Source organism: Hypanus sabinus, chromosome 17 (genome assembly GCF_030144855.1).
Source record: "Hypanus sabinus isolate sHypSab1 chromosome 17, sHypSab1.hap1, whole genome shotgun sequence".
Lineage (NCBI taxonomy): Eukaryota > Metazoa > Chordata > Chondrichthyes > Myliobatiformes > Dasyatidae > Hypanus > Hypanus sabinus.
The window spans coordinates 22,783,767-23,023,760 of NC_082722.1; the positions used below are offsets into that span (position 1 = coordinate 22,783,767).

Consider the following 239,994-nt stretch of genomic DNA (forward strand, 5'->3'; position numbering starts at 1 on the left):
CCCTGCCATTCGGTGATGGTTGATTTATGTTCCCTCACAGCCCCATTCTCCTGCCTTCTCCCAGTAAGCTTTGATGCACTTACTAATCAGAAACCTGTCAACATCCACTTTAAAAACTACATCCCCCATGCCTCGGCCTCCACGGCCGTGTGTAGCAATGAACTGCACAGATTCACCACCCTCTGACTGAAGGACTCTCTTCACCGCTGTTCTCAAGGCATTCTCAGGCTGCACCCTCTGCTCTGACTCTCTCACTATTGGCAACATCCTCGCCACGTCGCCTCTGTTTAGGCCCTTCAATATTCGATAGGTTTCAATGAGATACCCCCACATTCTTCTGAACACCAATGAGTACAGGCCCAGAGCCATCAAATGCTCCTCATATGTTCACCCTCTCATTTCCCAGATCATTCTTGTGAATCTCCTCTGGACCCACTCCAGTTTCAACACTTCTTTTCCTAGATATGGGACCCAAAATTGCTGAAAATACCCCAAATACATTCTGACCAGTGCCTTATAAAGTCTCAGCATTACATACTTGTTTTTATATTCTTGTCTTCTCAAAATAAATGCCAACATTCCTCAGTACGGACTCATCTTGCAAGTAATCAAGATCCAACAGCCCAAGTGGAAAGAACAAATGTAATATACTAAATGCAATGTGGAGATTGCCCCCAACACTATAGAGGACAGTCGGGGAGAAAACTATCCACAAGACTACGTGAACATCAGCTAGCCGTAAGGAGACACGATGCTCTGTCACTCATCTCAGTACATGAAGGCCAAGATGGACACAAGTTCGTCTGGGAAACAATGACAATCTAGGCAGAAACACAAATCAAGGAATGAAGAGAATTCTTAGAAGCTGGTTCTCAATGGAAGACTCTGTTAACAAGCATATCAAAATGAATGCAATTTACATACTTGTGCAGGATCAGGGCGGAGGTGTGAGCTCACAATGACAGATAACCAGGGATACAGGCCAGCAGAGATTATTCAGCTATCCGGTTGGCCGGGTTCCAGCGGAGACTAGTGGCTAACGTGAGAGCCAACCAATCAGAACAATAAGCTCGAGCCCTCAGCAGAAACAGCACACAGTCATGCACTGATGATGTCACCTTCGCAATCTAACCTCCAGTCTCGGTGAACACCCCTACAAACAAAGTGACTCTTTGAGTCTGGTAGACCTCATGTAGATGCTACATATCCTCCTCCCTGATGGTAGCGGGACTAGCAGGGTGGGTGGGTCCAAGGTGTTACTGGTCCTTTCCCAGCACCCTTCTGTATAAATGTCATTAATGGCAGGTAGGCTGGTGCCGGTGATGCATTGGACAGATTTGACTGCCCATTGTCAAACCTTCCAGTCTTCTGCAGTGCAGTTTCTGTGCCATGCAGTGCTGCAGCTTGTCAGAATGCTCTCTGTTGCATCTCTGTAGAATGACGTGAGTATGGATGTGAAAAGTCCAGCTCTCTTCATCCCCCTCAGGAAGCAGAGGTGTTGATAAGCTTTCTTGACTGTGTGGGATGTGTGCTGGGACAATGCGAGGTTGCGCGTCCACTATCTCCATACTGACCATCAAGTACCCATGCATTTTAACCATATTTATCCATAGCCTTCCATGCTTTGATGATTCAAATTCTCATTTAGATTCTTAAATGTTGTGAAGTTACCTGCCTCCAACAGTCAATGCAAGCAATACATTCAGATTGATGGATTAAGTCTCTAAATCTCTCATTATTTACTCAAAATCTATACCCTCTGCCTTTAGAGACCTCTGCTATGGAAAAAAAAACCCTAACATTCTTTCTAACTACACCCCTCATAATTTTATACACCAAAATTTAAAATAATGCAAACAGAATCAAATATCCAACAAGGAAGTGTTCTAATATTTTTCATCTTTCTGTAGCTGCCTTTCATTAATATACCAGATCTCTATTCATAATTGGTTTATACAAAACATCCTTTATTAAATACTTACTCTTGTATAAATTATATTTATATAAATTTTAATTTAAAATATACATTCTATATAATTATTTATATAATTCTTTATACTTTGTAAGTGGAGGCCCACTTTGTGAAGAACTTCCAGAATTTCCCCAAGGCACTCTAATCGTTTCTGAGGCCAATGGAGGGGATATTGCTGGGTGGGCTTGTGTGATTGACAGAACAAAGTAATATGCAATTTTGATTCCTATACTATTCCCATTCCGACATGTTGATCCATGGTCTTCCCTTTGCCACAAAGCGGAAACTCTCAAGGTGGGAAAGCAACGCCTCTTATTCCATCGGGGTAGCCTCCAACCTGATGCCATGAACATCGATTTCTCCCTCTAGTTATTCTTTTTCCCTTCTCCCTTCCCTCTTCTTCTATTCCCCACACTAGCCTCTTACCTCTTCTCCTCCCCTGCCTATCACCTTCCCCTAGAGCCCCTCCTTCCCTTTATCCCATGGTTCACTCTCCTCTCCTATCTGGTTCCTCCTTTACTTTTCCCACCCACCTGTGTTCACCTATCACCTTCTAGTTAGTCCTCCTTCCCTCTGCGACAACTGCCACGACTGCATTGGTGTTGCCTCCTGCACGCATGCTGAGCTCGTCGACTTCATTAACTTTGCCTCCAACTTTCACCCTGCCCTCAAATTTACCTGGTCCATTTCCGACACCTCCCTCCCCTTTCTTGATCTGTCTCCATCTCTGGAGATTGCTTATCTACTGATATCTACTATAAGCCTACAGACTCTCACAGCTACCTGGACTATTCCTCTTCCCACCCTGTCTCTTGCAAAAATGCCATCCCCTTCTCACAATTCCTCCGTCTCCGCTGCATCTGCTCTCAGGATGAGGCTTTTCATTCCAGGACGAAGGAGATGCCTTCCTTTTTTAAACAAAGGGGCTTCCCTTCTTCCACCATCAACTCTGCTCTCAAACGCATCTCTCCCATTTCCCGCACATCTGCCCTCACCCCATCCACCCACCACCCTACTCGGGATAGGGTTCCCCTTGTCCTCACCTACCACCCCACTGGCCTCCAGGTCCAACGTATAATTCTCCGTAACTTCCACCACCTCCAACAGGATCCCACTACCAAACACATCTTTCCCTCCCCCCCTTTCTGCTTTTCACAGGGATTGCTCCCTACGCGACTCCCTTGTCCACTCGTCCCCCCCATCCCTTCCCACCGATCTCCCTCCTGGCACTTATCCTTGTAAACGGAACAAGTGCTACACCTGCCCTTATACTTCCTCCCTCACCACCATTCAGGGCCCCAGACAGTCCTTCCAGGTGAGGCGACACTTCACCTGTGAGTCGGCTGGTGTGGTACTGCGCCCGGTGCTCCCGGTGTGGCCTTTTATATATTGGTGAGACCCGACGCAGACTGGGAGACCGTTTCGCTGAACACCTACACTCGGTCCGCCAGAGAAAGCAGGATCTCCCAGTGGCCACACATTTTAATTCCACGTCCCATTCCCATTCTGGTATGTCTATCCATGGCCTCCTCTACTGTCAAGATGAATCCAAACTCAGGTTGGAGGAACAACACCTTATATACTGGCTGGGTAGCCTCCAACCTGATGGCATGAACATTGACTTCTCTAACTTCCGTTAATACCCCTCCTCCCCTTCTTACCCTATCCCTGATATATTTAGTTGTTTGCCCATTCTCCATCTCCCTCTGGTGCTTCCCCCCCATTCTTTCTCCCTAGGCCTCCCGTCCCATGATCCTTTCCCTTCTCCAGCTCTGTGTCACTTTCGCCAATCACCTTTCCCGCTCTTAGCTTCATCCCACCCCCTCCGGTCTTCTCCTATCATTTCGCATTTCCCCCTCCCCCCCTACTTTCAAATCTCTTACTATCTTTCCTTTCGGTTAGTCCTGACGAAGGGTCTCGGCCCGAAGCATAGACAGCACTTCTCCCTATAGATGCTGCCTGGCCTGCTGTGTTCCACCAGCATTTTGTGTGTGTTATTTGAATTTTCAGCATCTGCAGATTTCCTCGTGTTTACTCCAACAATTCCCCTATACTTTCCTCCAATCACCTTAAAATTATGCCGCTGTGTATTTGCCATTTCTGCCTGGGAAAGAGTGTCTGGCTGTCCACTCAGTCAATGCCTCTTATCATCTTGTGCTCTTCTATCAAATTGTCTGGAAGCTTTCAGGGGCTGAGTTCCACGTTGTCGCGTGAAGCTGGGTTAGTAAAACCATCAAGGTGGTAGCATCTCATACGGAGAATTGCGGCAGGGTGGCCAGTGACCTGAATGGGTGTGGGGCATCTCCCCCATCTCCCAGTGCACGACCTGCACTCGAGCTCTAATTCTTTCTGTCTGAGACAGCATGTTGCCAGGTGGGCTTGTGTGATTGACAGGTGATGCTACCAGCGCTCCTGCGTCGGAAGGAACCTGCGAGAAATGAGATGTGCAGCCCTGCATTGGCGTTGAAGCATGATCAGTGAGGCTGAATTGTTAACAGTAATGATAGGCTTGTGTCTCACCAAAATATTGCTTAACTAGCGATTGTCACTAAAACTAATCCCGAATCACTGGCCACTGGTGGTCAAATCCAATTAATGCTTACCTGGTAGTAAAAAAATATTATTGTAGAACAGGGCTCTGCTTCTACTGAGGCTTTGGGCCCCTTTTATCAAGGAAGAATTTCAGGTCATTTATACAATTCATGCTGGAATACCTGGCTGCATGGCGAGAAGGACTAGACTTCTTTGACTAAAGTCTGCCAATGAGCTCTCAGGCAGATGGGCCCTTTACTGGATTTCTAATCACAGGGAGAGAGGGCTGCAACCTCAGCAGAAGGGTCACAACACTCCTTGTTATGTTTTGCCTTCCCTCATTGTCACATGACGTGGAAATCCTGCCGGAGAAAGCTGGATGAACATGTGTTGGTATGTTTGTCTAGTGCTACAGTGTATACAATCACATTTCAACAAGAGCCAAGGATCAAGTTTATTCACCATATATAGTACATTCACAGGTATTAGGAATTTGAGGTTTACTATCACCGGCATGTGATGTGAAATTTGTTAACTTAGCAGCAGCAGTTCAATGCAATACATAATCTAGCAGAGGAAATAACAATAATAGTGAATAAAATAAAATAATAATAATTATTATTATTATAAATAAACAAGTAAATCAATATGTATATTGAATAGATTGAAAAATGTGCAAAAACAGAAATACTGTATATTAAAACAGTGAGGTAGTGTCCAAGGGTTCAATGTCCATTCAAGAATCAGATGGCAGAGGGGAAGAAGCTGTTCCTGAATTGTTGAGTGTGTGTCTTCAGGCTTCTGTACCTCCTACCTGATGGTAACAGTGAGAAAAGGGCATGCCCTGGATGCTGGAGGTCTTTAATAATGGACACTGCCTTTCTGAGACACCACTCCCTGAATATATCCTGGGTAATTTGTAGGCTAGTATCCAAGGTGGAGATGACTAGATTTACAAACTTCTGCAGCTTCTTCTGGTCCTGTGCAGAAGCCCCTCCAGTGATGCAGCCTGTCAGAATGTTCTCCACGGTACAATTATAGAAGTTTTTGAGTGTATATGTTAACATGCCAAATCTCTTCAAACTCGTAATAAAGTATAGCCGCTGTCTTGCCTTCTTTATAACTGCATTGATATGTTGGGACCAGATTAGATCCTCAGAGATCTTGACTCCCAGGAACTTGAAACTACTCACTCTCTCCATTTCTGATTCCTCTATGAGGATTGGTATGTGTTCCTTCGTCTCACCCTTCCTGAAGTCCACAATCAGCTCTTTTGTCTTACTGATGTTGAGTGCCAGGTTGTTGCTGCGGCACCATTCCACTAGTTGGTATATCTCATCACCACCTGAGATTCTACCAACAATGGTTGTATCAATAGCAAATTTATAGATGGTATTTGAGCTATGCCTAGCCACACAGTCATGTGTATATAGGGAGTAGAGCTGTGGGCTAAGCACACACCCCTGAGGTGCGCCAGTGTTGATTGTCAGTGAGGAGGGTATGTTATCACCAGTCTGCACAGATTGTGATCTTCTGGTTAGGAGGTACAGAGGCCCAGGTTCTGCAACTTCTCAATTAGGATTGTGGGAAGGATCGTGATAATCTTTGTAGTGCTTGGGTTGTCCATGTTGGAGGGTAAAGGCCACACTGCTGTTTATTGCACAGTACGATGGTGGCAAAGGTGCCCATGCTGCGATGGGTTGAAGAACGGCACTGTTGGTGTTGATCGGGTCTGCAGGTATATGATGTACTCGCAGTGACCATTTTATTAGATACAGGAGAGGCCACTGAATGTATTTGTGGTCTTCAGTTGCTGTAGTTTGACATGTTGTGCATGTTCATTCCCCTCTCATGATGCATGGTTCCTTCAGTTACCACTGCCCTCCTGTCAGCTTGATCCGCTCTGGCCATTCTTCTCTGACTTTCCTCATTAATGAGGCATTTTTGCCCACAGCACTGCCAGACACCGCATTTTTTTTTTTTGTTTTTGCACCACTGCCAGTAAACTCTAGAGACTGTCGTGCAGGAAAACCCCAGGAGATGAGCTGTTTCTGAGATACTCAAACCACCCCGTCTGGCACCAACTATTATCCCACAGTCAAAGTCACTTAGATCACATTTTCTTTCCCCATTCTGATGTTTGATCTGTACAGCAACTGAACCTCTTTGGCACGTCTGCATGCTTTTATGCATTGAAAAGCTGCCAAATGATTGGCTGATCAGATATCTGCATTAATGAGCAGGTGTACAGGTAGACATAATAAGGTGGCCATTGTGTGTATATGTGTGATGTTTGCTTACCACTGCTGCATGTTTAGGGAGGGCAGAATCACATAGTTAGGTAGGTTTCCGCATTTCTCCCTGATTCATTATACTCCTGTGTGCTGCTTGCAGTTAGAATCAGAACCAATTACAAATTGGTGATGAGAATGTAGAGAACAGATGTGACACAAAGATGAAAAATAGGGTGTTTCAGTCTGGACAAGTCAACTACGGGACAGCAGTCCTGGTCTTTACTGCAAAAGCTTGTTTACTAATCCTGAAGATTCAAGTTTATTTATGACTCTCCGTAAATCCTAACCTGCCCCTAACTGCCCTCTCAGTCCCCAAAACCATCCTCACAAACCTAAAAAAACTATTTAACAACAACTAAATCTATGCATTTATGCCCAATTCTCCACAAGGGGGGAACACAATGCATCTTGGGAAGCTCCTGGGCCAGTGCTCTGAGGGAGAACTGTTTAATATTATGTGGAGATATCGCAGAGTAACTTCAGGCATGTTACTCGTGGGAGAGCCCTGGGATAACTTCTACTGAGTCCAACAATGCTACAGTGACATTCAGAAAGCCATTGTGGTTGATGCAATAACTCAAATACTGCAGCCAATAAAGTCAATAAGGAGTAAAGTTACAGGAAACTTTGCACGTTCTGGTGTGACATCAACAGTTTTGACTGGAATGACATCACAAGAAGAGAACAAAATAACTGTCAGAATTTCCGCCTTGTTGTATATGACTGGGTGCACGGCCCTTCGAACCATATGCAAAATTCATAGGATTTATTTTTAAGAGCAAATATCCCTGCAGAAATTGATCTTAATGGGAAGAATTTTGCTGCTCTGAGCACAAGAATGCAATTCTGTTACCAAATGGGGTTCAGAAACATTGATTATATGAGTAAATCTTCCACAGATGTTTCTTTCAGTAAAGTAGTGTAAAAAGTAGTGGCGAGGTATTAAGTCAGATTTCAGATGAGGGGAAAGGCAATTCTCGATTGGGCGTTGTGTAATGAATTAGATTTTATTAGGGAGCTTAAGGTAAAGGAACCCTTAGGAGTCAGTGGTCATAATAGGATAGAATTCACTCTGCAGTTTGAGAGGGAGAAGATAAAATCAGATGTATCACTATTACAGTATTGATGGAATTACACTATCATGGATAATGACTGGAGGTTCTGGAGGTAATTCAGAAGGCACAGCATAGATACATCCCAAAGATGAAGAAGTATTCTAAAGGGAGGGTGAGGCAACCTTGGGTGACAAGGGAAGTAAAAGACTACATAAAAGCAAAAGAAGGGGCATATAAGATGGCAAGAATTAGTGGGATGCTTCTAAAAACCTACTGAAGGCAACTAAACAAGCCATAAGGAGAGAAAAGGTGAAATATGGAAGTAAGCTAGGCAATAATATTCAAGAGAATACCTGAAGTTTTTTCAGATACATAAAAAGTAAAAGAGAGGCAAGAGTGCCTATGGAAAAAGATGCTGGAGAGGTGATAAAGCTGGGCAAAGAAATGACACACAAACTTAGTACTGTATTTTGCATAATTCTTCACTGTGGAAGATATTAACAGTATTCCAGAAATTCAAGAGTGTCAGAGGGCAGAAGTGAGTGTAGTTGTTATTACTAATGAGAAGGTGCTGGACAGCTGAAAGGTCTGAAGGTAGATAAGTCTCCTGAACTGATGGACTACACCCCAGGACTCTTAAAGAGGTAGCTGGAGGGATTGTGCAATGGTTCCAGAAGACTGGAAAATTGCAAATTCTACTCCACCCTGTAAGAAAGGAGGGTGGGCAGATGAAAGGAAATCATAGGTCAGTTATCCTGACTTTAGTAGTTGAGAAGATGTTGGACTTGACTATTAAGGGTGACTGTTCGGGTTACTCGAGGGCACAATTAAAATAGGCCAAAGTCAGCATGGATTCTTTAAGTGGAGATCTTCCCTGACAAATCTGTTGGATTTTTTTTCAGGAAGTAACACGCAAGATAGACAAAGGAGAGTCAGTGGATGTTGTTTACTTGGATTTTGGGAAGGCCTTTGACAAGGTGCCCCACGTGAGGCTGCTTAATAAAATAAGAGCCCATGGTATTACATGATTGATACCAGCATGGATGGGAGATTGTCTGATTGGCAGGAGGCAAAGAGTGGGAATAGAGGGGGCATTTTCTGGTGGCTGCAGGTGGCTAATGATGTTCAGCAAGGGTCGGTGTTGTGTCTGCTTCTTTTCATGTTATATGTCAATGATTCGGATGTAGGAATTGATAGTCCTGTGGTCAGGTGAAGGGGCAGGTAGTGCTGAAGAAGCAGGAGATCTGCAGAAGGACTTAAACAGATTGGAGAATAGACAAAGCACTGGCAGATTGAATATGGTGAAGGGAAGTGTACGGTAATGAAGTTAGGTAGAAGGAATACAGGCATGGGGAGAAAATTCAAAATCAGAGGTGCAAAGAAAATTGGGAGTCATCATATAAGATTCCCTAAAGATTAACTCACAGTTTGAGTCGGAGGTAAGGAAGACAAATGCAACATTGTCATTCATTTTGAGAGGACTGGAATATGAAAACAAGGATGTGATGCTGAGGTTTTTTAAGGCACTGGTCAGCATGCACTTTGAGAATTGTAAGCAGTTAAGGTTCCCTTATCTAAGAAAAGAGGGGGTTCAGAGGAAGTTCTCAAGAATGATTCCAGGAATAAAGCCTTAATGTCTGAGAAGTGTTTGATGACTCTTGGCCTGTAATCAATGAATTTTAGAAGAATAAGGGGGTGGAGATCTCATTGAAACCTTTCGAATACTGATAGGCCTAGACAGAGTGGATGTGGAGAGAATGTTTCCTGCTGCAAGTGAGTCTAGGACCAGAGGACACAGCTGCAGAATAGAGGCACATCCATTTAGAATAGAGATGAGGGGGAATTTCTTTTGCCGGAGGGTGTTGAAACTGTAGAATTTGATGTCACAGACGGTTGTGGTGATTAAGTCATTGCGTGTATTTAAAGCAGAGGTTGATAAGTTCTTAATTTGTCAGGGCATCAAAGATTATAGGAAAAAAAGCAAGAATATGGAATTGAGAGGGATAATAAATTAGCCATGATGGAATGGCAGAGGAGACTCAATGGGCCAAATGGCCTAATTCTGATCCTATGTCTTGTGGTCTTATGGTCTTATCTCATAGAGGGACAGCACGGATCAGTTAGAGATGTGAAAATCAGATGTCGGACAAGACTCTCACTGATTGTATTGTCTCCTGGAAGGATTTGCCTCAACACAGTAACACTGACACCGTCTTAGACTGTGCACAACACTTGCGGCTTTTCTAATTAATGAATCTAATCAAAGTTTTTAAACCACAAACTCTCTTATTTGACCTTGCGTGTAAAAGTGGAATGTCAATGTAAGTGGCATTGTGAAATGCTGAAGATTTCCGGTAATACCACCATACATTTGCCATCACAAAGGTAGGAATTCCAAACAGCCAGGCTGAAGATATGAGTGAGATTGATACAAATCAGTGTTTGCAATGAAATGGAACCAGCTATTCTATCCATGTCAAAACAGCAAAATAGGAGACGCAAGAGATTCTGCAGATGCTGGAAATCTTGAACAACGCAGGCAAAATACATGTCAGGTAGTGGATAAGGAAGGAAATACACAGTCAGTTTTCTGGACTGACACCACAGTGCTACTGAAAGGTCTTAGCCTAAAACATCAGCTGTTTATTCCTCTTCATAGTTGCTGCCTGACATGCTGAGTCCTCCAGCATTTAGTGTGTGTTGCTGTAAACAACAGAATGTTTCATCTGCCTTAGAAAAGGGCATTTTGCACTCACTACAGGACCTTCTTTGTCCTTTTGCACTGAAGTCTCTGGGAGAAGAAGTACTAAATAATCTAAATAAACTGCAGCTTCACGGGCTAGCAAAAATTTTGCTGGGTGATTGTACAACACCCATTATAATGGTAAGCATAGTGGGTAAGATTGCCTGACTCTGCAGAGATTATAAAGATCAGCAATGTCCCTGATCACAATTTAACATGTGGAAATGTCAGGAGCAAGTGATTTGGAAATGTTGCTGCCTAACCTGCTGAGTGCATACACCATTTTCTGTTTTTATTTCACATTTACTACATCTGCCATTTAAAAAAAGAATTCTGACAATGGATAAGTTATTGATTGCGTATTCAAGATGGCATCCAGGTTGAGAACCTTCATCAGGTCCTGAAGAAGGGTCTTGGCCTAAAAGGTCGACTGTTTGTTCATTTCCCTCCAAAGCTGCTGCCTGACCTGCTGAGTTCCTCCAGCATTTTGTGTGTGTTGCTTCCCTCAAGTTGCTTTGCGTCCTCCTTTGCTCCAAAGAGAAGAGTGAAGTTGACTTTGAGATCATTTCAGCATATGGATTAATGTGAATAAAAGGTAAGTGCAACTTTTTGATAATGTTCAGGTGTGACTGCAAAAAAAACTAAGAACAAAATCTGCACAACCGCACACAACCTACAGAATGTACAACAGAGGAATTCAAGTCATTCATTGGTGCTGCAATTATCTCCCAGAATAGGTCATGTTAAATAATGGTCCACTATCTGGATTGTTTCCATTTGAACAATATATGAAGTGTAATGGAATAGGGCATGGTTTCATTTCTCCTTGTTAAGAAACTTCAGATGTGGACGCAGGAAGTTAAATCTGCACTCTAAGAAGACATCAAAGAAGCAAGTTGTTTGTTTATTTTTTATTTGTTGACATAGAGCGCAGAATAGGCCCTTTTGGTCCTTTGAGCCACGTTGCCCAGCAACCCCTCTGATTTTAATCCTCGTCTAATCACAGGACAAGTTACAATGACCAATTAATCTACCAGATGGTACGCCTTTGGACTATGGGAGGAAACTGGAGCATCTGGAAGAAACCCTTGCAGTTCATGAAGAGAATGTGCAAACTCCTTACAGGCATCGGCATGATTGAATATCATCGTAAAACATGAAGTTACAGCATCTTTTCTAAGTTATAGGATATGAATATTCTGCGTAACAGCAGACAGAAATGTTGATACAAGGGAGATTTAGAACACAGATGAGCCTTAATCAGGCCAATTTGGAAGCATTAACTGGGAAGGCAGATTGCACAAATTATCACAACATAAGCTGCAAGACTGTTTATTGAGGTCAATTATTGGTAAGGGAAATAGATTCAGATCCAGATTTATTTATTTATCATGTGTACGTGGAAACATAAGGTGAAATGCATTATTAACATTAACAACCAACACAACCTACTGATTAGCTTCAAGACAAGTGATCAAAATGCCATTAGTTTCAAGATAATTGTGGAGAAGGACAGGTCTGGTCCTTGGGTTGAGACGCTAAGTTGGAGAAAGGCCAATTTTGATAGTATCAGAAAGGATTTGACAAAGGTGTTCTCTGGCAAAGTCGCACTTGGTTAGTGGGAGGCCTTCACAAGTGACATTTTCAGAGTTTGTATGTTCCTATCAGAATGAAAGGCAAAGATAACAGACTTATGGAACCTTGGTTTTCTAGAGATTTTGAGGCCCTGGTTAAGAAAAAGAATGAGGTGTAGGCAGGAAGAAGCAAATGAGGTACCTGAGGAGTGTAAAAAATGCAGAGAACACTTAACAGGGAAATCAGGAAGGCTAAAAGAAGGCTTGAGGTTACTTTAGCAGACAAGGTGAAGAGAATCACAGGGGCTTCAACAGACATATTAAGAGGAAAAGGGTAGCAAGGGACAAATTTGGTCCTCTTGAAGATCAGAGTGGTCATCTATGCATGAAGCTGAAAGAGATGGAGAGATCTTAAATAGATTTTTTGCATCTGTATTTGCTTGGGAGATGGACATAGAGTCTATAGACATGAGGCAAAGCAACAGTGAGGACACGGACTGTATACATATTACAGAGGGAGAGATGTTTGCTATCTTGAGGCAAATTAGGGTGAACAACTACCCAGGGCCTGACGAGGTCTTGCCTCAGATTCTGTGGGAACCTCGAGCAGAAATTCAGCAGCCTTAGCAGAGATATTTAAAACTTCCTTAGCCAAAAGCGAGGTGCCAGAGGACTGGAGGATAATTAATGTTGTTTTAAGAATGGTATCTAAATTTAAATGTGTATCACAGAAAATGAGCAATCAGTGTTCAAACTACTTTGATAACTGGAAGAATCTCTTCCTTGGTAGGGGTAGGGAGATCCTCTGCTCAAATAGTGGATATTGGCAGCTAAGCTCGTCATGGAGCATAAAAAAGGAAGTGATCCGGCCTTTGAAGAATAGGTGGCTACAGTATAACCTCCCACAAGTGAGAGAACCCATAGCTCTCTAAATCAGACAGAGTTTAAGATCTTTGTTTCAGCTTAGACCTCTGCGGTCAGCAATCTCAATACCGTCACAGACAAGCAATGAGAAAATCAAAAAGGATGTTGGTATTTACAGCACGAGGGTCAGAGTGGTAAGGAAAGACATCTTGGCGAGGTGGTATCAGGAATTTTGTTTACAAGGCTGGTCTTGTTTCCAAGGAGGCGTATACTGGCAATAGAGGAAGTGGAATGAATGTACATTGGAATGGTGCTTGGGATGAGCAGCTGTTGCATTATGCACAGAAGGCTTGTACTGACTTGAATTTAGAGGAACAGGAGGTGATCTTATCAATAGGTATGCTATTCTTACAGTGCTGAACAGGGTGGGTGCTTCTGGAACAAGGATTTAACCTGTCAGAATAGGCAATTGGCTATCCATAGCAGAGATGAGAATGCATTTTTCTATCCAGAGAAGGCCAGATCTTTGCAATTCTCCACCCTGTGTCATTGTGTACTAGGCACAAAGCCCTGCCACTCTGCCCTGCTGGTTAATTTTTACCTCACCCCCATGTTTTAGGCACGAAGGGAATCAAAGCAAAATAGTTAAGTGTGAGGTGAGTTAAGTGAGGTGGAGGTGAAGTTAAAGATGTGCTATCATCTTACTGAACCTGCCAACAGAGCAGCAAGATGAGTGGGAATGCAACCCTTCAGAAAGTTTGCCACCCATTGTCCTAGGGCTGCTGGTTCTGACTGACCATGCAGAGTCACTTACTGAGAATGTTGGAGGAGGGAGGGCCCCAGAGGAAAGAGGAATTCAAGTCAAGTCAAATCAACTTTTATTGTCATTTCGACCATAACTGCTGGTACAGTGCATAGTAAAAATGAGACAACGTTTTTCAGGACCATGGTTTACATGACACAGTACAAAAAACTAGATTGAACTACGTAATGAAAATAAAACAACACAGAGAAAGCTACACTGGACTACAGACCTACACAGGACTGCATAAAGTGCACAAAACAGTGCAGGCATTACAATAAATAATAAACAAGACAATAGGGCAGTAAGGTGTCAGTCCAGGCTCTGGGTATTGAGGAGTCTGATAGCTTGGGGGAAGAAACTGTTACATAGTCTGGTCGTGAGAGCCCGAATGCTTCGGAGCCTTTTCCCAGACGGCAGGAAGGAGAAGAGATTGTATGAGGGGTGCATGGGGTCCTTCATAATGCTGTTTCCTTTGCGGATGCAGTGTGTAGTGTAAATAGTGTAGTGTGAATTCTTGGCCTCCTCAGCCATAACTGCGAATTACTCCATTTTAAGTGCTGCCAGTGCTCCTGTGTGATCCTTTGTGGGCGCTCCCTTTCCTTGAGAAACACTTCAGGAATGAGAGACAGGAGGAGTGTTGTTAAATCAGGATTCTTCAGACACTTGCCCTCTGATGTTTGCCTTGAGACATGTATGGGTGTGTGTCTTATTGAATCGAGGTGTGTCGTAAATCTCAGCCAATATCATTGACTCATGGAAGATAATGGTGTGAACCCCACCTGGGCAAAAAGCCCTGCAGTGATTATTCCTAACCTGCATCATCTTGTACACATTTGATTACCATGTCCCACGGACATCTGAAATTCCTTTGACACATTTTTCCAATCATTGAATGACCTGGTCAAGTTTAAAGGGTCACCCTGACAAAATATATCCAGTAAAACTTTGTTCTTCCCACACAAAATGCTGGAGGGACTCAGCAGCTCAGGCAGCATCTGTGGAGAGGAACAAACCGCCGAGATTTCGAGCCTACATCATGGGTTTAGCCCAAAGGATCCTTTCCATGGATGCCGCCTGGCCTGCTGAGCTCCTTCAGCAGTTTGTGTGTGTTACTCTGGATTTCCAGCATCGGCAGAATCCTGTGTTTACGATTTGTTTCATCCCATCAGACAGTCGCCTCTGGGGCTGAACTGTCACAGCAACGTTAATTAGAGCGAGTAGCAGACACTCCCCCATAATCTGGAAAGAAAATTTTGGGGGTGAGGATGGTGCAGAACTTACTGCGGCCTGTGCCAAGGTAGCTGATGTTCTTCACGGCTAGCAACCAGGATTGGCTTCAGTGCTGTCAGTGAGGCAGAGAAATAACCAACTGAGTCGGACTTGGCCTCTCCGAGGATGATTTCATGGTAATACTGAGGATCGACTATGGTGGCTAAATTAGGTCATTTACTAAACATCACCTGCCCACCCCTATCATGGCTCACTGTAAGCTGCTTTAATCAAAATGTTAAAAAACATGTCCCACGTCAAGTTTGGGCCAGGTTACTTCTTCAGTCAATTTGCCCTGCCCTGATATGTTTGCCAATTGTTTTAGAACCCTGCCAACCATCTCTATTGGCCTGTGGTGGGGCTGGATTATCCTCGGGAGCAGACTGATTCCCCTCACTTCCATGTTTGAGTCGAGCCTCAAATCCTACTGTGCTGGACGTCGGGGACGTGTGCTCAGCCTGGTGGGATTGCTATGCCCCAGAGGGAGAAAGGTTACACCGGAGAAGGGAGTCTAGGCAATGCGCTCGTGTCCCTGGAGTGGAATTGATGCAGCAGCTTTTGCGTGCTGAAGCTGGGCCAGCAGCCAATGGAATCATGCTTGAATGCCGTTGTTGGACTGAGTTTTCACCAGGTCTGAACCTGCCTGGAAACACCTCACTACAATGAATGGTCCACGAAGAATGTGGGCTGCTGATATCATCTATGGATAGACTGCCGTAGGCTTCAAATGTTTATGAACTTGCGTGTTAACAAGGTAGTTGTTTGTCAGTTACAGAGGGCTGATTTTATTTAATCATAAAGCCATATGAGTAAAATTGATTTTGTTAATCATAGACTTGTACACTCATAGAGAAATGAGCTCTTTGCCCACGGAGTCTATGCTGGCCATCAAGTACTCAGTTTACTTTAGTGCTCTTCTATCCTCCCTACATTCTGCTTCATCAGTTCTGGTGTGAACATTCTTTTTGTTCTATGGTTCACATTATGGATGAGTCCAAACTCAACCCACAGGAGTATGCGTTCGATTGACCATGCTCAATTCTGAAAATCCCCTCCAGGTAAAACAAAGATTACTTAGGCCATGGATGTGGAGTCAACCAGAGGATGGGGATGAAATCGCATTATGGCTGTGGAATTTAGCTTCAGTAAATAATACAGAAGTAATCAAAAATTGTCCTGACAATCATGACCACAAAACTTACAGACTGTCTTTAAAAACCTATCTTATCTACTGGTCTACTTGTGAACAGACCCACAGCTATGTGAATGACTCTCAAATAGCCTAGCAAAGGCAATTAAGCCAATAATTGCTGGCCTTTCCAATGATACCCAGATCCCCAAAAGATTAACTAATTACAAAACAATTTCTGCCCCATTTCAGTGCTTTTGTTTTCCTTGAATGCATTGGATTTCTGGACCACTCTGCTGATTCCTCCCACTGCCTGGTTTCCCAGCTTCACTTGAGATCTGGATGGTGAGTTCCTGACAGTTAGAAGCCCAATAAGTTATTTATAGAGAGATATCCACTGTTGGCTTGTCAAAGCCACTCAATCTAGTTGAAATATTTAGGGACTTTTCATTGTTATATTCCTCCTTTTTTTGAGGGCTGAAATTCCTGATTAAAAAAGTTAAGCCCCTTAGGAACAAGGCAAAAGATGTGAGACTTGGGTCGAAGGGATTCAGCCTGAAATGTCGGCTCTTTATTCCTGGCTTGCTGAGATCCTCCAGCATTTTGTGTGTGAGACTTAGTAATGTTCACTCACCTCAGCCCTGTATTACAAAGGAGCTCAGCCCGAAACATTGAATATCTATTCATTTCCATATTGCTGCCTGATCTGCTGAGTTTCTCCAGCATTTTGTGTGAGTTGCTTTGGATTTCCAGCATCTACAGACTTCCTCACGTTTATGATTAATAACTGACAGATAGGAATAAATTAGGTTATTTCACCATTGGCTAATTCTATATAATCACTGCTGCAAAGCATAACAACTCCAATTATGGTTAAGAGATGATGACCATTTTTATCTGGAAATCCAATTATCATAACAGGCATTAAAGTGACCAACAGAGGTGGAAATGTGGGGAAAAGAAAAGAGTTAAAGAGAAAGGGTATGTCATTTGGTGTAAAAATATGGGTAATGGCGGGCAAGTGGTGCATAGTCATGTGAGAATCATTTTTCCAATCATCTAGTTGATTCCAACTCTTCGTGACCTCGTGGACCATAGGGTCCATATGGTTTTTGTGGTAAGATACGGAAGTAGATTGCCAGGCCTTTCTTCTGTGCAGATACTGCTGCCGCCCAGGTGGTACCCAGCTGGGTTTGAACACGGGAACACCTGCCTCTGAAGTCCAGTACTGATGCCACCACACCAGCAGAGAAATTGTCATTGAAAAGATGAAAGGTTCATTATCTGAGTCTGCACACCAATTATTACAAGGTAGATTAACTGACGGCTCAAGTGGAATAAGTTAAATGGTCAGTTAATCATTACAGAGAAATGGTTGCAAGGTGACCAAGATTGGGAAGAGAATATTCCAATGTACTTGACATTTTGGAAAGATAGTTAACAAATAAAAAGAGGCGTGGGATAGTTTTACTAAAGCATGAGGTCAGAACAGCTTTGAGAAATTACCTTGACACAGAAGTGAAGATGTATAATTAATTTGAAAGCAAATAAAAACAGCTAGGGAAGGAAGTCACAGGTCTGGATCCCCTGTAGGCCATTCTCTGCAATATAGGATAGAGTATATATTAAGAAATAGCGGGCCATTAGCACAAGAGATTCTGCAGATGCTGGCAATTTAGAGTAACACACACACAAAATGCTTGAGGAACTGAGGCCTGAAATGTCAGCTGTTTATTCCTCTCTGTAGATGCTGGCTGGCCTGCTGAGTTCCTCTAGCATTTTATGAGAGTTTGTCAAGAAATAATAAGTACCTTTTTAAAAAAAAATACTTCAATAATGATGAATGGTTTTAACCTTCATCTGGATTCAACAAATCATATTGGCAAAGGTGGACTTGAGGACAAGTTAATTGAGTTTATTTAAGACAGGATGTCAGAATAATTTGTTGTCGAATCAGAAAAGGAATAAGTTACTGTAGGTCTGGTCACATGAACTACGACTGGATTAATTCATGATCTTGTAAGTGAAGTGTGATCAAAAGGTAACAGGTGGTTTAAGAGTGAGAAATTTCAGAAACAAGTATCTTGTGTTGGGGAGATTACTGGTAGGCCATCAGATTGGATAAAGTTTAAAGATCTGGATAAGATGGAAAAAAAATAAAGACAGTGAAAATAGATTTCATAGAACATAGAAGAGTACAGTACTCACCCTTCAGTCTACAATGAAAAGAAGCTTTAAAAATGTACAGAAACACACTGAAGAGTTTCCACATTGCCAAAGAGGACGAGAGAATCTAGGGTAAATATTGGTCTCTGTGTGGATAGGATTGGAAGGAGATGATGGAACATAATGAAGTGGCAGAGACCTTGAACAAATATTTGTATCTGTTTTCATAGTGGAGAAATCTGAAACCAACCCAATATAGATCCAGGGACTGAATGCATTGTAGCCAAATTTGTTGGTAACATGAGGAGGTATCGGAAGACAAGCAGTGGAGAGGGTACCGAAAGACTACTAAAGGATATGGATTGGTTAAGTCAATTTCAATGGGAAAAACATTGGCAGGTAGTGTACTATGTGGGGAAATATTGGTAGGAAGCACAGAAAATCTAAATATTCTTCATCTGGAGAGGGATTACAAAATGCTGCTGTACGGAGGGATTTGGGTTTCATCAGGCATGAATGACAGAAAATTAGTGTTCAGGTAATGATAGGTAACTGGAAAGGCAGATGGAAATTGTTGAAGAGGGGTGGAGGGCAAATAGAAAAGCTTTGCTACAGCTGGACCAGACCTGGAGTACTGCGCATGGCTCTGCTCTGCTTGCTGAAGAAAAACTACACTTCTACTAGAAGCAACTCAGGCTTGCTACCAGGATGAAGGGTTTGGTCAGGCAGGCTGAAATTATGCTCAGAAAATGTAGAAAAATGAGGGGTAAACTTATCAAAACATGGAAGATTTTAAGTGGGGGTTTCCCTTGTCAGGGAATCTAGAACGAAGGGCCATTATTTCAGTGTAAGGTGCCATTAACTTTACACAGGGCAGGGAGAACTTCTTCCCTCTGAATATCTTTGGAATTCTCTAAACAAGGAAGGTGTGGTGGCTAGATTAGTGAATAGATCCAAGGGGTGACAGAGATCTTTGGACCAGCTGTGGCAAGAATTATGGGAAACAGACAGGAAATAGTGCCAAGGCCTAGGTTAGATCAGTTGTTATTTTATGAAATGAAAGTGGTTTGAGAGGCAGTTTGAACTGTCACAGTTTCCTCTACTTTGTTGAACAGAGAAGGGGTGGGACTATGATGGAGCATGAACAGGCGGGATGGGGGACACAGTGGTGGTGTGACAGAGGATAGGACAGAATAGCAACAGTACTGGAATCAGTAAAGGGATAATGGGAGTGAAGAAGTGAAGATGGCATTAGGGTCTGAGCTGGATTAGTTTTGTTGCTGATGAAATTTTAATATTCATAGTAATTTATAACTTCAAATCATGGCATGGTATATAAGAAAATGACTGATTTTTTTTAAAATGCAGACTTGGGTTATTTAATATGTCCTTGTATATTATTGAACAACCAACTCAGAAATCAGATCCAAAATTGGTCCAGAGATTTTCACACTAAAATACATACACTGTTCATCGGAATGAAAAAAGATGGATTTCCTTCTGTGAAAATTTACCAGGTTATGCGTTTCACTGTATGTTGGAACCACAAGGAAACGGAAGTATTTACAATAAATGGTGACTTGTATTCTAGAGGAGGAACAACTTAAGCAAAAGGCACAAATTGAACGATTAATTTGCTATATCACTAACTGAAGACAAAAGAGACTGCAGATGCTGGAATCTGGAACTGCAAACGAAGTGCTGGAAGAACTCAGTGGGTCAGGCAGCATCTGTGATTGTCCACTTCCCACCTTTGATGTTGCCTGACAAGTTGAGCTCCTTCAGCACTTCATACGTTGCTCTGTATTTCCAACTTGTTTCCCTAATAGAGTCATCGAACAGTACAGCACAGAAACAGGCCCGTCGGCCCATCTAGTCTGTGCCAAACCATTTAAATTCCCTATTCCCATCAACCTGCACCAGGACCATAGCCCTCTAGACCCCTACCATCCATGTACCTATCCAAACCTCGCTTAAACATTGAAATTGAGCTTGTGTGCACCACTTGTGCTGGCAGCTTGTTCCATGACCTTCTAGTGATGAAGTTCTCCTCATGTTCCTCTTAAATTTTCACCTTTCACCCTTAACCCATGACCTCCAGATGTAGTCCCACCCATCCACAGTGGAAAAAGGCAGCTGGCATTTACCCTGCCTCTTTGCTTTTGCATTCTGTAATCAAAGACACAGTTCTGCTTATTGAAAAGGCGTTATGTTCTCAGTATTTTTATTTGCACAGGCTGCCTTTTGCACATTAGTCCTTGTAAATTTTTTTTGTAAAATTCTGCTGTATTTTCTGTAAATGCTTGCAAGAAAATGAAACACCAGACAGTGTATGGTAACATTTCTGTACCTTGATAATAACAGACAAACCCTTCTCAGACTTCCAGCTGGATTCGGGTATCAATTATAACCAATGTTTCGATGACAAACTCTGCCATCTCCATGTCATTGAAACTTTGGTTATAATCGATATCGGCATGCAGCTGGAAATCTGAAAGAGTTTATTTGTCATATATGGCACGAGATCCTTTCTCACTTTGATAAAAAGCTGACTTTGAATTTTGAATTGTTTTTATTCAGTGTTCCTTTTTACCTGCCTTATTCCTCTCAGCTGGTTCCAGATCTTTACACACCTGACTTTTGTCTGCTTCAATGTCCACTCATAATTACTGGGCCTTCCTTTGATTTGCTTCTCCTTCATATCCTCAGCTTCTGATGAATTATTTGCATAGAAAAAGACCTCTTTGGAGAATCATGGAATGTCATGGCACATTTTATAGCTCAGACATGTAAGAGCTCCATATTAACTGTGTGAGGGTTACAAGCAGTAGACAATCTGCTCATAGGGTGATGGCTAGAACATTTTCCATATTCTTCTCTTTCTTGTGAGACAGAAGGAGGCCATTCAACCCATCAAGCTATGCATGCTTTGGGAATTCTATCGATCCCGTTCCTCCACTTATTTCCAACAGAACATCAGTTCCCGCCTGATTCTCTTGTCATTAGGGGCAATTTCCAGTTTCCAGTTATCATGGTGAAACATCAGACACGCAAGAAGAGGCCAGAGTAGCTGACTGGGTGAAACGCAAGCTCCACACAGGCAGTGCCCAAGATCAAAGGTGACCCTGGTTCGCTGGGTCTGTGCAGAAACAGCACTAACTGTGGCATTAGCGTACAGCCTCTCCAAAGCTGGCCATTAGAGCCTTTGCTTAATGGATTATTGGAAAAGAACTCAAATGCAGTGCTTCCTCAGAACTAGAACGTGAAATGAAATTGTGTGTTTGCTGTTGGAGTGTGGTTTGAAATCACTGGCAACTGACTCTCTCCGCTGTCAGCTGAGCCAAGCTGGAAAGTCAGGAGAGCAGTCCCTCACAGCACAGCGACCATTTAGAATGGAGATGAGGAAGCGTCTCTTTACTCAGCGGGTTATGATTCCTTGTAAATCTGTATTTTGTGGCTGCTTGGTCAGTCAGTCTGCAGCCAGTGAGTATATTTTTTGATTCTAATAGAATTGAAGGGTCCTTAGACAAGAAGCTGAGACTGAGGTAAACAATCAGCCACAACTTTATCGAATAGTCCGGCAGACTCAAGGGACCAGACAACCCATCCTGATTGTGGCTCTTACAGCACAAGAGAGAGGGGTCAGGACTTTAATTTGGAAGGAATGCAAGGAACATTTATGGCACTTAGAGGAGAGAGGGGCAAGGAGAGTTTAAAGGGAAGCATCATTGTAGAAAGTATAAAGTACCTGAGGGCAGCTCAAAATGGATTGGCTGGCTTATTTTAGCAACGACAATAAGCAGGAACTGTTTATATGAAGCATGCAGATGCTTCTATTACCCTAATCTCCTTAAAGGGAAAAGATCACATCTCTAATGCTCAGATATGGCCTTTACCCAATTAATGGAAACTAATTTTACCAGACAGTCATTTACTGTTGCAATTACAAAATCAAAAGCCCTGTAGCTAAATCTAAATTATATTTTTAACAAACGAATTATGTACATTATGCCATGGACGAATGTAAATAAAAATACTCCATTAGTGGGCTGAATTGGAAATATTGATCCCAGAGATGTGTTTCAGGGATACAGTTCATGCTATCATGGTTCTTGGTGCTTTTCTGAAAACTCACCGTGCTTTCAATCGAAGAGAACAATTTAGAAAATGAGCCCTGTCGCTATTTCGCAAACGTTCACACACCCACTATTGTTAAGTACTGCTGTACTTCATCTCCATTTAAAATCAGTCACAGCTCATTTTCTTGCAACATTGACAATGTTGTCCAAAAAAAATGACAGGAAATACTAGTGAAAGATCATCATTCAGAGAGACACATCTCAACACTAATGGGAATGGCTGACAGTTTCCTCCAAAATGTATCTTAATGCACAAATATGCAACAATAAGGGAGGCCATTTACCCAGTTGCCCAGCTCTGTCTGCGTAGTGATGAGGAAACTTTGGTCTGGAAAGGAATCTAATGAGAGCTTCACTGAAAAGGTACTTAATGAAAGATCAGCTTTTTTATTGACACCAGTCACTTGCATGATTGAGAATAGTTCAATGTCATTGTACATACACACATACTGTACATGCATACAGCCACGTACATGCTCACACAGACATGTATGTAAGAAGACAGACACAACACATGGTAACCCCACCACCTGCCAGGCACATCCTGGTGTGTTTCTGTGTTTACAGCAGTATAGAAAGAGAGAGAGAGCTTTCCTTCGCCTTTTCACAAATCAGGAGGAATTATCAGAGTTTGTGTTTGATTATTTTTATATTGGGATGCAGTGTGGAATAGCCCCGGAATAGCCCCTTTGAGACACACCACCCAGTATCCCCTGGTTTAACATTAGCCCATCACAGGACAATTTACAATGATCAATTAGCCTACCAACCAGTGTGGGAGGAAACTGGGGCACCTGAGTGCTCACGGGGAGAACGTACAAGCTCTTTTCAGGCAGCAGCAGGAATTGAACCCGGATCGCCTGTTCTGTAGAGCATTGTGCTAACCACTACACTACCGTGCTGCGCCCAGTAAAGACGATACTGATTGATCTGCCATTGACAAATAAAAATAAGTCTTCACAAAGTCCCCTGGAGGAATATGACATTTTCATTCTGTTTTCCACTTTGTGTGTGATTTGTAAAGAACATGCACCAACTATCAAAATATTTAATATGAGTGTACATAATGAAATATGTATATTTCTTATTGCAGTTTGTAGTATATTTTATGCCACAAACAACACATTTCATGACATATATCTGTGATAATAAATCTGATTCAGATTCCGACTTGTCCAAGCAAGTGAAGAGTATTCCATTGCGATTCTGACTGCCTCTGAATCTTGGAAAGGCCATGGGGTATGAGGAAATGAGTCACTTGCTTGAAGTCTACCTGCTTACATAGGCACTCTGTTTATGGGGAAACACTCAGGAGGCCAGGGAGAATCCGTGGAAGGGAAAGTTATTAAATTTAGTTATAATATCAGGTTTCAAGGCAGAGATGGTGTCCTGTCGGAACAAAAGATCAGCATCTTGAAAAACTAACACTGCTACAAACTGTGTTTACCTCTCTACAGATGCTGCCTGGAGCGATGAGTGTTGAAATTTTTCTCTTTTTATTTTAGATTTGCCGTAATTGCAGCCAATGTTCCCTCCAAGCTTTACACAGCTGCGCGGACCAACCACGACTGAGCAGGAAATTTTTACGTGGCCTGAAAACTGTGCGGCACTTTAAATGGTACTCCGTAATATGCATACTATGAATATATAGAATGGAAATCGAAAAGTCACATATTTTGATTTTATCTAATGGAAGGGTACAATACAGTACAACAAAGAAAATCTTTCACATTTCGTAAACTTTTTCTCATCTGCCTTTATTACAAATCCATTGTTTATAGGCACTTCCCTGATTAATTTCTCATCCAGATGAAAGGCACGTCTTATTCCTCATTAGATCATCCAAATATTCCACTTCCAGTCTGCTTCTGGATTGAATTCATAAGGCTGAATCCATGTTTGCCATTAACACTATAAGGTTGAAATGTTCCAGTGATGTCAGCAAGGATTGACAGTTCTTCAAATTCTTCATTTCCTTGCATGTAGATCTACATATTAGTGTGTAGACCTCCATTGGTCTTGCTTGACCATGGATTTGCACCTTGGAAAGTTTCCAGGGCGCAAGCCTGGGCAGGTGTTTTTAAATGGAAGACCGACAGTTGTCCGAGCTGCAAGTGTCCCCTCTCCACGCCACTGATGTCGTCCAAGGGAAGGGCATTAGGGCTTGGCAGTGGAGTCATCGCAGAGCAATGTGTGGTTAAGTGCCTTGCTCAAGGACACACACACAGCCTCAGCCAAGGCTCGAACTAGCGACCTTCAGATAACTAGACGAACGCCTTAGCTACTTGGCCACGCGCCAACACTACATATTAGTGAAGGTCCTAATTAAACTGCCCATGTTTATTTTACAGCTCAAAACAGTGTTGTAACTTGAAACACTGACCATGTACACATGTTGAAGCTCTAAAATGTTTCAAGTAAAATTATATTAACAGTTATGTAAAAGTAAGTTCCAGCTGTATGGTAACAAAGGCTATGTGCATGGGGGCATTTCAGTTAGCGAGTGGCTTTGCACTCCAGCGGCAACAGTTTCATATTCACTCAGTATTTATGTGGTGTCTGTTTGGGTTCTGTGCTGATAGTATTGTTGGTATTTTGATGGTCGGGGACTGGGCAATACAGTAATTAATTGGGGATTGCATCAGCTGATATTTTTGTGGAATGAACTGCTAGAGGAAGAGATTGAGACAGGTACATTAACAATATTTAGGGAAAATAGGAAAGGTTTGGAGGAATGCCAGCTTAACGCAGGCAAAGGGGACTAGTTTGGACAGGGATGGGGCATCTCGGTCGGCATGAATCATTTGGGCTGAAGGGCTTGTTTCCGTGCTGTATGAATCTCTGACTAAAAGGTGGCCATTTGGCCCATCCCACCTGTGATAGGTATCTAATTAACTGTGGGTTTGAGCTCTGGGAATTTGCCTGAGCGCAGAGTCGGGGCCGGGTTGTGTTTCTCGCGGCCTAGATGCGCCGCGGGTTAGCGAGCGAGCGAGCCAGCCAGCCGGCGCTGTGTCCTTGCAGCAGCGCTCCGCTCTCTGCCGGGCTCCGACGCTAGTGGTCAGTATCATTGACGTCAATAGGGAGACGCAGATGTGAGCTCGGATTTCCGCAAAGCAGCAAGAGCGAGGAGCCGTACGGAGAGGAAAGAGCGAGCTCTGCGGAGACGGATCCGGGCGAGTTGTGCAGTTTTCATGATTCGGTCATGGCTTGGGAGGATGTCGGGTTGAAGCTGTTGGCCTGACGGATGTGTCAGCGGGCACAGCCTACTCGCTGCTGGGGGAAGAGGCACTACGCGGGCGCAGGTCCCGAACACCGCACTGCAGGTAAGTTGGGGCTCCACTTTAAGGCGCACGGTTGTTCTTTCCAATCCTTTGCTATCTTAGCACCCCCAGACCCGACTAAAGTTGTAACAGATGGGCGAGTCCTGCTGCTGCCTCTTCCAGTCGCCCAACAACGCATGAGATGAAACCCACAGCTTTGCTCCAATTTCTGAAATGCATTCACTAATAAAGTTATTTTAGTTGGGGGGGTGTTGGGGCGGCGGCTCGGTGTTTAAGGGGGCGGGGTTGGTATAAAAAGATACGAAGTGAGGGGATTTAAAGCCTGCAAACGAGGAAGTCGTTACGTGATTAGTGACGCTCTCAAGGGGTTAAAACCACCCTTGTCGTGGGTTTGCAAGTAGAAAATGCTGGAAACACTCAGTGGGTCAGGCAGCATCTGTGGAGGGAGAGACCGGCGATGAACTGGTCTCTGCTGAGTATCTCCAGCATTTTCTGCTGGCAGTCGAGGTCTGCGTGATTCGCGTTTCTCCTGTTGTGTGTCACGGGGCAGGGGTGACTGAGTGGCCGTTTCTCTCTCCCCCCCGGCAGATCCCGGAGCCCTCTGCCCGCTGAAGCCACCTCCAGCGACTTGCCTCCGCGGTGGGAGAGCGGACAACAGACCATGGCAGGGCCAAGACAGTGCTGCGACGGGAAGATTGCCGGGCTGTACGATCTAGATAAGACCCTGGGCAAGGGTCACTACGCCGTGGTCAGATTAGCTCGGCACGTCTTCACGGGGGAGAAAGTTGCGGTCAAAGTCATCGACAAGACCAAACTGGACAAGTCTGCCACGGGCCATCTGTTACAGGAGGTGCGGTGCATGAAGTTGGTACAGCACCCTAACGTGGTGAGGCTGTACGAGGTGATCGATACCCAGAGCAAGCTCTATCTGATCCTGGAGCTGGGCGACGGCGGGGACATGTTCGACTACATCATGAACCATGACAGCGGGCTCTCGGAGGAGCAAGCGAAGATCTACTTCGCCCAGATCGTGCACGCCATCTCCTACTGCCATAAGTTGCATGTGGTGCACCGTGATCTGAAGCCGGAGAACGTGGTCTTCTTCAAGGAGCAAGGGGTAGTCAAGCTGACCGACTTCGGGTTCAGCAATCGCTTCCAGCCCGGCAAGATGCTGACGACCAGCTGCGGCTCGCTGGCTTACTCGGCGCCCGAGATCCTTCTCGGCGACGAATACGATGCACCTGCAGTGGGTGAGTAAAACGGGTCCCTTTCTCGCCCCCACCAACTCTGTCAGACTAGAAAGTGCCCCTTTACCATGGGGGGGGGGGGGATTTCAAACAGAAACCCAAGCTGAAGTTTGTTCCGAGCGCCGGGGGCCGAGCTGCTATCGATGGGTACCGGAGTCACACCGGTAAGAACTGTATTCAAGTCCCTAACCCTCGCTCTCCGTGGCGGGTAGATGGGACGCGCTGGAATCTGAAAGTATGAATGAAAATCTGTTTGTGTGAATCAAATTTAACGGGTTGTCAGTGCAGTTTGAAATTTAAAGGTGATTCCGTCTCATTGGCCGTGGGGTGAAACTAAAGGAATGCCGTGTCTTCTGATTCACGTTTGCTATTACTTGTTTTTCGTAATTAAACGTACCCGGTTTAAAAGGACATCATTATCATAGAAAGGTGTTTACAAACCTTCACTGGCATCCGAAAAGCCTGTAGGTGACATCACTTCCGCACAAGGTTGACACGAGTGTCAGTTTGGGTTCTGTCATTCCTCCCGCCGATATAACACCCCTTAAAGCAGCTGCGGTGCAGTTGACATCTGCTCCGTTTACATCCAGCACGTCAGGTCGTGGAATATTTGTGCACACATCTGCGCGATCCGCTCTGGGCAGAAGAGAGGAGAATCGTGCTTGCTTTGTACCCTAGCCTGCCCCTTTAACGGTGGCCTTCGGGATTTCTGCTAGCACCCATTTATCAGAGGCAGCACTCCATTGTGTCACGCAGAAGCTTTCCCTCCAAGTAGGCAATGGACCGGTAACAGTCTCATTACAGTCCGGAGCTGGCCAGCCTGAGTAGTACACACAGGAGCAGTGTGGGGTGAATTTCCTTGTGTTGTGTCCTAATTTATTCACAGTAATGGACTAGTTAAACCACAGTGCTCTACATAATGGGATAATCTCCTGACTTAGTTTCTCCCATTTGGACTCTGAAGATGCCATTTACATACATTATTTAATACCGGTATAGTTATTACATAGCAAGAGTGAAACAACTTGTTAATTGTAATCCCTGCCCCTGCATGTTTCTGATCTTTCAATTTTCATTTGATGGAGCAGTAGAGTCATAGACCATTATAACGCAGAAACAGGCCCTTTGGCCCATCTAGTCTGTGCTGAACCATTACTCTGCCAAGTTGTATCAACCTGCACCTGGAGCCAAGCTCTCCATACCCCTGCCATCCTTGCACTTATCCAGACTTCTCTAAAGTGTTCGAATCGAACCCACATCCACCACCTCTGTTGGCAGCTTGTTCCACACCGAGCGAAGCAGTCATGTGGCCAAGCGGGGCCATGCTCCTCCTGAATCGACATCGTCTTGCAGTATTCGTGCAGCAAGGCTGCAGATTTACCTTGAATGTATCGCTGACCATTTCAGGGTTAATTTCAGACTCATTCAGAAATCTGGAGGATCTCAACGGTTCTTCAGAAAAGAATATAGAGTCATGGTTTTGAACGGAGATCCCTCATCAATAGAAAGGAATAGAGTTGACTAGATGAAAGGTCTCAGCCCAAAACATCAACTCTTTCCATAGATGCTGCCTGACCTGCTGAGTTCCTCCAGTATTTTGTGTGTGTTAATCTGGATTACATAGAACATAGAACAGTACAGCACAGTACAGGCCCTTCGGCCCACACTGTTGTGCCAATCCTTAAACCCTGCCTCCCATATAACCCCTCCGTATACCTGTCTAGTGGTCTGATGCAGATTTCCAGCATCTGCATGATCTCTTTTGTTGAAAAATGTGACACTGACCTTTTAGTAGCTATTGCTGGGAATAGTGTTCCTTGTTGCTGGACGCTGTTAATTGTTCCAGCTTGAACGTTTGACACAGTGGACCAAAATAAAATGCAGAATAACACTGGACAGTGCATGGCCCTGTGCTCCTGTGGGATGGACTGTTTAAACCTGTGTGGCCAGCTGAGTTATTCTGGGGAAAGTTCGGTCGGTTTAAACAGATTTTATGTAAATCCATTGCCAGATTGTTATGAGCAATTTGGAAACTTGAAAACTGCATACAGCTTTTTGACTGGGTCAGGAATTAAATAGAAGCAGGATGTCAGACAGGAATGTTTGGTTCCTAGCCATGGATTTAGGAAAAGTACTGCAGTCATCGTCAGGACTAGCATAATTCCTTTCATTCTATTGTGTTCCCAGTTTGCATTAGTACTAGAAAATAGCAGCAAAGTAAACTGTTACACATGCTTCTTGAAAACAGCTGCTTACATATAGAAATTTATAGGATTAACGGGTCATTAACCTTTAAATATGTATGTCATCAGACTTAAAGCTGACGTATTCTGGCATCCTGTCGGTAGCAATTGCATTAAAATGTATGAACGTTACCTGCTGCAGGTCTCACTGTTGCCTTAGGGATCTGTTCTGGGACCCCTTTCTCTCTAAAGGACCTGGACGAGGAAGCGGAGGGGTGGGTTCATAAATTTACTGATGACATGAACGTTGGGAGGTGTTGTGGATAGTGTGGAGGGCTGTCAGTGTTTACAGCGGGACATTGATAGGATGCAAAAATGGGCTGAGAAGTGGCAGATGGAGTTCAACCCAGATAAGTGTGAAGTGGTTCAGTTTGGTAGGTCAAATATGATGGCAGAATACAGCATTAATGGTAAGACTCTTGGCATTGTGGAGGATCAGAGGGATCTTGGGGTCCGAGTATATAGGACATGCCAAGCTGCTGTGCAGGTTGACTCTGGTTAATAAAGCATATGGTGCATTGACCTTCATCAATCATGGATTGAGTTCAAGAGCCGAGAGGTAATGTTGCAGCTATATAGGACCCTGGTCAGACCCCACTTGGAGTACTGTGCTCAGTTCTGGTCACCTCACTACAGGAAGGATGTGGAAACCACAGAAAGGGTGCAGAGGAGATTTACAAGGATGTTGCCTGGATTGGGGAGCATGCCTTATGAGAACAGGTTGAGTGAACTTGGTCTTATCTCCTTGGAGCGACGGAGGATGAGAGGAGACCTGTTAGAGGTGTATAAGATGATGAGAGGCATTGATCGCGTGGATAGTCAGAGGCTTTTTCACAGAGCTGTAATGGCTAGCATGAGAGGGCACAGTTTTAAGATGCTGGGGAGTAGGTAGAGAGGAGATGTCGGGGTAAGTTTTTTTACGCAGAGAATGGCGAGTGCGTGGAATGGGCTGCCGGCGACGGTGGTAGAGGTGGATACGATAGGGTCTTTAAAGAGACTCCTGGATAGGTACATGGATCTTAGAAAAATAGAGGGCTGTGGGTAACCCTCGGTAGTTTCTATGGGAAGGGCTTTGTGGGCCAAAGGCCTGTATTGTGCTGTATGTTTTCTATGTTTCTAAAGAGAAATTAATCAGGCTTCCTGCCAAAAAACATGAGGCTATGTGGGAACAAGTGGTGTATTTTCTTGCTATGGCTGCACAGTGCATGGAAGTCAGTGTGATTTCTTCCCCTCTCCAGTTTTTAACTCCTGGCATTAGTGGTATGTATATTCACCCAAAACCCTGCTGCCTGTACCCACACTTTCACCCAGTTCCACTCATTCCCTGTCCCGCTGCTCAGTGAACCACACTCTCATCCATATTCTATGGCATTTCTTGTTTTGTGGATGTCTGTGAAGAGTAAGAATTTCAAGTTGTATTCTGTATATATTCTTTGATATTGAATTAACCTTTGAATTATTCAGACCTAATGTTCCTGTACTTATGAACAGACTTCTCCAGGGCTCTATCTTTCCCTGTCTCTGTAATATCCACAAACTTCTGAGAGATTTGCATTTCTCCAGGTTAAGCCCTGTGTGTTCACCTTGCTCACATCTCACTATCAGTAGGCATGTCTTCAGCAATCAGGACTCAATGCTCTGGAGCTTCTTCCCTGCTCTCAGATGTCCCTTGATAGCCATCTCCTTGACAGTGCTTCTGCACTCATCTGTCCTCATGTTGTCTTCTTGGCTTGGTGCCACATCTAAAGTCTAATTATTCTCCTGTCAAGTGCATTGGGACATTTTGCTAATTTGAACAGTGGCCATTCCTGTCGTGCAAGATGACCAGCTCAATATTATTCAGCAAACCTGTCCTTTATTTGCAGGGAGTGATAGAATTCAGAAGTTCTGCTTCACAGAGTAAATTTTAAATTGAGGAATATTTGTTTATTGAACAAGTTGAACTGCTTATGGTGGAGCCTGATTTACAAAAGCAAGGAGTCTTCTGTGCTTTTCTCTTTATGTGAACAAATATTTTGCAGTGTAGTTACTTCTTGGAACAACTTCCCTGTATCATCGTCTTTTACTGGAGGCACAGGAATGCTGTACCCCTCCAGTAAGCATACAAATCAGTGATCAGGTAGGTATTTAGATTTACCATTCGGCCTGCTCAAAAAGCTGAAAACCCATTATTGTTGTTTTATTTAATCATATCGCTTTGACGTGATCTGGAAATATTCCAGAGAATCTACAGTGTGCAACCAGTCCACATTGATATCATGACAAAATGAGCCATCTATAGTACTGTGCAGAAGTCTCAGGGACGCATCTATCTAGGGTGCCTAACATATTTGCACCGTACTGAGTTTGTACACCTGATGGGAGCCAAGGGCACTGGGAATAGTGGGGTGAAGAGCCACGGAAAGAGTGTGTGGCAGGTGGCAGAGAAGGAGTGCCAGGGGCAGGGGTTGGTGCAGATGCAGACGCACCCAGCCTTGAGGCACCAGGCAAAGTAATTTGATTCCAAACAATTAGTTTACTGATCATTACAGAAAGTGCCTCTGATGCTTCTGCTCCCTTCCCCCTCCCTTCTCTTCTTGCCAACCGTGATTCCCCTCACCCTGCCCCCTCCCCACTTTCAGTCCAGAATAGAGACCCAGATCAGAATCAGATTTATCATCACTCACATTTTGCACGGTACAGTACCTGAAGATTGTTGTCTCCTTTTCCAAAGGGTTATTATCTTCAAAGGCTTTAAAATTTTGCCCATTTCCCATCTTCTGTTTGATTGTTGATTTGTCTTGATGCATTTGTATAGTGCCTATAAAAAGTACTCCTCCCACCCCTTGGAAGTTTTCATGTTTTATTGTTTAAAAAGTCGAATCACAGTGGATTTAATTTGGCTTTTTTTTTGACACTGATCAACAGAAAAAGACTCTTCCGTGCCAAAGTGAAAACAGATTCTCCCTCGTTCTTCTAAACTCCAGCAAGTACAGATGCAGAGCCATCAAACACTCCTCAACATTAACCCTTTCATTCCAGGAATCATTCTTGTGAACCTCCTCCAGACCTTCACCCACGCTAGCACATTCCTTCTTCGATAAGAGGCCTAAAACCGTTCTCAGAACTTCAAGTGTGGTCTGACCAGTGCCTCAGCAGAACGTTACGGACGCAACATGCTGAATAGCATCATTCTAAATGTTTGGCGTCCGCTTCTCAGATTTCCCGACCTCAGCCAAACCATTACAGGGCCGCCAGTGGCTCTGTGGCTTCCGCCTTCCTTTCCCGTTCCTCAACAACAATAATCTCCCAGCCTCCGACTCTTGCACCTCCAAAGGATTTGGTGGCTTCGGCTTCCATTCGTGCCTGGCTGACACCTTGTGCAGTGTGACTTACTTACTGTGTAAGGAAAGTAAGCATCAAATGTTATCCCAATTTATTTGTGTTCAGTTAACCCTGGTGCTCCAGAACCTGTTACTGCAGCCAGCTGTACTGTGATGATACTGTGAGCCGATCGAGCTGCCTCAAATGGAATGTGACCCTCTGAAATTTCAATGACTGGCATTTCCCAAAAAGTAAACCAGGAACTCATTGTGGTCCAGGTGGCCAGAGCGCGTACAGTCGCTGTGGTGTGGTTACATTTCATTCATGCCATGCATGCTTTAATAACGACACCATGAGTTACAAACCCATCTCACTTCAATATGACTCACTGTCAGCACAAATCCTGCCTGTCTCACCCAAGATTTGAACGGCTGACCACGTTGTAAGCCTGAATCTGAGTAACTTGCATTTGTCTCACAATACCTCACAAACTTCACATGTCACAGCGCACTTTGCAACCAATGAACTTTTTAAAAGAAGTGTTATTACTGTTGCAGCTCGATAGTGTGGGACATGCAACTTGCTATCACATGGATATCACGTGAACATTATGGATCGATTTAAAGGGAGCTAGAGAAGGGGAGAAAGACACAGACTGATGTGCGAATAGACTAGGGCAGATCTGCAGTATTGTGCGTGACCTAAGAAAGGATATACCTGCTATAAAGAGTGTGCAGCAGTTGTTCTCAAGGCTGGTTTCAGGGATGGCAGATAAGAGACAGGATTGAATGGACAATTTACTGTATTTTGTAAAGTTTAGAAAATGGGAGGGTCCAATTGAAATTTAGCAATTTTTTTTGCAGGACTTGGCAGCCTGTACATGGGTTAGGTGGGTAGGATAGTTCCCCTGGCTGAGGGGTGTAAAACCGGAGGCCGGTTGGCAATGAGAGATGGCCTCACTGAGGATGGTGGTTCTCCACGCCGGCAACCTTAGTCATGGCACTCATTCAAAGAGAACGATGGATTTCTGAATACGAAGGCAATGGAGAGGTATGGGAGATGATGGTACTGAGGTAAAAAATGAGCTGTCATCTTGATGAACGGTGGAGCAGTCTTTAAGGGCCAAGGGACTTCCATCCACTCCTGATTGATGTGTAGTCAGAATTGGCTGGTGCGAAGCTTTAAGTATTGCCATCAGCCTCCTGAAGGAAATCGGTGTACCATATCTACTGAAGATTCAGGACAAGCCCCAGAACAAAAGATACCCCTTTAATGCAACACGAGTGAATCTGCAGATGCTGGAAATAAATAAAAACACAAAATGCTGGCAGAACTCAGCAGGCCAGACAGCATCTATGGGAGGAGGTAGTGACGATGCTATCTGGCCTGCTGAGTTCTGCCAGCATTTTGTGTTTTTATCCCTTTGATGCAGTTAGTTTGTAAACGGTTAACTTGCCACTCCAAAACCAGGTCCCCAGAGACCACGTGCCACGGTTTACAATGAATTGCACTTGGGTTTCCTTCCACTGAGGTTGATGGAAGAGGAAGGAAAAGAGTTGCTCTCCAAAGTGGGCTGGGCAACATCCGGAAGGGAGCAGGGCGTGGGAACCGTGGTTGAAGCTTTCTGGTTTAACTGCAGCAGCTCTTGTGATTAGAGAGCAAAGTCAGCAGGCTGCTCCTGTTGGCGGCTCCTGCCCTCTTTCATTGGCTCAGGCCCAACTGAGAGGGGCAAGGGGCCTGCATGGCAGATTAAAACTTCGCTTTGACTGAGCTGCGTGATTGTGGCTCCCTGTGTTATCCGCTGGATTAGCTGATTTAGAACAAGTTGAAAAAGAGATGGTATAATTGACTCCCAATATCCTGTGCTGTCAAGGGGATAAGTAAGCCAGTGGTCCCACCTCAGATCACCGTTCACAAGCAAACACAGGAGAGTCAAATGTGATTTTTCTGTCACAGATTACCAGGCCCTCCTCTAGGGGTAGTACCCAGTTGCCAGTGGTCCTATACCCAGGAGATTCTGCCCGTTTGTAACAGACAGTGGGCTGCCAATCCTCTTCACTTTTTCTGTTGAGAAGGTTGCTAAAGGGTCAAGGTGGGGCTTTTTTAAACAACATAATCTCGTTAATCTCAGTGACTTTTCCTTTCAGATAATACGATTTCAGTCGGGTTGCTTGTCAGGGCTGATTCTCGATATGGTGCTTTTCTCTCACCCCACCCCCCGAAGAGTTTCATTATGCATCATTTCACTATCTTCCAGTGCATGTGAGTCTGCACTTCTGAACACATTTGATACAGAACTGGAAATCTGCCCCCACCCACTGCTCAATCCACCCCCTCCAACCCATAACAGGGGTGTGGGGTGTAGTTACTGCAGAGGCTCGTGACGAGCCACATTTCTGGGGCAGAACCAAGACAAACTGGGAAGTTTACAGCAGATAATTTTGCAATTGGTATTGCACCATGCAGACAAATTTAACTTTGTCCTTTCTATTTACGGGTACTGACTGATCACTGTATTTCATTGATGTCACTAGTATTGGGCAGCACCTTGACACAGCTAGGAAAACTGCTGCCTCCCAGCCCCAGAGATCCAGGCCTGATCCTGACCTCGGGTGCAGTCCGTGCGGAGAGGGGGGGGAGAATAGTTTGCGATTTCTCCCTGTGGCCACGTGAGATTTCCCCTTGGTTGCTGCTGCTCCTCGCCCATCCAAAGCATCCTGATTGAGCAGTGCTGGTAAACTGTCCCTGCTCTGTAGATGGGAATTGGACTCTGGTAGTGAGAATGGGAGTATGTGGAGAATAAATTGGGATTAGTCCAATTGGCTCAGCACAGACTCTGGGTTGAAGGGACTTTTCCCCTCTGTATTTTGACTTGGCTGGGAGGAAAGTGACCAGCAGAAGGACTTGTATTTGCAACTTTACTGTGGCACCTCCATGCTTATTTAAGTAACGGAGCTACAGTATTTTGTGTTTTTGGCTTTTTCACTCCCTTGCCTTTCAAACTGTAGAGGATGAGGTTTTTGCTCAGCTGCTAGCGGGCGTGGTTGACACCTGGTGCAATTCTTTAGCAAAAGAAACACTTAAGTAGTCAACAGATGTTATTTTTAACTATCAGAGGAACTAAAACAAGCTTCCATCTGGCTTATTGTGTTACCCGTGCTTAACTCTGCTTTGTTTATAACAATTTCTACTGTGGTTCATGGTGGATTTCCATAGTTATGACACGATGAAATATTCATTTCTGCTTTGCTATAGAGTAAAAACTAATCTCCCTCTGTTGGTGCAGAATCTGTCTTTAGAATAAGTTGCACGAGGAACACCATGATTGTCGGGTAGGTTAATATTCATTGTTATTTGCATCAAATTATGTGCAATAATTCATCATTATACTTGTCAGAAATAATCAACCACTCCAGTGGAGTCATTAATGACTTGTGACATTACAGATCTCGATCTTAGTGCAGGAGTCAGAGCAATGAGTACTCCGAAGATAAGCCATATTGCGTGGCGTGTCCAATTTATTTTCCGGGTTATTGGTCTTTCAGACATGTTTGATTTAACAATGTGGTTCTTAGATGGTTAAGTATGTAGAACAAGAATATCTGGATGTTACAAGCAGCAAGCTGGCTATCTTTCAATGAGTACTGTCGAACCTGAGCTCATTTGTTAGTGTTCATCAATGTGGTGAGAATGTGGAACGCACTGCCGGAGGATGTCGAGTCAATTTTGGCATTTAAGAGAAAGTTGGTTAAGTTCATGGATGGGTGGGTTAAGGAGGGCTATGGACCAGGTGCAGGTCAATGGGACTTGGCAGAATAATAGTTTGGCATGGGCTAGATTGGGCATGTTGTTGTGCTTTATGACTCGAATCTTTTTAAAGTATAGGTACTTTATTGTAGCTAATAGCCCTTCTGTCACTCTTTCTATGCCTCCAAAGCACAGTTACGTACAGGAAGGTTTTAGGGAGCCCTTGTCTCCTTCTTTAGTTGATGAGAAACTGAGGGGTAATTAGTACTGCTGCCACTGTTATTGTGATGGACAACAATAGGGTATCATTTGACATCATCCAAGAGTAGAAGCATTGCATCCTGAGTGCCATTCACAGCAGTCACTCTGTGACTTTGCAAATATTCATCTCAAAAGGAGGTTTTTTGTGATAACCCATCAAGTTTTGAAAGACCTAGATAAAGTGGATGTGCAGAGGATGGTTTCTATAGCGGGGGAGTCTACAGACCAGAGGGCATGGCTTCGGGATACAAGGATGTCCCTTTAGAACAGAAGAATTTCTTTAGCCAGAGCATAGTAAATCTGAGAATCTCATTCCCACGGACGGCTGTGGAGATCACGCCATTCGGTACATCCAAGGTAGAGGCTGATGGGTTCTTGCTTAGTAAGGGTTTATGGAGAGAAGGCATGAAAATGGAGTTGAGAAGGATAATAAATCAGCCATGATTGAATGGTGGACAAACTCAATAGGCCAAATGACCTAATTCTGCTCCAATGAGTATGTTTTAAAACATTCGACAAATATGTTTAGTGGCAGCAGATTGGAAGTGGTATCAAATTTAGCAAGGAGTTTCCAATTACGTGCTGAGTATTTCATAATTTTGACTGTAGTCCATAAGGCTTGGACAAATCTGTACAATGTATATTTGAAAGAGAACAATAAAGACTACTGTTGGTATTGAGCAATAATCTTGTACAGGGATCACCAAACTTTTTTGCACCACGGACTGGTTTAATATTGATAATATTCTTGCGAACTGGCCGACAGGGGCTGGGGGGGGGGGGTGTTAATCACGACCGTAATATAGGTGATAAGTCAACTATAAGTCACTTATAAGTCAATAGCATTAAACATTTTAAATAATGTTTGGATATTAAACACACAGCGCATATTTTCCTCGCATGAACATATAAAATCATTGCAACACACCAGTGAGAGGACAAGGTAAGGGCCAGAGGTCCCCGTACCGGAGCCCCGGTGGACAGAGCGATCGACCGAGCGAGGTGTGCAACAGGCCACGTGCTGCCCCCTTTGTAGGTCGGTAGGATCTATCGGCCAACAAAAGTTTGTCTCGAGGGATGACTTTCAGTAGATCGCAGCGAGGTAGCTGCTTTGCTACTTACGAAACCCTGAGCCCGAATTAGGTCGTCTGCGAATATTTTAGCACCTGGTTCCCCACGAACATTCGGTGTGCTAAACAGGTTCAGAGGCGACGCCCATCTGTCCGTGCTCCAGTCCGGTAGCAACGGCACTTCCCGCCGGCCGCACGAGGCCAACCGGTGATCCCTGGCATGAAGGTATCACTGCGTTTAGGTGAATGATGATCTTGCATGGGTTCAAGTTCAACAGGGAATGAGGAAAGGTGCAGCTACTCAGATCGACAAATCATACTGTTTCCTCGCGGCCCGGTAGCACATGCTTTGCGGCCCGGTGTTTGGGGACCACTGATCTTGTAAAGTCTAGGTCATGTGTGTCTCCCTCTTGCTCATAACATCCAAGTACAGTTAAATCATATCAGGTGTACGGCAATACATGGTTTGTTTTTCCTCCACTAGTATCCTGTTTTCCATTTTTCTATTCTAGTTTTAAATTTTTGATGGGGAGTGTTGTGCATAGACCTTTTGGGCACACGGTTGTTGGACTGTATGCTTCACACGACCCGATGGTGCAATTGTTTCAACAGCTTTGACCCACTCGATGGGTTTGCGTCTGTTTATTACCTGCTATTAGTGTTGTTGTGCTGTGTAGAGAGGTGGTAACCAGTGTCAAAATGGACAGAGGGCAAAGCAGCTTCCGGAAAGATGTGGAGTTTTGATCTGTGATAATGCCTCCCCAATATATCTGGAAGTGTTAAGGTTTAGTTAGTGTAGTTATAGAAGCTTAGTCTGGTACAGGCCATCACTGTGTTACACACCCCTGACATACGAACACCCATACCACGAACAGGCTCCTAAAGTATTTACAAATTCATAGGTCTACCTTGTATTCAATATTCATTCCTACGGTATAAATGGCAAAACTAGTTTCTTCTCTTAGTCATTACTCTTTTGAAGTGAATGGCTTCAAAAGTACACAATACTATGGAGGCATGATTACCATATCAAGAGAGCTTTGTTTTCTGAGTGCACTTTCCGATTTTGGGCAAAAACACATGAAGGACATCTGTACAAGCAGAACTTGTTCACTGCCTGAGAATGCTCTATTACCTGTAAGGATAAGGGGAGGACTGATGTCATCTGTATTAAGCATCAACGTTTGTTGTGGCTGTCACTGTCAATTCTGATTAGCCTGAAGCTCTAACTCCTTTTGTCTCTCCACAGAGATAGGTTGCCTGTTGAGTATTTCCAGTAAATATTTTTATTTCATGTTTGTTTTTGCTTCATTGTGGCTTGGGTTCATTAATTAGTATTTATTTCAAACTCTGGTTGCCAGCGAAAGAAAAAAAGAACTTTGGTCTAATCACTGCATTTGATTCATCAAACTCTATTATTACCCTCAGCATTTTTCCAGTCATTAGTCCTGTGCTTTTGGGTTTTACAGTATTCATACTTAAATCGAACTTTGTGGACAGGGATTAATTATGTTGACTTTTCTGTGGTTAGTACATCGTGGTTAATGTCTATTGATGGACTTCACCCTTTTGGTTGTTTCCATTTGACTCCTTGAGCTGTAACTTTATATTTAGTTTTAACAAAAGAAAATCGAGATGGAAGCAAAGACTTAACAAGAGCTTTCATTGCCACCTTAAATGTTAATTGAACATGGAGTGGAAGCCTATTTTTCACTTTTTTCCCCGTTTTTGATATTTGGGCTGTGGATGTGATTGGGATTGGCTCTTGTTGAGGTGTTTGTGAGGATGGGATGTTGTCTCATTTTGGCATCGTTGGTCCTTTTGGACCTCCTTATCTTCTCACCTATTCACTGCGTCGCTCAGGTTGGGGCTTGTACCTCTCTCGCACTCTCTGGTTTTGTGGTCTTTGGGGTGCCATTGGGGTTATTGGACCTTTCTGTTCGAATCCCCTGCAAAGTGGAAATGTACAACAGCATTTTGTTTTTCTGCAATGCTGGAATCCAATTATTTATACAAAATTGATGAACTTTTAATGAATCTGCTGCTCTGTCCTAAGAGTTTACTCAGAGTAAATGGTGGATCTCCATACAAGATGCTTTGATCAGCTAGCAAAAATGAGATTAAATAGGTGCAATGGCAATTATGTGCCAAAAAAGGCTTCTGATATTTATTCTCTTGTTTGCTCCAGGGGTGGCGTCTGGTGTAAATCAGACTGAGCACATGTTGGGGTCTGGAGAATTAAATTAACCCAGACAGCTGGTGCGGTGTGCAGTTCTCTGCAAAATGCGAGTCAGCTTGACAGAGCGCATCATTAGCTTTGATCCATTCGGGCATCACAACTGTTGGGTGTAACTCAGTCATTCTGCTGGCGACAGTTGTCCAAAAACCATAAACCCTGCAGCAACTCTGACCTCGGTTTGCTCCTGTGTGCGTGCATGCGATACCAGACTGCCACAGGATGTGCATCTGATTACAGGCACTTCCTGTTAAGCAGGTTATGGACAATGTGGTAGGCGGGAGACCATGCTTCTTAAAGTACTGCAGCTCCTCAACAGCACCCTGAAAAATCTCCAGAATTCGTCCTCGTTGGCTGTCGCCCAGACGACCGGCAGCTGGGATGTCTGCTGGGCTGACTTTAGCTCGTGGTGCCTTGTGCAGGTTCATATGGATATAAGATAGTGTGCAGCTGTCTTATGCTGCTGCCTTAGGCTGAAACTTGGCAATCTGGGCCTTGCACCTAGCATGCCAACATCTGACAGTTGCTGTATTCAATTAACATTTTGGGGTTGATTTTTAAATCGTATCTACCCCCAAAGAATAGCATCTGAATCATCATATGGGAACAAATTCTTTTTTTCTTATTTCCTCACCTCTTGAACTGGGTCACAATCTAGGCGTGGGGGTAGTTGGCTTTGAGAGGCCGACAGGATGATGCTTGCAGCCTGGCCCCAATAAGAGGAAGGCTTTGGAATCTGAGTCCGGTTTATTATCACCGACGAAATGTGTTGTTCTGCAGCAGCAGTATAGAGCAATACTTAAAATGTACTGTCCTAAATGGGGGGGAGGGGGAAGAAAGCAAAAAAGGGTGAGGTAGACTTCATGGGTTCATTGTCTCTTCACAGGAGGGAAGGAAGCTATACCTAAAATGTGTGTCTTCGTGGCCCATACCCCTCTGTTGCTAGGAATCAGAAGAGCTGTCCTGAGAGGTGGGCGCCCTTATTGATAGGTGCTATCTTTGTGAGGCGTCACCTTTTGGGGATACCCTCGATGCTTAGCACTTCAAATGCCATACTGACCTCTGTTTTTTTATTGAAGAACTTGCTTTTGGCGGGGAGCTTTGTGTACTGGGTAATGTGTGCTGTGATTGTTCCCACTTGCCTCTCGCTCTCAACACTTGCCCTCCCCTCCCCTCCTCCCCCCCGGCCCCTCCCTTCAGCTGCCATTCCTTCTATTCCCAGAGGGAGTCATTGGCAATGGGATTTGGTCAACTTCGGGAGCTCAGCCCGCCTGGTGCCCTGCATCAAATTCATGGTGCCAGCCTTAGCTCAGTAACGTTCTTGCCTCCAAGCCTGGTAGGCTCACGTCCTACCAGAGACCTGGTTGTCAACCACTCTGCTTGCTTGTGCATTTCTCTCTCCTGTGATCCTGAGGTTCTGAAAGTAATTGTACTGTCCCTGTAATTGGTGGCAATTGAATTAACGTCCTCAGTAAATTTATTAGCAAAGTACATATATGTCACCAAATACCCTGAGATTCATTTTCACAGCAGAACAAAGAAATCCAATAGAATCAATGAAAAACTACACACAGGCAAAGACAGATCACCACTGTGCAAAAGAAGACAATCTTGGCAAATAGACAAAACAAATACTGAGAACTTGGGTTGTTGGTTGTGGAATCGGTTCAGAGTTGGGGTGAGTGAAGTTGTCTACACTGGTTCAGGAGGCAGATGGTTGAAAGTTAATCACTGTTGCTGAACCTGGTGGTGTGGCTCCTGTATGTCCTTCCTGATGACAGCAGTGGCCTGGGTGCTTCGGGCTTTTTGATGATGGTTGTTCCTCTTGTTTCGTAGCAGCACTCGTAGATGCGCTCAGTGACGGGGAGGGCCTGGGCTCTATCCACCACTTCTCGTGGGTGAATTATTCCCGTTGGCTGGGTTTGTCAGAGACCCTTTCCAGTTAAACTGCTGGAAGAGCTAATGAGGTTGACTGATTCCAGCTGAACACTGTAGGTAGCTTGGTGATCCTTTCTGATGAAGATGGAACCAAACGGGAAGCCACAAGGAAGCTACCTGGCTTCTGGGACTAGTCTCAAAGTGCCCTGGACATTCTCAAACCAAGGTGGGGGGAGCAGTCCAGTACAACTTGGTCTATTTGTAGTAAGTGTCAGTGCCAGCTTCTCCTTGTATAAAGGACAATCTGCAAGTGACATCGACTTCCATTGTACCTCCCGTCCTTGCAGCAGCTGTTCCCGACACGACGCTCTGCAGTGGCTGAACCATTTCTCCGATTTGGACAGAGGGTTCTTTGTAGTGTTACTTGGCCGTAAGCTCTACCCCCCGGCTCCGTAGCTCCACCCTGCTGATTGTCTGGTAAATGCTCCTTTGTCAGGCCAAGGCCGCGAGTACTGACTGCAGCTGCATGCTTGGCTTCTCCCACTTGTGAATCAACAGAAATTGCTTCATGTCTGTGCAGGACTGATACCTGTGGGCTCTTGGCTTTCGGTCTGGCAGCTTTTCATAGTGTGAGCTGTTGCTGCAAAGTGTTGTCTTGGAGTGACACAGCTGATGAGATGTATCCTTATGTAGTCTTTCACAAACGCGGAATATTACATTGATCCTGGGACCGTTAGATTGCTCTGGGCCTGTACTGACTGGGGTTTAGAGGAATGGGGGGATCTGACTGAAATCTATCAAATGTTGAAAGGCCTCGATCGAGTGGACGTGGTGAGCACGTTTCCATAGTGGGGGAGTTACTCGAAGGAGTGGAGAACACAGTGATGTCCCTATAGAACCGAGATGAGGAGGAATAGCTTCAGCCTGAGGGTGGGGGGATCTGTGGAATCATTGTCACGGACAGCTGAGATGGCCAAGTCACTGGAAATGTTTGAGGCAGAGGTTGACAGGTTCTTGGTTAGTCAGGGCGTCAAAGGTTATTGGGAGAAGGCAGGAGACCGGGGTTGAGAGGGAAAGTAAGTCAGCCATGATGGAATGACGGAGTAGACTCTGGGTGGAATGGCCTCATTCTGCTCCCGGTCTTGTGTCCAGCACCTTGTACTTCAAATAGTATTCTGTCTTGTAGTTGCTGTTACATTGCAAATATAGCAGTCGGCTTCCACCCCTCAATGAAATAAATGCCTGTTTCACATGAAACCCCTTTTTACCGGGCATCTCCAGAAACGTGGCTGCTCAGCCGCTGGCTAACAAGCCAATGGACTCAGCGGTGTCTTGAACTCCATGCGACTGGGGTCGATACGACTCGGGTCCCACAAGACTGGGAGAGCCGGGATGTTTCAACCACCCGCACCCCAATCTGAGCCAGTACAGTGTAAACGCTGCCCACTTGCAATGACCAGAAATAACAGATTGTGCCCTGCATACAATTTAAGAAAGGTATACTTATCTTTAATCAAAGAGTTATTAATGAAGAAAGGAAAACACCAAAATGGCCCAAAATAATTGAAATAGTCAAAGGTGGATCTCAAATCTTCCAAAGATTGGAGTGTCTGTTTTTCTCATGGCACCAACTCCTATTCAATGATCGCCAACTTTACACCTTGGACTCCGCTGAATCGTGCATTGGATTGAATCCCATTGCCAGCTCTCTCGATCTTCTTCTCTTTCCACCTCCCGCTGAAGAGGCCTCGAACCCTCTTAGTGTCCGTCACAAAATCTCCCCGCACAGATTTCTCTAGAACCTTCTCCCAATTCCACCATGCTGATTGGCTGACCCGATATTCCTAAGCTGAACACCACAGCCCCTTGCCTTTTAATGGTAACCCAAACACTGCCCGCAGATCACAACTGCTTCCACAGGGAACTATGGAGCATCCCACAGCATCAGCAGTCTGTGCTTTGCAGTAAGGGCATTACACCAGTAACTTCTGTTCTGTGCGAAGGGCAGGTTTAGACCAGAACCCTACTGAAAACTCCCTTGCTCTTCTCTGCAAGTTTCAGAGGTGCCCACCACATCCACTCAAGACCTCATTCTCAGGAGCCTATTGCAGTGACAGCACCTCCAACAACTTCACTGACACGTCTGCTCGAGACTCTAGCGTGTGACTTAAATTGACTCTAAAATCGGTGGTTTTATAATGCATTATCCACGACTTCATCAGTGTTGAATTTCCTCCATCCCTGTCTATTATGTACAGTATATCTTTTGGAAAGCACCACAAAGCTGACAGAGAGGCACCTTCTAACAAACTGCAGGTTCACTCCGTGGAACTGGGTCCTTGTGGAAATGTTGTGGTAAGCCCCGAGCAGACACAGAACTGGCATTATCTTGTAGCAGCGACTTCATGCTAACCCTCCACTTGCACCTAAGCCATTTCTGTTCGTCTCATTCAGGAGTGGTTTGCATTGATCCATTCTGTTGTGATCAAAGCAGAAATGATTCGGCAGCATTCACACTTGACTGATTAGTATGGGTTGCTTCCAGGTTGGCCTGTGTGAACACGTGGGAGTCCCTCTCTGAGGGGTGTGTTGGGAACAGCATCGTGATTCTCCAACCAGTCAGGCTTTTGCCCTTGAATGCAATCAGCAGCAATGTACAGTTATGCCGTAGCCAAATTCCAGTCAATGTGAAAGTAATTTGTCTAACCATTTGTTCAGTTCCACTGCACCCAGTCCACCAGATCAAAAGGCAATTATCAAAGTAATGCCCAAGACCCCCTGTCGAACAAAACAAAAAAAGGTGGCACCTGATCAGGTGTTTCTTTGCCAATTTTTCATCTATTTAATGTGACTTGAAACACATATGTGGGGTTTAGATATGTTATGAGCTTTTTCCTCTCGGGGTGGGTGGAGGTCAATAGGCTTAGGGTGAAAGGTGAAATATTTAAGGTGAACTCAAAGGGTTCGAGTGTGGAATGAGCTGTCAATGGAAATGGTAGATGGGATTCAATCGTGACTCTTAGGAAATTTGGGTCGGTATCATTTTAGATTTACGGTATCTGCAGTTTTGTTTTAGGTTTTCATTACGTCTTCTCATCTGCTCATGGATACGGGCCACATCCCCTTCAGATAAAGATTTCACAAGGGAAAGATGTTGAGTGGCAGGGTAACATCTTTTATTTGTAGTTTCAAGGGAGGGGGCGGAGGGACGTGGTCCAGGTGCAGCTCAGTGGGATGAACTAGTTGCTCTGAAGTGGCCTTTTCTGTGCCGTGACTCTGTGAAATGTTCCATTTATTACTAAAAAGGGGAGCTTCCAACCCTCCCCCAAGCCTCAAGAATAGACTCATCGGAGTGTGTAACAACTGTCATGCTTCTCCCGGCTCCAACTTGCCTCTGTCATCTTTTGAACGGTGGTGACGGGGTTAACCCTTTGTGGTTCCCAGCACCTAACTGCTCTACTGAAAGCAGCAAGGTGGTTTGGTCACAGCTGGATGGGCAACATTGGGGGGGGGGGACAAGGCACTTTGTTGATTGAAGGGAAGGCAGAAAATCTTTTATCTCACAGCCGCAGGACATTAGAAAGTGTCAATGAAGTGGAAGATAATAATCTTGAAAAGACAGTATTCATTGTTTGCACTTCAAGTTCACAAATACCCACAATAAAAAACAAACAGGGGATTTGTTTCACTAAAAGGGGAAATATAAATATTCACAAAGAAGAGAAAATCTGCAGACGCTGGAAATCCGAGCAACACACACAAAATGCTGGAGGAACTCAGCTGGTCAGGCAGTATCTAGGGAAAAAGTACAGTCGATGTTTTGCCCCAAAACATCAATTGTGCTCTTTTCCTGGATGCTGCCTGACCTGCTGAGTTCCTCCAGCATTTTGTGAAATATAAATATTTCCTAGAGCACCTGTTGAACCCATGGTCCTCCCTCCACAGATGCTGCCTCACGTGCGGGGTATTTCCTTACCCTGACATTACAGATTTACACACCACTCTGCCTTTTTCTCTTTTCCATAAAAGAACCATTTGCTGTTCAGGTGTTCAGTAACTATTAATATTTCCACCATCAATAATGACCTGAGCATTATTTTGTGGGGACTTGTGAATTCTATGTGTTGAACAATAAATATTGTGTTTCTTTTGGAAATGGTGTGGGGACTTTGACATCATCTCGAGAAGGCAGGATGGAGCCTCAGCTCAACATCCTACCTGCAGCTCGGACAGTGTCACAGTCTCTCAGCAACACGGGCTGGATGGAGTGAGCGCTCGCCGTGAGCCAGTAGTCTTTACTCTCACAAATCCGAGTGTTGCCTCTGTGTTGTGCCTGCCTCTTAATCCTGTCAGATGCCGCCACTTGTTTCTAAGAGCAGCCAAGAATGGAAAGGCATTATTTAAACGGGACACCGTTGGTGATTCATAAACTTGTTCAATCCCTGTCCATTTTTTGCAAGGAGGTAAACAGGCTTCAAGCTTTAATAGTGGCCAATTAGCAACAGAGAGAGGCATCCTTTATAATAAAAGTGAAGTACCAAAACCATTCAAATTAAACATTCCGTTTCATGGATGTGGTGTGGCTGTGTAGCGGTCTTGATTTTTACAGCCCTCGTCATATTCCCTCTTGCTTTGCACTATTAGCTTTGTGACTCTCTGCTCTGACACAGTTGTTAACTTCATATTATGACCAGCCACTGAATCTCAGTAGTATCGCCAAGGACACGGGGTGGGGGGGGGGGGGGCCTTATTAGTGTTTGTAAACAGGGCTCTCATGATGTTTTCCTCTTTGTGCAGAACAATTTCGGAAATGCAGAGGAAGTGAAGCATACATAATATTTCTTATGCAACCCCAGTGGTGTCTGAATTAAGAATAAACTAACACCTCTTGTATTCAACAGATGAGCAGCTTTCTGAATCACTAACCATGTACCATTTGAATAACATGTGTTTACCTTTACATTATTGGCTGGTCTGAGAGAACATATGAAATGAGGTTGGACTCGGCTCGGTGCACGGAGGCCTTGTTTCTATTTCTAGGCCCACTTTCACTCTGATTGTCCCTACCTGATCAAAAGTTTACCACAGCAGCTTGGGCCACACTTTTCTCTGGGTTCCCTTTCTCTTTGCTTTGCAACTCTCTGCTGCAGTCCAGAAATCTGGGCTTTACGTGCCCTGGAGATGTGGTTGTGTTTAGAACACGCCATCAACCTCTCGACTGAAGCGTTGAATTAATTTAGGCGAGAGGAGTAAACATAGTTACTCAGTTTTGGGTTGTGATTTAGTTTTAAGCCTTTAACTGTTGAGTTGTTATTTGGATTTTAAAGTAAAAGCTGTTGTAGACTCTCCTCAGTGGAACTTTGATCTGCTTTGCTAATTGAATGCTATAACTCACTTGGCAAATAGAATATTTGTGTGGGTTCTTATTTTCAGTGTGTTGTGACAGAATTCACCGGGAACTGTTAAAATGTTCATTTTGTGTATTTCCTATGTCATACATATAATTCACTTATTTACGCTGCTTTCCTCTGTTTGCAAAGAGTCATACAGAAATGCAGCACAACCCTCTTAGCCCAGTGAGTCGACACCACCTATTCATCGGCACGTGCAGTTTTATTCTCTGCGCGTTCCTCTCAACCGCTGCAGATTCTGCTCACCATCTGCACTTTCGGGCCATCTTCTAGTGGCTGGTTATCCCATTGGGATGTGGGAGCAAGCAGGTGCTCTCGTTTCATTAACCTGTTTGCAGGTTTTCAGTGATCTTCACAAAGAATGTTTCCTTTGGTGGTCTTGTTGGCATTGTATCCACTTCCTGACCTGGGAAAGTTGCCAGTTTTGACTCGATTAACAAAATGTTTCTTCATCAGTGTCCATTGGATCAGCTTCTGGCATCTACTTCTTGCAGGAGTGAAATGCTTTATGTCTTGTCCTGATTTTCTCTCCACTTTTCAAACAAAAACCCTTTTGCAACAATATTTCTCCAACACATGATATCTTGCTGCCATTTTTGCTGAAAACCAAAAGTTATGCAGAAGCTAGGAATCTTAAGATAAATGCAGGAAGTACTGGAAACGCTCAACAGGTCAGGTGGCACTGGAGAACCTTCAGAACTGAGAAAGAGGTTAAAACAACGTAGTTTTAATTTGCAGAGAGGGTGGCAAGAGCAATACTTTATAAAAGATTGGAAGGGAAGACAAACCAGCTGAGGGTCAGGAGTGCAGAAGGGGCACAATGAAATCCCAGTGGAGAGCAAAGGAGAATTCCTTCCATCTCCACTGCAGCTTCGAGTCTCTTTCCCACTTCTCCTTCTCTGTTCTGACGAAGGAACCTGTTTCTCTTTCCTTTGACGCTCTTTAACCTGTCAGGTGCTTTTTGGAGTTATTTACTCTATTTAGGGAAATGGCAGAGAACAGGCTCTTCCAGCCCTTCGAGCTGTGCTGTCCGGCAACCCTCGCCTAATCACAGGACAGTTTCCAATGACCAATACGTCTTTGGACTGTTGGAGGAGACCGGAGCGGCTGGGTGAAATCCACGCGCGCACGCTGGAAGGAGGGTACAAACTTGCTGACAGAGGGCACCAGAATTAAACTCTGAGCTGTGATCGTGTCCCGCTAACCGTGGTGTCAGATTTACTGGCTGGTGTTAATTCGTAAACTCTACCATATTGTTTAGATGTTTCTCTCCATTGCTTAAATCGTAAGTTTATTTCTATCTAAACCTTCTGTTCTGCTTTTCTCAAGCTTCAGCTGAACTAAGTTTGATGAAACAATGAATCTCCTACGCACCAGTGACTCAGGAGCATAACATGTTTTGTATTTTATTCCTTGATGTCTCATTGTTGAGCTGGAACACCCTTTTATTACCCGTTTTTATTTTCAGTGCGCCTTTGACAAATCTGTCCCTGATTTCCCTGCAACATTTTAACTATGAGTGAAGATTTATAAGAAGTTGAGCTAGATAAATTGAATTCTTACACTGGACACTGCTGGCATACAGGAGCAGGACTAGACCATTTAGCCTATCGAATCTGCTCCACCGTTCCGTCGTGAGTGATTTATTATCCCTTGCAACCCCATTTTCCTGCCTTCTCCCCAAAACTTTTGATACCATTGCTTATCAGAGCCTAACAACCTCCACTTTAAATATACCCATGGACTTTGCCACCACAGTCATCTGTGGCAATGAATTCCACAGATTCACCACTCCAACTAAACAAATTCTTCCTCATCTCTGTTCTAAAAGGATGTCCTTGTATTCTTTGGCTCTGCCCTCTAATTCTCCACTATGAGAAGCATCTTTCTATGTTCACTCTGTCTTGGCTTTTCAATGTTCAGTAGGTTTCACCGAGATTCTTCTAAACTCCAGCCAAGAACAGGCCCAGAGCCATCAAACGTTCCTCATATGTTAACGCTTTCATCCCTGGAATAATTCTTTTGTGAATCTCCTCTGGACCCACTTCAATGCAAGCACATCCTTTCTTAGATAAGAGACCCAAAACTATTCGCAGTATTCCAAGTTTGTCTTATCAGCAACAAGAACAACTTGTTGGGTGGGGTGAGGGGGCTGGTGCGGTGTGGAGGATGAAGGATTGATTCAATGCCTGAAGGAGTCATGAATCCTGTACAATTAAAATGCCAGATTGATTTGGAATTCTGTTGTGGATGGGGCAAAAGGGAAACTATCTGAGTACTCACCATGTGTCAGCAGGTGCGTTCTTGATTATTGCCTCCCAGAACACCAACTTTTTATTTATCCTTCAATGAAAGGTCTCTGATCTGTTCCTCTCTCGACAAATGCTGCCTGACCTGACTCTTTCCAGCCGGTTAACCTTTGGTACATTTTTTATTAGCCATTTCTGAATATTGTTGCCTTGCCTTGCATTGAACATGAGGAATTTTAACCACCTCTAGGAGCAAGAGTAGTGATGGCCATCTCTCGCGTACGGTGCTCTCAAATGACTAGCGCCGTAGGGAAGGTCCTATCCACAAACTGCAGTAACACACCAAATTATGATAATCACACTGCAGGTCAGGCAGCATCGATGGAGAGGACTAAACAGTCGGCATTTTGCGCATGCATTCCAGTCCTGATGAAGAGTCTCAACTGTTTATTCTTCTCTTCAGTTGTTACCTGACCTGCTGAGTTCTTCCGGCATTTTGTGTGTTGATCCAGCACCTGCAGAGTTTAGAATTCAAGGAGACCACCAGCTCCTCGAGGACGTTGGCTTTGTACATAAATGCCAGCCTCGCTTGCTACTTGCAGATTCTAAGAATGAATTAAAACTAATCTTTTAAACCTACTGCTTCCTCTCCGAGTATAAAGCTGTTGGACTATGGGCTGGATTGACCTTGATGTTGATTGAAAGAGACAGCTTCCAACTAATTGGCCTTGGGTAGTCTTGAGAATCTTTTTCAATGTCCTTCTCAGTAATCCCTGCCGAACTGGCACTAAAAATATGTTGCAGTCATTTAGAAACGTCCTTGTGGCTCGGCTGAAACAAAGGAGCTTTGTATTTGCGTGTGTTGAAGAGGCACTGAGTGTGAGTAGGAGGGGGTAGGGAAGATGGTGGAGGCTCGGCACCCTTCACACAGGTCGAAGCCCTGTCTGTTGCATATGCACGAAGCAAGAACCACGAAGGAGCAGTGGGGTTAACCGTTTTTACTGGCCACGTTACACGCTGCGGCAGCAACGAGCTGGGCCTTACCAAGACGAAGATGTGTGCACTTGAGAGAGGAGATTCACCGTGCGACCAATTGGCAGGTTTACTGTCCCTGCTGGAGCACGTGCATGAAGACCATTGCCTTCATCACAAAGGTTGACTCTGCTCAGAACAGAAGCACCTGGTAACACTTCCATTTGTGCCTCATTCTGATTTTTATTTTTCAAACACTCGTATTTCAGTAGGGGAATTCCTTGTAATCCTGGAAGTTCTTGTCAGCTGTGTGCTGACCTGACCCCTGAGGGGCCTTCCAAAAGACCCTGTGACACCTCTCCCAACCCTGTGGACATAGGGTGCAGACAGACAGTAGAAACCCTGTCCATTTTACTTCCCGATGACTTCCATTTGATGGTTATTGTATTTCAGACTTTGAGCTGAGACTTGAGGTGCAGTGCGCCCCATTGGTATCTGTGATTTATTTGCAATGACGCAGAATTGTCTGCCAGGATTGTTTACAGTCCCTGACTTCTAGTTTGCTCGTCACAGCTGCTGTACTGTCAACAAAAACGCTGGAAGCGTTTGAGGCAGAGCTATTATTGTTTCCTTTCAGATAAAACAATCCGCAAATAGAAACAGTAGCTAATTAATGGTAGAAATCTCCTTCCCCCAATCTGATTGGAGATAGTACTTTAAAGGTGCTTTGCAAATACAGGTGAGTTATTAAACACTTCGTAAAACAGGAGATAGGGATCTGGCATTATAAAGACACTAATCGCCAGTGGGGAAAAGCTAACTAGTCTATCATCCCCATCCCAGACTCCCAATTGCTGGTAAATCAGGACAAAATGTTCAGTCCTTCAGAAAAACAAAAACCTGCAGACACTGGGAATCCAGAATTTTTTTTTTAAAGTGCTGGAAGTAGTCAATTGGTTAGGCGGTAACTGTGGAGAGGGAAATTGGATCAATGGTTTAGGGTTGATTACCCTTTTGAAGAGTCTTCAGGCTGTACCAATAATTGCATCTTTCTACAGAAGTGGGTGTTTCCAGCTCTATCCTAGCACTGCGTGTTTCATGACAATCTCCCTCCTTTCACTCCTCCATTATCTATTTCCCCCAGGAGTGACTTTCAGATTAATTTATTTATCACACATGCATTGAAACATACAGTACAATGCACCGTTTACATTAACAACCATCACAATGTAGGGAGTATGCTGGGGGCAGCCTGCAAGTGCCACCACACATTCCAGCACCAACATGGTACGCCCATATTGCTCAGTCGAACAATAAGGGCAAAACAAGCCCCTTCCCCTTTCCTCCCTCCCACCCACTCGTGTACACACACAAACGCCTCCAACCCCAGAATAGGCTGCCTCTGGCAAGCTGCTGTCCCAGGCCACCAGACAAAGCCTTGAGCCAACACTTTCATTTTGGCCGTGCCTAGGTGATGGCATGTAGCTCCTTCAACACTTCATCTCTCAGCAGCTCTCAATACCCACAGAGGCAACCTCCATCAAGCGCAAGTTCATCCCTGTGCTGATAATAATAGGGAAACTGGAATTTCTGCGGCACATTCCGGCCATTTTGGGTGGCCGTGTAGACCTGAGACAGTGTGGGGTCTTTTCTGCATTCCCTTTGGATCATCTCTGCTGTAATAGGGAGACTTCTGATTTGCATTAGGGAGAATATGGCAGGAGATTCCTCTTTTGTATATTTTTCGGGTATTTCCTTTTCTAAGGATAAACAAGACAATCCGTCAGCATTTCACTGATTTCCCTCGTGAACGTGAGTTTGTAACTGTGTCCTCGAAGAAACAGAGCCCATCTCTGCAATCGGGCTGTTGCTGTTAGTGGAACTCTCTTCTGTGGATTGAAAATATTGATGATCAGTAACGAGGGTGAACGCTCTCCCAAACAAGTACTGGTTGAAACATTTTACACCCAAATCAAATTCAAGGCCTCTCTGTCAACCTGTGTGTAATTTTTCTCGGCAGCGGTAAGGGAATGTGATGTAAATGGTATGGTGCTTTCACTGCCATCACTGATAACGTGTGACATGACTGCACCTTTACCATAAGGCGAGAGATCACAGGCAAGCTTCACTGGATCACAGTGTCTGATGTCACTATTTCCTTTGCCTTTAGGAAAGCAGCCTCATGCTATTTTGTCCATTGCTATTTCATCCTGATCTGTGGTAATGACTTCAAGGGGTGGGACGCAGGAGCCAGTAACTGACAATCCTAAATAGGACTGTGACTTTTCCTTGGCCTTGGGCCATCCATCTCGATTTGAATTCTCTCAGCACACTTGTGTAATCCTTCTGCATCAATGATGTGACGACAGTAAGTTTTGCTTAGTTTAAAGAATTCACACTTGTTGCACTGGGCTCTGCACCCGTAAGCTTCTAATCTCTTTAGCGCTGTCTTGAGATTTAGGAGATGTTCCTTGTCCTCACTGGTGTCATCCAGCTAACGCTGTGTGCCTGGGTAGTCTTGCAGCACCTTGTCAGAGTGCGGGTGTAAAAGTAACCCTATTATAGTGATAAAGCCCTTTGTGAGTATTCATGGGTGAGAAATACTTTGGGACTCTTCTTTTATCCCCATCTGCAGATAGGCCTCAGCTGAAGTGTTTCCCCACCCCCAGAAAGATTTTGATAGTAGCCTTAAAATGATCACAGTGATTGACAAACATTCTTCTTGGCATTGGCCATTGATGCTACTCAACCTTGGAGAGAATTCCTCCAGCCTCCATATGATTTGGCTCGCTGCCTACTTTCTTACGGATTGTATAGGGAACCAGACGGTCTTTGTAAAACTTGGGTGTGGCATTTTCATTTAACGCTGTTTTAGCCTTGATAAGTTTGAGACCCCAGTGCCTTCCTTAATTCGCTTTCAGCTGACCATTGCAGGGGATGTGGCATGCTGATGATGGATGGATCTCCAAGCAAGTTGTGGTTGTCTCAGCCAATCATAAGCCCACAATGCTGCTCCTCCTGTTTTTACCACATAGAAGCCGAATGTGGCTTGTTGGTTGTTAAGTTTCTTTGTTACAGATGTTATTCACACAGAGTTATCTTTTCTCCACTATAATTTCTTAGCTGGATACCTGCAGGCTTCAGTTCAGTATCTTTCAAATGCCGTTTAAACTCATTTTGTGGAATGACTGAAACAGCTGAGCCAGTGTCCAATTCCTTTTTAATTAATTTGCTGTTGACTTCTTGTGTCATCCATATTGCTTTTCTGTTATTAGAGTACATATTATAAATCTCAAGGATATCCAGTCCCGTTCCTTGCATCATTATCAGACTTTTCATCAATAATATGCAGATTAGTGCTGTTTTTGAAACTGCAACTTGATTTTTTTATATATATATTCCCTGTGCAGTCTATTTGTTTTTGTCTGCCTGACAAACTCTTGGTATGTATCCTACTTTGCATTTTCTGTAAATTTCACTTTTGAAACTGCATTGGTCTGGAGCATGTCAGCCCCTGCCACAACCCTAACACAATCTGTTCAGCCAGGCAGGTTTCTGTTCAGACATTGCAACTCTGCAAAGTGCTATTTGCTTTTCATTGGCTACTTCATTTGCCTCAGAATACAGCTCAATTTGCTCAGCATACAATATCGAGTTATCTCTTGTGCAGTCAAACGTGTCTATTTTCCCAACATTATCAACTAGTTCTGTTTTTAAAAAGTTGATTATTGTCAACCAGTACTCGCTGTTATGAACCTGTGAATTTCACCGTTTCTGGCTTTTTAACTCAAATGTGTCACTGTGCTTCAACAGGTAGGTAGTCATCTCAGATTCTTTTAAAACTTCCTCATCACCACGGTCAGGATTTGTAACTCCAGAAGTTAATCGAGAGGAAAGCACAGGAGAGCATGGGATGACACCTGTATGTTAGTTTTGTTCTAATTTTAGTGAGGCATGCATTTGCGACGTGGTGGCATAATAACGTATGCTATTCACATACTTTTACATATAATCTGTAATAATTTCTGCAAACAGCAAAGACTGCTTAATCAAGCAATGTATTTACAATATTACTCAAATATTACTGATAATTTAAATATGCAATACCTTCTGTTGTTTTTTTTTAAAGCACTCCCAATCCCCTAACTTCTCACTAATACGGAGGCACGGTAGTGCAGTGGTCAGCACAATGCTTTACAGTTCCAGCAACCCAGGTTGAACTTTTGCAGCTGCATGTAAGGAGATGGTACGTCCTCCCTGTGAATGCTTGGGTTTCCTCTGGGTGCCCTGATTTCCTCCCACAGTCCAAACATGTAGCAATGGTAGGTTAATTGGTCATTGTAAATTATCCCATGATTAGGCGAGGGTTAAATTGGGGGTTACTGGGTGGGCCTGAGGGGCCTATTCCATGCTGCATGTCAATAAATAAATAGATGTTCTCTGCTGCATTATATACCCTCTCTTTTGCTTTTATTGTATATTATTGTATATTACTACTTTGCCATCCATGGTTGTGTTGTCCTCCCTTTAGAAAACTACTTCATCTTTGGGATTATCTGTTCTGCACCTTCCAAATTACCCCCAGAAACTCCAGCTATTGCTGTTCTGCCATCATCCTTGCTACTGTCCCCTTTCAATTAACTTTGGTCAGTTTCTCTCTCGTGCCCCTGCTCCCCTTTACTCCACTGTATTACTGATGCATCTGTCTTTAGCTTCTCCCTCTCAAGCTACAGGGTGAATTCAATTCTATTATAGTCACTGCATGCCAAGAGCCCTTTACCTTTTAAGCTCCCTAATCAAATCTGTTTCATTACACAGCACCCAGTCCAGCACTGCTCTTCTCCTAGTGGGCTCAACCACAAGCTGCTCTATAAAGCTATCTCACAGGTATTCTACAAATTCCCTGTCTTGTGATCCAGCACCAACCTTTATGTATGTCATAATGTGTATAATTGGTGACCTGGACACCCCTGCTTCTCTTCACAGTATATTGTCATCTGCGATGCTTTCCCCCCTCACCTTTCCATCTCCTGTTTCCCTAATGGTTTAAGGTGCACAAGGTTGGCTTTCCTGGTTGTCATTTCACTGTGCCTTCCCTACCAATTAGGCATCTCAAGCAGGATCGTCTTCCAGGATGTGCTCTTTCAGCTCTTGTGTTATCAGGTGCAGGTCTGTTTGCTTAACCTTGTCTGTGTGGCTTCTGAATCTAATGAGAAGGCTGGTGTTTCATTTCTGCACAGTTCATTTTCAGCCCCGTTCTAAATCCTCCTGCTTTCTGGTTTTTTGAAGTACATCAGCCTGCAGTAAGGAAACCTGCTGCCTGTTGTTTGAGTCGAGCGACTAAGGTGGGGGGGGGGGGGGAGGATGAAAATGAAGCCGCTTCATACATGTAGAAAGCAGGAACCATTAAATGGAGTACTGAGTTCTTGGGCATAGGGAGGTAGATAACACAAAGTACCTGAGAGTACCTGAATCTAGCATGGTGGTGTGAGGTGTTTTTGGAGCAAGATGAGTATTTTAAACTCTGGCCTCTGCTGGGTTATACAGCTTAGAAATAGGCCCTTCAGCCCAACTGACCCATGTGACCAAGTTGCTCCATCAAAGCTGGTTCTATTTGTTAGCATTTGGCCCATATAATCTTCTAAACCTTTCCAATCCATGGACAGCTAGGTAGGTACAGTACTTTAAAAATTGTTGTACCACTTCCCATGCTAGCTCGTTTCATAGATGCATCACCTTCTCAATGGAAAACTTGCCCCTTGGGTTCCTGTTAACTCATTAATGACAGAAAGAGTTTGGTGGAAACCAGCAATTTTTCAGTTTTAAATATTCTCTTATTTAAATATTTGAGATTAAATTGTTTAAAACATGTTTGGCATGTGGTGTGATACATTTGCTGTTTAATACTCTGATTAGTGTTACAAAAATTAAAATGGCCACCTCTATTACTGTTTTAAACGACTTGCTTACTGTGACTTGTGCATTTGTGACTCATGCTCTCTGGACAGAGTTCCACATTTCCTTTTGCCTTCTGAGTACTGACTGGACAGCCGCTCAATACACTTTGCTGATGCCTGGCATTTTAAAATCTTGTGTCAACATACGCCCCGTTGTGTTTTGTAGCTTGAATTTCTCCCTAAGGCACAGTGTGAATGAGCTTTACAGTGGGAGGCTGGCCAGGAGTTGTTTGGGGTAATTTGTTCTGAAGTTGTTGGGGAGCGTGGAAGAGTCCTTAGTAGACACAGAGAGATGGGGTGCGGAGGGTTGAGCCAGAGGCAGGCTGGATTTTTTTTAATAAAAAATAACCTGATTCAGTTGGAGAAGGAGAGAGCCCAGTTACATGATATTGCCAAATGATGTGCAGAAGCAGCCTAGCTCACCTTAGGATATCACTACGAGTTGAGTAAGCCAAGGCTGAATCCATCCTGTGATGTCCTACCCTCTGGATAAAGAAACATAACCATGGTCCCACTTCAGACACTAGACCAACGCATTGTGCGTTAAGTTGTCTCACACCGCAGTTGCCTTCCTGTCAGCAATGCTGGGGCAACTTGTTAAGATACAGGCACCAGCCCATCAGAATACAGAAGTACACAAAAGAATGAGAAATAAAAGCCAATTATTCTAGCTAAATCTATTTTCTTTAAAACTTCATAACCTATTTTAACTGAAGATCAACAACGAAACTGCGGAGATAACCCACAAAAGAGTGTTTGTTTGATCTCCTGCGGTGCCAATTTGGATCACTTCCTCTCAGAAGACGATCAGCATAGAGCTTATTCAAGCACTGTTCCATCATGACAGCCGAATGCTAATTAAGCTGTCCCCTGGGGCTGGTGCTGTAGCTGCTTGGAGATTGTAGCCTCAAAGGACAATCTGGGCTGAAGTATTTGTCAGTACCGTACTGGGGAGTACTGTGCTGTTATTGGAGCCACACTTTAAATGCAGCATTTAGTAGGGACCCCCCCCCCACCCCATCAGGTGGAAGGAAGCCAACAATCCCACAGATTTAATCTGAAAAGAAGAATGGGCATCCTCTCGGGGCGAAACAGAGGGACAACTGGCAATTGAGATCAGAATCACTGACATGCACTGTGAAATGTGTTGTTCCGTGGCAGCATAAAGTGCAATGCATAAAATATTCCATAAATTACAGTAGGAAATATTTAGAAATAAGTAGTGCAAAAAACTGAGGTAGTGTTCCTGGGTTCTTGTCCATTCAGGAATCTGGTAGCTGAGGGGAAGAAGCTATTCTAAAATGAGGTACAAAAGCTTCAGGACCACACCAGGTTCAGGAACAGTACCTGAATGAATCAACCAGAATGGATAACTTCACTCACGCTATCACTGAACTGTGCCCAAAACCTATGGACTCAGTTTCAAGTACTTTTCATCTCATGTTCTTGATATTTATTGCTTATTTATTTGCTATTATTTCTACTACTTTATTTCTTTTCTGTATTTGTACAGTTTGTGGCTTTTGCACATTGGTTGCTTTTCCGTCCTTTTGGGTGCAGTCTTTCATCTATTCCATTGTTTTTAGTATTTACTGTGAATTCCCACAAAAATGAATCCATACGTGGTGACATTTATGTACTTTTATAATAAATTTACTTTGAACTTTGTGTGTATATTTTCAGCTCCTGTAACTCCTCTTTGAGAGGAGGAAATGAGCAGAGGGCATGCCCTGGGTGGTGAGGTTCCATCATAATGGATGCCACCTTTCTGAGGCATTGCCTTTTGAAAATGCCCTCGATGCTTGGGAGGCTAGTGCCGATGATGCGGCTGATTGAGCTTACAGCTTTTTCCGATCATGTGCAGTGGCATCTCCATGTCAGACGGTGATGCAACCAGTCAGAATGCTCTTTCTGGGGCATCAGCAGGAATCTCCTCACACCCCAAATGAAATATAGCTGGTGGGTTGCCTTCTTCATAATTGTCTTGGATCCAGGATGGATCTTCTGAGAGGCTGACACTCAGTAAGAAATTTAAAGGTAAGGACATGAGTTTAATTTCCAAAGGAATGGGGTGAGTATTTAAACAAGGAATGATGTATCACGAGAGAGAGCCGCAGCTTGGGCAGAGGTGAACGATATCCTCCTGTCTGTCATTTCCATCGTCTGGGTGCTATTTTGGGCTGAGGTTGAAACACTGCCAAGTCTGTAGTAGAAGATTGAACGTCCACATCTCATTCCATAATCTGCTCAGGAAAATCATGCACAAAATTGAGGGAGTTGGAAATGCTGGCTTGCTTTGACATACTGAATCAAGGGCCTGTCCTTCGTCCTCATTTTGTTGTCCATGAAGACCCAGCTAGTTAAAAATGCATTGTTCCACATGTCCTTGGAAACACTCTATAGCAACAACCCTTCTTTCAATTACTAGCAGCAAACTGTACAAGAGATGTTGGATTTCTACAGGTTTTAGGCTTCTGCTCTGACTTCCAATGTGCAGCCGCGAATCACATGTGAGGGATACAGCCAAGATTTTCTTGAAGACTGCACTTGCCAAGTGAGTCATGAATAGGGCTTAACCATCTTGAATCGTTCAGTGTTTACTCCACAGCTTAAACAGATCTAGTTGTTAATTCCAATCTGCTTAACTCAGAAAAAGAAAACATAGTAATAACTTAGCTTTGTAAAGTCAGATGAAGGTTATCTCATTGACCAACAAAGAGTCCAGTTGTTACAGACTGGTTTTGCAAAGTGAAAATAATAGATTTAAAAAATCATTGTATGATTCATGCAGATAATAGGTATGGTGTACAGTGTAATGGACAGAACATAGGAAAGACAGTAGGCCAGTCTCATTCTCTACCCTCTTCTGCTGTCTATTTTTGCAGTGACTGATCTACACCTGGATTCTCTTTGCCTACCTTATTGTCACATTGCTTGGTAGCATTATGGAACAAAATAACCCATCCAATTTGGTTTGAACTTGTATTTGACCTGGCCATGATCGTTAAGAGTAAGTGAAGTGGGCTGACTGGCCTCTCAAGCCTGACCCAGCAGTCCATAATAACCTTGGCTTCCATTTTCTGCTTATGCCTCTCAACTTGCTTGTATTTCAAATGACCATCACTCTGCACCTTGAATATATTCAATGATTCTGCCTCTGTTGGTCTTGGGGTTGAGAATTCCAAAGTGTGACAACCCTAAGAGAAATCGCTCCTCCTTAGGAAATGGGCAACTCTTTAATCTGAAGTAAAGCTCTCTAATTTTAAAGATCCATATGAGGAAGTATAATTCAGGTTAATCGAGGTAGCTGCTTATTTGGGACAACTCTTAAATATCAAAAGCTAATTGTGAAAACAGCCGGGATTCCCTTCATTTATGCTGCTTAATTGGGACAGGGGACCGTTGCTGAAGAGTTTCAAACTAGTATCAGTTGCTTGTACTGGTGGCTGTTAGGCGTTACGCCATGCTTAGAACAAACCGTTTTAAAATAGCATTGGATGTGTGTATTTGTGTTCAAAAAGCTGTTATATTTGTCACTGATAGTTGGTGGAAAATAAGCAGTTAAGACAATTCACAACTGTTTTGCTCACTGCAGTTTCAAACATTTAGGCTTGGAGACGCCAGAAATGGCCAGCAGTGAAAATGAAACGATTTTACAAATGGAGAATTTGAAGGTATCGATAACCATCTTTAAAGTTACAATGAAAAGTGAGATTTGGAGGATGTAATCATTGAAAGTATTGTATGAAGACAGCCCACTGTCTGCACCAGGTGTCTGTGCTGATTTTGTTAATTTACAGTCAATCAAAAGAACAAGGCAGCAAACACTGGATTAATTCCTCCATCGGTAACTACCGAGTTTTATAGTGCTGTAGTAGTATTGGTAGTCTTCTAATTTGTTCTGTGTTCCATTTAAATACATTTTTTTTTACTCCGTTAAATGGTAGGTTGTCTTTTTTAATTCCTTTTCAACTATTTCCATGAAACGTTGGCTAACTGGGGAAGCAGTTTAATTGGGCCAAAGTGTACACATTCTGGTCCATTCCAATCAACTAGACTGCACTGTATTGAAGTCCCGCTTTCGATCACCACTCTGATGACTGACTGCCAAATCGAAAATGACCTATTTTCTCTGACAATTTTCTCTTTGTCAGTAAGTCATTCCCCTATCCCTGCCAATATGTTACCTCCAGCCCCATATTCCATCTCATGCAATTACCTTTTCTGCAGCACCTTATCAAATATCTTTTTGTTGATCCAGCCTCATTACATCTATGGGTTTCCTTTCCTATTTATAACATACTTAAAAGTCTCTGGCAAATTTGTCAAATATAAATTCCCTTTCATAAACCTATTTTAAATTTCCTTGATTACTAAATAGTTTACTAAATGACGCTGTCCTCTCCCCAATTATGGATCCCAGCATTTTTCCAATGACCGATGTTAGAATAACTGGTACAGAATTTCCTCCTTTCTCTCTCACTCCTTTCTTCAGTTTTCTAATCCTCTGGGACCTCACAATAATCCAGGGATTTTGAAACATTACAGACAATGCAATCATTATCCCCTCAGCCCCTTCCCTCAAGGCCAGGGATGTGTGTTATTGAGGTCATTCCCGTAGTGTATTTTCAACAGAGACTAATTTCATTTCCTTCCTCCATATCACCACTTGATCGTCTGTCGCTATTGAGAAATGTATGGTGCTTACTGCCTTGAAGACTAGTTCATATTAAACATTGGTCCCCAGTCATTTTCTGTAGCTCATTGTCCCATCCCAACCTTTACCAAAACTACTTTCTTCCTTTTCGTATGTCTCATGCAATCTCTTTGCTACTTCACTCCCCTACTCTACCAAACGCTTCTTTATAAATTTGAGTCATCCATTGCTGATTCTAAAATATCTCAGTCCTGTGTACTGCCACTAATCTTTTCAACATTCATGTTAATATCCTTAACTTCCTTCATTAATTATGGATGATGCATCTGTGTCAAGCAGAAATATCTCCATAAATATCTACCGCCTCTGACCTCCCTTTAATCCACTGTCCCCTTCCACTTTCACCAACTCTATCCTCAGCTCCTTAACTGCAAGTTTTCTAATTTCCCTTTCATGTTAAGCAATGCATCCTGACGCCAATCCTATAAAAGCAGGATCTGATTGCCAAGTTGGGTTCCGTGTCCGTCCGAGGGAAGTGCGGAAACCTGGTTATTTTGGATTTGAGTCTGCAGACGGACGTCCCTGTCCCTTTTCAATGTCTTCTGTTCTTTTGTATCCCATTTAAAATTCACATGTGGGCAATTGAACCAAGATTAGCCGTGAAAACAATGATTACACCCTTCTTCTGAAGTCATGGTTAGGAGAGGCCATAATTTCAGCTTGCTTACCCAAGTAATTTCAATTATAAAAGTAGGCAAAGGGATTTGTCTTGCAAATGTTGCCAGAAATGTGTGCAGATATAAAATTTATATTAAAATGTGATGCAGTTTATTTGATAACTTCATTGTAACACTTGCAGGGAGAGTGCAGACTGTCTTCCTGTGCTACTCTATGTGTAGCTTCTTGTGGAAAGAGATATAGTTAACGTTTTGGGTCTGCGCGCCTTTATCAGAACCGAGTGACTGGTCGTTACTCAAATTGATTGCAATTGTATTTATTCAAATTGCAAAATTGTGGGTTGTTTTATTTGGGAACCAGCTATAGTCTGAGTGTTAAAAATGCTAATATAACAGGAAGAAAATAACACTAGATCCTGTGTTGTAGAAGCTGCTACCCTTTCAGCGAGACATTAAACCGAGGCCCTGATGTTCTCATGTAAGTGTGTTTCATTACAATAGATCCCAATAATCGTAACATGCGTAACACTGTGTCATTGTAGTGGATCCTAGTAATCCTTAATTCCCGTCTGTTTTGTTTGACAATGTGAAAGCATCCTATCGGCTTGTAAGCTACCAACACAATTAGGTCTTCTAGGTTGCACTCAAAAGCTGCAGTTTCTTAATTTCTAGCTTATTGTATTAATTAGATTTTATGAAGAAATTGGTTTGAGGGGAGATGGGGTGGGCACAAGGAACATGGTTGTTTGTTTTGCACACGTGTGGCTTGGGTCATTCTCCGCATACCTGTCTGTTCGCTCACGTGAAGCAGCATTTAATGCCGGCTGCGAAGTGGTCACACAGGGTCTCAGGTTTGCATTAAAATGGATATTTGTTTTGGCAGCCTCTCTCCGCGGCCGCTTGTAGCCAGATCCCGTGCCAGCTGGAGTGATGAGCACTGATTGAGAAGGGTTCAGCTTGAATCTGTCAGTGTGTGCCAAACAGCATGCTGCTCACAAGCAGGGCCAATCTGAATTTATAAATTGCCATTGTGTTGATCGAGAATAAATTTGCATCCGTGTTTTGAATGCTGTGCAATTTTAATAAGTGGACTTTGTATTGCATGTCTTTTTTTAAAAGAAAACTTATTTCCAGTTTGACATGCTGTTTCCCTTTGAGACAAAGCAGTGAATGCGTCAGGTACGGGCAGATAATTACAGTAACACTGGAAAAGTGCTGGAGGAACTCAGCAGGTCAGGCTGCATCTATAGAGAGGAATGAAGAGTCAATGTTTCAGGCTGAAATCCTTCATCAGGACCCAGTGAAGGATCTCAGCCTGAAGTATCAGCAGTCGTGATGGAAGGGCCTCTGCTTGAATCGTTGACAGTCCTGAAGAAAGGTCTTGGCCCAAAGCATCATTTCTTTCTTCCTTTCCACAGATGCTGCCTGGCGTGCAGAGCTCCGCAGCATTTCTTGTGTGTTACTCTGGATTTCCAGCATCAGTAGAATCTCCTGTGTTTAAGGCTAGGGACAGGAGAATTTCAGCCAATGGTCTCAAAGCTGTCTGTCACAATGTTTTCCGTCCACAAGGACTGATTCCATTGTAGATGAATCAAGGTTGACTACCTCAGTATTTTTGGATCATGTGACTCTCTAAATCGTAGGAAGGTGAGCTGGATGGAAGTGGATGGTTTGGTCGTTGCAGCATCCCAGTGGGGAGTGTTTTGGGAGAACCTAACCCTTGAGATCACTGGCCAACAACTTGAGTCCATCAGTGCAGGCAAGTGTGGTGGCAATTGATGACCAGTTTGTTTGTACGGTGGCCTGCTCATGGGTTTCATGCAGCAAACACTCATGTTAGGATCATCCCATTGGATTGGATCTGAAGGAAAAACCTTCCTGGGTGCCTGTTGAATTCCATCTCAGGTTCCATGAGATGCCTCCAGAGACTTGGGCCCATGGCGTGGGCTGAGATTTCAGTGCAGTTCTGAAGGAGGTGCTGGATTCTGGGCAGGACCAGTTCCCTTTCAGATGAGGTGATGAGAGACGATGGGTAGAGTTGAAGGGTTTCATTCCACCTCTTGAAGAGTACGGCCATTTTCTTTGGCTACTATTTTCCCCTTCAACCACTAATGCAGTTTACCTGTGCACAGCTGCCTTGTGACGTGCAAGTATACAGCCCCTTTCTCTACAGTCACAAAATTAAGTTGTAAAGCTATTACTGGTTGTTAAGGGTTGTGGTGTTGAGTCAAGGTAAATGTTTCAGTGCAAACTCTTTCAACCTTGACCCTTTACTAGGATTCCGGTAAACTTTGAACCCAAGAAAGTGAACATCGGACAGTGCACCTGCGCTGCGGGTTAAGCTTTCACTGTTCAAGTTGACACAACAAAATTTTCACACACACAATCAGCTTGCTATTCTGTTGAATTCTTGCCAACTGCCCTGCACCATTTTTCTCCTTTCTAGAGTGTATATCATGGCTGTGAGATCTGACTAAGGCACTACCCAGCTGAAGCACCTGTGGGATTAGTCTGTTGTGTTTTTATTGTGCCCCTTGCTCATTCTGTGCATATCCCTGCTACATAACTCGCACCATCTGAGGCAAAAATAAAGCAACACTTCCCTCAGCAAATGCATCCTGGTGTGCCAAACTTATGAAGGGCTCACTTTTAGTTTTACATTTGAAAAGTATTTCAGCACTCACAGAAGTCAGATTTTTATATTTTTCTTGACTGAAGTGCCAAATCGAATTTCACCAAAGTGCTCTGGATGTGGCTGCCTGGTTCTTTGCTTGTGAAGATCAGGAGGGAAGAGTCCTGTGTAGTGATGACACGATCGTTGGTGGCTGTAGAGGCCAATTCTGGATCTGCTGACTCAGGTTCAATAGGGACAAGGGAACAGCTGGGTGGGCGGATCCCTCCTGTGTCGCCTCTGCTCTTCAGCAGTCATTCTTCTGGGTTCCTTGGGGTTGTTGGCTGTGCCGTGGATCAGCGTTCTCCTGCGGTCTCTGTCACGAGCCGGCTGCTGCCACTCATTGACCTCGATATGTGTCTGAGAGAGCTGCTACTTAGGTTGGTCTTTGTGCGGGACACCGCGATCTCTCTTGCCCTGAGAGAGTTCTCCGTAGAGTACTGCTTTCGGTAACCTGGAGTTGTCCATGCGAGACACGTGGCCTGACCAGGAGAGCTGCTTCAATGCTGGGAAGTTGAGCCTTCTTCAGGGCCTCACTGTGGGAGACACGATCCTGGCAGCTGATACCCGTGTTGGAGGTGCTCGAGCAACCCGATCTGCTTGCGGTACAAGGCAGAGGCTTCGGAGCCGTATAGCAGCGTTGTCATGTTGCCAGCCCTGTACGTCTGGAGTTTTGTGGGGAGACACAGCTGGTGGTTCTTCCAAACACGTTTCTGGAGGCGCCCGAAGCCACTGCTAGCTCTGGCGAGTCGATTGTCAACGTCACTTACCGCTAGAGCAGCACTGTTTTCCTTCAGACTGACTGTTAACCCGAAAGCCCTTGCAGCCTCAGCAAACTGAATGACTGCAGCCCATAGCACGCCGTCATCGTGCACGAGAAGAGCACAGTCGTCTGCACATAGTAACTGGAGAAAGGGCTCTTGCATGGTTTTTGTTCGGGAGGTTGAAGACCTTTCCGTCAGCGTGGAACCGAATGTAGATGCTCTCCGGGGGGGGGGGGGGTCCATTTTGCTTCCCGTAGCACCATGCTGAAAAAGGTGGCAAAGGGTATCAGTGCCAAACCACAGCCTTGTTTCTGGCCGGTACTGATGGGGAATGGGCGAGACGGGCCCCTCCTGATGTAAGGCAATTAGAAATGCCTGCAAGCGTGGGATGTTTCTGTCAGATGTTGCACTGTCTCTCCCGGCTGCTTGCAACTGTCCTGCCCTTCGCTCTCACCCCACCTGCAGCTTTCTGTCTTTGCCTCTACATTCACAGTGGCCTGCCTCATCGCCTACGTCTACTCCCTAGAAAAACTTCAATGGTCACTTTCTCCATGGTCCCGGCACTGAAAAGCTTTTTGAAGTGGACTCTGACTGATTGGGGTCATTTCACTTTGACTAAGGATACAGCACAGTAACGGGCCCTTCTGGCCTAACGAGCCCAAATACACCCATGTGACCTATTAGCTTACTGACCTGTACGTCTTTGGAATGTGGGAGGAAACTGGAAGAAGTCCACGTGGGCACCGGGAGAACGGACAGACCCCGTACGGAAAGTGCCAGGATTGAAACTGGCTTGCCAGTGCTGTTAGTGTTTTACACTCCACTGTGCCATCCCCATATCCAAACCAACAGGAGGAATCTGAGTCGATGAAGGACGCTTCAGCCTCACCGCGTCCAAGATCCGTGTTTAATCCCGACATTCGGTGCTGTCTGTGAGGAAGCTGCACGTTCTCCTTGTGACTGTCTGGATTCTCATCCAGGTGACCCAGTTTCCCCCCGGCATCCCAGTAACATGGAGTGTGTTGACAAGAGGGAGATTTGGAAGGATGTTGACAGGAATGTGGTGAGAATAAAATGGGATGAGAATAGGACTGGTGTAAAAGTTAAAGTACATTTATTGTCCGGGTATACGTATGTTGCCTTATTCTGTACGTACCTTGACAATGAATTGAGATTTATTTTCTCTCAGGTGTTTACAGGGAAATTAAGAAATAGAATTTATAAAATTTGATAAATCAACAAAAACTGACAAACAACAGTGTGCAAAGAAGATAAATAGTGGAAATAAAGAAAATAATACTGAGAAGTTGAACTATAGATTGACTTGTAGAATCCTTGAGAGTGAGTTAATAGGTAGGGGAGTTAGCTCAGCGAGTGAGGTTGTCCACACTGGTTTAGGAGCCTAATGGTGTAGGGTAATAGTTGTTACCAAATTTGGCCATGTGGGGGCCAAGGTTCCTGTCCCTCCTTCCTGATGATAGAACCATGGCTTGGGTGGTGGATGCTGACAGTGGTCCATGTTGATGTGCTCAGTGGTGGGTGGGGGAGGGCTTTTCCTGCGTTTCTGCACCCACTGCTTTTTACAGATTTTTCCAATGCTGGGCATTGGTGTTTCCATAAAGTGCAACCAGTTAGGAAAGTTCACAGTCTGGTTTGGAAACCCCAGTGCTCAAGAGCCAGTAACAGAAATGTCTACAGAAGTGGGGAACGTGGTCAACTCGGCACAGATTCAGCAGGCTGTTTCAGGGTTGTATATCTGATTAGGGGAAGCGATCAATACTTGGTTAAGGAGGTTGCCGTGAGGAGAACTTCCTTTTCAATGGAATACAGCTAAGAGGGGAAGCTTGGCAGAGAATTCTGGAGTGTGACGCCTGAGCTGATGGAAGTTACGGGGTGGGAGAAGAGGGTTAAAGAGAAGAGGAACACTGAACTCCAGGAGGAGGGGTGGGGTGGTTTAAGTCAGGAGACCATTTGAGTTCTGTATGAGCAAGCACTAAAGCAATGGACAACCAACGGCATTTTAAAGGCAGGCAGAAGTTCCAAAGGGAAACAACCCTTTTAACATAGTGATTTACGAAAGTCCTGCCCTGTAGCTGTGCACTGGCTGCAGCTTGTGGTCCAGAGGAGCTCTGAGAGTAATGAATGGCACTGCAGAAAGTCACATCCTCAGGCTGAAAGGCAGTCGACTCCACGGCAGCCATTTCAAGACACGATGACTGAACAATCACAAATAGATAACTTGCTGCAGCCTGCATAAAAAGACATTTTTTAAAAATATATATATAGAGTGCCTTTTGAAAGTGCAAGTGCACGGCAGTGAAGAGGGAGCTGAACCCTGCGGGGTTTCAGATGGGAAAACTGCAAACACAGACGCTTTTGCAGAAAATATTTCTGAGCTCTGCAGCATTCACACAATATGTGTATTCTGACATTAACCTGGCCTAATTTATGTCTCACTTGCATTTCAATGGGAGTTGAATTGGAAACACATCAGAAGATGGAGGAGGTTTGAGGTACACTGTCACTGCACTCACCATGCCAAGTGAAACCATTTTGTTTCAGTGAGCTGCACCCCAAACCAAGAATTTCCTGACAATGTGGTTTCCCTTTCACTCACTCTCTCCATCACACACTGGTACATTGCAGATCTTTAATCAGATAAATGTCAGCACTGTTTGTATGAAAAGCAGATGTGCTGGCTTCGGTGGGCTTCAGAACTGCCTGTGGTGCAGGTTCATTCATGCATCTGCCGAACACGTCCGGCCTCTCAGGGACCAATCTCCAAACTCAAAGCAGCCGCCATTTCATTTGTTTGCAGATGTAGATGGTGAGGTAAAGGTGCTCTGTCCACTGAGTCAGGATGATGCAACTTGAAGCCAGTCCTGTGAGTGGAGGATTCTGAAGTACAGTGTCAGTGCAGTTGTATCCTGATACCATGCAAAGCTTGAATTAAGTTTTGTGAGCTTCTGGTACATACAAGTAGAAACATCCCTCGCAGTGAGGCTAGGCAAATCTTTCAGCAATTTAAAAAGAGTATGCATTTTATGCAGTTATGCTGTTAGATTTTGTTCGAGTTTGGGGGTATGCGAGTTTTTGTTTCTGTTTCTTTGCGGGGGCAGGATTAATGTCTTTCTTCCAACTACTTGTATGGTTTTCTGTATTGTGTAGCTAACGAGAGAAGACACATTTCAGACTTGCATTCTACATACATATTTTGGTAATAAAAGGAACCTTTGACATGTAATCGTTTGGTTAAATTCTCCTGTCTGGGAATAGTTTATTTAACTAGGTTCTCCTCATTACAACGTAGCAGGTAGATGAAGATCGCCTTGTCCATGACTTGGTCCATTGGAATGATATCTAACAGTAATGAATGGGAAGAGCTTTTGTCTCCTGGGGGTCTGGAAGCAGAATAAATGAGAAGTGAATTTGTACAAGTATGTTTGAGATTGAATACTGCTCAAGTCAACTGTGTAACATGAACTGCATAATCTGCTGATTACTATTAAAAGCTGTGCTGTAAAATGTCTGTGTGTATACAGACATTTTACACACACACACACTAATTAATTAACGGGTTAAGAATGGGATAATGTTTCTGATGATGCAGGATAATCACCGTCTCTCTGGATGATGAAAGGAGACTCCTGGACTGCACGTGGTGTCTCCAAGATTAGTGGAGGTTGGTGATGCAACACCATTTGCATACTGAAATGATTCTGTTAATTATACTGTCAAAGCATTCATTCCATTTCAACTACAGGAAGCTGCCAGTGACTTATCACGGTTCTTTGCTCAAAGTGCACGGGTCAATGTCAGTCCGGTTGATGAGCTGAAGAATTCAGGGAAGCTGCTGTGCGCTGGATCAGAACGTCTTTGAATTAATGAACGTCATGAACGTGGAAGTGGCGGTTCACCATTGGCTGATTTCCTCCATTTTCAGCAGCAGACAATGAGTGGCTGATGGATCAAGCCCTGTGATGTAGCAACATTGCGCTTTGGTGACGTTTCGGTATCGATGCACAACGCGGACGCATGATTAATGCAATCACTTAACGACCTTGATTAAACCTGCTCAAGGCATGGACAATCAGTTATTCCCAGAAAAAACATTTAGTAGAATGATTTGGAAAGTAATAATTGAGACATGGAAATAAGAGTGAACTCAAGGAAGAGAAAAGTTTTGTGTTCTCAGTTGCTGTTTCAAGCCAGAGATATAGTCCAGGCTGCCATTTTCGAGGACTATGGAGGGAAGATGGCAAAGCAGGTCCCTGTTTGAAGAACTAGTTATATACACTCAGTGGCTTCTTTATTAGGTAAAGGAGTGGGACCCAGTGTGCTCTGCAGCAGCAGCCCCTCCACTTCAACATTCAGAGATACTCTTCTGCGTGCTGCTGTTGTCATGTGGTTATCTGAGTTGCAGTCACCTTCTTGTCAGCTTGAATCAGTCTGGTTATTGTCCTCTTCTACGCCAACAGAACTGTCATTCACTGGATGCTTTGTTTTTTTTGCACCATCCTCTGTGAGCCCTAGAGATAGTTTTGTGTGACAATCCCAGGAGATCTGCAGTTTCCTAGATGTCCAAAGCACTCTGCCTGGCACCAACAATCATTCCATGGCCAAAGTCGGGGGTCACCAACCTTCTTTGAACCGCGGACCAGCTTAATATTGACAATATTCTTGCAGATCGGCTGACGGAGTGGGGTGGGGGTGTTAATCACGACCGGAATATAGGTGGTAAGTCAACTATAAGTCACTTATAAATGGCTAATACACTCAATTTCATTTCTAAAAGGGTTTATCTAACAAATTTAATATTAAACACACAGCGCATATTTTCCTCATATGAACATATAGAATCATTGCAACACACCAGTGAGAGGACAAGGTCAGTACCGGGGCTGCAGCAGTCGCAGTCTGGACAGAGCGATCGACCGAGCGAGGAGTGCAACAGGACACGTGCCGCCCCCTTTGTAGGTCGGTAGGATCTATCGGCCAACAAAAGTTTGTCTCGAGGGATGACTTTCAGTAGATCGCAGCGAGGTAGCTGCTCTGCTACTTACAGAAACCTGAGCCCAAATTAGGTTGTCTGCGAATATTTTAGCACCGGGTTCTCCACGAACATTTGGTGTGCTAAACAGGTTTAGAGGTGACGCCCATCTGTCCGCGCTCCAGGCCAGTAGCAACGGCACTTCCCGCCGGCCGCGTGAGGCGGCCGGTTACCTGAGACCAGCCAGTGATTCCTGCAAGAGGGTATTACTGCGTTTAGGCGACTGATGATCGTGTGTGCATAATGACCTTGCGTGCATTCAAGTTCAAGAGTGGGCGTGACGGGGAATGAGGAAAGGTGCAGCTGACTCGTATCGTTTCCTCGCGGCCTGGTACCACATGCTTTGGGGACCACTGGTCAAAGTTACTAAGACGAGATTTCTTCGCAATGCTGTTTGCTGTGAACAACTGAACCTCTTTCATGGATTGGGTTACTGCCACATGATTGGCTGATTGGATTTTTGCATTAATGAGCAGGTATGTCTAATAAAGTGTCCACTGAATGTATATTTGTATGTGGGCATCTTTGGCATGTACGGTATTATTTGCCTAGCACTAAGTGCTCCTGCAAAGATGGAGGTGAAATTAGCTTAAGGAATGGTAATATCCTTCTAGCTTGGGGCTAGAAGCACGAGGCTGTCTGTGGTCCTAGGCACTTATTGTCCTTGACCTTCCAATGGAATGCATCCCAGGTTCAGCAGGTGGAGTGTCAGAGATGCCTGCATTGTAACTGGCCACAACTCAAAATGGAGCTCATCAAACGGAAGCTGGGTAAATGTGGGTCACCTTCCATTTTCCTTATCCCACCGCTGCATGTTTTCTCCCCCTCTTTCTCTGTCTGAACTTTAAAAAAAATAAACTATCTTCCTGGTTTTCCCCTTGAACCTAGGTGATGGCCTGGAATGTAGCATTCCATCCATAAAATGGAAGCCATTCTGTTTGTTAGCGAGTGGTGTAATTGGCAACATCAACCTCGACAGCAGTGAGCCTGAATGTGAGGCAAAGCTGAATGAGACTTGCTAATTCTTTGTCTTTTCTGCTGTGAGAATACTGCGACCAGTTCCCACCGTCTCCCCTTTTATTTATTGTTGTTGGAATTCGCTCAATGTCTTGAAAGGGAGGTGAAAAATGAGAATAATGATGCTGTCCCAAGTTAGTTCGTGCCGTGCAGAGTTCACAGGAAGCGATCCAAGCCACACATGAAATTGTTATTTGTTCTCAGATGAAAGTCAGATCCAAGTGGCTTCAGTTTGAGTTTGAAGTTGGTACTGAATAAATAGAGTGGAGGAAGAAAAACCTGGCTTTATGTGTTTCCTTTCATCATCCTTGATTCCTTTATAACCAATGAAATAGTTTCCTAAGCGTAGCTAAAATGTAGCGAACACAGTGGCTGATTTTGCACACAGCAAGGTTCCAACAAGCTAATGACCATTTGGCTCTTGTTTGGGGCCCTTACTATCCAGAGTTTAGTCATTGCTGTGGAATTATACGAAAATGCCTCAGGTCCTCACTGTTCGCAAGAAGTTACTGATTCCAGTAACTCTGCCTAACTGGATGAAGCTTTCCCCTAACTTGAAAAAATATCTTAAACAAAAACGGAGCACACAAGTCTCCAGCGCGGCTGGAGTTCCAGGAATGCTCAAGGTGGGTCAAGCAGCCCAACTCTGAAACTATAGGAAGGATATGGAAGCTTTGGAGAGGGTGCAAAGAAGATTTACCAGGATGCTGCCGCCTGGATTAGAAAGCCTGTCTTATGAGGATAGATTGGGCAAACTAAGGCTTTTCTCTGAAGCAAAGGAGGATGAGAGGTGACTTGATCAAATGGATAGTCAGAGACTTTTTCCCAAGGCAGAAATGGCTAATACAAGGGGGCATAATTTTAAAATGATTCAAGGGATGTCTAGAAGAGTCATCTCCATCATGGGCACTGGCCTCTCTAGTAACTAGGGCATTTTCAAGGAGTGTTGCCTCAAAAAGGTGGCGTCCACCATTAAGGATCCCCCTCACCCAGGTCATGCCTTGTTCTCATTGCTACAATCAGGAAGAAGTACAGAAGCTTGAAGGCACACACTCAATGATTCAGGAACAACTTCTTTCCCTCTGCCATTCAATTTCTGAATGGACATTGAACCTATGAACACTACCTCACTATATTTTTTATTTCTATTTTTTGCACTATTTACAGCTATTTAATAAAATATATAGTAATTTGCATTTTCTGTATTATTATGTATTGCTTTGCACCGCTGCCGAAAAGTTAACAAATTTCACGGCGTTAATTCTGATTCTGACAACAGAGATGAGATTTTTTTACAGAGTGGTGGGTGCATGGAATGCCCTACTGGGTTAGTGGTAGAGGCAGATTTAAAGGGGCATTTAAGTAACTCTAAGATAGGCACATGAATGATTAAAAAATTAGGGGGCTACAGTATGTAGGAGGGAAGGCTTCGATTGATCTTGGAACAGATTTAAAAGGGCCTATACTGTGCTGTAATGTTCTATGTCATTTATTGTTAAGCAACCAAGGTAAGTGGTTGTGGATAAGATTGGTATTAAACAGCTCATTGTTTCTGCCTGTAGCTTTATAGATGAGCTAGTGATACTTAAAATTGCACACACCACAGTAGAATTGATTCCAATCCAATTGCCATCGGCTCATCCCCCATTTGATGTTTGTGTGTCTTCTATCTCCCACTGTCTCTGAATATTTAGCACTTTCTGTGGTTGCCAGAAGCAGCTCTACTCTTGTCTGCATGGGACCATCACATCAGGGAATGCCTTTGTTGGAGCTCACTTTAGATGAGCAATGCTTGATGAACAGGATTTGAGAAATGTTGATGACTGAAGTGACTAGATTATGAAAGTTGCAATTTAGTCTGGATTGACTGAGAGATGGTGGGAAGCAAGCCCCCAGTAAAAGTGGAATGAAGAAATATCTCTGGGTTATGTGGTCTCGTGTCACAGCAGCAGTCCATGCAATGACAAGACGTTTGTCACTGCTACAAAAACCAGCCAAGCTGTGAGCAGTTGCTTCACTGTTCACTAAGTGTGGACGTTGCAGGCGTCCATGAAGACTGGTCAAAAAATATAACACGTTGTCATCTCCTGTAGCTTATCATTGCTCTATCCTTCTAAAATTCTGTTGTAAAAACAATGTTTTGCTGAAAATACTCTTTCAATTCAAACTCATCATCTTTTTCTTTGGTCTCCCTGGTTTTGTTTCTTTCTCTCTCTTGTTCTCTTAATTCCTGGTTTCTTTTCGTCCCCCTTTGTCCTCGTGTCTGTTTTCTCTGCTCTCAATTATTCTTGGGTCTGAGTCATGCAGCTTTGATACCTTTGAAGGGCTTTCTCTGAGAGACGGGACTACGGGACTACACTTTATAAGTATGGTGGAGCAGAGGAGAAGTTTTCTTTCCTAATGGCATTAGGTGTCCAGAGATGACTTTGACACAGCTTTACCTTATGACCAACCATTGTCTTGCATGCTGAACAATTCCATTCTATGGTTGAAAGAGGACAGAGAAAACTTACAATGATGTTGCCAAGGCTTGGAGGACCTGAGCTATAAGGAAAGATTGAACAGTTTAGGATTTTATTCCTTGGAATGTAGAAGATTGAAGGGAGATTTGATAGAGGTATGTAAAATTTATCAGGGGTATAGATAGAGTAAATGCAAGTAGGCTTTTTCCACTGAGGTTGGATGGGACTACAACCAGAGGTCGTGGGTTAAGGGTGAAAGGTGAAATGATTAAGGGGAACATAAGAGTAAACCTCTTCCCTCAGAGGGTTGTGAGAGTGTGGAATAAGCTACTAGTGCAAATGGTGTATGCTCAATTTCAAAGTTTAGAAGTTTTGATAGGTACATGGATGGTAGGGGTATGGGGAGCAATGGCCCTGCTGCAGGTTGATGTGAGTAGGCAGCTTAAAAGGTTTGGTGTGTACTAGATGGACAGAAGGGCCTGTGTTGTGATGTACTTTTCTATGACTCTATTGGACACTTTGCTTAAGTTACGAATCACCCAAGAGAACATGGGCCCCCCTTAATTGGGCCTTTTCCCTTTTCTCAACGTTGATCACTCCCTGAGAGAAAAATAGAACAACACTTTCATCGGCCTTCAGGCAGAAAAGCTGCTTCACGATGCACGGCCTTTGAATTATTTGCGCAAACCAAAATAAACTTCCCTGCTATATTTGCTTTATCTTTGAAGTTCATTTGCAACTCTGTCCTGTGAATCATCGGGCATTTAAATAGTTTACCAAAGCATCATATTTTTAGAATAAACAATCATGATCATGGATTAAATACTTCCCATCCAATATTGCTCTATTTAAAGCTCTAGCCCTCTGGGGTCAGCTGCAGGGATTGTTTTTGTGTGAGTACTGAATTAATAAATATGTTTAAGTATAACTAGAAATTCCAAAATGGATTGATATTTCCTATTGCGATTTTTTTCCTGTATCTAGTAACTTGCTGCTTGTATAGTTTAGAAGGTGGGAGTTACAGCACGGCAGCCTCAGTCTGTTTTGGAATATTTGTAGCTTTTCAAAAATAATTTTTAAACCATCGAACAATTATAAAGATTCTATCTAGATGGTCTGTCTTGTGTCATGCCCCTAACCAGCTGAAAACATTTCTCTTTCAGCTTCAAGGTTGTGAAACACTGCCCGTGTGACAGCGTCTGTGTGTGCTGTCAATATGTTCCTCTGCTTTGATCACACAATGAAAAACAATCGTGTTTGAAGGTGGCAGATGGTTCAAGTCTAAAAGAATAGGTTCAACTCATCCCAGACTATTCTTGAAGTTGATGTGAAAATTATATACCGGTAGTGGTAATCTGAATTCCCATCACTTTTTGTGAGGCCAGTGGGAATTAAACTAACAAGTACTTTTAATTTCAAAAGCATTTTATTGGAGATATGGGTAATGCGAAATCAAAACAGACAATTCTGCATGTCGAGCAGTATCTAGTGACAGATTCCAAGTCAATTTTTCCTTTAACTGATTCTCTCTACAGATGCTACGAGACAGTTTAGGGTCATGGCTGACCCTGTGCTCGTATCCACTTTCCCACAGACACTAATGTTAGTGCAGTCAAGAAAGGAAGGAGGGAAATTGGGAACCAGGATAATAAATTTATTGTTTGCTGATGTGAGCACTTTACTACATACATGAAGAGGTTCTAGTCATTCGTGTGAAGTAGATTGCTGTCCTACACAAGATACGGGCATGTCAATGTTTAAATGATTTAGGTAAATTTGTAAGCACTGCTTCAAGCTAAAGCTATAGCCCAAGGAACAAAGGACGAAATTAGTACAGTCAAAAATGACGATAGAAAAATGGAGAGAAGGATTTGATAGATCTTGGAGTAGTTAAAAGATCTGTGCAAGGACTTTGGCTGAAGGGTCTGCACTGTGCTGAAGTGTTCTATGTTCCAAACTGACCAGGAGAGATGCAAGGAAGTGAGAACCTGGTCCTGAAGTGGATGTGTTGGGTAGAGTCCTGAAGCTGCAAACTGCAGTACAGTCGGATATTGTGGTCTGAAGACACTGAGGATATTCTGAGGAAGAACTTGCAATGAGTTATCCTCTGGTTCCATTGCATAATGTGATAACGGAGTGTATCAAAAACAAAGTACCTGGAACAAAAACACTATATTTGTTTTAAATTTAAAAATAATCTTCACATCATTTCAATTTTAAAAGCCTACAAAAATTGGTGGAAACAGCCCAGGCCATCACAGGATAAGCCCTCCCCACCACGGAGCACATCCACAAGGAGGGCTGCCGCAGGACAGCAGCATCTATCATCGAGGTCCCCAACAACCAGGCCATTCTCCATTCTCACTGCCACCATCGGGAGGGGAGTATAGGAGCCTTGGGTCCCTCACCACCCCTCAACTATCAGGCTCCTGAACCAGTGTGGATAACTTCACTCATCTCAACACTCAACTGATTCCACAACCTACAGACTCGCTTTCAAGTCCTCTACAACCCATGTTCTCAGTATTAGTTAATTATCTGAATTATTATTTACTTATATTATTTCTTTTTGGTATTTGCACATTGGTTGTTTGTCAGTCTGTGTGTGTAGTTTTTGATTGGTTCTGTTGTATTTCTTCATATCTACCATGAATGGCCATGACAAAGTGAATCTCGGAGTAGTCATACAGAACAGAGTTTGATAAGAAATTTACTTTGAACTTCTGAACTTTGATTTTTTTTCTCTATAGAAGTGGTGAATCATGGCTATAGTTCCATGAACATCCATGGTCCTCTTTGTTCAAATGTTGTCAGTGCAGACAGGAAGTATTTGCTTACCAACATCAAAGACTAAACCCAACATCATTGGCTGTTTGTGTTTTCCAGTGGGGGGGGGGGGTCACCAGCCAGCTTCCTAAACTAAATGCTAGAGTTGGTTGAAATCTGGAATTCTATTCCATAGAACGCCGTGAAACTGGAGCTTTTAAAGTTGAGGTCGGTAGACGTTTGTCAGGCGATGATTTGTGATGATTGGAGCAGGAGTGGTGAGAATCAGCTGTACTCCAACAGAGTGGTGGAGTAGGTGTGAGAGGCTAAAATCCGAGCAGCCCCACTACTGATCTCGCAGCTGAAATGAAGGAGACTAAAGGTCAAAGTTTGCTTCTGCTTGTCCAGTGTATCCAACGAGTTGAAATATAATCTATTGCCCATCTTTCCAAAAACTCAGTTCAAAAATATTTAGCCTTGGGCGTTTAGGGAAAATAATTTCTAAAGACCGTTAAGGAGTGGGCATCGGAAGATTATGAAGAAACACTTTCTACTTGAAAGGTGGAAAAAAAAAGCAAAGTTTAATGTGGTTGGTCATTTATAGCAGGCGCCAGTTTGCAATGTTTTGATTTCTTTTTGTTTTGTAACAGTAAACGAGTAAGATTAGAACCATATCTGAACAAGCAATCTTTAATATGAATAGAACTCTGTCTAAAGAATGCTTTTGATGTGGGAGAACCGGAGTTTGAAACCATGACGTGCAATATTTCATGTTCTATATAAAGCTAAATAAATATCAATGTTATCCCGTTACACTGTGCAAATATTTAATAGCAATGGGGAATGCTTTGTTTTCTTTTGCATTTGCTGTATTTCATCTTTGAGGCTATGCAGACTTAGACTGTGACTTTGCTTTGGTTTATATCAGATATAAACAGAGCTGGAATATTTTAAAAAGAGGAACCTTTTAAAATATTGGAGGAGTGGATATCTGTGAAGAGGAACTGTAAGCAGTTCCCATTTGAAATACTATTTATAGAGTGAGCGTGAACTGGGTAAAGCCATTCCCTAGATGGACATGACCTAGTTGTAACGTGTAGGAAAACGTCTTTTGGGATTAGCAGACAACAGGAGACGTTGGTTAATAGATATTTAGTTAAGAGAGCATCCTTTTTAAAAGAAATTACTTCTGAGCACTGGCTTGTATGCGGCAAGAGAACATCTCTTTTGTTTATGGCGAGATATAATTGTAAGGGACAAAATGTGCTTAGTGCAGGCATGGGAATATGGAGGAATGTAGAGAGAACCTTGTGGAACTGGGAAAGCAATCAGATCGGAATTAATTAGTCTTCCGGTTGCCATTTAGTCTCCGTTTTCCGCAATCTATCACATATCTTTCTGTAACTTCCTCTCCTCCCAACTTTTTCTGAATCTTGCAACTTGTTATTTTTAAAATTGTTTCCAACACCTTAAAGTATAGGAACCGTCCTGAGCAGCAGAACAGACTGTGCGACCTATCTCTCTTCTCTACTTCCTCATGAACTATCATCGATCTGAAACATTAGCTGCTTCTTCTTTCACAGACGCTGCCTGACACGCAGAGTATTTTCATCACTTTCTGTACTAATCTCAGATTTCCTAGATCCGTGGTCCTTTGAGTTTAAGTTTTCGATGATATGCCAGTTATCCTGTAGAGCTCCTCTTCACATATTGACAAAATTTGAAGTTTTTGGATCATCTCCTCAATCCCTTCTAATTTGTTGGCATTTAATATTTACCCCCCTCGCTGACCTTTACCAGAGTAATGTTCCTTCTGAGCCGGGATGCTGAATAGGAGCTTGATGCTGCCATGGAACTGGACTTGAAAGTGTGTTAGAAGTGCATGAAAGAATTAGATATAAAAGTTGATGGCCAGTGCTTGTGTACCAAGTGCACGTTATTTTTTTTTTCATCTTCTCCAAGAGCAAATCAAGGCCAGAGTAAGGGAGCAGTGAAGATGATTCATCCTTAAGTTTAGGCCACAAGCAGCTATCCAAATCTGCGACAGCCCGTTGCCCCCGTTCGTTTTTATGGTTCTCTGTGGTTTCTCTTTATAATAAACATGCACTCTAAAGTAGTAGGGTTTCACGTCCACCTCCCATTCTTCCCTCTCTTCCTATTTTTCACCTCTTCCTCAACCTTTTCCTCTTTTGTTCTTCATCCTGTTTTAACTCCATCACTTTCCTCCCCTCCACTGTTTCCTGTCTCTCCTGTTCTCCCTGCCCCCCACAAATTTATCGGCAGCCTTGGGCACCAAACCTGTGTTCTGTTTCGGCTAGCTTGTCTGAGCGAATTTCCCTCGTGAGAGCTGCATTCTCATTTGTTCTCTCCCATTCTGTGGCGATTTGGGCAGGTAATTGGTTGAATTTATGGGTGATCAAAGCTGAGCGACACCACAACTGGCAGTGCTGAACACTGGCACATTGAAATAACCAGCTCTCAAGGGAGGAAAGAATGAGTTTTGTGAGGGAAAAAATTCCTGTTACAGAAGAATTCTTCATATCTCTGTGGATTGGCTATTTTTGGCAAATGTTATGCATGAAAGAAGCAGATGTAAAAATTGACTTGTGTAACATTATCATGTTCAGTTTTCTCTCGTCTCGGCCTGGGTAACGATCAGTGGAGAGGTTGAAATCTTATGTTGTCCTCATTCACCAGCAGTAAATTAGTAATTTATGGTGCCTTGGTGATTCAAGTGATCATCAAGAAGCTGCTTAAATGTTGTGAGTTCCTCTACTTGCATTACATCTTGAGCAGTGTCTTCCATATTGCAATCACCCTCTGAATGAGGGAATTCTTCCTCATGTTCCCTCTGAATCTCCCTTCTTCCTCACCTAAAACCTCTGCTCTTTAACCCTAGACATCTCTACTGTGGGGATCTGTGCCTCTGATAACTAGTTCTTTTGTGGCAGCGGTATAAAAAAATTGCTGTAAGTTATAGTCAGAAAAATATGAAAAAGTAGGGCAAAAAGAGACAAAGTAGGTAGTGAATAAACTCTTCTCGGGCTTCCAGCTGGGTACAAGTATGAACTTTAACCCAACATTTCAATGACAAACTCTGCCATCTTCATCTCCGATGTCTGGTAGAGTTTGACATTGAAACCTGGGTTATAATCGAGCTGGAAGCCCGAGAAGAGTTTATTCAACATACACACTGGGAAAACACTAGAAAATAGGTAGTGTTTATGGACTGTTCAGAAATCTGATGGCAGAGGGGAAGAAGTTGTTTCTAAACCATTGTGTATGTCTTCAGGTCCTGTACCTCCTCTCTGAGAAGAGGGTATATCTAATAATGGATGCTTCAATAAAAAGAAGCAGCATCAACTTTTGAAGATTTCATTAATAGTGGGGAAGCTTGAGGCCATGATGGAGCTGGCTGAGTATTCAACCCTCTACAGCCTTTTCTGATCCCCTCCATGCAACCCGTTAAAGTGTTCTCCATTGTACATCTGTAGAAAATTGCTCGAGCTTTTGGTGAAGCATCAAATCTCCTAGTGAAGTATAGCCACCGGCGTGATGTTGTAATTGCGTCGATATCTTGGGTCCAGGTAAATCTTCAGAGGTGTTGAAACTGTCACCCTTTCCACTGCTGATCCCTCAGTCAGAACTGGTATGTGTTCTTGACAAATGAAAGCAGTCACCCCACATAGCGCCTTCACCCTCTGTGCTGCCATAATCAGGGGTCTGTGAACTCGTACACCAAGGTCTCGACATTCCTCAGTCGAGGTTGTATCTGTTACTTGTGTTTGATCTACAAGAGTTCAGTGGGGTGACATTGTACACTTCATCTTTTCAATACAACCAGATGGGCAACCAAGTGTAGGTAAGCACAGTCTGACTGTACCACATTGATACAGTTGAAGTTCAAAGCCATCTGTTACTGTAGGTAAACACAGTCTGACTGTACCACTTTGATACAGTTGAAGTTCAGAGCCATCTGTTACTGTAGATAAACACAGTCTGACTGTACCACATTGATACAGTTGAAGTTCAGAGCCATCTGTTACTGTAGGTAAACACAGTCTGACTGTACCACATTGATACAGTTGAAGTTCAGAGCCATCTGTTGCTGTAGGTAAACACAGTCTGACTGTACCACATTGATACAGTTGAAGTTCAGAGCCATCTGTTGCTGTAGGTAAACACAGTCTGACTGTACCACATTGATACAGTTGAAGTTCAGAGCCATCTGTTACTGTAGGTAAACACAGTCTGACTGTACCACATTGATACAGTTGAAGTTCAGAGCCATCTGTTACTGTAGGTAAACACAGTCTGACTGTACCACATTGATACAGTTGAAGTTCAGAGCCATCTGTTACTGTAGGTAAACACAGTCTGACTGTACCACATTGATACAGTTGAAGTTCAGAGCCATCTGTTACTGTAGGTAAACACAGTCTGACTGTACCACATTGATACAGTTGAAGTTCAGAGCCATCTGTTACTGTAGGTAAACACAGTCTGACTGTACCACATTGATACAGTTGAAGTTCAGAGCCATCTGTTACTGTAGGTAAACACAGTCTGACTGTACCACATTGATACAGTTGAAGTTCAGAGCCATCTGTTACTGTAGGTAAACACAGTCTGACTGTACCACATTGATACAGTTGAAGTTCAGAGCCATCTGTTACTGTAGGTAAACACAGTCTGACTGTACCACATTGATACAGTTGAAGTTCAGAGCCATCTGTTACTGTAGGTAAACACAGTCTGACTGTACCACATTGATACAGTTGAAGTTCAGAGCCATCTGTTACTGTAGGTAAACACAGTCTGACTGTACCACATTGATACAGTTGAAGTTCAGAGCCATCTGTTGCTGAAACTGCAAGCGCTATTGAAATTGTGACTTTGCGCGGCCTGGCAAGCAAGAACTGCACAAAGAAAGCCTAAAGCTTATCACCTATTAGTAAGAAGGTTTTCAATTTCGCAGTATTAATCACCGAGATTCTAAACGTGGCCTCTGCAACTGGATTCGACTACCTGCATCGTGGGACCATAGTCAGTGATAGCATCTCCTCCTTGCTGACAATCAGCACAGGTGTAACTCAAGGATATGTGCTTAACTCACCGCTGTGCTTTCTGTATTTATCACTGTGCGGCTAAGTGCTGCTCTTTGAATGGTATAGGAACATTGCCTCAGTCCTTTTATTAACCTCACTGTGCATTTACTTCTGTAAGCTGTAGTAGTTGGATTCTTTGCATTGTACTGTTGTCACAATTTTACCAAGTGGCAATAAACCTGGTTTTGATTCTGCTGCTTCTAGGCTCAGCTGTGGTGAATCACTTCCTGGAGATGAAACGCCCTGTGTGGTAACCAGGGTGATGTAACAGGTGCTGCTGCCTCTCTGCTCCAGAGCCCTGGGCTCAGTGACTGAAATGCAGCAAGGTATGTTCAAGAGGCTTGATACAGAATTCGTTCAGGTCTTTTGTTTGATTGAAAAGTTGTTGAATTCAAGTGGAGTGGAATGAAATGAGGGCTGGGTTTGGGACTGAACCCTAACGAGGGTGCGACATGGTGTTAAGCTGGAGCTGGACAATCAGTTTAAGACCGTGAGCCCATCTGACTTTGCCAGACCAATATTTGTAAGAAAACTGTACTCAAAGGCCTTGAATTAATGCCTGATTTGAAATCAAAATCACCAAATGGTGGCTTTGGAGCTGGAACTGAGATGCCTGGAGGCACCACTAAAGCATTTGCTCGCTTGGTGCTACTCTTTCTCGCTATGATACACAGCATTTTCAAATTCACCACCAGAACAAGTGTGACCTTAACCTCTGCAAACATTTGACTGAGTTCTTGTCCTGAAATTGATTTGTTCTAAGTCTAATGACTTGCTCTGCGGTGGGGTGGGAGGGGTAGTGGCTCTCAGAGCAGTTTAATCATTATTCTTTGGGAGGAGAAATTTCCATCGCATCACTGAATCTTTCCTGGAACTGCTAATGCACAGACAAAATGTCCACGCAGATTATTTTTAGCAGCATTCCTGAAGGCTGCATTTGCAGAAGCAATTCAAAACCCACTTTAATTGATTTCTGATGCACTCGAATGGTTCCATATTGCAGCCTTCCAGCACTCCACTGGGATGTGTGTACCTACTAGTGCGTCCATTAAATTGTACCCCCCCCATTTGAAACCCCCATCTTCATCTTAGCTAATCGAAGGGAACAGCATTTTAAATCCTCTGCTTGGCATTATGATACTCCTATTTGGGTAAGCACATCAGACAGGGCAAGATGACGATACTGACAAGAGATTCTGCAGATACTGGAAATTCAGAGAGAGAGAGAGAGACACACACTCACTCTCACTCACACACACTCACTCTCACTCACACACACTCACTCTCACTCACACACACTCACGCACACTCACACACACTCACGCACACTCACACACACTCACACTCACGCACACACACTCACACTCACGCACACTGTCACACGCACACTCTCACACGCACGCACACACACCAGCCCCTGCAGGAATGCAGCAGGTTGGGCAGCATCTACAGAAAGGAATTATCAGTCAACTGATTTATTAGGACTGGAACGGACGGGGGAAGAAGCTGGAATCTCCCTCCTGGCACTTATCCCTTCAGGCGGAAGTCATACAGCAGCCCATTCACCTCCGTTCAGATCCCCAAACAGTCCTTTCAGATGAGGCAACGCTTCACCTGCGAATCGATTGGGGGTGTCTGCTCAACTGTACTCGGTGCTCCCAGTGTGGCCTCCTCTGGATTGATAAGACCCGATCACAACAGGTAGGATTTCCCAGTGGGTGACCATTTTAATTCCAGTCCCCAGTCCCATTCTGACGTGTTGGTCCATGGCCTCCTCTGCTGTCACGATGAAGATAATCTCAGGTAGGAGGAGCAACACCTCATACTCCATCTGGGTTCCCTCCAACCTGATGGCACGAGCATCAATTTTCTAACTTCCAGTGATTTTCCCCCTCCCCTTCTCTTTTCTTCTATTCCCTACTCTGCCTCCCTTCTTACCTCTTCTCTTCTCCTCACCTGCCTATCACCCCCACCACCCCCAGTGCTCCTCCTCCTTCACTTTCTCCGATGGTCTGCTCTCCTCTCCTGTCAGATTCCCTCTTTTTCAGCCCTTTACCCTTTTCACCACTCATCCCCCTCCCCCACCCACCTGGCTTCACCCGTCACCTAGCTTGACCTGCAGAAAACTCTCCGACCAAAATGTCGACCATTCACTCTCTTCCATCGATGCTGCCTGGCCTGCTGAGTTCTTTCAGCATTTCGTGCATGTAGCGTAAGAGAAAGGTTTCTCTATAGACTCTTTTATAACGTAACGACTGCTGAGTCGCCTGAGACTATACTCCTTAGAATTCAGAAAAATGAGAGGGGATCTTATAGAAATATATAAAATTATCAAAGGGATAGATGAGATAGAAGCAAGAATATTGTTTCCACCGGTAATGAGACTAGAATGAAGGGACAAAGCCTTAAGATTCTGGGAAATAATTTATGAAGGAGAAGAGGAGCAACTGCTTTTCCCATAGATAGTGAATTTGTAACATTCTCTGCCCAGGGAAGACACAGAAGGTACCTCTTTAAATACATTTTTGCTTAGCAGAGGAACTGAGGGTTCTGGAGAGGCAGATAGGTGGGGATGAATCCATGGCCAGATCAGCCGTGATCTTATTGAATGGAGGAACAGATTTGGCTGGCCAGATGCCCTACATCTGCTGCCATTTCTGAAGTTCCTTTGCTCCTGTCTGTGTTGTTGTCGGCTTTCTAATGCCAAGTGTTGAGTGGAACCCTGTTCGTTATCATAGGAAGTCTAGAGCAGTCCAGTGAATATAGATGTGAAAACTCTCAGCAGGTCAGGCAGCGTCCAGTGGAAATCTGCCTTTTCTGCAGATGCTGCCTGGTCGTGTCTGTTCTTGTTTTATTTCAGGTTTGTGGCGTCTGCTGTCGGCCAGGGCGTGTCATAGGTTTTGAAGGGTAACATCCACCCAGTGAGGGGGATGGCACGCGGCACCTTCCTAATGCTCAGGGGGACCTGAATCCAAAGATCGTAGCCTTGTCACACACAGCACGTCCCCACCTCAGAATCAGAGGGTTTGTGGGTCTACATTTTCATTCTGGTGACGCTACCCACAGCTTAATGGACACAGCTTGTTACCAAAGCAGTCATCTGACCAAGTGATGGATATACAGTTAAAGAGCGATGGAGTGAGGCTGCAGTGAACTTCTTACCAACTCCACCCCCCACCTGCCCCAGGCTCCAGCACTTGCCCACACAAGGGACAACTGCAGCAGCCAGTTAACCTACACATCTCAGAGTCAGAATGAGGTATATTATCACTTGCATATGTCGTGAAATTTGCTGTTTCGCGGCAGCACTACAGTGCAATACATTGAAACGTAAAATACAATAGGAAATTATATTTATAAAACTAAGTATTGCCAAAAGAGAGCAAAGCTAGTGAGGTAGTGTCCGTTGCCTGTTCCGAAGTCTGATTATAGAGGTAAAGAAGCCGCTCCTGGAATGTTAACTGTGTTTCTTCAGACTCCTGACGGTAGCAATGAGAAGAGGGCGTGTCCTTGGACATGGGGGTCCTTTGGGAGGGGGGAGGAAGCCAGAGAGAGCCAACGTAGACCCACTGGACCAAACAGACTCCTCTAACGTGAATCTAAGAGATTTTACAGAAGGGTCTGGAGTGCTTCCAACATTTTATAATTTTTGTTTCACACTTCCAAACTGCTTCATTTAAACCAGGGATGATTCTGAAATCCCGAGGGAGGTCCAGTAAATGCGTGGCCTTGTAGTTATCAAAGGTGATACCTGCCCGGACAGCTGGCATAAACAAATCTGTGGCTTGCATCCTCACAGTATCTTGTTGATTAATTCTCCTCTCAAGGTGGCTTTGAGAGCATTTAAAACCCCTGGATAGGGGTGGAACTATACGGCCAGGCAGTGGGGATGGTGGGGACAGAGTCTCTAATACTTAAAAAGTTTCCTGACTTGAATTACTAAGATAGAGTAAGTTGGCAAAATGGATTAGTGTAGATGGGTGTTTGATGGTTCGTGCTGTTGAACTCTGAGTCTGTAAGGCTGTTTGCGTGAGAGTCTTTGTGTGTGTTAGAAATAATGATTGATTGAAATGTTATATTTCTGGATAAAGGAGCGGTCTGGATAGGTTTGATTCCAATGAAAATAATCTAAAATAAACACAGGTTACAGTTACAGAGGACAGATCTGAACTGCTTTTTTGTAGAGGCGACTCACCGGGAAGGATGGTGCGATCCTTCTTTGCACAGGTCAGCTTTTATCACCCCTTAAGCTTTCCTTCAACCATGGCCTAACAGTGCCAGACACTCTGTGAATTCTCAGAGTCCTTTTGGAAAGCAAATGCTTCGGCCCAGATGAATCACACTGAAAACTTGCAGATTAGAGGAGGGCAGTGTTTTTGGGTTTAATTCCCAGGAGGTGAGAAATTAATAAGGACACGAGACTGCAAAAGCTAGAACCTGGGGTAACACCCAAGGTGCTGGAGGGACTTGTTGGCTCAGGCAGCGTCAGTTGAGGGGATTAGTCAAAGTTTCAAGTCGAACCCCTTCGAAGAGACTGAGAAGAGTCCGAACTGAAGGGACTTGACCTAAAATGTCACCTTTCCATTTCTCTCCATAAATGCTGCCTGATCTGCTGAGTTCCTACAGCATCTTTTGAGAAATTATGAGATTTGAACCCAACTTGATGGGATGATCTTATCAAAAGACTGATTCCAAGTTAAACTTTAACCCTTTTTATGTGGGGTGAAAAGGGTTTGATTTATCTGTTTTTTTTTCTCCTTTCACTGTAAAGTATTTCTTTTGTATTGTAATATATTCTGTAAAGTATTTGCTTAGTTGTTTTTCCCACCAGATTTGTTTCTCCACTATCCCACCCCGACTCTGCACCCAAGCAAGCATGTTGGACATCCAGCCCTGAATCCTCTCCTCAACACCGTCCTGGTGTTCACTGAGCTGAGACTGCATCACTTGACAGTGAATCCTTTGTCCCTAAAATACTGATCGCAAGCATTAGGTTATCGGAAATGATGGTCATTTAAGACAAACTAGTCAGATTCAATTTGCATCTCTGTGGTACTCACTCTGGATTTGAATAACAATGGAAGCTATTGAAACTAAGGTGCAAATTAATTGGAGTGTTTGTTTCAGATTTTAAAAACTCAATCAAAAATGTGGATTATCCTAACTGAACTGTAATCCAAACTGTGTGGAGCTAACTCTTCCCAGTCCTGATGCTGTCTGAACCACAAAGTCTAGCAGGCTCATTTCTTCAGAGCATTGACATTCCGTTCTAACTTTGTTAACAATAGAAATAGATAAAGCAAGACGTGAGACATATTTGTGATGTGCATGAAAACAAAACTCCTACTTCCCTTCACCATCTTAAATCAACAGCTGCTGTGTGGAACTATTCCTTATTTCGGCATTTTCACAGTACGTTCTATTCTTTCTCAACAAGATCCTACACATTGCTTTGTCCTTCTGATGCCTGGTCTTTTAACTAATGTTAAAACATAGAACAGTACAGCAAACTTTCCCCATAAAACATGCTCTTTAATTCAGGCAGCATCCTGGTAAATCTCCTTTGCACCCTCTCTAAAGCTTCCATTCTATCTATAATGAGCGGACTTGAAATGAACACAATACTCCAAGTGTGATCTAACCAGAGTTTTATTGAGCTGCAACATTACTTTGTGGTTCTTGAACTCAGTTACCAAATTGAATGAAGGCCAGACCACTATATGCCACCTTAACCGCTCTATGAGGTTGCACAGCGCTTTGAAGGAGTTACGGATGAGGACCGCAAGATCCCCCTGTTCCTCCTACAGTTAACCTTGTACTCTGCCTTTAGGCTCAGCCTTCCAAAATTTATCAGATTAAACTCCATCTGCCACTTCCCAGCCCAGCTTTGCATACTGTCATTGTCCTGTGGTATTGTCTAAGGTGTAGAAGTCTCTCCTTTCCTAGCACTTCCCAACACACCCCAAGTCAAGTCCCAACATATCACTGATCTCTGGTGAACCAGTAAGCACACTCTCTCCAACTTAATGGATTACCATCCACATCCTACCCACCAACTGTAACTTGTTAAAAATCCTTCGGTTCCCTCCTATAGTAACAGAGCTTTTATAGTCCATCATCTGTCCACAATTCAATTACTTTATGTTTGAAGATCAGTACCTCTGATGCTTGCTGTGGCACACAACAGTAATTGATTCTCCTTGAAATCCACAAGATTTTGACCACTCTCTCTCCATCACGTTTCCAATTACTCAATCTATCTCCATTCCCACATTCTTTGATGCTGCCTTGACTGTGAATAAAAGGACCTAGACCATCAACCTGTAATTCCTTATTTTTGAAAAAATATATACAGTATACAAGGAAGCTCATTGCTTTCACAGATCTGTAACTCAAAGAGCCAAAAATTATTGTGGAGTGGATAGGTGGATCATTTTTCAGAAATCCAAGGAGGACATTTCTGTTATATTTGTAACTCTGAAACTTGAAATTAATTGAAAGTTAAACAAGGGAACCGTTTTTACTTCCAGCAAAGCGTGCTCATATGACGTGCAGGTGTGATGACCTCTGCAATTCATGCAGTTGTACATACAACCTATACTTAAACAAGAAAGAATGCTTGATCAAGCAACACATTTACAGTATTACTCAAATATTACTGAAATAGTAAAAACACAACTCTCCCTGCTTAGCTATAAACTCCCAAGTCAATATAGAATGCATCAACTGTGTACACAGTATACAAGGTAATACAACTACTATAGAGATATGCACAGTAAAGTAAATTTTAAATTGTTCCATTCAGGCCTAAAGATTAAACCACTGTGGAAGCTTTCTTACTCTTGTGGGATAATGTCTTTCCTGACAAGGAGGGATCACTCTGCTTGGCAGGCGAGACTTGTGACTGTGAAATCAATCTCGGGTCCTGGGGCCCTCTCTGTGGGAGTTGACTCTGGGACTGCAGGAATTAGCTCAGAGAGATCTGCACACCTCTCTCCTGGAAATGTTGGCATCCCAGACAGAGCGGGGCAAACCACTGAACGACGTGGATCATGATATGTGAGTACAGTATCTGACATCACCATTTCCTTCACCTTTCTGAAATCCTGCTTTGTCTTTTGCCATTTCTTCCTGATCTGCAGTTAGGCATTCAAGGGGTGGAGCACAGTTGCCAGGTTTGGCAGGAACCTGTTATAGTTACTGACAAGTCCTAAAAAGGACCACAACTGTGACACGTCCTTTGGCCTTGGGACATCCACCACTGCTTGAATTTTCTCAGCACACTTGTGTAAACCTTGTGCATCAATGGTGTGACCACAGTAAGTGATGCTTGGTTTAAAGAATTTGCACTTGCTGTGTCCACCTCTGAGCCCGTAATCTTCTGATCGTTTTAACACCACCTTAAGGTTTTGAAGATATTCTTTGGCATCCTTACCTGTAACAACGATGTTATCCGGGTAACGTGAGTGCTGTACAGCCTTGCAGTGTCTGGTCTGGAGCTTACTGCCAGAGTGCAGGTGCAGATGCTACTCCAAAAATAAGCCTATTATAGTGATAAATCCCTTTGTGAGTGTTCATGGTGAGAAACACTTTGGACTCTTCTTCCATCTCCAGATGTAGGTAGGCCTCGGCTAAGTCCACTTTGCTGAAGTGTTCTCCTCCAGAAAGGTTTGCAAAGATCCCACAAGCTAAACAATCTCTCAGTGCATCATTAGGCTCATCACTGAACTGACAAAATACCTCATCACCACCGTCAAGTTTTGTAACTCCACACCATAAAACTAATCGAACGGAAAACAAGGGAGCCAAGAATGCAAATATTTAAGCGAGGTGCGCACATATGATGAGGTAGGCAATTCACGTATTTTCACATATAACCCACAATGAATTACTTAAACAATAAAGCATGCTTAATCAAACAACACGATATTGCTCAAATTATACTGAAATATTAAATGTACAACAGTTTCCCCCGTTGGAAAATCTCTGTGCTTTCAATGGGATGTAGTGGGTTCAAAGGAAAAAGGACTCTTAATTAGAGGCTGGGTGTTGGCAACAATAATATGGAAAGATTGGGAAGTGGGATTTTGGTAAGGAAATTGCTACCTTGTTGGAATCGCAGAGGAATCCAGTAGCAGACTGCAGCAGCTGTTTATAACTCTGTGCCCAAATGAATGAGATTTGCAGTTTTTACATGCCCGTTCAGATTGTGAGCATGCAAATAATAATGAGGAGACTGCGGCTCAGTGCCTGATACAATCTTTCTTTGGAAATTTGAATATCATTTCACCAGATGGTGTTGGCAGTGATCAGTCAAAAGCTTGTGACCCCCCGTTGGGGTTGGGAGTAATTATCATTAAGAGATAATGTGAAAATGGAGTTGGATAAAGGATGCACATTGTGGTAACATTTTGTGCATCCATATTTCCTTGGGTGTTTCTGCTTTCCAAATTTTTGATTGGAAGGATCAGTATGTGGTGTGGTGTGATCTGACTGACCCATTGCCCCATCGTAATGTCCATCATTGTTTATGAACCTGAGTGTAATAGTTAGAAACCCATGCTTCACCGCGCTAGCAGCCTAACTATTCCCCTGCTCCGTAGAATATTTGATTTTTTATTGTGCATTTCAATGTTACTGGAAGCCAGTTTGAATAAATGTATATCTATTAAGGTGACTGTGCTTCATAATCAGATTTTGGTTTCCATGACACTCTCGTGGTCACAGGATGCTAGATGGTTCACGAAGGGACACTCCACTTCCTTGCCCAGTCACGGGCAGTGCAGCAGCTCTTTGGTCAATGAAACTTGTACTCTGTACCAGTGGCGAGCTGTCTTTCTAGCTCATGAGATCTAAAAAGAGCTAAGTTTGGCAACCTTTCTACACCAAGTAGCCCCATGGTTCATTAAAAATAAATCCTACAGACAATGGCCATAAATAAACCCCTTTGTTTCACTGTTACTTAAAGCTGAACATTGAAGCTAATTGGTGAAGCCATGTCGTTGGGATCTGGGCATGGTGCCAGTTTTGGCTTTTGTGCACACCCGTTGTCTGACCTGATCGACTCACTGGTACAGAGACAGAAACTCCTGCATTAATGCAGAGAAGGAATTTGCTGCTCTTTGTGACAACTGGACTCATTTGAATTGGGCTCAACTTGGCATCTCTGGCGGAAAGCTGATGAAAGACCCTGATAGGATCATGTTGATTTGAGCATCTGAAGCAGTCTGTTTGACCCTATTTGAAACATCCTCATGCAATGTCAGGATGGAGTATGAAACACATGTTATTCAGAAAAAAATCTATAGATTTACTGCATAATAACTAACCAAAGCATTTGCTTCATGTAGAAATGCTTAGGCAATAATCTTGTCTCCAAGAATCTACTCCATCTGTGTTATGTTTTACAGTCCATGACACCGGTATTAGCAGGCAGAGCCCCAGATTATTTATTATTATTAAAGTTCAAAGTAAATTTATAATCAAAGTATGTATATGTCACCCTATACTACTCAGAGATTCATTTTCTTTCAGGCATTCATAGTAAAGCAAAGAAAAATAAGAGTCAATTAAAAAACCAACAAGACAAACAGTGCGAATAGCAAATAAATTAATAAATACATAATACTGAGAACATGGAAGTCCTTGAGAGTGAGTCTGTAGGTTGTGGAAGCAGTTGTGTTGAGGTGAGTGAGGTTATCCACACTGGTCAGGAGCCTGATGGGTTGAGGGGTAATAACTGTTCCTGAATCTGATACTGTGGGTCTCGAGGCTCCTGTTCCGCCTTCCCGAAGGAAGCCGTGAGAGGAGGGCATTGGCTGGCTCTTGGGGTCCTTGATGATGGATGCTACTCCTTGTAGAAGTGTGCAATGGCGGGGGAGGGCTTTTCCTGTGGTGTATTCACCACTCATTGTGGACTTCCCCATTCTTGGGCATTGGTGTTACCATACCAGGCTGTGATGCAATTAGAAAAATAATGATATTTTTATTACTTGTACACCGGATGAGATGTGGAAAGGTCACCATTTATTATCTGTCTTTCGATGCTCCTGAATTGAAAGCCGAGCCATGCTATTTTAGAGGTAAAGAGTTGACTTAGTTTTTAAAGTCCTTTGAAGGTCAGATGAAGAAGGCTTGTGGACTTCTTTTCCCGAAGGATATTAGTGAATTATTTTTTTTAAAGAACTATCAGCCAGCCTCTTGTTTACCTTCTGATGTTCAGGCTTTACTTCAGATTGTAATGGGTTGAATTCCCAAGGTGACTGCAGCCACTGGTGGAAATTGATTAATACCCCAGACCACCTGACAGTTGACCAATAAATCCGATGCTTAGCAAACCCGCTCACTAACGCTCCTAGCTCCACCCAGCCTGTGCCATTCTCTTTCCGTGCTGGCACCTCGGTGGTGTTTTGCAAGCATTAACAAGCAGGAAGGTGGAGAAGAAGACACCTGCCAGTCTATGGCTGATAGGGAGGGAGTGACTGGTCCGTCTACCAGAGATCAGCGGGTGACCTTAGTAACATTAAAAGTGAGTCAGAGAAGAAGATAATCTTTTTCATTTCATTCAGGGGCGGGGAACCCTCACCACTTCTAGCAGTAGCTTCATGAACTTTCTGAATAAACGGTGGCTATTAATGAAAGTCATTATTATGGTAGAGTTAACCCATGGTACTATTTTTATGCAATGGGCCAAGGAGCATGCTCCTCAATAAAGCTAAGAAATGGGGCCTTTGGTCTGTGCTGACTATCAAATGCCTGTACAGCTAAGTTTCGACTGGTCTTTTACTGGACCAGAAAATAATGGACCAAAGCAATGGACTCAGCTCAGTATATACCTTCCCCACTGCTGGCCGTAACTGTAGCAGGCACTGCCTCATGGTAGCAACATCTGGCATTAAAGATCCGCACTATCTGGACGATGCCATCTTCTCACCACCATGGGGCAGGAGGTGAAGAAGCCTGAAGTCCCACAGCAGCAGATTCAGCAACAGCTACTACTCTCCCACCATCTGGTTCTTAAACCCCTCTGCACAAACCTAGTCACGAGCGCAGTGGAGAAATGCTCTGTGACCACTTTGATCGCTTTGCGCTGCAATGGACTTTTTTGGTTCTAGTTGTGCTCTCTCTTGTAACAAGTGTGTATAACTTCTGCCAGTAGGCTTTTCAATGCACCTGGACATAAGTTTGACTTGACCTGCTGAAGGAGTCCAGCCCATTCAGGATGCTATTGAGAATCTTAGAGCCATTAATTTGAAGCACATGGAAGTGCAGTAGTAGAAGTCTGGAACCAGAGAGCACAGCCTCAGAACAGAAGGAAGTTGGCTGAAGATGAATCTCTCCAGTGGGAGGCTGGTGAATCTGTGGAATTCATTGCAACAGATGGCAGTGCAGGCCAAATCACTGGGTAAATTTAAAACCAATAGGTTCTTGATTGGGAAGTATGTCAAAGGTTATGGGCAGGCGAAAGGGGTTGAGAGGGATAATAATTCAGCTGTGATGAAATGATGGAGAAGAGTCAGTAGACCGAATGGCCTAATTCTGCCCTTTTGTCTTGTAGTCTTAAATGGCAGAAGGACTGCACTGTCTCGTAAACTATCCTGCAGTCCTCTGCTCAGTTACACCTATCCTATCTGTCGAAGAGCCTATCATTCCCAACTTGGTCTGATTAGCCACCGCAAATCCCCTACGAACTAGTGTGAAATTAAGTTGTCCTGGATCCCAAGGGAACACCTAAAAAGGTAATGATACTGAGGCCTGCCGTTTGTCCAGGGACACGAGTGTGTCTTTCCCTCCAAAAGGCAGTAAATTCAAAGACCTGCATATATCCCGGTTTTTCTGGATGTAATCAATGAAGGATTTGTTTTCAAGTATTCATTTCCCTTTACTGACATGCAAGATGGACTTAATTTCCAAAGATCCCGTCGAGATAGTGAATAGGTATCCAATGTCCTGGGCCACTGCAGTGCTTGAAAGCATTTAATGCAACCGGCTGTTGAAAAATCAGTTGTGTGCGGAAGGGAAGGAGAATTCTGATCTCGGCAAATCTAGTGTGCGTGTGAGAGTGACAGGAATTAATGTTTGAGCCCATCCCCCAGAAACCTTATTGGAAGAACATTTGTTTATGATCCCAATTTGGCCATATAACTACATTCCAGATGTTTGGGGAGAGGGCGAAATTTAACATTGACATCCTCCGCACTTTCCCAGAGTGCTATGGTTGGGAACATTTGTCCTAATGTGGTTTCAACAGGCCATGAGCCGCTTTGAAAGGGCACTTAAAATGGTTTGTTCAAATGGGTTTATTTTTAACCTCTCAAAATGTGCAACACAGATGAATATGTAAGGAAATTGCTGAAAATTTGTTACACAGTTAAGAGGAATGCAAGACATGGGGACCAGTGCCAAGGAACAGAACCTTGGAATGTGTCCATGAATTCTTTTAGCTGGCTGATTAGGCTAAACAAAAAGCACGGTAGAAAATAAGGAGTGAGGGAAAATAAATGGAAAATCGATAATAAAAGCAAATTTACTTCAAATATTACATGGAGTTAAGCTGGGCATCTTATTATCTGGTACTTTTCAGTGGCCGGAATGTGTCATAACCTGCACAATAGCCACTGTTACGTGTATGTCTGTGTGTCTGTATAAATGTATATGTTTGTGTCTGTGTATACCATCTGTTTCCTATTTTGACAGCCTTTTAGCTTCTATGTAGTGGGAGGGAGATTGGATTATGTGAATGGAAACCAGGTCTTTCTTTAAGATATCTATCTAATTGCCGCACAATTTTGTTCCAGCAAAATGGAGCTGGATGTAGATTGACCAGTTGCACGCAAGCCTTAGCACTTGCTAAGTCCAGTTGCCGTGAGGCTGGCTGACAGACATATGGCTAGAATTTTCAGAGTACATGAGCTATTGGATTAGAATGCAATGTCTTCAGTCATGGTCAGGGTATTCTATGTTTAAGAGCTTTAGTTCCATTGATCCGTTCATTGGTTATGTGGCAGTGCGGAGGGTAATTGTGGAAAACCTTTTTCCATCCAATAAAACCTGTGAGAAAGTGATTCATACTTTTCACTTCATTTTAATAGCCACGGTATGCTTTGAGGCTGGAGCTGAATTGATGTGTGTCTCGTACAAAAATATACAGAGAAATCTGTTTGTATTGTCTGTGAAATGAATCTGGATTAACAACTGGATCTCTGTTGATTTGGTCTCAAGCCAGCGTACAGCTTGCTTTGGAGCCATTGGGGTAGGTGGGCAGTAATAATACCGCCACCAATAGAAAGAACTCGCATTGTTGGAGCACCTCAGTTTAGAACTTCCAAAAGCAGTTCACAATCACAAGGCAATCTTATTACAGAACATTTATTAGACCATTTATAAGACATAGGAGTAGAATTAGGCCATTCAGCCCATCAAGCCTGCTCCGCCATTTGACCGTGGCTGATTAATTATCCTTCACAACTCCTCTTTCCTGCCTTGTCCCCATAACCTTTGATGCCCTTACTCTAAATTGTAGAAAACCAGGCTGTCACTTTTATGTCAGCACACTTCGAACTTTTGGCGATGGGTGAGGGATAAACGGTAGGCAAGGGAGCTTCCTTTCTTCTTGCTCGTTACCCTCTAGAGAGGGGGCACAATTTGAGACATTGCACCTGTCGGTATAGTCCACTTTGCACTGGAGAAGGCCTGAAACTCAATGGTCAGCATTCTCAAGTTGCCTAAAGCACCCCCAGTTCTGAGGAGAATGGACTTAGGAGAAAGTTGTTGATTCAAGGTTGATGGCCCGTTATGGAAGTGGGGTTGGAGCGGGTTCAGGACTTGAAACAGCATTCCCGCTGAGTGGCAATTTTCACTGATGTCTACGTTAACTGGAGGGGTGCAGGCATGGAATAATTGTACAGCTGCTGAAGACTTGGAGAAAGAATCTAATGAACTGAATGTAATTACAGTCCAAGCATCTGACACTCGAGATTTCCGGGTTCCACTGGAGATTTTGAGGTTGGTTGAGGTAAGGGTTTGGGCAACCGAACTCTCTTTCTGGCAGTGATGGGGTGATCCGATGTGTGGACCAGTATGTACTTGGGATGTGTTCAAGTAAGTGCAGGCAACGCTGGTGATCTTAGCAGAGGGTTTTGGGATAGACAGGGAGCCAATCCACACATGGGGTATGGTTGAAGTGGGAGCAAGCAACCTATCTACTCTTGAGTCTTGGGTTGGGGAGAGTTGGTAGGTTTGGGATTAGTACTTGCCTAGTCAACTAGGTCACTCGAGTAAACACGAGGAAATCTGCAGATGCTGGAAATTCAAACAACAACACACTGGTGGAACGCAGCAGGCCAGGCAGCATCTATAAGGAGAAGCCCTGTCGATGTTTCGTCCTGACGAAGGGTCTCGGCCCGAAGCGTCAACAGTGCTTCTCCTTATAGATGCTACCTGGCCTGCTGTGTTCCACCAGCATTTTGTGTGTGTTGTAGGTCACTCGAGTTGTAGGTTGGTCACCTTAAAACATAATGTGGCCACCATTTTAACTGGACTTTTTATTTGGAGCCTATGGAGACTGGGGTTTCCAAACCTTCGACTCTACAGTTGAGAGATGAGGATGGCTGTGTGTGTAGCTTCATTGCACCGATTGTGAACTGGGATTACGTGGCTGGTTCCCTCACCTGGGATGAAAGCAAAATGATTGTGGAGCGGTTGCGAGCAAGAATGGTTCAGAATCGGCCTGTGGGAATACTGGGTGTGCATGAGTACCCCCACCTACATGTCGGTGCACTGAGGTACCCTCGTAAATCAAATAGTAAGGGTGCACAAGGCAAACAATAGGTGTGCAGATGTTGTCACGGTAGTGTAGCTGTTACAGCTTGGGACATCAAAGTTCAGTTCTGGCATTTGCTGTAGGAAAGTTTATACATTCCTTCCCGCGTGCATGTGCATTTCCTCCGGTTTTCCTCCCACAGTCCAAAGTCGTACCAGATTAATTGGTCATTGTAAATTGTCCTGTGATTAAGCTAGAGTTAAACCGATTGGTTGCTGGGCAGTGTGGCCAGAAGCCTGTTCTGCACAATATCTCAAGATAAAATGGCAGTGGTGCCACTATGTAAGTTGAATAAAGGCAGGGATCTCTATTTGCCTTTAGGGATTATTTCGACGGTCAGGAGTAGTCCATTTCCTCTTTTCATTATTACTTCAGATGATTTGATTGTTGACCTTTCCAGGGGCGAAGCCCTTTTGCAGATGCACCCAGCATGGAGCCAAGTTCTGAACGGTTCAAATCTCCCTCGTGTCCTGGAGAGGAGCCTGCTGTAGTTGTTGCTTGGCAATTGATTTTTAACTTTCATTGTGTCCTGAGCATTTGAGCGATAGTTAAGTGTCCGCAGATACGAAAGGGAAGTAGAGTTCCCTAGTCACTACATGTTGCCCCAACATGGCCAACAGATGTTAAGGGAAAGCATTCTGACTAGGGGTTGGAGGATTGCTGGTTTTCATACCTAGTTCGGATCCATGTTTTAACCTCCTCTGCCAAGCACAGGCTTCAATCGATAATCCTCAAGACAAGGCAGAGCAGAAGAGTTCATTTTACAGAGCAGTTTCTGTGAGTGACTGGAAACCACACACCATACCAACAGGCATCTAATTTCCCCACTAGAATTTCAGAAATGATTTAAGACTTCATTTTATACCTCATCAGTATAATATTCTTCTTATTTTTTAAAAAAAACCTTGTTTAGAGCATGCACTTCCTCTCAACGGGGTTTAATTCCATTTGCCAAAAGCTTGGTCACACTTTTGTTTCTACTCACTGCTGTAAACATTCCATTCAGATTTTTTTAAATCTCAACTGTCACGCTGCACTTTCAAGCTTTGGCATTTGGGTGCTTTTGTGAAAGAGGTTTCTGAAGGATTGCTTCCAACTCCTCCACCACTTTGTATTTTTAGAAGCAATATTCCTCAGTAAGTAATGCTGCCGGCAATTTATTGGAAAGCAATAGATGGATAATTGATGCGTTGCTCCCAGTTTTCACTAGCACTGTTATTAATTAGTATATACCTTATTTATTTTTTTAAGAACTCCTCCAATGTTTTCTTTCCACTCTCAGAGCTATGATTGTCATTGCAGAAATATTAGATGCCCTTAATACCTTATGCAGATGGCAATTACCAATGTGTACATTATGTGGTTAGCATCAGTCTCAGCCTTCGTTCAGAGCAGAGTGCAAGTGGACTATCCTCAGGGAAGATGCTAAGTAAGAAATGACTTTCAGGATAAACGTTGGTTCAGAAGCCATACATCAGGTTGATTATTGAGATAAGCAGGTTGCCCTGACTTAACTTAAGAAACCTGAGTGATAAGAGGCATAGATTGCGTGGATTGTTGCCAGAGTGGAAATGGCTAATACCAGGGGGCATAATTTTAAAGTGATTGGGGAAAAGTACGGGGGGGGGGGGGATGTCAGAGATGAGGTTTTTTTTTACACGAAGAGTGGGGAGTGTGTGGAATGCCCTGCCAGGCACATTTAAGAAACTCTTAGATAGGCATATGGATGATTAAAAAAAAATGGAGATCAATTTAGGAGGAAGGGTTATGTTGACCTTGGTTTAAAAGGTCAGCATAATACAATGGGCTATAGGGCCTGTATGGTGCTGTAGTGTTTTGTATTCTGTGTATTTTAAAAAAAAAGTTGGATCTATATTCTTTGCAGTTTAGAAGAATGAAGGGTTATCTCTCAAAAGAGATAAGGTCCTTGTGTGCTGGATTTTGAGATGTCTCCGCTAGTAGGAAAGTCTCAAATAAATGGACATTGTTGCAGGCTCTTTGCTGGTGGGTTGGAACTTTTCTCTCAGAGACTGGTCAACCTCTGGAATTCGCTGCTCCAGGCTAACTTGTCTGTTACTGAAGGAGGCCAAGGACTAATACCTAAAAGGTCGGAGGGCTTGAGAACTGTGGGACAGAAGATGTGACATGGGACATGATTAAAGTGTGTGGTGGGGTAGGCTGGAAAAGCTGAGTGACCTGCTCCTGCCATTTCTTGGTGCAATATGTACTTGAAAGAGAAGACAGAAAGAGGATGAAGTGACTGATGGGGATGTGACTGAAAAGTGCAGCCATTGCCCGTATTTGTGTTCAGGAATAAAAGTAGGCTGTAGATTGGCCTGTTCTGCTCGTATAAGCCCTGGCTGGAGTCCTCTGCAAGAGGACGCTGTGGCGATGTCAAACTGCAGGCAAAACTTTGATCCAGCCATTCAGTGTTACCAATCAGATGTTCCACGCATCCTCAGCAGCCAACTTCCCCGGCTGCTCCGATCAGTGCAGGCGTGGCCCTTTCCACATCTCCAGGGCCATAAGGACCCTGGGTGGGAGGGGGGAAACGTCTCATGTCTGTTTACGTCAGTGGTTGCAGCTGGGGCATCACCGTTTGGGGAAAGAGTGCCCGCGTTGAAAGGTTCTCAGATGCTGGTGTGATGGACTGTGTAATCTGACTCTCCTCCTTGTCAGCCGGGGAGAAGGTGGGCAGGCACTGAGAGGCTGGTGTTTTTTTTGGAGGTTTTTATTTTGTCCCTTTGCAGTACACTTAGCAAGAACGAGCTGCTCTTACACGAAGAGCAGCCCCAGGAGGGCTCCATTTTCATATTTAGTCGGTGTTGGAGGTCCCTTGTGAAACGCAGTTGGTTGTGCTCGCACTTGGAGACTCCCTAATGGTGTCTTTGCAAAACAGATTGAATGCTGGAAATAAGATATCCCGGACCACCTCCAGTATAACATTAATCATAGAGATTTTAGCCCAGACTGAAGTGGGCGTGCAGGAAATCGATAACAATCCTGTCATTACTGCAGAAAATAACTCTACAATATCTAAATATTTAATACATGTTTAATAATTAATCTGCAGCAAGGTCAGCAGTTTCATTTCTCACATAAAGTACTATCAAAGTGAAAGCTCAGATCTTTCTCTCCCCATTTTGCAGTTCAAATGAAAACAATCAATTCCCATTCAAAGGTCAGAGGTCATGTTAGTTCTGCTTTTTAGAATGTGCTGTATTGAACTTTCAATGACTGAAAATGGAACATGAGAACGGAAGTCAGCAGCTTTCCCCTCAAGCCTTTTCTGCTGTTTAATGAAATATTGGTTACCTACGTCGTCTTGTCGTGTCCGATAATATCTAATGATTAACTAAAATTATCAGTCTCAAGTTCCTAGCTTCGGTTTTACACTGTGAAAATGTTTCAAACTTCTGCCATGCTCAGCAAATAAAAATATTTCCAAATTCTACTTCTGCATTTCTTGGTTCTGAGCTTCAGACCAAGTGCCTTGGTTTCCAAGTTCTCAATCAGCAGAAAGAGCATCTACCTGCCATCAATTTCCATTCATATTTTGAAAATGTTGTTCAAATTGTCCCTTCAGTTTCTAAATTCCAGAAAATGGGATTGTATTTTGTTTATGCAAGAGATTTTATAGATAGTGAAAATCCAGAGGAACAGACACAAAGTGCGGGTGGAACTCAGCGGGTATGGAGAGGAGGGAACAGTCGACATTTCAGGCCAGGACCCTTCATCAGGAAGGGAAGGTGGAAGAAGCCAGAATCGTATTTTGTGTGGTCTTTTGCAGCTCAACTGTTTGATTCCAGTTATCTCTCTGGGGAATTAATGGTGTGCTCCCTCCAAATCCAGCACGGCGTTCCTAAAGTGTGGGGCCTAGAAATGCTCTCAGTATATCAGCAGTGAGTTCCAGCTGCTCAACCTTTTAAAGAGGTGGCCGGGGGTGTGGGCTCGAGTACGTTGGAGCTTGCTTTGCACCGTGGATGTTTGTTGGCTTCATCCAGTACTGATGCCGATGGTGCTTCCCTGTTAACATTGATGCACCGCACTACTCCACTTACGAACCCATTCCGAAACGATGTGAAGTCTTGGTGAATACACACGCGTGAGTTTCTGCATCTTCCACGTGTGTATGAACGAGCACACACACACACACACACACTCTATTCCAGTTTTCTATTGCGAAAAAGGCAAGCCAATGGCTAGATTTCATTTGGAGTTTAAGATCTGGTATGTCAGCAAAGACCTTTAACACCATAAATCAGCGAGTTGTTATGCCTCCCCTTTCGCTGTGAAATGGGGGACACCTCTTTTTCCCTTATTAGGGAGAGAGAGGGCTGTGTTTTGTTGAATCGCCGGTGAACAAGTGGTGCTGCAAGTCTGTGTCTTTATTGATGCTTTGCTGCATGCTTGAGAGCTCGGTGCTGCTGCTTGTGGGTGGGAGGAGGAGTTGGCGTGCGCTTTGAGGTTCTATCGTTTAACTGTCACTCGTTCTTTGGAGCACTCCTCTATTTTCAGGGATGTTTGCAAAGAATAAGAATTTCAGAATGTATATTGTATACACTTCTCTGACATTGAAACCTATTGAAGCCTCCAGCAAATTTCAGTAGATATACCATGAGAGTATTCTAGCTGGTAGCGTCACTGTCTGGGATACAGGGCGCACCACACAGGATAGGAAAAAGCTTCAGAGGGTTGTCAACTCAGCCAGCTCCATCTTGGGCACTGCCCCCCCCCATCATTGAGAGCACCTTCAGAAGGGCATGCCCCAAAAAGGCTGTGTCCATCATTAATGACCCTCACCACCCAGCAATGCCCTCATCTCAATGCTACCATCAGGGAGGAGATGACAAAAACGCAACATTTTCACAACACTTCTTCCTCTCCGCCATCTGATTTCTGAATGGACAGTGAGCACTACCTCACTAACTTTTGCACAACTTATTTTTTAATATACGTTTCTTATTGTAACTATATTTTACATATTGCACTGTACTGCTGCCACAAAACAACACATTTCTCAGACTCTGTCCGTGATAGTAAACTTGACTCTGATTCTGTATTTCACCTGCGAGCTCTGGCCTTCTCAGAGAAACAAACTAACTTGGGAAAGTGGTACGTTGAGATGCCCAGATACATACCGCATCACTCCAAGCTCTGATTACATTACATCCTCAGAGTTTCTAGTGGTTCAGAATCTCTCATGCTTGAGGCATTTTAAGCACTTAAGCAAATGTTTATTTATATCAGATTGCAACAGAGCTAAGGCTTCTGCAAGTTATGAGGTTGCACTTGGTTTAAGAAGCATTCCTAGGCCCACAAAGGAATGAAGTCCTTACCATCCCAGCTTGTTTTGTTTGTGTCTACTAAATAATGTAGGGACATTGTGGAGTCAGACGGACATCTGATTATGATGAATACCATGTTGAAAACTAAGTGGAAAGAAGGGCTTGGCTGTATAACATAATTCAAAACAATATAATTGCTAACATCTAGCTTCTCTTGCACAGCTGATAGATATGAGCGGGTCTATGTGTCCACTGGCCTGTCATTGAGTGCGTGCTTGTTATCGGGCTCCACAATATTCTTTCCTGTCACAGCATCAACAATAGACAGGACGGCTAGCAAAGGAAGCCACCGGGCATTGCTTAGCAACAAAGCACTGATAGGCCTCAGCAGCAGAGTTCATTTCCTACACTTGATAGTGTAAATTATGCTGGGGAATCTGCAGTTTTTATTCATGTTTCCTAGGGACACTACATTAAGACGTTTTGTTTCACGGGGAAGGAAAAGACCCTGGGTATCTGTGCAAGTACCTCTTCAGGAGGTGCTTCAGGTGGAAAGGCCCTGGCAATGCACGTTCAGGTGTGTGAAATGCTCTCTGCTGAGTTCAGTGACAGCAGGAAGCAAGAGGCTCGGTGCCATCCCGAACAAGGCAGCACGCTTCCTCGGCTTTGTGCCCCCAACCCACCCTACGCATGCACTCCATTCACCCTGGAACCTGCAGAACTCTCTGGGCTTACTTTGACAGGACCCCTCAAAGAAGGTTGTTTGAGAGGGCCCATCGGTAGGCACACGGGAACTCCATCCACAAAGGCTGGTTCCAAGTTGCACGTAGTTCTAACTGTGAAAATGTAAGAAAATAGATGTCACTACTCCAAAGCTGGAAAATTGGGACCGAGTGCTACTATCATCAGGTAGGAGGTACAGGACCCTCAGGTCCCAAACAAGCAGGTTCAGGAACAGTTATTACCCTGCAACCATCGGGCTCCTGAACCAGCGTGGACAACCCCACTCACCTCAATGCTGAATTAACCACACAATCTTGTTGACTCACTTTCAAGGTTTCTACAACACGTCTTCTCAGTACTATTTATTTGCCTGTTTATTATTTGCATGATTTATCTTTTTTTTGCACATTGGCTATTTGTCAGTCTTTATTATTTATGGTTTTTAATATATTCTATTGTATTCCTTTATTTTCCTAGAAATGCTTGCAGGAAAATGAATCTCAAGGTGCCACATGAGTGCTTTGATAATAAATTTACTTTGACTTTAATTAACCTCAAATTTCAAAAGCAAGTGATCGGCAGAAATGTTTCAATTATAATCTCTTGTCAGAATGGATATGTTCCACGTCAGACACTTTTTTTTCTTCTTCGTCCCCTATTTCCAGTATTCCTTGTTTGATCCGATTTAATTGCTCCCATTACTGGAAATTGCCTCAAGAATCTTGATTTAAGTGAAGTTGGAACTGTTGCGGTCAATGTTCTGGAAGATTTCTTAGAGTGTTAAGAAATCTGTTTAGGTGTGTGATTGAACCATGGGACTCTGTTTTCCTCATGTAATTTAGTAGTGAAGATCAGTTAATTTTTCGCACCATTCCCAGCCTGTGTCACTGAGTACTCTTGCTTGTTGCTGTGAAACAGTATTGAAGGAGCTTGCTGATTTTCTCTTTGCCCTGAGGGATGGAGGGCGTTACTTACAAGAGTAGGTTGTGTCTGTTTTCACTCGGGCACAAAAAGCTGAGGAGTCATCAGAGAGGTTTACATCGTTGAGGATATTTAAACCAGACGATAATAGGTTCTTGATTGGTCAGGGTGTCAAAGGTTACGGGGAGGGGAGGGATAATAAATCAGCCATGATGGAATGGACTCAATGGGCTGAATGGCCTAATTCTGTTCCAGTGTCTATGCTTTATAAAATTGAGGGGTATAGATAGATAGCCTTTTTTTCTTCATGGTAGGTGACTCTAAAATGAGATGATTTAGGTTTAAGGTCAGGTGAAATATTTAGAGGAGATCAGAGGGGCAATTTTTTTTTACATTGAGTTGTGGATAGATGGAATTGACTACCAGAGGAAGTGGTCACACTTCTATACCTGTGTAGCAGAGAGTATTTGGTCTGGCTGCATCACAACCTGGTCCGGTAACACCAATGGTCTTGAATGGAAACTCCCACAAAAAGTAGTGGAAACTGCCCAGTCCGTCACGGGTAAAGCCCTCCCTACCATTGAGCGCAGCTACATGAAATGTTCTCCCAGGAGGGCAGTATCCATCATCAGGGACCCCCACACCCAGGCCACGCTCTCTTCCTGCTGCTGCCATTGGGAAGAAGGTACGAGCCTCAGGACTCACACCATCACGTTTAAACCATTACCAACCCTCAACCATCAGGCTCTTGAACCAGTGGGGATAGCTTCGCTTGTCCCATCACCGAAATGTTCCCACAATCTATGGACTCACTTTCAAGCACTCTTCATCTCATGTTCTCGATATTTATTATTTGTTTATATATTATTGTTCCGTTTTGCATTTGCAAAAATCGTTGTCTCCTGCACTCTGGTTGAAAGCACTGATTTGCCGGACACTCATTGATTCTCTATAGTTACTATCCTATAGATTCGTTGCGTATGCCCAGAAGAAACTGAATCTCTGAGTTGTGCATGATGACAGATACGTACTTTGATAATGAACCTTGAACAAGAAGCTGGACATGTGCATTCTCACTGCCGATTAAAGCGAGGCTGCTGGCTCTGTCTTGTTACCCGCCTAACAATTGTTGTTAGGGGGAGCTACGTAAGCTGCCTAAATTCTTTCCATCGCATAGTTTAAGGGGAGCAAGGCTTTCCTGTAGTGATGCAGGAGCAGACTACAGGACTTACCTGTATTCAGTGTCAAAACCTTCCTGTACATTCTCATAGCTTAAACTATGACCACAATTCTCTGTACCACATCTCCGCCCACAATCCACAAAGTTTCTGTTTAATGCGTGAACTGACCAATGGCAGGAGAGTTTCGTAAGGCAAAGAATATTGCTTTACAGTGTAGGATATATTTCAACCAGCAGTTTATTTATTAAGATTAAAGTTGCTGCTGATCACTTTTTGAAGTCTGAGCAGTTATTGATGAATTGGATGTGTGTCTGTTCTGCCCTAGATATCTGGAGCCTGGGAGTGATCCTGTACATGCTGGTGTGTGGATACCCACCTTTCCATGAGGTCAATGATAGTGAGACGCTCACCATGATCATGGACTGTCGCTACACAGTTCCCCAGCACATCTCTGCTGACTGCAAGAAGTAAGTACTGTCCTGCTTACGTCCTACTCTCGTACATTATCTACATCGTTTTTATCGGCTGCCTTCCCACAGAGGCCTGGAGAGCGTACTTCCCTGCGTGTCCAAGATCTGTAACCCTGTCCCATGCAGTTGATGCTGGGATGGTGCTGTCTACGAAACAGATGCCAATCTGTCCATGGAGGTAGAGTAGTTGTTGGAAAAAGCCAAGGCCTCTCCCTTGCCCTCTTGTGAGTGACTACTTTTGAGGCTCCTGACGTTTGCTTCTCTCTGTCTGTGGGACCCGGCTGCACTGACTTGGCATGCCCGTGCAATGTGGTTTTATTCCTGATGGCACATCAAGCTGAGCTGTGTGTGTTGAGCAGTACACATTGGATATTGACAGTGTAACATGTACCGTTGCACACACCCCCCGACTGTGGCTATCAGGGTGAAGGTATCCCCATCGTATTCCTGGGCAAGCAGATCCTGGTCTGTGACCCAGAAGCAGTGAGCTGTTTCAAGTCAGGATGCTTTGCACCATGGGGCAGCTAGAGTTCCTCTCCATCTCCTCCTCTCACCCTTCCACTTGGCTTGGGATAAAACGTTGGTGACTGGGGAGGATCAAGGGAGGGGTTGGGGTTGAGGTTGAGGGGTGCTTAGGTTCAAAGTAAATTTACTATCGAAGTACATACACGTCACCATATACAACCTTGAGATTTGTTTTCTTGCAGGCATACACAGTAACTGCAGGAAACCTAGTAGAATCAATGAAAGATGCGCCCAACAGGATGGACACACAACCAATGTGCAAAAGTCACTGGGTGCCTCTGAAGTCGCTAGTTACAACAGGCTGCTTGGGATGAGTTAATGTTGCAACAGATTGAGTGTGGACTGAGTGAATTGACGTACAGGGAGAGGCAGGTCCAAAGTGTTTTGAGTGAGTGAAGAACACACTTGGTGTGAGATGGTTTCACTTCTGTCTTTGAGTAGCACACGCAAAATGCTGGAAGACCTTACTTAGCAGGCCAGGCAGCATCTGTGGAAAGGAATGAAGAGTAGATGTTTTGGCCCCTGACCCCCCTGTCTTTGAGCTGAGGGTGGGAATGTGAATGTGACTCAGTTAGATGTCTGATAAGGAAAGTCCACCAGCTACTGGTACTCATCCTCCTCAGCATTTGATTACTGCCCCTGAACCATATTATCTTCTCAGAAGTTGGGGAGACATGATTCTAGGTTCTCTTTCCAGCCTGATGTCTGAGTGCTACCACCAACTTGGACCTGAGCATATCATTTCATCTGTGACCCTGGCACACTGGCTATTGTCAGTGACACAAGCTCTTCGATGATATGTTGACTTGGACTTCCAGGCCCTGGAGAAGTGACTGCAGCCTTCTCCTTGCATCTCCTGATTTTATAAACTTCTATGAGGTCGCTTCACTCTCTCTCCTGCACTCCAAAGGATAAAGATCCAGCATGCCCTACCTCTCCCTGTGGCTCTGACCCTCTAGTTCAGGCAGTTCCCTCGTTAATCTCTTCTGCACCCTCTCCGGCTTGACAATATCTTTCCTGTGGTAGGGTGACCACAATTGTTCCTGATGCTCCGAGTGCAGTCTCACCATAAATAACTGCAGCGTAAGTGTCCCTATCTCTAAACGCAATGCTCTGAGCATTGGAGGCAAGCGTGTCTCCCTCCCCACAGCCATTTCCAGCCAGTTGCACACTTTGTGTTCCTAGCTGCAGTAACCCTCCTATTTTCAGATTACTTTGAGTTCCTGAGAAGTAGATTAAATGGTACATGGTTCAATGATGCTGGCCACTGACTGGTGCAGGTTAAGAATGGTGACCAGGGGCAGTTCTGGCTCTGGTTCGACCTTCTGGGTAGTGCCCCAAGTGACATGTTTCTCACTCACTCCTCCCATCTGTGTCAAGGCTGATTAATGTTAAATGTTATAAGGTATGGTACAGATTAACCAGTGACACTTCGAATACGAGTTCAGAAGCCTAATGGCCCGGGGAAGAAAACTGTTTCTCATCCTGACCATTCTTGTCTTTACGCATCGGAGTCTCCTGGGTGGGACCCTTAATAATACTAAGAACCCTGTGTACGCAGCCCTCCTGATAAATGTCCATGATGGATGGTAGGGAAACCCCTGTGATCCTCTCAGCTGTTCTCACAAGTATATAAAGTAACTAATATTTATGTAGTGCATTGTACTCCTGCCACAAAGATGTAGAAGAATATCTTCACTTACCTTTGGAAAGGCTTAATTCTTTTGGCATGCTTTCTACTGTCAGACTCTTCAGGCGGTGAAAACAGTTTCCTATTGGTTGGTTCAGCAAAAAACTAGGACAGGGAAGTTTAAGAGATTCATCAGTGAAGTGGGAAGCTCCGAGGAATTGGATGCTGTGAGACGTACCTTTATAAATGCCGTGCTGGCCGTTGAGATGTACAGCAGTCCTCCTCCCCTCACCGGTTGTCGCTTATTCTGCCAACAGCTGCAAGTTTGCTAATTGCAGTGGGTCTTGGTGCTGGATAGGACAGCTTTCACCAGGGGCCGCCTTGTGGATGCTGGAGGAGCTCGAGCAATCTAGACCTTGGCAGCAGGATTGTCTATTTTAACTGACCACTTTTCCAGAGCTGTGCAAAGCAAATCATCGCAGTTCCTGGCGTGGCTTTGTGTTAGGTATCACTTCAGTGATAAATTCTGCTGCTTTACATTCATGAAGATGGACAGATACCCGTGATCTAGTAATGACGCTGAGAACCAAACTTTGTAAGGGCAAGAGTTCATGTCAAGCTTCCTGCACCAGAGGAAATGGGCTGTTTATGGCCCAGTTACTGAAGGAAGCGGTTACACTCATTCATGCAGCTGACGGATGAGAGAGGCGGCCTTGGTCACCCTGGAAGCAGTGCCGTGATCGAGTGCCAGTGAGTCATTTAAAGCTGAGAGCCGAGCAGTGCCATAAAGTCTGAGGTGTTATGCGGCAATTTATTAAAGCGTTAGTCACCAGCCTGGTATCAAGTGAGCAATTAACTTTAAGCTCTGAAAAGATTGCGGTTGTTCAGCTGTATTTTTTTGCTTTAATAATTAATTCCTTTTGCACGCGTGACACAAATTCTGTTTTATTTTGGAGCTGCAAGTTGTAATTCGGGTAGTTTAGCGCCTGCTGATTGGTTGTCTTGTTTGCAAGATGAGCACGACCACGTTCTCCTGCAGCATACCTGATCGCAGTGTCCTACTCACGGTGAACGGTCGAGGCCGGAAACATCAACTCTTTGTTTCTCTCCATAGATGCTGCCTGACATGCTGAGTTCCTCCAGTATTTTGTGCGTTACTCTGCATTTCCAGCGTCTGCAGAAACTCTTGTTTCAATCTGAACTGGGATATGGCAGACCAGGAGGAATAACTATTGACATAAAATGACGGACTGAATCACCTGGACTGGGGTGCACCCTCTAGTGGCCGGGTGAAGAATGTGCAAGGCACTTAGTCTCAGTGGGTCTACACCAGAGGAATGATGAATGGGGGTGTCACTACAGCGTAGCGGTCTGCACAATGCAATTACAGCTTAGGGCATGGGAACTTGGAGTTCAGTTCTGATGTCACCTTTAAGCAGTCTGTACGTCCGCCCCACTGAGTGCATGGGTTTTCTCCAGGTCCTCTGGTCTTCTCCCACAGTCCAAAGCTGTACAGGTCAGTAGGTTAATTGGTCCTGTGATTGGGTTGGCATTAAATTGGGGGTTGCTGGGCACTACAGCCTGACAAGCTGGAAGGGCCTGTTGTGCACTGTATCTCTAAATTAAACACATCAAAGAAAATAAAAATATTTTCTTTTTGCTTTCAAACAATAACTTTGTGTGAGTGTAACTTTTCTAAGTGCCCTGGCAGAAATCCCAAATCAGCACCATTTTGCACCCATTCACCTGATTAAAGTCACCGGTTGGATTCAGACAGCAGATTGCTTAGCTCGAAATTGATTTCACAGCATGTGAGAATGGAAATTGTGACCATTTACTGTCACTGGCTGAACAGCGTTCTTGTCTCGCTGTTCCTGAACGGTCTTTAAGCCTTGCCCCTGAAATAATACAGAGAGAAAACTCCAATCACAGAGACAATAAAGGCCTGCTGTGTTTCTGAACATTTTCTGGTCGTGGTGGGGAATGAGTATCATTAAAAGGACTGCAAGGGGCTACACACCTTAAACAGAAGGGAAAGAAGAAAATAATAGAAAACCTGATGCGATGGCCTGGGAATTCTAAGAGAGATGTATTTTTAGGAGGGGGAGACAGTCTGGGCGGTGCATCTATAGACCAGTTTCTGCTGGCGTGGGTGTTGAGGAGTGCCTGGCTTGAACTGCTGCCCTTCGTGTGAGCAGGCGTCCCTCCTCACTCCACAGCTGGGGAGGGAGATCCAGGGATTGGGCACTACCGTGCAAGACATCGCGCTCCATTGCTGCTGCTCCCTGATCCATCTTGACACTCAAGATCATGGTTTGTTTAGGGTCTGTTGGAGAAGCCTAGAAAGTATTTCCAGTGCATTTTGTGGAGATTACCGGTGTTGGGGTGGAGATGCGTCTCTACCAAAGGAGGTGTAAGGAGACGATGTCCAAAGAGTATTGATTATGGCTGGGCGTCTTGTGAAAACACTGCCCAGAAGGAGGAAAAGGGCAAACCACTTCTGTAGAAAGACTTACCAAGAGCAATGGCGGTCATGGACCCTGATCAGCCAGGTCGTACGACAGCGCACATCATGATGATACTGATGCTCTGCATCATCACCAGTCTTCACCTGCATGGCGGGCTGCTGGTCACGTTGGCTTCTGTGTACTGGAGGGCATCGGAGCGAGGAGTGCAGGCAACATGCCGTGTTAATTCCTTAAACGCAGTCGGTTCTACTAGAGCTGGAAATCCAAAGTAAGTCACTTTTTCCTCCCCCCCCCCCCCCCACATTCTCTTTCTGGCTTCTTGCTGATGAAGGGTCTTGGCCCTAAACGGCAACTCTCTTCCTTTCCGTAGATGCTGCCTGACCTCTTCCTCCAGCATTTCATGTTAATTTTTTTGCAGGTTAGTTCTGCAGACTTGGCAGGAAATTGCTTTCAAACTGCTGATCAGACTAAGGATATGAAAGCTTTATTATAATTGGTACTCTGTTCATCTGGATATATTACAGCTAAATTTAAGAAAGCGTATGGTGCATTGGTGTTTATTAGTGGATTGAGTTAAAGAGCCACGCGGTAATGTTGCAGCTCTATAAAAACCTGGCTAATCTGCACTTGGAATATTGGTTTCTGTTCTGGTCACCTCTTTATGGGAAGGATGTTGAAGGTTTAGAGAGGAAATTTACCGGGCTGATGCCTGGATTAGAGAGCATGTCTTCTGAGGAAGGTTTGAGTGAGTTCGGGCTTTCCTCTTTGGAGTTGAGGAGGATGAGAGGTGATTTGGTAAAGATGTACGAGATGATAAGAGGCATATATCAAGTGGATGGCCAGAGACTTTTATCCAGGTGGAAGTGGCTAATACGAGACAGCATAATTTTAAGATGATTGGCTGAAAGTGTAGGGGGTAAAGTCGGAGGTGGGGCTTTTACACAGGGTGGTGAGTACATGGAACACCCTGCCAGGGGTGGTGGTAGTGGCAGATACAATAGGGGTGTTTAAGAAACACTGAAATAGGCACATGGATGATAGAAAAATGGAGGGCTATGTAGGAGAGAATGGTCAGATTGATTTTAGAAAAGGTTAAAAGGCTGGTACAGCCTGCACTCTGCTTTAATGTTTTATGTTCTGTGGGGACTGGCAGGTTCATCGGCCATTGTAAGTTGTCTGTCGGGTACAGGTGAGTGGGCAGGATTTGATGGGAAAGTGAGAGTAGGTTGTGGGGAAATTTAGTGTGGAATGTGAAGTGAATGAAGCCCATGAAGCTGATGAAGCCCATGTCCTATGACTCGATGAAATATTGAGGAGTATGGGAATGGGTGGCGGGTGCGCAGAGAAATGACTCTCTGTTTAACTCCCCTATACTTTTGCGAGAACTTTGTCTGCAGCTCAGAGAGCAGACAGGACCTTGGGTTTGTGTCTCCTTCAGTAAGTACTAATCCCTGTGACTCAGTCAGAACAAATTAAAATAACTCTGTTGATTGCTGATATGAATGGAAGGGTGGCAGCTGATGTGGAAGTCTGGATTCCGAGACCGAGTCAAGAATTGACTCCCACTAACCTGACAGGCTGCTGTGTGAGCAAATTAAGCACTTTGAGAGGGATTCACCACAAGCTGTTCTTGGCTTCCCAAAGCCCAGTGGCCGGACCGTATGTGATTTTGAAGCCAAGTCGTGTGATGGGCTGACTGAACAGGTCAGAGGGTAAAAGCCAGACTCACCAGCCTTTCAGGTTCAGGGGATCAGCTCAGAGTAACAGCCATAACTGGTGAAAGAGAATTGTAATGGGACGGCAATGAAGAACCCTTCTACATCTGACTCCAATAGAGACTCCACCCGGGACATGCATGACTGACGGTAGTGAAAACCAAGAGGAAGCTACTGACATGATGGACGGGAAGTAGACTGGTTCATGGATAGGAGAGGTTAAGGGAAGGAGATGAAATGCAGACAAATAAAATTAATCCAACTAAATACTTTGTTCAGCATGGACGAGCAGGGTCAAAACCTTGCTTCTGTGCTATATATCTCGGAGTTTAATTTGATTAAAAACCCTTCAGTCCTGTTCCTCAGCCCATCACTCCTCAATTATTACTTTAAAAGATTCTCTGCAGACACACTATGAGGAATAGATCGCTCAAGTTTTAGAACCGTGGAAATTGAACTACTTAATACATTGAATCAAAAGTTGCTGGCAGAGTCTGAGACGAAGAGGCTATTTGAAGATGACCTTCCCCTTTAAGGGGTTTTTGCAGGAGCTGGCTCATTGATGGTGATAATGGGAAACGGTGGCCCAACAGTATGTGAATAAAAATCAGTCTGGCAGGAATAGCAAGGATGGGAAAAGCCTATTTATTGTCTGAGTGCTATGGAAATGGGATTAAATCGTCAAAGGGGTCATTGAATCATCCTTACTTGATGACTAAGACATCCTCTGTAGTTAAGGCTGCTGTGTTCAGGAAGATTTTATATAAAGCTCTCTGCTTGTGGCACTCTTAAGACCCAAGACCCTGCAATAGGGGGGACTAACTCTGATACGTTTTATTTTCAAAGGAATAAGATTGAGATCTTGAAGGTGTAATGGAATTTCAAATCTGCAGACAGTCTGCAGTCAAAACTTCCAGTGGCTTGAAAGGTGACCAAAGCTGTGTGACTGAGCTGTGGTAATGAACGGGGAATTGAAAAGAGTACAGCAGATCAAATCTGCGCTGTTGTCCTTCAGGATGACCTCCTTATGCCTGGAGCTGTGTATTCCTCTCTGTTTCTCCAGAGTTTATGGCCAAGCTGGGGGCCTACCACTTGCAACATGCTGCTCTTCGGCAAATTCAAGCAGACTGCTATCGAGTTGCCTGATCTTGGTGAAGCTGGAGTGTGGGTCTTTACACTCACCTTTGAAGTCCTTTATGATGATTCTTGTATTTTATTTTTATTTATTAATTGAGGTACCACGTGGAGTAGTTCCGTCTGGCCCTTCAACCCCTGACTTAACCCTAGCCTAATCACGGGACAATTTACCATGACCAATTAACCAACGACTGGTAAGTCTTTGGCCTGTGGGAGGAGACCGGAACAGCTGGATAAAACCCACTCGGTCATGCTTCATGAACTCCAGGAGAGAAGTCCTTGCACCTCAATTTTGTTATAATAACATCATTCACCTTTGATCTGCTAGAAACCAGCCTACAAAGTTTGAGCAATGTCCTTCTTTTTAATGCAGTTTTGAATTGTGTGCCTCCCACACGACCACCATGAAATTTAACGGTAATGATCCTGCACGTAATCATATTGAAGAACTTTTATTATTGTCCTCTATACTGTGGTAGAGTGAGAAGCTCTTCCTGTATACTGCTCACACAGACACAGTGCACTAAGTGCTACAAGGTAAAGCAATAACAGGATAAAGTGTAACAGCTACAGAGAAAGTGCCGTGCAGGAAGACAATAAGGTGCAAGATCTTAATGAGGAACATTGTGAGGTTGAGTATTGGGGGGCAGGGTAATCAAGATAACTATTTTAAGGTTTTGCTAAAAAGTAAAATTAAAGATGAGCAGGTTTCATGAGATAGAATATTATTCGGATAATGCCACAATCCATATACGCAAAGCCAAATTTCAGAGAGGGAATTCATTCAATGTTAAACACTTAGCCTACCTAATTGAATGAGGTTGCTCATGCTTGGTGCTTTATATTCCAAGGATATGCAATTTTGGATCTCAGATCTTAGATCTCTGTGAAGGGGATGGACGGCTATTGCTGCCAACAGCTTCTAGGTTTCTCTGTGTAGTGCCAAACCAGCTTGCCATCATCACTAAACAATGCAGGGCTTTGCAGTGGGGTAAATACTTAACAAAAATGTGTGAGTTATTACAAACATGATGAATGGGTCACAGTAATTATTGGGCTCTTTAATATCCTGTTCCTCATGGGACATGGTTTCCCACTCCACTCCCAAGTCTGAAAATATCAGGAACTGACATAAATGTCTGTTCTGATATTTTTAATTAAGGTTTGGGAAATCAATTTCTGAATAATAATAATAATAATATGACTCTGATTCAAATTGCACACCCTCATTGGGATTGTAGATGTGATGCCGCTGATTTTCCATTCAGTCTGAATCACTCAGTACGCAATTTCAGAAGTGATTGCCAACCCTCAGACTTTGTGACTTGAGTCATTAATAAAATTATATAATAAATAATTATATTGTGTTAAAAATGTTATGTTAAAATTAAATATTGAGTCTATAATAAAATTTAAACCAGTTTTCTAAAATGATGGTGATTTTCCTGTTTCATAGGGGCGTACCCAAGGTGTGCCAGCATTGGGAATAGGTTCCTTTAAGACCGCATTCAGTAAGGGTGCACCGTACAGAAACAAAGCTGGCGAGGAAATGGCCTTGAGAATACGTGCTATGTCCTTCCTGGCCTATCATCACATTTTCAATATGCTGCAGAGGAAGTGTCACTATTTAATGTAAATTAACATTTCCTTGTAATTGAGCAAGGAAACTGCATCTGCCATTGCAGCTCAGATCAGTTTTTATTCCCATGATAGATTACACAATAGGACCTTGTGCTCTTCCAACAGGTAGAGTTTCTCTAATAAACTGAGGGGGCCTTATTAAATTCAGCAGAAGCCTCCACATTCAGCCTGATCTGAAAATCGTATTGATATTCAACTGATTGTGCATTCGGCAGGCAAAGTCGATCCCTAATCAAGCTGTTTTGAGAGTCTCCAACCTGAAATTTACAAATGTCAGTGGGTTGTTATAAGGATACGATTGAAGTTTTTTGACATATTGACAGAAACAGTTCTTGTGCTTCTTTGCAAAAGAAAGTCAGTGCATTAAGCTTCTCAGTAAGCAGGAACTTTACCTTGCATTTACACTTGAGTCTCATTTTTAATAAAAGCATGGACCTGTTGGGCATTGAAGTCAACCAATACTAAAAGTCCTAATTATGAAATCAGTGAATTATCGAAATTGTTCAAGTTTGTTAATGTACTGGCCATTAACAGTTCTGAGGCCCCATATTCAACATGGAGTGTTGAGTTGGTCAATCTCAGCTTAAGTGGCCTGATCAGCGGAAAGATGAGCACATCAGACAGGAATGGGGTCTATTGGCCACCTACCTTAGATGATTCCTGTTGAGCCAGGAGACTGGGTTCAGCCCCAGCCCTAAAATCTGCATAGTTATGTTGAAATTATTATGCTGGAAGGGGAGATTGCTGTAGGGGACCTGACTGTGGCAGAATAAAATCACTTTGATGTTATCAATGGATTTGAATGTAGACATTTTTGAAGATGGTTGGAACTGAGTAAAACACTACAGTAAAAATGTTTTACTTTCATTTATTCCTTAAAAGATCATATTTAAAATTGTTTTTGTTTTCTAATCATTTATTCAAAAAATACAGCCACTGCTGTTTATCCTCGAGTGTCAGTCCCAGCTTCTTTCTGTTTTCATTTCCCTTTCTCCCACCATCTGCTTTAGCCTTTATCTCTGGTGCAGAAAATAGCTTCTCCTCTCCTAAATCTCTTGTGCTTAATCATTTATTTACGTTGGTCATTCCACGTCACAGGAAAGCAGCTGTTTTACTGTGTCTATCCCTTTCGCTCAACTGACACTAGTTAGATCCTGTTCAGCAACAGCCTCCTGCCCCATTTAAATGGCGTTGTGTCCCAAATAAACAAAGGGAATCCTGGCTATTTTCTCGAGTAGGTTTTGTTCTTTAAGAGTTGTCCCAAAATCAGTGGTTAACCAATGGTGAATTAACCGGAATCCACTGTATTAGCAATTTGCTGTGGTGTGTTGGTCATGGTTCAGCAAAAAAAGCTTTCAACAATTATAAAGAATTCTAGTAAAGAAATGTTGGAGATGAAGTACAGATATGGATGTCAGCACCACACACAAATGAAGGTGGAACTCAGCATGGAGGGGAATAAACAATTGACGTTTCGGGCCTGAACCCTTCATCGGGCTGGAAAGGAAGGGGGCAGAAGCCAGAATAAGAAGGAATTACAGCTTGTTTTCCTGTAATCATGTATCACAGCTTTTGTATTCCCTCCAATGTGCAATTGGTCCAAAACTCTGTTGCTCAAGTGCGTCTCTCCCCAGACGTTACTGTAGGTTTATGCTGAACTTGAGCAGATTATCAAGCGGCAACTTCCTGAACAAAGTGAATCCAGCCTGGTTTTTAAGATTTTCTGTATGTAATTGGAACTACGTGATATGCCTTGCCCACAGAAATGCATCAATAGTTGCCTAAACCATTATCTAATCTCAGCTGACTGTCAAAAAATTAAGAATGGTGTTTGTGGCATTAATATTCCGAGACATTCAGAAATGTGCTCTGTTTTTTGGTTCAGAGACACAGCACAGTAACAGGCCCTTCCGGCCTGATGAGCCCGCATCACCCATGGGACCCATTAACCCACTAACCCGTATGATTTTGGAACGTGGGAGGAAAGCCACTCGGTTACTGTACAAACTCCTGACAGGGTGCAGCAGGAATCAAGCCCAGGTCACTGGTGCTACAACAGAGTTACACTACCATGCTTTTAAAACCTTGTTACCATATCAATAATAATTTACACATCCTTCAGAAGATGTTTTGAAGAAGTAACTTTATCTCTACTGTCTTTCAACCACTCTTGGAACTTACCCTTTACTCCAAATTTCTAGTCTGTACTTTCTATCTGACAGAAAAGCTTTTGTATGCCGCCCCAGTGAACCTGTGTCGAAACATCCCATTGCACTCTGTTTTCCCCACTTCCCCCCACCCCTCGCCAGTTCATCGCTGTAGTCTTCATCTCCAAGAGCACACTGTTTAAGAAATCTGTGTTACCTGCTTATAATTATCTTCTGATTTCTCTGCACTTCATGCATTTTTAATCAAAGATATCATTGAGACATAATTGGATAAATTCTCAGCATGGCGGGTTTACCATGGGCTAATATTTACCTCCGCAGCTGCCATCGCTGGAGCATTCCAGTCAGTGGGATCTTGCTCTGCAAGATGGTCTTGTCTTTCCTGCCACACTGAAATGTTGAGGAGAAGTAAAATCCTTTTCTATTGTTCTTTACCACTCTGTCGGTCTGGCTGGGAGTTAGAGTAAAGACTTGTGGCTTCTAGTAAATGTAGTATGGAGTTCAGTTTACCCAAGTTGAGGTACCTCATTATTGGCAAACATTCCCAATTCATTTTGTGTTGGACGAGGGGCGAAGTGCTCGATTGTTTCAATCCTTCTGAGGCCGTTTGGAGAATTCTGAACGTCTGGGCTACAATGCAGCGGTGAAAATCTTTACAATGCTGCGGCAAGTTGTTCTTGGCTGAGTATAACCGAACCTCCTGCTGGTGTCCTCGTGAGCAGCTTTCTCAGGTCTCATTTTCAAAACAATTGACTGTCAGGGAGAGGAGAGGGTGTGGGATCATGTGCCCCTCACAGCCCCTCTCCAGTGGGATGCCAGTCTCAGCCTCCCAAAGCTTGGGACCTCCTGGTGGCAAGACTTGGGGAAGGGGGGTAGAGGGGCAGGTATTTGGGATTTCCCTACTCAAAGATAAAGCCTTGTGGGAATGATGTCCAGTTGGGATCACTGGGTGCTAGCCAGTTCTGTTCCATCCTCGCTGTGGGCTGGTGGGATCCCTCCAGGAGAGGACAAGATCCCCACTGATCCCAACGGGACATCATCCCAACTGGGCTTTATCTGCCTCTCTGACAGGGGAGAGTCGGAAAGGGGCAGAGGGTATCCTGTCTTAGGTGGACCCTGGGGCTTTTGTGCAGCTGCACCTCTGACCCCCTCAGTCCTGAGCCTCACGATCACACCTTCATTGTGTCTTTCATAGGGGTAGTGTTCCCCCCCCCCGCCACTCCTCCCCCAAATCTTACCACACTCTGGGGATTGCCAGAGCAAATACTTGATCTTCTCATTTGCCTTCTTTGAGACCAGTGAGTAAAGCACAGACACGAGCTCCCGGTCGGGGTACATTAAGTAACATTAAGAATCGTCATCAAACATCGAATTGGGGGGAAAGGTAGAGGATATTCCTAAAGGGTCAGTGGATTAGTAGAACCTGGGCAGGCTAGGCTGTTGTCAAGCATCCTCATCCCTCCCATCCCATTTTGTTTTCCCAATGTTCTTATTAACAGCCCCCCCCACACACACACTCTGTTTTACCTACACACTAGGAGCCAATTTTACCTCCCAACTCATGTCTTTGCCATATGGGGAGAACAGCCGCATGGCCCCAGGAAGAACGTGGAAACTTTGCCCCAGAGGCTGGGATTGAACCTGCGGCCGTGGCGTCCGTGAGGCAGTGGATCCGCTTGTGGCAACGTGCACCTGTGGGAAAGGAAGCACAGCCTTCTCTCCCTCAATGGTTGGTTGTGCACTAGAACAGTCTAAATGTTCACCGCTCTAAATGGCAGCGTAGGATTTTACCAGTGTGCTCTGAGCTTGCTGCTAAACTCTACACTGCCGTCCGCCATCGTTACCTCAGCCGGCACTGTCTGGCTCGCTGTGGCATCCACACATCTACACTGAACTGTCGGGCCAGCAGTCTACCATCGCTGTATGTGTCCAGGGGAAAGAAACTCTACCCATCCTGCAAGCTGCCTTTTCCAAAAGCTCCATCCTGGAAAGTGTTATCGGGATATTTAAAAAAAAGCTTCATACAATCTTAAAAGTTTCTTCCTCCAAGTAGTTAACCTGATCAACCATTCTAGTTAGCTCCCCTCCCTTCCCCCTCTATCAATTACCCCTGTCGTTGTACTGCAACCACTGTAAACCATTTTTATAATGCTGCTTAGTGTATATATGTATGAATTTATAAACATTTCCTTAATTTCTGAAATGTAACCTCTAAGTTTACTTTTATGTAATTCTTTATTCTAATAATCATTGAATGTAACTGTTTTTTGTTGCAATCCACAGCAACTTCGTAAAACATTGAAATACATACGGTGAATAAAGTTGTTCCGTAATAAATGTACTTGAACTAATTTTTTTGCAAGGGTGAGGTTGCTGTGGCAGCTGTATTGCATGTTACCAGATTATAATTGGACTGGAGATTGTACTGCATGTTATCACCGGGCATTGGCACATTCTATATATGAGATTGTGTGGTCGTTGATTAAAGGCAGAGGAAGGGGGAAGTGGGCACATGGAATATAAAGAGTCTGGTTCCCTGCCGCTGGTACTGCACTCCCGTGCTGTGGGTATAGACGCTTCCTGTTCCGCTCCCAGTGAGGGGGAGACCACAAGCAGAGTCCCAGATAGACGAGAGATGAAATCTAGCAAAACAGAAGTAATTGGTGTTTTAAAAAAAATTGTAAAGATAAAATCGGACACCTGGAGTCGTAGAGGAAGCATCTTGCACGTGGTGGGAGATCGAGGAGAGACACTGTGGTCGAAGGCCTGCTTTTGGCTCCTGCTTCAGTCAGTGTTTGAGAGCTGCTCCTGCTTTCTTAGCTCCTGATTGCATCACTGCTTCTCGACAGATGCCCCAGACAGCTGAGTGTGAAATGTCGTTTTCTCTAAATTCCTGGTGCCCACCGTGGCGAATGATGTGTGTTTTCTTTGGTTTCTATGCCGAGCTGTGAGAATGGTACCACAGTGAGCCATTCCCTGGGAATGAGGGTAAGGGGAATGCCAGAGACATTCTCCAGGCACGTGATGGAGCATATGGAGTCATCCCCAGGGCTTGCGTCTTGTACTCCATAGGTTGGCAGTTGCCATCTCAAAGCACACTTCCTATTCCAATGTCTTGTATATCTTTCCTACACACGATATGATAAATGGCCTATGGGATTTTGGAACTGCCTTATCAGGAGCCCACAGTCAGTGTGGATCGGTGACATCATCTCCACCTCACTGACAATCAACAGAAGTGTGCCTCGCCCATTGCTCACACTCACGGCCATGTGGCTAGGCACAGCTCAGTCCCTACCTACAAATTCACCGATGGCATACACAGTTGTTGGCAGAATCTAAGGGGGCACACAGCTGGTTTGAGGGATGCAACAACAGCTTTGCACCCAACTTCAGTAAGACTCAGGAACTGATTGTGGACTTTGTGAAGAGGAAGTTGGGAGTACATACACCGTTTCTGATTGAGGAATTCGCAGTGGAAAGGGTGAGCAGTTCCTGGGTGTCGTCATCTCAGAGGACCTATATTGGACCCAGCACAATGATGCACTCATAAAGGAGGCATGCCAGAGGCTCCAGTTTATTAGGAATTTGAGGAGGTTTGCAAATTTCTACATGTGCATGGTGGAGAGCATTCTGACAAATTGCTTCACCGCTTGGTGTGGATGCTCCAATGGACGGGATAACGAGAGCTGCCAAAGCTGGTAGACTGAGCCAGCTTCATCGTGGACACAACCACTCCCCCCGAAGCACTCGCTCTTGCAGACAGCACCCATCATTGAGGCCCGTCACCATCCGTTACACGACCTGCTCTCACTACTACAACCAGGGAGGAGCCTGAAGACCCTCACAGCATTTTGGAACAGCTTCTTCCCCTTGGCCGTCAGATCGGGCCACAAACACTAACTCACTATTCCTCTTTTGCATGATTTATTGAAACACAGTAAATTCTTTTAATGTCTTGCACTGTACTGCTGCCTCGTAACAACAAATCCCATGACATGTCAGTGATAATAAAATTAATCTTGATTAGTTTTATCAGGAAGGAGAAGGGATTTTGTGCAATTGATAGACTTTTATTAGGAAGTGGCACTGAAATTTTATGAAAACGAAGTAGATCCGGTTAATATCCTGATCCAGCGGGTCACATTGAATGGTGGAGCAGACTCGGCCTTGGGTTGCCCTGCTGTGTTCTGTGCTCCTGCATAGATGAGGGAGCTGAAGGAAGTGTTTGACACGAGCCATGTCTAAGCTGTCCAGGTAATGGGTGGGGTCTGTTTCGGCCCAGGGCAGACTGAATAGCCGGCCAGCAGCCTGCACAGAGATGGGCAGCAGATTTCAAAGCAGGTGGAAAAATAAAACATTTTCAAACTATGTCATTTCATTAGTAAAGCATCTAAACTGTACCCATTTTATAAATTTGAAGTCACCAATATTCACTGGTGTGGTTGTTCAAAAACAGGCCATCCCTCATAGGAGAAATTCCACTGACTGGAAGAGAAATCTGGCTCTTTCACTATGAAAGAAAAGCCCACTGGTACTTCTGGCTTCAAAGTTCAAAGTAAATTTTATTACCAAAGTACATATGTCACCACATACAACCCTGAGATTCATTTTCCTGCCGGTGTACTTAGTAAATCTATAGAATAGTGACTATAACAGGATCAATGAAAGACCAACTGGAATGCAGAAGATTGCAGCTTCGATCAAAAGAGACCACCATCTTCAGCAGTCGTTTCAGATGGTCTCATCCTCGTTATCGTTGGACAGGCTGTAGGAAATCCTTTGGGATCACAATGCTGGATTTGATCTCACTGCCCCCAATCTTCAGAGCAGCCCTAAACCTGAGCAGGTAGAGGTGTGGTCAAATCCCAGCGTGTAACTTGCAACCATCCGATCTATTGACAGCTTAGAAATAACAAGGACTGTACAACCAGGCATCATATTTATGAATGGACAATAAACCCACGAGCAATGCATCATCATTCTTGCACTACTTATTTATGATTTTATATTTATTCCATATTGTAATTTATAGTATATTTTGTGTATTGCTTGAACTGCTGCCACAAAACAACAAATTTACTACATGTCACTGATTCCACTGCTCTTTGAATCGTGTCGGTGAGCCTGTGCTGCCTGTAAGAGGTTGTGGCAGCTGTACCTGGAGATTGTGGGAGCTGTACCTGGAGGTTGTGGGAGTTGTACCTGGAGGTTGTGGGAGCTGTACCTGGAGGTTGTGGGAGTTGTACCTGGAGCTTGTGGGAGCTGTACCTGGAGGTTGTGGGAGTTGTACCTGGAGCTTGTGGGAGTTGTACCTGGAGGTTGTGGCAGCTGTACCTGGAGATTGTGGGAGCTGTACCTGGAGGTTGTGGGAGTTGTACCTGGAGCTTGTGGGAGTTGTACCTGGAGTTTGTGGGAGTTGTACCTGGAGGTTGTGGGAGTTGTACCTGGAGGTTGTGGGAGCTGTACCTGGAGGTTGTGGGAGTTGTACCTGGAGCTTGTGGGAGTTGTACCTGGAGTTTGTGGGAGTTGTACCTGGAGGTTGTGGGAGCTGTACCTGGAGGTTGTGGGAGTTGTACTTGGAGGTTGTGGGAGTTGTACCTGGAGGTTGTGGGAGTTGTACCTGGAGGTTGTGGGAGCCGTACCTGGAGGTTGTGGGAGCTGTACCTGGAGGTTGTGGGAGCTGTACCTGGAGGTTGTGGAAGTTGTACCTGGAGGTTGTGGGAGTTGTACCTGGAGGTTGTGGGAGCCGTACCTGGAGGTTGTGGGAGCTGTACCTGGAGGTTGTGGGAGCTGTACCTGGAGGTTGTGGAAGTTGTACCTGGAGGTTGTGGGAGTTGTACCTGGAGGTTGTGGGAGCTGTACCTGGGGGTTGTGGGAGTTGTACCTGGAGCTTGTGGGAGCTGTACCTGGAGGTTGTGGGAGTTGTACCTGGAGGTTGTGGGAGCTGTACCTGGAGGTTGTGGGAGTTGTACCTGGAGGTTGTGGGAGCTGTACCTGGAGGTTGTGGGAGCTGTACCTGGAGTTTGTGGGAGTTGTACCTGGAGGTTGTGGGAGTTGTACCTGGAGGTTGTGGGAGCTGTACCTGGAGGTTGTGGGAGTTGTACCTGGAGCTTGTGGGAGTTGTACCTGGAGTTTGTGGGAGTTGTACCTGGAGGTTGTGGGAGCTGTACCTGGAGGTTGTGGGAGCTGTACTTGGAGGTTGTGGGAGTTGTACCTGGAGCTTGTGGGAGTTGTACCTGGAGGTTGTGGGAGTTGTACCTGGAGGTTGTGGGAGTTGTACCTGGAGGTTGTGGGAGCCGTACCTGGAGGTTGTGGGAGCTGTACCTGGAGGTTGTGGGAGCTGTACCTGGAGGTTGTGGGAGCTGTACTTGGAGGTTGTGGGAGTTGTACCTGGAGCTTGTGGGAGTTGTACCTGGAGGTTGTGGGAGTTGTACCTGGAGGTTGTGGGAGTTGTACCTGGAGGTTGTGGGAGCCGTACCTGGAGGTTGTGGGAGCTGTACCTGGAGGTTGTGGGAGCTGTACCTGGAGGTTGTGGAAGTTGTACCTGGAGCTTGTGGGAGTTGTACCTGGAGGTTGTGGGAGCTGTACCTGGAGGTTGTGGGAGCTGTACCTGGAGGTTGTGGGAGTTGTACTTGGAGGTTGTGGGAGTTGTACCTGGAGGTTGTGGGAGTTGTACCTGGAGGACGTGGCAGGATTTCAACTGGCAACCGAGCATGCTGTCAGGAAAATTTGTGCCTATCACTGAGTGAAATTTACCAGACTGCACAATTCCGGTTCATCGGGTTAAACCTGCATCTCATCTCAGCGGGTTTCTGCACAGAGATTGTGGAATATTGAGTGTGCTGCAAGCAACAAGCTTGTTCATTCTGATTTCTCCTCGCTGTCTCACCCTCTGCCCACAGTAGCAATGTGTACCCGGTATCCTGAGCATGAAGGCACGGCTATGTGTTGGTCTTGTCTAGGCAGTGTCTAGACATTGTCTGAGGTTGAGCATGAATCAGGATCAGATTTATTATCATGAAACAAGTTTTGCAGCAGCAGTACAGTGCAATATATAAAATATACTATAAATAACAATAAAAATACATAAAAATTAACTAAGTACTGCTTAAAGAGAGCAAAATAGTGAGGTAGTGCTCATGGGTTCATTATCCATTCAAAAATACGATGGTGGAGGGGAAGAAGCTGTTCCTGACATATTGTGTGTGTGTGTCTGCAGGCTCCTGTACCTCCCCCTTGATGGTGGTAATCAAACGAGGCATGTCCTGGGTAAAGGGGGTCCTTAATGATGAATGCCAGCTCTTTGAGGCATCACCTTTTGAGGATGTCCTTGATGGTGGGGACGCAAGTGCCCATGATGGAGTTGGCTGAATTTACAACCGTCTGCAGATTTTTCCAATCCTATGCAGTGGCCCCCTCCATACCAGATGGCAATGCAAACAGTTAGAATGCTCCGTGGTACATCTGTAGACATTTTGCTTGTCTTTGGAGACGTACAATGTCGACCAATTGTCCCCCACGTAGTCTCGAACGTGAGCTCCCTCTAGTGGAGGACAACATCATAATTAGAGATTTATGGGTGTTGGTGGAAAGCAAGCAGCTTAGGGCTTTTGAGACCAGGCACCCCAGCCATGCAGTTTTTTTCCTTGTCCTTTGCTACCCTTATAATTTCCATTTCTAGTTTATCCTGTTTTAATTTGCTGGGCTAAGAGGTTTTTATAATCAGTATAAAATCTGCAGTTGGATAGACAAGGAAACGGATGGCAATATTGATTTTAAGCTTGATGTTTGAATCTTGAAGCTCCCTGGCACCCTCAAACAACAGAAATAGTCCCAATGCGTGGCTTGAGATTTCTGCCTTTCCAGATTTTGTGCGCAAAATTGAGACTCACTTCAACTGAGTGCATTTCAGTGATTTCAGATGATCCCAAAGAGCTTCCCAGCCATCTGAAAAATCTAATGGGCAATTATCACCCAGCAAGCTCCCATACGCGGCAACGTGCTGATTGCATCTTACAATGTAGGGTGCCATTCAGCCCATTGTCTCTGCTGATTCTATGCCAATCCGTTTTCCTCGTTCACTTCTCCATTACCTCTCGATATGCCCCTGGACTACCTCCTGACACACCCACCTGGGGCCGATTAACCCACTGGCCAGCAAGTTCTGGGGATTTTGGAGGAAACCAGAGATCCCAGGAGAAACCTACGCAGATAGCACCAGACTTAAAAGCCCTGGTTAGAATTCTATATAAATAGGCACCTGTGCAATGTCATACTTAAGTATTCATGTAGATCTGAAGTTCTAACTGATGTGAATCTGTTGGTTTTATTAATGGTGAAGGTGGGTATTAAGAGAAGGAGGCTTTGGTACTGAGATTAACATCAACCACCCTCCCCCCAGGCTTTAAGTCCCACTTCAAATGCATCTGGAAATGAGGGGGTATTAAATGGGCCTATCATAATTTACCTTGCACCAAGATGAAGTGAAGTCTGCTTAATTCTGATACTAAGGGTGGTGGTAATTCTGTCAGTGCAGAAATAGGGCAAAAGCAGAGGGGGCAATCGACATGCACTTGGTGATCAGAATGGCCTGTTTCCTTTTTTTCTGTAACTCTGGGCCTGTTGACACTGGGGTCCAGGAGATGGGGGCCTGTGTTCTCTCATGCTGTTAGAGTCTCACCTGTTTCAGGGTTTCTGCTGATACTTTAGCTTTGCTCTTTATTTACAGAGAGAGAGAATCTTCTTTTGAGCTTCCCCTCATGCCACTATTCATGAAGTGAAACAGGAGGCCAAGGCACCCCTCTCCGATTATCGATCGCTGCAGGATCCTGGGAGGCCAGGGCCCTCTGACAGCTGACGTACACTGAGTTCTATATCCTCAGAAGAACTTTCCCCTGTTTATCGAAGGAGATGCTCAGTCAGATATTTTTCTGTCATGTAAGGGATCTTTAAAAAAAACCGTTGCTGGTAAGATGCAGGTGGAAAAATGGGAGGTTTGCACCAGTGGTCAAAGTTATAGGGTGATGGTTGGTGGCCCCCACTCCAGTTTCTCCGTGTTCTAGAGGGTGTTAGGTGTAGAATAGCAGGCTGGCAACAACCCTGTCATTTAATAGACATCCTCAGAACTGTAGCACCGTCAGGTGGATGTGGCGCTCACAAAACAGTTGTCCTTTTGTGGCAAAGCTTCTGAATTGATGGTCTACTCTGCTTGTATGAAGTGCACAGTGACATTATTAACAGCGGAGGGTCCACTGGAGGGATGGGTTGAGAATGGTTCTGCTTCAGAAGAGAACTTTATTGGACTTCCAGTCAGTTCCTGAATCTCAGCCGCAGGAGATCCTGCAGTTGCTGGGAATCTGGAGCAACTTGCACAGTATGTGAGAGGAGCTCTGCATCTGTGGAGGGGGATATGAGGTTCGGGCCCAGGCCCTCTGTCATCAATCTGACTGACCTGCTGGAGTTCCTGAACCTGCAGCCACAGGACAAGTTTTCAAACCACTGAGACAGAAAAGGGGTGTTGAGTCTTGGGGGGGGGGGGGGGTGCAGGGCTAAGCTCAAGTCCAGACGAAACCCAATAGTAAAACAGTAGCAAAGCTAGTGTAGCCACCTCCCACTCCAGTAACCAGGATCAATGCTGACTTTGTGTGAAGCTTCCTCCCACGTCACAAGACTTTGAGGATTTGTGGGTTAATTGCCCTCTGTAAACTCCCTAGTGTGCAGGTGGGTAGCAGAATCTGGTGGTGGGGGGCAGGAAGTTAAGCAAATTTCTCTGTGAGCTGGCATGTACTCAATGGGCCAAGCTGGCTGCTTTCTGTGCTGTGAGGAAATGGTGGCCTTCCGTTGGTAAAGCTTGGCTTGTTGTTTTGTGTCGTTGCAGTTTGATCTCCAGGATGTTGCAGAGGGAGCCGAGGAAGCGGGCGTCGCTGGAGGAGATCGAAGGTCATCCGTGGCTTCAAGGTGTTGACCCTTCACCGGCCAAGAAGCTGAGCCTGCCCCTCACGTCCTACAAGAGCCTCTCTGAGGAGGAGCATGAGATCATTATCCAGGCCATGGAGTGCGGCAACATCGCCCACCGGGAGCTGATCCAGGAGTGAGTGCGTCAGATCCTTCACTTCCCTTACAGTCATCTGTGTGGGGAGGTCCACGGTTATGGCTGAGGGGAAATACTGCGGAAGTACTGTATGCTAAATGGATAGAGGCTTCCTGAGTGAACATAAGAAACAGGAGCAGAAGTCGGCCATCCGGCCCATCGAGCCTGCTCCGCCATTCAGTAAGATTGTGGCTGATTTGGCCATGGACTCATCTCCACCTACCTGCCTTTTCCCTATAACCCTTAATTCCCCAACCATGCAAAAATCTACCCAACCTTGTCTTAAATATATTTACTGAGGTAGCCTCCACTGCTTCATTGGGCAGAGAATGCCACAGATTCACCACTCTCTGGGAAAAGCAGTTCCTCTTCATCTCCGTCCTAAATCTACTCCCCCTGAATCTTGAGGCTATGTCCCCGAGTTCTAGTCTCAGCTACCAATGGAAACAACTTCCCTGTCTTATCTATCCCTTATATGTTTGTATAAGATCTCCTCTCATCCTTCTGAATTCCAGCGAGTACAGTCCCAGCTGACTCAATCTCTCCTCATAATCTAACCCCTCGTCTCTGGTGAGCCTCCTCTGCACCGCCTCCAAAGCCAGTATATTCTTCCTCAAGTACGGAGACCAGAACTGCACACAGTACTCCTTACACTCTTCGAGCTCTTACATTGAAGATTTATGGGGAACTTGCTCCTGTCTAAATCCTCGTTTTGCCAGTCTGCTGTCTCTCCCTTCACTGCGTACCCAGGTCTGACAGTTTGACCTTGGCCAGACGGGGAGCACTCCCATTGGAGGACAGGCTGGAGGGGAGCAGAGCCTGGGATTCTAGCGGACTGGAGACTCTGTTTGACTTGCAGTAAAGTGTCTCCTTCGGGACACTGAGCAGACCAATTTGTTCCCTAATGCAGCATGTAATGTACTGTAGCAAGGCTCCAGGGCAGTCAGACCAGGAATTTTATAATGAGGTTGTCATGTCATTATTGCTCACACATTCCTAAATTTGACACCAAAATGAAATTGCTCATTTTAGGATTAATGAAGCCTTAAGCTATTTAGCCTTTGAGGTGACTGTTCAATGGGTTTCTCTCCTTAAGGAGTGAATGGATGTTAGTTCACTCCGTTGTTAGACGATGAGGCCTTACTTTCAAAATAAAGGGGACATAAAAGAAATTAGTAGGCTATTTTGGACTGAGGTGAGGTAAATGCTTCAGGTTATAAATGAGGAGAGAAGCAGGGTGTATCTTTCTCAGGGGGTCAGATGTGGATGATCTGTGGGGCCTTACCCTTATTTAAATCAATCCTTGTTTTTTGTGTTGTGTGAGTTGGGAGGGATCTTGCTCAGAATGTTCTGGAAAGTGTTCCACACTGCTCAGAGTGTGGTGACCGGACTGCTGAATGCACATCTCCATCAGAAACACTGAGGGACTGCTAACATCTGATCACCTCTCGGACTATATTAGCTGCTGCAGCAGTAGTTCCATTATACAGCTCTGATGCTGTAGCCGAGCGCTCCTGATAACTTCTTAGGGAAAGAGACAGCAAAGATTTATTTCTGATGTAATTCATTATCCTCCTTACCCTGATATCATGACCTTGTCATCTAATCTTTGCCAGATATTGCAGCAGAAGAGAGGATGATATCATAGCTAATTTTAGCTCATGACGCCACCTGGTGCTGTCAGGGAGGACTGCATGACTACACCAAAGCAATGCCCAGGGATCATCTCCAGAAAATAATTATTACCACATTGTAACGCATGAAATCAGAGCAGTGCTGTAGCCCCTGTGACCTCTGGAGCTTGATCTTCCATTCAGTATGATCGTGTCTGACATTCTCCCCCATTCCATTACAACACATTACAGCCATTCGGCCCACAATGCTGTGCCTGTTATGTTCTGTAGCTCCAGAAAAGAATCAAAAGAAAAACATAGGAGCCACGGTATGTTTTTGTCTAAGGTTTTTTTCTCCTTTTTCTTAGAGGCGCTCACATATGACGTGGTGGCATAATGATGTATGCCATTTGCATACTTTTATATGTAACCCATAATGATTACGTAAACAAATAATGCTTGAACAAACAATATATTTACAATACTACTTAAATATTTCTGAAATATTGAATACATTACACTCCACCGTACTTAGCTAGAAGCTCCAACTCAATATAGAATGCATCTCAACTCAAATATGTAATGTATTACCTAGTAGTTTATATGTGTGTGAAGCCTCAATTTGTCTCACCTGTTTGTCCTGCATACTCCTACCGAAACTGGGTTTCAAATTTCAAAGTAAATTTATTATCAAAGTACAACCCTGATATTCATTTTCTTGCCATCATACTCAATCAATCCATAATAGAATCAATGAAAGACCACACCAATTTGAGCATTCAACCAGTGTGCAAAAGATGACAAACTGTACAAATACAAAAAGAAAGAAAGAATAATAATAAATAAATAAGCAATAAATACCTAGAACATGGGATCGTATCTGGACCTCTTGTAACTTTTTTGGTCACTGGACTCGGGAGCCTCTGACCTAATTGCAGATCTCATGGTTCATGCAGGGCTTCTGGTTGGGGAAGACTCCGATTGATTTTGTAGAGACACATTCGTCAACAACTGTTTTAATCAAGTCTGTGATAAGCATGGTGTATTCATTCAGATCTGCAGATGTGTCCTTGAACGTGACCCAATGACTCAAAGCAATCCCGTAGCTGCTACCCTGCCTTCTGCGACCACCTCTTTGTTGTCTTGATCTCTGGAGCTTTGCTCTTTAGCCTCTGCCTGTACGCAGGTAGAAGGACAGCCAAGAGATCCGATTTACCGAAATGCAGACTGGGCATGGAATGGTTATCTTAATATAAGAGTGGTCTCGTATGTTGGGGCTTCTGGTGCTACAGGCTCTCTGCTAATCCTAATTGTGCAGGTTTTCTTCAAACAGGCCTAGTTCAAGTCCCCAACGACGATTTGAAATGTGTTGGGATGGACTCGTTCTCATTTGGAGATGGCACTATGCAGTATCTCAAGCACTTGACTGCTGTAGACTGCAGTCAGGGTCGTGGAGAGGAACACACTAAGTAAATAGAATGGACAGCATTTGACTGTTACGTGTTCATGAGACCTCCTCCTTTTGCCTTTTCCAAATCAGCATTTTGGTCTCCATTCAAACTTGGAAAGAATTCCTTCAGCCTCCATATAATCTAGCTCACTGACTGCTTTATCACAGATGGGCTAAGGAACCGATGAGCTTTGTAAGACTTGGTTATGGGTGTGGCATTTTCATTTAACACTATTTTACCCTTGATGTGTTTCAGTTTTCCAGTGCCACCCTTGAACACTGTTGTGGCATCATCCAGTACCATTCTTAATTTGCTTTCAGTTGACTCTGTTGCAGGGGATGTTGCATGTCCATTAGTTTTCTCAGCTAATTGTGAACCCACAGTGCCGGCCCTTCTGTTGTTACCATATCCAAGCCTGAGATGGCTTGTTTGTTGTTGTATTTCACTGTTACAAGTATCATTCCTGCAGGAGTTATCAGTATGTTCTTAGTTGAATATCTGCAGGCTTCAGTTCACTATCTTTGAAATTCCGTTCAAACTCATTTTGTGGAATGAGTGAAATAGCTGAGCTAGTGCCCAATTCCATTTTAATTAATTTGCCGTTCACTTCTTGTGAAAGCCATATTGCTTTTCTGTTATTAGTTTCTCTATTTGAAGCTGTACATTGACTTTTTAATCCTTTTCTCTTTCCTGTGTAGTCCATTTATTTTTATCTGTCCACCATGCACTTTGTGTCCTACTTTGTTGCATTTTCTACAAGTTTCACCTTTAAACCTGCATTGGTGTGACGTATCTGAGCCCCTGTCGCAATGGTAAAATGCATTTTGTTCAGCTGCCTAGGTCTCTGCTCAGACTTTGCAATTTTCTTTATGTTCACTTTTCTTCCTGACTGCAACTTAATTGTATCTCTGGCTGGTGTTTCCATAGATACAGCTATTTCAATTGCTTTCTAAAATGTAAGTTGTGTTTCAGTTGGGAGCTGTTTCTCAATGCTTTCTTGTAAGATTCCACAAACTAAATGACCTTTCAGAGCATCATTAAGCCCATTATTGAACTGACAGTGCTCAGACAATTTCTTAAATTCAGCCATGCAACCTGAAATGGACTCGCCTACCTTTTGATTCTGCTTATGAAACTTAAAGCATTCTGCAATCAACAATGGTTTTGGTTGTAATTGTTCCTGCATTACCTTACAATATCAGCAAAGCTCATTTCGGCTGGATTGGTTGGAGCACTTAAGCTTCTAAGCAAACTGTATGTTCTTCCAACCATAGCACTCATTTTTCATTGGCTGTTTAATTTCCTTCAAAATACAACTTAATTCATTCAGTGTACATCATCCAGTTATCCGTTTATCTGCTGTACAATCAAATTCGTCTATCTTTCCAATATAGCCAGTCATTTCAGCTTTTTTAAAATTTATCATTATTAATAGCCAGCACACAGTTTATAAATCCAAGGCTGAACTCATCACTTGTTGATTTCATCTGTTTTCTACCTTTTTCCCTGAACTCGAGTGCTTCTGTCCCCTTCTGAAGAAAAACTTGCTGCCCTTCAGCAGGTAGGAAGTTGTCTAAGGTTTGCTTTAAAACTTCCTCGTCACCACCGTTAAGCTTTATAATTCCAAAGCATAAAGCTAATTTTAAAAAAAACACGGAGACCAGGATATGTATTGTCTACTTAGATATTTTTCTCCTTGCTCTTTTTAGTGAGGCGTGTACATATGACATGGTGATGGAATGTCGTATGCCATTCACATACTTCATACGTATAATCTGTACTGAATTATGTAAATAACAAAGAATGCTTAATCAAACAATATATTTACAATATTCCTTAAATACTAAATACACTGCAGTGCTGACCTCTTAACCTACTCTAAGATCTAACCCTTCACAACCCACCATTTTTCTAACATCTATAACTGTGAGTGTCCACAAGAAAGTGAATCTCAGGGTTGTATGACATATACGTACTTGGAAAATAAGTTTACGTTGAATTTTGAAATTTGAAGATGGTGCGGGTCATGCGTGTGTGAACGTACATTAAAGGGTAGCTTCAGTCAGGGAGGCATAGCAGCCAGAAGGAGAGGCAATTAGTCACCGATATGGTGGTGTATCTTTATTTTTGTTCAAATTGAAAAGAATGAAACTTAGAAACCCGGCCCCAATAACCCTCCACCATATTTCTACCGGAAGTATGGGGGAAGTCCTTATGAGGCGTTGGGTCCAATTTCAAATTGATGAAAGGTCATAAGTCTATTACTCGGACAGTAAGTAAGTTCATAAGAGCCTGTGATGCATATCGAGCGTTAGATAATGCTGGGTTTTGATTTCAATTGCGTGATGATTGGAAAAGAAGACTGGAGCTGAGCAATTTCTGCAGCTTAATTTCAGGAAGAGAACTAATAACTGCAGAGACAGAAAGGCAGATATTGAGAATTATGATGGTGGAGATTGTTTGTGTATGATTAAGATACTTGTGTGAGAAGATAAAATTGCGGTTAAATTTATCTGTATGAGCCAGTTTCCCCTAATGTATTTTGTAAGAATGTGGTCTGTTGGTAAATCCATGGTAAATCCTAGCAAGTTGTGCATCCTTTTGTGAACAGCTGATTTTGGGGGGCATTTTAGAGTGTTGGGAGGCTAGACCCTGCCTTTGACCAGATATCCTTCCCTGAAAGCAGATACGTGAACCTTTTTAAGCTTCTTTGATGAGCCTTTCACTTCAATCAGCACACACTTATGTTGAACTGGAACTCCTGATGTGCCAATGTGTGTAAGTCTTTGAATAGAACTAATGCATCCCACTTGATGAACAGATCTGTTGACCCAGTATGGCCCTTTGTCGTACAGTAATAGTGTATGGAAATAGGCCCTTTGGCCAAAATTGTTTGTGCTACCACAGCACCGTCCCTGCTGGTTGCTCGCAATCAACCCGTAACCCTCCAAGCACCTCCCCCCCAACTCCATGTAGCTATCCAGATGCCTCATGTACGTTACAATTGTACTCACCCTGAACACTTCCTCTGGCAGCTCTTTCCAGATACTGTGTAAAAAAAAGTTACCTCTTGGGTCACTTTTAGATCTCTCTCTTCTTATAAAACCAAACATGCACAATTTGCCAAGGGCACGATCAAGCCTAAAGTCACATATGACAGGGAGCAGAATTAGGCCATTTGGCCCATCGAGTCATCTCCTACATTCCATCATGGTTGATTTATTATCCCTCTCAACCCCATTCTCCTGCTTTCTCCCCATAACCTTTGGCTTCTAATCAAGAATCTATAGATCTCAGCTTATAAATATACAACAACTTGGGCTCCACAACCATCTATGGCAATGAATTCCACAGATTCACCTCCCTCTGGTTAAAGAAATTCCTCCCCATCTATTCTAAAGGGGCATCCTTCTATTCTGAGGCTATGTCCTCTGACCTTAGACCCCCCCCCCCATTATGGGAAACATCCACTCTGTCTGGGCCTTTCAATATTCAATGGGTTTCAATGAGACACTGTATACTCACAAACTAGCGAGTGCAGACCCATAGCAATCAAATACTCCTCATACATTAACTCTTTCGTTCCCGGGATTCTGTATCTGTGCCGCCTAGTTTTGAACTCCCTAACACTGGGGAAAAGACTATGATTTTATCAATACTCCCTCATGAAGTTCTAAACACCTATTAAGTCGCCCTTGTCTAAAGAATAAATTTTCCAATGGGACCGACGGCAAGGTTATGTATGATTTCCTCTGTTACAGGGCACTGGAAGCTGACAAGTACAATCACATCACAGCCAGCTACTTCCTGCTGGCGGAGAGGATCCTGAGGGAGAAGCAGGAGAAACAGACCCAGAGTCGCAGCCTCAGTCTAGATGACAGCTGGAACTCCCAAGTGCCATGCAGGTAATGGAGAATTCACAAAGCAAGTCCTTCGACATTAGCGTAAGAGACTCTGCAGATGCTGGAGATCCAGAGCAACACACACAAAATGCAGGAAGAACTCAGCTGGCCAGGCAGCCTCTGTGGAGTAGAACTAACAGTCAACATTGCAGGTTGAGACCCTGAAGATAACACACCGATGTCCCCCTGCACCTAATGTCTTTCATCAGGTCCTGGTGATGATACCCCATTCCCCCCCCCCCGGTCTTTCATCAGGACCTGGTGATGATACCCCCATTTCCCCCACCGTCCCCAGTGTCCTTCATCAGGTCCTGGTGATGATACCCCCATTTCCCCCCCCCGGTCTTTCATCAGGACCTGGTGATGATACCCCCATTTCCCCCACCGTCCTCAGTGCCCCAGTGTCCTTCATCAGGTCCTGGTGATGGTACCCCCATTTCCCCCACCGTCCCCAGTGTCCTTCATCAGGTCCTGGTGATGATACCCCCATTTCCCCCCCCCCTGGTCTTTCATCAGGACCTGGTGATGATACCCCCATTTCCCCCACCGTCCTCAGTGCCCCAGTGTCCTTCATCAGGTCCTGGTGATGATACCCCCATTTCCCCCACCGTCCCCAGTGTCCTTCATCAGGACCTGGTGATGATACCCCCATTCCCCCCCCCCCCGGTCTTTCATCAGGACCTGGTGATGATACCCCCATTTCCCCCACCGTCCCCAGTGTCCTTCATAAGTACCTGGTGATGATACCCCCATTTCCCCCACCGTCCCCAGTGTCCTTCATCAGGTCCAGGTGATGATACCCCCATTTCCCCCCCCCCCGGTCTTTCATCAGGACCTGGTGATGATACCCCCATTTCCCCCACCGTCCCCAGTGTCTTTCATCAGGACCTGGTGATGATACCCCATTCCCCCCCCGGTCTTTCATCAGGACCTGGTGATGATACCCCATTCCCCCCCCCGGTCTTTCATCAGGACCTGGTGATGATACCCCATTCCCCCCCCCCGGTCTTTCATCAGGACCTGGTGATGATACCCCCATTTCCCCCACTGTCCCCAGTGTCCTTCATCAGGACCTGGTGATGATACCCCATTCCTCCCCCCCCCCCGGTCTTTCATCAGGACCTGGTGATGATACCCCCATTTCCCCCACCGTCCCCAGTGTCCTTCATCAGGACCTGGTGATGATACCCCCATTTCCCCCCCCCCCGGTCTTTCATCAGGACCTGGTGATGATACCCCCATTTCCCCCACCGTCCCCAGTGTCCTTCATCAGGACCTGGTGATGATACCCCATTCCCCCCCCCCTGGTCTTTCATCAGGACCTGGTAATGATACCCCCATTTCCCCCACCGTCCCCAGTGTCTTTCATCAGGACCTGGTGATGATACCCCCATTTCCCCCACCGTCCCCAGTGTCCTTCATCAGGACCTGGTGATGATACCCCCATTTCCCCCCCCCCCCGGTCTTTCATCAGGACCTGGTGATGATACCCCCATTTCCCCCACCGTCCCCAGTGTCCTTCATCAGGACCTGGTGATGATACCCCATTCCCCCCCCCCCGGTCTTTCATCAGGACCTGGTAATGATACCCCCATTTCCCCCACCGTCCCCAGTGTCCTTCATCAGGTCCTGGTGATGATACCCCCATTTCCCCCCCCCCCCGGTCTTTCATCAGGACCTGGTGATGATACCCCCATTTCCCCCACCGTCCCCAGTGTCTTTCATCAGGACCTGGTGATGATACCCCATTCCCCCCCCCCCGGTCTTTCATCAGGACCTGGTGATGATACCCCCATTTCCCCCACTGTCCCCAGTGTCCTTCATCAGGACCTGGTGATGATACCCCATTCCCCCCCCCCCCCCCCGGTCTTTCATCAGGACCTGGTGATGATACCCCCATTTCCCCCACCGTCCCCAGTGTCCTTCATCAGGACCTGGTGATGATACCCCCATTTCCCCCACCGTCCCCAGTGTCCTTCATCAGGACCTGGTGATGATACCCCCATTTCCCCCCCCCCGGTCTTTCATCAGGACCTGGTGATGATACCCCATTTCCCCCACCGTCCCCAGTGTCCTTCATCAGGTCCTGGTGATGATACCCCCATTTCCCCCCCCCCCCCGGTCTTTCATCAGGACCTGGTGATGATACCCCCATTTCCCCCACCGTCCCCAGTGTCTTTCATCAGGACCTGGTGATGATACCCCATTCCCCCCCCGGTCTTTCATCAGGACCTGGTGATGATACCCCATTCCCCCCCCCCCCGGTCTTTCATCAGGACCTGGTGATGATACCCCCATTTCCCCCACTGTCCCCAGTGTCCTTCATCAGGACCTGGTGATGATACCCCATTCCCCCCCCCCCCCGGTCTTTCATCAGGACCTGGTGATGATACCCCCATTTCCCCCACCGTCCCCAGTGTCCTTCATCAGGACCTGGTGATGATACCCCCATTTCCCCCACCGTCCCCAGTGTCCTTCATCAGGACCTGGTGATGATACCCCCATTTCCCCCCCCCCCGGTCTTTCATCAGGACCTGGTGATGATACCCCATTCCCCCCCCCCGGTCTTTCATCAGGACCTGTTGATGATACCCCCATTCCCCCCCCAGATGTCCCCAATGACCTTCATCAGCTCCTGATGAAAGGTCTCAGCCTGAAATGTCAACTGTTTATTCCTCTCCATAGATATTGCCAGACCTGAAATCCTTCAACAGAGGTTGAAACAGCTGACGGATTAACATCTGCAGTATGTTTATTAGTGTGTGGGTCACGAAGCTAACTGATACCTTACCAATGTTGTCATCCCATGAGGAGGCAAATAAGAACTAATAGGATCAGGAGTTGACCTTTAGCCCCTGGAGCCTATAAAGTCGCTCAGTGAGGTCACTGGTCAGTCTATGACCAGACACCACATACGTGCCTCTCTCCCCATGCTGAACAAAAGTGATTCAGTCACCAGGACTGAAACTGACCCTTCAGCCCATCGTGTCTGTACATCCCATTTACCACACCTGGCCCCATTCATCCAGTGATTCATCCACTGCTACACGTGAGGGTTGTGAGGTACTTGCCTCCTCAGTTGAGCAGCTCAGCCCAGGGAGCCAGACTCCCCACGAGCTGGAAGCATTCTGTCTAGGAAGGCAATAGTATAGTTTACCATTGCACCTCAGCAGCTTGAATCTGCACTCAGTGGCCACTTAATTAGGTACAGGAGTGTAACCCAGTGTGGCTGTCGCCCATCCACTCCAAGGTTCGACGTGTTGTGCATTCAGAGATGCTCTTCTACACACCACTGTTGTAATGTGTGGTTATTTGAGTTACTGTCACCTTCCTGTCAGCTTGAACCAGTCTGGCCATTCTCCTCCGACCTTTCTCAATAACGAGATGTTTTCACCCACAGAACTGTTGTTCACAGGATGTTTTGTTTTGCACCATTCTCTGTAAACTCAAAAGGCCACATCTACACTTGATCTCTCGTCTTGAAAGATTCAGAATTCAGATTCAGGTTTATTATCACTGACATATGTCATGGACTTGGTTGTTTTGTGGCAGCAGGTATTTGAAACAAAGAGCTAGTGAAATGCCTGTTCTTTCACCATACCACTTGGTTGGAGTTTAAGTCACACCAATGCTGCGAGATTCTAAGTCTATGACATAAAATGGCCAATCTCGACTAATTATTAATAGACATGGATCAATACCTGTGTTCACAGGGTTGCTTGGTGAATGCAGTTATTGCAGGAATTCATCTGACTTTTAAAGAATGGGGAATATTTCTCCACAAAGTGGAATATGACATAATTTTATCTCACACTGTTGGTGTCCTAAATTGTAAAATCTTCATTTCATACTCAGTGACTTGGCCCAAAGTGTCAAATGTTCAATCCTCTCCAGAGATGCTGCCTGGTCTGCTGAGTTTCTCCAGCATTTGGTGTGTGTTGCCCTGGCTTTCCTGCATCTGCAGAATCTCTGGTGTTTGAAAGGTTTCTGTTCCCCACTGCTGGCAAACTCACTGCTCGGCAGTCGATATGATTGAATTGTCAAACCCAACAAAACAGGAAATAAACTACTAAAGAGGGAGCTATTCCTCCTTGTTTAGTGGTGCGATGAAATGTTTCAGGTATCGAGCATGTTATTGACTGTACAGATATGTCTTGTTCTTTATCGCTTACAGAAACTTTCTCAATTCTAACCTTCCTTGTTCTCTCTCTCTGATTCAGGCCTTCTCTGTCAGCACCGGTTGATGGCTTCAGGGATACCGTTGACAGGGGCCCCTTGGGTGAAACGCACAATTCGTTTTCGATAAAGCATTCTGCAGGCACGAAGGGACCGACAAAGCCCCCAGAAAATGCACCGAAGGAGGTGGAGAAGACTGTGACCAGTAATGCAAAGGATGTCGTGAAACTCGCAAGCAACGCAGAAGATAACCCGTCGCCAATGAGAATTCTCCTCCGATCTTCACTAGAAACGTCCGTCATGCCAAAGAATGCGTCCGTCCTTCAGCAGATCAGTGAAGAAGATGAAGAGGAGGCGGAGGAGGAGCCTCAGGTGGAGGTTAAGACTGCACCATGCCTTTGTGTGAAGGAAACTCCACGCCATGCCAGCAGTCGAGAGGATAACAGCATCACCACCTCGGGTTGTTCCAAGGAGGATGGCAAGCAGGGGCTTGGTCGCAAACTCTTTCCTGACACGTGGAGCTGTCAGCGATCAGCCGAGATTAGGAGCTCCTCGGTTGAAGTCAGAGGTTCAGTGGGACCACTCTGTTGCAGTAGGTGGGCTGGGAAATCCGAACAGCTCCCGCATTACTTTGGGAACAGGCCCATCAACCTGATGAATGAAAGCAACAACAACAGCACCAGCAAGGGCGTCGGCAGAGCGCCTGCCACTGTCACTGACCTCAGCGCCGAGAAGCTGCCCGCTTGCCCGCATACCCACCAGTGTCTGGCTGCCCGGGAGGGGAAAGGCATTGAACCCACTGTGCCCAGGCTGCCTAACACGCACTTAGCAAAGGGAAAACTACAGTCGCTTCAGAAAGACGAGGGCCCAAGTCTGGAAAGTCCAAAGCACTTGTTTGACCATATTGCTGAGACCAGTGGGTTACCAAATGACAGTGCGTGCTTCGACAGCAGTGCAGACCCTGTGAATAAATTTGACACCGGCAGGTCAAAGAATGTAAATATCAGAGATAGGATACTGCAGATTCCACTCTGTGAGAAAGCCCTTTCCTTTAAGATAAAACCAAACTCGAAAGAGAATCTCCTCTCTTTTGGACAGTTCAATTGTTGTCATGTAATTTAATGTTTTTTTTAAATTATATACTGTGGGTGTATGTGTGCGCGTGTGAGTGTGTGTGAGTGTGTGCATGTGTGCACATGCTGGTTGTAAATATGTATCATATTTTGCAGAAAAGGGTGTCACTGAAGTAAAGAGGGTTGGAATGGATGGTCTTTGAAGGTTGTTAATTGCTGCACCCTCCCTGAGGTTGTCCATCCTGCTGTGGGGGCCAGGGTGACCTCTGACCATCAACGGGGTGGGGACAGCCATGCGCAGCACCCACCCAGATTTGCGCTGAGGACCTGGTCTCTCCACCCAGTGTGTGAAGATGGAATATCAGCTCTTTTAATTCTAACTAAATAACGGGTATAAGCTAAGTACAATTTGGTGCTTCTGTCTGGGTTGTAACAAGGTGCAAAGCGAGTCTCTGTATTTTATAATGTATTTTAGAACATCTGACTTGTGAAAACCATCCCTTCCATACTGGGACCCAAGTTCTAGTTACGTGGTGTTTGTATGCTTCGGGCACGGACCCAGACCCACGATCCCAGCTTACACTTCCAGATTAGTTCGCCGTTAGTCGAAGAGTTGTTTTTTTGCAAGACCTACTGGTGTATGTTCTATAACAATGCACCAAATCCATCTGCTGCCCTGGGGCTGGTAGCTGAAGTGTTTTTGCATATTAAGTGTACCCCTTTCATTGTCACCTTTCTATTAAAAAGAACCCTCGTGTGTTTGCAGAATAATTATCGTGGGTCTGTTTTGTTTTGTGCACACAAAGTGAGGCTCTTTATCGTCGAGTGAACCTCACCTCTCATTCTGACACAAGTGAGCTTTGGAAAGTGACGGAATACAATGAAATTAACCACGATCAAAAGCTCCAGCAAATAGCTTTACCATCACATGTACGATATAACATACAGTGAAAAGTGTCATTCTGCGTCAACGACCAGCACAGCCTGAGGAGTGTGCAGGGTTGGGGCAGCCCACAAGGATTGTCATGCTTCTGGCTCCAAGAGAGCTTGCTCACTAACCCTGTCCATATTTCTTTGGACTGTGGGTGGAAATCAGAGGGAGCCCTCATGGTCACGGGAGGAATGTACAAACTCCTCAGAGACAGTGCCGAGAATTGATCGCCGGTGCCGCTGAGTGAGTCACTGCAGTGTTGAAATAGCCATTTTGCAAATGTTCATAATAAAATGAAACATTGTCATTTCTATGGCTTCCCTTCAGACCAATATTCAGGTAAGCATGTAAGAGTGTGAGCACCAAAGTGCTTATCTACTGCGTGATATCCTCAAATGCTCAGAAGAAATGGCTAAACACTGAAATATTTAGCACCATAGCTTCTTTCAAAATAATGTTGAGGGTTTTATGTCCACCTGAGGGGACTGAAGAAATCTTGGTTTAATGTTGCACCAGAAGGGCGATCTCAGTGACAATTCAGTACTCCTTCAGTACTACCCCATAGTGTCAACCCAGAGCGTGTGCTCTACTCATATCTAATACTATCTTGTCGTGTACTTCATAACAACATGTAAGGCTATGAAATATATGACAGTGTAAGTTATGTGTGCTGGCTCTCAAAGAAATCTGTTAATCCCTTTTCCGCACTGTTACTTCTCTGTAATTCGCTCACGTGCCCATCAGCTTCCTCTGGTTCTCCGATCAATGTGTACTTTACACTGGCCAATTAACCAATGAGCCAGAGAATTTCGGATAGGGACATGAATGAGAGTGGCTTGGAGGGATATTGTCAGGGTACAAGTAGATAGGACAAGGCAAGAAGATCAGGTCAACTTGGTTTAGACAGGCCAAAGTGTTACATTTTGTAACTTCAAAACATTAAACTAATTCATAGGAAGATGCAGGGAGTCCAGGTATACAGGTCTGGCTTCGTCTTCACTTTAAGTGAGGCATGCGGGTATCACGTGGTAGTGTATGACATATGCAGTTAACATATTTATACATATGTAATGCCCTGGTTCACATCTTTACTGTTCTGCTTTCATTTAGCAGTTCTGTAAGAGCTGTTTGTTCTGCTTCCAGCCTGTTTGGGTTATTGTTGAAGATGAGGGATGATGAAGAACGTGGGCCATCTAGTCAAGATGGTGGAACTGGGGGAAGGCTTTTTTGGTGAGGGCCACTAAAGTTGGTCTTGGAGTTTTGTTGGGTGGGAGATGAGGAGAGAAGACATTGGGGAGAACTGCTCATAGGTTATTACCTAGTGTTGGCAGGACTGGAGTGTGTCTTCCCAACACTCCCTGCTTAGCCATAAATTCCAACTCAATAGAGAATGCATTTCAACTATACACAATATACTATATAATACAACTCTACACAGGCATCCACAACACAGAATTGTCCCATTCAGGTCTAAAGACTTAATCATCGTGGAAGATTTCTTACTCATGTTTTTCCTGACAAGGGAGGTCAAGACCAATGAGACTTGTAGCTGTGAAAACTATCCCAGGTTCTGAGGCCTCCTCTGTGTGATTGTAGGAGTTGACTTTTGAGTCTACAGGAAGTGGTGCTGAAAGGAGTAGCCATCTTTCTTCTTCTTCCATTCTTTTCTAGTTTGTACATCTTGATCTCGTGAAGGTTTATTTAGTTCACTGGAGTATTCCCTCTATTGCTCCCTCAATGATCCGATCTCTCCTCTTGATTTCCTCATCCACAACATCACCTGACATCCCCTTCTGTTTTTGAATCCCCATCAACCCCTTTCTTTTTGGGTTTCCATTCATCCAGCAGGGCTTTGGTCTTTACATCTACTTCTACAAGCAGCTTATTGTCTCCCACTTGAAGCTCATGCAATAACCTTAATGCACGCAGAGTAGAATCTGGTTCCTTATACTCACAAAAGTTGAATGCTTGCAACTTCCCTGAAGCTCCTTGAACTACTCTTCCAGCTTCAAACCAAGCCACATTTCACCTGCTTAACATATCAGAAGTTTTCTCAGATATGTTACCTACAAAAATCCTTTGCAGTCAGACCACTGCTTTCATCACTCCCACACTTCCTCTGGAGCATGGCCCTTCCTTGGTCCAATAGGCTTTCCAGTCAGAGGCACAGTGGCTGGCACTGTTTGATCTCTGTTTGGCAACGATTCATGGTGTTCAGCATGATGTCAGTTTGTCATTATCCAGTGTATTTCTTAAATTGCTTTCAGTTCGGCTTCCTTGCATGCAAATTGGGATCTCCAATCAGATGGTAGTTGTCTCAGCCAATCACATTCTCACTATACTCATGATCCTGTTTGTACCACATGTAAGCTCATGGTGGCTTTTTGGTCGTGGATGTCCTGATGTCATTCCCACAGGGGTTATCTTCTCTCCAGTATAAGTTCTTAATTGGATACCTGCAGGCTTCAATGTTTGAAACGCTGTTCAGACTCATTTTGTTGCATGACTGAAACAGCTGACCCAGTATCTAATATTTTAATTAATTTTCCGTTCACTTCTGGTGTGAGTCATATTGCTTGCCTGTCGCTAATTTCATACTGTAAACCTCAAGGCTACACAATGGTGTGTCACTCTCATCATTTTCTTTGTATGTGTCCTACTTTGTTGCATTTTTCTTGTAAGTTTCACCTTTAACTCTGCATTTGGTTGGTGAACGTGAGCTGACTGCAATTCAACTGCATCTCTGCGGTTTCCATTGAAACAGTGTTTTCCACTGCTTGTCTGAATGTAAACTGAGCTTCAGGAAGGAGCAATTTTTGAATGCTCTCTTGTAAGAGTCCACAAATTAAACAATCTCAAAGTGTATATCAAGCCCATTATGGAACTGACAATGCTCAGACAACTTCTTCAATTTGGCCACGCATGCTGAAATGGATTTTGATTCCACTTATGAAACCTAAAGCATTCTGCAATCAACAATGGCTTTGGTTCCAAGTGTTCCTTCATCACTTTTAGCAAAGTTAGTTTCAGATGGTTTGGTTGAAGCAGCCAAACTTTGAAGCAAACTGTATGTCTTTAAACTTGATCCACTTAGCGAAATTGGAACTCGATTCTCTTTGGTTATTTCATTTGCTTCAAAATACTGTTCCTATAGCTCAGTATACATGAGCCAATTACTGTTGTGTAATCAAACTTGTCAATCTTTACAATGTAGCCAACAGTTCTGATCTTTTTTAATGATTATTATCACCCAGTACACTCTCTCTTTATGAACCCTGAATTCTTCTGTTTACAGCCTTTTAAAAAAAAACACTTGATCGTGTCTTCCCTTCCGAAGAATGTATGCTGGCTACTTTTGTTTTAAACTCAACAGTCTCTGCATGTGATGATATGTTTCTGGGCCAGTCGAGCAATCTGGCACTTTGTTTTCTCCGAGACTGAGTGCAAAGTGTGCAGTTTGGAGGGCAGGAAGCCTGGAAACAGGGCGCAAGCCCATGATTGATTCCATTCCTCACCAATATTGCCAATTAATGTGTGGAGGAAGATTGAGATTATCAAGGCAGGTGCAGAAGGTGAGCGACTGTTGAGCATCATCCACCAGCCTCTCGCCCACTGCTGCTGGCGGAAGGTGTCTGTGTGTGACTCTCCCTCTCCCCGCATCAGTCCCTGTTCCTGAAGGAAGCCCATGTGTTCGAAAGATCAAATTCTCTCCTCCCTCACTCCCTCCCTCCTCCATCTCCCTCCCTCACTCCCTCTCCCCTCTCCCTCCCCCGCTTCCTCTCCCAACCCCCCTCCCTCTCCCCCCCATCAGTCCCTGTTCCTGAAGGAAGCCCATGTGTTCGAAAGATCAAATTCTCTCCTCCCTCACTCCCTCCCTCCTCCATCTCCCTCCCTCACTCCCTCTCCCCTCTCCCTCCCCCGCTTCCTCTCCCAACCCCCCTCCCTCTCCCCCCCATCAGTCCCTGTTCCTGAAGGAAGCCCATGTGTTCGAAAGATCAAATTCTCTCCTCCCTCACTCCCTCCCTCCTCCATCTCCCTCCCTCACTCCCTCTCCCCTCTCCCTCCCCTGCTTCCTCTCCCAACCCCCCTCCCTCTCCCCCCCATCATTCCCTGTTCCTGAGGGAAGGCCCTGTGTTCGAAAGATCGAATTCTCTCCTCCCTCACTCCCTCTCCCCTCTCCCTCCCTCACTCCCTCTCCCCTCTCCCTCCCCTGCTTCCTCTCCCAACCCCCCTCCCTCTCCCCCCCATCATTCCCTGTTCCTGAGGGAAGGCCCTGTGTTCGAAAGATCGAATTCTCTCCTCCCTCACTCCCTCTCCCCTCTCCCTCCCTCTCCCCTCTCCCTCCCCGCTTCCTCTCCCACCCCCCTCCCTCTCCCCCCATCATTCCCTGTTCCTGAGGGGCCCTGTGTTCGAAAGATCGAATTCTCTCCTCCCTCACTCCCTCTCCCCTCTCCCTCCCTCACTCCCTCTCCCCTCTCCCTCCCTCACTCCCTCTCCCCTCTCCCCGCTTCCTCTCCCAACCCCCCTCCCTCTCCCCCCCCATCAGTCCCTGTTCCTGAAGGAAGCCCATGTGTTCGAAAGATCAAATTCTCTCCTCCCTCACTCCCTCCCTCCTCCATCTCCCTCCCTCACTCCCTCTCCCCTCTCCCTCCCCTGCTTCCTCTCCCAACCCCCCTCCCTCTCCCCCCCATCATTCCCTGTTCCTGAGGGAAGGCCCTGTGTTCGAAAGATCGAATTCTCTCCTCCCTCACTCCCTCTCCCCTCTCCCTCCCTCACTCCCTCTCCCCTCTCCCTCCCCTGCTTCCTCTCCCAACCCCCCTCCCTCTCCCCCCCATCATTCCCTGTTCCTGAGGGAAGGCCCTGTGTTCGAAAGATCGAATTCTCTCCTCCCTCACTCCCTCTCCCCTCTCCCTCCCTCTCCCCTCTCCCTCCCCGCTTCCTCTCCCACCCCCCTCCCTCTCCCCCCATCATTCCCTGTTCCTGAGGGGCCCTGTGTTCGAAAGATCGAATTCTCTCCTCCCTCACTCCCTCTCCCCTCTCCCTCCCTCACTCCCTCTCCCCTCTCCCTCCCTCACTCCCTCTCCCCTCTCCCCGCTTCCTCTCCCACCCCCCTCCCTCTCCCCCCATCATTCCCTGTTCCTGAGGGAAGGCCCTGTGTTCGAAAGATCAAATTCTCTCCTCCCTCCTTCCACTCCCTCCATCTCCTCTCTTCCTCCCCGCTTCCTCTCCCACCCCCTCTCCCTCTCCCCCCATCATTCCCTGTTCCTGAGGGAAGGCCTCTGTTCAAAAGATCAAATTCTCTCCTCCCTCCCTCCTTCCTTCCACTCCCTCCCTCCCTCCCCCTCCCCCTTCCTCTCCCACCCCCTCTCCCTCTGCCCTGTTGGACGATGGTGCCAGAATAAGGTTTGATCGATATGGTTTGTGGATTGGACTCAACTTTGAATCTCTGCAGGTTTGAGGTGGGGTTCGTGGAGCTCTGAGACTCTCGTGTCAGTGTGTTGCCCGTGCCTGCCTCCAGTGTTATTTTGGTGTGTTATTGTCAGATTACCATGATACCGTGAAAAGCTTTGTCTTGCACACTTCATACAGATCAAATAATCACACAGTGCACTGGGCCAGAATAAAGTAGAACAATAACGATGTGGAATGATGTGTAAATGCTAACAGAGGAGTGCGGTGCAGGTAAATGACAGGGTGCAAGATCCCAGTGAGGTCGATTATGAAGTCGGGAGTTTATATTATCCTACAAGAGTCTGATGACAGCGGATAGAAGCTGTCCTTGAAACTGGTGGTTTCAGCTTTCAGATTTGTGTCCAGTGGGAGAGGGGTGAAGAGAGAAAGTCCGGGGCTGTTGGGGTATTTGATTATACCGGCTGGTTAACTACAGCAGCGAGAGGTATACACAGAATTGTAGAGCAGAGGCTGCTTCCTGTGATGTGCTGATCTGTGTACAACACTCTCAGCAGTCTCTTGTGATCATCTGTAGAGATGTTGTCTTACCAAAGATCTGAGGTTCTGCAGATGGTGGTGATCTTGAACAACTTAAAATGCAGTTGACACTTAACAGGTCAGGCAGGGAAATAAGCAGTTGATGTTTCTGACCAAGACCCTGCAACCAAACCATTATGCATTGAGGTAGAGTGCTGATGAAAATTGGTAAGCGTTGTCATGAGCAGGGTTTTACCTGACTTCTAGCCTAAAACAAGGGAGGAAGGCTGCAGGTGAATTGCAACAGATGCTATCAGAAGGACCTTACACCTGGATGGGAGTTTCAGTAGCTGACTGTGGTGAACTACATATACCCTGTCTGGACACGCCCCCCCACCCGCTGACTGCTCCTGTGGCTCCTCCCACAGACCCCTGTATAAAGGCGATTGGAGGCACTGCTCCTCCCTCAGTCTCCAGGATGCAGTGTGGTGGTCAATTCCTGATTGTTCGTTCTTCCTGCCAATAAAAGCCTATATCTCGCCTCTCGTCTCCGAGAGTTATTGATGGTGCATCAATTTTATTGGCTGGAAGTTTTAAAACATGGAAAGTATTTTACGTCCGGAAAAATTAGACTTGGACCCCCAAGCTCCAGAAGCAGCTCTTGCCTTTGAACTCTGGCTTGCATGCTTCCCATCATACTTGGCAGCGATTCCAGTGACTGAGCCTGCCACAATGTACAAAATACTACTATCCAGAGTCAGTCTGAAAGTATTCTCCCTTATCAGGGACCTGCTGACCTACCAAGGGGCACTGGATGCCCTCAAAAGACAGTACCTGCGGCCGGTGAACTCCGTCTATGCAAGACATCGCTTAGCGACGCGGGGGAAGCGGGCCAGAGAGTTGAGCGCTGAGTTTCTCCGAGCCCTACAGACACTCATGCGAACTTGTGACTGCAGGGGACTGACGGCGGAACAACATGCGGAGCTCCTCGTACGAGACGCCTTCATTACGGGGATCAGGTCAGTGTACGTGTGCCAGCAGCTGCTGGAAAATGCCGATCTTACATTACGCTTGGCGATCGAGACAGCCGACATGCTGGAGGCTGCTCTGCACAATGCTGACGCTGTCCAGCCGCGCGATCCCCCGCCGGTTCCGTGGTCGCTGCAGACCCCGCCACCCAGAACCACCACCGCCACTGCCAGTCGCGAGTCCACGAACTCTCCGAAACTGACCACAGCTGCTGCCAGTTGCAAGTCCGCACAGTGTTACTCCTGCGGACTTGAAAAGCACCCCCGAAAACGCTGCCCGGCCCGAGAAGCGACCTGCTCCAGCTGCGGGAAGAAGGGCCATTTCGCCAAGGTCTGTAAGTCTGAACCACGAGCGGGGTCGGGCAGCGCTGATGGTGAGGCATGGGGGCCGCCATCTTGGTCGCTGCCATCTCGCCTGCCCGCCTCGTGTGAGACATGGGGGCCGCCATCTTTGTCGGCTCCACCTCGCCCCGACCCCGACCACCAAGACGGCGGTTCAACTCTGGCCTCCATAACCCTCGACCAAAGCGCCCCACACCAGCTCGCAAGGTCAATGATGGACATCCTGGTGGAGGGGCACAGGACTAGATGCCTGTTTGACACGGGCAGCACTGAGAGTTTTATTCACCCAGACACAGTGCAACGCTGCGGACTCGTGACACGGCCAGTAAGTCAGAGGATCACCTTGGCTTCTGGGTCGCATTCCACAGACATCCAGGGGGGTTGTGTAGTGACATTGGTGGTGCAGGGCACAGAATATCAGAACTTTGCGCTACTGGTCATGCCTCAACTGTGTGCGCCTGTGCTATTGGAGCTGGACTTCCAGACCCACCTCGAAAGTGTGACTATGGCATATGATGGGCCCCTCCCACCACTCACTGTCAGGAATCCTCAGTTTTGTGGGACTTCGCCATATACCCCGCTACTGACCACACACACACCGAACCACACATCCCACCCAACACCACGCCGACGGCTGCGCTACTGACACCACTTGCAGCCTCTCCACCTTCAAGATCCCTCCCCCACCGCTGTTCGCCAACCTGACCCCCAACTGTAAACCTGTGGCAACTAAAAGCAGGAGGTACAGCGCGGGGGACTGGGCCTTCATTAAGTTGGAGGTGCAGCGGCTGCTCAGGGAGGGGATCATTGAGCCAAGCACAAGTCCTTGGAGGGCCCAGGTGGTTATTGTTCGGACTGGGCAGAAAAATAGGATGGTCATGGACTATAGCCAGACCATCAATAGGTTCACGCAGCTTGACGCGTACCCCCCACCCTGCATCGCGGATATGGTCAACCAGATAGCTCAGTACAAGGTGTACTCGACCATAGGCCTGAAATCTGCTTATCACCAGCTCCCCATCCGCCCAGAGGACTGCCCCTACACCACCTTTGAGGCGGGCGGCAGGCTCTATCACTTCCTGCACATCCCCTTCGGTGTCACGAATGGTGTCTCTGTCTTCCAGAGGGAAATGGACCGGATGGTGGACCAGTGCCAACTGCAGGCCACATTTCCCTATCTGGGTAACATCACCATCTGTGGTCACAACTGGCCGGATCACGACACCAACCTCCAACAATTTTTCCAAGTGGCCAAAGCTCTTAACCTTACCTATAACAGGGACAAATGTGTGTTTGGAACCACCCGACTCAATATCCTTGGATATGTCATGGAGAACGGGGTCATTGGCTCTGATCCTGACCCTATGCACCCCCTGTTAGAACTCCCTCTTCCCACCACCCTCAGAGCCCTCAGACAGTGCCTGGGCTTCTTTTCCTATTACGCCCAATGGGTTCCCCATTACGCAGACAAGGCCCACCCCTGGTCGAGTCTACCACATTTCCCCTCTCTGCCAAGGCCCATGTGGCCTTCAGCCACATTAAAGGGGACATTGCCAAAGCAACGATGCATGCGGTGTTCGAGACCATTCCCTTCCAGGTAGAGTGTGATGCCTCTGATTTCGCTCTGGCTGCTACCCTCAATCAGGAAGGCAGGCCGGTAGTATTCTTTTCTTGTACCCTTCAAGGCTCTGAAATTCGGCACTCTGCGGTGGAGAAAGAAGCCCAGGCCATTGTGGAAGCTATTAGGCACTGGAGGCACTATCTCACCGGCAAAAGGTTCACCTTGCTGACCGACCAGCGCTCAGTTGCGTTCATGTTCAGCAACCAACAGCGGGGCAAAATCAAAAATGATAAAATTTTGCGGTGGAGAATGGAACTCTCCACCTACAACTATGATATCCTGTACCCGTCTGGAAGGCTCAATGAGCCCCCTGATGCCCTATCCCAGGGAACGTGCGCCAGCGCACAGCTCGACCAGCTATACATCCTTCATGCACAACTTTGCCATCCAGGGGTCACCCGATTTTACCATTTCGTGAAAGCCCGGAACCTGCCATACTCCCTGGGGACATCAGGACGATGACCAGGGACTGCCAAGTCTGCGCTGAGTGCAAACCGCACTTCTACCGTCCTAAAAAGGCGCAGCTTATCAAGGCCACCTGCCCCTTTGAGCGACTGAGTGTTGACTTTAAGGGCCCCCTTCCCTCCACTGACCGCAATGTCTACTTCCTCAACATTATCAACAAGTACTCGCGGTTCCCCTTTGCCATTCCCTGCCCCGACACCACTACCACGTCCGTCATAAAAGCCCTGCACCAGCTCTTCACTCTGTTCGGGTATCCCTGCTATATCCACAGTGATAGAGGGTCCTCCTTTATGAGTGACGAGCTGCACCAGTACCTGCTGGCTAGGGGCATTGCTACTAGTAGGACCACGAGCTATAATCCCCGGGGAAATGGACAGGTGGGGAGGGAGAATGCCACAGTGTGGAAGGCCACACTTTTAGCCCTTAAGTCAAAGGGATTGCCAGTCTCTCGATGGCAGGAGGTCCTCCCCGAGGCACTCCACTCTATCTGCTCCCTGTTATGTACGTCCACCAATGTCACCCCTCATGAGCGACTCTTTATTTTTCCCAGGAAGTCTGCCACTGGGACCACCCTACCGGCTTGGCTGACGTCCCCAGGGCCAGTGCTGCTCCAGAAACATGTGAGGAGTAATAAATACTCCCCACTGGTCGAGAGGGTTCACCTTCTACATGCGAACCCCCAGTATGCCTACGTGGTCTTACCTGATGGGCGGGAGGACACGGTCTCCGACCGCGACCTGGCGCCCGCAGGAGCAGCAGACCACTACCCCGAACACTCCACAGTAACTATAAACCCTGTACCTGAGGTGACACCGCGCACACCGAGCCCTACACAGACTCCTCACGACACTCATATACCGGGCGTCTCGCACCCGCATATACCAGGTGCCTCGCACACGCATGAGGGATCACTGGCTGACACCCCCAGTTAGGCAAGAACCGGCACAACCACCGTCTCTGGTGCAATCACCACCGGCACCTGTGCAATCACAGCCGGTTCTACGTAGATCGCAGTGACAGATTCGACCACCTGATAGACTTAACCTGTAAATATACTTCTAAGAAATTTCGCCCCATGGGGACTCTCTTTTAAAACAAAGGGGGGGGGGTGAATGTGGTGAACTGCATATACCTGTCTGGACACGCCCCCCCCCCTGCTGACTGCTCCTGTGGCTCCTCCCACAGACCCCTGTATAAAGGCGATTGGGGACTCCGCCCCGGCCTCAGTCTCCAGGATGTAGTATGGTGGTCAATTGCTGCTTGTTCTTTCTTCCAGCCAATAAAAGCCTATATCTCGCCTTACATCTCCGAGAGTTATTGATGGTGCATCACTGACAAAGCGAGGCAGGTAGAGACTTGGGTGAAGTTACAAGTGTGGAACTAGACAGTCAGTCTAATGATATGGATATGTGTTTGGAAGCTCACCTTGAACCACTGGCTTGGGACCAGTGGTTGTGGGCAGCAAAGAGAAGAGCCTACCCATATTCAATGGTACAACAGGAGTCTGCCAAACCAGAGGCAGTGGAAAAGCTGAAAGGGAGGATTGTGGGGTAATTCAGGGAGTCAGCAATTATGTGCAGAAACTGAGCTCGTTGTCTTGAGTTACGGTAGGGAAACTGTGACAAAAAGTAATCTTCCATTAGAAAGACCAAAATTAGCTGTGAAGGTGCAGGAAGCGAATGATTCCCTGACTCTGTGAGGGCTTGGATACAAATGGATTAACCCACATGGGGGGCAATTGCTCAACTGGTTCTCCCATCGCCCTCCAAAGATTCAAAGTACGCATGCAGTACACAGTACAATGCTGAGATTCGTTTTCTCACAGGCAGCCATGAAACAATGAAACACCATGGGACCCGTTCAAAGAAAACATTAAACACCCAACACGCGAAAAAAGAACCAATCACGCAAATGGCAACAAAACAAGAAATAACACACAGAATATTAAACATCAAACTGCAGAGTCCTTGAAACAGTCTAAGACTGTTCAGTTTAGTTCAATTTAGCACCGTGTCATTCGTTGACCACAGGCCACGGAACCAGTCCACGTCAAAGTGCCCCGATCAAAATCAAGCAAATTAGCAATAACAAAGGCACATGTGACAAGGACCACAGAGAGCTCTAAAAACGAGCCCAATTCACCAGCCGCATTGATCAAACCTTGCCCAAGACCCAAGACTCCTGCACCCTCCTCCAGCAGGGGAGACGGAGAGGGAGGCCGGTCAAACACAGGCAGGCGGTGCCGAACACCTGCTCGCCTTCTGCTCTCGGCCTCGTCGACTTCAGTCTTGCTCGACGCGGTAATAGGCGAGGTCAGTGAGTACTCGAGCCGGTCACGGGCTCGTGCTCTGCCATTGGCCCGAACACTCCATTCTCAACTTCGCTCTGAACCATGCCCGGAGACAGCTAAAGCACAGATCACTCAGTTGATACAAAAACATCATCAAAACGTAAATTACAGGCTTCAATTGCTTGCAGTTTAGTAGGAGAAGCACATTTGAAAGAAGGAGAAGTACTTTTGTGAACTGTCTGTAGGACATTGTGGTTGGTTTCTGGCGCAACCTTGAACAATTCCTTCCAGATTGTCTGCAGCTGCATCTGCTCACCCTGACACTCCAGTGTAGAGGCGCAGACTCGGGATTCACTGCATCTGCTCGCCCTGACACTCCAGTGTAGAGGCGCAGACTCGGGATTCACTGCATCTGCTCGCCCTGTCACTCCAGTCTAGAGGCGCAGACTCGGGATTCACTGCATCTGCTCGCCCTGACACTCCAGTGTAGAGGCGCAGACTCGGGATTCACGGCATCTGCTCACCCTGACACTCCAGTGTAGAGGCGCAGACTCGGGATTCACTGCATCTGCTCGCCCTGTCACTCCAGTGTAGAGGCGCAGACTCGGGATTCACTGCATCTGCTCGCCCTGTCACTCCAGTCTAGAGGCGCAGACTCGGGATTCACTGCATCTGCTCGCCCTGTCACTCCAGTCTAGAGGCGCAGACTCGGGATTCACTGCATCTGCTCGCCCTGTCACTCCAGTCTAGAGGCGCAGACTCGGGATTCACTGCATCTGCTCGCCCTGACACTCCAGTGTAGAGGCGCAGACTCGGGATTCACTGCACCTGCTCGCCCTGACACTCCAGTGTAGAGGCGCAGACTCGGGATTCACGGCATCTGCTCACCCTGACACTCCAGTGTAGAGGCGCAGACTCGGGATTCACTGCATCTGCTCGCCCTGTCACTCCAGTCTAGAGGCGCAGACTCGGGATTCACTGCATCTGCTCGCCCTGTCACTCCAGTGTAGAGGCGCAGACTCGGGATTCACTGCATCTGCTCGCCCTGTCACTCCAGTGTAGAGGCGCAGACTCGGGATTCACTGCATCTGCTCGCCCTGACACTCCAGTGAGGAGGCGCAGACTCGGGATTCACTGCACCTGCTCACCCTGACACTCCAGTGTAGAGTCGCAGACTCGGGATTCACTGCACCTGCTCACCCTGACACTCCAGTGTAGAGGCGCAGACTCGGGATTCACTGCACCTGCTCACCCCGTCACTCCAGTGTAGAGGCGCAGACTCGGGATTCACTGCATCTGCTCGCCCTGTCACTCCAGTGTAGAGGCGCAGACTCGGGATTCACTGCACCTGCTCACCATGTCACCCCAGTGTAGAGGCGCAGACTCGGGATTCACTGCACCTGCTCGCCCTGACACTCCAGTGTAGAGGCGCAGACTCGGGATTCACTGCATCTGCTCGCCCTGACACTCCAGTGTAGAGGCGCAGACTCGGGATTCACTGCATCTGCTCGCCCTGACACTCCAGTGTAGAGGCGCAGACTCGGGATTCACTGCATCTGCTCGCCCTGACACTCCAGTGTAGAGGCGCAGACTCGGGATTCACTGCATCTGCTCGCCCTGACACTCCAGTGTAGAGGCGCAGACTCGGGATTCACTGCATCTGCTCGCCCTGTCACTCCAGCGTAGAGGCGCAGACTCAGGATTCACTGCATCTGCTCGCCCTGACACTCCAGTGTAGAGGCGCAGACTCGGGATTCACTGCATCTGCTCGCCCTGTCACTCCAGTGTAGAGGCGCAGACTCGGGATTCACTGCATCTGCTCGCCCTGACACTCCAGTGTAGAGGCGCAGACTCGGGATTCACTGCATCTGCTCGCCCTGACACTCCAGTGAGGAGGCGCAGACTCGGGATTCACTGCATCTGCTCGCCCTGACACTCCAGTGAGGAGGCGCAGACTCGGGATTCACTGCATCTGCTCGCCCTGACACTCCAGTGTGGAGGCGCAGACTCGGGATTCACTGCATCTGCTCGCCCTGACACTCCAGTGAGGAGGCGCAGACTCGGGATTCACTGCATCTGCTCGCCCTGACACTCCAGTGTAGAGGCGCAGACTCGGGGTTCACTGCATCTGCTCGCCCTGACACTCCAGTGAGGAGGCGCAGACTCGGGATTCACTGCATCTGCTTGCCCTGACACTCCAGTGAGGAGGCGCAGACTCGGGATTCACTGCATCTGCTCGCCCTGACACTCCAGTGTAGAGGCACAGACTCGGGATTCACTGCACCTGCTCGCCCTGACACTCCAGTGTAGAGGCACAGACTCGGGATTCACTGCACCTGCTCGCCCTGACACTCCAGTGTAGAGGCGCAGACTCGGGATTCACTGCATCTGCTCGCCCTGACACTCCAGTGAGGAGGCACAGACTCGGGATTCACTGCACCTGCTCGCCCTGACACTCCAGTGTAGAGGCGCAGACTCGGGATTCACTGCACCTGCTCGCCCTGACACTCCAGTGTAGAGGCGCAGACTCAGGATTCACTGCACCTGCTCGCCCTGTCACCCCAGTGTAGAGGCGCAGACTCGGGATTCACGGCATCTGCTCGCCCTGTCACTCCAGTGTAGAGGCGCAGACTCGGGATTCACTGCATCTGCTCGCCCTGTCACTCCAGTGTAGAGGCGCAGACTCGGGGTTCACTGCATCTGCTCGCCCTGACACTCCAGTGTAGAGGCGCAGACTCGGGATTCACTGCATCTGCTCGCCCTGACACTCCAGTGTAGAGGCGCAGACTCGGGATTCACGGCATCTGCTCGCCCTGACACCCCAGTGTAGAGGCGCAGACTCGGGATTCACTGCACCTGCTCGCCCTGACACTCCAGTGTAGAGGCGCAGACTCGGGATTCACTGCACCTGCTCGCCCTGTCACCCCAGTGTAGAGGCGCAGACTCGGGATTCACGGCATCTGCTCGCCCTGTCACTCCAGTGTAGAGGCGCAGACTCGGGATTCACTGCATCTGCTCGCCCTGTCACTCCAGTGAGGAGGCGCAGACTCGGGATTCACTGCATCTGCTCGCCCTGACACTGCAGTGTAGAGGCGCAGACTCGGGATTCACGGCATCTGCTCGCCCTGACACTCCAGTGTAGAGGCGCAGACTCGGGGTTCACGGCATCTGCTCGCCCTGACACTCCAGTGTAGAGGCGCAGACTCGGGATTCACTGCATCTGCTCGCCCTGACACTCCAGTGTAGAGGCGCAGACTCGGGGTTCACTGCATCTGCTCGCCCTGACACTCCAGTGTAGAGGCGCAGACTCGGGATTCACTGCATCTGCTCGCCCTGACACTCCAGTGAGGAGGCGCAGACTCGGGATTCACTGCATCTGCTCGCCCTGACACCCCAGTGTAGAGGCGCAGACTCGGGATTCACTGCATCTGCTCGCCCTGACACTCCAGTGTAGAGGCGCAGACTCGGGATTCACTGCATCTGCTCGCCCTGTCACTCCAGTGTAGAGGCGCAGACTCGGGATTCACTGCATCTGCTCACCCTGTCACTCCAGTCTAGAGGCGCAGACTCGGGATTCACTGCATCTGCTCGCCCTGACACTCCAGTGTAGAGGCGCAGACTCGGGATTCACTGCATCTGCTCGCCCTGACACTCCAGTGTAGAGGCGCAGACTCGGGATTCACTGCATCTGCTCGCCCTGTCACCCCAGTGCAGAGGCGCAGACTCGGGATTCACTGCATCTGCTCGCCCTGACACTCCAGTGTAGAGGCGCAGACTCGGGATTCACTGCATCTGCTCGCCCTGTCACTCCAGTGTAGAGGCGCAGACTCGGGATTCACTGCATCTGCTCGCCCTGTCACTCCAGTGTAGAGGCGCAGACTCGGGATTCACTGCATCTGCTCGCCCTGACACTCCAGTGAGGAGGCACAGACTCGGGATTCACTGCATCTGCTCGCCCTGACACTCCAGTGTAGAGGCGCAGACTCGGGATTCACTGCATCTGCTCGCCCTGACACTCCAGTGTAGAGGCGCAGACTCGGGATTCACTGCATCTGCTCGCCCTGACACTCCAGTGTAGAGGCGCAGACTCGGGATTCACTGCATCTGCTCGCCCTGACACTCCAGTGTAGAGGCGCAGACTCGGGATTCACTGCATCTGCTCGCCCTGTCACTCCAGTGTAGAGGCGCAGACTCAGGATTCACTGCATCTGCTCGCCCTGACACTCCAGTGTAGAGGCGCAGACTCGGGATTCACTGCATCTGCTCGCCCTGTCACTCCAGTGTAGAGGCGCAGACTCGGGATTCACTGCATCTGCTCGCCCTGACACTCCAGTGTAGAGGCGCAGACTCGGGATTCACTGCATCTGCTCGCCCTGACACTCCAGTGAGGAGGCGCAGACTCGGGATTCACTGCATCTGCTCACCCTGACACTCCAGTGAGGAGGCGCAGACTCGGGATTCACTGCATCTGCTCGCCCTGACACTCCAGTGTGGAGGCGCAGACTCGGGATTCACTGCATCTGCTCGCCCTGACACTCCAGTGAGGAGGCGCAGACTCGGGATTCACTGCATCTGCTCGCCCTGACACTCCAGTGTAGAGGCGCAGACTCGGGGTTCACTGCATCTGCTCGCCCTGACACTCCAGTGAGGAGGCGCAGACTCGGGATTCACTGCATCTGCTTGCCCTGACACTCCAGTGAGGAGGCGCAGACTCGGGATTCACTGCATCTGCTCGCCCTGACACTCCAGTGTAGAGGCACAGACTCGGGATTCACTGCACCTGCTCGCCCTGACACTCCAGTGTAGAGGCACAGACTCGGGATTCACTGCACCTGCTCGCCCTGACACTCCAGTGTAGAGGCGCAGACTCGGGATTCACTGCATCTGCTCGCCCTGACACTCCAGTGAGGAGGCACAGACTCGGGATTCACTGCACCTGCTCGCCCTGACACTCCAGTGTAGAGGCGCAGACTCGGGATTCACTGCACCTGCTCGCCCTGACACTCCAGTGTAGAGGCGCAGACTCAGGATTCACTGCACCTGCTCGCCCTGTCACCCCAGTGTAGAGGCGCAGACTCGGGATTCACGGCATCTGCTCGCCCTGTCACTCCAGTGTAGAGGCGCAGACTCGGGATTCACTGCATCTGCTCGCCCTGTCACTCCAGTGTAGAGGCGCAGACTCGGGGTTCACTGCATCTGCTCGCCCTGACACTCCAGTGTAGAGGCGCAGACTCGGGATTCACTGCATCTGCTCGCCCTGACACTCCAGTGTAGAGGCGCAGACTCGGGATTCACGGCATCTGCTCGCCCTGACACCCCAGTGTAGAGGCGCAGACTCGGGATTCACTGCACCTGCTCGCCCTGACACTCCAGTGTAGAGGCGCAGACTCGGGATTCACTGCACCTGCTCGCCCTGTCACCCCAGTGTAGAGGCGCAGACTCGGGATTCACGGCATCTGCTCGCCCTGTCACTCCAGTGTAGAGGCGCAGACTCGGGATTCACTGCATCTGCTCGCCCTGACACTGCAGTGTAGAGGCGCAGACTCGGGATTCACGGCATCTGCTCGCCCTGACACTCCAGTGTAGAGGCGCAGACTCGGGGTTCACAGCATCTGCTCGCCCTGACACTCCAGTGTAGAGGCGCAGACTCGGGATTCACTGCATCTGCTCGCCCTGACACCCCAGTGTAGAGGCGCAGACTCGGGATTCACGGCATCTGCTCGCCCTGTCACTCCAGTGTAGAGGCGCAGACTCGGGATTCACTGCATCTGCTCACCCTGTCACTCCAGTGTAGAGGCGCAGACTCGGGATTCACTGCATCTGCTCGCCCTGACACTCCAGTGTAGAGGCGCAGACTCGGGATTCACTGCATCTGCTCACCCTGTCACTCCAGTGTAGAGGCGCAGTCTCGGGATTCACTGCCAAATTCTTAACGTGCTGTTGGTGGCAGCTCACCCTGCTCTTCTTGGGCACTGGTATAACTGTTGCCCTTTTGAAGCAGGTGGCAATGAGAGGTTGAAAATCTCTTTGGTTGACACAGGCCTGCTGCCTCTTGAAAGACAGCCTGACGACAGCCTCTGAGACAGAGTTCACAAGGTCACTGGGTGCCGCAGGGATCCTCACAGCTGTGGTTTTATTCTCCCTTTCAAAGCGAACATAAAAGTCATCGAGCTCATCTGGGAGTGAAGGATCACTGCCATTCATGGTGTTAGACTTTGCTTTGTAGGAGGTAATGGCCTGAAGACCCTGCCAGAGCTGATGTTGGATTTGTTCCTTTACTGTTGAAATAGCCCTACACGGGTCACAAAGACCTGGGTCGCCAGAGCTGAATGCCACAGATCTAGCCCTCAGCAGGCCATGAACCTCCTGGTTCATCCATGGCTTTTGACTTGCGTATGTACAGTAAGCTTTCATTGGCACACACTCATCCACACAGGTTTTAATAAAGTCAGTGACGGCTCGTTCAGACTCGAAGGTGAGTCCCTGAATACAGCCCAGTCCACCATTTCTAAGCAGCCTTGTAAGGCTGCTGCCCCTCCCTTGTCCCTACCTTCTTAGTCCTCACTGCTGGTGCTGCTCGACACTCGGAGTAAAAGTGCAGCCGGGTGATCAGACTTTCCACAGTGTGGGCGTGGGATAGCACAGTAAGCACTTGCGATGGTGGTGTAACAGTGTGTTGGTTCCTCTGGCTCTACAGGCGATTTGTTGGTAATAATTATTTAGAGCCTTTTTCAAGCTGGCCTGGTTAAAATCCCCCAAAGTGACAGGGAGGGCACTAAGATGATCGCTGCAAACTCCCGCCACAGATAAAATGGCTGACTTCTGATGGAGAGCAGGGCTGGGACAACACTGCAAGGTTTGTACACCACAGGGAGGTGATCATAAAGCGTACTCCAGCTCCTCTGCCTTTAGAAGGCTCAGCAGTCGTATCTTGGTGGTGCATTGTGAGACCTTCAAGCTGCATCTGGAATAGTAGGGGGTGACTGAGAAACAAAAGATGCAACAGCCCGGCCTTTAATATCCCTCATTAAAGATACACTGACTGAGCTCTGAGATCTCCAATTTTATTTACCAGTTTCAAACAAAATAGCAGCATTTGGAAATGAATGCCTTTTCTTGACAATTTCTTTATTGTATCCTGTATTTTTTTCAGGGAAAATCAAACAGAATTCCACATGCTGGAATTCTGAATGAAAAACACAGAATGCTAAAAACCTTCATCTGCTTGGTCAGTGTCTGTGGGGAGAACAACAAAGCCTTTTTAACAGAATGGCCCAAAGTTCAAAGTCAATATATTATCGAGGTACATATATGTCACCATATCCTACCCTGAGATTCATTTTCTTGCAGGCATTCACAGTCAATATAAAGAAGCACAATATAGTTAATGACAAAAGTAGACTAACAGACAGCGTGCAAAAGCCAACAAACTCTGCAAGTGCTAAAAGAAAGAAAACAGCAATAATAATAATAATAAATAAATGAGCAATAAATATTGAGAATATAAGTTGTCAAGTCCTTGAATGTGAATCCATAGATTGTCTATAGCTTGTGGAATTGGTTCACTGTTGAGGTGAGTCAAGTTATCCACTCTGGTTCAGAGGCCTGATGAATACCTGTACCTGAGCCTGGTAATGTGGGACTTGAGGCTCCTGTACCTCTATCCTAGTGGCAGCAGTGAGAAGAGAGCATCTCTTGTTTGGTTTGTTGTTGTCTTGGTGCAACTCCCACTGAAGATGTCATGGGAGACTGGAGGTGACATTTCACCAAATGAACAACTGCACTTCATAGAGTCACAGAGCACTACAGCATAGAAACAGGCCCCTCGGCCCATCCAGTTCGTGCCGACCCACTACTCTGCCTAGTTTCACTGACACGCACCTGGACCACGGCCCTTCGCACCCCTCCAATCGAAACCTCTCCAAAATGTCACAAGTAAACCTGCGTGCACCACCTCGGCTGGTACTCGCTCCACATCCAAGTGAAGAAGCTTTCACCCCCAACCCATGGCCTCCAGTCCCAGTGAGTGGAAAAGCCTGCCTGCGTTTCCCCCGTCCGTACCTCTCCCAACTCTCCCACGTTCCAGGGAGTAAAATTATCCAACCCATTCAACCTTAACCTTTAACTCAGGATGAAAGGGGATATGGAGCACATTCTGTTATTTTTAGTGATAAACATTCACCTTCAAACACTAACCACATATCATCAACTTCAATAGGTAGCACTTAGTACAAAAATCAGCCTGTGCTCCAACTGACTGTGCTCCAACAAGACTGACTTATACCTGTATGTATGGGCTACGCCATAGCCGATTTTCACTTCTGCGCCGCTCTACGCCGTAGAGAGCATGCGTTGGTGTGCGCCAAAACGCTAGTTGGTGGTGGGGTTTCTATGCCACTGTGTTGAGTTTCTTTGTGAGAGACATGGACGAAGAAATGCACTTCAAACATTTTCACATGTTGGCATACAGTATAGGGTACAGTGTAGGTGCGGCGTAGGGTACGCGATACCCACGGCATCAATGCGACACACAAGGATAAATCAGTTAAATCAGCCATTATAATCTGAAGTTAGTGGCGACATGCGGCTAGGTCGCTACGGTTACAGCTCCAGGCATCAGAGTTCGGAGTTCAATTCCAGAACCACCTGTCAGTATGTTCTGCCCATGGCCGCATGGGTTTTCTCCGGGTGATTTGATTTCCTCCCACAGTTCAAAGACACATTGGTCAGTGGTTTAATTGGTCATTGTGAACTGTCCTGTGACCAGGCGAGTGTTAAGTAAGTGGGTAGCCGGGTGGCACAGCTCATTGGGCTGGGAGGGTCTGTTCCTCAATTAATAAATAAATGGCCAAGAATGGAGGATCTTCATAATGTTTGTTCAGATGCTTGTGTTTAAACAGAGCCCCATATTAGTGAGCTTGTGTGTCAATACAAATGTGTTTACAGACCAGCTTTAGAAAAGGAAGGCAGGCAGTGGTGAGAGAGGACCAATTGGGTGAAAGAGTTATGTGTCAATAAAATTACGTATGTGGTCACTGGAAGGACTGAAGATCGAATTGTGACCAAGATTAGATGAATGGAGGCAAAGGAACAATTCGAAAAGCAACGAAAATAGCAGATGCCAGTTGTGTGGAATATCAGACTTGCTGTGGGTATAGAAAGTCAGGGTGAGGAGTTTTTGGTTTTGAGGAGAGATTGCAGGGAGATTATGGCGAGACTGTGAAATGAGCTGCCCAGCGCAGACGGTGGATATGGGTTCGACTGGAAAATTTAAGAGAAGTTGGGTTACGTACATCGATATGAGGGGAGAAAAGGGCAAGGTTGGTGGAACTAACAGTTTGTCATGGGCCAAAGGGCCTGGATAGATGGTCTGATGCTCTATGGTCTTTGAAGGAATGGGGTCAGCAGGAGGAGAGAAGCAAGGGAAAGGAGGTGAACTTGGGGTGCAAAAAAGTGGTTTTGGTAAAAGAAATGCGAGGGAGATAAACAGAGGCCCTATCAATGTTATCAAACAGTGACTGAGATGCTAAGCTGGGAGCCAATCGTGACCAACTGCTGCACACTTTGACAAAGAATTTTCAGCACGAGTTCAGGTTGTTCCATAGGGGGTTCTTCCTCTGTCATTTACTGGGATAGTATGCAATGCGGCTAAGGTACTGCTCCAGACTGCGTTCCAAGCGGATAAGGATCCAGAAGCCGGATGGTGCCAACAGAGATGCATTAATGGGGTGTTGCTGCAAGGTGACCAATACTTGGAAGAGCTGCCATTGTATGCTTTCTCAACCTGAGATCAGTGTTTAAAGGACTGGTGTTCCATTGTGATGGGACATGGGGAAGGGTGGGTGTCAACTGCGGATCAGTCTGAGGAGGAGTGGGGGGGGGTGTTAAAAATACAAACCTTCTGGACAAAGACTGGCCCTGGGGGGGGGGGGGGGGGGGAATGTATTAAATATATAAACCGTCTGCACGAAGGTTCGCCCGGGGACGGGTGTTAAACGTATAAACCTTCTGGACAAAGTTTGGCCTGGTGGGGGGGGGGACAGTGTGAGAGGGGTGGGAGTGTGTTAAACATATAAACCTTGTGGACAAAGGTTGGCCCCGGGGGTGGGAGTGTGTGGGGGGTGGACCTTGTGGACAAAGGTTGGTCCCAGGGGTGGGAGTGTGTTAAACGTATATACCTTGTGGACAAAGGTTGGTCCCAGGGGTGGGAGTGTGTTAAACTTATAAACCTTGTGGACAAAGGTTGGCCCCGGGGGTGGGAGTGTGTTAAACATATAAACCTTCTGGACAAAGGTTGGCCCCGGGGTGGGGGGCAGTGTGAGAGGGGTGGGAGTGTGTTAAACCTATAAACCTTGTGGTCAAAGTTTGGCCCCGGGGGTGGGAGTGTGTTAAACATATAAATCTTGTGGACAACGGTTGGCCCTGGGGGTGGGACTGTGATGAAGTTGCATTCACTCTGGGGAACTGGGGACACATTATTTCAGGAAGGGAAGCTGAGGAGCCTGAATTTCTGGGGTCTGGGATCTCGTAAGTGATGATCAGACAGGACCATAACACTGTGAAGGGCTGTTCTTGCAGGAGTGAGTCCGAAGTTCACACACGTTAATGGAAGCCCTGAAAGTTGTGTTCCCTGTGCAAACTGCCTGGCTGGTTTCCAACCTGTGTGGGATATACAGAGGGGCAGAGAGGAAAATTGTGGACCTACAGGAAGTAGGAAGTTCATTATTTTTACTGAAATTGAACAATGGAACAAACAAAATATGAGGCACTGTATGATCTGTGCAGACAATGACATTTTCAATAACGTCACAGTCCTTCCTTCACTTTTATCCAGAACACACTTCAGACTGATCACATAATTCTCAGTACTGGATTGTACTGAACGGTTGTACAGTAACATAGCAGTCACTTTCCAGCACCCGGCTGTGAAGCCGGAGTTCGATCCCCTCTGCTGTCTGAAAGGAGCTTCCACATTCTCCCCGTAACTGTGTAGGTTTCGGGAAGCGTGGGGATGCTCTCTGGCTGCCTCGCACCATCCACGCTGATTTGATCTGATGCACAATGATGCATTTCTCTGTATGTTTCAATGTACATGTGATAAAAAAATCCAAGCTATCAACTTCATTTCTGACCTATTTTACCCTTCCTCTGACTGTTCTCTCACTGCGTTTCTGTTAAGGAGATGGTCCTGCAGCAGCCTGCTGCTTCAGTTTGGGCTATGGGCATTGAGCTCAAAGACTCTCATGTCCCCTGCCTCCAGATCATTGGGCTGAAGTATTTTCTCCAGGGGGGATGAAAGCTTTCTGACCTCTGCTCTGAATTTGTCCAGGGTATGACCGTTTGTCTGGCTAAAGCAGGGGTTCCCGCACTTTTTTATGCCCATTAAGCAAGGGGTCCACAGACCCCAGGTTGGGAAGCCAGGGGCTGAGTCAACAAGCTGTCTGCCGGAAGAGCTCAGCACCTGTAGGAGGAAAGGAATTGTCACAGCTTCTGGTCGAAACCCTGCATCAAGACTTTATTCATATGGTCTAGTTTGCCTACCTTTGTACAAACCCCTTGTTATTTCTTTCCAAGTGCTAGTTTGTTGTATTTTTACCTTTAATGATGGGGATTATCCTCCGTGCTAAAAAAAACACATTCTGCTAGTAATGCATTCAGCAATTGTCTGCATGTTAATTAACATAGAGTCATAGAAAAGTACAGCACAGAAACAGGCTCTTTGGCCCATCTAGTTCATGCCAAACCATTTAAACTGTCTACTCCCACTGACCTGCACTGGGACTATCACCCACCATCCATGCACCCATCCAAATTTCTGTTAAACATTGAAATCAAGATTGCATGCACCACTTACGCTTGCTACTCATTCCACACTCTCACGACCATCTGAAGAAGTTCCCCTTGAACTTTTTACCTTTCACCCTAACCTGTGACCTCTGGCTGTAGTCTCACCCAGCCTCAGATGACCTGCAGCTATCAACTACGGCTTATAAGGAACCAAGATACTGTACACTTCAACAATGAAGTGGGAAGAACATCCGAAAAGAGTCATCCAGTTGACTCCAGTCTCATTCATGAGGAAATTTGTCGCCTTGAAGCACTTCCTCAAACATTCTTAACGTTAAGGATGAGATGTTTAATTCTGCTCAGAACTAATTGTTGCACTCCAATTTCACATCCAGTGGGTCTTTGAATGATTTCTCCAATTATTTTTGACAATCTATTGTATTGCTTCAAAGGAATACATTCCAGACACATAGAACTCTCTGACGCCTTCAGTGACTTGCTGAGTGTGACTCAGTATCGTTGCCTATGTGCTGTCAAGGGTGATCTACCCAATCTACAAATCTAACTCCAAACACCATTTGCCTTTTCCCACTGAGTACCCACTGTGCATAAATGGAACATGCTATCCTGCTAATTAGATGCCCCAGACCTGGAGGTTTTCTGGGCTTGATTAGAAATCTGTACAGGTCCTGTACCAGTAGTAACGCTGATGTAACAACCTCTCCCACCGACCTTCCCTCAGCCAATGCCCATTAGACATAAGAACAGAATTAGGCCATTCAGCCCATCAGGTCTGCTCCACCCATGCCATCATGGCCGACTTAATATCCTTCTCAACCCCATTCTCCTATCACCTCTCCCCACCCTGTAACCCCTTACTAATCAAGAACCTATCAATCTTGCTTTAATAAAACTAATAACTTGGCCTCCAGCTGTTTGTAGCAATGATTCACCACCCTCTGACCAAATAAATTCCTCCTCATCTCTGTTATAAAGGAATATCCTTACACTCTAAAACTGGTCCTAGACGCCCCCAGTATTCACTTCAGAGACACAGTAGGAGTCTGCCCGACTGAGATGATTGGATGTATTTCATGTGATAATGTAGTGGAGCTGGAGTTGCTTCAGCACACTTATTGACAGACATGTCACTGCCTCCCCCACCATCCCGGCTGCGGTGTTCTTTCCCAGATGGTGCTTGACAGACAAGATCTACAGCTGAAAATATGCACAAAGGCCTCTCCTTCTCTGGCTTTGCCACTGAGGCCCAGGTACTTGGGCTGAACAGGTGCACTGGAGTTGGAACAGGGCTGGGGTTGGTGGGGAGGTCAGGGGACACTAAGTGGGACAGAGGCAGCTCAGGTGTGCCACTGTGGTGGGAGTGAAATCATACCATCGTGGACCTCAAGCAACACGAACAGATAGGTTGAGGGCTGGAGTGAACACCAAGAAAGATTGTTGTAGGTCACATTTTCTAGAAGGTGGACATACAGGGTGTCCTGGCTGTGGGTCAGGTAAAGCTTGTGCAATTGGTTCTCAACAGACTGCAGAGTTGAATACGTATTTTGTCCAAGTGAATATTGCATGTTATTTCAGTGTGTAAACGCTTTTCACACATAGAGATTAAGAAACAAATATCCAACCACTAGACGAGTCTGATCATATTTAATATTTTCACTTAACTTTGCATGCTAATCTGAAGGAATTCACATCAAACTGACGCTTTGCAGGACAGTTATCGTGAGAACGATATCTTATTCAAATACTCCTATTTGAATCTGAACATGCCATCCCATTTTAACAGCCGCTGGACATGTTTTCATTTTGGAGAATAGTATAAAAAGAGCAAGGCTGACAAATTGGCAACTTCATTTGGGCCTTACAAAAAAACTTTAGAAATCTCGAACTGCACGTGAGAATGAGTAGCAGGAATGTGTTGACTTGGTAGAGACATGTTGTCAGTGAAATCTTGAGGCAGACTCAGTCACCTTTTACAAGAAGGATTTTCGAACTACAGAAGTGGTTTGTGATGGAGACTCAGTTGGACAATACCAGGCTTGTAACAGAGATGTTACACACCCGAGCATCCAAACCCAGGTGAGGTAGGAGAGAGAAAACAATAAAGGATTATTCCCACTTGCCAAATAGTTTCTTAAATTTAAGATTATCAATCAGCTCAAAAGGGACTCTTGCAGGGAAAGGGTTATCACGATTCTTCAGATTCTGAAGCAAAGATAATCACGACATTTAAGAGGGAAGATAAATATTTGGAGACTAGCATTGGGTCTGCAGAAAAACAGTGAAATGGGATTAAAGCAGATGGCTCCATTAGGGATTTTGAGCTCCACACTGAACGGATGCCTCCTGTGCTGAAATTTCTATGATTTGATACACTCTCATGCATCAGTTATACTGTATATTTAGAGCTGATTAATGGCATGAATCCCTTGAGTCATTCCAGATCTCCAGCACACTAGAAGAAAGATTATAATTCATGTAATATAGTATCATTTGCATTATTCCCCAAAATAACTCAAACGGTGATTGTTCCTTGCCTGGTGACTTGCTGATACTGTGAAGTTCTCATTCATTAGTTTGCCTTGATTGACAGCTGATTGATTGAGGATTCTTCGCAGCTGCAGTGCTGATGAATTAGGTCAGGTGTGAGGTGCACAGGCTCCCATTGTCTGGAATTATCCACTATTAAATCTGACTGCAGTTTCCAAATCTGTGAACATGCTCTCCATCATTAAGCAGCTACAAAAATAGCTTTTTTGTACCATCCATGGCACCAAAACTTATTCAGTGCAATTATGTAGTATTACATTGTAGATTACAATTACATAGTAGAGAGGGAAGATGAGAGGTATTGATCGTGTGGATAGTCAGAGGCTTTTTCCAAGGGCCTAAGTGGCTAACATGAGAGGGCACAGTTTTAAGGTGCTTGGAAGTAGGTACAGAGGAGATCTCAGGAGTATGTTCTTTACATAGAGAGTGGTGAGTGCGTGGAATAGGCTGGTGGATACAATAGGGTCTTTTAAGAGACTCCTGGACAGGTATGTGGAGCACAGAAAAATAGAGGACAATGGGTAATTCCGAGGTAATTTCCAAGGTAGGGACATGTTCGGCACAGCTTTGCAGGCTGAAGGGCCTGTATTGTGCTGTAGGTTTTCTATAAATTGGAAAGAACTGTTCGAACCATCCTCATAGAGCTATGCGCCAGTGAAGGAGCTCATTCAGCCCATTATATCTGTGCATTTGAAAGATCTGCTTAATTGATCTTCCTCTCCTGCCCTCTTCCTAAGACCCTGCAGATTACACAATTAACAACACGGCTCTTGTGACTCTTTACACTTGTCCATTCCACATAATAACACTTCACAGGAGAAATTTGTTCCTCCTTGTTTCCCTCTTGGATTTTTTTTCTCCATTATCTGAAACCCTGCCTTTCGTTTCTGAACTTATTACCAATGGCGAATGCTTTTCCAGATGTCGCATTCTTCCAAACTGGAACACGTGTAATAAACCTTCATTTATCATTCTCTACTTTACAGAAGCTGTGATTCTTCACCCTGATCGCCCGCCAGAACAAAGGAGAATCATCACCAGTAACACTCAGGTGAATCTGCTCTGGACCCTATCCGAGTCTCAGGAGCATAGAAAACTGATAGGTGATCGCACAATCATGAGTGGCGTAGGCAGAGTGCATAGACTTTCTTCCAGAGTTGGCGAATCAAAAGCTAGAGATCATAGTTTGTTAACGTTCGAGGGGAAGATCCTATAAGAGCCTGAGGGGCAATTTTTTTATCCAGCAGCTGGTAGATATTTGGAGTCAGCTGCTAGAAAAAGGAGTTAAGGCCTGTACATTAGATACATTTAAGAAGTATGGGGACAGGTATATGGATGACAAGGATTTAGAGGGATAGGAGCCAAGTGCTGGGAACTGGGATTAGGTTCAATAGACACCTTGGTTGGTATGGACACGTAGGGGCAGAAGGAGGTTTTCTATTCTGCAGAACTCAATTATGCTCCTGGCCCCAGACTTGTAGTACAAATAGCAAAGTGAATCAACGCCCGTAGATTAGAGCTGTGGATGATGTGACTCAAGAAGTTCAGTGACATCACTAGAGTAATCAAAGTTTGTGAATGCACGATAAAACTGCCTACCAACTTCACTGTTAACCTCAGCTGTTGTTCAAATTACAGCCACCCTCCACTCATTTACCCTCCATGAGGACCACAACTTGTCGTAGGGTTTGGAGGCTTGCCTGTCTCAATGATCTGGAGAGCGATGTTGGCTGGAGTCAGGGCTTCATGATTTGGCTGTTGGAAGGGTCACCCATGCCAAACAGGTCAAGGGGTAGAGGCCAGACTAAGAGTCCTTGGAAGTTCAGCTCAGGGCCAACAACCCTGATTGGTAAACAAAATTGTTACAGAACCAGCAATGAAGAATCCTTCTACATCTGAGCGTGAGAGTATTCCTGAGTTTCCACCAGGATTTACATGACCGATGGTAGTGAAAACTGAGAGGAAGCTACTGACATGATGAAGGAAGCCCTGAACACTGCCAGAGATGGAAGATCTTCATTGCTGCCCTAAACTCCAGCAGAAAGACCCTTATCACAGAAAGACCACTCATTGACCAGCAGCCCCTATCCACATTTCAGATACTTATCTCACTCTCAGTCAACTGGAAACTCACATTTCAGAGCCTCCATGCTGCGCTACCTTTTCCTACGAGGCTGGCACATCACCTGACAGGCATGGTCTCTCTAGAGCGGGGAAAGTGATTCCTGGCCTCCAGTGCAGGCTGAGAGGATGAGATGCTCTGTCCTCGTGGTGCTGCCTGCCCATGATTGGAAGGATAATTGTTGAGGCCATTGCTGGCAATGCACTTGCAAATGGGTACTTACCTGTGATGTAGGGCTATCATGGAATCCCCTTTATGAACACAAATCCTTACAGACAGCTCCCTGATGATTTCCTGCCATCATTTAGGTCCCTTTACACAGGGGGCCTGCCTCCTCTGCTGACTGTATCTCAGTGGCCTGCGCACATTACTCAGGGCCCCAGGGCGGAGCTTCTAAATGGCATTTCTGTACTCCCAGGAAAACAAAAGAAAGCCTGTGCAGATAAGCTACAGCGCGAAAAGTCACAGATGGTGACAAGAAAAAGATGGAAGTGACCTTTGAATGGAAAAGAGAAGCAGCATATGGCAGGGAGGACCGAGGCTGATTTTGCAATCGTTCCTCTGCTTTGTCTCTTGGTGCGTTCTGTGTTGTTCCGCCGAGCATGTCATGTTGGTGCCGGAATGTGTGGCAACACTGGTGGGCTGGCCCCCAGCACACCCCTTGTCGTGTTGGTTGCTAATGCAGACGATGATTTTCACCGTATGTTTCTACGTCCGTGTGATAACTAATTCTCAGTCTAATCCAATCATTTTAAATGGGTGACAACTTTTTTTTTTAAAACAGGTCTGGATTGTCTTACGGGAAGAAATATCCTCTCCATATCCACCTTGTCCAAACACCTGAGGTTCTTGTGTGCTTCAATCTTCCCCCGTTCTACTCCTCAACTCCAGCTGATTCACATCTGTCCCACTCTGCAGAAGATTTCAGTCAGTCATAACTATAGGACTGGATATAAAATGAACAGACCATTTTAAAGCCTCCAGCTTAAAATTGGGTTGAATTAATATTCATCACTTTGATCATTACCAATGATTCCTCACTAATTCCAATCAAATGTGCAAGAATTTGTACGAGCTTTTCTACAAGTTTGTGAAGAGCAAGAGGATAAGACAGGAGAGAATAGGACCAATCAAGTGTGACAGTGGAAAAATGTGTGTGGAACTGGAGGCGATAGTAGAGGTACTCAATGAATACTTTGCTTCAGTATTCACTACGGAAAAGGATCTTGCTGATTGTAGGAATGACTTGCAGTGGACTGAAAAGCTTGAGAATGTAGATATTAAGAAAGAGGATGTGCTGGAGCTTTTGGAAAGCATCAAGTTGGATAAGTCACCGGGACCAGACGAGATGTACCCCAGCTACTGTGGGAAGCAAGGGAGGAGATTACTGAGCCTCTGGCGATGATCTTTGCATCACCAATGGGGATGGGAGAGGTTCCAGAAGATTGGAGGGTTGCAGATGTTGTTCCCTTATTCAAGAAAGGGAGTGGGGATAGCCCAGGAAATTATAGACCAGTGAGTCTTACCTCAGTGGTTGGTATGGTGATGGAGAAGATCCTGAGAGGCAGGATTTATGAACATTTGGAGAGGTATAATATGGTTATGAATAGTCAGCATGGCTTGGTCAAAGGCAAGTGGTGCCTTACGAGCCTGAATGAATTTTTTGAGTATGTGACTAAGCACATAGAGCCATAGATGTAGTTTACTGTATATGGATTTCAGCAAGGAATTTGATAAGGCACCCCATGCAAGGCTTACTGAGAAAGTAAGGAGGCATGGGATCCAAGAGGACCATCCTTTATGGATCCAGAACTGGCTTGCCCACAGAGTGGTTGTAGACGGGTCATATTCTGCATGGAGGACAGTGACCAGTGGGGTGCCCCAGGTGTCTGTTCTGGGACCCCTACTCTTTGTGATTTTTATAAATGACCTGGATGAGGAAGTGGAGGGATGGGTTAGTAAATTTGCTGATGACACAAATGTTGGGGGTGTCGTGGATAGTGTGGAGGGCTGTCAGAGGTTACAGCGGGACATTGATAGGATGCAAAAATGGGCTGAGGAGTGGCAGATGGAGTTCAACCCAGACAAGTGTGAGGTGGTTCAATTTGGTAGGTCAAATATGATGGCAGAATACAGCATTAATGGTAAGACTCTTGGCAGTGTGGAGGATCAGAGGGATCTTGGGGTCCGAGTCCATAGGACACTCAAAGCTGCTACACAGGTTGATTCTGTGGTTAATAAGGCATACAGTGCATTGGCCTTCATCAGTCGTAGGATTGAGCTTAAGAGCCGAGAGGTAATGTTGCAGCTATGTAGGACCCTGGTCAGACCCCACTTGGAGTACTGTGCTCCTCAGTTCTTGTCGCCTCACTACAGCAAGGATGTGGAAGCCATAGAAAGGGTGCAGAGAAGATTTACAAGGATGTTGCCTGGATTGGGGAGCATGCCTTATGAGAATAGGTTGAGTGAACTCGGCCTTTTCTCCTTGGAGCGACGAAGGATGAGAGGTGACCTGATAGAGGTGTACAAGATATTGAGAGGCACTGATCATGTGGATAGTCAGAGGCTTTTTCCCAGGGCTGAAATGGCTAGCACGAGAGAGCACAGTTTTAAGTGCTTGAGAGTAGGTACAGAGGAGATGTCAGGGGTAAGTTTTTTTACGCAGAGAGTGGTGAGTGTGTGGAATGGGCTGTGGGCAGCGGTGGTGGAGGCAGATATGATAGGGCTTTTTAAAAGACTCCTGGATGGCTACATATAAAAAATAGAGGACTATGGGTAAGCCTAGGTAGTTCTAAGGTAGGGACGTGTTCGGCACAGCTTTGTGGGCTGAAGGGCCTGTATTCAGCTGTTTGTTTTCTATGTTTCTATGAGATTCATAAAATTGGACTTCCAACATATTAATTATGACATGTTAAATAATAAACAGTTTTTCATATTAGATAAACCACATCCTGCTTTCTCTAGTTAAAAAGGACATAACCTTAGCCAACAGAATAAATCAGAGCTATTACCATATATCATGTTTATAGACAGGAGTTCCTGTTTAGGAAGATTATTCCAGATAAACACCCATTTTTAAAACCATCAAAATAAAAAGAATTTAGAAAATGAAAGGCATTTCCCCCTATGATCACAGTACTGGCTGAGGGGTAGTTAACATAAAATGCCTTTTCTCCTCCCCCTCCGCCTCCTCTAAACAAAATTATCTTCAGAATCCAGATCGGGTTCATTATCACTGACTTATATCTTGAAATTTGTTTTGCGGTAGCTGTACAGTGAGACATAAAATTTATTGTAAGTTACAAAATAAGCAAATAGTGCAAAAGATGTTTACAACAAACATTGCAACAGTTGCCGCAGCCTGACTGGCTTTATACTTTGCTGCTAACTAAACTAAAGTGAACCAAAACAAGTCATACGTCTACCTCATCCTCCTAGGGGTTCCCAACCTTGTTTATGTCACGGACCCTTCCCACCGACTAAGGAGCCCAGGGTAGGAGCCACTGATCTAAATGATTATATTGTTAATAATAAGCAGAACATCAACTTGCTCACTGAACAACTCCGTTCACCTACAAGTTTTTTTGGCAAGAGCAATGAAGAGAAAGCGAAAAGTCGGTCTCCAAAATACCCAGTGGCTTGCAAATTCAAAATGGAGAGCACACCCTCCCTTGACTAGAAGTCCCTATGTTACTCCAGAGTCAAGTGTATTTCTGGCTTTTCAAAACGGTGCTCATTTAAAATTGATCCAGTGCTGAATTGATAACCTGTCAGCATACTCAACAGCTGACAAATTATCAATATGTATTTTCCTGATCAGAAGTCAAAAGAGCTTAATTACTGGTGTTGGCCCTAGCTTCCTGTCACAGTAACAAAGCGGTAAATGGTGCTTGTTACACAGCTGAGACGGTTATTACAGGAAGTGGACATGGTTACACTCAAATGTCTGGTAGTTAGTTTCCAGAATGAATTGTTCTGCTCCAGGCTTTACAGAAATGATATCCATCAGTCTCCTGCAGAAAGGCTTGTAGGTGTTATATTGGCACAGTATTTATGAGTTAAACGAACCACAAGATTAAGTCATTTCAAGTCCAAGGTCCCTTCTATTGAAGCAGTAAATGTAATTTAGTGCCTCCTGGCACCAATAACGTCCAATTACCAATATAGATACTTGTCCTTCCGGCTGACAATTGCTAGAGATTTAATGAGTAATGTTTTTAATTCATTTTTTCCTTCTGTGGTTTATTTTGTCTCATTTACTTTCCCCATTCCTCCATGAAACTGGAAGTTAGCGAGGAATTTAAACTAATAACCAAAGTACTTTAATTATGAAGGAACCAGAATTGTGCAAGATTGTATTTCTCAAAGCAGTTTTCACTGCAGAAGCAAATGGACTCCCTGGCAGCTTCCAATATTTCAATTGTTAATGTAGTTCCAACCAACAATCTGTATTACTCCTCTTACCCCGAGGCTCCTGTCTGTCCCTTCACGCTGCTATTCAATTCACTCACTGCAGTTAACGTGTCCTTCCCACTCTCTTCATATGATTGGTTGAGATGGATAGTTGTTTGTCCCACTGCTATGCAAAAGTATTCTTAAATAACCTAAATTAATAGGAAATACAATTCAATACCCTGCTCCAGCCAATCAGATGCCTCCCTTTGGCACAAGTTCAAGTGAGTCGCTCCTGAGGGATACTTCCTGTTGACTTTTCTCATAGACAGAGTAATAGAACACCACAGCACAGAAACAAACCCTTCGGCTATCTAGCCCGTGCCAAACTCATTCCACCAACCCACACCAGGACCATTGCCCTCCATACCCCCCTCCCCCATCCATGCACCTATCCAAATTTCTCTAAAATGCTGAAATCGAAGCCACATCTTCCTTCTGCCCCGGTAGCTTGTTCCGTGCTCTCACCACCCTCTGAGTGAAAAAGTTCCTCTTCCTGTTCCTTCACCTTTTACCTTTCACCCTTGGTCCATGATCTCTCATTTTTCTGCCATTTTTTGTCATGTTTCCAGCCTTATTTGAAAGTGTCTGTCAATCCCTAGTGGTTTGAAAAGAGTAGATAAATTTGATTATCTCCAATTCTTGCTGTTGCCAGCTCACACAGAAATGTATATGGATTGCTGCATTTATTGCTGGTGGATGAGGCCTGCCCTATCTGCTCAGCTGTGATGTGTTGCTCTTGCATGAAACAGTTATATTAGCCAGTCAATTATGTGCATGGAACACAATTTGCATTTAGACAGCAAAAGATAAAAGGCTTCCTAGGTGTATTATTTGTGTAGAAGTCATTGCTCCTGATGCAACAGAGGGAGGAGGATGAGGATGTTGTATATTATCTCCAGTCAAATGATTTGGAATGAAGTTTACCAAATTTTTTTTGGTTCCTTGAAAGTATGGTAATATTCTCTTATGCTGTATGGAGGAATCTATTCTCTGCAGTAATCATTTCATATACACGGGTTAATTATAGAGTTCTGAAATAGAAGCTAAGATTAGGAATTAGCCGAAGGCTTCATGCTTTGCTGGACTTTTGTTCAGCGACCTCCCATTGAGCAGGGCGTAATAATGACAAGGTTCACAAGCTGTAATATGAATCGGGAGTGATCCGTCTCGACTGCACTGGCGAATGGACCTCATCAGAGCAGTGAACATTTGCAGTTCAATACTTAAAATGATTTGCTTGTCCTCTGCCTCCTTGGTATTAAGGCAAAACTCGGGAGGGAGGCAGAGAGCTATGTTTGCATACACGACACAATACTCCTTTGTCCCTGTGAAGATTGCAGTGAGGTAAGAGCTGATAAAACGTTGGTCTCCTCGGTGAGATTTAAAAGTTATCTTACAGCCCCATATTGCTGGTAATACACCTGGGAAATTTGACCATATTCTCAGGTTTACTCTCCAGCAACTAAAATTAAAAATAAATGTGCCAGGAACTATGGGGAACTGGTAAAAGATTTGAAGGCAGCATAAAACAGCCACAATCACTTTGAGTGGTGTGACTGGCTTGAGGGAACGAGTAATCTATTCCTTCTATTTTCATGTGGTCTTTTGTTCTTTGGATGCTGAATTGTAACAAAGGTCATTAGCCTGATGGATGGTTGCTTGAAGTCCAGTCAGAGAACAAGGCATTTTATTATTGGTACTTCATTTTTCTGGAAATACTGTGCACGGTTAATTCCATCCCCTCACTCTACATACCACAGAACAGTGGAGCAAAAGTAACGAACAGCTCTTGCACTACATGGAATAAATGGCACTGCATTAGGGGTTGTAATGCAGTAATCACTCTTCTTACTACATACAGAACTTTGACATGAAATCTCGGGTAATGTGATTTGCTCCTCTGTGCAAGTGATTTTGTCAGTTTCCCATACACTTCCCACTGAATGAGAAGAGAAGGGAAAGACTATGGTTTACATAGTCAGCAACCAGTGGAAATGCTCTGTAAATCCTCACATATAGTGAGTATTTATGACAGAGAAAAGAATTAGGAATTGCTGCATTAGGGTTTAATAGCAATAAGTCAGCACTGTGGGTCAGCCTGACGCTGGATTTACAAGTCCCACAAACAGAGTGACCTTCTGCAGCAACATTTAATCCACTGGAGGTACTCCGCAGGTCAGGCAGCGACTGTGAAGGGAAATGAACAATCAGCCCTTCATCAGGACTGGAAAGGAAGAGTCCAGCTGAGAATGCAAATGCAATGGGGGAGATGGAGCACAAGGTGGCAGGTGATGGGTGAGAGTGTGAAGGTGGGAGGGTGGGGGAGATGGAGCACAAGGTGGCAGGTGATAGGTGAGAGTGTGAAGGTGGGAGGGTGGGGAGATGGAGCACAAGGTGGCAGGTGATAGGTGAGAGTGTGAAGGTGGGAGGGTGGGGGAGGTGGAGCACAAGGTGGCAGGTGATGGGTGAGAGTGTGAAGGTGGGAGGGTGGGGGAGATGGAGCACAAGGTGGCAGGTGATAGGTGAGAGTGTGAAGGTGGGAGGGTGGGGGAGATGGAGCACAAGGTGGCAGGTGATAGGTGAGAGTGTGAAGGTGGGAGGGTGGGGGAGATGGAGCACAAGGTGGCAGGTGATGGGTGAGAGTGTGAAGGTGGGAGGGTGGGGGAGATGGAGCACAAGGTGGCAGGTGATGGGTGAGAGTGTGAAGGTGGGAGGGTGGGGGAGGTGGAGCACAAGGTGGCAGGTGATGGGTGAGAGTGTGAAGGTGGGAGGGTGGGGGAGATGGAGCACAAGGTGGCAGGTGATAGATGAGAGTGTGAAGGTGGGAGGGTGGGGGAGATGGAGCACAAGGTGGCAGGTGATAGGTGAGAGTGTGAAGGTGGGAGGGTGGGGGAGATGGAGCACAAGGTGGCAGGTGATGGGTGAGAGTGTGAAGGTGGGAGGGTGGGGGAGATGGAGCACAAGGTGGCAGGTGATAGGTGAGAGTGTGAAGGAGGGAGGGTGGGGGAGATGGAGCACAAGGTGGCAGGTGATAGGTGAGAGTGTGAAGGTGGGAGGGTGGGGGAGATGGAGCACAAGGTGGCAGGTGATGGGTGAGAGTGTGAAGGTGGGAGGGTGGGGGAGATGGAGCACAAGGTGGCAGGTGATAGGTGAGAGTGTGAAGGTGGGAGGGTGGGGGAGATGGAGCACAAGGTGGCAGGTGATAGGTGAGAATGTGAAGGTGGGAGGGTGGGGAGATGGAGCACAAGGTGGCAGGTGATGGGTGAGAGTGTGAAGGTGGGAGGGTGGGGGAGATGGAGCACAAGGTGGCAGGTGATAGGTGAGAGTGTGAAGGTGGGAGGGTGGGGGAGATGGAGCACAAGGTGGCAGGTGATGGGTGAGAGTGTGAAGGTGGGAGGGTGGGGGAGGTGGAGCACAAGGTGGCAGGTGATGGGTGAGAGTGTGAAGGTGGGAGGGTGGGGGAGATGGAGCACAAGGTGGCAGGTGATGGGTGAGAGTGTGAAGGTGGGAGGGTGGGGGAGGTGGAGCACAAGGTGGCAGGTGATGGGTGAGAGTGTGAAGGTGGGAGGGTGGGGGAGGTGGAGCACAAGGTGGCAGGTGATGGGTGAGAGTGTGAAGGTGGGAGGGTGGGGGAGGTGGAGCACAAGGTGGCAGGTGATGGGTGAGAGTGTGAAGGTGGGAGGGTGGGGGAGGTGGAGCACAAGGTGGCAGGTGATAGATGAGAGTGTGAAGGTGGGAGGGTGGGGGAGGTGGAGCACAAGGTGGCAGGTGATAGGTGAGAGTGTGAAGGTGGGAGGGTGGGGGAGATGGAGCACAAGGTGGCAGGTGATAGGTGAGAGTGTGAAGGTGGGAGGGTGGGGGAGGTGGAGCACAAGGTGGCAGGTGATAGGTGAGAGTGTGAAGGTGGGAGGGTGGGGGAGATGGAGCACAAGGTGGCAGGTGATGGGTGAGAGTGTGAAGGTGGGAGGGTGGGGGAGATGGAGCACAAGGTGGCAGGTGATAGGTGAGAGTGTGAAGGTGGGAGGGTGGGGGAGGTGGAGCACAAGGTGGCAGGTGATGGGTGAGAGTGTGAAGGTGGGAGGGTGGGGGAGATGGAGCACAAGGTGGCAGGTGATGGGTGAGAATGTGAAGGTGGGAGGGTGGGGAGATGGAGCACAAGGTGGCAGGTGATGGGTGAGAATGTGAAGGTGGGAGGGTGGGGGAGGTGGAGCACAAGGTGGCAGGTGATAGGTGAGAGTGTGAAGGTGGGAGGGTGGGGGAGATGGAGCACAAGGTGGCAGGTGATGGGTGAGAATGTGAAGGTGGGAGGGTGGGGAGATGGAGCACAAGGTGGCAGGTGATGGGTGAGAATGTGAAGGTGGGAGGGTGGGGGAGGTGGAGCACAAGGTGGCAGGTGATAGGTGAGAGTGTGAAGGTGGGAGGGTGGGGGAGATGGAGCACAAGGTGGCAGGTGATAGGTGAGAGTGTGAAGGTGGGAGGGTGGGGAGATGGAGCACAAGGTGGCAGGTGATGGGTGAGAGTGTGAAGGTGGGAGGGTGGGGAGATGGAGCACATGGTGGCAGGTGATGGGTGAGAGTGTGAAGGTGGGAGGGTGGGGGAGATGGAGCACAAGGTGGCAGGTGATAGGTGAGAGTGTGAAGGTGGGAGGGTGGGGAGGTGGAGCACAAGGTGGCAGGTGATGGGTGAGAGTGTGAAGGTGGGAGGGTGGGGGAGATGGAGCACAAGGTGGCAGGTGATAGGTGAGAGTGTGAAGGTGGGAGGGTGGGGGAGGTGGAGCACAAGGTGGCAGGTGATAGGTGAGAGTGTGAAGGTGGGAGGGTGGGGAGATGGAGCACAAGGTGGCAGGTGATAGGTGAGAGTGTGAAGGTGGGAGGGTGGGGGAGATGGAGCACAAGGTGGCAGGTGATAGGTGAGAGTGTGAAGGTGGGAGGGTGGGGGAGATGGAGCACAAGGTGGCAGGTGATAGGTGAGAGTGTGAAGGTGGGAGGGTGGGGGAGATGGAGCACAAGGTGGCAGGTGATAGGTGAGAGTGTGAAGGTGGGAGGGTGGGGGAGATGGAGCACAAGGTGGCAGGTGATAGGTGAGAGTGTGAAGGTGGGAGGGTGGGGGAGATGGAGCACAAGGTGGCAGGTGATAGGTGAGAGTGTGAAGGTGGGAGGGTGGGGGAGGTGGAGCACAAGGTGGCAGGTGATGGGTGAGAGTGTGAAGGTGGGAGGGTGGGGGAGATGGAGCACAAGGTGGCAGGTGATGGGTGAGAGTGTGAAGGTGGGAGGGTGGGGGAGATGGAGCACAAGGTGGCAGGTGATGGGTGAGAGTGTGAAGGTGGGAGGGTGGGGGAGATGGAGCACAAGGTGGCAGGTGATGGGTGAGAGTGTGAAGGTGGGAGGGTGGGGGAGATGGAGCACAAGGTGGCAGGTGATAGGTGAGAGTGTGAAGGTGGGAGGGTGGGGGAGATGGAGCACAAGGTGGCAGGTGATAGGTGAGAGTGTGAAGGTGGGAGGGTGGGGGAGGTGGAGCACAAGGTGGCAGGTGATAGGTGAGAGTGTGAAGGTGGGAGGGTGGGGGAGGTGGAGCACAAGGTGGCAGGTGATAGGTGAGAGTGTGAAGGTGGGAGGGTGGGGAGATGGAGCACAAGGTGGCAGGTGATGGGTGAGAGTGTGAAGGTGGGAGGGTGGGGGAGATGGAGCACAAGGTGGCAGGTGATAGGTGAGAGTGTGAAGGTGGGAGGGTGGGGAGATGGAGCACAAGGTGGCAGGTGATAGGTGAGAGTGTGAAGGTGGGAGGGTGGGGGAGATGGAGCACAAGGTGGCAGGTGATGGGTGAGAGTGTGAAGGTGGGAGGGTGGGGAAGGTGGAGCACAAGGTGGCAGGTGATAGGTGAGAGTGTGAAGGTGGGAGGGTGGGGGAGGTGGAGCACAAGGTGGCAGGTGATAGGTGAGAGTGTGAAGGTGGGAGGGTGGGGGAGATGGAGCACAAGGTGGCAGCTGATGGGTGAGAGTGTGAAGGTGGGAGGGTGGGGAGATGGAGCACAAGGTGGCAGGTGATAGGTGAGAGTGTGAAGGTGGGAGGGTGGGGGAGATGGAGCACAAGGTGGCAGGTGATGGGTGAGAGTGTGAAGGTGGGAGGGTGGGGGAGATGGAGCACAAGGTGGCAGGTGATGGGTGAGAGTGTGAAGGTGGGAGGGTGGGGAGATGGAGCACAAGGTGGCAGGTGATAGGTGAGATTGTGAAGGTGGGAGGGTGGGGGAGATGGAGCACAAGGTGGCAGGTGATGGGTGAGAGTGTGAAGGTGGGAGGGTGGGGGAGATGGAGCACAAGGTGGCAGGTGATGGGTGAGAGTGTGAAGGTGGGAGGGTGGGGGAGGTGGAGCACAAGGTGGCAGGTGATAGGTGAGAGTGTGAAGGTGGGAGGGTGGGGGAGATGGAGCACAAGGTGGCAGGTGATGGGTGAGAGTGTGAAGGTGGGAGGGTGGGGGAGGTGGAGCACAAGGTGGCAGGTGATAGGTGAGAGTGTGAAGGTGGGAGGGTGGGGGAGATGGAGCACAAGGTGGCAGGTGATAGGTGAGAGTGTGAAGGTGGGAGGGTGGGGGAGATGGAGCACAAGGTGGCAGGTGATGGGTGAGAGTGTGAAGGTGGGAGGGTGGGGGAGGTGGAGCACAAGGTGGCAGGTGATAGGTGAGAGTGTGAAGGTGGGAGGGTGGGGGAGGTGGAGCACAAGGTGGCAGGTGATAGGTGAGAGTGTGAAGGTGGGAGGGTGGGGGAGATGGAGCACAAGGTGGCAGGTGATGGGTGAGAGTGTGAAGGTGGGAGGGTGGGGGAGGTGGAGCACAAGGTGGCAGGTGATAGGTGAGTTCAGCTGAAAATGTGAAGGGGGGAGGGTGGGGAAGGGGAGTAATGTGAGCATCTATTAACTTCCTCCCTCTCCCCTTACTATTTTGTTCTGCCTTCTGCCTCTTCCTCAGGACATTCTCTTAGAGCAGAAGTGAGGAGATTTTTCTTTTAAGCAGGAGGGTGATGAATCTGTGGAATTTAATGCCACGGTCAGATGTGGATGCCAAGTCATTGGGTAGATTTAAAGTGAAGACTGATAGATTCTTCATTGTCATGGCATCAAATGTTACAGGGAGAAGTTGAGAGAATGGGGTTCAGAGGGAAAATAAATCGGCCATGATGGAATGGCGGAGCAAATTTGTTGAACCAAGGAGCCTAATTCTGCTCTTACTGTAGGTCTTCAGGTCTTTACAGTCCCAATGAAGGGTCTCAGCCCACAATGTCAACTGTCCCTTCCCCTCCATAGATGCTGCCTGACCTGCTGAGTTCATCCGGCAGTCCTGGCAGGGAGGTATCAGTCACAAGTGTTACCACAGGAGAACAGATCGTGAACTCCTGCCCTTCGGGAAAGGATGAAATTCCAGCAGATCCCTGTGCCACCCTCTCCAAGCAAGAGGGAAAGGAAGACCCTCTCTCCTTAAACATGTAGCAGCAGCCAGGGGTAACCCTGAGTCTGGCGAGATGAAAATTGGCCAGCAACTAGAAGAGAACACCATTACTGACTAGAGAGGTGGAGAGTCTCGTTGGTGAGGACTCTTGCACAGCTCATTTTTATTGGTGTAATTTGGGAGAATTCCATAAATCTCGCTAAAATGTCAGGGTTCAGAGTTCCTGTGAGACACCTGGGAACAAATGTAAATTGCTATACTCCTGCTTAAAAATCAGGATGTACAATTGATGCTAGTGACGGCCAGCAATATTGACAGAATATTGGTTGTTTCATTGCTGAAGGATGGTTATGTACCACAGAGTAAAGAGTATCACTAGAGTTGGTGAGGTTCACGGATCAGGAGGAGCTCATTCAGCCCACTATGCTCATGCTGGGAAAAGATTTAGGCTGACCCTTCTTCCCGGCTGGAGCCTTGGCTCTGCACAATTATTATGTACAAGTACTCATCCTCATCCACCCCCCTCAGTCTGGTGAAGGTTCTGACCCCAACACTCTTTCAGCTAGTAAATGTTGCAGGAACTCGGCAGGTCAGGCAGCATCTATGGAAAGGAAGAAACAAAGCAAAACTTGTTGAAGAGTTTCAGCCCAAAATGTCAACTGTTCATTCCTTTCCACAGATGCTGCCTGACCTGCCAGGTTCCTCCAGCATTTTGTGTGTGTTACTCTGGATTTCCAGCATCGACAGAGTCTCTTGTGAGCAAGATCCTTCCCACCAGTATTCTGAGTGAGAAGCTCTTACCCTCCAATACCTCACTTCAATCTCCTGGAGGGCAAGGAGCACAACCGATCGTGAGATATCATCGGGTGAGTGTAAGGCAGCGGCATCTCTGGCCGAGAAGGTCACACATCATTCCAAAATTGTTGAGCTGAGCACTTGGGTGTCTGGAAAGCTGTCTTGTCCTGGACCCATTGTTTTAAAGTTACAGCCCCATGGCTGTGGGATGAAGCATGTAGGAAAGAAAAGGGGCACCTTGAGCAGGACAGCTGTAAGGCTGGAGCTTCAAGAGCAATGAGGATGTCACACTAAGCCATCATTTGAACTGGGACCTTCTCGTGTGATCAGGCTACGATACTGCCCTTGCTTCTTTGTGAGACTCTTGTTGTGTGTTGTCAGTGGCCGGGATGATTTACAGTTTCCTGACCCCATCAAAATCGTAGGGCGGCATGGTGACATTACGCTATTACAGCGCCAGCGACACAAGTTCAGTTGCCGCCACTCTCTGTATGGTCTCCTGTTTCCGCATGGGTTTCCTCCCATGTTCCAAAAGCATACGGATTAGCAGCAGGTTGATCGGTTACATGGTTGTAACTGGGTGACAAGCCCTCGTTAGGCCGGAAGAACCTGTTACTGTTCTTTGTCTCCAAATAAAAATGCAAAGCAGGAAACACTATCAGAAGCTGTAGTTCTGTTGTGGGGATGTGGTTTAAAATCAACTGCGTTTTAGAAATGTATTTTTGCATATTTTGAGGAATTATGAAACTAGAAAGCCACCTTATCATACATGTAGGAGGACCAGATCCAGCAAATGAAACTAAACAGTGAAGGAGTCGAGCTTGTTATTGAGAAGGAACCTTTGTGTTTAATCTGGTGTGTGCCTCATCGTGCAATAACATGGTATTCACAGCAAGTTCAGCTGTGTATTGCTGGCCTGCAGAGAGCCATCAGCAGAATCGGGTCCAGTGATTCCATCAATCTTCTCTGTTTCTCTGCCAGGACCTTTATCTTCTTCAAACAACTGAAGCAAGAAGAAAAAAAAATCCTGCTTAAATTCTGAGTGAGAACTGCACAAACGAATGCACATTTGAAACTAATACTAGTATCTCAGTCTCCTTTAATTATGCACCTCAAACCAATAACATTCTTGAGGTTACGCTTACAGGAAATGGTGAATAGACTGGGTCAAAGTCAATTCATTATCAAATTCTGATCCTGATGAAGGGTCTTTGCCCAAAACCTCTGCTCTTTATTCCTCTCCAAAACCTGCTGAATTCCTCTGGCATTTTGTTTGTGTTCCTCGTGATTTCCAGCATCTTCAGGGCAGAGGTTGAAGTAACAGAGGTCCTTAAAACTATAAGCATAACTAGCATTTATAGGAGGTAGCAAAATGCCCCAAGTTGCTGAACCAAAATGAATGGTTTTTGGTTCAAATACCAAAAAAGAGAGGTGGCCAATCACTTTGCCTCTTCAAAGAGGATAGGGACTGAGGAATGTGGAGAAATTCTGAGCTAGGGCCTTGGCAACTGAAAACAAGGCTGCTGGTAGCAAAGTGAGTCAATTTAGGGCAGGTTTGGTAATGGGAATTGGGCGAGTGCAGAGCCAACACATGATTGTGGCTGAGAAAAAAGACTACGAAGAAGATTGTAGGCAACGACGCTCAAAGCTGCAGACAGTACATCCTGCCACATGTACATTCAGCTGGCAAGGCCGAAATGCTACTCACTTTGTTGTATCAGTAAGCAGATATTAACGGCAGACCACCAAACCTCCCAGCAAAGGGACTCTGTCATTCATTGTGCACCAATAAAGGCCATTCTGATCTATTTCAAATGATCTTCTTCCCACCTCGCTCCATCTGACACCGTCAACACTTTACTCTGAAGTCAGCCCAAAGCTTCTCTTATCTGCATGGCACCGTTGGCCACATTTCTCTCCATTGTGTTAGTGGGAAGTGTTTCTGAAGGGCTGGCCCCCTCTCTCTGCTTTATAGCTAACCAGTGCCTTACCTTGTTTTTTAGGGCCTGAAGAGAGCGATACTCAACTCTGTCCATCCTCAGCTTCACCCACTGTGGGACGTCGGGAATAGCAATGGCTAAAATTACCTTTATAACCAGCAGGACATGCTGAAAGACAGAAATAAAACAAAGTAAGCAGTAGAGCTGGCTCGATGTCATGAGACCAGTCATTGAACACAAGGTACACAATCATTTTTGTGAGTTTTTTTAAGAGCCAAAGCATTTCCAAGGTCCATGATTCATTCTAACCACACTGAGCTGTTTGCATACACAAATCTCTCCCCTACACATCAGGAGCATTTTGGAGTGGCCAGATAACCAGCCAATCTACACGCCTTTGAGATGGGAGAAGAAACCCATACTGTGGCAGGGAGGACACGTGAACTCCACACAGACAGCATCTGAAGTCAGGATTGAATCTGGATCATAATTCTACTAGATGCACTACTGTGTTGCCCAGTTTGTCAGATAAGAACAGCATAAGCCCTTTTAATTCAAGTTTAAGATTATTGTCATGGCCATGGTACAAATAAGGTATAAATACCATTAAAGCTAATTTTACACAGCAGCAGCACAGTATATTACAAACGTGACAAGCATAAGTTAACATAGAATTAGCATAAATTATATGCACTTAGGCAACAAAATAAAGAAAAATATCGTAAACCCAAATTCCAAATTATATAAGAGCTGTACCAATAAGTGTCAACGTTCCCATTCTTAAATGTCATAGATGCATACCCATCCTATGTTCCAGCTGAAGTGGTCTTGTGCATGTGTGTATCGTAATGTAGAAGAGTGAGCCAAATGGGCATTCACTTACCTCCACTCCAATGGCCCAGATTAACACGCTATTGGAGGTTACATTATTTTCTGTGCCATACTCTCTCACTTGAGGGGAAATACTAATTAACAAACAGTTGGTGATGACTGACACAAATCCTAAAGTCTCAAATGCAATCTGTGAAATAAAAAAAATATGATCAGAGATTTACAGTGTTGCGTATTTAATTTTTCAGCAATATTTGAGTAGTATTGTAAATATATTGTTTGATTAAGCATTCTTGTTGTTTACATAATCATTATAGGTTATACGTGAATGGCGCGTATCATCGCAGCACCGTGTCACTGCGCTAAAGTGAAGAAATGTGCTCATTCTCCTTGTCTCCCTGTGTTTTTCTTCGATTCATTTTCTTTGTTTTGGAGTTACAAAATACAACAGCGGTGATGAGGAAGGTTTAAACAAACCCGAGATGACTACCTGCTTGTTGAAGCATGGCATGATGTTTGAGCTAAAAACTGCAGAATGGACTTGTTACTATGCTGAATCTCTAAATAAATAAATAGACAGATCTATAGAGAAAGAAAAGGGGAAGGAGGGAGAAGGAGGAGGCGAAAGAGAGAAAGGGTGAGAGAGAGATAGAGAGGAAGAGATAAAGAGAACAGATTTCAGATCATTTCCCCGGCTGCCCGCTTTTTAATTGAACATTCTTATGACATTCCTGCTATCAAGGAGCATCAAGAAAAAAAGACAACTTTTTAGAATGGGAATAATTTTGCTCTAAGTAATTGCAACAACATGTGAATCTATGAATTATTACATTGAGGCTGTACTCCACACTTTCAACAGGATGCATTTAAATTGGGTTAAAGTAGTGTTCATAATTATCAAACAAATCAGCCACAGGAAGATGAAAGACAGTGTGAGACCAACTAATTCCTCCTGGTTTAATTCCAAAATATTCTGATTTGCTTCATTCAGGCCTAACTTACTAATTACTCTGGAGGATTTCTTACTCTTAGTCTTTCCTGACAAGGGGAAAGGATCAGTCTGCTTGTGGCTGTCAGACAATCTCAGGTTCTGGGGCCCCCTCCGTGAAGGTTGTAGGAGTTGACTCTGGGACTGCAGGAAGTCGTTCTGACAGTTCTGGATACCTTCCTTCAGGAAGTGTTAGCATCCTGAACAGCACACGGTGTGCTGCTCGATCTGCTGACCTATCCCAGGCCACCAGACAAAGCTTCGAGCCAAGCCTTTCATTTTGAACATATCTAGATGGCCAACATATAGTTCTCAGCTTGGAATGTACAACAACTCTCAATCCCCACATAAGGCAACCTCCATCAAGGGCAAGTTCATCCCAATGCTGGTAAAAAAAAATGGAGGAACAGGAATTTCTGCATCACATTCCAGCCATTTTGAGTTTCCATGTAGACCTGGCATAGTGCGGGTCCTTTCAGGTTTTTATTTGCATCAACTCGGCTTTCGATTTGCATTGGGGAGATTATGTCAAGCACTGAGCCCACAGCAATTCTCCATCCTCACCTGCCAGGCTCCAATATTTGCTGCTGGTGAGATGAAAGGCTTTCGGAAAAGATGGCACAGCTTCAGGGCGTCGGTGCGGATTTCCATGATGTTGTTCAAAACGATGAGTATTGCTGACAACGGGTAAATGCAAGAGAAGAGGCTGACATACCCGAACTGAACAAAAAGTTCCATGTACTCATCAAACATTCCCTGGACAAACAGAGAGAGAGATTAACATGGAAAAAAAGCTCAAATTTCTTTATTCTGTTTTTAGGACTTTGCTTACACATTTATTGCCGGGAACTGGAGGTGGTGGTGTTTTCCTGATCTTTCTTCCCTTTTTTCTTAACTGCAGAGCAGTCTGGGAGGTGCTGTCAGAACTGTGGAGCATTTTGTAGATGGTTCGCATTGTAGGCCATGTGCACCTGCAGTGAAAGGATTAAATGTCTAAGGGGGACACTTAAGAGTGATTTTGTTACGCTCCTGGCATAGCTTCCTGTTGGGAAAAGCATGGGATTTAAAGATGGAAGTCACTCGCTGCAGGATGCTTAGCCTCCGACCTGCTCTAATTGCCACCATATCGTAACTGAGTCCTGGTCAGTGGTGACTGTCAAGATGTAAAACTGTAGTACTGGAAGGTTGGAAATTCAAAGCTAATTCCCTCCACCCTCCTCACAAACACCACCACCTGCCCACATCACCATGGTACATTATATTAGTACTCAGTGGGTTGTTCTATAGAAATTGGAAGATCCTGAGCAGTTCAGTGAATTCTGACTGCTCGTGGCTCGTGTGAAGAAAGAGCTTTGGTTCCTCTTTGCCCTTTGAAATTATTTCGTACAGTGATGCTGGCAACCTTAGACTTAATCAAATTAAGTATTGCGTTACACATGGTGGAGACCAAACTGCCCCAGTCGGTGCTCACGGAGCTGTTGAAGTAATCCTGCTCGGGGACGCCCTCCTGCCACAGGCATTGGCACCATGATGACTTCCGCACCGACAGCACCTGCAACGGGCCTTGTCAAGACTAATCAGAGCATCGGAGAGCACAGCAGTCCCCACCGAAGGACTGTTGCATAAATAAAAATGTGGTGAACTACATATACCTGTCTGGACACGCCCCCTGCTGACTGCTCCTGTGGCTCCTCCCACAGACCCCTGTATAAAGGCAATTGAGGCCTGAGCCCGGCCTCTCAGGCTCCAGGATGTAGTATGGTGGTCAACCACTGCTTGTTCCTTCTTCCAGTCTGATGCACCATCAATAACTCACTCTGAGACGTAAGGCGAGATATCGGCTTTTATTGACTGGAAGAAAGAACAAGCAGCAATTGACCACCATACTACATCCTGGAGACTGAGGCCAGGGCTGTGTCTCCAATCGCCTTTATACTGGGGCCAGTGGGAGGAGCCACAGGAGCAGTCAGCAGGGGGCGTGTCCAGACAGGTATATGTAGTTCACCACAAAAAGATTGATGTTTCAAAGAAAGTTTGGCTTTTCCTGTTCCTGAGAGATGGAGTAACTCATTTCCATGAGTTGGAGGTAGAGCGCTGACTAAACTCTGAAACCATCCCACTAGGTTTGACTGGTAGGCACTTCTGGGACTTGCAAACAAGAGAAAATCTGCAGATGCTGGAAAGCTAAGCAACCACACACAAAATGCTGAAGGGACCCAGCAGGCCAGGCAGCATCTATGAAAAAGAGAACATTTCAGGCCGAGACCCTTCATCAGGACTCATCAGGATTAACCAGGGGTCCTGATGAAGGGTCTCAGCCTGAAACATCAACTGTTTACTCGTTTCCACAGATGTTGCCTGGCCTGCTGAGTTCCTCCAGCATTTTGTGTTAGTTTGGGGACTTGAACTATTTTATTCCTGTAGCTCCTAAACAGTTCACGTTTTCCTCTTTAATCCTAATTATAACTTCTTTAGAGTCGTACAGAACTGAAACAGGCCCTCAGCCTCCTAAGCCCAAGGCCACCATCAAGCGTCCAATGATACTGATCCCTTTGTATTCCTCCCATCTTCTCATTAACTCCACCCAGATTCTCTCAATCACGTAAGAGCAACTTACTGCTGCCGTTAAATTAGGACTGAAATACCTAATACCAGAAAGCATGCATTTAAAGTGGGACACATGGGGCAAGTTTGTTTGTTTTTACACACACGGTGGTGGGTGCCTCAAATTCACTACCCGGGGTGGGAGTAGAGGCAAACATGATAGGGGTGTTCAAACAACTCATAGTTAATCCCATGAATGTACATGAAATTGAAGCGCAGGAACATTGGAAACGGAAGGGATTTGTTTCAACAGAACATAGAGTGTTATTGCATCACAGGCCATTTGGCCCACAAGAGGGAGAGTATGGTGCATGTTGTAACAGAGACAGAGGCAAAACGGAGGAAGAGGTCCTGCACAGTGAGTATAGGGAGTTGGGGAAGAGGCTGAAGATCAAGAGATCCGAGGTAATAATCCCTGGATTACTCCCAGTACCGTGTGCTGGTCAGGGCAGGAACAGGATGAGTAGCTGAGGAGGAGGTGCAGGAGGCAGTGCTTCAGATCGCTTCTGGGGAATGTGTGACCTGCACGAAAAGGACGGGTTACACCTGAACCTGAGTAGAACAAATATCCTTCCAGGCAGATTTTCTGGAGCTATCGGGGAGGGTTTAAACTATCTTGGCAGGGTGATGCGAACTGGAGTGATAGGGCTAAGGATGGGGCAGTTGGTATACAGGACAGAGTGTGAGGAAGGACAGGCAGATGATAAGGAAAAATTGTAGTCAGCAGGGTGAGTTGATGTGAAACTTGGGGGGGGGGGAATCAAAAAGGGTGACAAATACAGGACTGAAGGCGTTATATTTGAATGCCCGGTTTAAGGAATGAGGTAGATGATCTCATAGAGCAGATAGAAACTATCCAGTATGAAACTATGGCCATCACTGAATCGTGGCTGAAAGAAGGTCATAGCTGGGAGCTTAACATCCAAGGATGTGCACTGTATCACCAGGGGAGGTGGGGTGGCTTATTTAGCACCTATCTCTTAATGTTCTCACTCTAAGATCAACCTAACCCTCCCCTCCTAGATAGCCCTCCATTTCTCGATCTTCTAGGTGCCTATTTAAGTGTTATTAAATGTCACTGATGTAGCTGCCTTCCCCACCACTCCTGGCAGTACATTTACAGGCCTGCCACTCTTAAAAAAACCGACCTCAGACACTCCCCCCAATGTCCTCCAATCACCTTAAAATTATACCCCCTCCCATTTGCTGTTTTTGCCCTGGGAAAAAATGCCTGGCTATCCACTCTGATAAGTGGTATTTCAGACCTGTTCTGCTATCTGAATGAGCAGAATTCTGTCTGATATAGGAACCGCATTACTGCCAGCCTATGCAAATCCCTGATCTTCAAACCACTCCTTCTCCATCACTAAGGAGTACTGGGACCCTAACACTGCTTATTAGTATTCACTCTTCATAAGCTTCCATGTTTATGTTGGTAATGGGACTGGATTTTTGGAACCAACTCACCGTTGTTCTAAGTCGTACCAATACCAATTAGTTTACTATTCTCAGAAGATTGCCTGTGTACATCCACCCCACTTTCCTCAGTGCTGATACGCTCCAGGCCTCGTCTCTAGTGTTTCCAGTCCCAGTCGTGGCTTCCAGTGCTCTGCTGTGGGTGTGCTCAGTAACATTGCAGCTTCCATCCTAGAAAATATCCCCCTCGCCGCAAGAATTGCCAGGGGGATTGATGGTAATGGCTTAAAAATATAGTGGCAGATGATGACCAAAATGAAACTGAAAACCAAAGGCAATCAGCATCAGATAAGGTCATTTCACATTCCTGTGAATCTTTGTTGCCCTCATGTGGAGAAAGTTTGCAGTCCTAGAACTCAGGGGTAGACCCCTCAGCCCATTGACAGCACACTGACTATCTAACATTTATTTGCAGTAACCCCATGCTCTTCTCCCCACTTTCCCATCAACTCCCCTCAGACTTGCTACCCTCCTACTCCAGGGGCAATTAACCTACTGACCCACATATTTTTCAGATGTGGGGGGGGGGGGGGGGGAGCCCAAACAGCCTCGGAAACCCGCGTGGCCGCAGGGTGAACATGCAAACTCCACGCAGGGGTCAGATTGCCTCAGCTGAGAGGAAAGACACATCCAGATAAGCAGAAAGAAAACTAGTGAGGGAAATTAGTGAGCAGAATGAAAGAAGGGTATTTTATATCAGAAGCAATAACAGAATCTTAAATTAATAGTTGTGCTCATTTTACTTGGATACTATTGACAAAGGACTGCACAACACAGGAGGGAAGCAATTTCTGTCATCAGGGCCAGTCGATGACCCACAACCATTATTCAAATTTAAGGTGTGTGTATTTCCATCCTTCTTTAATTATACTTAAAATATTTACTGAGTGTAATATACTGAAAGACCCAATAAAGAAGGGTGAAAAGGATATACACCCAATGGCCAACTTATTAGGTACATCTGTACACATGCTTGTTAATGCAAATATATAATCAGCCAATCCAGTAGCGGCAACTCAATGCATGAAAGCACGTAGACATGGTCAAGATCTTCAGCTGATGTTCAGACCAAACATCAGAATGGGGAAGAAATGTGTTATATGCGACCTTGACTGTGGAATGATTGCTGGTGTCAGATGGGGTGGTTTGAGTATCTCAGAAACTGCTCTTCTCCTGAGATTTTCACACACAACAAGCTCTAGAGTTTACAGTGAAAAAAAAATCCACTGAGCTGCCGTTCTGTGGGTGACGATGCCTGGCTAATGGAAGAGGTCAGAGGAAAATGGCTAGACAGGTTCAAGCTGACAGGAAGACAACAGTAACTCAAATAATTCACAGTGTGCAGAAGAGCATCTATGAATGTACAACACGTTGGACCTTGAAGTGGATGGGTAAATGACCATGAACACACAATCAGAGTATTTGTGATTGTGTTCTGGCAAATCTAATGGAGAGTAGAAAATCAGCATGTCTGAATCTTCATCCCAAACACTATGCAGTTGTCTAAAGCAACACTGGAGAAATCAGCATTCTGTGCTAGTGTAACCAGTCTTCTGGGAGAGTCCAAAAGATCAGAACTGTCTGCAAGGGAACTGAATTCAGTGCCATTTCTAGCGTTTGAGTTCAGTGCATCACATCTCCATGGAAAGCTGCATTCATTGCCATCTCTGGCTCTGTGGGAAAGTCTGACTTCAAGGGCAGTTCTGTTCTCCCATTTTGGAGACTAGGTAGAATGAAATTTCTTTCCAACTCATTTGAAGAATTTTGCCTACTCTAGGCCAGGACACAAGTAGAAGGAACATGTGTCATTAGATTTAAGATAACATTGGAGCCGAGAAAAAAAATCGTGAAGTGTGGAGGAGCAATCAATAGAAAACTCTTTGAAAGCACATTTGCTCGACCCTGTTTTAAGGAGGAACTAAATGGTTATGAAGGGATAATGACAACCGAGAACACCAAACAAGTATCGTTTGGAATAAAAAGCAGTTTTTTAAGTCTCCTTTACTTCAATATTTTAAAGCACAGAACAAAACACAGCACAGCACAGAACAGAATTTCAGCAAGATATAGACCCTTCAGGACCTTTTATCTTTCTCTAAGATGAATATAAACGTTTCCTTCCACATAGCCCTCCACTTTTCTATCATCCATGTGCCAATCCAAGAGTTTCTTACATATCTCTCATGTAAGCATCTCTACCACCATTATGTTCAAAGCACCCAGCACTCTGTGTACCTCTGACATCATTCCTATACTTCCCTCCAATCACCTTAAAATTATGCCCCTTGGATTAGCCATTCCTACTCTGGGTAAAAGTCTCTGGCAGTCCAATTGATCTATGCCTCTTACCCTCTTGTACACCTCTACCCGGTTACCTCTCACCCTCCTTCACTCCAAAGAGAAAAAACCCAATTCTTTCAGCCTATCATCATAAGACATGCTCTGTAATCCAGGCAGCACCTTGGTAAATCCCCTCAGCACCCTCGCTAAAGACTCCATATTTTTCCTATAATGAGGCGACCAGAATTGAACACAATGTTCCAAGTGTGGGTATAATCAGAGTTTTAAAGTCTTTGCAACAACCTCCATTTGAAGTTTTTGAAACTGTGTGATTCAATGCTTCTTTGCTAATTAAATCCTATATTTCCTGAATGTAATTGTAAGTTAAATGATAAAACTTCTGGATTTTTTGTTAGATTATTCAAATATGCTCATTAATACTAAAGATAATGTTCACATTGGTTCCTGGCTTTGCAGTCTTTTAAGTTGATGATTACATTACTCTCTGAATTATTATTATGTGAGGGAAAGATGTTCAAGTTTACGCACCATAGTAGTGCAAAAGATAGTTGATAATTCATTTCTGCAAATGATAACAGAATTGTTTTGAACGTACATTCTAATCTTTGCAGTGGTTGTTTTGGTGGCAATAGTACCAGCTGGTCATTGTCGTCAAGCTGTGTTCTCATGAAAATACTTACAGGAAATGTTGCCTTTTGTCCTTGTAATTTTATCTTGTCAATTTCTGGTGCATTTTTCAAAGTGCAGCTCTTCAGACCTGCTGCTTTCCCACTAAGAGTCTTGAAGAAATAGGGCAGCAGTGTCTCTTGGAACTGATTAATGATCTGGGTCAGAATGAGAAGCGATGCAAGTTTCTAGGTTGGAAGGAAGCAGAGCCTCATTAAACAAGTAGATCAGGAAGTTAAAACATCTAAACTAAAGATAGATTTAAAGGTTACCCACACGCAAACTACCTGGCATGAGCAATTTTGATAAATGGGTTAAGAGGGTGTAAAGCTGGAATTCTCCTGCCAAAATTAGCCACTGCTAATGTTTTGTCTTGATCAAAACTTAGATCAAGAGTGAGAAGGATATTCCAGGCAGCTTAATTACCTACATGGCCTCAACAAGCTTTAGGAAATCGCGAATTATCATTTTACAATCAATTGACAACTAAAGGTTTTTCTGTCACTAACATATCTACTGTATATGAATAAATTGAACATGTGCCTGATATACTGTAGGAATGCTTGCTTGCAATGTTCTTATCCTTTAATTCATTATAAAATAATTACATTATAAATAATAAATGATAATAAGTGTTTTATATCTTCAATCTTGCATTCAATGCAGGAGTGATAACAATTGTACCTTGGACATATCTTTCAGGTTGTCAGAAAGATAATCTCCTGATTTAATGGTGGTGGGGGGGAAGCTAGTCATCTCAATATTTTGATTTGCTTTGAGGCTTCAGTTTTCATGCTTTTCACTCTGAATCTGATCAAGAAAAACGTATTTGGCATATTCCTGTTGGATGACACTATGAAGCTGATGGTTGAATAAAAGTGCTGGTCAAATTGGTTGATAATCATTCTGGCCAGGCTGTCAACCCCGTTACTTTCCAACTACATCACAATTATAGTGCACTGGACCCGGAGACTATTTGCAAATGCCTACCTTTCTGAGGAGGTTGAGGTCCTGGAGGTAGAAGGAGATGTAGAACAATGCGGAAAAGCAATTGACAAAGCGAAACTGAAAATGTAGAACAATATTAATAGTGGTCCTTGGATTTTACATTTTTAATAGCAACACTAATTACCCAGAATATTTGAAACCTTTTTGATATTGTCTTTGAAATTTTTCCAATGGAGCTAACTTTATTTGATTCCATTATCAGATGCTCTGACACCCCTTCTGCATGTTAAGGGGTCAAATGAAAATAAAGAGTCAAGGAAGCGGGGTGACACAATTTGCTTTATATTGGCTCAAAATAGGTATGAGGCTTCAATTTGTGATCACAATGGCTGATTAGCAGCTCAAGTATGCTGAATACGGCTCATCGAAGCACTGGGTGCTCTTCTGCCACAGAATAGCTACAAGCACCACCCACCTGTAGCACTGACCGTGAAGCAGGAGCATGCACCATCAGATTGCTCGGTCTATCCATTTACTGCAGCTTTTGATCATACACCATTGCACTGAATGACAGTGTGAAGCTCAAGCCATAATTGTCCCTTGTGGATAGACAGCTGGACGTGACCTAATTAACACACACAAAGCCTGAGAGGAGATCAGCAATTCTAGTAGCATCTATAGAGAAGAATAAACAGTTGACATTTTGGGCTGAGACCTTTCATCTTTCATAAGTGCATGTTATGAATTCTTCTACTAAAATTAGCCGTGATTAATCTTGATGAAGGTTTTCAACCCGATACAGCCACTGCTTATTCCTCTCCTGACTTGTTAAGTTCCTCCAGCATTTTGTGTTTCTTGGTCAAGATTTCCAGCATTTGCAGAATCTCTTGTGTTTGTCACCCAGTCAAGGTGGGAATTGGCCTTGTTGGAAAGTTTCAGGAGGCCCCATGCTTGTTTTTATGGCAGAATCTTGAACCAGCCTCCTTTGAAGAAGGGCATTCACAGCTGAGGTCACATCACTTAAAAACACTACAGATTTGGACATGTAGCGTGTGCTTAGGTATACTCACCACCAACACTTTAACTGTCAAATGGTTTTGGAAAGAGGATTCTAGTCGATGATTTTCTGGGAAAAGAAATGCAATATATTCCGTCAAAAAAATTTCCTCTAATTCTTCCATCCTCGTTAGCCTTTTTGTATGTATCTTCACAGCTTTTCTTTCACACTGTCACCACCATCAATCCCACCCCCTCAGCACACTCATTGTTCCAAAGTTGCAACAGCCAAGTTTTGGAACACAGCCATATGAGTAAATACCAGCCAAATGGCAGGAGATGTTGGTTGGGAATGCATTCCATCAAATAGCACAGATGGATCTTCTAGCTCCACCTGAGGTGGAGATTTGGCTCTTGTTTGATGAGAAGGATGGCATTTTTGACAGGGCAACACTCCCCCTGCACTGCAGTCTGCTGATTTGTTTAGGTAGGGAGCAGACAGCCTTGACTGGGAGTGGGGAGCAACACTCCCCCTGCACTGCAGTCTGCTGATTTGTTTAGGTAGGGAGCAGACAGCCTTCTGACTGGGAGTGGGGAGCACTGTCACTGAGTGGTGTCATCCAAGTACATTGCTGTCATTCTACCAGCGCATTAGGATGTGCTGCCAGTAGTTGGCAAGGGAAATCAGCGACATTTCAGGGATATTTAAGGAGGTATGGTGGCCCAGGAAACAAACCGGCCACATCCTGGAACTTTGCAGAGCTCCATTTCCCAGTCATATTGCCAGATAAAGTGAGGTAGCCCCTCTGTAGGAACAACATAACCCTGAAGCCATTGATAGCTTGCCCAAAGGCTTGCTATAGAAGCAGGGGTTGTGGGCAGTGTGGCTTCTAGTAGTACCAGTTGAATGCATTCTCCCTCAGCACACCCTTACCCCATTCCGTGAGCATTTCAGCGACTGTTTTGTAGCAAGCGTTGAGGACGATGATGCAGAAAGTGTGAAGAATGCCTGGGATGTACAGCACACAACTCCAACAGTTTTCACTTTCGCTGTAAAAGGCCTTGACCCAAGCTTCCATATGGAAGAAAATAATCATTGTGTAGAGAGAAAAGGCGAGAAACAAACATAGGACTGGAACCGAAACAAGCCAAATTTTCACTTTACGCTTCCATGCAGGGTAATATGGCTGTTGGCGAAGGGTGATGGGGTTGATACCCATTGGGCCTTCATAACCCATACGGGGCTCCTCAAATTGACTGTTCATCTGCAGTGTGCCCCAAGTATAGGATAGGACGAAGCTGTGACGTTTCCACAACTCCATGATCACAGTTGACCAGATTATATTGAAAACCGAAAATAGGATGCATTTATCGATGGTGTCCGTCGAGAGGGCAACAATCATGGCACCGAAGATGGCCATTGGTGCAAGTGAACAGGTGAAGAATTCCAGAAAACTGAAGTACATGGCGATGGATCCACCATAATATCTGTAAATAGAATCTGTAAGGAAAAAAGTACACAGAATAATGAAACAAGATTCAAGTTAATCATGTGTACACACAGTGGCCACTTTATTACATACCTTCTGTACCAAATAAATTGGCCAATGAATGTATGTTTGTGGTCTTCTGCTGCTGTAGCCCATTCACTTCAAGGCATGACCTGTTGTGCATTCAAAAATGTTCTCCTGCACACCACTGTTGTAACGTGGTTATTTGAGTTACTGTCGTCTTCCTGTCAACTTGAACCAGTATTCTCCTCTGACTGTCATGGCTCAGGTTGGCCATTCTCCTTTAACACTTCTTTGTCCCTGATCATGCCCCAATTTCGGTCAATTGCTGCTAGTTACCCAATAATCGTACACCTGGCTTTCATCAGAGACTGGGAAATAAATACAAGGACAACGCTATCACAGGTTGCCAGTTCATTGGTCAATTCTTGTGTGATATTTCATTCCCTGTTCCAATTAGAACTGTTAGTTCCAAGTTCTGCTCTAGCTTCTAGAGAGTCCCTGTGAATCCTGTCTCCTTGTCAAGATCCCTCTGGTTTCCTGCTCTGTGTTCAGGTCTACATCAGCCTCCCCAACTGAGTCGACGTGCCAGTGTCCTGCACCTAGGTTCTCCTCTGTTGCCCCTGTGTAACTATGACCCCTCTCATTAACAAGGCAGATTTACCCATAGAACTGCCTTTCACTGGATGTTCCTTTTCATTTTTCACACCATTCTCTGTAAACTCTAGACTATTGTGTGTGAAAATCCCAGGAGATTTCTGAGTTACTCAAATCCCCATCCCATCTGGCACCAACAACTATTCCATGGTCAAAGTGACTTAGATCACATTTCTTCCTCATTTTGATGTTTGGTGTGAACAGAAAATTAACCCCTTGACCATGTCTGCATGCTTTTATGCATTGAGTTGCTGCCATGATTGGCTGATTAGATATTTGCATTGATGAGCAGCTGTACCTAATAAAGTGGCCAATCAGTGTAGGTTCACGTTGTCTGAATCTACGTGCCTGTGATGGCTGCTGCGAAAAGATTTTCATAGAACCAGGACCCCACCATATTTTTACACATGGCAATAAACTTGAGTACTAAAATCATTGTCAAATCCCATAATATATAGGATCCTTGCCCAAAATGACACTTTAAAAAACTTAACTATAACCATTGTCATATCCCATAATATATTGGATCCTTGACATAACCCATGATATAGAGTCCCATCATTTGGCAAGGAAAATTCAGCTTAATGCTTTATTTTCATATTGATATTTTATCAAGTTGAGTGAGTGATTGAACTTGCCCAGGAAGAGAGAAAAACATGCCAACCATTGCCAAGCGAGAAAAGTGTAACTAGTAAACATGAGCATTGGTAATTGAACAACTGTGAGGTTATGCCATAAGATCATATTAACTGGGATGAGAACAGAAACAGAGAGCGTTTGGATAAAGTCTAGACTTGTTGGTAAGGTGGGTTTTGAAAAGATTTCAGATACAGCTGGGAGGACATTTTTGAGCATTTGAGTGACAATTAAGTAGCAAGAAGGCTGAACTGATGGAACCCCCCTTGCTTCCTGACTTTGGTCTGCTCACCAATGGGTTGCAGAGTTAGCTTCCTGCAAGTGTACCAGTCTGATTCCAGCTCGCTCAGCATTTCCTCATGATGCAATGGATAGAAGGCATGCAGGATCTTGCTTTTCTGCAATCTGTGAACTAAAGCCAAACATGTTTGAGAACTGACCACACAGGCACTAAATCAAAGCTGTGAAATGAAATCAAGTGAGGTTCTTTCTGTGGCTATAAGACTCGATAGCTCCTCCTCCTCAAGCATATGGTTTCATTGCTCATCTGTATTTTCACTGTTACTTTTTAGCATACATTTTGAAGTCTTTTTCATATCTCATTTTGTATTTTAAGGTATATATAACTGACAGAGCTCCCTTGTGACAATAATTTCCTTCAGAATAAGTAAAGTTTTATCTTAGCTTATTTCTTTCAGATCATATTTCATTTAGGTCAAGGTGTCCTACATTTTTTTTCCAATATCTCAGCTGGGATTGGTGGATCTTCTCCGCTCACTCACCAGCACACCAATCTCTCTTTTAGACCATAAGACAAAAGCGCAGAAGTCAGCCATTCGGCCCATCAAGTCTGCTCCGCCATTTCATCATGATCTGATCCAATCTCCCCTTTAGTCCCATTCCCCCGCCTTCTCACCATAACCTTTGATGCCCTGGCTACTCAGATACCTATCAATCTCTGCCTTAAATACACCCAATGACGTGGTCTCCACTGCCGCCCGTGGCAACAAATTCCACAGATTCACCACCCTCTGGCTAAAATAAATTTTTTGCATCTCTGTTCTGAATGGGCGCCCTGCAATCCTCAAGTCACATCCTCTCGTACTAGACTCCCCCACCATGGGAAACAACTTTGCCACAACCACTCTGTCCATACCTTTCAACATTCAAAATGTTTCTACGAGGTCCCCCCTCATTCTTCTAAACTCCAAGGACTACAGTCCAAGAGCGGTCAAACGTTCCTCATATGTTAACCCTCTCATTCCCGGAATCATTCTAGTGAATCTTCCCTGAACCCTCTCCAATGTCAGCACATCCTTTCTTAAATAAGGAGCCCAAAACTGCACACAGTATTCCAAGTGAGGTCTTACCAGTGCCTTATAGACCCTCAACATCACATCCCTGCTCCTGTACTCTAATCCTCTAGAAATGAATGCCAACATTGCATTCGCTTTCTTCACCACTGACTCAACCCGGAGGTTAACCTTAAGGGTATCCTGCACGAGAACTCCCAAGTCCCATTGCATCTCAGAACTTTGAATTCCCTCCCCATTTAAATACTAGACTGCCCATTTATTTCTTCTACCAAAGTGCACTTTCCGACATTGTAATTCATTTGCCACTTCTTTGCCCATTCCCCCAATCTATCCAAGTCTTTCTGTTTCCTCAGCACTACAGCGAAACACTACACTGTTTCTCAGTGACCAGAATGACACAATACTCAAGGTATTGATTAACCAGAGCAGCAGACTATTGAACTAAACAGTATGTTTTTATATTTCTGTTTTCTGGTGAATGTATTCTTGAGCATGGTCCTCAATTTCACTATTAAGTATGAAGAAAGCTTCAATTATGTTTTCAGAGACACAAAAGATGCTGGAAATCTTGAGCAAAATACACTAACTGCTGGAGGAACTCAGCAGCTCAGATTATATCCATGGAGGGAAAGGAATAGTTGATGTTTAAAGCCAAAACCCTTCATCAGGATAGGGTCTTGGCCTAAAATGTTGATTGTCCACAGATTCTACCTGACCTGCTGAATTCCTCCAGCATTTTGAGAGTGTGTTGATCATGTTTTCCAAGTTCTTATTGTTGTTTTATTCTTGAGCTGGCAAAAAGCACTTGGAATGTTGTTACTATCTCTTAAATCTCTTACTATCTTTCCTTTCAGTTAGTCCTGATGAAGGGTCTTGGCCCGAAACGTCGACAAATGCTGCCTGGCCTGCTGTGTTCCACCAGCATTTTGTGTGTGTTGCTTGAATTTCCAGTATCTGCAGATTTCCTCGTGTTTGCAATGTTGTTATTTTGTGTTGTATAAGAATTGTACAGCGTGATCATTTCTCTGAATGAATGGCAACTGCAATGCACGGATCACCATTTCATTTCCAGCATTTTTGTGGCATCCACTTTATGAAAGATGAAATAACTTGAATGGTACTTATATTTCAATGAGTAAAAACACTTCTTCCTAATAGTCTTAGAACTTACAAATTGCTTCTCCTGGATAGAGGGTCTTTGTTGGATATCCTGGAATATACTTTTCATCCACAACTTTTATGTTCTCCAGTGTTCGTAGAATGATGAACTGACGCTCAGCTAAAGTCAGAAATTCATCAATATTATCTGAAAAGAAGATATAGGAGTGAAAATGTTGTACAGCCACAAAGCAGTAGAAGTTTGTCGATGTGAAAATGATACCTGAGTTTTTAAAATTTCTCCTGTCCCTGTAGGAAAATGAGATCATGGAGCCATCTTTGTAGAGCTTGTAAAATCCAAGAACCTCCGCAGCCCTTAGGAGGACATGTCGAGATGCAGAAACAATGAGCATGTGCCCATCGTCATCTTCACCAGGATGGACCATTAGTTCCGCACCTGCTCGAGGAAGGAGAGAGAACTCATGGATACAAATGAAACTATTTCATCCAGTTAGTCTTATCCTTTCAGAATACCAGTGCTAGTGGCTTCCCTGTATGTGTTTGGAGGAAGTACAACGAGGAGGTCAAAAGAGGCAAGCTAACAGAAGAAATAAAAAGTGATGTGAAAGCAAAGTAATGCAACAAAACAGTACCTTCTACTTTGCTTGATATACACTGGTACGTCATCAAAATCTTTTGCACATTTCTATAGGTGGATGATGCTAACTGGTGACATCACAGCCTAGTTTGGAGGCAGGACTGGGGAGAGTTGCAGACTCAGTCACCTCCTTCAATGGCACAACTCTCCTCACCAGCAAGGGCATCTTCAAGAGGCGGTGCCTCAAGAAGGTAGCATCCATCATCATGGACCCTCAGCATCTGGGACATGGCCTCTTCTCTTACTTCCAGGAACCTGAAGACCCACACTCAGCGATTCAGGAACAGCTTCTTCCCCTCTGCCATCAAATTTATGAAAATGTTCTTTGTTCCTTGGACCAACCTCATTATTTGTTATTTTTTTGCACAATTTATTTATTTTGTTGTACCTTTGCACTATATTGCTGCCACAAAATACAAATTTCATGCCATAAGATTGGTGACTGATTCCATACATAACTGAGTCGGGTATAGAAAGACAGAAAGGAAATTGAGAGACTGAAGGAAGAAATGGGACACAGAATGAGAGGTGTGAGGTAGAAAGAAAATAAGTGGAAATGAGGAGTAGCAATGGAAAGAGGAAATAGAATGAGAGAAAATGAGCATCTTTAGAGGAAAAGTATGCACTGGATATTTTCATTAATAAAAGAGACAGAGTTGAATATGAAGGAAGAGTGCTGTAATGTGGAGTGACTTGGCTGTCGAGATGTGTAGGTGACCATCATGAGTGAGGGAAATGAAAAAACTCTACACATTGATTTCTGCTAATCCTTGCCTTTCTACACGTCCATAGAAGCTTTTACAAGCCTTTTTTTGTAAACACAAGATATTCTGCAGAAGCTGGAAATACAGAGCAACACACACAAACTGCAGGAGGAATTCGGCAAGCCAGGAAGCAACTATGACGGGAAATGAACAGTTGACATTTCAGGCCATTATCCTTCATCAGGACTTGTGTTTCTTGCTGGCCTCCTGGTGTACTCAAAGTCCCTTTCTTTATCAATATCTTCATCCTCTTTCACTGAATTTTGATATTCTCCCAATCCTCAGGACTGCTGAATCTTACCTATCCCCTTTTTCTTTGATTCAGTACTACCTTTAACTTCTCTTGCTGAACATAATCACTTTTTGACTTGTTTTCTTTTCTTCTTTGAGGATGTATGTAACTTGTAAATCACACATTATTTTGTCAAACGTTAGCCATTATTGGTCCAATGTTATGTCTTTCAAAGTAATTACAAATCCACCATAGACAAATCACATCTCACGTCTTTGCTGTTTAAATGCTTAATTCTTCAGATTTAAGGTCCTGGTTTCAGATTAAACTAAACTATTTCAAATCTTTGTAGATACAAAGGGTCTTTTGACTTAAAACATTAACTCTGATTCTCTTTGCACAGATACTGCCTGACTAGTGTGTGCTTCTGATTTCCAACGCCTGCTGGTTTTATTTTAATTTCAGTCAGTGCTAGGGATCTGACATGCTGTTAATTGTCTACACAACTGAGTGTGGCAAGCTACAGTATGTCAACACCACACAGGCATGAAAGGCCCATCAGTAGCTTACAAAAACAGACACTGAACAAAAATAATCACTCCCTTCCACTCACACATGATTGGAGCACTCTCGGCCCTGGCAAGTGGGGTTGGGTAGGAAGATGTCCACTCACGCAGAGGAGGTAGGTGAAGGCCAAACACTCACTGAAGGTCCCTCCGACTCATCCCCTTCACTGACCAGTCCATGGGGAAAAGGTTAGTGCCTGAAGACATACAATCTTGATTGCGTGTGGAATTTTGGGAGTGGTGTTTATTGACTAGAGATTAATCATTATGTTCATACCACCAGCAGCCTTCTCAGCCTGGATCCTGGTCATTAGCCATCGTTTGGTTTCCATGTTGACGTCCTCATTCATCTCCAAAGCGACCAGAGGCTGTACTGTTCGGGATAAACAGCACTTACACGTGGGCCTGGTCCAAGAGCCCATGACTGGCAGCTCCAGGGGAAAGAATGCAGAGAGTTAACTGACCAGAACATACTAACCATTGCCATCAGTCAAGGAAATACAGTGCAGACTAGAGTGTATAAAATAATCTCTCCATGATAACCCTGACTGTACATATGAGTGAAGCTGTTAGTTTCACACAATGTTTTAATGATAGGCAGTCAGTTTCTGTTTGAAAGATCTATTATGATTGCAGTTGTACATCAATCATAACTGTATCATCAGTTTGTCCTGGTGCCTGTTCTGAAAATAGTTTTGGGATGCAGGGAGAAAGAGGTTACAGTGATACCATTTGTTTTGTGCATTGGTTATTGATGTGCTCCTGCCTCTTGGCCCAGCATCTTTGTAGAATTGACCTGATATCAAGTCCTCCTTGAACCCTGGTGATAAATTGAATAAAAGGCCACTGATGCAGCCGTCACTATGGTAATAAAGAAGCAGTGGGGGACCTCTGCCAGCCCTCATTTCACAGTGATGGATCGCGGTTCAAAATCTGGATCATTTTTCACGGCTGCCTAAGTGTTGGACGCACACAGGTGGTGTGTCCAATTAGCCGCTGATGTGGCGGAGATCTGCTGCTCCAGCAGTACCCTCCTGCTCAGCTGACAAAGTGGGTGGGGGTAAATCATTCATCCTCTCTCCCTGGAGTTACTCTAAATTCTTGGAGGGTGACAAGAGATCGGAAGCCTCTGGGTTTTAATTTACTGCTGTTGATTTTTTTTAAATGTTATTTAGAGATACGGTTGTTAGCAGGCCTTTCAAGCCTATTGAGACAAGGCAGCCCACTTACACCCATGTGGCCAATCAACCTTCAATAAACACCAGGGATTCTGCAGATGCTGGAAATCCAGAGCAACGCACACAAAATGCTGGAAGAGTCCAGCAGGTCAGACAGCATTTATAGAAATGAATAAACAGTTGATGTTTCAGGCTGAGACTCTTCATCAGGGCTGGGAAGGACGGGGGAAGGGCCAGAATTAAAAGAAAGGAGGAGGGAAGGAGGACTAGCTGGAAGGAGACAGGTGAAGTCAGGTGGGTGGGAAAGGTAAAGGCGTAGAGACGAAGGATAGGAGAGGAGTGTGGACTATGGTAGAAAGGGAAGAAGAAGGGGCACCAGAGGGAGGTAATAGACAGGTAAGAAGAGATAAGAGGCCAGAGTGAGGAATAGAAGAAGAGGGGAGGGAGGGGAATTTTTTTTACTGAAAAAAGAAATTGATCTTCATGCCATCAGGTTGGAGGCTACCCAGATGAAATATGAGGTGTCGTTCCTCCACCCTGAGGAATGGCCTCATTGTGACAGAAGAGGAGACCATGGACCGACACACTGGGACGGGAATAGGGATAGGAGTCAGAATGCTTGGGAAATTACGCGTTTGGCAGATGGAGTGGAGGTACTTGACAAAGTGGTCCCCGGTTTCTCACCAATATAGAGGAGGCTACATCAGGAGCACTGGATATAATAGAGGACTCCAACAGATTTGTAGGTGAAGTGTTGCCTCACCTGGAGCTCTGGATGGAGGTGAGGGAGGAGGTGAATGGGCAGTTGTAGCATTTCTGTTGCTTGCAGAGGTAAGTGCCAGGAGGAGATTAGTAGGGAGGGTTGAGTGGACAAAGGAGTCATGGAGAGAGTAATCCCTGCAGAAGGCAGAGATGGGGAGAGATAAAAATGTGTTTGGTGTTAGGATCCCATCAAAGATAGTGGATGTTGTGGAGAATGATGTGTTGGATGTGGAGGTGAGGACAAGAAAGTTTCCGTCCCTGTTAAGGCGGTGAGAAGATGGGGTGAGCGCGGACGTCTGGGATACAGAGGAGATGTGGATGAGGGCAACAGCAATGGTGGAGGAAGGGAAACCCCATTCTTTGAAAAAGGGGGACCTCTCTGATGTCCTGGAAAGGAAAGCCTCCTCCTGAGAATAGATGTAGCAAAGATGAAGGAACTGAGAAAAGGCAATATCATTTTTTTACAGGGGACAGGGAGGGAGGAGGTATAATCAAGATAACTATGGGAATCAGTAGGTTTATGAAAGATGTTGTTTGACAGTTTGCCTCCAGAGATGGAGACAGAAAGTTCAAGAAAGGAGAGGGAGGTATCAGAGATGGACCAAGTGGACTTATGGGCAGGGTGGAAGTTGGAGGCAAAGCTAATCAAATTGATGCATGAAGCAGCACCAATGCAGTCGTCAATATAGCACAGGAAGAACTGAGAGTATTACCCAGGGAAGACTTGGAACATGGACTGTTCTACATAGCCAAAGAAAAGGCAGCCATAGCTGGGGCCCGTGTGGGTACCCAGGGCTGCCCCTCGAGTCCAGAGAATGTCGGAGGAGCCAAAGGAGAAATCGTTGAGGGTGAGGACCAGTTCTGCAAGGTGGAGGAGGGTGTTGTTGAAGGGGAACTGGTTGGGTCTTTTACTGAGAAAGGAGTGGAGTTTTAAGGCCTTCGTGATGGGGAATAGGGACTGGACATCCGTGGTGAAAATGAAACAGCCAGGGCTAGGGAACTGAAAGTTGTTGAGATCGGGAGCATGTGGATGGTTGCGGATGTAGATGGGAAGGGCCTGAACCAAGGGGGAAAGAATAGGGTCGAGGTATGCAGGTGTTCAGTAGGGCAGGAGAGGCCAGAGACAATGGGCCTACCCAGACAGTCCTGTTTCCGGATCTTGGGTAGGGGTCGAAATAAGGCAACTATGATTTTGGTGGCAGTGGATGGGAGCTCTCCAGAGCTGATGAGGTCAGTGATGGTGTCGCAGACAATTTTCTGATGGCCTGGGGTGGGGTCCATTTCAAGGATGGGCAAGAGGACGTATCTGAGAGTGTCTCCCTGGCCTTAGCAAGGTGGAGGTCAGTCCTCTGGGAGTTGCCACTTGGCCTACTAACCTGTATGTCTTTGAAATGTGGGAGGAAAACAGAGCAGCCTGAGGAAATCCATGCCCTGGGGAGAACTTACAAGCCCTTCCAGACAGCGGCAGAATTGAATATGGTCACTGGTGCTGGAATATTGTTGCACTAAATGCCACATAACCGTGTTCACGCCAAAACCTTTCTCAGCCCCAAACTTTCATCCGAGTCTCTAAAGCTGGAATTGTCCGGGAAAGACTGTGGGGTAGATATTGGAGGAAAAGAAGACAACTTGTATCTAAAACTATACAAGATCATTTGTAATAAGTAGCCGAGGGCCCAAATGTTAACACTCTGATATGTGATCACAAGCAGGTCACCAATTAGCTGATCGGCCAGGTACCGTCAACCGACAAACAGCTTCTAAACAGTGTGAGGAATGGCAAGTCTGTTACAAAGAGGTGTTTGCTGACAACTCTAGTGGAATATAACTTTGCTAGCAATTTATTTCTTCTGAAAGTCAAAGTGAAGGCAGACAAGGAAGCACGGTATTTGAATTCCGGCCAGCCGGTGGAAAAGTAAGCCTTACCTACTGGGTGTGGGTTTCAGCGTAACAGGGGAAGGCCATTGTGGGCGAGCAGCGTTGTCAGCTCCATCCTATCCGATAACAAGATGTTGCTTTGCTTCTATCGAGAAGCCCAGGGTAAGTGCAAACAGGTTTGAGAATCTTTTTGGAATGCCGCTGCTGCTGCTGTTCCTGTCACTGGATCAGTGCAAAATCTCCTAAGTGAACAAGAAGGAAAATTTAAAAACAAGGATTCACCAGTTGCTGGACATCTTGAGCAACACACACAAAATGCTGGAAGAACTCACAAGCAAGGCAGATCTATGGAGAGGAAGTACAGGACGAGAGGGTGTACAGGAGTGAGATATGCCAACTAGCGGAGTGGTGCTGCAGCAACAACCTGGCACTCAACGTCAGTAAGACTGATTGTGGACTTCAGGAAGTGTAAGATGAAGGAACACATACCAATCCTCATAGAGGGATCAGAAGTGGAGAGAGTGAGCAGCTTCAAGTTCCTGGGTGTCAAGATCTCTGAGGATCTAACCTGGTCCCAACATATTGATGTAGTTATAAAGAAGGCAAGACAGCGACTATAACTCATTAGGAGTTTGAAGAGATATGACACGTCAACAAATACACTCAAAAACTTCGATAGATGTACCATGGGGAGAATTCTGACAGGCTGAATCACTGTCTGGTATGGAGGGGATACTGCACAGGACCGAAAGAAGCTGCAGAAGGTTTCAAATCTAGTCAGCTCCATCTTTGGCACCAGCCTACAAAGTACCCAGGACATCTTTAGGGAGCGTCCATTATTAAGGGCCTCCAGCACCCAGGACATGCCCTTTTCTCACTGTGACCATCAGGTAGGAGGTACAGAAGCCTGAAGACCCACACTCAGCGATTCAGGAACAGCTTCTTCCCCTCTGCCATCCGATTCCTAAATGGACATTGAATCTTTGGACAATACCTAACATTTTTAATATACAGTATTTCTGTTTTTGCACATTTTTAAAAATCCATTCAACATACGTAATTGATTTACTTGTTTATTTATTATTTTTAATTTTATTAATTATTATTATTTTCTCTCTCTGCTAGATTGCATTGAACTGCTGCTGCTAAGTTAACAGATTTCACTTCGCATGCTGGTGATAATCAACCTGATTCTGATTGTGACTAAACAGCCGACACCCTTCATCAGGGCTGGAAAGGGGAGGGTAAGAAAGCAGAATAAAAGCTGAGCTCCATTATCCTATCCAATGCCAAGAAGTTGAATTGCACCTATTAAGATGTCCAAGGTAAATCCAAATGGGTTTTTCTTTTGGATTGTTGCAGTTTTCCCTGTCCCAGGATCAGTGCTCCTTTCCAGGGGAGGGAAGGAGATGATGGGTGGAACCAGGTGAGGGGGAAGGTGGGTGGGAGGGTGAGGGAGATGACGCTGAGTGGTGATAGGTGGGAGGGGGAAAGGGCTGATGAGGGAGGAAACCGATGGATGACAGACCAGGGAAGGAAAATGGGAACCTTAGGGTGGATATGGACAATTGAGGAGAAGAGAGTGGGTGAGAGATAACCAGAATGTTGAAGGGAAAAAGAGAAGGAAAGAGGGGGAGAGTAAGTTAGAGAATCGATGTTCTTGCCATCAGGTTGGAGGATACCCAGACTGAAGATCAGGTGTTGCTCCTCCAACCTGAATTCAGCCTCATCATGGAGTAGAGGAGACATGTCAGATTAGAAATAGGAAGTTGAATGGAAGTAGATAACCACAGAGAGACTTTGCCTTTTTAGAGCAGATGGAGGAAAGGAGTTCAACAGAGGAACCCTCCAGTCTGCATTGGGTCTCAATGGCGTAGAGGAGTGCCAGTGACTTCGCTTTAGAGAGTCTGTGGTCCTGGACGGAGGTGCAGGGGCATGTGTTGCACTCGTGTTTACCCGGATAAGTGCCAAGGGGAGATCAGTGGGGAGGGATGAATGGACAAGGGAATCGCATGGGCAGTATTCCCTATGGAAAGCAGAGAGTGGGGAGGGGAAGAGGGAAAGGTGTATTTAGTGGTAGGATCCCCATGGGAACAGTAGAAGTTACAGAGAATAACGTGCCAGATATGGAAGCTCGTGGGATGGTAGGTAAGGACAAGGGGAACCCTATCCCTGTTATGATGGTGGGGAGGATGTGGTGAGGGCAGATGTGTCAGAAATGGAGGAGACTCGTGTGAGGGCAGCATCAATGGTGATGGGAGGGAATTCCATTCATTGACAGAAGAGAACATCTCAGGTGTTCCAGAATGGAAAGCCTCACCCTGGGAACAGATGTGGCAGAAATAGAGGAACTGAGAGAAGTAATCACGTTTTTACAAGTGATAGAGCCGGGAGGGCTATAGTCAAAATACTGGCAGAGTCAGCACATTTGTAAAAGATGTCAGTAGGTAGTCTGTTTGTAGGGATGAAGACAGAGAGGTTGAGAAAAGGGAGACAGGTGTCAGAGATGGGCCAGTGTTGTTGTGGGCAGGATGTAAGATGGAGGCAAAGATAATGAGCACAGATGGCTGCAGGAAGCAGCAACAATGCAGCCATCAATGAGGTGTAGAAAGAATTGGGAAACATTACCAGTGTAGATGTGGAACATAATTGGTGAAAAGGCAGGTATAACGGGGACCCATGCAGTTACCTATTGCGACACCCTTGGAGAAAGTAGGATGATCCAGATGAGAAATTGTTGAGGAGAGGACTACTTCCGTCACACAGAGAGGCTGATGGTGGAGGGGAACTAGTTAGGTCTGTTGTCTAGAAAGAAGCAGAGAGGTTAACGTCTACCAGATGGAGGATGGATGTGTACAGGGACTAGGTGCCCATAGTGAAAATAAAGCAATCAGGGTTAGTGAGAGATGAAAGTGACCGAAGGGACGTAGGTGGCAAGGGACTGAACTGTGGGGGGGGGGGGGGTGGAAACAAAATGGAGTCAAGTTATGTGGACTCAAGTTCAGTGGGGCAGGAACAGGCAAAAACAATGAACCTACCAGAACAGCTGGGTAAGATTTAGAAATGAGTAGTGCAGAGTACAGGGACTTTGGGGTTGGTGGCAGTGGATGGGAGGTCTCCAGAGTTGATGAGGTTGATGGTGGTACAAGAGACAATGGCTTGATGCTACTTAGTGGGGTCCTGGTCAAGGGGTAAGTAAAAGGAGGTGTCTGAGAGCTGCCGTCTGTCCTTGGCAAGGTAGAGATCAGTCCTAGCACACCTCTTGTCAGTGGGTTTGATGGTGATCTTTGGATTGGTGTGGATTATGAAGAACTCTTAGACAACTCTAATGAACACTGATTACAACCAACGTCCTAAGCTACCAATGGAGGCAATAATGTTGCTCATGAAGAATCTGCTCCAAGATGGAAGCAGGTGTTAATTAGTTGTGCTCAGGATCCTGCAATCAGGAAGCAATTCATCAAAGAGACATTTCTCAGCATGAAACACGGACTCCATGAATGCTGCCTGGCCTGTTGAGTTCCTCAAGCCTATCATGTTATGTATTACTGTAAACACAAGACTTCATGGCAATTCCATCAATTACGGTGCAGAGACTTCTAAAATTATCATCTGAACTAGAGACTGTAAGGACCTACGCCTTGACAGCTATTATAACCGTGTCTAATCTGCCCCTTTATCTTCAGCAGCCCAGCCACCCAAAACGGAAGCAACATTGCAATAAGGAAATGGACAATTCATTCAACCTGTGACTAAAGGGAGTCGCTAGGTGGAAATAACACAGGGGAACACTGAATCCAACAAACAAAAATAAAAAGAAAACTGAAAATATTGGAAATCTGAAACACAAACAGTCAGCGGATTAAGCAGCATCTGTGGAAAGAGAAAAAGAATTAACATTCAACACACACAAAAAATACTGATGGAACACAGCAGGCCAGGCAGCATCTATAGGGAGAAGCGCTGTCAAAGTTTTGGGCCGAGGCCCTTCATCAGGACTAACTGAAAGGAAAGATAGTAAGAGATTTGAAAGTAGGAGGGGGAAAGGGAAATGCAAAATGATAGGAGAAGACCGGAGGGGGTGAGATGAAGCTGAGAGCTAGACAGGTGATTGGCAAAAGGGGTACAGAACTAGAGAAGGGAGAGGATCATGGGACGGGAGGCCTAGGGAGAAAGAAAGGGGGGAGGGGAGCACCAGAGGGAGATGGAGAACAGGCGGAGTGATGGGCAGAGAGAGAGAAAAAAAAACAAACAACTAAATATGTCAGGGATGGGGTAAGAAGGGGAGGAGGGGCATTAACGGAAGTTAGAAAATTCAATGTTCATGCCATCAGGTTGGAGGCTACCCAGCCAGTATATAAAGTGTTGTTCCTCCAACCTGAGTGTGGCTTCATCTTGACAGTAGAGGAGGCCATGGATAGACATTTCAGAATGGGAATGGGACGTGGGATTAAAATGTGTGGCCACTGGGAGATCCTGCTTTCTCTGGCGGACCGAGTGTAGGTGTTCAGCGAAACGGTCTCCCAGTCTGCGTCAGGTCTCACCAATATATAAAAGGCCACACCGGGATCACCGGACGCAGTATACCACACCAGCTGACTCACAGGTGAAGTGTCGCCTCATCTGGAAGGACTGTCTGGGGCCCTGAATGGTGGTGAGGGAGGAAGTGTAAGGGCAGGTGTAGCACTTGTTCCGTTTACAAGGATAAGCGCCAAGAGGGAGATCGGTGGAAAGGGATGGGGGAGATGAATGGACAAGAAAGTCGCATAGGTAGATTTCCCTGCAGAAAGCAGAAAGGGGGGGAGGGAAAGATGTGCTTGGTAGTGGGATCCCGTTGGAGGTGGCGGAAGTTACGGAGAATTATACTTTGGACCCGGAGGCTGGTGGTGTGGTAGGTGAGGACAAGGGGAACCCTATCCCGAGTAGGGTGGTGGGCGGATGGGGTGAGGGCAGATGTGCGGGAAATGGGAGAGATGCATTTGAGAGCAGAGTTGATGGTGGAAGAAGGGAAGCCCTTTGTTTAAAAAAGGAAGCCATTTTCGTCCTGGAATGAAAAGCCTCATCCTGAGAGCAGATGCAGTGGAGACGGAGGAATTGTGAGAAGGGGATGGCATTTTTGCAAGAGACAGGGTGGGAAGAGGAATAGTCCAGGTAGCTGTGAGAGTCTGTAGGCTTATAGTAGATATCAGTAGATAAGCCGTCGCCAGAGATGGAGAGAGAAAGATCAAGAAAGGGGAGGGAGGTGTCAGAAATAGACCAGGTAAATTTGAGGGCAGGGTGAAAGTTGGAGGCAAAGTTAATGAAGTCAACAAGCTCAGCATGTGTGCAGGAGGTAGCACCAATGCAGATGTCAATGTAGTGAAGGAAAAGAGGGGAACGGATACCTGTATAGGCTTGGAACATGGACCGTTCCACAAAGTCAACAAAATGGCAGGCATAACTGGGACCCATACGGGTGCCCATGGGTACACCCTTGGTTTGGAGTAAGTGGGAGGAGCCAAAGGAAAAATTATTGAGAGTAAGAAGTAATTCCCCTAGACGGAGGAGAGTGGTGGTAGAGGGGAATTGGTTAGGTCTGGAATCCAAAAAGAAGCAGAGAGCTTTGAGACCTTCCTGGTGGGGGGTGGAGGTATATAGGGACTGCACGTCCATGGTGAAAATAAGGCAGTGAGGGCCAGGGAACTTAAAATCATTGAAAAAATTCCTTTCAGTTAGTCCTGACGAAGGGTCTCGCCCGAAACGTCGACAGCACTTCTCCCTATAGATGCTGCCTGGCCTGCTGTGTTCCACCAGCAATTTTTGAGTGTGTTGTTTGAATTTCCAGCATCTGCAGGTTTCCTCATGTTTGCCAAAGAATTAACATTTCCTGTTTGTCAGTTTGAAACACGCATTAATTTCAAATAACCTGCTTTTCTGGTTTAAATCAGAATAAGCATCCTCTTTATTTTTTCTTTCCCTCATGTGCTGCTTGATTGGCTGAATTCTTCCATCAGAGCAGAATTTGTACCTGTTTACCAGCAGCTGTAGTGATTTGCATCTCCAATGTGTGTGCCTTCAAACTAGCATGGCTTTTAGTTCCTTTATTCTTTCTCCCACTTCTCTGCTTTCATAAACACGAGAGGTTCTATAAATGCTGGAAATCTAGAGCAACACAACAAAATGCTGGAAGCACTCAGCAGGTCAGGCAGCACCTTATGGAGAGTAATAAACGGTTGACATTTTGGGCCTGATGAAGGGCGTTGGTCCAAAACGTCAATTGTTTATTCCTTTCCATAGATGCTGCCAGACCTCCAGGACTTTTTGTTTGTTTCTGTTCCACTCTTTAAGAAGTGAGGAAGGCAAAAGAGTGGAAATTATAGGCCAGTTAGTCTAACCTCAGTGGTTGGGAAAGTGTTGGAGTCCATTATTAAGGATGAGGTTTCAGGATACTTAAAATAAGTCAGCACAGTTTCTGTAAAGGGAAATCTTGCCTGACAAATCTCTTAGAACTCTTTAAGGAAGTAACAAGCAGGGTGGACAAAGGAGAGGCAGTGGATGTCATTTACTTAGATTTTCAGAAGGCATTTGATAAGGTGCCTCACATGAGGCTGCTTAACAAGTTACGATCCTATGGTGTTCCAGGAAATATACCGGCATGGATAGAGGAATGGCTGACAGGTAGGAGGCAGTGAGTGAGGATAAAGGGGGTCTTTTCTGGTTGGCTACCAGTGACTAGTGGTGTTCCTCAGGGGTCAGTATTGGGACCCCTGCTTTTCACTTTGTCAGTGATTTGTATAATGGAATTGATGACTTGTGGCAAAGTTTGCAGACGATATGAAGGTAGGTGGAGGGGTAGGTAGTGCTGAGGAAGTAATGTGATTGTTGCAGGACTTAGACAAATTGGAATATTAGGCAAAAAAAAGTGGCAAATGGAATGAACCCTCCTGATGAAGGGTTTCGGCCCGAAACGTCGTCACTACCTCCTCCCATAGATGCTGCCTGGCCTGCTGAGTTCTGCCAGCATTTTGTATTTTTATTTATTTCCAGCATCTGCAGGTTCTCTCGTGTTGCCTGGCAAATGGAATACAGTGTTGGGAAATGTATAATAATGCATTTTGGTAAAAGAAATAATAGTGCGGACTATTATCTAAATGGGGAGAAGGTTCAAACATCAGGGGTGCAGAGGGACTTAGGAGTCCTCGTGCAAGACTCCTAGAAGATTAATTTACAGGTTGAGTCTGAAGAAGACAAATGCAATGTTGGTATTTCTTTCAAGGGGAATAGAATATAGAAACAAGGAGATAATGCTGAAGCTTGATAAGACACTAGTCAGGCCACACTTGGAGTCTTGTCATCAGTTTTGGGATCATTATCTCAGAAAAGGTGTGTTGTCATTGGACCGAGTCCTGAGGAGGTTCATGAGGATGATTCTGGGAATGAAGGGGTTAATATATGAGGAGTGTTTGGCAGCTTTGGGCCTGTACTCACTGGAATTTCGAAGAATGTAGGGAGGAGATCTCATTGCAACATACTGAATGAAGAAAGGACCAGATAGCATGGATGTGGAGAGGATGTTTCCTATGATGAGAGCTTACAGACTAGAGGGCACTGCCTCAAAATTGAGGGGTGACCTTTTCAGAACAGAGATAAAGGGGAATTATTTTAGCCAGAGCGTGGTGAATCTGTGGAATGCTCTCCCACAGAGTGCAGTGGAGGCCAAGTCCGTGGGTATATTTAAGGAGGAAGTTGATAGCTTCCTGATTAGTCAGGGCATCAAAGCATATGGTGAGAAGACAGGAATGTGGGGTTGAGTGGGATCTGGGATCGGCCATGATGGAATGGCTGAGCAGACTTGATGGGCTGAATGGCCTAATTCTGCTCCTATGTCTTATGTTTTCATCTATCCCCCTCTATGTCCTTTCTCGCTGCATTGTTCACAGTCAGCAAGGGGCTACCACCCTCCCTCAGACAACACTGCCATAAGCTCTCTTGTTCTCTGCCCTTCACAAGATCTCCCTCTGTTCTCTCTGCTTCTCCTTCACTACGACATAAAAAATGTCTGATTTCTAACTCCTTCCCAGTTCTGATGAAGGGTCATCAAGCTGAAACGTTAACTGTTCCTCTCTCCTCAGATGCTGCCTGATCTGCTGTGTATCGCCACCATAGCCTGTTTCCTTTAATTCAGATTTTAACTTCCGCAGTTTTTCATGACATACTGCCTGGGTGAGGGGGATGCACTTCTGGCACTAAAATGGGCCATTATAGAGAGCATGAGAATGCAGGGAGATGGACATTATTTAGGCAGAAGGGATTAGTTCAGTTAGGCATTTAGTTACCACTTTGGTAAAACGTTATGGGCCGAGTGGCCTTTTCCTGTGCTGCGCTCTTCTATGTTGCTTATAAAGAGAGATTCTCCACAGTAACAAGTTCAGGGGTCAAAGAGCACCATCTGAGAGATCTCAGGGCAGTAAAGCCAAAGAGAGGGGAGGACAACATTTTCACTTCCAGCAGGAGGTGCCGAGAGCGGCTGATCTGACAGGATGAGGAAGGGGGGCTGCGACTCCCCGGCAGCGGCCACACTCACTCTGGGTGCACCCCGTCAGCACTGTGCAGACACCCGGCAGCTGCTCCACACCGAGTCAGAGGGGAGGCGTCGAGGGAACAGCAGTGAGTGGGAGGTGTGAGAGGCAGGGGATTGTTTCAGCTTCTAATCACAGTAGAGTGCGGAGCAGGTCGATGTATTCGCCAAGGTTAGGAGTGGTTATATCCATATACATTCAGGCGGGAGGGCCAAGACTGCTATAACTAATCAGCACTCTGTAGAGTGGCTCCAGTGTATCTCTTCCGCCAGCCCTAATTCCATTATTTTTTAAGACTACAATATCCCAGTGTTTGAGGGCAGCTTGAATTGGAGTTTTTACAGATTCCATCCATTTGTGAGCATATTCCATTCTGCCAACTCAAGTCAGACGGAATGAAATACCCAAAGGCTGCACCTTCTCACCCAGCCTTAAACTTGGTTTGATTGAACTGAGACTGTCTTTATCCCAGCCCGGCAGGTAACTCTTTGAAATCGTGCTGAGGGGGGTGTGAGGGAGCAACACAGATGGCTATTGGAATTCAATTATTGTCCATTAGCTGCTCTGAAGCACTAGGATCTGCTCCCGCAGTGAAATGAACCGGGAAATGAGCTGCTCTGTACTTGCACTGTGGTAGAGGTGCTTTATGCCCTCTATAAGATCCTGTCAACTCTTTATTTCTCAGATGGGACTGACTCAGTCTCATTCACTTGCCGTCAGTGACTGTAAAGGAGTGAAAAGTCCGATTTGGTGAGAATCTGTGTAAAAAGTGTTGGGAGTTTGCTGGAGAAGGAAGGAGACCAAGCTCATTCCAACTGAGGCACACCAAGTCCAAAGATGCAACACGCCCTGAAGTCTTCGGGTTGGCGTCATCTTACACTCCTCAACCCACCAGTCAGCTCAGACTCCTTTCTTGCCACTTTGTACTGGTCGTATCCTGACGCAGGGCTTCGACTGATACACTGGCAATTCTTCCCCCTGTCGCTCCACGCACCCCCCCCCCCCCCCACAACAGAACCTGCTCCTGACTCCACTGAGCTCAGAATCAGAATCCGGTTCATTATCACTGACAGATCGTGTGACATTTGTTATTTTGTTACAGCAGGACAGGGCAAGACATAATAAAGGCAATAAAACCATATAATAAATAGATGGGTAGATGGATAAATCAATAAACAGTGTGAAAGAAGGATAGTTTTTGAGGGCTGTTCAGAAATCTGATGGCAGAGGGGAAGGTTTCAGGGTCCTATACCTCCTCCTTGACGGAAGTAATGCAGAAAGGGCCTCTCGAATGAAGATCCTCGATGCTGGATGAGGTCTTCTCGAGGAACCAACTTTTGAAAATGTCCTCAGTGGGGAGTGGGGTTGAGCCCACAATGGAGTTGGCAGAGCCTACAGCCAGGAGACTGTTTGCTGCTTCAGTAGAACTCAGTCAGTCCTGATTCAACAGCCTTTAGTCAATAAGCACCGACCCTCGGGGGGCATGCAGACGTAATCCATCCTGGCACACAAGCCTACAGCTACAAGAGGTAAAGGCAAACAGGGGGAGTGGAAGTGCAGCTGAACGGGTGAGTTAAAGCTGTAGCGACAACTATTTGTCAACTGTATCTCATTGAGACTAACAGGCACGGGGAACTGACAATATAATCCAAATGCAGCAAGTGGTAGTGTTGAGGGAGGGGTGCAACGGGGAAGATGAATGAGAAGGAAGCAGCCAGTTGCCTGGAAGCGCCGTGTGACAGAAACGTGATTTTCCAAAAAAGCTTCAATAGTCCAAAATGTGACAAGAACATCAGAAATGACAGCAATACCTCGAGCATAACCCTGCCAGGACTGTCAGGTGCAAACAGTAATGCTATAAAAGCAGGGGATTTTTAATTGATTTGGCTTCTGATTAAAAAACATCGCTGAGACTGATCATCATGTCTGGGTGCTGTTTGTGTGTAAATACACGAGTAACCATATAACCATATAACAATTACAGCACGGAAACAGGCCATCTCAGCCCTTCTAGTCTGTGCCAAACGCTTACTCTCACCTAGTCCCACTGGCTCGCACTCAGCCCATAACCCTCCATTCCTTTCCTGTCCATATACCTATCCAATTCTGTACAGCATTTCCTCGGTTCGGTATTTTCTTAAAGATTCTATCCATTCTAATCAAACGTCAGTTGCTTTAATTTACATACAGAGTCAGTGCAAGGGATGACAGGGAGAGAAGCTGACCTTCTACTTTGCAGCAATATCTACCGACACAACCGATCGACAGGTGATGCAACAGCCTCTGCTCTACATACTGTCCTTATGCATCTGGAGGTGTGAGAAAGCTGCTCTTGGACTACAGTTCAGCATTCAAGACCATAATTCCCTCCAGGCTCAACAAGAAGTTCAGAGAGCTCGGCCTTCATCCTGCCGTGTGCAGCTGCATCCTGTCAGATCACTGGCAGGTGGTAAGAGTGGGCTCCTTTACCTCTGCCCCTCTGACCCTCAACACAGGTGCCCCTCAGGGCTGCGTACTGAGTCCCCTCCTTTACTTCCTGTATACCCATGACTGTATCGCCTCCCACAGCTCCAACCTGCTAATTAAACTTGCCGACAACACTACATTGACTGGCCTTATCTCAAACACTAATGAGGTGGCCTTACAAGGAAGCAGTCTGACACAGTGGTGTCAAGAAAACAACCTCTCCCTCAATGTCGCAAAAACAAAGGAGCTGGTTGTGGATTACAGGAGGAACGGAGACGGGCTAACCCCTATTGACATCAATGGACCTGGGGTGGAGAGGGTAAACAGCTCCAAGTTCCTCGGCATCCACATCACCAAGGATCTGTACATACTGGCTGTGTGGTGAAAAGGGTACAACAGCACCTCTTTCACCTCAGACGGTTGAGGAAGTTTGGTATGGGCCCCCAAATCCTAAGGACTTTCTACAGGGGCACAATTGAGAGCATCCTGACTGGCTGCATCACCGCCTGGTTTGGGAACTGTACTTCCCTCAATCGCAGGACTCGGCAGAGAGTGGTGCGGACAGCCCAGCGCATCTGTAGTTGTGAACTTCCCATGATTCAGGACATTTACAAGGACAAGCCCATAGGATCATTGGGAACCCAAGTCATCCCAGCCACAATCTATTCCAGCTGCTACCATCTGGGAAACGGTACCGCAGCATAAAAGCCCGGACCAACAGGCTCCAGGACAGCTTCTTCCACCAGGCCATCAGACTGATGAACCCATGCTGATTTGAGTGTGCTCTATATTACATTGACTGGTCTATTTAGTATAAATTATTATACATTTCTATGATTGCCCATTGCACATTTAGATGGAGATGTAGCAAAGATTTTGTTTGTATGCCCAGCTCCCCAGTAACTGTGTGGGTTTCCTCTGGGTGTTCGGCCTTGCTCCCACATCCAAAGAGCACGTGGGGGGGTGGGTAGCTTAATTGGTCACTGAGTGTGTAAGCGAGTAGTAGAATCTGGGGGGGGGGATGGTGTGGGAATGTGAGAAGAGTAAAATGTGAGTAAGATAGGATTCATTCAAACTGATGCTTGATCAGTGGTGCCAACTCAGTAGTCATACGAGACAGAAACAGACTCACTGGCAACAGGCCGATGTACGAATGTCTCCATTTGCAAGTTTGCACGTATAACTCAACAAATGTTTGTGTGTGCAGTGTGTCTGTCTATTGCTTCCTACCCCATTCTATACGTCTGCATGTGTATGTTTTCACGGTCGTCCTCCCCACCCCGTAGGCACACGTTTCTGAATGTGGCATGGTTGGGGCATTGTGCTCTCTGACAAAGGCTGGATTGATATCACTTGCGCTACTGAATCCTATTACAGGTCAAGTACCTCTTATCCGAAATGCTTGAGGCCGGCAGAGTTTGGGATTTTGGAATTTTTTGGATTTTGGAATATTTAGTGAGATAGCTTGGGATCGCCATCATTTCCAAATGAATTTATGTGCTACCGGTAAGCAATCTTTTTCTTACACCTGTTCATCATACATATGTACTTAACAGTAAAAATTATTACATACCATTAATATAAAGAAAATATAATGGTTAGAAAAGCTGCACGGCAGCATGGGGGGATACCTGAATCAGCTGTTCAACAACAACCAGCAACGGCGGGCTTTCAGACTCCACTTAAAATGCCGTTTTTATGAAAAGGTAAAAGTACACTGTATTTGTAGCTTGTAGCGGTGTGCTACACGCAGCGCTAAAATTACGACACGGAGTCGGTAACTGCAGTCGAAGGAAAAAACTTTATTCAAAAACTTCAGCCTCACTTTTAAGCCTCTGTCAACCGGCCCCCCGTGGCGCAGAGGCTCCAAAGCTCTGTGCTTCCAAACCCCCGTAGGCTATCTAATTGTGAGTCGGTTCGGATGCGCCAGGAAATGGGTCGCCACAAGCTTACCTTTTTTTCAGGTTTTATGTAAGGTTTAAAAGCAATCAGCAAGGTAGATTTTTATCAGCGATAATCTTCACAAAGTCATCAATGAGTTTCTCTGCTGCTTTGTGACCAGCAAATGCTTTATCTTTAATTTTTTTAATCTTTAAATATTTAATGACATGCTTATTATGTTTTGTAACTCCAAAGATTAATCAAAAGAAAAACACGGGAGCCAGAGAATGCGTCTACTTAGTGTCACTTTAGTGAGTTGCTCAGATGTGATGTGTTAACGTAGTGACGTATGCCATCCATGTACTTTCACATATAACCCATAATGAATTATGTAAACAATAAAGAATGGCTAATCAAACAATATATAGTATTTACAATATTACTGAAATATTAAACACATTACACTCCTCCCTGCTTAGCTATAAACACCAGCTCAATATAGAATGCATCTCAACTCAAGTATGTAACATATTGCTCTCTAGTCATCCTATATATACATTGAATTGAATTGACCTTATTTCTTACATCCTTCACATACATGAAGAGTAAAAATCTTTACATTACATCTCTGTCTAAATGCGCAATGTGCAATCATAGTAATGTATAATAATTTATAATAAATAGAACAGTCAACATAACATAGAAATACACTCAAGTCAGAGTGAGTTCTTCAGTCTGATGGTCTGGTGGAAGAAGCTGTCCTGGAGCCCGCTGGTCCTGGCTTTTATGCTGCGGTACCATTTCCCGGATGGTAGCAGCTGGAATAGATTGTGGTTGTGGTGACTCGGGTCCCCAATGGTCCTTCGGGCCCTTTTCACACACCTGTCTTTGTAAATGTCCTGAATCATGGGAAGTTCACAACTACAGATGCACTGGGCTGTCCGCACCACTCTCTGCAGAGTCCTGTGATTGAGGAAAGTACAGTTCACGTACCAGGAAGTGATGCAGTCAGTCAGGATGCTCTCAATTGTGTCCCTGTAGAAGATTCTTAGAACTTGGGAGGTCCTATCAAACTTCCTCCACCATCTGATGTGGAAGAGGCGCTGTTGTGCCTTTTTCACCACACAGCTAGTGTGTACAGACCACGTGAAGTCCTCGGTGGTGTTTATGCTGAGGAACTTAAAGCTGTTTACCCTCTCAACCCCAGATCCATTGATGTCAACAGGAGTTAGCCCATCTCCATTCCTCCTGTAGTCCACAACCAGCTCCTTTGTTTTTGCGACATCGAGGGAGAGGTTGTTTTCTTGGCACCACTGTGTCAGAGTGATGACTTCTTCCCTGTAGGCCACCTCATTATTGCTTGAGGCAAGGCCAATCAATGTAGTGTCATCAGCAAATTTAATTAGCGTATTAGAACTGTGGGAGGCGATACAGTCGTGGGTTTACAGGGAGTAAAGGGGGGGACTTAGTACACAGCCCTGAGGGGCTCCTGTGTTGAGAGTCAGAGGGGTGCAGGTGAGGGAGCCCATTCTTACCACCTGCCAGCGATCTCACCCGCCAAGTAGAGTGATCCCCTTGTCTGGATATCCCAAAAAAGTAAGAAATCCTCCGCAGCGATTAAATCTTCAGATGGGAATGGGACAACTTAGATCTCAATTTACTATACTGTGTGAGCAGGTGAGATGTCTCCGTGAAACAATCTCGGCTTCTGGAGTCTCCTGTGTGGTGGTTATAGGAGCTGATTCAGGATGTTGTTGTGACAGCTCTGGACACCTTTCTTCCCTCACCATTGACTCTGCTCTCCCCTGCTGGTTGATGTGTTGTTTCCAGATGACATCAGGTGCAATCTCCACCGTGTAGGAGAATGGTCCAGTTCTGTCCTTAATCTCCCCAAGTCCCCACTTTTGATCATCTCTATTGTCCCTCATCAGGACTGTTTGTCCTGGAGTGAGACATCGGACCTCCTTGTTTGAGGGGCCCTCAATTTGCCTCAGCTGTTTGTTCTGCGTACTCCTACTGAGATTGGGGATGAGGAGATCCGAGCATGACCACCCACAACAGCTGTTGGTTGTGAAGTGTTCTACACAGCGATATGCAAGGAGGAGACGACTGGTGAACTTCTGATTTAGTGTCAGTGTGGTGTGTTTTGCTGACATTGCTCGCAGTGTATGCTTTGGACTCTGAACAAAACCTTCCACCAAGCTATTTATAGTTGGGTGGTACGGTGCAGACGTAATGTGACTTATTCTATTCATTTTGAGGAATGACCGAAACAGTTCTGCAACAAACTATGGTCCATTGTCACTGACTAAGTGTTCTGTTACACAAGTCTTGGAGAAGAGACTTCTGAACACGTAATAGGGTGCGAGACTGTCGTGGAGGCTATTGGAAACATTTCTAGCCACTTTGCAGCTGCTCCACTACTACCAAGAACAGTTTGGCAGAATCCACATGAATCCTCTGCCAGGATGATGAGGCCATTCCCAGAGATGGAGGGGTGCTGCTCTTGGCATCTCCTGGACATATTGGCATCCGGAACAGTGCCTGGAGAGCCGCACGATCTACTGATCTATCCCAGACCACCAGATAAACCTCCAGCCAACGCTTCCGTTTTGACCACGCCTTGATGACCAGCATGTAGTTTGTCTTACTCTTTAGCTCCCAGCTTGGATGGTACAACTCCCAATCCCCACATAATAACAAACCCCCATCAAGGGCAGGTTCATCCCAATGCTGGTAAAAATGGGGGAACTAGAATTTCTGCTGCACGTTTCAACCATTTTGAATTGCCTTGTAGACCTGAGACAGTGTGGGGTCTTTTCTGCTTTACCTTTTGATCGTCTCTGCTATAAAGGGGAGACTTTTGATTTGTGTTAGGGAGAATACGTCAAGAGGTGTGTACTCGTTTGTAAATGTTTTCCGATACTTCCTTTTTCAGGGATAAGCATAACAATCTAATAGTGTTTCCACGATTAGTTGTCCTCTTTTATTCAATCTTGTAATTGTGCCCTCTGAGGAACAGGGCCCACCTCTGTTAGTGGAAAACCCTTCTGTGGACTGAAAACGACACCTGGGGTTGATGATCAGTAATGAGGGTGAACTCTCTCCCATACAGGTACTGGTTGAAACTTTCTACACTCCAAACCAGATTCAAGGCCTCTCTGTCAATCTGTGTGTGATTTTTCTCTGCGGTGTTAAGGGAATGTGATGTAAAGGATATGGGGCATTCACTGGCATCGCTCATAACGTGTGACATGACTGCACTTGTACCACAAGGCGAGGCGTTACAGACAAGCTTCACTGGACGATGTGTGTGAGTACAGAGTCTGGCATCACCATTCCCTTTGCTTTTTGGAAAGCCACCTCACACTGCTTTGTCCATTTCCTCCCGATCTGCAGTAATGAGTCCACTGAGTGGAGTCCACTGAGTGGAGTGGCCAGCTTTGGCAGGAACCAGTAATAGTGACCGACAAATACTAAAAAGGACTGCAATTGTGACACGTCCTTTGGCCTTGTGGCATCCACCACTACTAGAAATTTCTCAGCACACTTCCATAAACCTTGTGTGTCAATGGTGTGACCACAATAAGTGATCCTTAGTTTAAAGAATTCACGTTGGTTGCGATGTGCTCTGAGCCAATAATCCTCTAGTCTTTTTAAAACTATCTTGAGATTTTGAAGATGTTGCTTGCCATCTGCTCCAGTAAAATGATGAGTGGCTGGGCAGCCTTGCAGAGCCTGGTCCATAGCATTGGGCCAGAGTGCAGGTGCAAATGCTACCCCAAAAATAAGCCTATTGTAGTGATAAAGCTCCTTGTGAGAAACAGCTTGGACCCCTCTTTCATCTCCAGCTGTAGGTAGGGCTCAACTAAGTCCACTTCGCTGAAGTGTTTTGCTGCAGACAGGTTTGCAAAGATATCCTCTATCATGGGCAGAAGGTATTGATCTACTTTCAGTATTGGGTTGATGTCGACCTGAAAATCACCACAGATCCTGGCAGACCCATTCTTCTTGGCTACTGGGGCCACTGGCATTGCCCATGGGCTCCACTCAAACTCGGAAAGAATTCCTCCGTGCAATCTAGCTCACTGGCTACTTTATCACGGATGGTATAAGGAACCGGACAGGCTTTGTAACACTCTTTTACCTTTGATATGTTTGAGTTTTCAAAGCCATCCTTGAACACTGCTGTTGAATCATCCAGTACCTTTCTTAATTCACTTTCAGTTGACTGTATTGTGGGAGATGAGGCATGAAAATGGTGGGTAGATCTCCACTCATGTGGTAGGTGCATCAGTAATCACGGCACCACAATGCCACGCATCAGCTCAATCTGGCTTGTTGGCGGTTATATTTCACTGTTACGAATGCCTTTCCCACAGGAGATATTTTTCTCTCCTGCAAGTTCTTAACTGGATATCAGCAGGCTTCAGTTCAGGTTCTTTGAAATGCCAAACTCGTTTTGTGGAATGACTTAAACCGCTGAGTCAGTATCCAATCCATTTTAATTAATCTGCCATTCACTACTGGTGTAAGCTTGACACTCGAGGGGTGGAGCAAAGTTAAGATGGCACCAAACGGCTCTATTTCTATCTTTGATATCTCTGTTGTTCCTTTTCAGGGTCCTTTTGAAAACCAACCTGGAGTTACACTCTGACTTTGGTGCTCTGCGGGAATGGGACCTGCTCTCACGGCCTCATTTTGATATCCCAAGGACGCAGCCTGGAAGACCAGTGCACCTTCAGGGTGTTGTATTTTTGTAGCTCTGGAAACATGCTGATTCTAGGCCGGTGCCCCTGACTGAGGCGCCGTGGGAGAACACGGATCTTCGTGAGCAGTGGGTTAGCTGCCGTGGGTTGTGTGCCCAGAAATCTGAGCCTTGGGTCCGACTCTCCGTGCACGGAGCTCGGAAAAAGCGACGCAACAGACTTTTAACACCATAAATCAGCAAGTCGTTTGTTACCTTTCCCCTCTCGCTGTGAAACGGGGACACCTCTTTTTTCCCTTAGTAGGGAGACAGAGAGCCTCTGGAATGTCCAATTACCAGATGAACGAGTAGTCTTTAGGGTACTACAAGTCTGTGTTTTTATTGATGCTTTGCTGCATGCTTGAGTGCTCGTTGGGGGGGGTGTCAATGCTTTTTTTGCTGGTGGGGGTGGGAGTTGGGTCATTGCTGCTGCTTGTGTATGGGAGGGGGAGCTGGGGGACTTTGAGATTCTAATGATTAACCTCATTCATTCTTTGGGGCACTCCTCTGTTTTAGACCATCATAACATAAGATACAGGAGCAGACGCAGGCCATTTGGCCCATCAAGTCTGCTCCGCCATTCAATCATGGGCTGATCCAATTCTTCCAGTCACCCCCACTCCCCTGCCTTCACCGCACACCCTTTGATGCCCTGGCTAATCAAGAAACTGTCTATCTCTGCCTGAAATGCAGCCAATGACCTTTCGTGGATGCTTGTGAAGTAAAAGAATTTCAGGATGTATATTGTACACATTTCTCTAACATTAAATGTACCTATTGAAGCCATATTACTTGTCTATTGTTAGTTTTCACATGCTAAATCTCAAGGCTACTCAGTCCTGTCTCATTCTCATTATTATCGCATTTTTCACATACAGCCGGCAGATTAGTGCTCTTTTTGAAACTGCCACTTGACTTTTTATCTTTTTCTCTTCCCTGTGCGGTCCATTTATTTTTCTCTGCCTGGCATGCTCTTTGTATGTGAATTACCTTGTTGTAATTTCTGCAAGTCTTGCCTCTAAACCCACATTACTCTGGGGTATGTGAGCCCCTGCCACAATGGTAACACTATTTGTTCGGCCAGATGTTACAATTTTGTCCAGGCTCATTTGAATTCCTGACTGCAACTCAATTGCACCTCTGTCAGCTGTTTCCATTGACACAGAAATTTCAACTGCTCTTTTAAACACGAGTTGTGCTTCAGTTAGGAGCCATTTTTAAATGCTTTCTTGTAAGATTCCACAAACTAAATGATCTCCCAGTGCATGATTAAACCCATCACTGAACCGACAATATTCTGGCTGAATTGAACACCTCTGCCTTTTGATTCTGCTTAAGAAATATAAAGTGTTCTGCAATCAACAATGGTTTCAGTTCTAAATGTTCCTGCATTACTTTCAGATATCAGCACAGCTCATTGTGGCTGATTTGGATGGAGCAATTAAACAGGCACTCGTTTTGTACCAGCTATTCTAATTGCTTTGAATACTGCTCAATTTGTTCAGTGTGTATCCTCCAGTTATCTGTTGTACAACTGAGCACTTTTGTCTTTCTAATGTAGCCAGCTATTTCTGCTTTTTATTATTATTATTATCACCTGATACTCACTGTTTATGAACCTGTAAATTCTATCTGTTTTCTGCTTTCTTTTTAACTCAACCGTCTCGCTCCCCTTCGGAAGAAAAGATGTGCTGCATTTCAACAGCCTATGTTCATTTTAAAGCTTCTTCATCACTACTGGTATGTTTTGTAACTCCAAAATCTGATCGAAAGCAAAACACTGGAACCAGGAAATGTTGTCTACTTAGTGCCTCTTTAGTGAAGTGCTCAGATATGATGTGGTGGTGTAATGATGTATGTCATTCATATGGATATAACCTATAATGAATTTTATAAACAACAAAGAATGCTTATTCAATATTTACAGTATTACTCAAATATTACTGAAATATTAAATATACTACAGTGCCTTTTCTTTCATTTCTGCAACCAGCCTGCTGAATACTCACAATTACCTTCAATTTCCAATTCATCATGATAGATCTTTGCTTGCTTCATGATCAGCACACCGTTAAGCATTATATGGTCACTCTGACACTGACGAATTCATTCTTTTAATACACCATCGAGATCTTAATTTTCCGCTTTATGCAGTGTTTTCTGTTTTTCAATAACTTCCGTCCATTACTTACGTAAGGTGATTTCTTAAAACTGCCTGTGCATTACCTGGGAACCTTCCCAGCACCTTGTGGCATTTTCCATTTGTGACGTCATTGTCGGTGCTCAGAAAAATTCAGATTTTGGAGGTTTTCAGATTTTCAAATTTCGGATAAGGGGCACTCAACCTGTCCTGGCATTGTATTTACAGGATCTACTGAGTAGGGATGGAGCCAGACTTCCAGGAAGAAAGCCTAAACTTGGAATGAATGTGAGACAAAAATAGGAAAAGACTGCATGGGAATACTCTGCCCAGCTGACAGAACAGACTCATTGCCACCATATCTAACTGCTGTGACAATGCAGTACTGTTCTAATTTGATTTGATCAATTGCATGTAAGTTTAAATAAAACTAAACCCATCTCTGCATTTGATTTGCGAGTATATTTTGTGCCAGGTATCAAAGGTTTGTGACTGCCCTGTGGTTTTGGGGATTTTGGCAGCCTCTTATTCATAAGCTCATCTAAATGTCTCCTCCCTGTGCTTAAAGTTTAGACAATAGACAATAGACAATAGGTGCAGAAGTAGACCATTCGGCACTTCGAGTCTGCACCGCCATTCTGAGATCATGGCTGATCATTCACTATCAATACCCAGTCCCTGCCTTGTCCCCATATCCCTTGATTCCCCTATCCATCAGATATCTATCTAGCTCCTTCTTGAAAGCATCCAGAGAATTGGCCTCCACCGTCTTCTGAGGCAGTGCATTCCACACCTGCACAACTCTCTGGGAGAAGAAGCTCTTCCTCAACTCTGTTTTAAATAACTGACCTCTTATTCTCAATCCATGCCCTCTGGTACTGGACTCTCCCAACATCTGGAACATATTTCCTGCCTCAATCCTATCAAATCCTTTAATTATCTTAAACGTTTCAATCAGATCCCCTCTCAATCTCCTCAATTCCAGCGTGTACAAGCCCAATCTCTCCAATCTCTCTGCGTAGGACAGCCCTGCCATCCCAGGAATCAACCTAGTGAATCTACGCTGCTCTTCCTCAACTGCCAGAATGTCCTTCCTTAAACCTGGAGACCAAAACTGTACACAATATTCCAGGTGTGGTCTCACCAGGGCCCTGTACAAATGCAAAAGAACATCCTTGCTCTTGTATTCAATTCCCCTTGTAACAAAGGCCAACATTCCATTTGCCCTCTTCACTGCCTGTTGCACTTGCTCATTCACCTTCATTGACTGGTGAACTAGGACTCCTAGGTCTCTTTGCATTTCTCCCTTACCTAACTCTACACCGTTCAGACAATACTCTGCCCTCTTGTTCCTGCTTCCAAAGTGGATAACTTCACATTTATTCAAATTGAATGACATCTGCCAAGTATCTGCCCACTCACCCAGCCTATCCAAGTCTCCCTGTATTCTCCTAACGTCCTCTTCGCATGTCACACTGCCACCCAGTTTAGTATCGTCAGCAAACTTGCTGATATAGTTTTCAATGCCCTCATCTAAATCATTGACATAAATCGTAAAGAGCTGTGGTCCCAATACAGAGCCCTGTGGTACCCCACTAGTCACCTCCAGCCAGTCCGAGAAACACCCATTCACTGCTACCCTTTGCTTTCTATCTGCCAACCAGTTTTCTATCCATGTTGAAACCCTGCCCCCAATGCCATGAGCTCTGATTTTACTCACCAATCTCCTATGTGGCACCTTATCGAATGCCTTCTGAAAATCTAGGTACACAACATCTACTGGCTTACCCTCGTCTAACATCCTTGTTACACCCTCAAAAAACTCCAACAGATTAGTCAAGCATGATTTGCCCTTGGTAAATCCATGCTGGCTCGGCCTAATCCTATTTCTGCCATCTAGATGTGCCACTATTTTGTCCTTAATAATGGACTCAAGCATCTTCCCCACGACTGACGTTAGGCTAACAGGTCGATAGTTCTCTGTTTTCTCCCTCCCTCCTTTCTTAAAAAGTGGGATAACATTAGCCACTCTCCAATCTTCAGGAACTGATCCTGAATCTAAGGAACATTGGAAAATGATTACCAATGCATCCGCAATTTCCTGAGCCACCTCTTTTAGAACCCTCGGATGCACACCAACTGGACCCGGGGATTTATTAGCCTTCAGTCCTACCAGTCTACTCATCACAGTTTCTTTCCTAATGTCAATCTGTCTCAATTCCTCTGATATCTTATGACCCTGGCCCATCCATACATCTGGGAGATTGCTTGTGTCCTCCCTGGTGAAGACAGATCTAAAGTACGCATTAAATTCTGTTGCCATTTCCCTGTTTCCCATAACAATTTCTCCCAATTCATTCTTCAAGGGGCCAACATTGTTCTTAACTATCTTCTTTCTCTTCACATAGCTAAGAAAGCTTTTGCTATCCCCTTTTATATTCCTGGCTAGACTGAGCTCATACCTGATTTTTTCTCTCCGTATTGCTTTTTTAGTTAAGATCTGCTGCTCCTTAAAACTTTCCCAATCATCTGTATTCCCACTCATCTTCGCCCTGTCATACTTCTTTTTCTTTAATGCTATACAATCTCTGACTTCCTTTGTCAACCACTGTGGCCCCTTCCCCCTCTTTGAATCCTTCCTTCTCATTGGAATGAGCTGCATTTGCATCTTTTGCATTATGCCCAAGAATATCTGCCACTGCTGATCCACTGTCTTTCCTGCCAGGGCATCTGCCCATTTAACTGGCCAGCTCTTCCCTCATGGCTCCATAGTCTCCTTTATTTAATTGCAACACTGACACCTCTGATCTGCCCTTATCCCTCTCAAATTGTAGATAAAAACTTATCATGTTATGATCACTACTTCCTAATGGCTCCTTTACTTCAAGATCACTTATCAATTCCTGTTCATTACACATCACCAAGTCCAAAATAGCCTCGTTCCTGGTTGGCTCAAGCACAAGCTGTTCCAAAAATACATCCCTTAGACACTCCACAAACTCCCTATCCTGGGGTCCAGCACCTACCTGATTCTCCCAGTTCACCTGCATGTTGAAATCTCCCATAACGACTACATTACCTTTAGCACATGCCAATGTTAACTCCCTAATCAACTTGTACCCAATATCCACACTACTGTTTGGGGGCCTGTACACAACACCCATTAGGGTCTTTTTACCCTTGCTGTTCCTCAGCTCAATCCACACAGACTCTACTTCCCCTGTTCCCAAGTCACCTCTTGCTAAGGACTGAATCTCATTCCTTACCAACAGGGCCACCCCACCCCCTCTTCCCATATTTCTGTCTCTACGATAGCACGTATACCCTGGTACACTCAATTCCCAGGCCTGATCCCCTTGCAGCCATGTCTCCGTTATCCCAACAATATCGTAGTTCCCCATTTTCATCTGAGCTTCAAGCTCATCTGCCTTATTTCTGACACTACATGCATTCAAGTATAGAATTCTTAGCCCATTCCTCCTCTCTTTGCTTAAAAGACTGTCTACTGTACCTAACCCAGCTCCTTGAACTTCCATCGGGCTAATTGCACCCTGAATTTTGATGACCTTCTCAAGATCACCCAAACCTTCTACACATTTAACCCCATGCACCTTCTGACCAACCCTCTGGATCTGGATCCCTGCCCCCTGCACATCTAGTTTAAACCCCCCCGAGCAGCACTGGCAAACACTCCTGCAAGAATGCTAGTACCCCTCCGGTTCAGATGTAGACCGTCCCTTCGAAACAGATCCCAATGTCCCTGGAACAAAGACCAATTATCCAAAAACCTGAACCCTTCCTTCCTGCACCATGCTCTCAGCCTCGTATTAATGTGCATAATCATTCTATTCTTCGCCTCACTCGCACGTGGCACAGGTAGCAATCCCGAGATTGTCACCCTGGAGGTCCTGCCTTTCAGCTTCACTCCTAACTCCCTGAACTCTCTAAGCAGGACCCCCTCACTCACCTTACCTACATCGTTGGTCCCTACATGGACCACTACATCTGGGTTCATGCCCTCGTTCTCAAGAATAGCCTGCACCCGATCTGAGATGTCCCGGACCCTGGCACCAGGGAGGCAACATACCATCCGAGACTCCCGATCTGCCCCACAAAATCTCCTATCTGCCCCCCTAACTATAGAATCCCCTAAAACTATCGCTCTCTTCTCTTCCTTCCTCCCCTTTCTAGTTGGGGGTTCAACCTCTGTGCCAGAGGCAGGACCACTACAACTCATTCCTGGTAGGTCATCCCCATCAACAGTATCCAGTACGGTATACTTATTGTTAATGGGAATGGCCGCAGGGGTGCTCTGCTCTCTCTGCCTGCTCCCCCTGCCTCTCTGGACCGTCACCCATCTGCCTACTTCTTGGTTTTTTGGTGTGACTACCTCCTGATAACTCCTATCTATCTCTGCCTCTGGCTCCCGAATGATCCGTAGTTCATCCAGCTCCTGCTCCAACTCCCTAACTCGGGCTGATAGGAGCTGCAGCTGGACGCACCTTTTGCAGGTGTGGTCATCAGGGACAACTGTGTTGACCCTGACCTCCCACATACTGCATACGGAGCACACCACTGCTCTGACTGTCTCCCCCATACCTGAACTGGATTGATAGAATAAGTCTAAAAAGCACCTAGCGACCTTACCTTCTTCCCCTCAGCGAGCAATCACACAAGCTTACCGAAGTCCCCTTACGCCGAAGCCCACTTAGCCAAAGCCCAGGACTCTGCTTCCACGGACTCCGCTCAACCTGTTTAGTGTGAATCCCACTTCTCTCCCTGCTTCCTGGGTTTTCATTCCAGATAATTTGTTACGTGGTTAAGCAGGTTTGCACTGACAGTCAACAGCACAGTCCTCATGAGTGAACTTCCCTCGCTCCCCTCCTCTTCCTTTCTGACAAGAACAAGTGATTGGGCACGTGCTACTTCTGACTTCAGATGAAGTAAGTCTGCATGATACTCTTGTGTTGTCCTGTGAATGGAGCTCATTGAGACAAGAGCTGGGAGTGCAGCAACTGTCTGAATGCGACAGGTCCTTTGCATGCCAGCTCTGCAGCAACTGTCTGAATGCGACAGGTCCTTTGCATGCCAGCTCTGCAGCAACTGTCTGAATGCGACAGGCCCTTTGCGTGCCAGCTCTGCAGCAACTGTCTGAATGCGACAGGCCCTTTGCGTGCCAGTTCTGCAGCAACTGTCTGAATGCGACAGGCCCTTTGCGTGCCTGCTCTGCAGCAACTGTCTGAATGCGACAGGCCCTTTGCGTGCCAGCTCTGCAGCAACTGTCTGAATGCGACAGGCCCTTTGCGTGCCTGCTCTGCAGCAACTGTCTGAATGCGACAGGCCCTTTGCGTGCCAGCTCTGCAGCAACTGTCTGAATGCGACAGGCCCTTTGCGTGCCTGCTCTGCAGCAACTGTCTGAATGCGACAGGCCCTTTGCGTGCCTGCTCTGCAGCAACTGTCTGAATGCGACAGGCCCTTTGCGTGCCAGCTCTGCCAGAAAGGGTAGAGCTGCAGAGAGGAGAGGCCCTTATCCAGGTACACGCACAGCAAACATGAACAAGGCAAACTTTATCAGAAAAGACCAATATAACTGGAGCGAGGGTGCCAACCACTTACCTCAGCCACTTCATGCCGGAGCTGCTGACACATTAAATGACCGCACCCATTCTCCCAGATAAACTGCTTACAGATCACCTCTCCCTGCAGAAATATTTAACCACTTCTGATCAGGAGCCTTTTTGGCACTTCCCATTTTTGCGTCTGCTCTCTGCTTCCTGGTCAGTCAAGTGTGAAATACAGCTCAAGCAAATGATAAGGATTGCACTTACATAACATCTGTTTGAATATGTTATATTTAGGGTTAGGCCATACCACACAGGAACAGAATTAGGCCATTCAGCCCATCGAGTCTGCTCCACCATTCCATCATGGCTGATTTATTTTCTTTCTCAATTTCATTTTCCTGCCTTCTCTCCAAAATCTTTGATACCTTTACTAATCATGGAGGTGGGGGGGAGTTTCAATATGCAGATAGATTGGGAAAATCATGGGTGCTGGATTACGGGGGGGGGGTAATTTTCTAGAGTGCCTACAAGAAGGCTTTTAGAGCAACTCATGGTTGAGCCCGCTAGAGGATCAGCTATTCCTGACTGGCTGTTGTGTAAAATGAACTAGAACAGATTAGAGAGCTCAAGGTAAAACAATCCTGAAGGGCAAGTGATCATAATATGATCAAATTCACTTTGAAACTTGAGAAGGAGAAGCGAAAGTCAGATGTATCAGTATTACAGTGGGGTAAAAGGAATTCCAGAGGCATGAGACAGGAGTTGGTCAGAATTGACTGGAAAAGAACACTGGCAGGGGTGATGGCAGAACAGCAAATGGCTGGAATTTTTGGAAGATTCAGAAGGCCTAGGATATATACATCCCAAAGAAGTATTCTAGAAGAAAGATTACACAACCGTGGCTAACAAGAGACGTCAAAGTCAACATAAAAGCCAAAGGATAGAGCCAAGATCAGTGGGAAGTTAGAGGATTGGGAAGCTTTTAAAAAAGCAATAGAGGGTAACTAAAAAAAGCCATTAAGAAAGTAAAGATGGAATATAAAAGTAAGCTAGCCAATAATACTAAAGATGACAGCAAAAGTTTCTTCAGATACATAAAGAGTAAAAGAGAGGTGAGAGTGGATATCAGACGGCTGGAAAACAGTGCTGAAGAAGTAGTAATGGAGGACAACGGAATGGTGGATGAACTGAATAAGTACTCTGTATTGGTCTTCACTGTGGAAGACACTGTGGAAGTTCCAGTGTGTGAAGGTATCAGAACTAGAGAAGGTTCTTGGGAAACTGAAAAGTCTGAAGGTAGATAAGTCACCTGGATCAGTTGGTGTACACTCCAGAGTGCTGAATGAGGTGGCTGAAGAGATCATGGAGGCATTAGTAATGATCTTTCAAAAATCACTGGATTCTGGAATTGTTCTGGATGACTGGAAAAGTCGAAGTGTCCCACTCTTCAAGAGGGGAGAGAGGCAGAAGAAAGGAAACTACAGGCCAGCTAGTGGTTGGGAAGATGCTGGAGTTGATTATTAAGGATGAAGTCTCAGGGTACTTGGAGACACATGATAAAACAGGCTGAAGTCAGCATGGCTTCCTCAAGGGAAACTATGTTAGAATTCTTTGAAGGAGTAACAAGTAGGATAGACAAAGGTTAATGTTGTGTACTCAGGTTTTCAGAAGGACTTTGACTTGAGGCCACTTAACAAGCTATGAGCCCATAGTATTACAGGAAAAAGTTTAGTGTGGATAAAGCACTGGCTGGTTGACAGGAGAAAAGAGTGAGAATAAAGGGAGCCTTTTCTGGTTGGCTGCCAGTGACAAGTGGCGTTCCACAGGGGTCTGTGATGGGACCAATACTTTTTACTTTAAAAGTCAGTGATTTAGATGATGGAATTGATGGTTTTGTTGCAAAGTTTGCAGATGATACGAAGATGGGTGGAGGGGCAGGTAGTTTTGAGGAAGTAGAGAGGCTACAGAGGGACAGATTAGGAGAATAAGCAAAGAAATGGCAGATGGAATACAGTGTCAGGAAATGTATGATCCTCAACTTTGGTAGAAGCAATGAAAGGGTTGACAATTTTCTAAATGGAAAGAAAATACAAAATACCTGAGGTGCAAGGGGATTTAGGAGTCCTTGTGCAGGATTCCCAAAAGGTTAATTTGCAGGTTGAGTCTGTGTTGAGGAAGGCAAATGTGATGTTAGTATTCATTTCACGAGGACAGGAATATAAAAGCAAGGATGTAATGCTGAGACTTTATAAAGCACTGGTGAGTCCTCACTTGGAGTACATGAGCAGGTTTGGGCCCCTTATCTTAGAAAGGATGTGCTGAAACTGGAGAGGGTTGAAAGGAGGTTCACGAAAATGATTCCAGGATTAAATGGCTTGTCACATGAAGAACGTTTGATGGCTCTGGGCCCATATTCACTAGAATTCAGAATAATGAGGGGTGACCACATTGAAACCTATCAAGTGGTGAAAGGCCGAGATAGAGTGGATGTGAAGAGGGTGTTTCTTATGGTGGAAGAGCCTAAGACCAGAGGTCACAGTCTCAGAATAGAGAGGTTTTGTTTTAGGATGGAAATGAGGAGGAATTTCTTTTGCCAGAGAGTGGTGAACCTGTATTCTTTGCCACAGGCAGCTGTGTATTTAAAGTGGAATTTAATACATGCCTGATTGGTCAGGGCATAAAAGAATACAGGGAGAAGGCAGGAGATTGGGGCTGACAGGAAAATATATATTTATTGTGTCTTTTATTGTGTTTTTTTGTGCTGCATCGGATCTAGAGTAACAGATATTTTGTTTTGCTGGCAAGTCACGGCGATCTTTTACAGGCAGTAAACTAAACTCCTAACTTTTCTATTAATTATACTTGTTCTGGATTGTGATCACTGCATCTGCAGCCTGTAATTTCTCTTTAGAAATTGTGATTTTGAACCGTTTGTACAACCTGCAATTTTTGCAGTATCTTGACTGAGTCAGCGAACTGAACTCTTGAGAATGCAGGTCTGGTTGTGGCAGTGTTGTTGGAGTGGACCTGGGGCCAGATTGAAACTTCAGGCTGGATCAAAACGGTGGGGCTCAGGCCTTAGAGAAAGGCTTCAGCCCGAAATGTCGACTGTTTGTTCATCTCCATGGATACTGCCTGACCTGCTGAGTTACCCCAGTGTTTTGTGTGTTACTTAGGGTTTTCAACATCTGCAGAATTTCTCATATTTATGAACCGATGTTTAGTCGATTTAAGCACAGGACCAGATTAAAAAGATCAAGGTGTTGATCTGAGGGTGAAGGACAAACCTGTGTTCAGCTCACTACACCGAGAGGCCTTATTGCCTCAGCGATGAACTGGCTCTGTTGAGTGTGGCCTGCAGGCTTAGGGCTTTAAAACACCAACTAACTCAATTGTATTTTTTTACAAAATTCCTTTATTACAAATGTCAGTGCTAAACAATATATACAAAACAGTGACTAACACAATTACTTCAATACATACAGACAATACGCATTAAACCAAAATGTTCCCATCTCTATCAACGATGGCATTTACACCCCGCGAAGTCCAATGGTCCCGAAACATCTCCAAGGTCGCCATGGACTGTGCATGTTCCTTTTCAATATTCACCCGAGCACGAACATACCCTGTAAACATTGCCAGGCAGTCTGCCTGGGCAGATCCTCCCACCACCCGTTTCCAAGACCCTCGGATGGCTGATTTCACCAGCCCCAAGAGCAAGTTAACAAGGACATCCTCATCCCTCCATGCCACCATCCTTACTGGATGACCGTATATAAATAGGGTGGGGCTAAAATGCAACCAGAAGGCGAGAAGCAGCCCACGCAAATATGCAAAAAGGGGCTGCAGCACACTATAGGTACATGTGATACACGGTCTCTTTCAGCCCACGGAAGAGACATGCGGGTGGGAGATCCATGTAACTTTGCTGAGTGTGGCCCGCAGCCATCGGGCTCTAGAACAGGCTATAGGGTCAAACTGACTCTGCTGAGTGTGGCCTGCAGCTGTAGGATTCTAGAACAGGCATCAAACTGACTCTGCTGAGTGTGGCCTGCAGCTGTAGGATTCTAGAACAGACATCAAACTGACTCTGCTGAGTGTGGCCTGCAGCCATAGGATTCTAGAACAGGGATCAAACTGACTCTGCTGAGTGTGGCCTGCAGCTGTCAGCTCTAGAACAGGCATCAAACTGACTCTGCTGAGTGTGGCCTGCAGCCATCAGGTTCTAGAACAGGCATCAAACTGACTCTGCTGAGTGTGGCCTGCAGCCATTGGGCTCTAGAACAAGCTGTAGGGTCAAACTGACTCTGCTGAGTGTAGCCTGCAGCCATCAGGTTCTAGAACAGGCATCAAACTGACTCTGCTGAGTGTGGCCTGCAGCCATAGGATTCTAGAACAGGCATCAAACTGACTCTGCTGAGTGTGGCCTGCAGCCATCGGGTTCTAGAACAGGCATCAAACTGACTCTGCTGAGTGTGGCCTGCAGCCATCAGGCTCTAGAACAAGCTGTAGGGTCAAACTGACTCTGCTGAGTGTAGCCTGCAGCCGTAGGATTCTAGAACAGGCATCAAACTGACTTTGCTGAGTGTGGCCTGCAGCTATAGGATTCTAGAACAGGCATCAAACTGACTCTGCTGAGTGTGGCCTGCAGCCATCGGGCTCTAGAACAGCCATCAAACTGACTTTGCTGAGTGTGGCCTGCAGCCATCGGGCTCTAGAACAGGCATCAAACTGACTTTGCTGAGTGTGGCCTGCAGCCGTCGGGCACTAGAACAGGCATCAAACTGACTCTGCTGAGTGTGGCCTGCAGTCATAGGGTTCTAGAACAGGCTGTAGGGTCAAACTGGCTGTGTTGAGTGTGGCCTGCAGCCACAGGGTTCTAGAACAGGCTGTAGGGTCAAACTGGCTGTGTTGAGTGTGGCCTGCAGCTGTCAGCTCTAGAACAGGCTGTATCATCAAACTGGCTTTGGATTGAATTTTGGGAGCTCTGCGGTTCATGTTATTTACTTACTTAATTGCTTTTATTTTGCACATTGGATGTTTGAAGGTCTTTGTTCATGGCTTTTTTTTGTGTGAGATCTATTTTCAAAATCTGATAGTCAATGAGCTCCCTCTCCCCACCCCCCCCCCCCCATTCTTTTAAACTCCAGCAAGTACGGGCTCAGAGCCATCAAATTCTCCGCAAGCATTAACCCTTTCATTCCTGGGATCATTCGCGTGAACTCCTCAGGACCCTCTCCAATGCCAGCAGATCTTTTCATAGATATGGGGCCCAAAACTACTCATAATAGTTCAAGTGTGGTATAATCTATGCCTTATAAAGTTTTATAAAGACTCAAGTGTAGGTAGAAAAGAAATGTTTCTGCTGGTGACCGGATTTAAGACAATTGGAAAAACAACTCAGAAAAACAGAGAGGCTTGTTCTATGCAGCTGGTTATTGTTTCTTATTTCTGCAGAATAAGGGGAAAAGTATAATGGGAATTCTGCCATCTGAGTTGGCAGGAACATGAAAGGGTGAATGGCCTCACTCTCACTGTAAGTATAGGTGCAACAAAGATCAACACAGCATTTGCATTCTTAACTGTTTGTTGCACTTGCATATTTGCTTTTAGTGACCTGTGTACAAGGACACCCAATCTCATTGTACATCAGCATTTCCCAATCTACAACCAATACACTGCCTTTTTGTTTCTCCCTACCAAAGTAGATAGTGACTAATTTATCCCCTTTATATGGCATCAGCCATGGACTTGCCCAATGATTCAACTTGTCAAAATCACCTGAAAGATTTTCCTGTAAAGAGTCGGCAGTTAATACCCTGGTCAAATGGAATCCAATAACAAAGCAACAACTTATAAACTCAAGAGATCCTGCAGATGAGGGAAATCCTCAGCTACAAACACAGAGTGCTAGAGGAACTCAACAGGTCAGGCAGGATCTGTGGAGAGAATGAACAGTTGACAACTGACCGACAAGACTGTTCATTAAGGAGGGGAACAAAAACCATTCACAGGACCCTTGACAAGGTCCCACTCGTGCCTCATTCTGTTGCAGTAAGATTTCCCCACTGTTAGATTCCAGATACCTGGAAGTATTCCATTAGCCTTTCCTATCATCCACTACTCCAATCTGCTGGCGTATCTGATGCACCATCAATAACTCACACTGAGACGTAGGCGAGATATCGGCTTTTATTGACTGGAAGAAGGAACCAGGAGTGAGTGTCTATCATACAAGGTCTTGGAGACTGAGGCCGAGCACCAGGCCGCAGATCTCCTTTATACAGGGGCCTGTGGGAGGAGCCACAGGAGCAGTCAGCAGGGGCGTGTCCCGACAGGCACATAGTTCACCACAGTATCACACTTCGGGAAAAGCTCTGATTCAAGCAATAGAGCAAAGCCAATAAGACAAACTGGCGCCACCTGATCTTTATCAAAAAGAATTCTGTTCTTCTGCACTGGAACATTCCTTGTATGATTTCAGTGAAACCTTGAAGCATAAAATTGAAGTAAACATTTTTGACTATTTCTCTATTCGCACACATAGTTACAGAGACCAAATTGCAAACAAATACACTTCACACTTACTGACTCTGATCTTTCCAGTACACTGAAAAACAGTTGCACCATTAACTGTTACAGTCATTAAGGCAAAGGATGTTGGGAATGGTGAGGGTGTAGTGCCATGGGTAGGATGTGGTACAGGTGGAAGGAATGCGGGGTTGGGGGGTGGCGCGAGTGCAGACACACCCAGTCCTGAGACATCAGGCAAGGTCATTAGATTCCTAACAACTGGTTTGTTGATCATTATAGAATAATGATCTGTGATACTTCCTGCTCCCTCCCCTCTCCTTTCCCCTTTTCCCAACCAAGATTCTCCTCTTCCTGCCCCCTTCCCACTCTCAGTCCACTTCAGAATCAGAATCAGCATTATCATCACACACACGTGTCATGAGATTACAGTGCAACAGATAAAATGACTACAGTACCGTGCAAAATCTTAGACCCTAGCGATATAAACATGCCCAAGAGCTTTGCACAGGACTATTGATTTCTAATCTGTAAGAGATTCAAGGGTCATGGGAAAGGGTCAGGAAAATGGACTTCAGAAATGTGATCAGCTGAGATACTATTGAATGCTGGAGTAGATCTGAGGGGAGAGACAGCCTATTCCTGTTTCTGTTTATGGTCCAAGGCCTAGATCTAGCTCTCAGACCGGGTATTTAGGCAAAAATCTAGCCTAACCAATCAGAGGAAGCGTTGTACTGTACACCTGGACGTGCCTTTTCCAGATGAGGTACTTGAAAGTCTGCATTTCTGTTCCATGTTACTGGCTTTGCTTTCAAGATAACATTGTCTAACGACATTGACTGATCTCGGGTTTGAGAGCTGCAGTTGCTCAAGCATCCGAGTGTTAGCCTTCTGGTAAACTTGAGGGAGATCCAGGAAGCTATGACAGGAGAGAAACGGAAATGTCAGAAAATCTCCTTTGTCCCATGCTCATGGTGCAGTATTCTTTGGGAACTGGTGTAGGCATCAGGTCAGGTGTTGGAGAGGGTTCCATGTTGTCCGTGCAGCCTCCTCTATGTTCCTCGTGAATGGTCGGATCTCTGAGGGAGAGAGCAATACCTCCTCCAAAATACATCCAGCTGTCGCTAGACCACTACAATAAAATTCAAGTGCAGGCCGGTGCAAATTCATTCCCTTGGGGTCCACCTCCATAGATAGACCTCCACCTTTGTGCAGCACGAATTGGTAGGTTTGATCAGAGGGTGCATGGTCTGTTGGTCTTCATTTGTTGCAGGTTGATTTCAGGAGCCGTGAGGTAATGTTGCGGCTCTATAAAACTCTGCTTAGACCAAACTTGGAGTCTTGTGTTCAGTTCTGGTCACCTCATTATAGAGAGGATGTGGAAGCTTTAGTAATCAGAATCTGATTTAATGTCACTGGCGCTTGAGCTCCCCACACAAGCCCAAAAAGCTCATTACAGTATCCCCTGTAACGTAGCAGTACATTGCAAAACATAAGTAGTGCAAAAAAGAGGGAAAAAATAGTGACATGTTATTCATGGATTTATTTTTCAGTTAGAATTCTGAGGGCAGAGTGGGAGAAGCTTCGCCTGAAACATTGAGCGTGTGCCTTCAGACGCTTGGACTTGAACTTTAATGGTAGCAATGAGCAGAGGCCATGTCCTGGGAGATGGAGGTCCTTAAAGATGGAATCTGCATTTTTGATGTATCGTCTTTTGAAGGTGTCCATGATGGGGCTGGCTGAGTTTACAAATTCCTACAGTTTTTTTAAAATCCTGTGCAGAGCCCCCCCATCCCTGCCCCCGCATACGAGACAGTGATGCAACCAGTTAGGATGCTCTGCACGGTACATCAGCAGAAATTTGGCTAGGCACAGCTCAAATGTCATCTCTAAATTTGCCAATGGCACGACTTTCATTGGCAGAATTTCAGAAGGTGATGAGGAGGCGTACAGGAGTGAGATACAAATTCTCCTCAAACTCCTAGTGAAATCTAACATCTATATGGCATCTTTGTAAATGATTGAGTATGTTGGGCCCAGGATAGATCTTCAGAAATGTTGACAACCAGTAACAAAGCTGATCATCCTTTCCACGGCTGTGTTGACAAAACTGTGGGCTAAAGGGCCTGTAATGGTCTATGTTCTAAAATGCTTTTTGCAAATGCTATAATCTTTATTTACATGTAACATATTATAGATAGGAAACTCACATTTTCAGCAGGGTTCAGTGGCTAGAGTAATGTCACCTGTCCCATCAGATACTATCCTAAGCAGGAGGAGATAATGGAGAACAAAAAGGCATGCTGAAAGAAGGTCCCTTTCTGACAAATGGGCAATCTCAACCGAGAACATAGCCGGGAATCCCAAGCCTATCAAAATAAACTTAACAAATTTGAACAGAAAGCACCAGGAGACCGCATTATGAACAGCAAGTTGCTTGAGAAAAAACACAAGAAACTCTGAACAATTAACGACTCTCAATAAACAGCAATTAAACAATTCGGGTGCTCAAAAACTTTGGAGTCCAATGCCCTCCAGCTCCTCACACAAGCCCAAAAAGCTCATTACAGTACCCCCATTCCTCTGTCCAGCACCTGACTGCCCAGGGAGACCTGAAAACTCAAAAAAGACCTGGTGAATTCAAGACAGACTTGGGAACCTTGAGATAGGGAGAACATTGAAAAAAACCTTGGAAACAGCAAATAAACTTTAAGTGAACCTCAGAAATTCTGAGAACCTTGAGAATGGAGATGCTTAGATCTGGAAAAAGCTTTGAGACCCAGAAAAAAAAAACTTGAAGCCCTGAAAAGACCTTAAACACAGACCTTAAAGCTTGAAACCTGAACTTAAGAAACTCAGAACATAGATGAGAGAAGTTCTGAACATGGATTCATTATGTAGACTAGAGATACGTGGAACCTAATCTCAGAATATAGATTTGAGAGACTTGGATCGTAGGCATGAAAAATTCAGAACATAGACTGGAGAGGCTCATAACATTGACCCAGAACGTGGACTTGAGAGACACTCGGAACGTAACTTGAGGAACTCAGAATTTGGACTTGAAGATAGATGGCATTTCAATGTAAAATCACAGCTATTCAAACTCTGCGGGGTCCATTACTTAGTGGGCTCCTTCTGTCACCCTGTGTGCCGGCAATATCGGAACCCAAGTGCAGAGGGAAGACAGACCCTAATGTAGAGATGGCAACCAGAACTTTCTCATAAGAATTCCAACAGAATATTGGTGGCTCATCAGAGCGATACCTCAAGATGTAACATTCTCAACATTAGGACCCCGTGATTAGCATTAATCAGGGATCCACTTAAATGATGCAGGCAAGACTGAATCCCCAAGCCTATCAAAATAAACTTAACTAGTTTAAACAGAAAGCATCAGGAGACCACATTCCAAAGAGCAAATTGCTTTGGTAAAAACATACAGAATCCTAAATGATTAATGACTCTCGTTAAACAACAATTAACCAATTCAGGTGCTTTGAAAACCTTGAAGTCCAGTGCTCATTGCCCCTACATATTTTATGTGGATATCTAATCAGCCAATCATGTGGCAGCGACTTAGTGTGTAGAAGCATGAAGACATGGTCAAGAGGTTCAGTTGTTCTTCAGTCCAGACATCAGCACAAGGGAGAAATGTATTCTAACTGACCTTGACTGTGGAATGATTTTTGGTGCCAGATGGGGAGATTTGAGTATCTCAGAAAGTGCTATTCTCCTGGGATTTACATGTACAACAGTGTCTAG

The 239,994-nt window shown here is 45.4% G+C and overlaps 2 protein-coding genes across 4 annotated transcripts; one reads left to right on the forward strand and one right to left on the reverse strand.

Moving 5' to 3' along the window:
• Positions 1-24,361: 24,361 nt before the first annotated feature.
• snrkb (SNF related kinase b) lies at positions 24,362-139,352 on the forward strand. The gene is made up of 6 exons (XM_059992654.1): positions 24,362-25,865; positions 26,412-27,073; positions 104,829-104,970; positions 126,138-126,350; positions 133,176-133,319; positions 137,537-139,352. Exons 2-6 carry the CDS (start codon positions 26,485-26,487, stop codon positions 138,612-138,614), a joined length of 2,166 nt encoding a protein of 721 aa, XP_059848637.1. The 5' UTR covers positions 24,362-25,865; positions 26,412-26,484; the 3' UTR covers positions 138,615-139,352.
• Positions 139,353-181,160: 41,808 nt separating this feature from the next.
• Positions 181,161-229,825, reverse strand: ano10b (anoctamin 10b). 3 transcript variants are annotated; one of them, XM_059992656.1, is made up of 14 exons: positions 229,748-229,825; positions 204,392-204,581; positions 200,799-200,952; positions 198,585-198,758; positions 198,375-198,509; positions 196,180-196,299; positions 194,018-194,584; positions 193,158-193,213; positions 192,130-192,204; positions 191,154-191,327; positions 184,657-184,848; positions 183,157-183,294; positions 182,325-182,441; positions 181,161-181,336 (listed from the first exon to the last, which is right to left on the reverse strand). In XM_059992656.1, exons 3-14 carry the CDS (start codon positions 200,941-200,943, stop codon positions 181,220-181,222), a joined length of 2,010 nt encoding a protein of 669 aa, XP_059848639.1. In that variant the 5' UTR covers positions 200,944-200,952; positions 204,392-204,581; positions 229,748-229,825; the 3' UTR covers positions 181,161-181,219. The 3 variants fall into 3 exon arrangements, with proteins under 3 accessions (XP_059848639.1, XP_059848638.1, XP_059848640.1); XM_059992655.1 differs by having other exon boundaries at positions 204,388-204,581; XM_059992657.1 differs by lacking the exons at positions 204,392-204,581; positions 229,748-229,825 and having other exon boundaries at positions 200,569-200,918.
• Positions 229,826-239,994: the final 10,169 nt, after the last annotated feature.

Excerpts from the sequence above, each read along its gene's own strand:
- snrkb (XM_059992654.1), top strand. The coding sequence starts at position 26,485 with ATGGCAGGGCCAAGACAGTGCTGCGACGGGAAGATTGCCGGGCTGTAC. Across the intron at positions 27,074-104,828 it reads ATACGATGCACCTGCAGTGG|ATATCTGGAGCCTGGGAGTG; the intron begins GTGAGTAAAACG and ends GTTCTGCCCTAG. Across the intron at positions 126,351-133,175 it reads CACCGGGAGCTGATCCAGGA|GGCACTGGAAGCTGACAAGT; the intron begins GTGAGTGCGTCA and ends CCTCTGTTACAG.
- ano10b (XM_059992656.1), bottom strand. The coding sequence starts at position 200,943 with ATGGGCTCTTGGACCAGGCCCACGTGTAAGTGCTGTTTATCCCGAACA. Across the intron at positions 198,759-200,798 it reads GGCTGAGAAGGCTGCTGGTG|GTGCGGAACTAATGGTCCAT; the intron begins GTATGAACATAA and ends TTCCTCGAGCAG. Across the intron at positions 183,295-184,656 it reads CAAATATTGGAGCCTGGCAG|ATTGCATTTGAGACTTTAGG; the intron begins GTGAGGATGGAG and ends TTTATTTCACAG.